The following is a 288358-nucleotide window of genomic DNA, read 5'->3' as shown; positions in this document are numbered from 1 at the left end:
TTATTTATTAAGATACTAAGATATACAAACGCTACAACCTCTAAATATAGCAGTAAATTTTTTAGCCTGGTCCAATGTCTCGTAATAATCGATAAAGCAATGTGTATAGATTCTCTGATAATAATAAATAGTTTGAGTTTGGCCGCCTTTCCTGTATACAGCAATGCTACGAACAAAAGAAAGGTGGCCAAACTCAAACTATTTATTACTATCAGAGAATCTATACACATTGCTTTATTGAGAATTAAATTTATGTGGCATTTATGAAGATGCTCACACCCTTAAAAACTAGCAGCATCACATAGTTCTCATTAACACTTTAACAATAACATTGTATTATCTGATTAGCTAATATTAATTTTACAACTTGCACACCTCGCACATGGCCGCATTATGATATCATTACTTTTTGTCACAGTTAACTCTGCTTTACTTGGACGTGCACTTTTTTTACAGCTATAAGCTGTTTTTGGATGGGATAGATATTTACAGCCCTGGGGGAGGGACCATGACTGCTCTGTAGTAGATTGCACCTACAATGTGCTCCAATGTATAGTCATTGTTACACCCAGATTATGCACTGAAAAATAGTATAATAATATACTTTGCCCTCAGGCCTGCAGCCCTCAGGCTGTTGGACAAACATATCAGGCAAAGCCCTAATGCCCATGTTACAACTATTACATATTGGACATATGCATGTATGCATATAATATGTGTAATGTATGTTAATTACTATCTACATACCCTCAATTGGTTACTTAGAGTGGAATGCACTGTAGTGCACTACAATATGGGTAACAGCAGATTTGTAATTTGTCATGTCAAAATAATTATGCCATAACCTTAATTTATTCCCATTCTGTTGCTGGAAGAAGCTAATTTACCCCCAAGTCCATTTTAGTGGAATATGTCATGTAAAAATAACGTCAAATCCTCAGAAAATGTCACTATAATTTTACACCTATTCTGTGCTTAAAACTGATGTACTAGCCTACTAGTATATACACATCTACAACTAGGACGTCTACTTACTTATTAATCCATTATATGTACCACTGTACATTTACATGTATACAGCTCTGTATACACAGTGACTGTAAAAAAAAGTAGTAGTGAATTTCACTACTAATTTTGTGCACAATACTATTACTATTTTTAAGAAGTGACCTTTACCACATTTAGTACTGCATGTGACCTCCATTAGTTTGTTTTACTGTAGTTAATGTCATAATTATGCATAGAGGTTTCAAGACTGCCATTTAAAAAAACTAACTGAAGTACGTCAGCTTTACATTTAATGTGCACATGAGGCTAGCTGTGGAGTTATGAATCTCAGAGAGGCCTCAATTGAAATATGCAGGCAAGTCCATTTCCAGAACACAGTTTAATTGTACATAAACAGCTGACTGTCACTGGAAAATATTTAATATGGTATATACACACACCCTTAACCTAATATCCCCTTCTTTGCAAAAAAGACATTTCATATACACCTGTAGCTAGCTACATTGCTCTGTCATGGTTACAGCATAAACTGCTTATGAGAATAAGTTGAAATTTGGTGTATATACGTATATTGGTAACAATGCCTTTTGAAAAACAAAGAAGAAAATAGTTGCAAGGTCAAAACTAAACAACTGTAAATCATGGGCTCACGATACTCTCTACTAGAACAGTCAGCACGCAGTGAGTAAAAAGTACATGAAAATGTCACCAGAAGGTACTGTACCTTCATACTGAACACCCAAATCCTTAACCAGTGAGCCATGACTTTTCACCACACTTAGTTCTAATTTATAAATGAAAATTCAGAGTTTATAATTTCATATACCGTAATTTGCTCTTTTTGTTGTAAAATAATTTTCACATACAAAACTTGTATGAAAAGTCCTTGTACGAAAATTTTAAAATAAGATCAAACTACTCAAGCGGTCATTCACATAAATCATACAAAAATATTTTTACATGAAATTTGTTTCATGAAACTTTTTTGCATGAAAATAAAGTACCAATGGAAATTCTAAATACATGTAGAACATTCTATGTGTGTTCAATTAGAATTCCTCAAATACATACAGTTACACACTCTATAAGAGTATCACAATAATGTTCAAATAATACAATACAATTATAACTTCTGTCTTCAAATAATCATCATTTTGTCTGTAGATCAGAGGAAATGTGGGGAAAAATAAACTCCTCATATGGAATATGGTTGGCACTTGGCATATGGCTGGCTTTGGGCCATTAGCCATATAGAATACAAAATCCATACCAAAACAGCCAAGCTGTGATAAAGGTTGCAGCTTTCATTTATTAGCATTAATGTAATTGCAGTCGTTTCTTGGCTGCCACCTTTGATTTCAGAAGAGTCATAAGATAGATAGAGATGACACTTGGCAGTGGTATATATGCTATGAAGCAGTAATTACAAACATCATCCATCATCCTTGACAACCAGTCAAGAAATGTGTAGATTCATTCACATACTACCAGTAATCATATACGACCCAAGGAAGGAAGTTGCATCCACTAAGCTAACAGTTTAGAAAAAATCTCTACATCCAGGAACAGTATAGCTTCACCCGCAAACCATAAGAAACCATAGCAAATGCATGAATAGCAATTATAGTACAGAGAGTAGACCCTAGCTAGATGTAACAATAAATATTTATGAAACTAAGTCTGTCATCTATACTAATTAACAGCAAGTAAAGGAAACATAAAGTGTACAGGATTCATAAATAAACATGCCCCAGTTCCAACATTTGAGTCCTAGTAATTTATGTATACAGTAGAATTGAAAGGGTCAAAACAGCACTGACTGCTGTCTGACATGTAAGAATTATGAAAACTCTAGTCTGCCTACTACTCTTACTATATACTAAAGTACTTATAAACAAATCTGTCTGGCTATGTATTCTTACAAGGCTTTAGTATATTCAACAACCTTTGCATGCCAACATTCTTAATCAGCTTACCAATATAACTGTCTTATTATTGTCCTTTTGTTACTGCAACCACTGACCTTCTTAAGCAGTTTTACAACTAGCTAGTTACTGCAGAGAAGCATAAAATGTTTGACCTAATCAAACTGTAAGGCAAGCTCTACTGTAGTCCTGTACTAGTAAGATATTGTCTTGGTAGGATGTGTACAGTTGAGTGTGAGAAGTATTGTTGAGGTAGTGTTGTAAGATACAATTATTCTTATTGGTTGTGTAGCAATCGTCAGGTATCACATAATAGAAAGTAGAAAATGTTGTGTAGCATGCAGTGGTATATAATAAGTAATAGGACAGTCTATGAAACCAAATTCGAAAAATGTAGAGGCCTAATTAATGAGGTTATTGGTAAGTACAAAACGTTCATGCATATGTGCCATATAATGTCTACAGAAATATACATACATAATAGAACTGAAAGCAACGCCAATACAACTCATGGTAATGATTTTGGCAACAGCGCAAAGGGAACTGATACTTCCTAGAAGTGTCTAAAGCTAATCGACTACAAATTCATACTTACATGAAAATGAAACAGAAATTGATTGAATGGTAATAGTATACATGGTATTGTGGTACAAGCAAACTGTTACTAGTAACTCAGCATATTAATAATGCTATCTATCTAGTACATATATGCATACTTTACATAGCATGTCAGCATAACAGGACAAGTTGCACCTCTACCTATCCGTATGCATACATGCAGGATTAGATTCTAAGGTGAATAAACAGGCAAGTGCAGCAATACAGTACATGTCACATGTTATGGTCACATACTGTAATTCCCAGTATGTGTGTAGTTATCACCCATCAAGGAGAAGGTGACAATTAAGGTATTGTCCAAGTGTGGTGTACTGGGATATATGTAATAGTTATATCATGGGCAAGAGTGCTTTGCCTGATATATATATGCACAGGCCCGAGGGCCGCAGGCTCGAGGGCGAGTGCGTATATACAGCAAAGAACGAGTGCCCATGGTATAACTAATATGTTCTACTTTAGCATGCAGACTTGCCTAATTGGCAAAATCTTTAGTTGCTATGCCCTTCTCTTATATAGGGAACCAAGTAAGCTGTGAGTGTGGGATTGAGTTTTGCCAAACAAACTGTGATTGTGGGATTCAATTTTAATACATCAAACAGTAGTTTGATTTTATTATTGCTAATATAGCAATTTTAAGAGACTAGACTTATGTTACTTTAATTGCTACATTTACAAAAGTAAAAAAACAAACTACTGTTGATGTATTAAAATTGAATCCCACAATCACAGGTTGTTTGGCAGAATTCAATCCCACAATCACAGCTTGCTTGATTCCCTATATAAGAGAAGAGGATAACAGTAAAACATCAAAGAAATCTGATGATTTCTGGATATAGTGTGCACACCTATATAGTGTGCACTCCTATTAGGTGTGCAATGTCTCAAGTTAACGAGATATACGCACTGGTGGCAGTGCATATATCTCGTTAAGGCAGTGTGTAACGAGATATACGCAATGGTAGCAGTGCGTATATCTCGTTAACATTTTGAGTCAATGTGATATATATGCTATAGCTTTCCTTTGATCTGAGGTGTGAAAGTGGTACATATACATATGTATATCCATTCAACTTCTTATTTTGCAAATCATATCTTTACAAGAATTTTAATATTCAATTGCAACACGGTGCAGGCATGTATGTACGTATAGCTATACATGAATACCTAAAAGTTGCTACATGTACATACAGAGCAATGCATAAGGCACACTTAGCCAATTTGCAAGCTGTTGGTTTAATACAGTTATATATATCTAATCCAAAACAGCCAAGCTGTAAAAAAAGTGTGCGGCCCTCAGAAAGGCTATGGTGAAAAAAGATGTGAAATCCAAGGTGGCGGCCAAGAAATGGCTGTGATGGTAGGTTAATGGTAAAAATTTTAATAAAGACAATTCAGGTGAATTTTTGTGCCGCTTCACAAAATTTACCTAAATTGTCATTATTAAAATTTTTACCATTAACCTACCATCACAGCCATTTCTTGGCCGCCACCTTGGATTTCACATCTTTTTTCACCATAGCCTTTCTGAGGGCCGCACACTTTTTTTACAGCTTGGCTGTTTTGGATTAGATTTCATTTCTTTTTGTATTTGTATACCAGCTTTGGGACTTTTTTAACCCACATTTTTTTTTCTTTACTACAGGAAGAAGAAAAGATGAAGTAGATGTACTTTAAATATTTTATCAGTAAATGTACAAATTATATATACTGTATAATGCATATTTGACCGCATTTGCGAAAAGGGGTCTTCCACACACATCCAATTTGCCAACTTTGACAATTGATAACTTCAGATTGGAAAGAGCTATTGCCTTGATATTTGGACAGTGGTGAGCACCACTATAGCTGAATACATGGTGCAATTTGCAGGTTAATATGTTACTTGAACACTGAGTTATGGTCTCCAACGTTTACGGAATTGGATGTGTGTGGAAGACCCCTTTTCGCAAATCCGGTCACATAAATTATATTGATTACAGAAATCTCCATGGTGGTTTCTTTGTAACTGAACACTCTACAAGGTGACTTCTTCTAATTGCTCTCTCTACAGGGTGAATTGTTTGTAGCTGAACGATCTACAAGGTAACTTCTTCTAGCTGATCTCTCTACAGGGTGATGTGTTTGTAGCTGAATTTTGTATAGGTGATTTGTTTGCAGCTGAGTTCTTTACAGAATGGTTTCTTTGTAGCTGAACTCTCTAAAAGGTAACTTCTTCTAACTGATCTTTCTACAGGGCAATTTGTTTCTGGCAGAATTTTCTACAGGGTGATTTCTTTGCAGCTGAACTCTCTACATGGTGGTTTCTTTGTAGCTGAACTCTCTACAAGGTAATTTCTTCTAGCTGATCTCTCTACAGGGAGATTTGTTCGTAGTTGAATTCTGTACAGGTGATTTGTTTGCAGCTGAGCTCTTTACAAAATGATTTCTTTGTAGCTGAACTTTCTCCAAGGTAACTTCTTCTAACTGATCTTTCTACAGGGTGATTTGTTTGTAGCTGAACTATCTACAAGGTAATCTCTTCTAGCTGATCTCTCTACAGGGTGATTTGTTTGTAGCTGAATTCTGTACAAGTGATTTGTTTGCAGCTGAGCTCTTTACAGAATGGTTTCTTTGTAGCTGAACTCTCTACAGGGTGATGTGTTTGTAGCTGAAATCCCTACAAGGTAACTTCTTCTAGCTGATCTCTCTACAGGGTGATTTGTTTGTAGCTGAACTCTCTACAGGTGATTTGTTTGTAGCTGAATTCTCTACAAGGCGATACTTCTAGGTGATCTCTCTACAGGATTCTTTGTTTCTAACTGAACTCTCAACAGGGTAATCTGTTCATAGCTGAACTTTCTACTGGGTGATTTGTTTGCAGCTGAACTCTCTAAATGGTGGTTTCTTTGTAGCTGAATTCTCTACAATGTGACTTCTTCTAGCTGAACTCTCTACAAGGTGACTTGTTTCTAGCTGATCTCTCTACAGGGTGACTTGTTTCTAGCTGAACTCTCTACAGGTGATTTGTTTGTAGCTGAACTCTCTACATGGTGGTTTCGTTGTAGCTGAACTCTCTACAAGGTAACTTCTTCTAGCTGATCTTTTTACACTGCATATTTGTTTGTAGCTGAGTTCTCTACAGGGTGATTTGTTTGCAGCTGAACTCTCTACATGGGAGTTTCATTGTAGCTGAACTCTCTACAATGTGACTTCTTCTAGCTGAACTCTCTACAGGGTGACTTGTTTCTAGCTGAACTCTCTACAGGTGATTTGTTCGCAGCTGAACTCTCTACAGGGTGACTTGTTTTTAGCTGATCTCTCTACAGGGTGACTTGTTTCTAGCTGAACTCTCTACAGGTGATTTGTTTGCAGCTGAACTCTCTACATGGTGGTTTCTTTGTAGCTGAACTCTCTACAAGGTAACTTCTTCTAGCTGATCTTTTTCACTGCATATTTGTTTGTAGCTGAGTTCTCTACAGGGTGATTTGTTTGCAGCTGAACTCTCTACATGGGAGTTTCATTGTAGCTGAACTCTCTACAATGTGACTTCTTCTAGCTGAACTCTCTACAGGGTGACTTGTTTCTAGCTGAACTCTCTACAGGTGATTTGTTTGCAGCTGAACTCTCTACATGGTGGTTTCTTTGTAGCTGAACTCTCTACAAGGTAACTTCTTCTAGCCGATCTTTCTACAAGGTGATTGAGTTTTTTGCAGCTGAACTCTTTACATGGTGGTTGCTTTGTAGCTGAACTCTCTAAAAGGTGACTTCTTCTAGCTGAACTCTCTACAGGATGATTTGTTTGCAGCTGGATTCTCTACGTGGTAGTTTCTTTGTAGCTGAACTCTCTACAATGTGACTTCTTCTAACTGAACTCTCTACAGGGTGACTTGTTTTTAGCTGATCTCTCTACAGGGTGACTTGTTTCTAGCTGAACTCTCTACAGGTGATTTGTTTGCAGCTGAACTCTCTACATGGTGGTTTCTTTGTAGCTGAACTCTCTACAAGGTAACTTCTTCTAGCTGATCTTTCTACAGGGTGATTTGTTTGTAGCTGAATTCTCTACAGGGTGATTTATTTGCAGCTTAACTCTCTACAATGTGACTTCTTCTAGCTGAACTCTCTACAGAGTGATTGATTTTTTTTGCAGCTGAACTCTCCACATGGTGGTTTCTTTGTAACTTAACTCTCTACAGGGTGATTTGTTTGTAGCTGAACTCTCTACAGGGTGATCTGTTCATAGCTGAATTCCCTATAAGGTAACTTCTTCTAGCTAATCTTTCTACAGGGCGATTTGTTTGTAGCTGAGTTCTCTACAGGGTGATTTGTTTGCAGCTGAACTCTACATGGTAGCTTCTTTGTAGCTCTACAATGTTACTTCTTCTAGCTGAACTCTCTACAAGGTGACTTGTTTCTAGCTGATCTCTCTACAGGGTGACTTGTTTCTAGCTGAACTCTCTACAGGTGATTTGTTTGCAGCTGAACTCTCTACATGATTGTTTCTTTGTAGCTGAACTCTCTACAAGGTAATTTCTTCTAGCTGATCTCTCTACAGGCCGATTTGTTTGTAGCTGAACTCTCTACATGATGGTTTCTTTGTAGCTGAACTCTCTACAAGGTGATTTCTTCTATAGCTGATCTTTCTACAGGGTGATTTGTTTGTAGTTAAACTCTCTACACGATAGATCTTTGTAGCTGAACTCTCTACAAGGTGATTTCTTCTATAGCTGATCTTTCTACAGGGTGATTTGTTTGTACCTGAACTATCTACATGATGGTTTCTTTGTAGCTGAACTCTCTACAAGGTAACTTCTTCTAGCTGATCTCTCTACAGGACAATTTGTTTGTACCTGAACTCTCACATGATTGTTTCTTTGAAGCTGAACTCTCTACGAGGTGATTTCTTCTAGCTGATCTTTCTACAGGGTGATTTGTTTGTAGCAGAACTCTCTACAAGGAAACTTCTTCTAGCTGATCTCTCTACAGGGAGATTTGTTTGTAGCTGAACTCTCTATACATGATTTGTTTGCGGCTGAATTCTCTACATGATGGTTTCTTTGTAGCTGAACTCTCTACAAGGTAACTTCTTCTAGCTGATCTCTTTACAGGGTGAATTGTTTGTAGCAGAACGATCTACAAGGTAACTTCTTCTTACTTATCTCTCTACAGGGTGATTTGTTTGTAGCTGAACTTTTTACAAGGAAACCTCTTTTAACTGAGCTCTGTACAGGGTGAATTGTTTGTAGCTGAACTATCTACAAGGTAACTTCTTCTAGCTGATCTCTCTACAGGATGATTGTTTGTAGCTGAACTATCTACAAGGTAACTTCTTCTAGCTGATCTCTCTACAGGGTGATTTGTTTGTAGCTGAATTCTGTATAGGTGATTTGTTTGCAGCTGAGCTCTTTACAGAATGGTTTCTTTGTAGCTGAACTCTCTACAAGGTAACTTCTTCTAGCTGATGTATCTACAGGGTCACTAGTTTGTAGCTGAATTCTCTACATGGTGGTTTCTTTGTAATTGAAGTATCTACAAGGTGACATCTTCTAGCTGATCTTTCAACAGGGTGATTTGTTTGTATCTGAGCTCTCTACAAGAAATCTTCTTCTAACTGATGTTTTAACAGGGTGAATTGTTTGTAGCTGAACTCTCTACAGGGTGATTTGTTTGTAGCTGATCTCTATACGGGTTACTTATTTCTAACTGACCTCTTGAATTCTGTTCAGGGTGACTGCTCTATTAGTATGACTGCTCTATTAGAGTATCTCGATCTAGCACTTGCTACACCAAGTTGGATTTCGTGTTATAACTCCGTGGCTTTAAGTCTGATTCTTCTACACCATTGAAGAGCCTTTCTAAGATGATAACTCCATCTGTACAGCGATTTTGAAAGCATTACCCCAAGCGGTTTACCTGGTAGGCGTGGCAAGCATAATAATAATAATAATAATAAAATAAAAATATTAAAAATTAGCTAATCTCGATTGCGTAATTGTTACACACTGTTGATTTTTTCGCTGTATCTTCCTGGTTTTTAGCTCGATTTCTTTCAAACCACAAAAGGTTTGAGGTTCAATAGTTAACCTATTCACCCACCGATTTTCAGCTTCTTCCCATACGCGGTTTACCCTGTAGGCGTGACAACATATTGGTGTTATTTTTCGTGCATAATCGCTCATAGCTCTTTGTCTGTTTATGGTATTCCAGCCAAAGTTGGTACCGAGATGCGCCTTTATACCCCCCTTCTGTGTGCTAAATTTCAAGGAAATCGGATAACGCGTTCGAGTTTTATAGCAGATTTTGTAAGTGTGCGACAAGAAAAAGAAAAATAAGAAGAAGAAGAAGAAAAAAACGAAGAAACTCAGCCAATTTTTGAAGTCGCATATCTCGGGAACGCGCGAAGCGATTTCGCTCAAATTTGGAATGTAGAGTGCTGCAGTTGGGGGGCATGTCCACAGCAAAAATCGTCTTGTTTCATCAAGGAAGCACAGAGCTACGGAGGTGCGAAAATTGCGTTTTCTTTCTTCCTGTCAATATACTCACGGGTGTTACGCGCCGGCTTCTTGGGCCGCACGACACACTACCGTGTGTCTTGATAGCATGTTTATCATTATCAGTACATGATATTTAACAGCATGCATAATACCTAAAGCCAGCACTGCAGCTGTATATCTTTAACAGCTTTTGCTTAGTATCATAGCTATAGTCACAGCCATACAAAACACAATAGAAGCTGGTAGTACATAATATGTAGAGTAGAAACCAGTGGAGGATTCCAAAGTACTGAGTGTAAAGCCGTATAGTTTTATTGAGTTTGCATTCTGGTAGATATCATTTGTACCAACCACACAAGACCATAATTGTCACTCATCCTGGTTATTTGTATTGATAGATGTAGTAGCAACAGCAATTAATTGATAAAAATAATTGTAACCATATCAGCATTGTCAAATATTACTACTGGTAGCTGCAATACATATTTATTTCCTGTATCTGATCTTGTAGCATACTAAAATACACATATCTTAAACAAATCAGATCCTAAATATAACTGCTATGTTCTATTATCTCCTACCACTTTTAACGGTATCACTGCTCCACACAACATCTTCTAGTGTCTATTATGTGATACCTGATGATCACTACACTACCAATAACAACACTTATACCCTACAACACTACTTCAACAATATCAAAAAATACTTCACCTCTCACACTCAACTACACTTCCTACCAGGACAATATTATCTTAATACTGACTTGATCATACAACACGTTAGTAATTTATCACTTATTGGAAACAGAACCAATGAGGTAATCAATAGTGTTATTAAGTGTACTTCACCTGCTGGTATTGTAGTGGTTGGTAGTAGTAACATTGTTATTGCTAATATTGTGATGAACGAATGTGGTAGTTACTTCAATAATTCTGCAGTTGTAAGAAATCGGTTCCTAACAAACAATTACCAATGCCAGCTAAGTTTACTTATTCTAGATTCCTTTACAATCACATGCAAATTTGTCCAATCCATCTGGCTTCAGAATCCATCTGGCATTAAATTTGTGAATGCTTTAGGAAATACAAAATTATTGCATTTAGTTTCAACGTATTTGACAGTGAGGTACAGTGGAGAAGACACGTTATTGACAAATACAATACATACACTACACATTGAATATTTTCAGGCTTATGGTACAATCAACTACACCTATACAATAGATATTCACCATTTCCACAGCAACTATGATATCACAGTAACACTGTTAAACACAAACTTTAAAAATCAGTTTGCAATCCTAATTGGGCATGTAGATTCTCTGGGTCACACTGCAATGACTATTGCCAACTGCAATTTTACTAGTATGAAAAATGAACCAGTTTATGAACTCCACCCAACCGATGATGATTATGATGACATCACTTTAATATTTGATAATAATGACACTTTTGTTACAGGGAATGGGTGTAATGACTACATTGACAATGATATTATCGAATACGATAGTATGGTATATAGCTATTTTAGAAACTACCACGAATATAAGAAAAATAAATTACAGTTTGTAGAATGCAACTTTGTAAACAACCTATTACCGAGCAACATATTACATTTCTCCCAGAGCTACACCAACACTAATGAGGAGTATTTGTTGATCTCTTTGGTCAATTGCTTATTCCATAGCAACCACTACATGCAAACTATGGTATTTACAAGTTACACCAACCAAATACAAACACACTGTGTATCAGTTCTCATAATGAATGTCACAGTTTCATCCAATATACATGATATCAGTGATGTAATATTAGCTAACCAGGTAGCATTGTATATAGAAAAAGTAATATTTACATCAAATATACTTTATGATGGCTTTGCTAATATCATCAGTGCAACAAACAGTTATGTGCAGTTCAGTGGTTACAATGAATTTACAAATAATAGTGTTTTTTTGGCAATTACAAGTTCAACAATACACCTTCAAGAAAATACATTACTAAACTTTACAATGAACACACTGGATACAATCATTTCTTCTAATCAGTTAGAAATCAATGATGTCAACATGTGCGTTATTCAGTATATCAGCAAAAGAGGAAACTTAGACAATGATTTTCGGCAAGGACATCAATTGAATTATTCTATATTGTTTATCAAAAACAAAGTAAACAGCTCTGAAATACCAAGTTACTATTTGATGCACTGTGCTTGGGATTCATCTTCTGCATTTATTAGCTCAATTCCTCTCCACATAAACCAAAACTTCATAATCAGTGATAATTTTGTAATTGAGGAAAGTGAAAAACAACTATGTTTATGCACAAAAAATTTAACAAAATACTGCTGCAGAGGAATTTTGGGTCAATTGTACCCAGGTCAGACTGTCTCATTTAATTTTGCTTTGGCTGTGCTTACAAATGCTGCATACATTGAAATACTAGGTGGTGTTTCAAATTGTACATGCTATAATGATAAGATAAGATTATTTCAACTAGAACCAAACAAATGCAAACCATTTGAGTATAAAATTCAGCACAACAATGATTGGTGTGAGCTTCGCTTAAGAGCAACACCATTACAAAAATTTCCTGGCTTCAACAAAGTATGGTCAGAATTATACACCATCACATTACAACCTTGTCCTAAAGGATTTTCACTACATCCACAAGGATATTGTCAATGTGATCCCATCCTCTCATCACAAATACCTTCACTAACTACTTGTGATATTGATAATCAAACTATACCACGTCCTGCTAACACTTGGATATCTGCTCATACTATCAACAACTCACACTCCTACCATTTTTCCCTACATTGTCCATTTGACTACTGTCTACCTCACTCATCACAACTCAACCTGACCACTCCTGACTCACAGTGTCAGTTTAACAGGTCTGGTGTGTTGTGTGGACAATGTCAACATGGTCTCAGTACTGTGTTTGGTTCATCTCAGTGTAAGAAGTGCTCTAAGTTCTATTTGTTGATCATTATACCTATTGGAATAGCTGGGTTCATTTTAGTGCTACTGCTGTTTATTCTAAACGTGACTGTAACTAATGGTGATATAAATTCTTTCCTAATGTATATCAACATTGTTAGCATTAACAACACTATCTTCTTTCCAACTGGAGAGTCAGTAATGTATACATTCATCTCACTTGCTAATCTTGATCTGGGAATTAAAACATGCTTCTACAATGGAATGGATAGCTATGCAAAAATGTGGTTACAGTTGATTTTCCCAATTTACCTCATCTTCATTGCTTTATTACTAATCGTAACAAGTCGATACTTCACTACAATACAGAGACTCACTGCACATAGAGCTCTACCAGTACTTGCTACACTATTCCTATTGTCCTATACTAAAGTATTACTAACTGTATCAAATGTCTTGTTTTCCTACACCTCAATCACTCACCTACCCAGTAATCACACTACACTAGTGTGGTCTGTGGATACCAGTGTACCACTGTTTGGAGTGAAGTTTACTATACTGTTTATAGCTTGTCTCATCCTCTTCTTAATACTGGTACCATTCAATGTTGTATTGATCTTTACTAAGAAATTATCATACTTTAAGATAGTCACCTACTTCAAGCCTCTACTGGATGCCTATCAAGGTCCATACAAGATCAACTTCCATTACTGGACTGGATTACAACTTTTGATGAGAACAGTTTTTTTTGGACTTTCAGCACTGAACAGAAATGTCAACTTGATGATCAGCTGTATACTACTGGGAGTAATTATTTGGTTGTATGAAAAGTACTCTCCATATAAACAAAAATTTTGCAATATCATGGAGGCATTGTCTCTTCTGAGCCTCAACATGATTTTTGTGGTTTCCCTCTATACAACTTCAAATAGCATTGCAATCACTATTTCAGTATCATTAGCCATGTTTCATCTGCTCTACGTTACTCTGTTACATGTGAAAGAGCTAGTATGCAGTACTGTGTTTAAGAACACAAATTGTTCCTTAGACATATTCACCAAATTTGTTAATACACTGGGACACAAAGTAGAACCTGATCATAGTCATTCTCTGGAGCTCAATACTCCAATACCAGAAGCTGTCAATTATAAAGAACTTCAAGAATCTCTCATTGGATATGACAATTAGAATGGTCTCCTAATATGCATTCATTATTGCTTGCATAATAATTTGTTTGCACTGTACAAACAGTAGTTTCATAAACAATAAAATGAATAATGATGCAGACTTTTACTTAAAGGGAACCTGGCATAGGTTAACAATTGAGTGTAGGGCACAAGTGACCAATTGTCAGTGAATTTAGGCTGGAACCTGGTGATGTAATACATGTTATACATGCATGTGGTTTAATTAACAAGTAGGACCGTCAGACATGACACTTTATGGGCTAAAGTCATAACAGTAAGATCGTGATTCTCTAATAGAGCAGTCAAACATTTTCTTTGTTATTATAATGAGCAATTTTGCTTGCAACAAGCTTTTAACCATTTATCTACCAAAAGAAACTGAAGGCTGAATAGCTATATAATGACAACAAAAAGACATCTCCCAAAATTCTGTCTGTGGTTTTAGTTACCTGACTAATCCTATAGATTGAACTTTAAGTTTATTTCTTGCAAGTCAAGGCTATCTCTCCTCTATTTCTATTTTCCCTAATCACAGCTTCATTGATAAAATTTAATGTACTTCTGCTGTGCATGCAATAATTAATCCTTAATGTTTACTGTACATATTATGGAGTACTGTATAGCACTGATACCAGTAAGTGTTTCAGTTTGATGTGTACTATATATATATATATATATTATTATAAGAAGTGAGGGAAGTGTACCTGTTAGTGCATTCATTCACTTCATTCTGGCTACATTTTGATGCAAGGAGCAACTTAATCAGTATAAGACGTCAACATTTATAACATTTTGTTTCCTAGTATGTAAAATGTGTGGAAAAGGTACCTTTTCACTAATCCGGTCACAATAATATGTGTTATGCTGTCTGTTTCCACTAGTTTTATCTAGTACTAACTTCATCCCAGAGGCGCTTATATTATGCAATGTACTATTTTTAGCATAAAATATAGCAATTTGCTGAGTTTTGATTCATTAAAATATTGAAAGTCTCTCAGTGGCTGGGGACTACGCCCCCAGACCCCTGCTTCTGGTAACTCAATACCGCTGTTGGAACCTCCCTTCAAAAATCCTGGCTACGCCCCTGTGTATGTGCATATAGTGGATACCTTAGGTAAGTCTTTATTTGTAATGTTTAGGACAAATTGCACCTTTAAAATAGTCAGCATAGCTAGCTAGCAGGTGACCTTATATTATGCCGTGACTGTATAGATTAGACATGCCTGTGTTTTAAAACAAGGACCTTCATTATTCCCATATTGCAACTTCATCTGATTATTACTATTTGCAGATCAAACTGACATTCTGCATGAGAAAATGAAACAGTGTCAAAAATCTCTTAAGCAAACAACAACTGCAACATGGAGCAACTAAACAAGTAAACAGGGGATTTCTTTGAGCAGGATGTCTACATGTGTACTGGTAAAGGCATCAATGCCATATTTTACTGTCAATGAAACAGAAAACATTTGCTTCATTAAAAGAAACATGATTCACAACTGCTGCAGCAATAAACATAATATACAATATACATAATTGTACTGAATTACTGGAAGATCACTCCATCAACACTGAAGTGTAATCCGTATGATATGAAACACTTAAGTACATAATATGCATAGTACGTGCAAATATGAAAGTGTATAAAGTGTATAGATTGTTGTAAAATGCTGTAAGCAGAATAGCCAGGTAGTTAATGTTTGGTGTAATTATATGCAATCAAGTTGTATGCTACTTAATGTGTCATTGTAGCCCAAGATTATGACATATACAGTACCTTTGATTTTAACTGTATATATGCTCAATAATACACCATTAATTTCTACATAGGTGTACTTTTAACCTTGCTCCAGGACAGTAGTCATGTATAGCAAAATGTCATATTTGCTACAAATGCTGTTGGTGTTATCCTTTCCCTACACAACATCTTCTACTGTCTATTATGTGATACCTGATGATCACTACACTAACAATAACAACAGTTATACCCTACAACACTACTTCAACAATACCAACAAATACTTCACCTCTCACACTCAACTACACTTCCTACCAGGACAATATTATCTTAACACTGACTTGATCACACAACATGTTTGTAATTTATCACTTATTGGAAACAGAACCAATGAGGTGATCAATAGTGTTATTAAGTGTACTTCACCTGTTGGCATTGAAGTGGTTGGTAGTAGTAACATTGTTATTGCTAATATTGTGATGAAGGAATGTGGTATAGTTCTCCTGTTGTTAGCCAGTTCTTTACAGACAACCATAAATGCAGATTCAGTTTACTAGTCCTCAATTGTTGGATGGTGACTTGCAAACACTTCTATTCTACATGGCAGTACAATGCATCAGGTATTAAATTTGTGAATGGCTTAGGAAATACAACATTATTAGATGTGGTTTCAGGTTACTTAAAACTACAGTATAATTCAGTTCTTGATTTGATGGCTAACACAACAATAACAACAACCCATAAAGTACATATTGAAAACTTTAAAACTTATGGTAGAATCAGGCGCATGTATGCGATTGACCTTCAGTGGTCTCACAGCAATGTTGATATTGCAGTGACATTGTTAAATTCAAACTTTAAAAATGAATTTGTACTCCTTCTAAGGCATATTGACTCTCTCGGTCAAACCAGAGTAACTGTTGCTAACTGCAGTTTTACTGACAGAGAATTTGATTTTCATGATTATATTAAGCCTCCACACAGAAGCTGTGAACTCATTGATGATTGTTTCATAACATATGATGCCATGATATATGTCTATTTTGAATTCTACAACAATACAAATAACATACAACTGATCAGTTGCTCCTTTGTAAGTAACTCACAACCAAACACATTATTGCAGTTCACTTATATGCAGGATTACTTAAATTCTGATACAGAAGGGTTAATCATATTGATTATCAATTGTCTATTTCATGACAACCACTACATGCACATGGTAGCAATCACAAGTTTCAACAACCAATTTCAAAATCGCTATGTGTCACTTCTCATACAAAACGTTACAATTTCATCCAACCAAAATAGTGGTCAAATAGAAGCCATAATTGCTAACAAGGTAACTCTATATATTGAAAATACAAGATTCATATCAAATAGTTTTACTGATCCCTATTTCTGCAGTATTATCATTATAAAAGAAAGTTATGTGCAATTCAGTGGTTACAATGAATTTTCAAACAATAATGCAGCATTAGCAATTTCAACAACCACAGTTCTATACCTTCAAGAAAACACAGTATTGAATTTCACATTAAACACGTTTTACCACATCATTTTGCCTGATAAACCAGTAACAGACATAGCAACAGACAATGTCAAAATGTGCATTATTCAGTACATCAGTGAAAGAGGAAACTTAGATGATGAATTTCAGCAACATCATTTGTTGAACTATTCAATAATATTTACTGATTATACATGGAAAACGTGGCTTTGAAATACCGACTGGCTATTTGATGCACTGTGCCTGGGATTCATCCTCAGCATTTATTAGTTCAATTCCTCTTCATGTAAATCAATGGTTCATAAATGTTGATAATTTCACGATTGAAGAGAAAAGAAAAGAATTGTGTTTATGTGCTGACAATGAAACACTGAATTGTTACAATGGAATTGTTGGTCCATTCTATCCAGGTCAGACTGTGACATTCAATTTAGCTTTAAGAGATACTTTATCAATAAATGCTGCACACATTGAAATAAGCAGAAGCTATTCAAATTTTGCATGTGACAAAGGTACGGTGGAGCTACTTAAATTACAATCTGCTGAATGCAAATCATTAGACTATACCATCAAACACAATGGAAAATGGTGTGAACTTATTTTGCTAGCAACTCCACCAAATATTCTTCATGAGCTTATGCTTCCCAAATCACAGACAGACTTATCCACCATCACACTACAACTTTGTCCTAAAGAATTCTCACTACACCCACAAGGATATTGTCAATGTGATCCCATCCTCTCATCGTGTATACCTTCACTAACTACTTGTGATATTGATCAACAAACTATACCACGTCCTGCTAACACTTGGATATCTGCTCATACTATCAACAATTCGCACTCCTATCATGTCTCCCTACATTGTCCATTTGACTATTGCCTACCTTACTCATCACAACTCAACCTGTCCACTCCTGACTCACAGTGTCAGTTTAACAGGTCTGGTGTGTTGTGTGGGCAATGTCAACATGGTCTCAGTACTGTGTTTGGTTCATCTCAGTGTAAACATTGCTCCAATATCTATTTGTTAATCATTATATCTATTGGAATAGCTGGGTTGGTCTTAGTCTTACTGCTGTTCACTCTCAACCTAACTGTGGCCAATGGACATATAAATCCTTTCCTACTCTATATCAATATCATAAGCATTAATGCTCCTATATTCTTTCCAACTGGAGAATCAGTAACGTATGCATTCATCTCACTTGCTAACCTTGACTTGGGAATTGAAACATGCTTCTACAATGAAATGAGTGACTATGCTAAAATGTGGCTACAGTTAGTGTTCCCTATTTACCTCATCTTCATTGCTACATTACTCATCATAACAAGTCAATACTCCACTACAATACAGAGACTCACTGCACATAGAGCTCTACCAGTACTTGCTACACTATTCCTATTGTCCTATACTAAAGTATTACTAACTGTATCAAAAGTCTTGTTTTCCTACACCTCAATCACTCGCCTACCCAGTAATCACACTACACTAGTGTGGTCTGTGGATACCAGTGTACCACTGTTTGGAGTGAAGTTTACTATACTGTTTATAGCTTGTCTCATCCTCTTCTTGATATTCATACCATTCAATGTTGTATTGATCTTTACTAAGAAATTATCATACTTTAAGGTAGTCACCTACTTCAAGCCTCTACTGGATGCCTATCAAGGTCCATACAAGATCACGTTCCATTACTGGACTGGACTACAGTTGATAATAAGAGCCATTTTCTTTGGACTAACTGCTTTAGACAGAAATATTAACTTGACATTAGGTACTCTATTGATAGCAGTATTAATATGGTTACAAGAAAGGATGATCCCATTTAAAACTAAAATGAACAATTACATGGAAATTTTGTTCGCTCGTATCTCGGAAATGGCTGGAGCGATTTTCTTCAAGTTTGGCATGTCGACTCCCCTAACTGGTCGGAACTTCTCTAGCAAATTTGGTTCCAATTGGATTTGGGATTACACAGCTAAATAGGTGTGGAAATTGCGTTTTCTTCCTGTTAATGTATTCACGGTGTGGCACGCCGACTTCTTGGGCCGCACGACACACTACCGTGTGTCTTGATTTAACATTTTCATGCATCTTATATAGACCTAATTGTGACCGAAGTTTGGAAAATCACCCATATGGGCACATTTGACACCTAAAATATTTAATGTTCAAATCACAAACTTTATAGTGCAAATCTACTTGTTAGCAGTTGTAACCCATTCTCAATACCTTAAATTACTTGAAATATTTTTAAAACTGTGCCCTGTTTTTATTTGCAACCCACTGAACATGAAAATTCTAATTATTTCATGCACGCCCATAAGGGTGATCTTCCAAAATTCAGTCACAATTACACTCTATGATTCGAAGCTCTGAACCATAACTATAATTTGTGTGGCAGAGGTTGTTTACAAGGTTAGAGCAATAGTACAATAACACACTGAAACAGAAAGTAAAATTTCTTGAACAGTTCGTAATATTTTTTATCCCATTAATACCAAAGCTATGAATGTCTTGAATGGAAACTGTGCATAGTAAATGTAACACAATACCAGTACAATGTATATTACCATTAAACTAAGTTAACTGCCAAAGTACAAGGTTAAAAGTGAATGTGTAGGTATGTGAACTACTGGCATTTATAAAATTGTCATTATATTTTTAGAGTCAAAATTAAATTAAAACAGCATAGATATACTATGCACCCAACCTTATTGAAACCTGAAAAACAGCTAAAAACTAAAAGTGGATTTTTCTCAAGAGAGTTAACATTTCAGCCAACCGGATGATTAGTGGTGACAGCTAAGGTATTAACAACAGACACGTATGGTTTGGCTCTATTAAAAGTTTGGGAAACAGCTGTAATGGACACTGATTTTATGGCTTCCCATAGGAAATGTATGGTGAAAATTTTGATTGGCCGTAAATAGTATGTCAGACATTTAAACAAAAATATTTTGAAATATTTTAGCAAGTCGAACAGTACTACAAATCAGCAAAATTTCAAGATCGTACTGTATGTATAATTGCATCCATGAGTTATTAAGTGTTTTTGAGGATCCAGCTAACGAGTACATACTATACAGCTTATTAAACCAACTTTCGGTTCAGTATCCACTGCCTTTCATTGCTACTCTATGGCAAAATTGTAATATTGTTACAGCATACATAATGTAAAAGCTCATTATATTGAGAGCACAGTGGATGTAAATATTTATGTGTATAGGTCAAACCAGAGTACAATATGGGGAATTTACATGATGTGCTCATGCATTATGTTGTGACTTACAATACTGTATAGCTATATGTGTGCAACTGTTATTTGTCATGTCCAATTGCAAGGAGAGGTTCTTGAAATTCCTTGTAGTTGAACTTAATGTCTGGCACTACATTAACTAATTCAATTCGCTCAACTTCCCTTTCTCTTCTTTGTCGGTAATCTGTGTAAAACTGAACAGCCTTTTGAGCTAAATTTAATCTCATTATTTTATAAAGAGAGATGTTCCAAACTAAACCACAACCGTTGTACAGTGCAATACACAATAGTTGTAGCATTGCTATTGATACAAAGATGTTGACTACTGCAGTTGAAGATGTGTACTGTGAAACAATGAATACTACAAGAAGATTTAAAAGGAAAGTACTCTCTATTGCATTTTTCATTGTGTTGTTGAATGGTGATAGTTTTCCATATAACCACAATGAGATCCCAATTAGTATTGAACTAATCATTAAATTAGTAGCCCTGTCCAGAGCTGATACACCAAAGAAAATAACTCTCATTAAAAGTTCCAATCCAGTCCAGTAATAGAATCTGATCTTGTATGGACCTTGATAAGCATCCAGCAAAGGCTTAAAGTATGTAACTATTTTGAAGTACGATAGTGTTGTGGTAAACAGAAGCGCAATATTAAATAGTATCAAAATTAAGAAGAGGATGAGACAAGCTATAAACAGTATAGTAAACTTCACTCCAAACAGTGGTACACTGGTATCCACAGACCACACTAGTGTAGTGTGATTACTGGGTAGGTGAGTGATTGAGGTGTAGGAAAACAAGACATTCGATACAGTTAGTAATACTTTAGTATAGGACAATAGGAATAGTGTAGCAAGTACTGGTAGAGCTCTACGTGCAGTGAGTCTCTGTATTGTAGTGGAGTATCGACTTGTTATGATGAGTAATGTAGCAATGAAGATGAGGTAAATTGGGAATACTAACTGTAGCCACATTTTAGCATAGTCATCCATTCCATTGTAAAAACATATTTCAATTCCCAAGTCAAGATTAGCTAGTGCAACAAAAGTGTATGGTACCGACCTGTCTGTTAAAAACAAAGCAGATGTATTAATACTAATAATGTTCATGTAGAGAAGAAAGGAATTAATCTTTCCATCTGTTACAGTAAAGTTAAGAGCAAACAATAGGAATACTAACAAAATTCCAGCTATTCCAATAGGTATAATAATCAACAAATAGATATTGGAACAATGTTTACACTGAGATGAACAAACACAGTACTGAGACCATGTTGACATTGTCCACACAACACACCAGTCCTGTTAAACTGACACTGTGAGTCAGGAGTGGACAGGTTGAGTTGTGATGAGTGAGGTAGACAGTAGTCAAATGGACAATGTAGGGAGACATGATAGGAGTGTGAGTTGTTGATAGTATGAGCAGATATCCAAGTGTTAGCAGGACAAAGTATAGTTTGATGATCAATATCACAAGTAGTTAGTGAAGGTATATGTGATGAGAGGATGGGATCACATTGACAATATCCTTGTGGATGTAGTGAGAATGCTTTGGGACAAGGTTTCAATAAGATGGTATACATTTCTACCCACTCTTCACTGTTATGGTAGAGGGGATCTACAAGAAGGCACAATTCACACCATTTCCCATTCTCATGGCTAATAACATATATGACATTTTTGCATATATTTTTATCCAGCTGAAATGAATTTGATATCTCATGTAGTTGCCTTTCATTTTTGCACGCAATTTCTGAGTGATCTTTTCTATCTACAAGTATGGATCCTTCTGAGAGTTCACTTAGCTCAAAGCTGAATTGAACCAGCTGACCAGGAAAAAATGGTCCCAATACTTCATGGTCACATTTATGTACAGTTCTACATAAACAAATACTTCTGTTTCTATATTTTTCTATAAGATTAAAGTTGTCATAATGTATGTACTTTTGATTTACACTTAAGGGTCTTGATAAGAAAAAGGCAGAGTTCATGTCCCACATACAGTGCTTTAAATTCATATTGATTGTATGTAACAAGATATTATTGTTAATAAGTACTATTGAATAATTTAATGTATTCTGGTTTTCAAAGTGTTTGTCCAAATTTCCTCGATTGCTAACATACTGAATAAAACAGTCTTCGATTCTGTTAATCTTGTGATCAGACTTATTAAACACACTGAAAAATGCATTATTAGTTAAATTTAAAATAGTATTTTCAGTTAAATGTATTTTGATAGCCCGTACAGCACAAGATCCACTGTTGTATGATATCTCATTGTACTTACTGAATGTCACATAACTGTTTACAGCAGCATCAATAATTACATTAGGGTAGTAATGAAACGTAAAAGGGGGATTAGAAATAATTAGATCTTCCAGGTACACTTTTATGCCTATCACTCTTATTGTTGATACTGATCCTTCCTCTACTGTAGGGTTTGGTTTGAACATTTGTATTGTAGTGTTTTTAATCAACAAGGAGTCATGGTGTGTTTTAAATTTAGAGTTATAACTACATGCCCATATGACTGCTTCACCAGTGTTGTTGTAAAATACACTGTTGCCTATAAAGATCAACAAAGTGTCACCATTTGTTTTTTCATAAGTATTCACAAATATGTGGAAGTCTATTGTTTGTAATGCGGCATAAGATGTCCTGAAAACACAGTCAGCAAACTGTACTTTATTTGGTGCATCACTGTGTTTACAATTTTCATAGTAATTCAGTATCAATTGGCTATCAGTGTACAAGGTACCACATTGAAAATCAAATGTGTGATCATGGATTCTATCATTAAAATGTCTGTTATTGTATTTCCCAAAAATGTAATATTCATAATCAAAACTATCATACATACTATAATAGTCATCATCTGAAAAGTATTCTGAATACCCATCACTAAAATTACAATTACTTACAGTGATTACACTTTTACCTGAACAGTTGATACAAATATTAATCATGGCCACCCTTGAGATAAATATACAATGTGTTATCATTAGTGCTATATTAGAAGAGGTGTTGATCTGTTGTATTTCCAGAGCAGGGTAAACAATACTAGTCATACCATACACCAGATCATCTCTGTGAAAGTCACAATATTTAACATGTAGGACAGATTTTGGGTTGGTGGTTGAATTATCATATTGTATCACTATAAAATGCATACTGGAATGTGTCAGATTTCCAATCACATTAATAAATATCATTCCATATGCGTACATATCCCCACTTGATGTTGGATTGAAGTATGCTAATGTAAAGTATTTACTATTATAAACAAGCAAAGTGGTAAAGTGATTCTTTCTTTTAATCGGGTAAATGGCATTGTCACTACCACACTCATTCATCATAATATTAGCAATAACAATGTTACTACTACCAACCACTACAATACCAGCAGGTGATTGTGAAGTACACTTAATAACACTATTGATTACCTCATTGGTTCTGTTTCCAATAAGTGATAAGTCACTAACATGTTGTATGATCAAGTCAGTATTAAGAAAATACTTCCCTGGTAGGAAGTGTAGTTGAGTGTGAGAGGTGAAGAATTTGTTGGTATTGTTGAGGTAGTGTTGTAGGGTATAAGTGTTATTATTGGAAGTGTAGTGATCATCAGGTATCACATAATAGACAGCAGAAGATGTTGTTTGGAGCAGTAATGACACCAACAGCATTCGTAGCAAATAAGACATTTCATGATGTTTCATGATCATTAGACAGTGCCCTGAAACAAGATTACAAACTAGCCTATTGCACAAAATAGCAGTATACTGCTGCTAAGTCACTCACTAGCAAGGATAAAACAGCCAAGACCCACTCTATATTTTAAATAACTGAGTACATCTCTAATAATGAGATATGTGACTATTATAATAGTTACTATAACTGCTGTGCAATGTTTCCATGCATAAAAAAGATATTCAATTAGCTATATACAATGCTTGTAAAATATCGCACAATTAGTATAAGTAGGTGCAAAAAGCAAAGCTGCTTCTTTTGTAGACAAAAATGAAATAGATACAAAATTTTGTCTGTAACTACTGTATAATTATATTATATTTGCAGTAATTAAGCACATCAGGTAGCACACAACTTTATAGCACTGACTACATATTAATTCTACACTAATCATTAACTTCCTTACCCTGTACCTTGCTATTCAGCTTCCATACAACTTCTTGTAGCAATCTTAACATTTGTCGACTGTTGCAGTACATGCATGTGTTTCTATCAGTATATTCATACCCTATACATGTTTACTGCACCTTTGAATCATATTGTTATCAATAAAACAATTTTTTTTCTGTTTCACTGACTGGACAGTACACATGTAGGCACTCTTAAACTACCTTTTTGAACTTATTTAACTACTACATTTTCTGTGAATGCTATACCTGCATAGCTGTGAAAAAGCTTAAAGCCTGTGAATACTGAACCCATGTTTCTATGTTTAGAATTACTTTCAATTTCTTTTGCATGATGTGTAAACAACATGTATAATGCTCACTACAGATGAGGCAACATATCAAAAATACTTTTGGGAATGAATTTTCATGGTCCTTGTTTTGAAATTGCACAAGCCTCTCTAATCTATTCACTGTGTAAGAATGTCCAACTCACTTGTTTAAGTCAGATATACATGTATAAACATAATTATTCATAACAACAAAAAGCTTTGAATTTTAAACACCGGCACTGTAAATAAGATTAACAGACAAGGAAGCCTCGGTATTGAATGCCAGTTAATAGAACTGGAACCCATGTACAATTGTTAATACTCAACACAATTGCTCGGTAATCATGCGATCTCTACTTATGGCAGAAGGGGTAATGAATTCAGTCATAAAGATTGATGTGCTAACCAATGATGATTATGATGACATCACTTTAATATTTGATAAGAATGACACTTTTGTTACAGGGAATAGGTGTAATGACTACATCGACAATGATATTATCGAATATGATAGTATGGTATATAGCTGTTTTAGAGACTACCACGAATATAAGAAAATAAAATACAGTTTATAGAATGCAACTTTGTAAACAACCTATTACCGAGCAACATATTACATTTCTCTCAGAGCTACACCAACACTAAATGAGGAGTATTTGTTGATATCTTTGGTCAATTGCTTATTCCATAGCAACCACTACATGCAAACTATGGTATTACAAGTTACACCAGCCAAATACAAACACACTGTGTATCAGTTCTCATAATGAATGTCACAGTTTCATCGCATATACATAATATCAGTGATGTAATATTAGCTAACCAGGTAGCATTGTATATAGAAAAAGTAATATTTACATCAAATATATTACTTTATGATGGCTTTGCTAATATCATCAGTGCAACAAACAGTTATGTGCAGTTCAGTGGTTACAATGAATTTACAAATAATAGTGTATTTTTGGCAATTACAAGTTCAGCAATACACCTTCAGGAAAATAGCTACATTACTAAACTTTACAATAAACACACTTGATACAATCATTTCTTCTGATCAGTTTCAGACAATGATTTTCGGCAAGGATATCAATTGAATTATTCTATATTGTTTATCAAAAACAAAGTAAACAGCTCTGAAATACCAAGTTACTATTTGATGCACTGTGCTTGGGATTTATCTTCTGCATTTATTAGCTCAATTCCTCTCCACATAAACCAAAACTTCATAATCAGTGATAATTTTGTAATTGAGGAAAGTAAAAAACAACTATGCTTATGCACAAAAAGTTTAACAAAATACTGCTGCAAAGGAATTGTGGGTCAATTCTACCCAGGTCAGACCATCTCATTTAATTTTGCTTTCGCAGTGTTTACAAATGCTGCATACATTGAAATACTGGGTGGTATTTTAAATTGTACATGCCATAATGATAAGATAAGATTATTTCAACTAGAACCAAACAAATGCAAACCATTTGAGTATAAAATTCAGCACAACAATGATTGGTGTGAACTTCGCTTAAAAGCAACATCATTACAAAAATTTCCTGGCTTCAACAAAGTATGGTCAGAATTATATACTGTCACATTACAACCTTGTCCTAAAGGATTCTCACTACATCCACAAGGATATTGTAAATGTGATCCCATCCTCTCATCACATATACCTTCACTAACTACTTGTGATATTGATCATCAAACTATACCACGTCCTGCTAACACTTGGATATCTGCTCATACTATCAACAACTCACACTCCTACCATGTCTCCCTACATTGTCCATTTGACTACTGTCTACCTCACTCATCACAGCTCAGCCTGTCCACTCCTGACTCACAGTGTCAGTTTAACAGATCCGGTGTGTTGTGTGGACAATGTCAACATGGTCTCAGTACTGTGTTTGGTTCATCTCAGTGTAAACATTGCTCCAATATCAATTTACTGATGATTATTCCTATATATTATAATGCAAGGATAAACTGAATTACACCATTTAATAAATAATGAAAAGAAGCATTGATTCCTTTCAAAATGTTTCAATACATTACTATTACAATAGTTATGGTGGTGGACAATATGGCCTTTCAGCTAAATACACACAGTGTAAATGGCCTTAATTAGTTCTGTGTAAACATGTTTTGTGCTTATATATACTGTTAATACATTAAATTAGTGTTTTCTGTTTCTGTGGATCAATAAACCTAATAGTATTGTTTTGACAGTATAATAGCAATGCGCTGTACACCTACTGAACACCTGTACACTTATAGTAGTTATCGACATGAATCAGAGACAGTACCGAGGATGAATGTTAATAACAAAGATATTCTATGACTGCATGCTCTGATATAGCTTGCTTCTAACCAAGCGTATAATTTGTGAATACTTTGATGTACATGTAGTAGTTATCTAATCAAAAACAGCCAAGCTGTAAAAAAAGGAGTGCGGCCCTTGAAATGGCTATGGTGAAAAAAGATGTGAAATCCAAGGTGGCGGCCAAGAAATGGCTGTGATGGTAGGTTAATGGTAAAAATTTTAATAACGACAATTCAGGTGAATTTGGTGCCGCTTGGTCAATTGGCACAAAATTCACCTGAATTGTCGTTATTAAAATTTTTACCATTAACCTACCATCACAGCCATTTCTTGGCCGCCACCTTGGATTTCACATCTTTTTTCACCATAGCCTTTTCAAGGGCCGCACTCCTTTTTTTACAGCTTGGCTGTTTTTGATTAGATTTCACTTCTTTTTGTATTTGTATACCCCAAAACCGGCCTATGACCAGCTTTGGGGCTTTTTAACCTATATATTTTTCTTTACCACAGGAAAAAGAAAAAGATGAAGCAGATTTTATAAATACTTTAACTCATTCTGATTTTATCAGTAAATGTACACATTATATATATAATGCATATATCAAGAGTTCATTATATTATGAACTCTTGCATATATTTATTACATGTCAATTAATCCCCACAGGATAATTTGCAGCTGATCTCTCTACTGGGTGACTTGAAATGTAGCTGAACTCTCTACAGGGTGATATGCTTGTACGTAGATGAACTCTTTACTGGATTCTCTCTACAGGGTGACTTGACTCTAGCTGAACTCTCTGCAGGGTTATCTGTTTGTAGTTGAATTCTCTACAGGGTGATTTGTTAGCAGCTGAACTCTCTACAAGGTGATACTTCTAGGTGATCTCTCTACAGGATGACTTGTTTCTAACTGAACTCTCAACAGGGTGATCTGTTCATAGCTGAACTTTATACTGGGTGATTTGTTTGCAGCTGAACTCTCTACATGGTGGTTTCTTTGTAGCTGAACTCTCTACAAGGTAACTTCTTCTAGCTGAATTCTCTACAGGTGACTTGTTTCTAGCTGATCTCTCTACAGGGTGACTTGTTTCTAGCTGAACTCTCTACAGGTGATTTGTTCACAGCTGAACTCTCTACATGGTGGTTTCTTTGTAACTGAACTATCTACAAGGTAACTTCTTCTAGCTGATCTATCTACAGGGCGATTTGTTTGTAGCTGAATTCTCTACAGGGTGATTTATTTGCAGCTGAACTCTCTACAAGGTGACTTCTTCTAGCTGAACTCTCTACAGAGTGATTGATTGTTTTTGCAGCTGAACTCTCTACATGGTGGTTGCTTTGTAACTGAACTCTCTAAAAGGTGACTTCTTCTAGCTGAACTCTCTACAGGGTGATTTGTTTGTAGCTGAACTATCTACAAGGTAACTTCTTCTAGCTGATCTATCTACAGGGCTATTTGTTTGTAGTTGAGTTCTCTACAGGGTGTTTGTTTGCAGCTGAACTCTCTACATGGTAGTTTCTATGTAGCTGAACTCTCTACAATGTGACTTCTTCTAGCTGAACTCTCTACAGGGTGACTTGTTTCTAGCTGATCTCTCTACAGGTGATTTGTTTGCAGCTGAATTCTCTACATGGTGGTTTCTTTGTAGCTGAACTCTCTACAAGGTAACTTCTTCTAGCTGATCTTTCTACAGGGTGATTTGTTTGTAGCTGGATTCTCTACGGGTGATTTATTTGCAGCTGAACTCTCTACAAGGTGACTTCTTGTAGCTGAACTCTCTACAGAGTGATTGATTTTTTTTGCAGCTGAACTCTCTACATGGTAGTTTCTTTGTAGCTGGACTCTCTACAAGGTGATTTCTTCTAGCTGATCTCTCTACAGGGTGGTTTGTTTGTAGCTGAACTCTCTACAGGTGATTTGTTTGTAGCTGAACTCTCTACAAGGTGATACTTCTAGGTGATCTCTCTACAGGATGACTTGTTTCTAACTGAACTCTCAACAGGGTGATCTGTTCATAGCTGAACTTTCTACTGGGTGATTTGTTTACAGCTGAACTCTCTACATGGTGGTTTCTTTGTAGCTGAACTCTCTACAAGGTAATTTCTTCTAGCTGAACTCTCTACAGTGTGACTTGTTTCTAGCTGATCTCTCTGCAGGGTGATTTGTTCATAGCTGAACTTTCTACAGGGTGATTTGTTTGCAGCTGAACTCTCTACATGGTAGTTTCTTTGTAGCTGAATTCTCTACAATGTGACTTCTTCTAGCTGAACTCTCTACAAGGTGATACTTCTAGGTGATCTCTCTACAGGATGACTTGTTTCTAACTGAACTCTCAACAGGGTGATCTGTTCATAGCTGAACTTTCTACTGGGTGATTTGTTTGCAGCTGAACTCTCTACATGGTGGTTTTTTTGTAGCTGAACTCTCTACAAGGTAATTTCTTCTAGCTGAACTCTCTAGAGGGTGACTTGTTTCTAGCTGATCTCTCTGCAGGGTGATCTGTTCATAGCTGAACTTTCTACAGGGTGATTTGTTTGCAGCTGAACTCTCTACATGGTAGTTTCTTTGTAGCTGAATTCTCTACAATGTGACTTCTTCTAGCTGAACTCTCTACAAGGTGACTTGTTTTCTAGCTGATCTCTCAACAGGGTGACTTGTTTCTAGCTGAACTCTCTACAGGTGATTTGTTTGCAGCTGAACTCTCTACATGATGGTTTTGTTGTAGCTGAACTCTCTACAAGGTACCTTCTTCTGGCTGATCTGACTACAATGTGACTTGTTTGTAACTGAATTCCCTACAGAATAACTTGCAATGTAATATAATTGAGTAAATTATAAATGCAGCTGAATGCTTTATTAGGGTGACTGTTCTATTAGAGTATCTCGATCTCGCGTTTGCTACACGTAGTTGCCTTTCGAATCATAACTCAGTGGTTTGTAATCCGATTCTTCTGTACTACTGCAAGGACTTTCTATGATGATTATTCCAGCTACATACTGATTTTCAGCTCATTGCTCTAAGCGGTTTGCCTGGTAGACACGAAAAATAATAGTTTTTTTATTCGTAAAAATCGATTGCGTAATTTTGACACAGGTCGGGTTTTGTGTCATATCTCCGTGGTCTTTATCTCGATTCCTTTCAAACCACAAAAAGGCACTCCTACGATGGTTGCTCCATCTACATATCAATTTTCAACTGATTCCTCAAAGGAGTTTACCCTGTAGGCGTGACAGACCTTCGACCTTATTTTACGCAAATAATCGGTCATAACTCCGTGAATGTTCATCGGATTCCTACCAAAGTTGGTACACAGATCCGCCTTAATGAGCCCTTTAAGTGTGCCAAATTTTAGTCCGATCCGAGCACGCATTCGTGTTTTATGGCGGATTTTGCGAAGTGTGCGAAATGAAGAAGAAAAAAACGAAGAAATTAAAACGAAATTTTGTTCGCTCGTATCTCGGAAATGGCTGGAGCGATTTTCTTCAAATTTGGTGTGTAGACTCCCCTTACTGGCCGGCACCTCTTTAGCAAATTTGGATCTAATCGGATAAGGGATCACAGAGCTACATAGGTGTGAAAATTGCGTTTTCTTTCTTCCTGTTAATATACTCACGGGTGGCACGCCGGCTTCTTGGGCCGCACGACACACTACCGTGTGTCTTGATACCACGGGTACGAGTGCTTTTCCTGATATATACACACAAGCACGAGAGCCACAGGCCCGATGTACGAGTGCGTATATACAGGCAAAGCACAAGTGCCCGTGGTATAACTAATATGTTCTACTTTAGCATGTAGACCCACCTAATTGGCAAAATCTTTAGTTGCTATACCCTTCTCTTATATAGGGAACCAAGTATGCTGTGATGGTGGGATTGAATTTTGCCAAACAAACTGTGATTGTGGGATTCAATTTTAATACATCAAACAGTAGTTTGATTTTGTTATTGCTAATATAGCAATGTTAAGAGACTAGTGTTAATTATGTTACTTTAATCACTACATTTACAAAAGTAAAAAACAAACTACTGTTGATGTATTAAAATTGAATCCCACAATCACAGGTTGTTTGGCAGAATTCAATCCCACAATCACAGCTTGCTTGATTTCCTATATAAGAGAAGAGGATAACAGTATAACATCAAAGAAATCTGATGATTTCTGGATATAGTGTGCACTCCTATTAGGTGTGCAATGTCTCAAGTTAATGAGATATACACACTGGTGGCAGTGTGTATATCTCATTCAGGCAGTGTGTAACAAGATATACTGTACGTACTGCCTTAACGAGATAATAATTATACGCACTGGTAGCAGTGCATATATCACGTTAACATTTTGAGTCAGTGCGATATTTGATATAATATGCACTGGCTTTCCTTTGATCTGAGGTGTGAAAGTGGTACATGGCTATATACTTACGTAGAATCATTTGGTTACCAAAATTGTTTGGTGGACGTTGTTGTAGGTTTCATGTTTAATTGTTTTTGTTGTTTCCAATAACAATAATATTCTTTTCTGACAAAGGTGATAATTACGCACCTTACTGAACAGTATGCAGTTATTGCCTGGGAAATAACTACAATTTCAGTAAACTCTTTGATGTATATAGTTTCACTGGAATATAATTATTGTGTTACAGTGTTTGCATACTCAAAAGATGATACAGCTACTAATTATTTGATATTTTCATGCATCTTAGACCTAATTACACTCTTTGATTTGAAGCGCTGAACCATAACTATAATTTGTGCAGCAGAGGTTGTTTACAAGGTAAGAGCAATAGTACAATAACACACTGAAACAGAAAGTAAAATTTCTTGAACAATTAGTTATTATCTATACCATTAATACCAAAGCTATGAATGCCTTGAATGGAAACTGTGCATGGTAATGTAACAATTGCAAGCACAAGACTAGTACAATGTATATTACCATTAAACTAAGTTAACTGCCAAAGCACGAGGTTAAAAGTGAATGTGTAGGTATGTGAACTACTGGCATTTATACAATTGTCATTATATTTTAGAGTCAAAATTATCACAGTAGTTAACTACCAAATGTAAAAAAGGATTAAACATACTATTACTTTTGTGTCTGATATATTGTATACAAATGTCACATGCATACTGTGTCACTGCTAAGGATCGTACTTGTGTGAGAAATATATTCTACAAGGACAGCGCAGTTAAAATTTTAGCCCTTGCAATAAGTATTTAATTTGTACTCAGTGTATATAAATTTTAAATTATTACTTACTTTTGTCATATAGTGTATTGGTTAATGAGCATAACTAAAAGATCAACTGGTTGATTGTTTATAGGAATTAATCAGTAATGATATCTCCTTCTGTGCTACTGCTGTCACTCCTGATACAATCATCACTACTCTATACAACGTCTTCTACTGTCTATTATGTGATACCTGATGATCACTACACTACCAATAACAACACTTATACTCTACAACACTACCTCAACAATACCAACAAATACTTCACCTCTCACACTCAACTACACTTCCTACCAGGACAATATTATCTTAATACTGACTTGATCATACAACATGTTAATAATTTATCACTTATTGGAAACAGAACCAATGAGGTAATCAATAGTGTTATTAAGTGTACTTCACCTGCTGGTATTGTAGTGGTTGGTAGTAGTAACATTGTTGTTGCTAATATTGTGATGAATGAATGTGGCAGTTACTTCAATAATGTTATTACTGTGAATCGGTTGTTTACAAAGTACTACCAGAGCTTACTTATTTTAGATTGTCAAACAGTCACCTGCAAATATTTTCATTCCAAGTCACAACATTACCCATCTGGTGTCAAATTTGCTAATGTTTTGGGAAATACAACAATTTCATATGTGGTTTCTAGTCATCTAAAAGTGTGGTATACTGAAATGAATAGCAACATGAGTCACATAACACATACTATACACATTGAAAGTTACTGTTCTTATGGTACTATGTACTACACATATACACTGGATATTCAAATGTTTCATAGCAACGTGCATATCACAGTGACAATGTTAAACATAAACTTTCAAAGTAAATTTGCACTCCGCATTAGCCCCATAGACTCTTCAGGGTCAAAGCACTATTACCATTGCTAATTGCAGTTTTAGTAATAAAGAACTATATCCCATTTATGACAATCATCATGATGACGATAGTTTACTATGTCATAATTATGGCCATTACATTGTCAAGGGTGATAAAACTGATTTTTGTGAGTTTTACCCAACTGGTAAGTTTGTTAGCATGATATATTGTCTATGTAATAATGATAATAGATATGCTGAGCCAAATAAAATACAGTTCATAGGCTGCAATTTTGAAAATATTTCACAACCAAGTGATGGAAAAGTATTGTACTTCTTCCAGCTTACTTTCAAAGCTGCAAATATTACCGTGGTATATGCACAAGTTTCCATAAGAAGCTGTTTATTCTATAATACTAACCACGTGCATACAATGTCATTTGAAAGTTTCAGCTTTGATGATAAGGAAAATCGTCATCTGTCAGTACACATAAGCAATGTTACAATTGCACATAGCAGCATCAATAGTCACTACAATGCTATAAATGTTCGCTCTGTAAAACTGCACATAGAAAATCTCATCCTCTCCTCGATTCTTCTCAGAAGTGACTATATTCGTACTTCTATTATTGGAGCAATATACAGTTATGTGGAATTTCATTCCTACAATGAATTTTCAACCAACACAGCATTAGGTGCAATTTCAAGTTCGGTTATACATTTGCAAGAAAATGCAAAACTGAACTTTACATTAAATAAATTTTCTAACATCATAATTTCTCCAGGTGAGGAACAGTTCAATATAATCCCTAATACCAATGGCATTTTAACATGTGCTCTTCAGTATGGAAGTAAACGAGAGAACTTAGACACAGCGTTTAAACTAGAACAAAAGTTGAATTATTCTATAGTGTTGTACAAAAACAATAACGCAAAAGACATCTCAACATTTTCAACATCAACTTTGATGCATTGTTCCTGGGATTCAACTTCAGCATTTATAAACTCCATACCATTTCATGTAAACCAAAAAGTTATTAAAAGTGATAGCTTAGTACTGGAAGAAGACAGAAAAAGTGTATGTTTATGTACATCAAGCAATACATTTGATTGCTACAAAGGAAATGCAGGTCCATTTTACCCAGGTCAAAACATACTGCTTTCTTTTGTTTTGAACAACAGTTTAGTCAATGCGGCACACATCAAAACAGAAGACGGTAACTCTGAATTCACCTGCCAAAATGAAAAGTCAGTGGAAATTCAGCTAGAATCAAATGAATGCAAAGTATTATATTCTAATAGAGTCAAGCAGATTAGAGAATGGTGTGAATTTAGCTTAATAGCCCGACCACTTAGACTATCAGTAAAAACTCCAGCATGTGAGAGAACACTATACAATATTGCTACAACCTTGTCCTAAAGGATTCTCACTACATCCACAAGGATATTGTCAATGTGATCCCATTCTCTCATCACATATACCTTCAGTAACTACTTGTAATATTGATCATCAAACTATACCACGTCCTGCTAACACTTGGATATCTGCTCATACTATCAACAACTCACACTCCTACCATGTCTCCCTACATTGTCCATTTGACTACTGCCTACCTCACTCATCACAACTCAACCTGTCCACTCCTGACTCACAATGTCAGTTTAACAGGTCTGGTGTGTTGTGTGGACGATGTCAACATGGTCTCAGTACTGTGTTTGGTTCATCTCAGTGTAAACATTGCTCTAATATCTATTTGTTGATCATTATACCTATTGGAATAGCTGGGCTTGTTTTAGTGTTGCTGCTGTTTGCTTTTGACTTAACTGTAGCCAATGGAGATATAAACCCAATTTTGTTGTATGTAAATGTTGTTAGTATCAACACTTCTATATTTTTCCAAAGAGGCAAATCAGTAATACATACATTCACTGCACTTGCCAATCTTGATTACATGTTGTTATAGTGGGATGAGTGACTACGTTAAAATGTGGCTACAGTTAGTCTTTCCAGTTTACCTCATCTTCATTGCTACATTACTCATCATAACAAGTCGATACTCCACTACAATACAGAGACTCACTGCACATAGAGCTCTACCAGTACTTGCTACACTATTCCTATTGTCCTATACTAAAGTATTACTAACTGTATCAAATGTCTTGTTTTCCTACACCTCAAGCACTCACCTACCCAGTAATCACACTACACTAGTGTGGTCTGTGGATACCAGTGTACCACTGTTTGGAGTGAAGTTTACTATACTGTTTATAGCTTGTCTCATCTGCTTCTTAATATTGGTACCATTCAATGTTGTTCTTATATTCACCAGGTCATTATCATGTTTCAAAATAGTCATGTACTTCAAGCCATTACTGGATGCTTATCAAGGTCCATACAAAATCAAGTTCTATTATTGGACTGGGTTACAGTTATTGATAAGAGCCATTTTCTTTGGACTATCAGCTCTAGACAGGAAAATTAACTTGACATTAGGCACTCTACTAACAGGAGTATTGATATGGTTACAAGAAAGAATAAATCCATTTAAAAGTAAAATGAACAATTACATGGAAATTTTATGCCTGTTTAACCTTCTTGTGATATGCGTAATTTCACTCTACACAACATCAAATCAGATTGTTGTCAGTGTCTTTGTCTCACTAGCCATGATCCAGTTGCTGTGTATTACACTGTGGCATATAAAGAGTTCAATATGGAACAACTGTCTTATGTGGTTTTTCCCACCACGTAGATTTACAAACTGTTTAAACATTTTCAGACGTCAAGGAGCTCATGAAACAAATCATATAGAACTAGTTAATGAAGTACCAGAAGTTGCTCATAACTACACAGAATTTCAAGAGCCTCTTATTGGATTTGGACCTGACAAATTAGCAAAATAATAATTGCTGCCACACAATGACTACTACATAAATATACTATTGCACTCATACTGCTGTTTGTACACAACATACTGTAGGTAGATAGCTATACAGTACACTCATATTTTAGAATAATTTTACTATTCATTTAAGGGTAACCTGAGTTCTGACTGTCTCTCTAACTCATTATAGCCTTCCTTCTCTTTGTGAAATTATGTTTGTTTGTGACCCAGTCCAACAAAAGTGATCTTATCGCCTTTTCAACTTAACAAATCATATTTGTTGTGAATAAGATAGAGTAGCAATTGCAACATAAAATGTAACCATCTTGATGCTGTTGGATGTGAGTAGATTTCAAGTATATAAACTCAACAAAAGCATGGGATAAAACAAACGTTTATACAGCTAGTATGCTTGATACACAGGTACACAGATGAAGAATATAGCTATGTCTATGCTACAACTATGTTAGCATAACAATGTTTAATGTTTGCTTGTGAAATGAGGTGGAATTTTTTTTAATACATTAGAATGATATTTAGACTTATGCCCCATCTGGGCATGTAATAATCAAAGTAACTCAAACACTGTCTTATAACAATGTTTGAGTTTCTTGGGCCCAAGTGTAATGCAATCAGAATCGACAAACTGCTTACTTGCATGCATGTTTTGAAAGCTGATGAAAAACAGAGGATTTAAGCTATTTATTGGACGTTTACACCCTATGTCATGTAAGATGCAAGTTTGTTGTCTAGTCATTTCTCTGATCTCACCAGAAATAAAGCACTTACTGCCAGCACTATTCTCTACAGAATAAAGATGAGAAAAGATTTCCTTTTTAATAAACTGCCATCTGAGATTTACTTTGTTCCTGGGCATTTTCAAAACAATTATATATGCAACTTCTTTGGAAAGAAAGCTAGTGGCATGTTCACCAGATACGGCCTGAAGTTAACCAACTAAACCCACAACATCCTCAGTCCCTTTGTGAACATCTGTGATACAAGTACTGGGAGTGCTCTGAATCATGATACATTTGATGCATATCGAGTGATACAATGGCTGATATGAAATTTTCTCAAAATTTCCTAACTTTTAACTTTACCATTTCTTGAAACTTTTTCAAAAAATTCCCAAAACGTTTTCAAAAGTTGTGCAATTTCTCAAAAGTTCCTCAAAACTTTCTCGGCTACAATCACTTCCCAGAACTTTCTCCAAACATTTCTGACAAGTTCTCAAAAATTTCTCAAAAGTTTCTCAAGTTTTACTTCTCTTATCTGGTAAAGCGGGAACAACCAAACTGACAAAAAGACCATCTTGGATCTCTGTATTGCTCAGATATATCACCAATAAAATGATCAAAGCACTGTAATAGAGCAATCACTCTGCACTAAGATACTCTAATAGAGCAGTCACTCTGCACTAAGATACTCTAATAGAGCGATCACTCTACACTAAGATACTCTAATAACGCAGTCACACTGCACTAAGATCCTGTTATAGCAGAACTAATGGTGAAACACTATATAGTGTACAAAAACAATGCATAGCTAATCAACAACTAGATAAATAAAGCAAAATTGTCCTCCAAGCCCTCAATGTTCAGTTGCCATGATCCAGACTTATGTCTACACAAAACTAAAAAAAATGTCACAGGCCAGGTAGATAGATATTCAGGGCAGTCAATAATTTGATGGACCAGCCAGTACAGATTATGCATAGACTTAGTCCTTGATAACATGAATATTTATTATGAGCATGTATGTATAAATTTACAAGCAATGTAATTTTCGCAGTAGCTTGATTTCCACAAAGATTTTGCTTTTGAAATTAACAATTATCAGGGATAGCTCTATCTAATCAAAAACAGCCAAGCTGTAAAAAAAGGGTGCAGCCTCCAAAAAAGCCAGGGTAAAAAAAGACGTGAAATCAAAGGTGGCGGCCAAGAAATGGCTGTGATGGTTGGTTAATGGCAAAAAATTTAATAACGACAATTCAGGTGAATTTGTGTTGCCTCTTCCTAGGATTCGGCACCAAATTCGCCCGAATTGTCATTATTAAATTTTTGCCATTAACCTACCATCACAGCCATTTCTTGGCCGCCACCTTTGATTTCACATCTTTTTTACCCTGGCTTTTTTGGAGGCTGCACCCTTTTTTTACAGCTTGGCTGTTTTTGATTAGATTTCACTTCTTTTTGTATACTTATACCTAAAGCCAGCCTATGGCCAGCTTTAGGTATTTATTTTAACTTGTCTTTTCACCATAGAAAGAAGATTTTTATGAACAAGATTTAATGATTTGTTTAGCTACATGTACATTTAGGCAATGGTGTTGATTGATCATAAAGATAAGTCACACAGCTCGTAGCTGAATACTCTACAGGGAAATGTGTATGTAGCTGAAAGTTCTACAGGGAAGTAACTGTACTCTTTGGCTACATGGTGAATGGTTTGTAGTTGAACTCACCACAGGGTGGCTTATTTGAAACAATATATGAAATGTAGCTGAATTCTCTCTTGTTTCTAACTGATCTCTCTATAGGGTGATTTGTTTCTTTTCTAGCTGACATTTCTACAGGGTGACTTGTTTCAAGCTGAGCTCTCTATAGGGTGATAGCCGATCTTTCTACAGGGTGACTTGTTTCTAGCCGATCTCTACAGGATGATTTATTGTGTCTAGCTGATCTTTCTACAGGGTGACTTGTTTCTAGCTGATCTCTCTACAGGGTAACTTGTTTCTAGCTACACTCTCTACAGGGTGACTTGAAATGTAGTTGAACTCCCTTCTGGGTGACTTGATCAAGCTGATCTCTCTACAGGGCAATTTGTTTCTAGCTGATCTCTCTACAGGGCTGCTTGTTTCTGCTGAACTCTCTACAGGATGACTTGAAAAATAGAATTCTTGCAGGTAACAGGGTAACTTGCCTAACTGATCTCTCTACGGGGGATTTGTTTCTAACTGAATACTGTACAAGGTGATGTATTTCTAGCTGATCTTTCTACTGAGAGAGTTTTCTGTAGCTGGACTCTCCATGGGGTGACTTGAAAAGTAGTTGGGCTCTTACAGGGTGACTTGATCATGTTGATCTCTCTACAGGGTGCTTGTTTCCAGCTGATCTCTCTAGAGTGATTTTTTCTAGCTGATCTTTCTACAGCGTGATTTGATCTGACTTATTTCTAGCCGAACTCACAGAAAACAACCGATGAAAATGCAATAGTAAACCATGAAATTTTATGTAGTTTTCATGGACACTGCCTATGAAAATTTGACCATTCATGGACACTGCCAATGAAAAGTTGACAATTCATGGACACTGCCTATGAAAATTTGACAATTAATGGCCACTGCAACCATGAAATAATTTGTCAGTGCTATGAAATTTTCATGAAATCTTCACTTTTCATGAATTCATTCCATGAAATGACTTTCATGGAATTATTTTACTATTCATGGATAATCCATAGGTGTTTCATGGCACTGTTCTCTGGTAGTGCTACATGGTGACTTCATTCTATCTGATCTCTGTACAGGATGACTTGTTTCTAGCTAATCTTTCAACAGAGTCATTTGTTTCAAGCTGATCTTTCTACACGGTGATTTGTTCCTTGCTGATCTCTCTACAGGGTGAATTGTTTCTAACTGATCCTTCTACAGGGTGATTTGTTTCAAGCCGATCTTTCTACAAGGTAATTGAAATGTAGCTAGTCTCGCTACAGGGTGACTTGTTTCTAGCTGATCTTTCTACAGGTGAGCTGACTTCTGTACAGGGTGACTTCTTACTGGCTGAACTCTCTACAGGGTGACTTGTTTCTACCAGATCTCTCTACAGGGTGATTTGTGTTGAGCTGATCTCTACAGGGTGAATCGTTTCTAGCTGATTTCTCTACAACGTTACTTGTTACTTGCTGAACTCTATACAGGGTGATTTGTTTCTGGCTGAACTCTCTACAGAGTGGTTTGTTTCGAGCTGATCTCTCTACAAAGTGATTTGTGCGATTTGTTTCCAGCTGATCTCTCTTCATGGTGACTTACTTATATATAGCTGCATGAACTCTCAGTACATAGTGGACTTGTTTCTAGCTGATCTCTCTACAGGGCGGCTTGTTTCTACTAAACTTTCTATAGGCTGACTTGAAACGTAGCTGAACTCTCTGCAAGATGACTCGTTTCTAGTTGATTTTTCTACAGAGTGATTTGTTTCCAGCTGATCTCTCTAGTGAGAGATTTGCTTCTAGCTGATCTCTCTACTGACAGTCTGTGTGACTTGTTTCTAGCTGATCTTTGTACAGGGTGATTTGTTCTAGCTGATCTTTGTTTGCTTTTAGCAGATCTTTTCACAGGGTGACTTGTTTTTAACTCTACAAGGTGATTTGTTTTCAGCAGATCTCTCTACAAAATTCCTTGTTTCTGGCTGATTTATTTACAAGGTGATTTGTTTCCAGCTGGTCTCTCTACAGGATGATTATGTAGCTGATCTTTCTACAGGGTGATTTGTTTGTAGCTGATCTCTCTACAAGGTAACTTGTAGCCAGCTGAACTCTCAACAGGATGACTTGAAATATAGTTGAACTCTCTTTAGAGTGACTGGTTTCTAGCTGAATACTCTGCTGGGTGATTTGAAATGTGGTTTAACACTTTGCAAGGTGAATTGTTGACTTGTTTATAGCTTATCTCTCTACAGGGTGACCTTTTCTTAGTTAATCTCCATACACAGTGGCTTATAACAGTGTTAAATTCTCTACAATACATAGATGAATGCTTTAAGAAGTAATTATTTAATTCTTAGCTGACTGCTCTATTAGGGTGACTGCTCTATTAAAGTTTTTTAAAATTGGTAATTTATATCAATAACACAAGAAAAGGTTTTCACATTCAAACAGTGGGCAGAGAGGCAAACTCTGCCCAATCCTGTGATGAAGGAATTGTTGCCATCACAGAAGCAGCATTGCCACGCTGAACATCGATAGCAACCTTCTGAATTAAAAATTGGGTTTCCCTATTATCACCAGACTATTCCGTTACCCGGGAACCAATCCGTCTCACTAATGAGCGTGCACATGATCCCCAAACGCACACAGGGTCTCAACACATAGAGGGGAGAAGTGAAATGATGGCGTCAGAGAAGAATACTTTCTGAACTTAGCTGGCTCGGCAGAGTTTGCCAGCCGGCTGGCACCACTAGCAGAAGTAGATAAATTAGATGGGGCCAGGGTGTCCGAACAGGTAAAATCCCAGAGCAAGGGTAAGCCCCGTGACCAAGGAATCAAAGACATACCATCTGGCCTCTTACCATCATTACGACACACACCGACCGGTTCCAAAACAGCAGGTACACCTCCAGACACCAGAGCACGACGAATAGTTTCATTCACTGCAGCATGCCGAGCCGGGAATACGGCCTCCACTACGCCTGCAAGACAAACCGTGAGTTCCAAAAACATCAACTTAGAGTATCTCGATCGTGCACTTGTTACACCTAGTTGACTTGCGTATTGTAACTCAGTAGTTTCTCATCTGATCCCTTGTAAACTACTGAAAGATCATTCTAAAATTATTATTCTACCTCTCTACCTATTTTCAGCTGATTCCATTAACTATTTGCCTGGAAATCGTGATAATTAATACTAAAAACTCGATCATGCGATTTTTACACATGGTTGGCATTTTTGTTATAACTCCATGATTGTTAGTGTGATTTCTTTTAAGCCACAAAAAGTTTGCACTACGATAGTTACTCCATCTACAGACCGATTTTCAAGTTATTCTGTTACGCGGTTTATCCTGGAGGCGTGACAACAAATCACCTTTGGATTTTTGAAAAATCGCACATAACTCTCTTGTTCTTTGTCTAATCTCTACCAAAATTGACTGCACATGTACAGTACTACGCTCTTACTGCCCTCCAAGTTTTAAGTAAATCGACCAAAGCACGCGCGAGTTATTACGATCTAATCCAAAACAGCCAAGCTGTAAAAAAAGGAGTGCGGCCCTTTTCTGGTGAAAAAAGATGTGAAATCCAAGGTGGCGGCCAAGAAATGGCTGTGATGGTAGGTTAATGGTAAAAATTTTAATAACAACAATTCAGGTGAATTTGGTGCCGCTTGGTCAATTGGCACAAAATTCACCTGAATTGTCGTTATTAAAATTTTTACCATTAACCTACCATCACAGCCATTTCTTGGCCGCCACCTTGGATTTCACATCTTTTTTCACCATAGCCTTTTCAAGGGCCGCACTCCTTTTTTTACAGCTTGGCTGTTTTGGATTAGATTTCACTTCTTCTTGTATTTGTATACCCCAAAGCCGGCCTATGGCCAGCTTTGGGGCTTTTTAACCTATATTTTTTCTTTACCACAGGAAAAAGAAAAAGATGAAGCAGATTTTATAACTACTTTAACTCATTCTGATTTTATCAGTAAATGTACAAATTATATATATAATGCATATATCAAGAGTTCATAATATAAAAAGAGAGCATGTATTTATTACATGTCAATTAATCCCCACAGGATAATTTGCAGCTGATCTCTCTACTGGGTGACTTGAAATGTAGCTGAACTCTCTACATGGTGATCTGCTTGTACGTAGACGAACTCTTTACAGGATTCTCTCTACAGGGTGACTTGACTCTAGCTGAACTCTCTGCAGGGCTATCTGTTTGTAGTTGAATTCTCTGCAGGGTGATTTGTTTGCAGCTGAACTCTCTACATGGTGGTTGCTTTGTAGTTGAACTCTCTAAAAGGTGACTTCTTCTAGCTGAACTCTCTACAGGGTGATCTTTTCATAGCTGAACTCTCTACATGATGATTTCTTTGTTGCTGAACTCTCTACAGGGTGATTTGTTTGTAGCTGAAATCCCTACAAGGTAACTTCTTCTAGCTGATCTGTCTATAGGGTGACTTGTTTCTAGCTGGTCTCTCTACAGGGCAATTTGTTTGTAGCTGAATTCTCTACAGGGTGATGTGTTTGCAGCTGAACTCTCTACATGGTGGTTGCTTTGTAGCTGAACTCTCTAAAAGGTGACTTCTTCTAGCTGAACTCTCTACAGGGTGATCTTTTCATAGCTGAACTCTCTACATGATGATTTCTTTGTAGCTGAACTCTCTACAGGGTGATTTGTTTGTAGCTGAAATCCCTACAAGGTAACTTCTTCTAGCTGATCTTTCTACAGGGCGATTTGTTTGTAGCTGAGTTCTCTACAGGGTGTTTGTTTGCAGCTGAATTCTCTACATGGTGGTTTCTTTATAGCTGAACTCTCTACAAGGTGACTTCTTCTAGCTGATCTCTCTACAGGGTGATTTGTTTGTAGCTGAACTCTCTACAGGTGATTTGTTTGTAGCTGAACTCTCTACAAGGTGATACTTCTAGGTGATCTCTCTACAGGATTCCTTGTTTCTAACTGAACTCTCAACAGAGTGATCTGTTCATAGCTGAACTTTCTACTGGGTGATTTGTTTGCAGCTGAACTCTCTAAAAGGTGGTTTCTTTGTAGCTGAACTCTCTACAAGGTAATTTCTTCTAGCTGAACTCTCTAGAGGGTGACTTGTTTCTAGCTGATCTCTCTACAGGGTGATCTGTTCATAGCTGAACTTTCTACAGGGTGATTTGTTTGTAGCTGAACTCTCTACATGGTAGTTTCTTTGTAGCTGAACTTTCTACAATGTGACTTCTTCTAGCTGAACTCTCTACAAGGTGACTTGTTTCTAGCTGATCTCTCTACAGGGTGACTTGTTTCTAGCTGAACTCTCTACAGGTGATTTGTTTGCAGCTGAACTCTACATGGTGGTTTCGTTGTAGCTGAACTCTCTACAAGGTAACTTCTTCTAGCTGATCTTTTTACACTGCATATTTGTTTGTAGCTGAGTTCTCTACAGGGTGATTTATTTGCAGTTGAACTCTCTACATGGGAGTTTCATTGTAGCTGAACTCTCTACAACGTGACTTCTTCTAGCTGAACTCTCTACAGGGTGACTCGTTTCTAGCTGAACTCTCTACAGGTGATTTGTTTGCAGCTGAACTCTCTACAGGGTGATCTTCTTGTAGCTGAACTCTCTAAAAGGTGACATCTTCTAGCTGAACTCTCTACAGGATGATTTGTTTGTAGCTGAACTATCTACAAGGTAACTTCTTCTAGCTGATCTCTCTACAGGGTGATTTGTTTGTAGCTGAATTCTGTATAGGTGATTTGTTTGCAGCTGAGCTCTTTACAGAATGGTTTCTTTGTAGCTGAACTCTCTACAAGGTAACGTCTTCTAGCTGATGTATCTACAGGGTCACTAGTTTTTAGCTGAATTCTCTACATGCATGATGGTTTCTTTGTAACTGAACTATCTACAAGAAAACTTCTTCTAACTGATGTCTGAACAGGGTGAATTGTTTGTAGCTGAACTCTCTACAAGGTGATTTGTTTGTAGCTGATCTCTATACAGGTTACTTATTTCTAATTGATCTCTTGAATTCTGTTCAGGGTGACTGCTCTATTAGGATGACTGCTCTATTAGAGTATCTCGATCTCGCACTTGCTACACCAAGTTGGATTTCGTGTTATAACTCCGTGGCTTTAAGTCTAATTCTTCTACACCATTGAAGAGCCTTTCTAAGATGATTACTCCATCTGTACAGTGAATTTCAAAGCATTACCCCAAGCGGTTTATCTGGTAGGCGTGGCAAGTATTCGTTTTATATTAGCTAATCTCGGTTGCGTAATTGTTACACACTGTTGGTTTTGTTGTTGTATCTTCCTGGTTTTTAGCTCGATTTCTTTCAAACCACAAAAGGTTTGAGGTTCAATAGTTAACCTATTCACCCACCGATTTTCAACTTCTTCCCATACGCGGTTTACCCTGTAGGCGTGACAACATATTGGTGTTATTTTTCGTGCATAATCGCTCATAACTCTTTGCCGGTTTATGGTATTCCAGCCAAAGTTGGTACCGAGATGCGCCGTTATACCCCCCCTTTTGTGTGCCAAATTTCAAGGCAATCGGATAACGCGTTCGCGTTTTATAGCAGTTTTTGTAAGTGTGCGAAAAGAGGAAGAAAAATAAGAAGAAAAAACGAAGAAACTAAGCCAATTTTTGAAGTCGCATATCTCAGGAATGCCTTAAGCGATTTCGCTCAAATTTGGAATGTGGAGTACTGAAGTTGGAGGGGATGTACACAGCAAAATTCGTCTTGTTTCATCAAGGCAGCACAGAGCTACGGAGGTGCGAAAATTGCGTTTTCTTTCTTCCTGTCAATATACTCACGGGGTTTCGCGCCGGCTTCTTGGGCCGCACGACACACTACCGTGTGCCTTGATTTTTCTAAAGTGTGCGAGACGAAGAAAAAGAAGAAGAGAAAGATTAAGAAGAAAAATACGAAGAAAATAAGACGAACTTTGAAGGCGCGTATCTCAGTGATGGATGGGCGGATTCACCTCAAATTTGGAATAGGAAGTGCCCTACCCCTAGGGAGTTTCCACAGCAAACATGGTTAATTTCCCTCCAGCCATTATCGAGCTATGGATGCGTGAAAACGGCGTTTTCTTGGTTCCTGTAAAATACACATTTGTCTGTCGCGCGCCCGCACTGGCTGTATTTGGCCGCACGACACACTATCATGTCTTGATCCTTCATAATAGGTAACCTCAATGAAAAATGAGTGATTCTCGAAAATAAAACCAAAACTTGTTGATCAGCAAAAAATTACATACTTCAAAATTTTGTAGTCAGTGTGGTAATAGTAGGTACATCAGCATGTACAGGAACCAAGACATGATGCTGCTCCCAAATTAAGTCACATGTGCTTATACATGTATTATATATTTTTATGTGTACCTTAACAGATGGCATAGTGTTGTTTTGTTTATTATTTTATTCCATGAAGCTCTGAATTAAAGCTATTTGTGTGACAAAGGTTGTTTGAAAGACTACAGCTGTATAGCATTATTCAATTGTCCACAACACACTGAAACAGAAAATACTTATATATCAGAATAGCTTGAACAAGTTATTCTACAATTGCCCATAGCTACCAAGCAAAATATTGTATCAATGGAGACTGTGATACTATACAATGTTTACAAGTACACAATGATGCAGTCTACACTACAGTTAGTTACATGTGAATGATTTTACAGACTGCTAAAGCTCAAGGTTAAATTGCAAGTAAGTGAAAAGTATAGCGGCATGTATGCAATCATCATTTAATATTACACAGTTTCAAAAGTATTATATACATACTTACTAATTAAATAATGTTAAAGTAAACAAGTAGCTACGTAAATATCCAAAAATTATTTTTGTGTAGATTCAAGTTTTTGTCACCAATACAATGTTTGCTTGTAGCATACAACTAGTACTGGTATTCACTTCTAAAAACAAAAGTGCAATGAAACGTTTACTCCTTTAAATTCCAAGCCTGCATTTGTATGTACATAATAATTACTTTTGTCATACAGTATACATGTCAGGCTGTACTGAAGGACACAGTTAGCAACGTGAATTAAATGCTATTACTATTATACGTGTACAATTGATCAACAATGGTATTTCCTTCATTGTCGCTGCTTCTAATATTATCATCGCTGCTCCACACAACATCTTCTACTGTCTTTTATGTGATACCTGATGATCACTACACTACCAATAACAACACTTATACCCTACAACACTACCTCAACAATACCAACAAATACTTCACCTCTCACACCCAACTACACTTCCTACCAGGACAATATTATCTTAATACTGACTTGATCATACAACACGTTAGTAATTTATCACTTATTGGAAACAGAACCAATGAGGTAATCAACAGTGTTATTAAGTGTACTTCACCTGCTGGTATTGTAGTGGTTGGTAGTAGTAACATTGTTATTGCTAATATTGTGATGAATGAATGTGGTAGTTACTTTAATAATGTTATTACTGTGACTCGGTTGTTTACAAAGTACTACCAGAGCTTACTTATTTTAGATTGTCAAACAGTCACCTGCAAATATTTTCATTCCAAGTCACAACATTACCCATCTGGTGTCAAATTTGCTAATGTTTTGGGAAATACAACAATTTCACATGTGGTTTCTAGTCATCTAAAAGTGTGGTATACTGAAATGAATAGCAACATGAGTCGCATGACACATACTATACACATTGAAAGCTATCATTCTTGTGGTACTATCTACTACTACACATATACACTGGATATTCAAATGTTTCATAGCAGCGTGTATATCACAGTAACAATTTTAAATATTAACTTTCAAAGTAAATTTGCACTCCGCATTAGCTCCATAGACCCTTCAGGCCAAACCACAATAACAATCACTAATTGCAGTTTCAGTAATAAGGAGTTACATCCAATATATGATTACAAGCATCGTCGTAATGATGATGACAGTTTAGTGCATGTATGTGATGATTACAGCCAAAGTAACATTATTGGTTTTTGCAAGATGTATCCAATTGGTAATTTTGTTAGCAAGATATACTATTTTCACAGCTATGACAAGAAATTTGTTATGTCAAATAAAATACAATTAATAGGCTGTAGTTTTGAAAATGATTCACATCCAAGCAACAATAAAGTAATGTACTTTTTGCAACACAGTTTCCAAGCTGCAACTATCACTACTACTACTCAAGTGTCTTTAACAAATTGTTTACTCTATAATAACAGCTATGCACAACCAATGTCATTTGAAAGTTATAGCTTTGATGATCATAAAAATCCACGTTTGTTAGTTCTCATTAAGAATGTTACGGTTTCATATGGCACCACTGACTTAAATATAATAAACATTCATTCTGTAATATTGCACATAGAGAGTTTCATCCTCACATCAAGTCAATACAGACACGAACGTTCTACTATTATTGCAGGAATATACAGTTACGTGGAATTTAATGGCTACAATGAATTTTCAAACAATTGGAAATTAGGTGCAATTTTCAAACAATTACATGCCATTTCAAGTTCGGCAGTACATTTGCAAGAAAATTCAATTTTGAACTTTACGTTAAATAGATTTTCTAGCCTCACTATTTCTCAAGACGAGGAACATTTCAATATGATCAACAATATAAATGGTATTTTAACATGTGCTATTCAGTATACAAGTCAACGAGGAAACTTAGACATGGAGTTTAAACTAGAACAAAAGCTGAACTATTCTATAGTGTTGTACAAAAACATTAACGCAGAAAAGATCTCAACGTTCTCAACATTATCTTTGTTGCATTGTGCTTGGAATTCAGCTTCAGCATTTATAAACTCCATACCATTTCATGTAAATCAAAAATTTATAACAAGTGATAGCTTTGTACTGGAAGAACGTAAAAAAAGTGTATGTTTATGTATTTTAAACAATACATATAATTGCTACAGAGGAAGTGCAGGTCCATTCTATCCAGGACAAACTGTAGTACCTCATTTGGCTTTGAATAACAGCTTTATCAATGCCGCACGTATCGAAATAAAAGAGGGTAAATCTGAATTCATCTGCAGAAATGAAAACTTGACGAGGATTCAGTTAGAATCAGGTGAATGCAAAGCATTAAAGTATAGAATCAAACACAGCAAAGCTTGGTGTGAGCTTAGCTTAATAGCACGACCACTATCAGTAGAAACCCCTACCTCTACCGGAGCATGGACAGAACAGTATACAATATTGCTACAGGCTTGTCCAAAAGGATTCTCACTACATCCACAAGGATATTGTCAATGTGATCCCATCCTCTCATCATATATACCTTCACTAACTACTTGTGATATTAATCATCAAACTATACCACGTCCTGCTAACACTTGGATATCTGCTCATACTATTAACAACTCACACTCCTACCATGTCTCCCTACATTGTCCATTTGACTACTGTCTACCTCACTCATCACAACTCAACCTGTCCACTCCTGACTCACAGTGTCAGTTTAACAGGTCTGGTGTGTTGTGTGGACAATGTCAACATGGTCTCAGTACTGTGTTTGGTTCATCTCAGTGTAAACATTGCTCCAATATCAATTTACTGATGATTATTCCTTTTGGAATGGCAGGGATTGTTTTAGTACTACTGCTGTTTGCTCTCAACCTAACTGTAACTAATGGAGATATATACCCTTTCTTGCTATATACAAACATTGTTAATATCAACACTTCCATATTCTTCCAAAAAAACGAATCAATATTATATACATTCACTTCACTTACTAATCTTGACTTAGGAATTGAAACATGTTTTTACAATGGAATGAATGACTATGATAAAATGTGGCTACAGTTAGCATTCCCAATTTACCTCATCTTCATTGCTACATTACTCATCATAACAAGTCGATACTCCACTACAATACAGAGACTCACTGCACGTAGAGCTCTACCAGTACTTGTTACACTATTCCTATTGTCCTATACTAAAGTATTACTAACTGTATCAAATGTCTTGTTTTCCTACACCTCAATCACTCACCTACCCAGTAATCACACTACACTAGTGTGGTCTGTGGATACCAGTGTACCACTGTTTGGAGTGAAGTTTACTATACTGTTTATAGCTTGTCTCATCCTCTTCTTAATATTGGTACCATTCAATGTTGTATTGATCTTTACTAAGAAATTATCATACTTTAAGGTAGTCACCTACTTCAAGCCTCTACTGGATGCCTATCAAGGTCCATACAAGATCAAGTTCCATTATTGGACTGGATTACAGTTGCTGATAAGAGCCATTTTCTTTGGACTAACTGCACTAGAAAGAAATATTAACTTGACAGTAGGTACTCTGCTGATAGTTATGCTGATATGGATACAAGAAAAGATGATCCCATTTAAGAGTAAACTGAACAATTATATGGAAATTTTGTGTTTATTCAATGTTTTTGTAATCTTCGTCGCTTCACTCTACACAACATCAAATCAGATTGTTGTTAATGTTTTTGTCTCACTAGTCATGATCCAGTTGCTCTGTATTATACTGTGGCATATCAAAAGTTTGATATGGAACAATCGACCTACAAAATTTTGCCCACCAGGTAGATTTACAAATTGTTTGAACATTTTCAACTTTAAAGCAGTTCGAAAAATGAATTGTTTAGAACTAGACAATGAAGTGTCAGAAATTGCTCATAACTAATCAGAATTTTAAAAGCCTCTGATTAGAATATACTCACATAAATTCACTGCTATACCCTTGCACACACATTTGTAAACACAAAAATTAATAAATGTATTGTAGATAGTTACACACATTTTATGATGTTTTGTTGTATCAAATTTAGTATTTATAAAAGAAGAAAAAATACATTGTTATGTTTCTATTGCATTAAACTCCCAGCCTTTTCTTCGTGAAATTATATTCAGGAATTTTCAAATATCCAAATAGATACAATTTAGGAGCCAGGTCAAATCTCAGTGCTTCTCAAATGATGTAACAAAGTGTTTAAAATGTGTAATTGAAATATGCTAATAATACAGACACCCCATTAGAACATTCAGCAACTTAATAAGTCCCTCTATTACTTTCAGCAACTAAAAAAGTACCTCTATTAGAATGTTCAGCTACCATCAAGTCACCATGTAGAGATTTAAATACAACCAAGTCATCCTGTAGAGGATGGACACACCTACTAGTATAATTCATAAAGCATAATAATTGAGATGGCAGAAACCTTCGACAATTGAAACGTGTGAAAGAGGGGTGTATTTTGAGAAAATTCTTCAATATTCATGTTAATATGCAACATTAAAGGTGTATAATTTTCAAGAGGGAATTCTTGATAAACTGTGAATGAATTATAGAGGTAACTACTGACCATGAACAGTATTTTTTTCAAGCTTGCAAAATGTTTTCAACATTGCATGGAATTGGTAACAGACGTTACCCGGTGCATGAAATAATTACAAGTATCTCTGACCACTGGTAACAAGTACAAGGTGGTAATTTCAATTTTTTTAGATAAACTAACAAAATTAATGTTTAAAATTGTAGTACTCTTTAATGGGCAGCAAAGATCCAACACAGGTAATTTTAAATTAATACCGCAGTGGAATCCATCTATTTAAAACACTTATCATGGCAAGGTCCTTTAAATGGTAGCACCTAGTATCTTGAACTATGAAATATTTTCAACAGTTATCAAATAACTTGGGTTTTCGTGCACAATGCAAGGATTGTATTACAACCAGGCAATTAATTTATATTTTTGGCCACATGGATTATAAGTGTGCAGTGCACTGTTTTATGTGATAACATACACAGTATCTGTGAGTAACAATTATCCAGTATTTATTTCCTGATATTCCAGAGCCTTGTACATTTATTTCAGGACAATACCCTATCTTCTTTTCTGGTTCTTCTTTCACCTGTCAAGTATGAATAGATGTACAGACAGCAACTGTAATTTCAAAATTAGCTGTTAATACTGCAGCTTAAACACCAAGACTATTTAAGCATAAACATACTACAACTATTTTACTGCAATGGCAATCTTTAAATTTGCTCATGATCTGTTGCTGGCTTTGAATCACTGTAAACTCCAACATTACTGTGGCTATTGATCTTGAGATTATCGCCAGATCTGACAGAAAAGCTAATAGAGCACTGTAGAATGTGACCACCACTGATAATTGCTGTTCCCAATAACTATATATAGTAGACTTATTGTTACAGTAAAAGATGCTGATGTCATGATCAGCTTATAGCATCATAATTCTAAGAAAACAATTGTGACTGAATTTGACAGAACAAGGCTTCGACGCACAAAGCTTCGTTAGGAGATATGGCGATTTTAAGTAATCATTGTGTAATAACTTCCCAGTACCTACACAAAATTTGCACCAATTATTCATCTATTTACTAGCTATCACTGAGTAGGTGTATACATTTCTGATACCCAAAATTTGCCCTGTTTTGGGCAGCTTTTTTCGAGCGGGTAATAATATCACAGGTGGTAGTAATAGGGTGGTAGTAATAGGGTGGTAGTAATAGGGTGGGAGGGTGGTCTTAATATAGGGGTATAAAAAGACGATTGGAATCCAGAGGCCAAGTTTGGGCTCTCTATGGACCCCCATGGCCCTCAAATCACTCCAAATTGACTGAGAACACTATTAGCGAGCTCTCTGTGAAGTCCCAGCTCACTACACACCATTATCACATGGCCATTTAATGGCGCCAATCTCCCACTCGTGGCTTTGACAGGGTCGGAAGAAAGCTGCTACAGAAACCAGACTTGCCAGTCCTGAAGGAAGTACAGTGTGGAATATGATAGTGTATTAGACCAGCAATCCATTTCTGGTAAAAACGTAAGATTGATTTTGTGTGTGTGGAAGCCTTGCCGTTATATGAAATCCGGTCACAATTTACCATAAACAGTCGGACATGATTTAATAGGGAGTCAACAATAAAATGGGTTTCCCTATAATATAATATGCCAGCAAAATGTGGGTCTCATAACAAGGTGTTTTATAGTGTAATTGCCAGAACACACTACAAATCCAAATAATTAATACTGTGTATGATGATTTGAAACATAATTAAAAGCTGAGCAAAGCTGAAAATTGGCAATAACCACTGTACACTGAAAATGAATACTGCAAAATACTTAAGACAATAAATTCATTTGGTGCTTTCTAGTTGACATTTTATTATTCAATTGAAACCTATATACATACATATGTCAGCAATGTCCTGTATATGCACTAACTAAATGATGCAATAAAAAACTGCATTATGTGTTCAATACGCTATTAGGTCTTTGTGTGATTACTGACCATACAGTTGGTACCAACCATAACATAGCTACGTAGCTATAAGTCACATGTACAGCGCGATGAGAATTATGTGTAATAAATAGTGCCATAATAGAATTTCATGATCGGGAGCATGAGTTAATAACAAATGGCTTTTTAAATTACTACAATAATATATATGGCAGAAAAATCTAAATCTCATAGCAAGATGTAATTGAGACCACACTGTATGAGTGTACATATACAATTGTCATAGCATGTGAACCTAAGTTATTTTGTTCAATGTATTAGCAAAATCTATTGTGCATCATATCGCTTTGAAAAGAAACCCGCTACTATCTGACTATTCACTTTACGGACGCAATTTGGACAGTGTTATACTTAGGAATTCTCTTAGTTTCCAAGCTATTCTTCAACCAACATAATTATAAATGCCACATGTTGAAAAGCAAACTCTGTTGTATCATTCCTTCGCTGCAACCTAAAGCAAAAAGTTAAAATAGATTCTTATAACTTGTTTGTCAAACTAATTTTAAATTATGCAGTTACTGTATGGTCACCATATACCCAACATCACACCCATAAATTGGAAGCCGTTTAAAAATGTACTGCCCATTTTGTGATGTCAGACTACTGCCGAACAAGCAGCGTGTCAGCCATGATCAACTCACTTAACTGACAATGCATCAGCAGACAGCATGAGGAATTACGTTTAATTATGCTTTTCAAGATTGTTAACAAGATTGTTGAATTACCCTTACCAGAATACATCACATTAACACCTAGAGTCACTCGTGGAAACAGTATCAAATTTCTAATGCCTTCAATCACTGTAAACCCCTACAAGTTTATTTTCTTCCCCAGATCAATCAGCAAATGGAACAAATTTACCCCCTTGTGATTGCTCTGTAGATTGATTCAAGATCATGCTATAATCAATGACTGAAATATGTAATATATTAATTGTATTATACTTATTTATGAGGTTTACAATTAATAATAATAATAATAATAATCTCACAGTTCAAATCTTACTAGCTAACTAGTATAAAAGACATGCTACTTACAACCATGTCACATTATGTATTCGTAAACCACTGCAGTATTTAGTATTTTCTAATTTAAGAAAGGTATATGCTTTAAATTGGATGCATTTGAAAGACATTTTTTTATAAATCTGGTCACATGCATAGCCACACATGTACTACAGCATCTAGCTGTGTAAAGTGAATGGTTCCACTAGTAAGCATAACATAATAAACTTTTACAGTGTCACACACATTATATTGTGCCACCTAACTTACCCTTGGAGCTATATGAGCAGGTGATTGGCACACATTTCATTATTAATCTTTTCACCAATGGTGCCAAGAAAAGCATCTGATTCCCATGCCATCTATAGGCTATCAAAATCAAACCAATCTTTTTATTTTGGATAATGCTGACCTTGTCATTGTGAATTTCCTAACAACTAGGTTACTGAGACCAAACGTCACTACCATGCTGAAAGCTTTGATCATTGTGGGTATGCAATAAGCACAGAAAACAAAAAGGTGAGTTCATAACAGAGGTGAATGGCTTTGTGATTTGGTAGTAAAATGTGGCCAGGGGATCTGCAGGCATAGCCCCAGAATTAATTAATTAATATACAGTGAAACCTCTATAATCCGACAGTCATTGGGTCAGATTATTGAGGTGGAATTACATAGAAAAAGTCTTTTTGGTATGTCAAATTATAGAAGTATTCTGGATTACAAAGGTGTCAGATTTGAGAGGTTTCAGTGTAGCATCATCAGCTACTGTCACAGTACATCTTAACTCTGACTGTCACAATACATCTAACTCTGCAATATACAGTTTTGAATTGCTGTTAATTTCAGCTAATGATTGTGCTTGTATGTGGAATCATGAATTTTTTTGTAAAAAGTGTACAGGTGGAATTTGTGTATAACTTTCCTCTAGTTATTATTTTCAAATACAATCAAGGCTGCTGATAACTAGCATTAGTATTAAGTGATGCTAGCTGTAGCTACAATATTTGGTCACTACAAAAATTGTTTCAATCCTTTCATTGGCACAATTGAGAGTTAAGAACACAAGCACTGTGCTTTAGCTAATCTTTTATATTGCACTTTTCCTTTAGTGGACAAAGTTTCTGAAGTTACAGTAAGGATTCAGAAGATTTGACATCATCAGTAATCAACAACCAAATCAGTATGCATGGTGGTTTATTCTGTAAGGTTAACTCCATGTAGTTGTGCGCATTAAATATGTTACTATAGTATTATGTATATATGGAACCTTCATACATCATTTTAAGTTTAGCCCAATATAAACATTCATGAAAAATGTCTGCAGTTTCCCACACTGGCAGATGAATCACCCAATATTAGTTGTAGCACAAAAGATTTGCAAGATGGCTATACGCATGCTCTCGAGCATGAGGGCTGCATTAGCTATCACCCAGGTGTTTACCAGATACAGGTACAGTAACAATGTTAGTGCATGAAGATCCGTATCCAAACACACACACATAAAACTCAACCACACTAGTACCTGTAGTTTACACACACACACACACACACACACACACACACACACACACACACACACACACACACACACACGCACACACACACACACACACATAAATCTCATACTGGTCCACCACTAGTACCTGTAGTTTAACACATGCACACACACACACACACACACACACACACACACACACACACACACACACACACACACACACACACACACACACACACACACACACACACACACACACACACACACACACACACACACACACACACACACACACACATTGCATTGATACATGCATGAAGATCTGCTTTGGCTGACACTACCTATTATACTTGAAGCACACAGATGCAAACCATAAGTGTTCCTTAAAATACAACTATGGTACATAGGAACAAACATCCCCACCATGTTGTTTATCACATATAGTAATATGCACATTATCAGATTCAGCATGCAGTAAACAAGTACACACACAATACAATTTCCACAGAAATCAAAAATATAATATTAATAGAACAATACTAATGAAATTCTTGGTAAGTATATCACCAATAGACACAAACACAATTAAACAATGACGTGATACTTCCAACAAGTATTAAATAAAATAAAAAACAGCCTAACAAATAACAATTTCAAAGAAATTGCTTTATTCAATAATGTTAGCGCTTTTTCAGATTCACCAGTATTCATACAGTCAATCCAATTGCTATAACATTAGTTACTGCCCAAGTAGATGTCATAATTTATTATGTAATTTCCAACATTTCATCAGTAAGATGTTAGTCATTACACAAGGCTAGCACTGAAGTAAATCAAGGAAAAGGGTAAGATACTGTTCAATTGTATTGCGACAGAACATAATCATTACATAGTTTTTGTAGATCACATTTTTAACACATCATAGGTGGATTGACATCTATGGTTGTTTGGTGTTCACTTGAATCCCTAATAAGGTAATATCAAAGAGATGTTCACACCTGGTATACTGGTATAAGTAATAAAATAATATTATATTTGTGGAATTGATTTTACAAAACTGATGTAAATTGCACATCAGACTAACACCACCAGTTAACCACCACCATAGCATACTGTTGGTTTTCACCCTCAACATTACTTAATCTACTCAATAAGAGACACCTTTCATGGGTGGTGTGTAAAGCTCAAATGCCAGTTTCTGGCCATAGTCAATCAATCTTTTATGTTAACAATCAATCATAACTCCTCAATTGTTTAATGGATTGTGCAAAACGTGGTGATGTAATTCACCTTTGGACCCCTTTTATGCATATGTGACAGTGCTTTTCTGGACAACATAACCGCAGTGCAAAATGCCAGCTTCTTAGGCCACATGACACACTACCATCACGATGTGTATTGTATGCACACAGAACTGCTACACAGGCATTTACCTAGGAATTAGTTTAGCATGATTAATCAATGTGGTACATCATAAGTACACACATTTGTTAAGCTTGGTATAGCTACACCCACCTCCCAACCACCTATAATTATCATGTACATAATGTCATATGACGTACCATAAGTACATATGTATACTGTCACTCATCAAAATGACTACATAGCCAATTTATGTAGATTGAAGCTGGCAATTACACTCATTAAAAATATGCCATAATGCACAGCTGAAGAAAAACACGTACCTCCTATCCATTATTGTTTAATGAAAATCAATGCTAGATTGCTTCCTAACTATGGCCTTGAAGATATTGCTTCAAAGTTAGACTAAGTGGGTTGCAGAACACAAATACATGATAGTGTGTTAATACTGGAAGAAAGCAAACAGAATCATATCATATAAATGAAAGAGAAATTATCACTGAACAATAATATAGTAAGTTCCATACAACTGGAATAACAGTGAGTGCTATCACATGTGTATTCAAAGAGATGCATGTATACAGTATGTATTGGATAAAAACGGTTCTTGGCAAATGATGAAGCACTGGAGTGGTAGCATCAAGGTAAATAAATGAGTAAATGAACCATGTATGCATGTACTTTTACAAGTACACACTTATACAATGTATGTTATATATTAGTAATATCGGTACGTATGTATCAAGACACACGGTAGTGTGTCGTGCGGCCCAAGAAGCCGGCGCGCCACACCGTGAGTATATTGACAGGAAGAAAGAAAACGTCATTTTCACACTTTGTATCTCGGTGATGGCTTATCCGATTGAAACCAAATTTGCTGCAGAGTTGCCCGCCAGCTAGGGGAGTCTACATTCCAAATTTAAAGGAAATCACTCAAGCCATTTCCGAGATATGAGCGGCCAAAGTTTCGTTTTTTTTTCTTCGTTTTTTTTTTCTTCTCCTTCTTCGTCTTTTCGCACACTTGCAAAAATTGCTATAAAACGCAAACGCGTGCTCCGATCGCCTTGAAATTTGGCACACAGAAAGGGAGTCCAAAGGCGCATCCTAGCATCAAATTTGGTGCACATCCGATGAATGGTTCAGGAGTTATGACCGATTATTCGCGTAAAACAAGATCGATTTGTTGTCACGCCTACAGGGTAAACCGCTTCATGGAATGAGCTGAAAATTGCTATGTAGATGGAGTAACCATCGTAGGAGTGCCTTTTGGTGGTTTGAAAGGAATCGAGATTAAGACCACGGAGATATGACACAAAACCCAACCTGTGTCATAATTACGCGATCGATTTTTAGTAATAAAAAAGTATTAGTTTTTACGTCTACTAGGCAAACCGCTAAGAGCAATGAGCTGAAAATCGGTGTATAGCTGGAATAATCTTCATATAAAGTCCTTGCAGTAGTATAGAAGAATTGGATTACAAACCACTGAGTTATGATTCGAAAGCCAACTCTGTGTAGCAAATGCGAGATCGAGATACTCTAATAGAACAGTCACCCTAATAGAGCATTCAGCTAATTTATTTACTCCATTATAGAATTCTATTACATTACAAGTTAATCTGTAGGGACTTCAGCTGCAAAAAGTTAATCTTATAGACAGTTCAGCAAGAAGCAAGTCACCCTGTGGAGAGCTAAGCTACAATTATATCACTGTAGAGATTCAGAACATTACAAGTCACACTGAAGAAAGTTCAGCTATAAACAAGTCATGCACCTGTAGAGAGTTCACCTACAATTAAATCACTCTCTAGAGAATTCAGCTACACACAAATCACTGTGCAGAGAGTTCAGCTACAAACAAATTATCCTGTAGAGAGATCAGCTACAAACAAAACACTTTGCAGAGAGTTCAGGTACAAACAAATCAATCTTTAGAGTGATCAGCAACAAACAAATCAACTTGTAGAGAGATCAGCTAGAAACAAATCAACCTGCAGAGAGATCAGCTACAAACAAATCAGCTTGTAGAGAGATCAGTTACACACAAATCAACCTGTAGAGAGATAAGCTAGAAACAAATCACCCTGTAGAGAGTTCAGCTAAAACAAATCAACCTGCAGAGAGATCAGCTACAAACATACCACCTTATAGACAGTTCAGCTACAAACAAGTTACCCTGTAGAGAGATCGACTACAAACAAATCAACTTGCAGAGAGATCAGTTACACACAAATCAACTTGTAGAGAGATCAGCTAGAAACAAATCACCTTGTAGAGAGTTCAGCTACAAACAAATCAGTGTGCAGAGAGATCAACTACAAACAAATCACCCTGTAGAGAGATCATCTAGGAACTAGACACAATGTAAGGAGTTCAGCTACAAGCAAATCACCCTTTAGAGAGTTCAGCTACAAACAAATCAACCTGCAGAGAGATCAAATCACCTTATAGAGAGTTCAGCTACAAACAAATTGCCCTGTAGAGAGATCAGTTACAAACAAATCAACCTGCAGAGAGATCAGCTACACACAAATCAACTTGTAGAGAGATCAGCTACAAACAAATCACACTGTGGAGATCAGCTAGAAACTAGACACAATGTAAGAAGTTCAGCTACAAGCAAATCACCCTGTAGAGATTTCAGCTGCAAACAAATCACCCTGTAGAGAGATCAGGTAGAAACTAGACACCATGTAAAGAGTTCACCTATAGAAGAGGTCACCTTATAGAGAGTTCAGCTACAAAGAAACCATCATGTAGAGAGTTCAGCTGCAAACAAATTACTGTGTAGAGAATTCAACAACAAGCAAATCGCCCTGTAGAGGGATCAGCTAGAAGAAGTTACCTTGTAGAGAGTTCAGCTACAAAGAAACCATCATGTAGACAGTTCAGCTACAAAGAAAGCACCATGTAGAGAGTTTAGCTGCAAACAAATCACCTGTAGAGAGTTCAGCTAGAAACAAATCACGCTGTAGAGAGATCAGCTAGAAGAGGTCACCTTGGAGAGAGTTCAGCTACAAAGAAATCACCACCTAAAGAGTTCAGCTACAAAGAAATCACCCTGTAGAGAGTTCAGCTAGAAGAAGTCACCTTATAGAGAGTTCAGCTACAAAGAAACCATCATGTAGAGAGTTCAGCTACAAAGAAAGCACCATGTAGAGAGTTTAGCTGCAAACAAATCACCTGTAGAGAGTTCAGCTAGAAACAAACCACCCTGTAGAGAGATCAGTTAGAAGAGGTCACCTTGTAGAGAGTTCAGCTACAAAGAAATCACCACCTAAAGAGTTCAGCTGCAAACAAATCACTCTGTAGGGATCAGCTAAAAGAAGTCACCTTGTAGAGAGTTCAGCTACAAAGAAACCATCATGTGGAGAGTTCAGCTACAAAGAAATCACCCTGTAGAGAGTTCAGCTAGAAGAAGTCACCTTGTAGAGAGTTCAGCTACAAAGAAACCATCATGTAGAGAGTTCAGTTACAAAGAAACCACCATGGATGTAGAGAGTTTAGTTGCAAACAAATAACCTGTAGAGAGTTCAGCTAGAAACAAATCACCCTGTAGAGAAATCAGCTAGAAGAGGTCACCTTGTAGAGAGTTCAGCTACAAAGAAACCGTTATGTAGAGAGTTCAGCTACAAAGAAAGCACCATGTAGAGAGTTTAGCTACAAACAAATCACCTGTAGAGAGTTCAGCTAGAAGAAGTCACCTTGTAGAGAGTTCAGCTACAAAGAAACCATCATGTAGAGAGTTCAGTTACAAAGAAACCACCATGGATGTAGAGAGTTTAGTTGCAAACAAATAACCTGTAGAGAGTTCAGCTAGAAACAAATCACCCTGTAGAGAAATCAGCTAGAAGAGGTCACCTTGTAGAGAGTTCAGCTACAAAGAAACCGTTATGTAGAGAGTTCAGCTACAAAGAAAGCACCATGTAGAGAGTTTAGCTACAAACAAATCACCTGTAGAGAGTTCAGCTAGAAGAAGTCACCTTGTAGAGAGTTCAGCTACAAAGAAACCATCATGTAGAGAGTTCAGCTACAGCGAAATCACCATGTAGAGAGTTTAGCTGCAAACAAATAACCTGTAGAGAGTTCAGCTAAAAACAAATCACCCTATAGAGAGATCAGCTAGAAGAGGTCACCTTGTAGAGAGTTCAGCCTCAAACAAATCACTGTGTAGAGAATTCAACTACAAACAAATTGCCCTATAGAGGGATCAGCTAGAAGAAGTTACCTTGTAGAGTGTTCAGCTACAAAGAAACCGCCATGTAGAGAGTTCAGCCTCAAACAAATCACCATGTAAAGAATTCAACTACAAACAAATCGCCCTGTAGAAAGATCAGCTAGAAGAGGTCACCTTGTAGAGAGTTCAGCTACAAAGAAACCATCATGTAGAGAGTTCAGCTACAAAGAAATCACCTTGTAGAGAGTTCAGCTAGAAGAAGTCACCTTGTAAAGAGTTCAGCTACAAAGAAACCACTATGTAGAGAGTTCAGCCTCAAACAAATCACCAGTAGAGAGTTCAGCTAGAAACACATCACCCTGGAGAGAGATCAGCTAGAAGAGGTCATCTTATAGTGAGTTCAGCTAGAAGAGGTCACCTTGTAGAGAGTTCAGCTACAAAGAAACCACCGCATAAAGAGTTCAGCTGCAAATAAATCACTTGTAGAGAGTTCAGCTACAAATAAATCCTCCTGTAGAGGGATCAGCTAGAAGAAGTCACCTTGTAGAGAGTTCAGCTACAAAGAAACCATCATGTAGAGAGTTCAGTTACAAACAAATCACCCTGTAGAGAGATCAGCTAGAAGAAGTTACCTTGTAGATAGTTCAGCTACAAACAATTCACCCTGTAGAAAGATCAGCTAGAAGAAGTCACCCTGTAGAGTGTTCAGTTACAAAGAAACCATCATGTAGAGAGTTCAGCTGCAAACAAATCACTGTGTAGAGAGTTCAGCTACAAAGAAACTGCCATGTAGAGAGTTCAGCCTCAAACAAAACACCTTGTAGAGAATTCAACCACAACAAATCACCCTGTAGAGAAGAAGTTACCTTGTAGAGAGTTCAGCTACAAAGAAACCACCATGTAGGGAGTTCGGCTACAAAGAAACCACCATGTAGAGAGTTTAGCTGCAAACAAATCACCTGTAGAGAGTTCAGCTAGAAACAAATCACCCCGTAGAGAGATCAGCTGGACGAAGTCACCTTGTAGAGAGTTCAGCTACAAAGAAACCATCATGTAGAGAGTTCAGCTACAAAGAAACCACCATGTAGAGAGTTTAGCTGCAAACAAATCACCCTGTAGAGAGAACAGCTACGTAGAAGAGGTCACCTTGTGAAGAGTTCAGCTACAAAGAAACCATCCTGTATATAGTTCAGCTACATTTCAAGTCACCCAGTAGAGAGATCAGCTGCAAAAAATATCCTGTGGGGAATAATGGGCATGTAATAAATATATGTATATAATTTGTATAATTACTAATAAAATCAAAAATAATTGAACTATTACAAATCTTCTTTAAGTTCTTTTCTTCTTCCTGTGGTAAAGAAAAAAACACATGGGTTAAAAAAGCCCCAAAACCAGCCATAGGCTGGCTTTGCAGTATACAAATACAAAAAGAAGTGATATCTAATCAAAAACAGCCAAGCTGTAAAAAAGGTGCGGCCCCCCCAAAAGGCCATGGTGAAAAAAGATGTGAAATCCAAGGAGGTGGCCAAGAAATGGCTGTGATGGTAGGTTAATGGTTACATTTTAATAACGACAATTCAGGTGAATTTGGTGCCAAGACCAAGCGGCACAAAATTCACTTGAATTGTCATTATTAAAATGTAACCACAAACTGAAGAGCCAACTACTATCGATAATGCCCTAAACAGTGAGTATTCTAAAGAATGGAAAGCTGCAGCTGATCTTGAGTATGGTGCCTTGATGGAAAACCAAACTTGGAGTTTAGTTGAGCCACCCAAAGAGTGTAATGTTGTCAGATGTAAATGGGTATTCCGAGTGAAGTATGATGGTAATGGTAATGTGAAGTGTTTCAAAGGCAGACTTGTTGCTCAAGGGTTTTCGCAAAGGCATGGAGTCGATTACAGAGAAGTGTTTTCTCCTGTTGCACATTTATCTTCAACCAATGTACTGTATGTGCTCAGGTTTCTACAATGCTCTACTATCTGCTACTACTGATCACAGCAAGTCTGCTCCACACAACATCTTCTACTGTCTATTATGTGATACCTGATGATCACTACACTACCAATAACAACACTTATACCCTACAACACTACCTCAACAATACCAACAAATACTTCACCTCTCACACTCAACTACACTTCCTACCAGGACAATATTATCTTAATACTGACTTGATCATACAACATGTTAGTAATTTATCACTTATTGGAAACAGAACCAATGAGGTAATCAATAGTGTTATTAAGTGTACTTCACCTGCTGGTATTGTAGTGGTTGGTAGTAGTAACATTGTTATCACTAATTTTGTGATGAATGAGTGTGGTAGCAACTTCAATGATTCTGTTATACAAAGAGATATCTTTATGAACAACTACCAGTGCAGGCTAAGTTTACTTGTACTTTATTCTTTGACAGTGACATGCAATTACTTCCATTCTATATGGCAGTACAATTCATCTGGCATTTTATTTGAGAATGGATTAGGAGATACAACATTGTCAAATTTGATTTCAACTTATTTAACAGTACGGTATGGTACAAGCAACAATTTGATGACCAATACAACAATGGCAACAAGTACCATATACATTGATAACTTCGAAGCTTACAATAAAATAAAACATACATATGCTGTAGATATTCAACAGTATCAGAGTAATGCTAGTGTAGCAGTGACATTGTTAAACACAAAGTTTAAAACTGAATTAGCAATCATCATAAGGTGTGTAGGTTCTCTTGGTCATACCACAGTAACAATTGATAACTGCAGTTTTAGTAGTGGAGAAGTAACTGAATATTACCCAAGCCAGCTAAATGATTTATACAACTACGACAGCAATAATGTTATGGGGTATGGATGTAATGACTACACTGATGATGCTATTATCCATTATGACAGTATGGTATATAGCTATTTTATTAACCACAAAACACCTACAAAGACCAATATAATACAATTCATAAATTGCAGCTTTATAAACATAAATAACTCAGATATAAGAAAATTGATAGATTTCTCACAGAGCTGCATCAATGCTGATGCAAAATATTTGATTATTTCCATAACTAACGTTTTATTTTACAACAACTACTATGTGCAACCTATATCAATTGTACATATTGACAACCAGTTTCAAAATAATTTCGTATCTGTTTTCATAAAGAATGTCACAGTTTTATCCAACGTCAATGGTGACATAGATGCTGTAATAGCTCATGTGGTAACACTGTATATAGAAAATGTAAAATTTATATTAAATACTTGTAATGAGATCAGTAGTGATATTGGCAGTATCATTGTTGCAAAAAGTAGCTACGTACAATTTAGTGGCTACAATGAATTTTCTTACAACAGTGCATATTTGGCAATTGCAAGCTCAGTAGTACACCTCCAAGAAGATTCAGTATTGAATTTCACATCAAACACATTTGACACTATTATTTACACTGACCAGCCTGCAATAGATGATATCAACATGTGTGCTATTCAGTACATCAGCAAAAGAGGAAATTTGGACTATGAATTTCAGCAAGGACATAAACTGAATTACAACATAATATTTACAAACAACAGTATAAATTATGTTGAAATATCCAGTTATGATTTGATGCACTGTGCCTGGGATTCATCATCAGCTTTTGTAAATTCCATTCCTTTTCAAGTAAATCAAAGGTTCATAATGAGTGATAATTTCACCATGAAAGAAAGTAGAAAACTAGCATGTTTATGTGATAGAAATGGAACACAGCACTGTAACAAAGGAAAGATTGGTCCATTTTATCCAGGGCAAACTGTATCATTTCACATTTCTTTATATGATATTATTGTAACAGTTGATGCTGCACGTATTGAAATAAGAAGAGGTTACTCGAGTTATATATGTGACAATGACAAGTTAAAGCTACTTCAACTACAATTACATGAATGTAAACCATTAGAGTATACCATCAAACACAATGGAAAATGGTGCGAACTTAGCTTGTTAGCAACCCCATTGTAGATATTTCCTGGCTTAGAGCCATGGAAAGAGCTATACACAATTGTACTGAAACCTTGTCCAATAGGATTCACACTGCATCCACAAGGATATTGTCAATGTGATCCCATTCTCTCATCACATATACCTTCACTAACTACTTGTGATATTGATCATCAAACTATACCACGTCCTGCTAACACTTGGATATCTGCTCATACTATCAACAACTCACACTCCTACTATGTCTCCCTACATTGTCCATTTGACTACTGTCTACCTCACTCATCACAACTCAACCTGTCCACTCCTGACTCACAGTGTCAGTTTAACAGGTCTGGTGTGTTGTGTGGACAATGTCACCATAGTCTTAGTATTGTGTTTGGTTCATCTCAGTGTAAACATTGCTCCAATATCTATTTGTTGATCATTATACCTATTGGAATAGCTGGGTTGGTCTTAGTCTTATTACTGTTCACTCTCAACCTAACTGTGACCAATGGACATATAAATTCTTTCTTACTCTACATCAACATTGTCAGCATTAATATTCCTACATTCTTTCCAACAGGAGAATCAGTAATGTACACATTTGTTTCACTTGCTAACCTTGATTTGGGAATTGAAACATGCTTCTTTGCTGGAATGGATGATTATGCTAAAATGTGGTTACAGTTAGTGTTCCCAATTTACCTCATCTTCATTGCTACATTACTCATCATAACAAGTCGATACTCCACTACAATACAGAGACTCACTGCACGTAGAGCTCTACCAGTACTTGCTACACTATTCCTATTATCCTATACTAAAGTATTACTAACTGTATCAAATGTCTTGTTTTCCTACACCTCAATCACTCACCTACCCAGTAATCACACTACACTAGTGTGGTCTGTGGATACCAGTGTACCACTGTTTGGAGTGAAGTTTACTATACTGTTTATAGCTTGTCTCATCCTCTTCTTAATATTGGTACCATTCAATGTTGTATTGATCTTTACTAAGAAATTATCATACTTTAAGATAGTCACCTACTTCAAGCCTCTACTGGATGCTTATCAGGGTCCATACAAGATAAGCTTTTATTACTGGAGTGGTTTGCAGCTACTGATAAGGGCCATATTCTTTGGTTTAACAGCTCTGAATAGGAGCACAAATCTGGTAATTGGTATTGCATTGCTGGCAACAGCTGCATGGATTCACAACAGTTTGTCTCCATATAAAAGTAAAATCATCAACATTTCAGAATCATTATTATTGCTGAATCTAATAATGCTATTTGCAGTTTCTCTTTATACACTTACAAATGCTACTGCTGTCACCGTCTTCACATCGCTAGCCATATTTCAGATAACTTTTATTATTCTAATAGATGTAGTGGCATCAATGCAAAAAAGTTATTGCAAAAATTGCACTAGATTTGGTTTCCTCAGGAGGATACTAGAAAATTACAGAAGCAAAGTAGGGGACATCAATGAAAAGCACGATCCTGATGTTGTGGATGTCACACCAAATTACATTCAATTCCAAGAGTCTCTTTTTGGACAACAATAATGATCACCAAGTAACTGAATACACTGTAATATAATTACATATTTGCACGTCTACACAAAACCAATGACATACTTACAATACACATGCATTTTCACATATTAAGTTGTCGGTAGCTTCACACAGCAATGGAAATTTCACACGCACAGTCACACATACATTTAAGTATTAGAACATGGTTATATTATGCATTAAAGTTGTCACATACAAATCCGGTAATAACTGGATCAACAGTACCAACATTGGCATTTTACTATACATGTAATGGACTGGTATTGGAAATAGACATACACGTAAGATCTTTGCAACTTTTCATCTTTTGAATGGACTATACACTTTCTGCAAGTCCATCAACATAAAGTTATTGGCATAATTCTCCACATGAAAAAGTACAAACTCAATTCACATGTTGCAAATTAGGCATGCGTCAATATGCCAACATAATAAAAAGCACAACAGGTGGATATCATAAACTATGGAGCTTAACCACATGAAAAATAGAATTAAATAGAGCAGTCAGCAAACTGCAATAGAGCACTCAAATGATGTAATGTACCTAGTTAAATACTCTAATAGAGTATTCATTGATTAAACTGTTCCAAGATAATTGTAAGAAATGTTGCTAAGTTAGGTAATGACCCTGTGTAGAACCATAGTAGAGCGGCATAGTGTGATAGTTGTGTAATTTTTGATACAATTATGAAACTTTCCATAGAAGTTGTACTCCTTGAGACATAATTTTTTGGATATAGAGCCATCGCATATTTGACCTTTGGTGACCTTTACAGCCATTTTTGTATTAAAAATTCTTTGTTTTTGTCTTTATATCCCTGAGGCATCATTTTGCACAGTTTCAAATTAAATTAAAGGTGCTGCTAAAATGAACTACTCGGTTTTTTTTTGAAGTCAATAGGTGATTGCATTCCAAAGTTATGATCATTTATATTAACCATGAAATTCTATGAATTACTTGCCCAATAGTAATTTATACCCCAAGGGCAAAGAATTTTATGGCTTACAAAAGTGATCATAACTTTGTAGTGGAATGAGATAAAAACTTCAAACAAAAGTCAATATAGTTCTTAGATCAACATCTTTAGTTCGATGCTATGTTTTAATGGTGTAAAATAATGCCTCAGAGAGATAAAGACAAAAATGATTAATTTTCAATGAAAATGGTTCTAAAGGTCACCAAAGGTCAAATCTGTGTTGGCTCTATATCAAAAAATTATGTCACGAGGAGCACACTATTATTTGTGTGGAAAGTTTCATACTTGTATCACAAATTGCACAAAATTCCCATTTTTTAGTGCTATGCCGCTCTACTACCATGGACACATGCAGAAATTTGAAAGATAGCAATGACAAAATTAATATAAGACTATCACAAGTACAACACAAAGATATTATTTTTAATGATTTTATCATTAATCACAATGTAGTTTGCTATCCCTAACTGATATTGCCATAGTGATAAATGCCATATTGCATGATAAAAATGTGGTTGCTTAGCAATGATTACTTAGGTAACCATTATTAATGTAAACTTAGTGTCATAGCAACTGTTGCTAGGAAATGGTTACCGTTGCTATACAATAATTACTATTGCAATGATTTTGCTTTGTTGATTGTTACTTATACAATTGTTTCCCACTGCACTCAAATGAATTTTCCCCCATTGCACTCAAATACATGTGATTACCTATACAAACCACCACTAATAGAGCAGTCACTTAAAAACCACCTTAGAAAGCCAACTTTGTCATACCCAGAAGACTTATTTTCAGTTATTGAACTTAAATTAATGGTATTATAAATAGGGCTGGGTGATATCGGGGGAGGTTCATATTGTTCATTTTCATATTTTTCATGTTATTGTTTCACAGGCCTACAGCAAAATTTAATCACTTTTTTTGTGATAAAATATCATCACTCTTTTAGCACAAAGCCTAAGAAATAGTGTAATAAAATTTAAGGGTTCCAGTGATAAAAGTACCGAAAAAGGATATGTTACTGGATCTGGGATAACCGGTCTTTTTGCCCACAATAGCAGATTCAAGATTTTCCAAAACTACATGAATGAACTATCAAATTTCCCAATCAAAATCAGCTAGACTTGAAAGCAAAGTCTACTTTTGCTGGCTACTTTTCCCAAGCACAGTGGTAAGTCGTATAATAGTGGTCTAGGCCCTAATGGAGCTCTGATCAGCCCGACTGTATGTCGCTGCACAGCTCTGTGGAGTTGAATAAAGTCCTGTGCTGTACATTCTCTCTCATTTTAGCCACTGAATGGCCCATAATTTTGCCTAATTCATCCCTACACTTTCCTCTTTCATTCTGTAAACAACTTAACAACCTCTTGCCTTCCTCACCACCCCTATTGGAGCTTGCCTGATACAGTCAAAATTGAGGTATAAAGTATCTAAAATGGCAGGAAACTTAGTTGATGGGTGCACTTGTACAGTGGATGTTCTGGAAGGTAAGGAATTTGTGTATATAAATGTGTGTTGTGGCTGACTGCTTTATTAGAGTATCTCAATCTTGCTACTTGTCTTGATGTCGCTGCTTATATTAATTTCTGCAGAGCAACACAATTTTAATAATATTATGTAATTCAACAAATTTAACTAAAAACCACAACTACATAAGCTATTAAACTAAACTACAATACACATACAAGCTATGTAACTTAAACCAAATTAGTGATGAAACTATGAAGAAGGAAAAGGGAAATCAGTATCACCACTCTGGATGGCTGTGCTAAAAAATTTGATGATAAACATCAGCAGAGCAAGAGTTACAGGATCATGATTAATAAGAAACATGTACATGTTGTCCCTTCAGGACCCCAGGATGACTCAGGATGGTCACCACAATAGTTAGTAGTAGAAAGGCACATACGCATATACAAAGATAATGAAAATAAGGAAATTCCTAACCATGAATAGGCACCAGCCTATTATGCTGGCACAATTTGGAGCATAAGAGGTGCTTTGAAGTATGAAGTATAATGCTAGCATAATGGTAGATTTTTGCTATACTGTAAATTTTTATCAGTGGAAAGATTGGCATACTTAGCTAGCTACTCTATTTATAGTCTTGTGTACTTTCCTATACATTTTCTTCACACACAAAAGGAATTAAAGTAGTGGTGTGTAACCTTATTTGTAATTCTAATGAACCAATGAGCTACATAATTTAAACATTGACATAATAAGCTGCTAAATGAATTATTTTTAAATGGTTAACTTTGAACAATTTCAGCCAAACGCTATCCTTACCAAAAGTACAAAACTGTTAGTTTAACATGAAAGTTGACACAAAAAGTTTGAGCATAATAGGTAAACCTTTTGAGCACTGCACCATAGTATAATAGGTAAAATGAAAAGCAGAATAGCTAGGCTGGTGCTTAGCCATAAATGAACAGATTCAGGACTAGGAATAGAAAAGCCAAGGGGATAGCCTTGAACCACCCACTTCTGGTTCCAGATGAGTGAGAGAGAGCTGTAAGACAAGCTAAGATAGATGATTATAATGAAAGAAAAAGCTGGTCATGCTGAAGTTGATCTAACACAGCCTGCAAGTCATGCTGAGAAGCAAAATAAATAGAAAGATCAAAGCCATGGGTCCATCAGGGAAGGCTAAATCATGAAAGCGTACTGGAAGAATATAAGTAGCAATTAAACACTGTTGCATGAAAACAAGGAGAACGATAAGAAGAATTTAAACCCAGACAACTTATATTATATGTACCACTTTCACACCTCAGAATTGTGGCCCTTGTGCTCGTGTATGTATATTAGGTAAAGCACTCATGTCTGTGGTATAACTATTACACATATTGTAAATGAAAGGGTAAAATAGCTTGACATTATGAGTCACAAGGAAGGGATTGTAAAATGTGACTCAGACAAGCAGTTTTAAGATGGCATTGAGATCGAATTCTTCAAGAAATGAGTGCAACAGAGTAAATTGTACTGTGTAAAAAAGATGGACAATTTTTCATTTTCTTAAACAACTATATGCAAGAGATGGAATTCAACCTGGGGCCTGGGGGTCCTCCAAGATGGCAATACTATCTTGAGCAGCCATTTTATTGCTGGGAAATTAGACAGGAACCCTTACTGATCAAGAGACTCAAGTCATTCCCCAAATTGGGAATACAAAGAGCTCCAAAAACCATTGCTGAGACGTTTTACGGAAGATGGGAAATTGAGAAAAAGGTCACCAGATGGTCTTCACTTAAACAGATTTAAGTTAAGACCAAAGTGAGGATTGTGAGAAGAGAAAGTATCCAATTCAAAAGCTTCAGCAAGGAAGACCTTGAACCAACAAAAGTACCAAAGAAAGCAAAGCACCCTTGTTGTACCTCTAGGACAGCAGGCTGAGAATAGCACCACCAGAAATCTCTGGGAAATAATCAGGGTGAAGAAAGAAGAATGACTACATTCATTTATTCATTCTTTAATAATGCCAAAGAAGAATCAGAAGCATTTGGTCCAGCTAAATTGTGAAGGTAAATATTGCCCAATTGGTATTGCTCCAACTCAGGTTTGTAAAAGGTCCAGATACAGTGCCTACTAACTGTCAACCGGTAATTCCTCTTAAAGCAGGGTGAGCAATTTAAACAATTTGTGGCATCTAAACATGGAAGGTGTAAATATGGAAAATAAATACTATTTTTGTTTACGAAGAAGACAACTAGAAGATTAAAGGAAAACAAGGCGCATCCCCAAAAGGTACACGTGACTGTTAAGTATTGTGACAAAATATGGCTGTATGATGCATTGTTTAGCCTCTAGTTTTACAACTATGATCAAGGAGGCAGACAGACCAAAATTTGTGTTTGCATTTAAAACATTTCATATATCAGAGGTGGTAAACTCTAATTCTCTTACTACACAACACATTTTAAAAGGGAGTGGCAGAGAAGGGAAAGGAAAGGCAAGTGGGGCTGTATCCCATGTCAAATTAAAGAGATTATGGAGGAGATTATGGAGGGGTCTAGCTCCTCTAACATTATGTTTTCCTGTCACACTGAACAATTGTGCTGATTGTGTTACACCAAATAGCTAACTATACAAATGCTTAGCTACCTACAATTCCATTGAATCAAGCACACCAAGATCAATGTACCCTAACAGAGCAGTCATCCTAATGAAATTATAATATTAATGGTGACTGCTGAAATAATTGTCAGATTCAATCTTGATAGGCTTTAGCTAATTCTCAAAAATTTTCTGCAGGGAGGGGTATATAATACCACTGGATATTAATAAATGCACCAAAAGATACTCTAATAGGCACAGCTGAAAAAACAGCTTTTGCTGATGCTGTCTCCCTGTTTAAATAACATTTAAAAAAAAATAGAGAGCAGTCACCCTAATATAACAGTCAGATTAACAATAATAGCATTCTGATAAACTCCCAAAATCACTCTCAGGTTTAATCTCAGGGGGTCTGGGACCCCCTAGATTGGCATGCCACACCAAGGCATGTCATCCCTTGGATGAGCCTAGCTAGCTACACCCAACCCCGCCACCCCTAAAAAAAGGTGTCTCCTTTACCCCTGCACACTTAGACAATTTGCATGCTTGACTGGTGATCAATAGTTTCAGTCAATGTAAAGCTTTGTAAGGAAAAATTTAGCATTGCAACTTCTACTAAAGCAGTAGATAAGGACAACACTTGATAACAGCAGTATTAAGTAGTATACTGACTTTTCGTGGGAGAGTATACCTTTCATCAGGTAAACACACCACCTGTCACAGTGGAAATATATCAAAACTGTCTACTCTTCAAACATTGTGACTATCAATATGTATATCTTCATTTACATTATTATTCACATTACTTATATAATTCTGAGACAGTCAGTGCACATGGTACAGTACACAAGGATATGATACAATATTAGATATCATGCATGATGAAAAAGGTTCTAATTATTATGAGATTTGCATACAGCACAACAGCTGGCAAATTACATTACAGTTTACCTATATTTAAATCAGTACGTGTTGGTTATACATTAGAAATCAGTTATCAGTTGTTATCAAAAGTATACATACAATACATGTATAGCTAGATCATGTTGTTTATGTCACATACTGTACATGTGTATACAGCATATACATAGAGTAGATATGTCCCAGTTTCAAAATTTAATAGACTCAATAGATACAGAAAGAGTATATGGCAATAATGTTATAAACAGAACTGAAAGTTAGTGATACCTTTCACACAGCCACTAATAAACACTTTACATACAAAATATTAGACATGTGCAAAATATCATTGTAAAGAAAATGTACGTATATCCATATACACACACGTATATTCATGTACATGACTGCTACACAAGCATTAGTGTCACATGAATATAGAAACATTCATTTGTATATAAGTTTGTAGGTTTTGTCAAATATGTGAAAGGTATGAAAGAGAAAATGGGAACAATTAATAGAGCACCACTAGTAATAATATTATACATTTCATAAGCAGGAATTTTATTAAGGGTAAGTAACTTCAGTAAACAATAAGATACAGTTGGTATGTTTAGCTATACTCTTCGTTCTTCACCAAGTGATAGTTGAATACTGCAAGGGTATGTAGAATGGCAACAGTGTGCCTTCTACATGCACGTATTTGTTGAAGATATGCAACTACATACAATTTTATAGGCAGATCGGTGCATGCATTATCAGAACTTCGTTTAAGAGGTGGGAGCACCCTCCAATCCTTTAGTTAATTCCTCGACAAACTCCCAAATTTTAAGCTAGTACATAAAGTTTAAATGAAAGTCTCAGATACACCAACAACAAGTAACTGTATTGAATACATGACTTGTGTGAGTTATACAGTGTGTACACATATATACAGCATGTCCACATGCTGCTGATTGACTAGCATAATATATATCTATGAAGTGATTATTATTTGCTTATGGTGCACTTCAGTATCTGTGAATGCTATCCCACTAGGGACCTGTGAGAAGGCTAAAGCCTGTGAATACAGGGAGTCATAAACATGTAGCTAAAACGTTGAAGAATGCAGAAAAAATCCCAGACCCAGTGGTGACTTGACCCCCAGCAACATGCAGTCTAGGCATGTGCCAAAGGAGCCGGGATCTGAGATTTTCTCTGCATTCAACCTATACTTAAACATTGACTTCTTGCCAGCAATGTTTTATCTGTGCAGTAGGTACAGTAGCTGAGAATTGTACCTCAGAATGCATCAGGAACAGAGATTACATTTGGCTATACCTGAGAATGTACCAGAAGCCATCTTCAAGAGTCTAAAATGCAAAAATTTACTGGAAGGCATGCCTTCAGAGCCATTTAGATGCTGTAATACTTATACACATGGTAACGTTACCATGTGCACACATCCCTAGCCTTCTCCTGCACTCATAAAAGCATTGAGTCAGTTCCTAGTAAAGGTTTGATTGTAGTGTATTAATACTGCAGGACAATATCCCTTAATACTTGTAATGAAAGAGAAATTATCACTACAGTTGTATCTAGAATAATATTATACCATTACAATAGATGTCGCTATCATATATATTTACTTTACCTTTAAGCAAGTAACAATATTATTACTGTGCAACTATATACACAACTCTGAGGTTGGAGTCGCTATATCAAAGTAAGAGTGTTTCTGTGACTATGAAATGTTGTATAATGCGTTCATTGCACTGTACATATTACACCTTTAATGGTGCATATGTACAATACTGCCTCAGGTAATTAGATACTGATTTAGCCCAAGTTCCTTTAACCATACAATTACATTCCTGACCATACAATTTTGCCTTATATATAGCACTTGTATACTTGCAGCTACAGGACTGGTGTATCATCAAAATAATTACTTTTAGCAGAATTTTTCTACATAATTATTCACTATTGGTATCAATGTGATGGTCTAATTAGATTTATGATGTAATTAAAGTTGTCATGGTGTAGATACTGGAAACCACAACAGTATCTAAAGAGTCAGCATAGGGTACTGATCTGACAAACAATGTATGAAGTTGTTTCGATTCATCTAAAACACATCACAGTGATAAATGTATGGCAAAAAATTATTGGTGGGAAACCAAGGGGTAGAGCTCGATTGTTTCTAACTTCATGCTTTTATATCCATGTATACATGCAGGTGTTAAAATGCTCTACTATCTGCTGCTACCATTAGTATCCTTGCTCCACACAACATCTTCTACTATACATGTCTATTATGTGATACCTGATGATCACTACACTACCAATAACAACACTTATACCCTACAACACTACCTCAACAATACCAACAAATACTTCACCTCTCACACTCAACTACACTTCCTACCAGGACAATATTATCTTAATACTGACTTGATCATACAACATGTTAGTAATTTATCACTTATTGGAAACAGAACCAATGAGGTAATCAATAGTGTTATTAAGTGTACTTCACCTGCTGGTATTGTAGTGGTTGGTAGTAGTAACATTGTTATTGCTAATTTTGTGATGAACGAGTGTGGTAATGACTTCAATGATTCTGTTTTACGCAATCGTAACTGCCAATGCAGGTTGAGTTTGCTTGTCCTGAATTGTTGGACAGTGATGTGCAATTACTTCCACTCTACATGGCAGCACAATTCATCTGGCATTAAATTTTTGAATGGCTTAGGAAATACAACATTGTTAAACATGGTCTCAACTTATGTTACAGTACAGTATGGTACAATCGATATGATGAGCAATGTAACAATGACAACGCATACAATACACATAGAAAACTTCAAAGTTCATAATGCCATCAGCCATACATATGCTATAGATATTCAGCAGTCTTATAGCCATGTTGACATCACAGTGACATTGTTAAACACTAAGTTCAAACATAAATTAGCACTCCTCATAAGACACATTGAGTCTCTTGGTCAAAGTATAGTAAAAGTTACTAACTGCAGTTTTAGTACCAGTGGAGAATACGAACCATTACCTGAACACTACCAAAGCCAACAAAATGACGACGGTTTATTATACAACCACAATAAAAATAACACCTCTGATTTTTGGTGTGGATGCAATGACTACACTGAAGAATTGGAGGTCATTCTTCATTATAATAGTGTGATGGTTTATAGTTACTTTTTAAACTATAATAAGCACACTAAGACTAGCAAAATAAAGTTCATAAAATGCAGTTTTTTAAATATAAACAACTCAGAAACAAGAAAATTGTTAGAATTTTCTCAAATTTATACCAATGATGATGTGGAATATTTGGAAATTTCTATAATTAACTGTTTATTTCATAACAACTATTATGTTAAGCCTATATCAATTGTAAGTTACAACAACCAATTTCAAAATCACCATGTATCTGTTCTCATAAAGAATGTTACAGTTTCATCCAACATAAATGGCTACATAGATGCCATAACAGCTAATATGGTAGCTCTGTACATAGAAAATGTAAACTTCACACTAAATATTTTTAATGATCTCAACAGTAACATTGGCACTATCATTACTGCAATAAATAGTTATGTGCAATTTAGTGGCTACAATGAATTTTCATACAATAATGCATTTTTGGCGATTTCAACTTCAGCACTGTATATTCAAGAGAACACCATATTGAACTTCACACTAAATGCATTTTACACCTTCATTTACAATGACCAGCCAGCAATAGATGATATTGACATGTGCATTATCCAATACATCAGTGAAAGAGGAATTTTAGACAATGAGTTTCAGCAAGGGAAAAAACTGAACTACTCCATGGTATTAATTAAAAACAGAGTAAAAAGTACTGAACTACTATGTCATTATTTGATGCACTGTGCCTGGGATTCCTCCTCAGTATTTATAAGGTCGTATCCCCTCCAAGTAAATCAAAGGTTTATAACCAGTGATAATTTTGTCATTGAAGAGAGAAAACTAGTTTGCTTATGTGATAAAAGTGGAACACAGCATTGTCACAAAGGAAATCTTGGTCTGCATTATCCAGGTCAAACTGTATCATTATATTTTTCTTTAGATTATGATACTATAACTGATGCTGCTCATATTGAAATAAGAAGAGGTTACTCGAGTTATATATGTGACAATGACAAGTTAAAGCTACTTCAACTACAATTACATGAATGTAAACCATTAGAGTATACCATCAAACACAATGGAAAATGGTGTGAAGTTATATTGACAGTAACTCCATTACAGATATTTCCTGGCTTCGACAAACCACTGACACAAAGATACACAATTCTACTACAACCTTGTCCTAAAGGATTCTCACTACATCCACAAGGATATTGTCAATGTGATCCCATTCTCTCATCACATATACCTTCACTAACTACTTGTGATATTGATCATCAAATTATACCACGTCCTGCTAACACTTGGATATCTGCTCATACTATCAACAACTCACATTCCTACCATGTCTCCCTACATTGTCCATTTGACTACTGTCTACCTCACTCATCACAACTAAACCTGTCCACTCCTGACTCACAATGTCAGTTTAACAGATCTGGTGTGTTGTGTGGACAATGTCAACATGGTCTCAGTACTGTGTTTGGTTCATCTCAGTGTAAACATTGTTCCAATATCTATTTGTTGATCATTATACCTATTGGAATAGCTGGATTAGTCTTAGTATTACTGCTGTTCACTCTCAACCTAACTGTGACTAATGGAGATATAAATCCTTTCCTACTCTATATCAATATCATAAGCATTAATGCTCCTATATTCTTTCCAACTGGAGAATCAGTAATGTACGCATTTGTCTCACTAGTTAACCTTGACTTGGGAATCGAAACATGCTTCTACATTGGAATGGATGATTATACTAAAACATGGCTACAGTTAGTGTTTCCAATTTACCTCATCTTCATTGCTACATTACTCATCATAACAAGTCGATACTCCACTACAATACAGAGACTCACTGCACGTAGAGCTCTACCAGTACTTGCTACACTATTCCTATTGTCCTATACTAAAGTATTACTAACTGTATCAAATGTCTTGTTTTCCTACACCTCAATCACTCACCTACCCAGTAATCACACTACGTTAATGTGGTCTGTGGATACCAGTGTACCACTGTTTGGAGTGAAGTTTACTATACTGTTTATAGCTTGTGTCATCCTCTTCTTAATATTGATACCATTCAATGTTGTATTGATCTTTACTAAGAAATTATCATACTTTAAGGTAGTCACCTACTTCAAGCCACTACTGGATGCTTATCAAGGACCATACAAGATCAAGTTCCATTACTGGACTGGATTACAGCTTTTGATGAGAACGATTTTCTTTGGACTTTCAGCACTGAACAGAAATATCAACTTGATGATCAGCAGTATACTACTGGGAGTAATTATTTGGTTGCATGGAAAGTGCTCTCCATACAAACAGAAAATTAACAACATCATGGAGGCATTGTCTTTCCTTAACCTCAATATGATATTGATTGTTTCACTATATACAACTTCAAATAAGGATGCAGTCAATATTTCAGTGTCATTAGCTGTGTTTCATCTGCTCTGTATTATTCTGTTACATGTGAAGGAGCTAATATGCAGCAGCACTGTGTTTAAGAGCTCAAACTTCTCCATTACCAAATTGTCTAATGCACTGAGAAACAGAGTAGGACCCGTTCAGAGTCATACTCTGGAGCTTATCAATCCAATACCAGAAGCTGTCAATTATAAAGAACTTCAAGAATCTCTCATTGGATTTGACAATTAGAATGGTCCATATTTTATACACAGTTCAAAAGTGATGACATATTATATTAATTATTACGCACATATTATGTCTGCCTTGAAGAAAACATTATACGTAGTTACCGTAGATGTCACAGTATGTACACTGTATGTACAGTCCTATTTGAGTAACAGAATGCATATTTAAGAATGCCAGCAAATATACACACACTCTATTAATAAAGCCACCTATGGGTCACACTCAATGATCCCAATAATGAGGTGGCTTTACTAATGAAATTGTGTACAGTGGACACTTGAATCCTGGGACAGTGGGACTACTAGATTAAACTCATGATCAACAACCTGTGGAAGTGATTCAAAAACACAAAGCAAAAATAATATATATACTACTGTCTACTCAAATAAAACCAGGGATGGTGGAAAAGACCAAAGAGTGGGGGAGCCAGCTTTAGCAATATAAGTTACACAGCAGAGTTGGAAACAAACAACAGATATGGATGACATTCTGAAGGGTCTCAGCTGGGGGCATGCCCTCAGGACAATTTTCAGATTATATAAGGTCTGAGATAGTATTAGACTATGTTTTTAATTTCATGTTAATATGATTGTTCTATTAGAGTACGTGACTATAATGTAACTTTTTCTTTCAAGTATTAACAAATAACAGTGGAGATCAGCCTCCCTGTGTCCACTGCCTATGAATATATCCATTTGGTACTTGGTTAAATGGACTTCAAATATTATTTATTAATTAAGGCTTTACAGCACAAGTGCTGAAGGTCTGTAGGACACCTGGTCCTACAGCCTGTTTAAAGTTGTTACATAAAGTGTGTTTGAAAAGGTGGATTATCAACCACAATCCCCCAGTGAGGTCCCTGCAAGAAACTTGAACCCATACAGTATAACACTACAAAAATTATGAACTTTCAAGTGCTTTCCAAGTCATTTGAAGGGCCATATTCCCAAAGGATTTTTTGGTCAGGTGTAGAAATATGGCCCTTCCAATGACTTGGAAAGCACCAAAAAGTTGATCATTTTTTGTAGTGTAATTTATGGCTGTACATATCAGGGAAAGTTGGGAAATAGTGCAAGTCAAAATGGTCATAATGATAAGCTAGGTGACTGCCAAGTAATGTTTCTGAATCACCGTATCACACTATGTTTACAATTATCAGAACAGGTGGGTATGTACCAAACTTCTAATTAATTCTTACTTTAATATGATAGTATCGACGGGCTCAAGAAGCCTCCCTAAGTCTGCCCCTGTCAGTGTATACATACATTCCTCTAGTACTGATATACTTTATCATACATATCATGAAGAGATACATAGGGTCATTGATTTAATTACAAAATTCAATTGACCACGCATACATTATTACACTAACATAAGAAGGGAGGGAGGTTGAAGTGCCCCTCAGTCCACCAAGGGGGTGGCTTAGCCTTTTTCAGAATCATTTCTCACTGAAAAAATCCTTGGGACTGAAAACTGAAAAATGGTTACATTTGCATAGCCTAAATGTACTCTAATACTCTAATAAAGCAGTCAAAATGCTTCATAATGTATACCTATAACCCTGTAGTCATGCAGTAGCACTAAAAACATGCACCTGTTTAATACAAGGCTGCACCCGCCAGACCCTCTCACATCAACTACTTCCTCCAACACTGGTACTATACATGTTACTCTCATGAAAAGGAAAGTTATACATACTGTAGGGTGTGCAGTAACTATAGTAATTAGTACATCATTACAAGTATGCCCAGCCTGCTAAAATTTTTATAATAATAAATATTATACTAGTGACATGTTTTTCTCATGTACTTCAGCCACAATAACATACTGTTGTATTATCTTGCATGGCCACAAGGGCACTCCACATAATATAATATATACTTACTTATTCATGCCAGAAATACAGTACTGTGTCCAATGCTGTACATATGCTGGATGCAATCTTAATTAAAAGGAAGTTACAGTAATTCAATAATGCATTAAATTTCTTAAAGTACTAGTTTATAGAGCAGCATAGTGTGACAACTATGTTGCCTGTCAGAAAGCATCTTTCCATATCATGATTATACTCCTGACATTTTATTATTTTGATCAAATGAGTTTTTGATATAGTGCCATTGTAGATTTTGGGAGTTTGTAAAACACGGAATAAGTCAAAATTAAATTCTGAAGCTTACAGTATACCAGTGTTTGTACCCTCTACAGAGTTTATACACTACTCACCTCATAGCAATTCCACTGAGAATCAAATCACCATGACAGAACAATGGCACAGGGCGATCTTTAAATAGAATGCACGCAAAATATTCACTCTGGAACAATCTAACTAAGTTAAACTGCTTTCAAATACACTTCACTACATTCGCTACAAAAATCTTAAGTTTTTTTCTCCTACACTTGCTTATATCAGCTGTCACAAACAATTAACTGCCAAATTTTTTAGAGTAATATTCTACTAACTGATGAAGGCTGAAAAAAGGATTTGGTCATTGAATTTATTTTGGAGATGGATAGCTAACAGTTGTGGAAGGTTAGCTTAAGTAGATTAGTCCAGAGTGAATTTCTAAGAGATAGAATGTTTTGTCACCAATAAATCCGGGCAGTTACTCGTGTGTGAGTTGATATAAGCAAGTGTAGCAGAAAGAACTTGAGATTTTTGTAGCGAATGTGTAGGAAGTGTACATGAAGTAGTTTAGTTAGATTGTTCCAGCTAGAGTGAATATATTATGTGCATCCTATTAAAGGTCGCCCTGAGCCATTGTTCTGTCATGATTTGATTCTCAGTAGAGTTGAGTAGTATAAATGCTGTAGAGGGTATAAACACTGGTATAAGTTTCAGAATTTAATTCTGACTTATTCCTTATTCGCGTTTCACAAACCCCCATAGATTTTACCTTTGCAGCCAGATTTTGCTTTTATTGTATACCCTGTGGCATTATTTTATGTTGTTAAACATGGTATATACCAAATTAAATAATATAAAGATCTTAAATTATAACTTCTATGAAGCCCATTGTTCTAAAGTAAAGATCAATTTTATAAATCATTATCAGAACTGTTGTCCGCTCAAGCATTCAATTAAGTTAAGCTGTGTGGTACTTTAATATTGATCAGTCTAACATTTATGTAGACATACATGATTAGGCTATATGCCAGGTATGTATTCATTGTAATGCATTACTTTGGAAATCTTTAATATTTGTTAGACCAGACCACAATATCTATTGCATCAACAGACAGCCATGTATTTACATTAGTGAAGAGTTGGCACATATTAAAACTGATATTACAGCTTTTTTACAATAATTGTGTACTATATATTGACAACTTGGGATCTGCAAATTCCTAAGAAAGAAATTTCTCCAGCAGTAGAATTCGAACTATATGCAAGTAATAGTGACACCGCTGTCTTTCACACTTGTGGTAGACAGATTTTAAAACCTACCCAACATACATAATTATTTGCATTGTAATTTACAATTCATTAGAACAAAATTTTAAGTACTGTTTAGCTTCTGACTGAAATAGATAAGGATGTTTAGTTCATATCCAAATAAATATCACAAGCAACATTAGCTGAAGGTTTGAAGTTGATAAGTCTTTGCTCCTTTCTTTAGTAAGTATCCATGACAATTAAGTGAACCAATGAAGTCTTCAAAGCATGCCACTCTAATACCCATTCTCTGCAACAAAAGCACAATATTGATCTTCAGCTTACTACAATACTACAAACATTTACGTATAAGTTGCACTTGTTCATTTATTTATGTATGTTAATACCAAGTAAACTACTTCCACACAAAAATAGCCAAACTGTGAAAAAGGGTGCGGCCTTCAACAGCCTGGGTGAAAATGGTTGTGAAATCAAAGGTGGCACCAAGAAATAGCTGTAATGATGTTAATGCCATTATAATTGAACATCATATCCTATTTCACAGCTTGGCTGTTTTGGTGTGGATTTCACTTCTTTTTGTACTTAAGGTCCCAAAACCAGCCTATGGCTAAATTTAGGGTTTGTTTTTACCCACATTTCTACTTATCTACCATCTATACAGACATAATTGTGATAGAATTGTAAATGTACTGCAAATATTAAATTGTGATACTCTAATAGAGCACATTAATCTCAAATGGAACACACATAGAACAATCTAGAATTTCCATTGGTAGATCTATCAAATTATATATGCTTACAAATAAGTTTACACAAGGACTTTTATTTATAAAGTAGTGTAGAAATTAAGTGAGGTAAACAGCCAACAAAGCATTGGCTCAGTCGCTAAGAATGTGGGTATTTGGTATGAAGTTCACTAGCAAGTTTTTTTGACATTTTAAAGTGAACTCTTTTACCTGTGGTGACTGTTCTATTAGAGTATCTCGACCCCTCGATTTTACTTGTGTGAGTTTGCTTTGTAACTCTGTAGCTGTAACTCCATTGTTTTTTGTTAGTCCATCAAAAAGGCACTACTATGATGATCAGCCTATGTACACACTAATTGTCAAGTTATTCCCAAAGACAATTTACCCTGTGGTCACAAAGGGCCTGACACCAACTGGGATCCAACACAAATCACTTGAATCCTAAAGTGGAAGCTGCAATCTTGTGAATCTCCAGTAAAATGGAATCTTAATGAATCTGTTTACATCCAATTATTCTGTTTTTGTAAATTAGTTATCTTGTGTATGGTTTTACTACAATCAGTATAGTTTCATGAGCAGTGCAGTGAGTGTACATGTGTCTCAACACATTTATACAGGAATTATTGCAACTTAAGTTTGCATTCATGACCTCACCAGTGATCAGGTCAGTCTGGTAACTAGTTGGTGCATAATATGTTAATATATTATGTGTAGCTAGCTATGCAAATTTTGAAGTAGAAGCTAATTTGGAATTTTGTTATGGAATCTGGTAAAAAAACTGGTGAAATTCATAAACAAATACACAATTTTTTTGGGTGATGTCAGACTCCTTGTGTAACCATGACAAAAGTCCAATCTTGGTACACAAATAATAAATGTAGATAATACTGTGTATCCACAGCAAACTAAATGAATTGACATTTTTATATGCGCTAAAGTTCAAGGCAATCGAGCTGTGTTTTATAACAATTTTTACAAAAGTGTGCAAAAAGAAATCATAACTCATGTAGGCCCTCTTAAGGCTTAAGAAAAAAAAAAATCTAAATTTTGAACATCCGAATCTTGCAAATAGCTGGTACGATTTTAATCAAATTTGTTGTGGCGCTTACCCCACCTGGTCAATATAATGCAAAAATGGTGTGCTTTGGAGAAGGGGCCATTGAGCTATGCATACATGCATTTTCTTTCGTCCTGTCAATATGCACACAGCATCCATGGGCAGCTCCAGGAATTTGGTGAATGGTTTCTAAACTTTTTGCTGCAAGCACACTCCAGCATAGGATGCTAAATCTATAGGGTCTGCTCCCCCAGGAACAAAAATGTGACTGTTCTATTAGAGTATCTCAATCTGCACTTTTACAAATCAATCCAAAAAGGTTTTGTTTTAATTGCCCGAATATACTTGATGGTTTCTGGGAACCTCAGAACTGCATGGTCACTTACAACAGTACTCACAGTAAAATATTCTAGTGGTGTGCATTACTGTTATCATACACAAAACTCAAAAACATGACATTGTAATGAGGACCAACATGCACACGCACACCCACACACACACTTAGAATGCTAATGCAAGCATTTTATAATTCATAACCTGCTCTGTGTAAAATAAACTTCAACACATTCCTACAACTACCTTGCTAATATCCTTCATTTGTTGAGTAGTGAAGAGACAATTAAATGTTGATTCAGCTATTTTATTTAGCTCAGCCACAAATCGTTTTACCTGCAATGACCACACGCTTGAACATGGTGAATATTGCACATGTGTATGTGTGTATATGACCATCTGTGTATACATAAGGAATGATTGATAAATATGTTTAGTGTTCAGTCACCTGTGATTGTGATGCCATACCAGAACCATTTTGCGATCGGCTAAAATCAACCACACCCATCTCATTGCTGTAGGCATCATATAAACTACAAAGTGATAAACAACCATAAAATGTACACACATGTGTAATATGACACCACCTGTATTTAAATATCTCTACTACATCTTGTGCATCCCTTGATGTGGCAGTCTCTCTTAGTTCAAGTCGGGCCCTTGCCTGTGTTTAACAATAAAATAGCTCAGCTTTGTGAACTGGCTACAGTTTCTTCTATAGCTACCTCTGTTAGTCTTATTAATGATTCCAATTGTCTTGTGGTAATAGGAGTACAGTCGATTCCTTGTCTTTGCTGACGAAGTTTTAAGTAGAATTTCTAAATATGTACATATACAGAGTTTACTGTGGGTTCAGGCAGAAATCATATTACCACACACACAGAAAAGAGAATAAAGAAGTGATACAATTACACTTATAGCTGCATGTATGCAATTTAAACCATGCATCTTGTATATGTGCACACTGCACATGCATGTATAAATACATCTGTAGTCACATACTGTACACAGCATGCTCACATAACATACGTACTTGGATGACTTCAGCTGCTTCAGGACTCAAGCTTGGTTTTACATACTTCCTTGCATAGGCAACATATTTCCTTAATAGCTGATTAGGTACAGGATCAAATCCTTCACTGGGTAAAACCTATACCATTAATAGTACATACATTAGTATGGTGTGTTTGTTTTCTTGACACAAATGATTATGATACATACTGCATAATATTACATGAACTATGCTGATAGAAAGTCAAATTTTCACCACTCACCATACCTTTAGACGCTCTGATAATGGGATGTCATCTGCTGACCACAACACTGATGATTGGGAGGAAGTAATGCTTATCTGTTAACAAAATTAGTGCACCATAATAATGTTAACACCTAGCTTATTACGAGCTAAAATAACAGATTGGTGGATGAAATTAAATTAATCTAACATAATGTTAATGCTCAAATTTCTTCTAATTACACAAACATGAAAAGATATACTACACTGTAAATGAGGGATTGTATTCAAATACATATTTCAATATACTGTAGGTTTATACATACATATACATACATGTGATATCGATATGTACACATGTGCACAAAGAATACGTATATAATTCAGATCAAACACAAACTACATACACTAGAGTTTCTCCTAACAGTTACTGAAGTCACTTGAGAGGAACTATGACTGGTACTAGCTGAAGGAGCAGAATGTAGTGACATCACATGTCTGGACAGTAAACAGTCTAGCTCCTGTAAAATGTGAGATCATAATAAGATAAGATATTGCAGAGTGTACTGTAATTGTGCATAAACTCTAACAACCATAGGAAAAATACTATACAGTATCTATATATATACGTACATAACTGTTGGGTGTTCATACAGGCAAGATTATTACATACCTCATCAGGTCTATCCAATAAAATGAATACCTAGAATAATAAAAATAGCAACAAAAAAATAATACAAGTGCTTCACATACACCTTCATGTACAGTATGTATATTGTTCTAGTAGCATCTTGTACCTACCAGATCAAACCTTGATAGTAAAGCACTTCCCATCCTGAAAGCACAATAATCAAAGGAGCATTTCGCAGTGTGCAGTTCATCAACTCACTTTAGGTTTTCAGAGACAGTCTTAGCTTTATTGTAGTGACCACCAGCAAGATTAGCAGCAGCTAATATTGATGTTCTAGCTGGTAGGCTACAAATGATACCAGCCTTAGCTATACTGATGGTTTGCTGCTCCTGTAAGTAAACGAAAAAATAAAACAGGTACATAAATAAAAATCTCTACTAATCTGATTACAGACACAGAACAGAATGTATTACCATTGCTTCCAACAACGCCTGATGTTGATTTCCCATCTTATCAAATTCATCAATACAGCAACAACCTAGTCAAAATACATTTACGCAGTGTACAAAGCATCATATACACCAAGGTGTTCACATGGCACACACCTTGGTCAGCTAATACAAGTGCACCAGCATCCAACGAGTAGTCATTTGATGAACTGTCCCTTGTCACAGTAACCTGTAGTGATGCAAAATAATAATGTACATGTACTATAGTGTATAGTATGTTCACATTGAGCTGAATCCTGAAAAACAGCTAAAAATTAAAAGTGGATTTTTTCTCAACAGAGTTAACATTTCAGCCAACTAGATGATTATTGGTAACAGTAAAAGTGTCAACAACAGACACGTACGGTTTGGCTCCATTACAAGTTTGGGAAAGGGCTGTAATGGACACTGTACTTATATGACTTCCTCATAGGAAATGTTATTGTGAAAATTTTGATTGGCCGTAAATATTATGTCAAACATTTGAACAAGATTTTAAAATATTTTTAGCGGATCAAGCAGTACTACAAATGAGCCAAATTTCAAGATCATGTGTAATTGCATCCATGAGTTATTAAATGTTTTTGAGGATTCAGCTCAACGTGAACATACTATAGTGTATGGAAGTACACAGTACAGTACTACAAATCCAACAGTGTGAAACGAGCTGCAATCTAGTTTAATAAAGTCATGTACAATATGCTCTTTGGAATAAAAGTGTGTTTTTATGTGTCGTGATATTACAGGTGCACTAGTATGTACAAGAATACTACACAAACTAAGCATGCATGTATGCCTACATAAATACATGACAGAGGGGTGGAGACCGTGTCACCCTAACTTATACCATATAAATTGGTAGTGATACCATTCTGGTGAGAAATCTCTAAAATAACAAATGAATAATAAACTTTGCAAAGATGAATGATGTTCTATTAGAGTACTTAACCGCTCTATTGGAGTACTTCGATAGTATTGGTGGGAGTATACTTACATGTATAATACTGCATATTTGTATGAAATGCATTAACTAACAGTCAGTCCAGCTGCAGTAGATGTGTTACCACACACATATACACCTCTAGGGGCAGTGTTGGCAGCAGCTTGTAACATCTAACAACAAGCAGTAGTATATGAATAAAACTTGAAGTCTCTACCTGACTCTTGCCCATACCAGGATCACCAACTATTAAGATGTGAGGATCACCTCTCACTGGTACAGCATTCTGTAATGTATACACAATCAATGTATACAGATGGATTGTGTTTGTAACGCAAACGTATGCTCACTTCACACACTATGTATGCATAAACATACCTTTGTACAGTTTGAGTCTTGTGATCCTCCAAACAGTCCTAACACAAGACCAGCCTTGACTATCTCGTGACCATAAATTCCAGGACAAAGTGAGCTGTGGAGAACATAAAGTGACACTTTACACACATAATATACTGTGAAATATGGTGACACGTACATACTGTATGTACTAACCACTCACCCAACAATCAACTTGAAGACATCTCTGTCTCCATGTATTTCTTCAATAGCATAGTAGTCCTGTAATGTTGTTAGTGAATTAAGTAAAAACCATGAGGTGGAAAACATATACTCTGTATGTTTCTACTACACACTCTAATTAATTCAATAATTATGTATCATTCAAATACAAAGCAGCTTACGGCCGCCCTACTAAACAAGGCCATCACCAGTGTGGCATGTGCATAAGCACTTTAAGTGACTAGACATACTGTTTATCTAAGACTTTACCTTAGTAGAGAACTCAACATGTATGGAAGCTGGGGACGAGTCACCTCCAGCTAACAGCTTGTCATTACTAACAGAGATGGCATGAAGGTAGAGAAGAAAGGTACAACGATCTTTACTACTGCGTCCACCATGACCTTCATCTGAACCTGTTGCCTTGACTATGGCTGTTATGGTAACCATGTCTCCAGGGCAACAACAATCAACTGTATAATGATGACATTTTTTCACCAAATACACAGAAACTTACATTTACATGTATGGTGTATGTGTATCTAAAAGTAATGTCATTATTAAACATTATGTACATTAAATCTTGAGACAGGAGAAAAGTTTAAAATTTTGGATAAACAATATCCATTTTTTGCATGCTTTACATACATTCTGGTAACACAACAATTTATAATATAATGTGCACACACAAAAGGTGTAGCCAACTTTTAGGAAAATAAGACAATCATGTGATTGTAGCATAATTATACTGACCAAGATCAGCAGTAAGCTCAACTTCCATAGTACGAGGGATCCTACCAGCTTCCCTCAAGTCTTCATTAATCACTTCCTGTATCCTGTACAATGGATGGATCACATCAAGTGCAGTACATAATATACTGCTTTGTGATAGAGGTGAAGTTCTTTTCACTGTACAACACATTTAATGTAAGATTCCTTGCCTGATTGACTGGTGATCAATAGTTTCAGTCAATGGAGAACTCCGTAAGGGAATAAAAAATTTAGCATTACAACTTCTACTAAGGCACTAGACAAGGACAACACCTGATAACAGCAGTATTAAATGGTTTACTGACTTTTGATGGGAGAACATACTTTCCATCAGGTAAACACACCACCTGTAGAAATAACAGCACTAAATCAAAATTTTCTTCAATTTAATAAGTAACAACACAGTACATGATCCATGCATGTGTATACATTGTGAGTACCATTATATATTCAATTGCATTATATGTACGTATGTACCACTTGTACAATGCTAAGAGTCAGTTCATGGTACACAAGGATATGATACAGGTTCACAGTTATCGTAATGAACAAAGCACAAGCTAATTCAGTGTTGGTCACTGTAAAGCTCTAATAATAATTAATAATGAGTTATCCATTATCAGTTGCTATTATATAGATGTACACACACAATAGGTCAAGTTGTTTGTTATGCTACTACATACATGCGTATAATGGATGCTTGTCCCAATTTCAAAATTCATTTACATGGATCAATAATAGACTCAATAGTGACAGAAATTAAAAAAGAACATGACAATTATGTTGTAAACATAACTATGTGAAAGTTATAGTTAACCATTCACACAGTTACTAATAGACACTTCAGGAACATGCACAAAACACCTTGTAAGCAAGCACAACTGCTAATACATGTTAACGATATGCATTTGTGTGTAGGTTTGTAGTTCCATTGATTCATCAAATACATAGGTGAGCATGTGAACAAATATATCACTATAGCTAGTAACTTATGCATAACATAAAGTTCATTGTAGAAAGTGCATGGAGTGTGTATAATGTATAACATCTGTGAGCAATAAGGTATGTATGTTTAGGCACTATATATAATTGAGCAGCCGATAGTTAAACTACGTAAGAATACAATAATACCTTTCACATTGTCTACAACCTTAATGTTTGTAGAATCTAGTTATTGTATGGTTTGTTGAAGATACTGAATAGCTACATGTGAGTTGGCGTATGCATTATAACACTGCCGGAAAGCAACTGCATCAAAACTTTATACGTATTGTACTAATCTAAACTGTAATGAAAGAGAAATGATCACCAAATAATAAAACAGCAATATACTTTTGGTTTCAATTAGATACATGACTATAGCTATTGTATATAAACAGCACTATACATAGCAAGCAACATAACTACAGTACATGTAGGAGTTGGAGTGGCTGCATCAAGGTAAAAATGTCTCTCACTAATGAACCACTGCATATATTAATGCATCCGTTTGTATTACATCTTCAATGGTATGTTCACATATAGATACTGATTAGAGAACAGTGCATGATTGCCTCTCAATGTATTAGGTATGTCATTCTGTATTACACTGTATACTTTTCTCTTTTGTATCCACGTACGCAGGTTTTTAAAATGCTCTACTTTCTGCTGCTACTGTTATCATCACTGCTCCACACAACATCTTCTACTGTCTATTATGTGATACCTGATGATCACTACACTACCAATAACAACACTTATACCCTACAACACTACCTCAACAATACCAACAAATACTTCACCTCTCACACTCAACTACACTTCCTACCAGGACAATATTATCTTAATACTGACTTGATCATACAACATGTTAGTAATTTATCACTTATTGGAAACAGAACCAATGAGGTAATCAATAGTGTTATTAAGTGTACTTCACCTGCTGGTATTGGAGTGGTTGGTAGTAGTAACATTGTTATTGCTAATATTGTGATGAATGAGTGTGGTAATCATTTCAATAATTCTTTTAATACAAAGCACTTCTCAAGAAAATCCTACCAGAACAAATTAAGTTTATTTGTTCACAGTTCCCAAACAGTTACATTCGAATATTTCCATTCCATCTGGCAACACAATCCATCTGGAATTAAACTTATAAATACATTGGGGAATACAACATTGCTACATGTGATATCAACATATCTAAAAGTGTGGCATAGTGGTAGAGGTGGCATAATAACTAACACGACAACACACACAATACACATAGAAAACTATCGAGTTTATGGTTTAATCAACTACATATATGCAATAGATATTCAACAGTTTGACAGCATTTGTGACATCACAGTGACACTTTTAAAAATAAATTTCAAAAATGAATTTGCACTCTGCATTAGACATGTAAACTCTTTTGGACAAATTATAGCAACCATTGCTAACTGCAGTTTTAGTAGCGGAAAAAACAAACCAGTGTATGGATACCACCAGAGTTATGATGATAGTAGGACAATAGACAATAACAGTAATCCTTATGTCACGGAAGGTTGTAATGACTATGATTATGATATCTGTGACAGCATGATACACATTTACTTTAGTAACTACTATAGAAAGACAGAGGAAGTAAACAGCTTGCAGTTTATAAGTTGCAATTTTGAAAATATCACTAAACCACAAAATGGAACACTATTGCATTTTGTTCACCGGAACTACAATGCTGTTACTGCTATTGTGGACTACATGTTAATCTCAATCACTGGTTGTTTATTCCATAATAATTATTACATGCAGACTACATCTATTAGTAGTTACAGTAATCATTATGAGAATAACTATGTGTCAGTTTTATTAAAGAACGTTACAATATCATCTGTAATTGATGATCATGATAATGTCATACAAGCCTATCATATAAATCTGCATATACAAAACGTAATATTCACATCCATCCTTTTTGACAATCAAACTTCCGAAATCATTGAAATAAGACATAGCTATCTGGAATTTAATGGTTATAATGAATTTTCAAACAACATAGCACTTGCAGCAATTTTTAGCTCTGTAATCTACATACAAGAAAACACAATATTGAACTTCACACTGAATGAATTTCTTAGCATCATCAACCCCGATAATCAAGAGATAGATAATATCCGAATGTGTGCTATTCAGTATATAAGTGACCGAGGAAACTTAGACAATGAGTTTCAACTTGGACAGGAGCTAAACTATTCTATAGTGCTCTTCAGAAACATCAAATTAGAGATGATAATAAGCTCAATTTTCCATAATTTTTTGATACACTGTACCTGGGACTCATCTTCTGCATTTGTAAGTTCTATTCCTTTTTATGTAAACCAAAATTTTATAATCGGTGATAGTTTATTAGTGGAAGAAAGTGATAAACATATATGTTTGTGTACTAACAGCAGAAGATACAATTGCTATAAAGGAATTGAAGGACCATTTTATTCAGGTCAAACTGTGTCACTGTATTTTACTTTAATTAATATTTGGATCAATGCAGTACGCATTGAAATTGAAATAGAAATAGGTGACTCAGATTTTAAGTGTGACAATGACAAATTAAGGCAGCTTGAACTGCGATCAAATGAATGCAAAGCTATAGAGTATACAATCAAACACAACAGAAATTGGTGCGAGCTTAGCTTAAAAGCAGTACCAATATCAGTAGGACTTTCTATCAATGTACCACAATGGAAGGAACTATACACAATTCTACTACAACCTTGTCCTAAAGGATTCTCACTACATCCACAAGGATATTGTCAATGTGATCCCATCCTCACATCACATATACCTTCACTAACTACTTGTGATATTGATCATCAAACTATACCACGTCCTGCTAACACTTGGATATCTGCTCATACTATCAACAACTCACACTCCTACCATGTCTCCCTACATTGTCCATTTGACTACTGTCTACCTCACTCATCACAACTCAACCTGTCCACTCCTGACTCACAGTGTAAGTTTAACAGGTCTGGTGTGTTGTGTGGACAATGTCAACATGGTCTCAGTATTGTGTTTGGTTCATCTCAGTGTAAACATTGCTCCAATATCTATTTGTTGATCATTATACCTATTGGAATAGCTGGGTTAGTCTTAGTAATACTGTTGTTCACTCTCAACATAACTGTGACCAACGGAGATATAAATTCTTTCTTATTCTATATCAATATCATTAGCATTAATGCTCCTATATTCTTTCCAACTGGAGAATCAGTAATGTACACATTTGTCTCACTTGCTAACCTTGACTTGGGAATTGAAACATGCTTCTTTGGTGGAATGGATGATTATGCTAAAATGTGGCTACAGTTAGTGTTCCCAATTTATCTCATCTTCATTGCTACATTACTCATCATAACAAGTCGATACTCCACTACCATACAGAGACTCACTGCACGTAGAGCTCTACCAGTACTTGCTACACTATTTCTATTGTCCTATACTAAAGTATTACTAACTGTATCAAATGTCTTGTTTTCCTACACGTCAATCACTCACCTACCCAGTAATCACACTACACTAGTGTGGTCTGTTGATACCAGTGTACCACTGTTTGGAGTGAAGTTTACTATACTGTTTATAGCTTGTCTCATCCTCTTCTTAATATTGGTACCATTCAATGTTGTATTGATCTTTACTAAGAAATTATCATACTTTAAGGTAGTCACCTACTTCAAGCCTCTACTAGATGCTTATCAAGGTCCATACAAGATCAAGTTCCATTACTGGACTGGATTACAGTTATTGATGAGAACAATTTTCTTTGGACTTTCAGCACTGAACAGAAATATCAACTTGATGATCAGCAGTATACTACTGGGAGTAATTATTTGGTTGCATGGAAAGTGCTGCCCATATAAACAGAAAATTAACAACATCATGGAGGCATTGTCTCTGCTAAACCTCAATATGATACTGATTGTTTCACTATATACAACTTCAAATAAGGATGCAGTCAATATTTCAGTGTCATTAGCTGTGTTTCATCTGCTCTGTATTATTCTGTTACATGTGAAGGAGTTAATATGCAGCACTGTGTTTAAGAACACAAACTTCTCCATTACCAAATTGTCTAATGCACTGAGAAACAGAGTAGGACCCGTTCAGAGTCATACTCTGGAGCTCATCAATCCAATACCAGAAGCTGTCAATTATAAAGAACTTCAAGAATCTCTCATTGGATATGACAATTAGAATGGTCCATATTTTATACACGGTTCAAAAGTGATGACATACTATATTAATTATTACACACATATTATATCTCCCTTGAAGAAAACATTATATGTAGTTACTGTAGATGTCACTGTATGTACAGTCTTATTTGAGTAACAGAATGCATATTTAAAGAAGGTCAGCAAATATACACGCACTCTATTAATAAAGCCACCTATGGGTCACACTAAATGACCCAAATAATGAAGTGGCTTTACTAATGAAATTGTGTACAGTGGACACTTGAATCCTGGGACAGTGGGATCACTAGATTAAACTCAACAACCTGTGGAAGTGATTCAAAAACACATAGCTAAAATAATATACATATCCTACTCAAATAAAACCAGGGATGGTAAAAAAGGCCCAAAGAGTGGGGGAGCCAGCTTTAGCAATATAAGTTACACTGCAGAGTTGGAAACAAACAACAGATATGGATGACATTCTGAAAGGTCTCAGCTGGAGGCATTCCCTCAGGACAATTTTCAGATTATATAGGGTCTGAGATAGTATTAGACTATGTTTTTAATTTCATGTTAATATGACTGTTCTATTAGAGTACGTGACTATAATATAACTTTTTCTTTCAAGTATTAACAAATAACAGTGGAGATCAGCCTCCCTGTGTCCACTGCCTATAAATGTATCCATTTGGTACTTGGTTAAAATGGACTTCAAATATTATTTATTTATTAAGGCTTTACAGCACAAGTGCTGAAGTTCTGTAGGACACCTGGTCCTACAGCCTGTTTAAAGTTGTTACATAAAGTGTGTTTGAAAGGTGGATTATCAACCACAATCCCCCAGCAAGGTCCCTGCAAGAAACTTGAACCCATACAGTATAACACTACAAAAAATTATGAACTTTCAAGTGCTTTCCAAGTCATTTGAAGGGCCATATTCCCAAAGGATTTTTTGGTCAGGTGTAGAAATATGGCCCTTCCAATGACTTGGAAAGCACCTAAAAGTTGATCGGCAATTTTTGTAGTGTAATTTATGGCTGTACATATCGGGGAAAGTTGGGAAATAGTGCAAGTCAAAATGGTCATAATGATAAGCTAGGTGACTGCCAAGTAATGTTTCACTGTATCACACTATGTTTACAATTATCAGAACAGGTGGGTATGTACCAAACTTCTAATTAACTCTTACTTTAATATGATAGTATCAAGGGGCTCAAGAAGCCTCCCTAAGTCTGCCCCTGTCAGCGTATACATACATTCCTCTAGTACTGATATACCTTATCATACATATCATGAAGAGATAGGGTCATTGATTTAATTACAAAATTCAATTGACTACCTATACATTATTACACTATAATGTTTTGTACTGTAGCTACTGATATACATAAGAAGGGAGGGAGGTTGAAGTGCCCCTCAGTCCACCAAGGGGGTGGCTTAGCCTTTTTCAGAATCATTTCGCACTGAAAAAATCCTTGGGACTGAAAACTGTGAAAAATGGTTACATTTGTATGGCCTAAATGTACTCTAATAGAACTCAAATACCCTAATAAAGCAGTCAAAATGCTTCATAATGTATACCTTAACTCTGTAGTCATGCAGTAGCACTAAAAACATGCACCTGTTTAATACAAGGCTGCACCCCTCAGACCCTCTCACATCAACTACTTCCTCCAACACTGGTACTATACGTGTTACTCTCAGAAAAGGAATGTGCTCAAGTTATACATACCGTAGGGTGTGCAGTAACTACAGTAATTAGTACATCATTACAAGTATGCCCAGCCTGCTAAAATTTTTATAATATACTAGTGACATGTTTTTCTCATGTACTTCAGCCACAATAACATACTGTTGTATTATCTTGCATGGCCACTCCACATAATATAATTATATACTTACTTATTCATGCCAGAAATACAGTACTGTGTCCAATGCTGTACATATGCTGGATGCAATCTTAATTAAAAGGAAGTTACAGTAATTCAATAATGCATTAAATTTCTTAAAGTACTAGTTTATAGAGCAGCATAGTGTGACAACTATGTTGCCTGTCAGAAAGCATCTTTCCATATCATGATTATACTCCTGACATTTTATTATTTTGATCAAATGATAGTTTTTGATATAGTGCCATTGCAGATTTTGGGAGTTTGTAAAACACGGAATAAGTCAAAATTAAATTCTGAAGCTTATAGTATACCAGTGTTTGTACCCTCTACAGTGTTTATACACTACTCACCTCATAGCAACTCCACTGAGAATCAAATCACCATGACAGAACAATGGCTCAGGGTGGTCTTTAAATAGGATGCACACAATATTCACTCTGGAACAATATGCACTTCACTACACATTTGCTACAAAACTCTAAGTTTTTTCTCCTACACTTGCTTATATCAGCTGTCACAAACGATTAACTGCCACATTTTTTTAGAGTAGTATTCTACTAACTGATGAAGGCTGAAAAAAGGATTTGGTCATTGAATTCAGTTATTTTGGAGATGGATAGCTAACAGTTGAGGAAGGTTAGCTTAAGTAGATTAGTCCAAAGTGGATTTCTAAGAGATAGAATGCTTTGTCACCAATAAATCCGGGCAGTTACTCAATACTCATGTGTGACAGTTGATATAAGTAAGTGTAACAGAAAGAACTTAAGATTTTTGTAGCGAATGTGTAGGAGGTGTACACGAAAGTAGTTTAGTTAGATTGTTCCAGCTAGAGTGAATATTTTGCGTGCATCCTATTAAAGATTGCCCTGAGCCATTGTTCTGTCGTGATTTGATTCTCAGTTGAGTTGCTATGAGGTGAGTAGTGTATAAATGCTGTAGAGGGTATAAACACTGGTGTAAGTTTCAGAATTTAATTTTGACTTCTGTATTCGCGTTTCACAAACTCCCACAGATTTTACCTTTTGCAGCCAGATTTTGCTTTTATTATATACCTTGTGGCATTATTTTATGTTGTTAAACATGGTATATACCAAATTAAATAATATAAAGATCTTAAATTATAACTTCTATGAAGCCCATTGTTCTAAAGTAATGGTAAATCATTATCAGAACTGTTGTCCGCTCAAGCATTCAATTAAGTTAAGCTGTGTGGTACTTTAATATTGATCAGTCTAACATTTATGTAGACATACATGATTAGGCTATATGCCAGGCATGTATTCATTGTAATGCATTACTTTGGAAATCTTTAATGTTTGTTAGACCAGACCACAATATCTATTGCATCAACAAACAGCCATGTATTTACATTAGTGAAGAGTTGGCACATATTAAAACTGATTTTACAGCTTTTTTACAATAATTGTGTACTATATATTGACAACTTGGGATCTCCAAATTCCTAAGAAAGAAATTTCTCCAACAGTAGAATTCGAACTATGCAAGTAATAGTGACATCGCTGTCTTTCACACTTGTGGTAGACAGATTTTACAACCTACCCAACATACATAATTATTTGCATTGTAATTTACAATTCATTAGAACAAAATTTTAAGTACTGTTTAGCATCTAACTGAAATAGAAAAGGATGTTTAGTTCATATCCAAATAAATATCACAAGCGACATTAGCTGAAGGTTTGAAGTTGATAAGTCTTTGCTCCTTTCTTTAGTAAGTATCCATGACAATTAAGTGAACCAATGAAGTCTTCAAAGCATGCCACTCTAATACCCATTCTCTGCAACAAAAGCACAATATTGATCTTCAGCTTACTACAATACTACAAACATTTACGTATAAGTTGCACTTGTTCATTTATTTATGTATGTTAATACCAAGTAAACTACTTCCACACAAAAATAGCCAAACTGTGAAAAAGGGTGTGACCTTCAACAGCCTGGGTGAAAATGGTTGTGAAATCAAAGGTGGCACCAAGAAATAGCTGTAATGATGTTAATGCCATTATAATTGAACATCATAATTATCCTATTTCACAGCTTGGCTGTTTTGGTGTGGATTTCACTTCTTTTTGTACTTAAGGTCCCAAAACCAGCCTATGGCTAAATTTAGGGTTTGTTCTTACCCACATTTCTACTTATTTACCATCTATACAGACATAATGGTGATAGAATTGTAAATGTACTGCAAATATTAAATTGTGATACTCTAATAGAGCACATTAATCTCAAATGGAACACACATAGAACAATCTAGAATTTCCATTGGTAGATCTATCAAATTATATATGCTTACAAGTAAGTTTACACAAGAACTTTTATTTATAAAGTAGTGTAGAAATTAAGTGAGGTAAACAGCCAACAAAGCAGTGGCTCAGTCACTAAGAATGTGGGTATTTGATATGAAGTTCACTAGCAAGTTTTTTTGACATTTTTAAGTGAACTCTTTTACCTGTGGTGACTGTTCTATTAGAGTATCTCGACCCCTCGATTTTACTTGTGTGATTTTGCTTTGTAACTCTGTAGCTGTAACTCCACTGTTTTTTGTTAGTCCATCAAAAAGGCACTGCTGTGATGATCAGCCTATGTACACACTAATTGTCAAGTTATTCCCAAAGACAATTTACCCTGTGGTCACAAAGGGTAAAATGGAATCTTAATGAATCTGTTTACATCCAATTATTCCATTTTTGTAAATTAGTTATCTTGTGTATGGTTTTACAATCAGTATAGTTTCATGAGCAGTGCAGTGAGTGTACATGTGTCTCAACACATTTATACAGGCAATATTGCAACTTAAGTTTGCATTTATGACCTCACCAGTGATCCAGTCAGTCTGGTAACTAGTTGCATAATATGTTAATATATGTGACCCAGACTGGGAAAACCGGGCTAATCGCCTATTTAAAAGTATCGAGAAATGCCGGTTTTAAGTATTTAGTGTGTTGTAGCTCGCCAATGGTTGAAGCTATTGTATGTGTACCAAATTTTCATACGTTTTACACCAATTCCTTACCTTCCACAGCATCCACTGTGCAAGTAGCCAACAACTGAGTTTCCCGCCATTTTAGATAGTTTTTAAACCGAGGTTGACTGTATCAGGCGAGCTGCAAAATGGGTGGTAGGCAGGGGGGCCTGGAAGGTGGGCAAGATGGTGTTCAAAATTGAAAAGGAAGGTGTAGGGATGAATTAGGCCAAGTTTTGGGCCATTGAGGTCTTAAAATTGGCTAAAATGAAAGGAAATTCACAGCAGAGGTACTTATTCAACACCACAGAGCTGTACAGCCACATACAGTCATCCCCAGGCTGACCAGAGCTCCATTAAGGCCCCATACCGCACATCGCCACTGGGCTTGGGAAAAGCAGCCAGCAAAACCAGACCACTCAAGTCTAGCTGGTTTTGAATGTGGAATTACATAGTTTATTCATGCATGTAGCTTTGTGTCCTGGGTGAAAATTTGAATCTGCTGACATGGGCGATAAGACCGGTTCTGTCAGACTGGGTCACATATTATGTTTAGCTAGCTACGTATGCAAATTTTGAAGTAGAAAGCCAATTTGGAATTTTGTTATGGAATCTGGTAAAAAACTGGTGAGATTCGTAATCAAATACACAAATTTTTTGGGTGATTTCAGACCCCTTGTGTAACCATGACAAAAGTCCAATCTTGGTACACAAATAATAAATGTAGATAATACTGTGTAAACTTATTAGATCCACAGCAAACTAAATGAATCGACATTTTTATATGTGCTAAAGTTCAAGGCAATCGAGTAACATTGCTTTGTTTTATAACAATTTTTACAGAAGTGTGCAAAAAGAAATCATAACTCATGTAGTCCCTCTTAAGGCTTAAGAAAAAAACAAACAAATCTAAATTTTGAACATCCAAATCTTGCAAATAGCTGGTACGAATTTAATCAAATTTGTTGTGGGGCTTACCCCACCTGGTCAATAGCTAGCTATAATGCAGAAATGGTGTGCTTTGGAGAAGGGGCCATGGAGTCGACTATGCATACATGCGTTTTCTTTCGTCCTGTCAATATTCACACAGCATCCATGGGTAGCTCCAAGAATTTGGTGAATGGTTTCTAAACTTTTTGCTGCAAGCACACTCCAGCATAGGATGCTAAATCTATAGGGTCTGAGTGCATTCTCCCCCAGGAACAAAAAATGTGACTGTTCTATTAGAATGGTTAACTGCTCTATTAGAGTATCTCAATTTGCACTTTTACAAATCAATGTAAAAGGTTTTGTTATCATACACAAAACTCAAAAACATGACATCGTAATGAGGACCAACATGCACACGCATGCCCACACACACACACACACTTAGAATGCTAATGCAAGCATTTGATAATTCATACCCTGCTCTGTGCAAAATAAACTTCAACACATTCCTACAACTACCTTGCTAATATCCTTCATTTGTTGAGTAGTAAAGAGACAATTAAATGTTGATTCAGCTATTTTGTTTAGCTCAGCCACAAATCGTTTTACCTGCAATGACCACACACTTGTACATGGTGAATATTGCACATGTGTATGTGTGTATATGACCATCTGTGTATACATAAGGAATGATTGATAATTATGTTTAGTGTTCAGTCACCTGTGATTGTGATGCCATACCAGAACCATTTTGTGATCGGCTAAAATCAACCACACCCATCTCATTGCTGTAGGCATCATATAAACTACAAAGTGACAAACTACCATAAAATGTACACACATGTGTAATATGACACCACCTGTATTTAAATATCTCTACTACATCTTGTGCATCCCTTGATGTGGCAGTCTCTCTTAGTTCAAGTCGGGCCCTTGCCTGTGTTTAACAATAAAATAGCTCAGCTTTATGAACTGGCTACAGTTTCTTCTATACCTCTGTTAGTCTTATTAATGATTCCAATTGTCTTGTGGTAATAGGAGTACAGTCGATTCCTTGTCTTTGTTGACGAAGTTTTAAGTAGAATTTCTAAATATGTACATATACAGAGTTTACTGTGGGTTCAGGCAGAAATCATATTACCAGACACACAGAAAAGAGAATAAAGAAGTGATATAAGTATATGTTAAAGCATAGCCGCGAGTGCTATATTCGCCTCGTGCTTTATTAGCATCTCGGCCGCGCGCCTCGTACTTTATTTTTCATATAGCACGAGCAAGGCTATGCTTTAAATGATTTATGGAACTTTCTAGTCGTGTAGCTTCACCATACACTAGGACTCGTAATTAACAAGCGTTACACGAACTATTAGCAGCCTGAACGCACACAAACTAGTTTAACAAAGTAACTCACGCGTATTTCACCATAGTTTGGCATAGTAGACGTTCATCGCGTCTTTTGGCAGGTTTTGCTCGCAACCCACAATCGATTCTATTGCGAGTCACATGGTTCAGTATTTCGTGATATCTCCAGGACTTGTCCGTTTACATTAACAAACGTAACAGCAACGTTACCTTCTCCCACCCATCATCGAAGCATTTAGGTATGTCTATAAAAGCAATCCAGTGGTGGAACTCGTATTGGCTGGGGTGATTGATCACTCAGCGCGGCGAGGCTATCAGCCTTCACCAGCTTGGGTGATTAGTCGTACTGGCGCGAGCCCCGTAGGCTATTAGCCTACACTAAGGCACGTGGGCAACTGTGCTTTATTGCCCACAAAGAGTGCTTTATTGCACCGCAAAGAGTGCTTTATTGAACGAATAAAGCAGTCTTTGCGGCGCAATAAAGCACTCTTTGTGGTCGATGAAGCAGTTGGCCGGCTGAGAGTGTACTTTATGAAATTTAAAGTACACTTTTTCCTTTGATCTCGCCCACGCAAAGTTCTATAATTACACTTATAGCTGCATGTATGCAATTTAAACCATGCATCTTGTATATGTACACACTGCACATGCATGTATACATACGTACATCTGTAGTTACATACTGTACAGAGCATGCAAACATAACATATGTACTTGGATGACTTCAGCTGCTTCAGGACTCAAGCTTGGTTTTACATACTTCCTTGCATAGGCAACATATTTCCTTAATAACTGATTAGGTACAGGATCAAATCCTTCACTGGGTAAAACCTATACCATTAATAGTACATACATTAGTATGGTGTGTTTGTTTTCTTGACACAAATGATTATGATACATACTGCATAATATTACATGAACTATGCTGATAGAAAACCAAATTTTCACCTCTCATCGTACAGTACCTTTAGACGTTCTGATAATGGGATATCATCTGCTGACCACAACACTGATGATTGGGAGGAAGTAATGCTTATCTGTTAACAAAATTAGTGCACCATAATAATGTTAACACCTAGCTGATTACGAGCTAAAATAACAGATTGGTGGATGAAATTAAATTAATCTAACATAATGTTAATGCTCAAATTTCTTCTAATTACACACACATGAAAAGATATACTGCACTGTAAATGAGGGATTGTATTCAAGCACACATTTCAATATTATACTATAGGTTTATACATACATGTACATACATACATGTGATATGTACATGCACATGTGCACAAACATGTGATATGTACACATGTGCACAAAGAATACGTATATAATTCAGATCAAACACAAACTACATACACTAGAGTTTCTCCTAACAGTTACTGAAGTCACTTGAGAGGAACTATGACTGGTACTAGCTGAAGGAGCAGAATGTAGTGACATCACATGTCTGGACAGTAAACAGTCTAGCTCCTGTAAAATGTGAGATCATAATAAGATAAGATATTGCAGAATGTACTGTAATTGTGCATAAACTCTAACAACCACAGGAAAAATACTATACAGTATCTATATATATATATACGTACATAACTGTTGGGTGTTCATACAGGCAAGATTATCACATACCTCATCAGGTCTATCCAATAAAATGAATACCTAGAATAATAAAAATAGCAACAAAAAATAATACAAGTACTTCACATACACCTTCATGTACAGTATGTATATTGTTCTAGTAGCATCTTGTACCTACCAGATCAAACCTTGATAGTAAAGCACTTCCCATCCTGAAAGCACAATAATCAAAGGAACATTTCACAGTGTGCAGTTCATCAACTCACTTGAGGTTTTCAGAGACAGTCTTAGCTTTATTGTAGTGACCACCAGCAGGATTAGCAGCAGCTAATATTGATGTTCTAGCTGGCAGGCTACATATGATACCAGCCTTAGCTATACTGATGGTTTGCTGCTCCTGTAAGTAAATAAAAAAATAAAACAGGTACATAATTAAAATCTCTACTAATCTGATTACAGACACAGAACAGAAGTTCATTTACGTATTACCATTGCTTCCAACAAAGCCTGATGTTGATTTCCCATCTTATCAAATTCATCAATACAGCAACAACCTAGTCAAAATACATTTACGCAGTGTACAAAGCATCATATACACCAAGGTGTTCACATGGCACACACCTTGGTCAGCTAATACAAGTGCACCAGCATCCAACGAGTAGTCATTTGATGAACTGTCCCTCGTCACAGTGACCTGTAGTGATGCAAAATAATAATGTACATGTACTTTAGTGTAGTGTATGGAAGTACACAGTACAGTACTACAAATCCATTAGTGTGAAACGAGCTGCAATCTAGCTAAATATAGTTATGCACAATATGTTCTTTGAAATAAAACTACGTTTTCGTGTGTCGTGATATTACAGGTGCACTAGTATGTACAGGAGTACTACACAAACTAAGCATGCATATACCTACATAAATACACAAGCAGTGGAAGAGAACTACAGAGGAGTGGAGACTGTGCCACTTTAACTACGATACCATATAAATTGGCAGTGATACCATTCCAGTGAGAAAACTCTAAAAATCCGAAGAGCACTTTTAAATAACAAATGAATAATGAATAACAAACTTTGCAAAGATGAATGATGTTCTATTAGAGTACTTGACTGCTCTATTGGAGTATTTCGATTATACTGGGGAGAGGAGTATTTCGATTATACTGGGGAGTACATTTACATGTATAATACATATGAAATAAAATAACTAACAGTCAGTCCAGCTGCAGTAGATGTGTTACCACACACATATACGCCTCTAGGAGCAGTGTTGGCAGCAGCTTGTAACATCTAGCAACAAGCAGTAGTATATGAATAAAACTTGAAGTCTCTACCTGACTCTTGCCCATACCAGGATCACCAACTACTAAGATGTGAGGATCACCTCTCACTGGTACAGCATTCTGTAATGTATACACAATCAATGTATACGGATGGATTGTGTTTGTAACAAAACTGTATGCTCTCTTCACACAACATGTGAGCATAAACATACCTTTGTACATTTTGAGTCTTGTGATCCTCCAAACAGTCCTAACACAAGACCAGCCTTGACTATCTCATGACCATAAATTCCAGGACAAAGTGAGCTGTGGAGAACACAAAGTGACACTTTACACACATATATACTGTGAAATATGGTGACACATACATACTGTATGTACTAACCACTCACCCAACAATCAACTTGAAGACATCTTTGTCTCCATGTATTTCTTCAATAGCATAGTAGTCCTGTAATTTTGTTAGTGAACTAAGTAAAAACCATGTGGTGGAAAACATAATACTGTGTATGTATGTTTCTACTACATACTCTAATTAATTCAATAATTATGTGTCATTCAAATACAAAGCAGCTTATGGCCGCCCTACTAAACAAGGCCATCACCAGTGTGGCATGTGCCTCAGCACTTTTAAGTGACTAGACATATTGTTTATCTAAGACTTTACCTTAGTAGAGAACTCAACATGTAGGGAAGCTGGGGATGAGTCACCCCCAGCTAACAGCTTGTCATTACTGACAGAGATGGCATGAAGGTAGAGAAGAAAGGTACAACGATCTTTACTACTGCGTCCACTATGACCTTCATCTGAACCTGTTGCCTTGACTATGGCTGTTATGGTAACCATGTCTCCAGGACAACAACAATCAACTGTAAAATGATGACATTTCTTCACCAAATACACAAAAACTTACGTACATTCACATGTATGGTATATGTGTATCTAAAAGTAATGTCATTATTAAACATTAAATCTTGAGACAGGAGAAAAGTTAAAAAGTTTTGGATAAACAATATCCATTATTTTGCATGCTTTACATACATTCTGCAATTTATAATATAATGTGCACACACAAAAGGTAAATTAGGTGTAGCCAACTTTTAGGAAGATAAGACAATCATGTGATTGTAGCGCAATTATACTGACCAAGATCAGCAGTAAGCTCAACCTCCATAGTACGAGGGATCCTACCAGCTTCTCTCAAGTCTTCATTGATCACTTCCTGTATCCTGTACAACAGATGGATCACATCAAGTGCAGCACATAATATACTGTCATGTGACAGAGGTGAAATTCTATTCACAGTACAACACATTTTATGCAAGATTCTAATAGCTTGCCTGATTGACTGGTGATCAATAGTTTCAGTCAATGGAGAACTCCGTAATGGAATAAAAAATTTAGCATTACAACTTCTACTAAGGCACTAGACAAGGGTAACACTTGACAACAGCAGTATGAAATGGTATACTGACCTTTGATGGGAGAGCATACTTTCCATCAGGTAAACACACTACCTGTAGAAATAACATCATTACATCAAAACTTTTTCATATGTAACAACTATACAGTACATGATCCATGCATGTGTATACATTGTGAGTATATACCATCATACATACTACTAGTACGTATAAAAGCTGAGAGAGTCAGTACAGTTGTTGTACATGGTGGACAAGAGTATGTTACACATTCACACAGAATACTAGGAATCATGATGGACAAAGTTCAATCCTAGCTAACCACTAGTACAATACAATGCCAAAGTAAGGAATTTCCCACATTGCTACAATGCCAAGTTTATTTTATTTTTTATTTATTAACGCTTTACAACACAAGTGCTAAAGGTCTGTAGGACACCTGGTCCTACAGCCTGTTTAAAGTTGTTACATAAAGTGTGTTTGAAAAGTAGCTAAGGATTTTCCCTCATAGCTACCATCATCTCTTGTTTAACCCTACTTCATTTTTAAATTGATACTTTTATTGAACTAGTTCGTTAACATTTTGTTAGAGCATAGCTATGAAATACATAAGTTGCTGTGACTGCTGTATTAGAGTATCTCGATCTCAATAGCAGTAGATCAAGCTAATGGGCGTGGTACAATGTCTAGTTTTTCTACGGAGACAGATTGTCATCATGGCATCTAAATACACTGGAGGACAGTATCGATATGGAAAATTAACACCTTGGAATGGCAGAGCGCAGAAGGCAGGCATTCGTCAGAACTACAAAAAGCACATCCAACCAGTGAGTTTGTTGCTGTAACGTTAAAAAAAAACCACCATAACTCAAAATTTTGTCTGCCTGCCTGCCTGCCTGCCCACAGTTGCAAGGCTAGAGGCCAAACTAAGCAGCGCATGGTACAATTTAATGTCTGTAAGTGTTTTCTTGTTTTTAATGTTGTAATTGATGCCGAATGGAGTAAGACTAATCCATAAAGATGATTTTTGCCGCATATGATATTTCCATGATGGTTTTTAGACGCTGCTTTATATCAGCGCTCATCACCTTTGGGGTGAACCCTACTAAACAGTATGACCGTACTTTTTGATATGAGATACAGTGAGTTATCCATTAGTAAACATTATCAGTTCTTATTAGATGCATACACACAATAGGTCAAGTTGTTTGTTATGCTTATACATACATGTGCATAATGGATGTTTGTTCCAATTTCAAAATTCATTTGCACTGATCAATGATAGATACAATAGTTACAGAAATTATAAGAACATGACAATTATGTTGTAAACAAAACTGAAAGTTATTGTTACTATTCACATAACCACTAATAAACACTTCAGGAACATGCACAAAACATCTTTGTAAGCAACACAACTGCTAGTACATGCTAAAGATATGCATTCATATGGTATGTAGTTGCATTGATTCATCAAATACATAGGTGAGCATGTGATCAAATAGAATGTCATTAGTAATTTGTGCATAACAAAGTTCTTTGTAGAAAGTACATGGAGTGTACGTATATGGTGGTGTAACATCTTTGAACATTAAGGTATGTAAGTTTAGGCACTATTATTGAGTAATCAATAGTTAAACACTACATATATGTACAATCAATGCCTTTCAGCTACACTCCATTTTATAGGTGAGTTTGTGTATGCTTTATATGGTGCGTTGACAGGAAAACAAATCCAAATACTGCACTATAGTCTTGTAATGAAAGAGAAATGATCCAACAAAATACTCTTGGTTTCAAACAGATCCAGCACATAGCTATAGTTACTGTATATAAATAGCAATATAGCAAGCAACATAACTGCAGTATGTACATGTACAAAATTCTGGAGTTGTAGTGGGAAAAGGTAAAAATGTCTCAAACATAAACATGAACTACTACATATGTATTACTCTTTTAATAGTATGTGTTCAGATTAAGATACTGATTTAGAGAACAGTGCATGGTTATTTCTATGTAATTTTGTATTACACTGCATACTTTTCTATCCATGTACACAGGTTTCTACAATGCTCTACTATCTACTGCTACTGTTAGTATCCTTGCTCCACACAACATCTTCTACTGTCTATTATGTGATACCTGATGATCACTACACTACCAATAACAACACTTATACCCTACAACACTACCTCAACAATACCAACAAATACTTCACCTCTCACACTCAACTACACTTCCTACCAGGACAATATTATCTTAATACTGACTTGATCATACAACATGTTAGTAATTTATCACTTATTGGAAACAGAACCAATGAGGTAATCAATAGTGTTATTAAGTGTACTTCACCTGCTGGTATTGTAGTGGTAGGTAGTAGTAACATTGTTATTGCTAATATTGTGATGAAGGAGTGTGGAAATAAAAATAGCTACTTCACAAAAGGCCATCCATTTGTATGGAGATACCCAACCAGTTTATCTGTCATTGACTGCAAGTTCATAACAGTAGTGTACTTCCATTCAATAAGGTTTCCACGGACAAGTGGTATAAGGCTACTAAATACTTTAGGCAGTTTCACTAATATAATTGCAACCTATATGTTAATATGGTACAATGATTCATTAACAACAGATCGGATAGCAAATACTATACAAGTTAGCAAATGTCAACTACAAAGCAAAATATACAATGAAATTACTAAAAACCATGCGTTGGAAATAAAACGGGACAATTCCTCAGCTAACATTAAAATTACACTGGAACATTTTAATTTCACATCCAAACTAGCAATACTAAATATCTGTAATGGATGCTCCGGTCACAGTATAGTAACCATTAGCCACTGTCATTTTACTAACAAGTATGACCATAAACATAAAAAATTATATGATGAAATGCTAAATTATTATCAATACAGTTACAGCTTTGAGAATCAAAGTTACAGCTATGATTATGAAGATGATGATATCGATGATTATGAAGACTATTATATAGATGATTATGAATTAAATTACAATGGCATAATTGACGATGTATACAAATACCATTATGGATATCATCCCTACAAAGTGATGGTAGTGAGCATTTACAAAAGTTGCAAAAATCATGAAAAGCCAAGTAGATTACAGCTTCTAGGTTGTCACTTTGAGAATATTTCCAGATTAGATGAAATAGTAAGCTTTGATATATACATGGACACCAACGATACAACCAACACAGAACAATCTTTATTAGTTTCTATAGAAGAGTGTTTATTTTATAACATTTCGGCTACAGCCATATCAGCAGGTTACTACAATCCCATGTTGAAAATATACCATGAGACTATATTACTTAAAAATACTAAGATAAGCTCAATTGTAAAGCAGAATAAACATCAAATAATCTGGCATACAATCTTTGTTGACAGCATGACATTACTTTTAGAGGAAGTGATTATTCATAGTATTGTCTTACAATATCCAATTATTGCAGCACAAAATTGCCACCTGAAATTTAGGATGTACAATGAAATTTCACTAAACACTGCATTGGCTGCAATTGAAACAACAAGTTTGTACATAAGCGAAAATTCAATACTAAACTTTACAGCAAATAACGTTAGATATATAATTCAAGATCCAGATTACAATAATGAGAATATTTATCCATGTGTTATTCAGTATACCAGTGAACGAGGAAACTTAGATGATGACTTTCAAATGGGACAAAATCTAAACTATTCCGTAATATTTTCCAACAACAACAGCAAAAAGGTAACCAATAGCAATTTGATGCACTGTAGTTGGGAAAAAGATGCAGCATTTTTGACGTCAAGTTCTCTTGCTGTGAATCAAAAATACATTCACCATGACAGTAGCATAAAAAACAACAAAACAATTTGTTTATGTAAATACCAAACATGCAAATGCTGTCATGAGGTACTTGGGCCATTTTATCCTGGTCAAAAAGTTCACCTCAGCTTAATATTAATGTTAACTACAGCCTCCCACAAGTCAGTATCATTACAAACATATGATGATTCAGAGTTTGCTTGTAAAACCAGAACCCCATTACCAACTGATTCATTTCAACTGAACACACAAGGATGCAAGAATGTAACATATATTATCAATCATAAAAGTGGAAAATGGTGTGAACTAGGCCTCATTGCAGATCAAAAGATGGAAATGTTTACAGTATCATTACAACCTTGTCCTAAAGGGTTTTTACTACACCCACAAGGATATTGTCAATGTGATCCCATCCTCTCATCACATATACCTTCACTAACTACTTGTGATATTGATCATCAAACTATACCACGTCCTGCTAACACTTGGATATCTGCTCATACTATCAACAACTCACACTCCTACCATGTATCCCTACATTGTCCATTTGACTACTGTCTACCTCTCTCATCACAACTCAACCTGTCCACTCCTGACTCACAGTGTCAGTTTAACAGGTCTGGTGTGCTGTGTGGACAATGTCAATATGGTCTCAGTGCTGTGTTTAGTTCATCTCAATGTAAACACTGCTCCAATATCTATTTGTTGATCATTATACCTATTGGAATAGCTGGGATAGTCATAGTCTTACTGCTCTTCACTCTGAACATAACTGTGACTAATGGAGACATAAATCCTTTCTTACTCTATATCAACATTGTTAGTATTAATGCTCCTATCTTCTTTCCAACTGGAGAATCAGTAATGTACACATTTGTCTCACTAGCTAACCTTGACTTGGGAATTGAAACATGCTTCTACATTGGAATGAATGACTATGCTAAAATGTGGCTACAGTTAATGTTCCCAATTTACCTCATCTTCATTGCTACAGTACTCATCATAACAAGTCGATACTCTACTACAATACAGAGACTCACTGCACGTAGAGCTCTACCAGTACTTGCTACACTATTCCTATTGTCCTATACTAAAGTATTACTAACTGTATCAAATGTCTTGTTTTCCTACACCTCAATCACTCACCTACCCAGTAATCACACTACACTAGTGTGGTCTGTGGATACCAGTGTACCACTGTTTGGAGTGAAGTTTACTATACTGTTTATAGCTTGTCTCTTCCTCTTCTTAATATTCATACCATTCAATGTTGTATTGATCTTTACTAAGAAATTATCATACTTTAAGGTAGTCACCTACTTCAAGCCTCTACTGGATGCTTATCAAGGTCCATACAAGATCAAGTTCTATTACTGGACTGGATTACAGCTTTTGATGAGAACAATTTTCTTTGGACTTTCAGCACTGAACAGAAATATCAACTTGATGATTAGCAGTATACTACTGGGAGTAATTATTTGGCTGCATGAAAAGTGCTCCTCATATAAACATAAAATTAACAACATCATGGAGGCATTGTCTCTCCTTAACCTCCATATGTTATTAGTGGTTTCGCTATATACAACTTTAAATAAGATTGCAGTAAATATTTCAGTGTCATTAGCCATGTTTCATCTGCTCTGTATTATTCTGTTACATGTGAAAGAGCTACTTTCCAACACTTTGTTTAAGAACACAACATTCTCCTTGTACTCATTCACCAAATTGTTTAATATATTTGGACACAAAGTAGAACCTGATCAGAGACATACTCTGGAGCTCATTAATCCAATACCAGAAGCTGCCAATTATAAAGAACTTCAAGAATCTCTTATTGGATATGACAATTAGAGTGGTCTCCTAATATACACAGCACATGCATATGGCCATAGTATAGACACATCATTTATTTGTAACATGTAGATTTTCCTACGTATAACATTTGCACCTGTAAAATTTTTATAGGTACATAGTAGTTGTACATAGTAGTTGTGCACAGTATACATTTTGATAGATACCATAAGCAGTAGTGGAGAAAGCTGTCCACAATTGGAGGTGGGGGGGGGGGGGGGGCACTTTTAACAACCAGATATCCCAAGACAAAATGTCCATTACCTTCTAAAGTGGCAATAGAACCTACAAACAGTTTGATTCTGCATACATTTTGGAGCCCATCTTCATATGGGCTCCTAATATAGTAATATAAAAATGTGTTGTGCACACCTAGCTAGCTATTGTGTGCGTGCTTATTACACTAGCTATTGACTATGGCTGCATACTGTACATTAGTGCACCCCTGTTTACTTTATCTACTTCTCTTCACTCTCACTCTGTTGTAGCAACTGTGACACCTTTTATGTCGAGTGATCAGCAAGTCATGTAAATTACATTGGAATCAATCACAATACCTTGGTGATCACTTATTAAAACAAAATGTTGGCAGCCTTCCATCAATGTTCTGTACATTGTTAGTAACAACTGATCTTTTTACAAAGTACACTGTAGCACTGCTACTTTCCAATTAGAACACTTCAATACAAATGTTCTTCCTATTAAGTTTACTCATGAACACATAGATCTTGTTCTGTACACCATTACAACAATCAATTATCTTCAGAAAGAACATACCCTGCTGACTGGTCACATCTTTTTACAGAGTGCAGTTTAAACCAATTCTTCACATGAACTTTAAACGTGCACACAAAAGTATAGGAATTGATTGTGGATTACATTGAATGCATCACATGATTTTCTAAGCTGTATATCTGCATGCGTAACAGTCTAGTACTAACATTAGTACCCTCCCCTTCCTATGTATTTGCGCTTCTATTTTTTTTGTGCATGTATACTGCTGTGAAAGCTGCAAAGTTTCACGCCAATTTCTGGGGGGTACGCCCTTACTCTTTGAATAGAGGGTATACCAACCCCCATTCCGCCATCCTTGACTATGTGTTGTATGTACTATGTATGCATGTTGTTGTATGCAGCTATATCTTGCTATTTGAGTTAGCAAAGCAAGTTTATGTACATGACATCCCAGTTAAAAAGTTTCAATTGTCAAGCACTTTCATTCCAAAACAACAAGTGGCTGTTCAGTTACAGTATTTCATTGCTGGTGTGTTCTTAATACTCTGCTTTGACTTCTGTAGGTATATCAAAGCCCACACATCATTCTACAGAGCATGGAAAGATACTGAATTGACTTCTAATGGTGTTATTGGCTTGGAGTAACAAACATGAAGTGTTATGCTGCACATACAGGCATGGGGTCACTGTTTCGAGTCTTACAAAAGTAGCAACACACCATGCACTCCAACCTATATGTATAATTCCTCTCCTTACTGTTTCTCTTCATTAGTAGTAACATCATCACTTCAAAGAATTGTATACAATGCTTTTATCGACACATTGAAGTAGGCAATTACATCATTTAACTGCACGATAGTGTGCGAGAGACCAGTTATCCCTGTTCCTGTTCACTTAATGGCATGCCCGCTACAGGATAAGCACAGGGGCTACTACAATGCTCAACTGAAGTTACAGAGCACTTAGAATGTGATGCAATGGGTGTTTATATATCAAAACCGCCATATGGCAATTGTGGTGTTGAGAGGGTCAGTTACCCTAATAGTATAGTTGACATAACTGGGATCAGAGGTTCCAGTATAACTCATCAGCTATGTAAGTTTGAGTCCTATACAGTAGCAGAAGTAGAGGTAATCGTAATAACTAGCCAGTGTGTGTTGCATATGAGTGAATGTCATTAGAAGCTTAGGATAGCTACTTGTTCTGACAATAGAGAACACCGTACACTTAGCGTTCACCTAAAAAATACTTTACATTTGGATAAGTATGTGTATTAGATAGTTGAGTACTCACTATACTGAGTATTGCTAATCCTTTATTGTTGAGGTGCCAGTGTATGTAGTTGTTCTTCATGCAATAACCATAAAACAAGAACTTGGAACAGGAAAAAATACTCAACAGCTTTCCATTAACACCACATACTACTTCACATTCTTCTTCATACACTCATTTAAACACATAACATATACATGTAATCATGACTGCACATACATATATAAATGACTGTATACAATATGTAAGCATGTACATACATAATTATACAATAGTAAATTTGCAGTATAATGGTGGATCAGTATAACATTATGTAGTAGGACATGTTTAATGCACATGCACAACTTTTAGTATTTGATAATGACATGACTTATCATAGAGTTGGGATAACTACAACTTGTTACATATATCAAGACACACAGTAGTGTGTCGTGCGGCCCAAGCAACCGGCGCGCCACACTGTGAGTATATTAACAGGAAGAAAGAAAACGCAATTTTCACACCTATGTACGTAGCTCTGTGATCCCTAATCCGATTAAAACCAAATTTGCTAGAGAAATTCCGGTCAGTTAGGAAAGTCTACATACCAAAGTTGAAGAAAATCGCTCCAGCCATTTCCGAGATACGAGCGAACAAAATGTCGTTTTAATTTCTTCGTTTTCTTCTTGTTTATTTCGCATACTTCGCAAAATCTGCCATAAAACACGAATGCGTGCTCGGATTGGGCTGATATAGGGCTGAAATTTGGCACACGTAAAGGACTGATTAAGGCAGATTTCAGTACCAACTTTGGTAGGAATCCGATGAACATTCACGGAGTTATGACCAATTATTTGCGTAAAATTAGGTCGAAGGTCTATCACGTCTACAGGGTAAATCCCTTGGAGGAATCAGTTGAAAATTGATATGTAGATGGAGCAACCATCGTAGGAGTGCCTTTTGTGGTTTGAAAGGAATCAGGATAAAGACCATGGAGATACTGTATGACACAAAACCCAGCCTGTGTCAAAATTACGCGATCGATTTTTATGAATTATATTAGTTTTCGTGTCTACCAGGCAAACCGCTTAGAGCAAAGCTGAAAATCAGTACGTAGCTGGAATAATCATCATAGAAAGTCCTTGCAGTAGTACAGAAGAATCGGATTACAAACCACTGAGTTATGATTCGAAAGGCAACTACGTGTAGCAAATGCGAGATCGAGATACTCTAATAGAACAGTCACCCTAATAGAGCATTCAGCTGCATTTATAATTCACTAAATTATATTACATTGCAAGTTATTCTGTAGGGAATTCAGCTACAAACAAGTCACCCTGTAGTCAGATCAGCTAGAAGAAGATACCTAATTGAGAGTTCAGCTACAAAGAAACCATCATGTAGAGAGTTCAGTTGCAAACAAATCACTCTGTAGAGAATTCAGCTACAAACAGATTGCCCTGTAGAGAGATCAGCTAGAAGAAGTTACCTTGTAGAGAGTTCAGTTACAGAGAAACCATCATGTAGAGAGTTCGGTTGCAAACAAATCACCCAGTAGAAAGTTCCGCTATTAACATATCACCCTGTAGAGAGTTCAGTTAGAAACAAATCATCCTGTAGAGAGATCAGCTAGAAGAAGTCACCTTGTAGAGAGTTCAGCTACAAAGAAACCACCATGTAAGAGAGTTCAGCTGCAAACAAATCACCTGTAGAGAGATCAGCTAGAAACAAGTCACCCTGTAGAGAGTTCAGCTAGAAGAAGTTACATTGTAGAGAGTTCAGCTACAAAGAAACTACCATGTAGAGAGATCAGCTGCAAACAAATCGCCCTGTAGAGAATTCAGCTACAAACAAATCACCCTGTAGAAAGATCAGCTAGAAGAAGTTACCTTGTAGAGAGTTCAGCTACAAACAAATCACCCTGTAGAGAGTTCAGCTACAACAAGTCATCCGGTAGAGAGATCAGCTAGAAGGATCACCCTGTAGAGAGTTCAGCTACAAAAACAAATCACCCTTTAGAGAGATAAGCCAGACAAAGTAACCCTGCAGAGATAGAGTATCAGTAAGAAACAAATCACCTTGTAGAGAGTTCAGCTATAAACAAAATCACCCTGTAGAGAGTTCAGCTACATTTCAAGTCACCCAGTAGAGAGATCAGCTGCAAACATGTTATCTATAGGAAATAATTGACATGTAATAAATATTGTACAATTACTGATAAAATCTGAAATAGTTAAATTATTTAAAAACTGCTTCATCTTGTTCTTCCTGTGATAAAGAAAAAAATGATAAGTTAAAAGGCCCTAAAGCCGGCCTTTGGCTTTGGGGTATACAAATACAAAAAGAAGTGAAATCTAATCCAAAACAGCCAAGCTGTAAAAAAAGAGTGCAGCCCTCAAAAAGGCTATGGTGAAAAAAGATGTGAAATCCAAGGTGGCGGCCAAGAAATGGCTATGATGGTAGGTTAATGGTAAAAATTTTAATAACAAGTCAGGTGAATTTTGTGCCAAGACCAAGCGGCTCCAAATTCACATGAATTGTTGTTATTAAAATTTTTACCATTAGCCTACCATCACAGCCATTTCTTGGCCGCCACCTTGGATTTCACATCTTTTTTCACCATAGCCTTTCTGAGGGCCGCACTCTTTTTTTACAGCTTGGCTGTTTTGGATTAGATATTACTTGCTACTCCTAAGCAATGTAATACACTACAGTTACATACAGGGTAGTACATTAAAAACAATGACTAATTACTGAGGGTAGTAACTAGTAATATTATGTATCACTATTTATCATAAGCTATAAGTAGCCCAACCTGCTAAATACAAGCTCTGGACGTACAACTATATACAAGTGACACGCATCTCTCTTGTACTGCAGTTCAGTTACAAATTTGTTGCAGTATCTTAGTCTCAAGGCATTCCTCATACAGTATTGTTCTTTGTTCACATTTGGTGTAAAATGTAGCTAATCACATTGCTGGATACAATGTGCATTGATGTGTCAGAAGTTACTGTGAAATGCATTGTATTACTAAAGTGATATCATTACATAACCTTGTACACACACACACACACACACACACACACACACACACACACACACACACACACACACACACACACACACACACACACACACATACACACACGCACGCACACGCACACACACACATACACACACGCACGCACACGCACAATACTTTGACAATTATGCATACATATATTACATGAATGTTTATTTATGCATAACAACAAGAGACTTGATATGGGTGGAAAATGGGTTGCAACTGTCAATAAATTCAAATTGGCACCTGGTGCTGTGATGTGTGTTACTGCTGAACATGCACATTATGTAGATGTATTAATCGAGAATGGCTCCAATTACACCATTCCTCAATTTCAGGAGAATCAGAGTAGGACAGGCAGTAATGCAACAGTCAAACACTCTAATATAACAACCAGTTTTTTAGCAATGGAATGGATATACTTGTCCAATGTAATGCTTTATGGACGTTTCATTACATTTGTCCTTGTGCCAGTTATAACCTTTCATTTTCAACTCTTCTCTTCTTTTTTTGCAGTTTTTTTATTTTTACTCTTTTATTTCCAGGGCTTCAGGTTCTTTCTTTTGCTGTTTCAGTACTCGCTGCTTTCTCAAGTAGAAAATGGCACTTAACTGCATATCAGTGCTCCAAGTTGTAAGAGTGCGTATGCTTAGATTCATAGGTACAGTGTACGTACATATTGTAGTGAGACATCATTAATCATTTTTGAGTGTTTATATTGTTATCCTGAGAGATGAAGTATAGTTTTAGAACTGTTGTAGGTGTTACAGTAGCTTAGCTATACTTTACCAATGGGTCACTAATACTACCCCACAACAAATGGCATGATGAAGTAATTATACAAATAAGGAAAACTATCTACTTTAGTACACATACAGTACATATACCACTTTAGCGTGGGCATTCAAAGGCACTGCTTGGGGTTTAACTTGTATATATTGTCCAGGCAATATCATGGGAATGTAATTTGTTCATGGCTTTGATACCTAACCAGTTCAAAGATACGATACACTTTGACTCGTTATACTGAGCAACACAGAGTGTTTACTTATGGGTTTGGGTTTACATGTTACGTAGGCTAGACTCAGTGTAGTTGCTAAGTTTCGACTAGTAGAGAGTTGCTAAGCATGACTGATTACTAAAATAATTGCTTCAGCAGTGCATGGATGCATATTTCTACCCACCATATGTCAGCCATTGAGCAAGACCACAGAACAACACAAAGAGGAAACTAGATTTAAATAGGTGAGTAACTTAATAGTTCTTAGTGATGCCATGATACAGAATTTTTTATACCACAATATACAGTGTAATGTAATAAATATCACCAAGAGTTAATTATAAGAGAGGAGAGTGTCTAACGCCAGAGAGTGTCTAACGCCGTACAGTCCTGTAATACTGTTTCAACATGTAAAATCATTGCGAAAAGATTACAGCAGCCTAGGAACACTGCATAAGGATGGAAATAATTATATTGATAACCAGACAAAATCTGAGGTATTAAATGAACAGTTTTCTACAGTGTTTACAAGGATGACAGCTCTGAACTGCCATACATGGAAGATAGCCCATATCAAGATATCCCGTCTATAAACTTTGATATATCTGGAATTGCTAAGGTACTCAGCGATCTTGATCCCACCAAGTCCTCAGGTCCTGACCGAATCCCCACCAAGTTACTGAAAACTCCAGCAATTGAGGTATCTCCTTGTCTTAAGCTACTTTTTTCTGCTTCGCTAAGCCAAAGCTCAGTGCCATCAGATTGGAAGAAAGCATTAATATGTCCATTATTTTAAAAAGGCGACAGAAAAGACCCATCAAACTATCGGCCAGTGTCGATTACAAGTGTGTGTAGTAAGGTTATGGAACACATAATTTAAAGTAACATCATGTCACACATGGAGTCAAGTAATATCTTATCAGACATGCAATTTGGATTTCGACAACGCAGTTCTGCTGAGCTACAGTTACTACAAACAATTCATGATCTCTCATACAATTTAAATAGAAGGAGCCAAACAGATTTAATCTTGCCAGATTTTAGTAAGGCTTTTGATACAGTCCCCCATCATCATTTATTGTTAAAGTTGAATCATTATGGCATAAGAGGTGACGTACTAAACTGGATCTCATCTTTTCTGAATGGACGAACACAGAGTGTTGTGTGTGAGGGTGTACCTCCACCCCTTGTAATGTCTTAAGTGGCGTCCCACAAGGTTCCGTATCGGGGCCTTTATTATTTGTGATATATATATATAAATGACATTGTACAAGATTTAACATTTACTTGTCGTTTATACGCTGATGACTGTGTACTATATATGAAGATTTATCCTTTGGCAGATGCCAGAGCCTTACAAGATTACCTACAACTACTTGAACTATGGGAAGAAAAGTGGAAGATGTCTTTTAATGTCGATAAATGTATGGTTGTTTCAGTAACTCTTAAAAGAACCCCCCTGTTCATGCTAACTATACTTTACATGGAAAGAACTTACTTTGTTGAGTGCACTAAATATCTAGGGGTGTCAATTGATTCTAAACTGTGCCTTAACCAACACGTTGATAATGTATGCAAAAAAGCAAACTCAGTGTTAGGATTTGTATGAAGGAACTTTAAAAACTGTTCACGCAAAATTAAAGAAGATTTGTATTTTACTTATGTTAAGCCTGTATTAGAATATGCTGCTGCAGCTTGGGCTCCTCACAGCAGGCGCCCTATAAATAAACTGGAGTCTATACAAATACATGCAGCTCGTTTCGTGATGAACAACTATTTCCAAACTAGTAGTGTATCCAATAAGTTGTTACATCTTAAGGTTACGGAATAGTTTAAAATGCGTGGGCGGAACAAATTACAAAACCTGCTTTAAACCAAGCAGGGATAAATAATTTCAACAACTGTGTTGTGTTAGCAATACAACTAATTGTGCTTGTTAAAAACCAGACTAACAGATTACTGAATTCTTATAATTTCAACACAAGTGGCTAAACAACTAAAATATCTAGGTCCTGTGGAAGCGATTTTTTAAGTTACTGGTAGTATAGACGTTTTATTGAACTTTTAGTAGTTTTTCAGGTGAAACAAGCTCTTTGAAGGCTTGTATCCGAGTCACTTGGGAGAAACACACCAAAAACGCTTCCACAGGACCTAACAAATTTAATATACAGTATCACTATGCCCCAGAAAAGCCAATAGAGCCTACAGCTTTTGCTGTATTTGGCGGCGAAAAACATGGTAGTGACAGCTGGAACTGAGCGATGTACGGGCTGGCTTACTTGTGTTACTACAACAATTGTAGTGCTCCACCTTCCTCAAACTACACTGTAGCTACATAAAAACATTAAATATGAAGGGCTTCATCTTCATTTAAAACTTTTCACGCTAGACTGGTTTTATGGGCTTCTCAAAAAGTATCGATAGGCATTCAAAATTTTGAATGATTGCCCGTGACTATACCGTAACCTTAATAGAAGCTTACTTTAAATTCCTAAGATTACAGATGTTACATAAAATTATTTACAATCATGTTGACATCACACTACCTACGTAGTTACGTAACATATAAGATCAAGATATACCCAGAGCAGAGATTTTAAATTCATTGAGATAAGTTCAACTGTGGACGCTTATAAGTACAGTTTCTTCCCCAGTATGATTCGATTGTGGAACACTCTACCTGAAGATATTATAATTTGTAAAAATGTAGACAGTATGTAGTTTTTTTAAATTGCCTTTCTATTGTAACATTGTAACATTTTTTAATTGCCGTTCTATTGTTCTTGAGTCATAACATATAATATAATAATATGCGCAGAATTGCGCAGAAGTTAAAATAATATAATATAATATATTATTTTAACTTCTGCGCAATTCTAATATAATATAATATAATATAATATAATAATATGCGATGATTGCGCAGAAGTTAAAAGGCTCCTTTTCTGTGTAATGTATAGGCTTCTAGTATTCGTTCATTTCCTTACCGCAATTAGTTTAGTGCACCGTGATGAATCCTCGAGAATATTTGAAGACTGAACCAGACTAAGCTCAGGGAATCAATGTTCCTTCAATAAAGAATGCTCAAAGGTACGTCAACATGGCGACAAAGTGAAAATTCCAAGCAATGCTCTACCTTCTGTTCAGTGTTATTGGTTTCTCAGATGCGCTCCCCCTAGAGTTATCTTCAAGGTTAACAGCCACACTTCTTTACATAACAGAACACTGCTCTTTGTGGCGAACTTGAACATCAAGTTGAAAGCACGCCCTCATGTCTGGGATGGCCTTTGTGGTAAAAAGTGAAAATATACTAGCTAGTCTGTACGTTATGTAGAAAGGAAGCTGTTTAATTTCTGCGCAATCATTTATTACAGGACTATGCGGCGTTAGACACTCTCCTCTCCTATTATTAACTCTTGATATCACAATAATCATACTATATATTTATACCCATCATTGCATTACCAATGCATTACATGGTTTTAAACAGGTACAAATAAAAGCTAGAGACAATAATTGATATTTTATAGTGAATCAGTAATAACAACCAACAACAAACTTGAGGTAAAGTTTTTTACAGCATGTGATACAACTTTTGGAGTAATTTTTTTCATTTACACCTCATAAATTCCATAGTATCACGATATGTGACCATCTCAGCGAAAACCCATCTAGTTTGCACAACTTCCGAATTTCTTTTCATTTTCTCAGGATTGTCTGCATAGCCTAAGGAATGGTTCACTAAAATTTCAGTCGACTATGGTGAGCAGTTTTGGAATTACAGCGCTACAAAGCAGGAAAAACAAGGAAATTGATTTGTACGGTGACTATACTAAAAATAAACTACAGGCACTTACATAAGCAGCCATAACTTCCGATGGATTAGTCTACAAAGTTGGGATTTGGCTTACAGTATTCACCATGGATTGGCAGATCAACCAAGGTATAGTTTTAGCCCTGCAGTCACTTGCACACAGGCATATGAAGGCGGTTTTATTGAAGAAATGGCGACAATTTTGTTGACATCTACAGCATCGTAAAAAAACGCATGTGACATGCAAACCATTGGGGCTACAGAAACAAAACAAAGATTTTTGAACTCCCCATGAGTAGGCAAATAAGATGGGATATATGGGTTTAATCGATTTAACACTTCCTTCCTGAGTAATGGATCGATTAAAACTTGCATAAATTTTTCTTTGTACCACGTGTAGTTTCACCATTTTTTTTAAAATTTCGTTTTTCTCAATACGCATACTTGTGCGAACTAGACGGGTTTTTGCTGAGACGGTCACATATAAGCATTGCACTATTGTAATGTATCACAACAATTTATATCACGATGTATCATGTATCATGATTAATGTGGCATCACTAATAGTCCTACTGTAACTAATTAGCTTAATTATTATGTTACCTACTATCCCAATAGCAGCCTCAATTTAGTACAAAATGTTAGCACTAAAAAGTAGGGGTGTATCGATATAAGAAAACTAAACCGATCCAATATTGATCCAATATGAGATAAATGATTTTAACTAGTTGTGGTTTCTATGACCAACAACCAACCAATACTATTATATGAATACATATGAGGCTCATGTGGAGGAATGGGTGTGCCAGGGTGGAATGGCTGAATTGTCTTGTATTGTTATTGTGTAGCTAACCATATTCCTGGTGTAGGGCACACGTGAGATGCTCACGTAGTGATCCGGGAGACAATTCAGCCACTACAAATCTTCATTACAAACTCATGTGGTAAACAACCCACCTAAGCTGCCATTAATGATGCCAGCATTTAATTACCCACATGAGTAGACACAATGTGGAACCTGGCAACACCCATACAAGCAAACCATTGCATTTAAAAAGTCACATACCCATAGATGTGATAGTATATACACAGCCAACAAACAAGTCTGTCACATTGGAATAAAAAGCTATGGTGGATGCTCAATCTACCAATTAAGTGAGTGCCTTCACATACTGCCATAACTTATAGTACACTTCTATTTGATGGTACTGCTTGGGCTGCTTAAACCTTACTATGGCAGCTTATATTCACATGACTAGCATTACAATGAATTTTCTACCCAATATGATATATTCATAAGGAAGCCATGTTATGGAGCCAGAGACATACATGTATGCTACTGTCATTGCCATTTTAATCTGAAGTGGAAACTGATATAATTATTGCTGTAATATTCCTGCATGGACGTCTGCTTGAGGCACACTGCACTGCATCAGTTGAGCACGGGATAAGGTTGAGTCTTCCTTTGACATTGCATACGCGTGGTAACTCAAAACCACTGAAAGCCATTTGCCATGCATTTCCGACATTGTCCAGGGGCATTGAACTGAGCCATTTATCCAATGAGTGCCTTACCAGACTTGGCTTTGGCTCAAGGGAGTGGGAAACCATTTGGCGTGTTTCATCTCAGGTTGAACCTGGGGACTGTGGATAGAGCCAGGGATCCAAGGAGGTGAAAATATGATGATATAAACTAGAGAACAATGTATGACGATGTTGTAATAAGTGTCACATTTGTCACAGTAATGTAGAAAAATGCTTCATACTAGTGGATATTTACAGAGACGATAACTACTAAGGCTATGATTATTACACTGACTAACAATGACTAAATGAACAACTAACTTGAGGTACAAGACCACTTACAACACACTATCCTTTACTATAAAAGCAGGGGGGAAAATCAGCAAAGGTTTAAAATAATGTTATACTTGTGTCCACAATTAAAAATCCAAATAATAGCATTGTACTATTACGTATGTCCGATATCCAAAATTTATCACATCACCTTATTATTATTACAGGTATTATAGCATTAATAGTGTATACAAGAAATATGAGCTGTCAGTATTCCACTCCAGTACCATTATGTGCCAGGAGCTAGGGCAATAATTGTGAAGGTATTTATTGAGAAAATTTTTCATTTCTCTTCAGCGAACACTGGCTTGGAAGAGTAAAAATCACTTGTAGTATAATTGATCCAGACATGTTACAGTATCTTTCAGTGGAGCTTAAGTTCAAGAATAGTTTAATAAAATTATGATATAGTGACAAGCTGTAATTGCTTTCATTATAACAATGAACATAGGGTCTTTAAGTGCATGACAATGTTGGGATCACATGTGCAACTTCTATAATCCATACTAAAACTTCCAAAGCTTTATCACGTAAATAGAATCATAGTGAAATTGCCTCGTAAAATATCCATTTACTGAAGCTCTTGATGTATTTCATGAGTCTGTTGGGATGACATTATTGTTGAATCCTGTTGCCATCAATCAGTATGTGATCAAAATCCAATAGCATTGTCTCTGTAAATCATACTAAGAAGGTGTGAGATAAGTGAATTGATTGCTGGGAAGCACCTACATACGTATAAACCCAAAACAACTATACATTAGAGAGAGTGGACAACCAAATGATGATCACATTCCTAAAAGGGTGGAACATAAGGCCCCTTTCTCCTTCTAAGGACTGCATGATAGTGATTAGATTATGAAGATAGAACACAGCTACAGGATAACAACCCAGTATCACCACACATAAGGTGTATAATGTAAATAAAATATATTGCTAACATGATGAAGAGTATCTTTATACTTAATGGCTTGTCGGTGATTGAAGACACATACATGAGTACCACTATGAGATAAGTACAGGATGGAGCCAACAAAATTTCTGTGTAGAGAACAACATTTGCAGAAAAAAAATGATATGATGGATTGTTGCAACTGAGTGACAGTCATCAACTGGACTAGAAACTTTGCTTTCCTTTCCCGTAAACATGCCAGTAGATCTGTTATTAAGATGAAAGATACTCCTATCACTGTTACTACCACACAGCATCTTATATAGTTGGCAAGCATACATATGCCAGCCTGTTGAGCAACACATTGCAAGCATGCCAAAAATGTATAATAGCAAGCACACATGATCCACTTAAACAACACCTAATAGCAAGCATGCCAGTTGAGTAATTCATAATGGTAAACAAGCTGAGTAACACATACTGGCAAACATGCCAGTCACCCTCTTGAGTAAAACATGCTGGCCAGGGTGCCAGCAGTCCCTCATGCAGACTCCCTCTTGTGTAACACATAAAGGCAAGTGTACCAGTCTCTTATAAGTATATACGTAACACATAATGGCAAGCGTGCCAGTCCTTGTGGAACACATAATGGCAAATGTACCAGTCTCACACATAATGGTAAGCATTCCAGCCCCTCTTGTGAAACACATAATGGCAAGTGTGCCAGTCCTTCTTGTGTAACATATAATGGCAAGCGCGCCAGTCCCTCTTGTATAACACATAATGGCAAGTGTACTAGTCCTTGTGGAACACATAATGGCAAATGTACCAGCCTCTTATAAGTACGTAGCATATAACGGCAAGCATGCCAGTCCTTGTGTAACACATAATGGCAAATGTGCCAGTCTATTAAATAAGTAACACATAATGGCAAGCGTGCCAGCCCCACATAATGGCAAGCGTGCCAGTCCTTCTTGTGTAACACATAATGGCAAGCATGCCAGTCCCTCAGTAACACATAATTGCAAGTATACCGGCCTCTTATAAGTAACACATAATGGCAAGCGTGCCAGCCCCTCTTGTGTAACACGTTACGGCAAGTGTACCAGCCATTCTTGTGTAACACATAATGGTAAGTTACCAGTCTCTTATAAGTAACATATAATGGCAAGCATGCCAGCCCCTCTTGTGTAACACGTTACGGCAAGTGTACCAGCCATTCTTGTGTAACATATAATGGCAAGCATGCCAGCCCCTCTTGAGCAACATATATGTTCCAGTCCCACTTGAGTCATAACAGCAAATGTCATAATGGCAGGTGTGCCAGTCTCTCTTGAATAACAAAATGGCCAGTCCCACTTGAGTAATACATAACGGAAAGTTTGCCAGTTAATGAGCTATCGTAGTTGAAGATGATGAGCTATCATATATACCAAAACCACAATGTGTAAGAGCACAACATGATATAACATGGGTTGTGTTATAGATACAGTGGACCTTCAATTATCCAGCCAGCAATTATCCGAATTTTTTCTGTCCAGACTGTGGAGGTGACTGTTCTATTGGAATAATTTGTCTAGTCAGTGGAGACATCTCTGTTACTTTTAGTACTATGATTTGAGTAGAGGTTTGAGCTTCAAAGGCTGGGCCCTAACACTGCTGAACACACAGTACAGGAACACCATAAGAAGTTGTGTAGGAGATGGCAAAACTGTGCCACACTCTTGGACAATACACAATGGCAAGCATGTCAGTCCATTTTATGTAACATCCAGTAACCAATGCATAATGGCATGTGTGCCTGAGGCAGCCTGATCCTTTGAGTAACATATATTAATGGCAAGCATGCCAGTCCCGCAAGCGTGCCAAGTCCCATTTGAGTAACACCTAACACTTGAATAATAGATAGTACACAATATACCAGTAATTCTGAGAACAGCTAGTGCGCTGACCCTCTTAAAAAATGCAATACCTTGTTAGAAAGAAGAGAACAGCCATACAATAGTCGCACCTCCAATGGACAGTGGTACACAAAGTTCTTTTCTCATTCCTTCTTCCTCAAGCTCTTCAATCAAGTGGAGCTTCAGAAACAGTAATATGAGTAAGCTGCAGTTGGTAGCATGATAAATTTATCCTTTCCTGATTGGTCTTGCATAGCAACTGAAGTCTAGATTGCTGGAAAAGCAGAGTATTAAGCTGTAGCTATGAACATCCCATTCTAGTTGTAATTGAACGTTGGCTTTCCACCACAGAGTGCTCTTGTTTGAATCTTCTCCCAAATTAAATGGCAAATATCCGTTGGTTTTCCACTGTAATATCAGGAAAGTATAGTTTCCATGTTTCTGAGTTATTCCAAAGGTTGTCACAGTCAATGTGAAGTAGCTAGCCCCATGGCTAGCCCCTCGAGGTGCCATCCAAATTTCTGCATTGGACCCACCCGGCCAGTAGGCAAGCGTGCACCCACGCCAAACTCTAACAAATATACACCATATTAACTACCTGCCTAGGCGTCCGTGGGCTTGTGAGTTAGTTACGTGAGTAACAAACGCAAGGTAGTTACGTGAGTACTGTAGCGTACTGAAACAAACGCAAGTTTGGTCCGCGTTTGAGCTCTCCCGGCACTGTTTCTAGTGTAAACGTCTCCACCCAAGTCCAGGAGTCATTCTGCTGGCAAATAAAAGTAGGAAGGTCCTAAAACATTCATAATTCCTGACTGAAAAGCAGCTTCCCAGCTCACTACGGCTTGTTTGTTGAACGTCGCTAAGTAACCAGTTGGCGGGCGCCTCAATCTTATTCAAAATTCCCGCCCACACTATGTTGGTGCACGTGACTGCACTGTGTACTGTTGTTCATATTTCCAGATCAACAGTGTTAGCTATATGAATGTAAAAATAACCTTCTAGTTAACACTGTTTAACCTGCGGTTAAACTTGTATTAAAACCGATATGATACCGATCCGATATACCAATATAACAAAGTGTAACACATTAAGACTGGAGTTACCAATAGGGCTAAAACGAATATTCTAAATGAAAGAGAACGAATGTTTTTAGTAAAGAACAAATAATCGAATATTCTATATTTGGTGTAATACTGAAATACAGTGTATATGTGTTATTTCTTATTGAATTGTAAAAATTTGATATCTTAAAACCTCAGTAGGTGGCTTTTGAAATGAAGTAGAAGTGTCTGATGATGTAGCTACTAGTTAGAGGTGTACTGATAAGGATTTTCAGTTGTATCGATATCCAATTAATCCGTACCTAAAAGAGTTGATACTGATTATATTCTGTAAAGTGTGATCAAATAGAATTACAGGTGTAGCTACTGCATGATGTATATTATAATGATTTGTAGCATTGAGAAAGCAGAAGTAATGTAACTTAAAATTTGCTATATTGCACAACTGCCTGTTGTGGTTTGGCCTCTATTACACAACCCAGACAATTAGGTACCACTCATAATTATTTTAATACATGCTCCCTTGTCTAGATTATTCCGTGTTTTGGTTAGTTACCAAGATGGATGTTATACACAGATAATCGGTTTAGTTTTCCTATGGTACAGTTTTTTGTTCTTAAAGTGTAACAGCTATACCACAGGGGTAAGAATATTTTAACACTAATAGTAGTAGTCTACTTACATGTGCAGTCGTATGGCTTCTCGTAACGTAGCATTTTATGGAATAGTAGCTGTAGATAGGCTTTCTATTTGTTTGTAGTGAACAAAAAGATTTCATAGCTGTTACCAAGAGTTCAAAGATTCCTCATCACTATTGTCCGCCATCTTTACTGTAATTTCGATGTTTCGAATTACAATAATTGTTTCGAACGAATTCGAACCGAATACAAATTCGAATATTCGGTATATTCGTTTTAGCCCTAGTTACCAACAAATGGGATGTTCAACTTTATTTTACCTACTGAAGACTGACTTATAATCTCAGGGTGGTGTGGCCTCTACTAACAACTGAGACAATAAGGTACCCACAATTGGCCACAAATATTTTAATACATGCTCCTACCAAGTATAGTCCAGATTATTCGGTTGTTAGCAGTGATATTACTTCTACTGATATTATAAAATTTTCTATATCGGCCACCGATACAATATGTATTGGTATATTGGTATAACTCTACTAAAAACTGGATCTCACAATCACAATTTATCTGGCACTTTGTGTAAAGCATATTGACGAATGAACAACATTCTAATGACTAATAGCCAACACTATTAAAATCATCAGATACTGATGTATAAGAAACAGGGTAAGTGCTCTGTAGTTCTTTCACCTATCAGGTGAGTGTGCCTGTGATATATGTCACTTATACCACAACTGCGTCGAGTTTTGCTGACCATAGCCCTCGGGCTGGCAGCCCTCAGACTATGGATGCATATACTGTATCAGCAAAATCCCTCGCAGTCATGGTATAACTATTACACATAAATATTCACACAAAGAGAATTATCTATTCGTGTATACATTATTTCATCATGCTGTTTGTTCTGGTACACTGTGATATTGTGCATACAATACATGCAGTACATATACAGTATGTACAGTATCCCTATTCTAATTTGATGCAGACATGAATAAAACGCAGAACAAACTGGGAATGGGAAAACGGACTGACAAACGGATTGCCTGAAAATGTTCATTTGCCATAAAAACTCAGTGTATAGTTGCTAGAAAGAATATTAAACACAAAAATGGCCTGAAACAAATTTCTTCTGAACATGATCTCGAAGTATGCTCAAGCTGCATTAAGTCTGTGAAAGTGAAGTTGTCTCTGTTAGTGCTGTAAACAAGTTAAAATAAACAGAATAACATGGACTGTATTAATTTTGTAGTAGCCAGTGCCTTGCCAGCTGGTTAAACACAACGTGGTCTCGCCACAAAGCCTAACTACCTTCACCTGTCACCTACAAAAACAGAAGAGCAGGGACCGAATTGTTTAAATAGATTTCAGCAATCAACTAGAACACAAAATCCATAACAACAGTGTCTTTATACACAGCCTTGAAGCTTGTGTCTTGTTACTTGTCTTGCTTACATGCAAAATGGAGAGTGCGCCTTTAATTTAATCACAAAATTACTAGTATTTAATACTATGTTTAAGCACAGGGCTTACGACATTTTGTTCAGAAGTTTGTTTCAGGCAGTTATTGCATTTTATATTCTTTCCAGCAACTATACAGTGAGTCTTTATGGCAAATAAAAGTCTTCAGGCAGGTTCTTCCTAGTCCCTTTGCAAGTCCGTTTTCCACTCCATTCCATGTTTGTCCAATTTGATGCAGGGATAAAACTACACACATTCATACATACGTACCTGAGTGTTAGAGCAGGTGGCACATTTAAATGCCATTCTGGTGACAAGTGGCTTAACATTACTGGTCCTCACTACTGTACCACACACTGCTATACACTTGCCTGTATATGATAGAAACAGTTAAGCATTTATTCAATTCATTATTATCATTATCTACTGTAGTACATGTGTTTGAAGATTACAAGACAGATGGAGGAAAGGAAGAATAGCATTATAAATGAACTTAGGTAGTCTAATGAACTATTTACTGAAGCATACTTATTCAAATAAAAAGTTCTGCTCAACTACTCTAATAGAACATACACTTATAGAAAGTACACCAATCAACAAAATATTCTAATAAAACAGTCACTTTTAGCATTTAGGCAAACAAGGGTCCAATCTATTGAGGTCCTACTATCTAAATTAATTATGTACATGGCTTGTAAGTAATGCAGTTTTGAAGTGAAGATAGCAATGAAAATAGTTAAATAAGGTTAATATGCTATTCACTCCAATAGAACATACAATACACTTATGCATTATAATAAAACCACAAGAGCAAATAAAACAGTTACTGTATACTGTGTTCAAGGTTTGTATAACAATCAAACTATCATTCATGTACATGGTTGGGTTACACATACTTCCCCTTCTACAAATATCCCTAGTAACACACATGTACATACGTACAACATAAGATGATGTTACTAACCAAATTGTGAAGCCTTCAACACTTTCAGTGGAAGAACTGGTTGATAATTAGTTAACCTATGTACGTACACAGTAGCATCAACACATGATTCTTTAAGTACTGGATTACTGGTACACATACAATGTACATACTATGCATACAATACTTGATTCATTATTCTTAACACAAATCCAGTAGTGTTAACTCATAGATAATATAGTACAAGTAGAGATTTGCAACAGTGACATCATTTCTGTAGTAACTAATAGTTCTTTGAACGGGTAATCCTTGTTACGGGTTTGACTTGGTCTTGGTTACTGGTTTAGAATCAGCCTCGCTTCACAAAATAGAACATTCATACAAATCTTCAGTCATTGGGGACATTGTTGATGCATAAAAATTCTCATACCTTGTCACAATCCTTAGTAACAGTGCCGCAAAAATTATTGGTGCCACGCCTAAGCATCCATAGCAAAGAATTTCCAAGACAAACTGGCTGCAAACTGCAGTGATTTGATAACACTCACTTAATATAATAGTGAATAGAAAACTGTCAGGGTAAATTCAAGAAGAAACAAAATATAGTTGGTGAGATAGCCACTCAAAGTCCCTACCTGTAACGAGGATTGTCCAGAGTGACGTCACTGTTGTGAATCCCTACTTGTACTATATTATCTATGGTTAGCTCCTTAATTGTCACAACATTAATTAGTACAATATACATGTACCAGTTTAACTATAGATTGCTTGTGGACGTTGAAAAAATGCATATACAAAATGATATGAACAATTACTCTAATAGAATGTACGGTAGATGACAAAACACTCTAATTGAATAGTCACTGAATGGCCCTACACATGTGCATGTGTAGAATACACAGTATATCAGAAATCTTATGAGCATGTTCTGCAAACACACTGCATGGTGTTAACGCAACATGTAGGTAAAGATGCTGTATCTCCTGCAAGTGTACACATATGAGATAGCGTGTAAGGAAACTGAGTGGCAACACAACAAGCCATTGCCACATGTGATCTATACGTGTACAGTAACTCTGCTAAAAGCATAAATACAAATACGTACATACCATAATACATACATTTGATTTTGATATTTAACCCAGTCATACAGGTTACTTTCAGGGGAATGTTGCATACAGACAAGCCTGCGAGCACATACTGGCACTTTAGGATACAGGCTAAAAGAATCATTGTAGATCATGTGAAACTATATTTGTTCACTACCACTGTACAATATATAATATGCTCAGTGTACATTTGTACCATACATACGTTATGTTACGTTAAAAAATAGCAGCCTGCAGTTGGTTCCTTCCTTACCTTATATAAAGTCTTGAGACATCAAATGGTAATGGAGCAGATTGAGATGATAATGTCGATACAACATCTTCATTCTCAGCCAATACCTTCAAGAGAAAGACATTGCATATCTAAGCAAGAAACAAATGTTCAAGGTATAATATAGCTATACAACCTGTTATGGAGGCTATACAAATGTACGTGTGAGCTAGATAGTACACGATACATTACAAAAACTAAATAACTTACAGTATGTAAAGATAGTGCAGCACAATTTAGTATCAGTTCTGGTTGCTCCTGTATTCTTGTGGCAACATCAGGTAAATTCTCCAGGAGTACTACACAAGCACGTGTTAACTGAATTATAATACTGACTAAATGTGGTTCCATGCAACACAGCTATAACTGTTTCAAGAACACAGTAGTAAAGCTCGTTGCAGGTAAATCTTTACAACATACATATATATAAATGGTGTTGGATTGGCATACTGACATACACAGTAGCTCAAATTTTATTCAAATTTGTACTGTTAACAGAAAGAAGCATGCATGCTTATGTGGGTGCTACTGTATGTGCGTGTGCGTGTGCGTGTGCGTGTGCGTGTGTGTGTGTGTGTGTGTGTGTGTGTGTGTGTATGTGTGTGTGTGTGTGTGTGCATGTGTGTGTGTGTGTGTGTGCATGTGTGTGTGTGTGTCACAGTGTGTATGTGTCACAGTGTGTGTGTGTCACAGTGTGTGTGTGTGTCACAGTGTGTGTGTGTCATGCAATGAGTAGCAGGGGGACATAAGGGTATTCACATGTCTAGTGTGCAGGTCACACAACACAATTACCTTCATCAGTTACTAACAACTTGTAGTTCAAATGACAAGCTCCCTTCACTCTCACCTCATCCTACACATGTAGATACACTATGAATTAAATAACCAATCAACAAATATTGTATGTGTACAATCAAGAGTTAATAACAGTGGAGAGGAGAGTATCTAAACACAATGCAGAGCCTTTACTAATGATTTAGAGGGATTCTCTCAGATGTGTTAACAAGTGCACACTAAAAGAAATGTGATGATTAAAAATATATAGAATATACGTTTACAGAGGAATCCCTTTGAATCCCTCCAAATCATTGGTAGAGGCTCTGTATTGTGTTAGACACTCTCCTCTCCACTATTATTCACTCTTGGTACAATGCACTGTTGTAAGTAAACTGAAACAGTGATTATACTGTATGTACATACATATTAACAGTGATTATAAATAATACAATATATGTGCAGTGTATGTAACAAATCTGTCTGTTCACTATCCCACTAGGGACCCACAAGAAACTACTGAAAGCCTGTACAGCAAGGAATGAGACACTTAATACTGAAATTCATATCCAGACCAGGTAGAGACTTGATCCCCAGACCACCTGGAATCCCTTCTATACAAATGTAAGTACCTAACAAGCCACACACAGTCTAGAATTCCCAACCTCTGCCATTAAACACTTTGAATTACTGTAAAGTTCAGTTGGTAGGGGATGGTGCCGATAATGACAAGGGTACAGGGTTTAATTAAGCTTTTGAGACCAATTAACTTGCATTTTGCTGCTATAATGGTAAGTCACTCTTTTGAAAGCAAAGCATAAATCATACTCGTATCCTGGAAGAATTATAATTGCAAACACACTGACACACACACAAACACACACATTGGCTTTACACGTTTCTAAAATTGTTGTACAAGAACTATTTCAGAGCATTGTATGTGGTGATAATAATTACATCCACACGGTTTATCAAAGATTAAGCCAATTCATCCTACCAATGTGGTCTGTTAGCTCAGTCGGTAGAGCGTGGTGCTGATAACGCCAAGGTCGTGAGTTCAAGCCTCACACAGACCAAATTACTTTTATTCTTTTTTCAGACTCAAAATTTTATCTTTGATTGTAGAAAACTAGAACACTTCATAACCACGAATACCAATACCAATTCAAGTATCACACAGGCCAAATTACTTTCTTTTTTTAGACTCAAAAATTTATCTTTGATTGTAGAGACTACTGGAACACTTCATAACTACTACTACTACCAATGTTACTATTTTGAAGGAAGTTGGCATAGTTGGAAACTCCCAACACTAATAGGTATCCCAGCAACCAAGTGACAGTTATGATTACTAGTGCAAACAAAACACCACACATGTAAACTATTGCCCTTAGGCTTCTTCCTTGTTCTATAGATAGGACAATGTGTCTGGTGAGATTTCTTCATGACTACCCATGCATGCTATGAGTTTACAATAATTGTCTGAAAAGTATCCTATACAGACTAGTGTTGTTTTAGAGACACCTGTACACTGTACTTGTCTCTGGATTTATATACATGCGCATGTACAGGGGCTGTATGTACTCATACACAAATAGTAGACAAATACAGAATCAGTATCAGTTATAGATTGATTTGGTCGTGGCTATTTTGCAAACCAAAAAAAATTTTTACCAGTGTCAAAATTTACATGTATGCACTGCATGTTCTGATCATTAGCTAGACAGTCCTAGGTATCAAACGTACCTATAGGACACCACTATGCATAGTGAAATCACATGGTATGGAAAGGACAGACCACCAGAAAAACTATCAATCCGTTCAGTGAAAAAAAAATTAAAACCTTCCTGACCTTATCAAGAGAGTGACAGGTCATTTTGTACACAAATAGTAATTCAGGGACCTTACACAGTAAACCAACTATTATAATCAAGATTATAACATCAAGATACCACAAAAAGATTCAAATACAAGCAAAACCTCTTTCTAATAAAGCTCTGTGAAAATGTAAGACCCTATCTCATATGCTATATTATGTGAAAACAGTGTACACCTCCCAGGCACAAACAGAAATACAGCTGGATCACATCATAAGCCAACTAATCACGGAAATACACGGACGCAACAACGGAGAAATCCATTTCTTGGTTTTACTACAGCATGAATACCACTTTACAACAACATGGTCTGTTAGCTCAGTCGGTAGAGCGTGGTGCTGATAACGCCAAGGTCGTGAGTTCGAGCCTCACACAGACCAACTTCTTTTTTTTTTTTGCTTTTGCTACCTTTTTTGTGCACGTTTTTTTTTCAAGTTTTTTCTTTGTTCAACAGTTACAAAAGAGGCTTGCCCACACTTTTAACATGATCTGTGGCATAATTGATGACAGTGATATTACCTACAGTATTTTTCTTACTTACAGAGGTTGTATTATGCCAAATTATAAGGTTCAATCCATATAGCTTGTTGTAGGGGAAACACTATAATTTGTGTAAACACTAAAACATGAACGGTCATATGTACAGTACCTACAAACAGATTCAGACAGGACAACATTACATAGCCACCCTTCCTACAACCTACATTGTCATATGAAGACTTGTGATTGTCAAAGTAGTGCTTGAAGGCTTGAACAGTCTTTCCTGCTGATGATGTGGCTGAATACACTACATATAAAGGACAAAGGCACAATCAGTACATTACAAACAGACAGTGAAATGGAGCATTTTTGTAATGGGTAATGCATACTTGCAATATTATTGGCTGCATTACAGAACTCTTAAAATACGTGCTGGAAAACTAACAAAAAGCTGCAATGTAAAATCATACTAGAGCACTTACGATTTATTGTAAGTATTGTGTGTGTGTGTGTGTTGTGTGTGTGTGTGTGCGCGCACGCGTGCATGTACCCGTGTGTGTATGTGGGTACATGTGTATAAAATATTGCTTAGCAAACTGTATACATTACAAGTACTTCATAGTTGCACTAAGTAGTATGTACATACATCAAAATGTTCCACATACACCTGCTAACGTGAACAGGAAAGAAAACCAGGACACCTTTGGACACATTTTTTTTGTTGCCTTTAGAGTGTCCATAGGTTCCACTCATACATAACTCACCTTCATCTGGAAGATACAGGTTCCATGATGGGTATGGACAAGTATCCAAAGTTGGTTGGATAGGAGCGATCCGTTGTGCTAGATATATTACAGACAGTAATGACAGTCATATGTACTTATTACGATCAGTACATGAGCACAAAGGGGGAGCCAAATGTACACAGGTATTGTATTTGCATATCAAATTATATTTACATTTCAGAAAGCTCCGTTTCATATCAACATGTATTAGGCACAAATAATGGATATTGCAGTATACAAACAGCCTGTATAATACAAGCAAGGGCAAAGGCAATACACCCTAAAATTAAGCCACTCACAGTTGCACAAAAGGCTAAACACTTAGGTCACTCCAAATAAATAAAGGCTCGATAAAAGCCATCTTGTAACAGTGTCAGCAGTGTTATCAAGTAGGTATAAAAATTAATTCACGCCAGGTTTGCATTCTTGAAAAGGAAGTTATAGCATGTCTTTCTATGGCTGTGCCAGGCAAATAATGGCTTGAAAAGCTGCCAGTCTCATAATGGAAACGGATTGCCTGCCCTCATACGAATATGTCCGAGTCCAGAACAGGAAACAGAAGATGCATTTGGAGTAGCCTTATGTGAGGTCGTGCAGTGCCTCAGCTTGCTTCCATGTGCAAAGCAGTCAATTATAATTTTTATTTATTTATTTATTAAAGCTTTACAGCACAAGTGCTGAAGGTCTGTACAGAAAGTGTGTTTGAAAAGGTGAAGACCTCAAGGAGTTATAACCAACACAATTCATGTATGCATTAATACTTACAGCTATAGGAAGAGCTTACACTACCACCACCTCCGTAGTAACCACGTCTACTTCTCCAGCGATCGCGCCCCCAGCCTCTCCTCCCTCTAGCGCTGGCGCCTCTTTCCTGACTCATTTACCGAGAATTTGTTTACAAGCTAGAAGTACTTTTATTGGAGCCAATTACAGCCTAGATACGAATGTAACATCTAAACGTGAGTGAATATGACTTACCGGGGACTTTGAATGAATAACTGAGCGGTAGCAGTTTAAATTATGGGCGCCAAACTAATTCACGTGCGAGTTTACTCCAAATGGCGCCAAGTTCAGTGCACGCGTGAAGTGAAGATATCTCCTGACCAAAAGTGAACGACAGAAAACCGATCTCAGACACAAAGCATCGTCTTCAAAGTAAGTAATGTGGCTAGCTTTATGTCTGTTTGACTATTATAAGTGGCCAAATGGCTCCATAGCGGTACAAGATTACGCGGCAATTTGAATTTTATCGTCATTAGCTGGTTGTATTTCTACTCTACAGCTTAGTTATGGCAGAATTAGAAGATTCTGAGTCACCTTCCAGGAAATATGTGTTAGTCAGTGGCGGAGTGATAAGTGGCGTGGGTAAAGGAGTGATTACTAGTAGCGTTGGGACTTTGTTGAAGTCGTATGGTCTTCGCGTTACCGCTATCAAGATAGATCCTTACTTGAACATCGATGCTGGTACATTCTCACCATATGAGCATGGTACGGTGTGTGTGTGCATTGTAGTTTGTATGTAGTGTGTTCTCTAGGTAATTACATATCATAACCCATTTCATGCTAGGTAATCCGTGTGTGTGTGTGTGTAGGTGTTATGAAACTGAGAGAACTAGTAGTTGTTTTGGTTTGGAGCTAAATATTGTTTAATTAAGCTAACCCTTAATCCTAGTGTTTTATATGCAAGATGACAGTGTGGGTGCTGTGCAAAATGGTGTGGCCCATGCATGTGCATTTGAAAAGAAAAAAAAAAAAAAAAACGATTATAAATCTGATTGCATGCTATGTAAGACTACATTTCTAAGTATCTAACCACATTGTAATTGAATATAGTGCCATTAAAATATTCATGGCTGTCTTTGATATATATCATATTACAATGAAACCTGATTATAGATACATTGAGTATGGTTCTTGGCATTTGGCTGCATGGCTGGCAAGTTGTCAAGTATGCATACGATTGTTGTCTTAATTTTAGTATCTACACAGTGTGTAAAGAACATTGTTTTCTGGAGGTTATCCCACAATGATTTTGAATTGTAATTTGCCAACCAATGACATAATGTGTGCTAATATCCTGATCACCTATCTTGGTCGTCTTTTTCAGCCGATTTTCCTGATGTCTGTATCAGACAGGCAACTTTTGTACACATGTGGAGAACTTTTTGATGTGTAGTTTAGACAGCTAGCCTTAACATTAGTACACAGTGGCTTGGTTGACGATGTATATTCTTTGTCTTATAGGAGAGGTGTTTGTTCTTGATGATGGAGGAGAGGTTGATCTTGATCTCGGTAACTATGAGAGGTTCCTTGACATCACACTCCATCGGGACAATAACATCACAACTGGCAAGATTTACCAGCATGTTATTGAGAAGGAGAGGAGAGGAGATTACTTGGGGAAGACAGTACAAGGTGGGTGACTTGTGCACTTGTTTCTATGGCTCCCTGTGATGTATCCAACCATGTCTGCATGCATATTATTTTTTATTGGAATGCACGATCACACATTGAGATATGTAACACTTTCACACCTCAGATCAAAGAAATTCTAGAGGATACATTTGCCATGTATACCTCAACACGGAGACATCTAAATGTACACTGGTGTACATTGAAATGTATCCCAGGAAAGTGGTTGCTTCTAAAAGTGCAAGCCACTTTCATCAAAACAAGTATGGCCTTGACGTGAATGAGGTAGTGGTACCACCCTCTGTTTTATATAACCTCAGACCGAAATCGATTGTGGGAATAAATTGATGTTCACGTGATGATTACCACAAATTGAAGTGTTGCCAGAAGCAGCAGTCAAATGAAGGCGTTTTGGTATCCTTGTGGTTCTACAAGTTGGAAAATGTTACTTAAACGGGGTAACTAGTCTTACAGTACATTCCCGAGTGTTTTGGCACATATTTGAATGTGGACTCGCCCACGTTACGGATGACACGAGTTAACCACTGTATAACAAAGCTTGCCCCTTTAGGTCTATAGTGTACATTGTGATTAAACTTTAAACAATGCGAAAGCATTAAAACAGTTGTAACTTTCCCGAAATTTTCCCTACTCAACTTTTGCAATGTCCGTAGGACTCATCCGTTTATTATAACAATTGTAGCTACAACATTACTTGCTGCCTAACCATAATCGAATCTTTCAGGTATGCATATATAACGAATCCAGTGATTACACTCGTATTGGCATTAAAGCTATCAGCTGTAACATGGGCACTCATGATTTGCCAGAAATGTATGCCCGCACTCCTCGGGCTGTGCCCTTGGACTTTGGGTATACATTTCTGGCAAATCACTTGTGCCCATGTTACAACTATAAAATATTTTTGCATATTATTATTTTTGTTACGTGTTTCTATTAAGAATGTTTACTTAAGTTTACACATTTTTGTGAGATCATTTTCATTCATGGATACCATACATGTAATTTAGTGTAAAGGTGTCTCTAGAGTTATTTATACAAGGATAGCTGCTTTTATTAACTATAGCATTGAACCAATAGAATATTATGGTGAATGCAATATTTATTATTACCAGATACTGCTTTAGAAATATTCGAAAGTATATGCATACGTATATGTAAGTGATCAATTGCTTCCTACATGAATCTATACATTTTATTTGTGTGATACAATACACTACACATTCTTCATGTTCCTACTATCTGGTTCACTAGTGATACCTCATGTGACTGATGCCATACAAGAGTGGGTACAGAAGGTTGCCACAGTACCAGTGGATGGTAGTGGTCTGATGCCGCAGGTGTGCATCATTGAGGTATGTGTCATTAGTGTATTTTATGCTGTCTCTGTGAGAAAATTGGTTGACTGTTCCCTGGAAATAGTTTCACTACTTCAGTCCTCTTGTTTAGTTATTGTCAGGTCTCTTGAGTTTTAAGGTCAGCTATCATTCCAACTGAAGACCAGTATTATTTTCTTAATATGCTTTTTTTTTGTGATTGAGGGAACTGTTGTTGTGATTAAGAATGACCATTGTTGTGGTATGATCAATAATATTTACCATTCTGTTAACCATCATGGCATGTGTGTACGCTGGTTAATCATATTCTACATTGAAAAAAAATTGTCTCCTTTCTTCCCTCCAGCTTGGTGGCACAATTGGAGACATTGAAGGGATGCCATTTGTTGAAGCATTTAGACAGTTCCAATTCACTGTTGGACAAGAGAATTTCTGTAACATCCATGTCAGTCTTGTACCACAGGTAGGGGACCAGTAGTCATACACACATAAAGGTGGTACTGAAAAGGTGCATCTGTAAGAAGAAAAAACACACATAGTGTTCACTGTGCAATTTGAACTACAGTCAACTAACTACAACACTTGTACTTAATGGATGTACTCAGTGTGTAGTTTGTGAAAAACAATCTTGTGTGTGATTTTGTGTTATTTTGTTCAGAAGAATCACTACACCTGCTACACATGTACAAATTTATATCAGAATCAATAGTTGGTTTTGTCATCATAAAATAAGACTTTTCTGGGGCTATCATCAGATTCTTTACTGTGATTCTGTCTAACCAAGTTGGGATTTGTAACTTGTGTTCATTGTCTGAATTAACTAAATTAATTAATGACAGGAAATTTAATACTTCTTCAATTTTGTCTGTGGATGCATGTCTGTTTTATATTCAGTTTTATCTGGTACTACAACAGTGGCGGCTACCCATTTCAGACCAAGATGCTGTCATGTGACCAATTTCATTGCCAGAGGTTATTTCTCCAACTTTTCATTTCAAAAATTGTCCAAACACATGCAAAGTTGCTAGGCATTTCACATGAAATTGTGAAAAGTGTTAAATCTCCTGTACATGTACCACTAACTAAAAATATTATTTTATCCTCCTATAGCCAGGCAACACTGGGGAGCAGAAGACAAAGCCAACACAGAACAGCGTTCGTCAGTTGAGAGGACTTGGCCTCAGCCCTGACCTGGTATATTACTGCATATTTGTTACTATAGAATATTATGAGTGTATTTACTGCATAGAATCTAGGCATATTCGTATTTGTTCTGTTCTAATCAGCTCACCGGCTATATTAAGCTAGCTGTTGAAAGAATTGATCCCCTCATTTGTCATTTTTGTACAAACTGACTAGCTTGTTGCTTTATAATTTTTTAAGCTACTGAAATGACCAGACAGTCAATCATTAGCTTTAAATGTATGCACTTATATTGAATAGATACATTGTATAGGTCAAGCATTTACGGTTGTTGTACATCTATCCACAGATTGTATGTCGCAGTATCTCACCTCTGGAGGAGTCCGTCAAGCAGAAGATATCTAATTTCTGCCATGTCTCTCCTAAACAGGTGCAACACAATTTGGTTAGGTGATATAATTTCAGACTCACACCTTTGGGCGTTTAACAGCTAATCCAACTCCAGTGACATAAGGGGAACAATGAACTAAATCATAGTGGTGTACTGATATACCATATTGTGGCCGATATGGAGATTTTGCAAATGTCGGTTGGTCCCGATATAGTTGCCAAAAAGCCGATACAATATAGCAGTATAAAACTGAATTGCCTTTGCCAAGGTTGAACTACATTGTACTCTCTGTCATAAAGCTAACAATCTGGAGAAACAGTGGTTTTCTACTTGAAACCAGGAGCTTATAAACGCGGAAGGCGCGGCACATATAAGCTCCTGTTGAAACAAAGCTAGACACTTTGAGAAGCCGTAGAAATGCATGTAAAGTATGGTATTTTAGTGGGAGCATGCATTAAAATATTTGTGGGTGCCTTACTGTCTGGGTGGTTAATTGAGGCCACACCACCAAGCATTGCTAGCACTTTGAACCACTTCAGAAATGGTAAAATGTTGAAAGTTCCCTGCTCTTTAGTTTCCCCCCCAAGCGCTAAACAACTGCACTTTTATTATATCCTATCAGTATTGGTGTTTATAGACTCAGTATATCAGATTGGTTTAAAATTTCTCTGGGTACACCTCTACTAATGACAGTAGTTGTATAGGCTCTAAAACTGAACTAATACAACTGCTTCAATATATGCTATTGGAGCTGGAATTACTGTGGCTGCTGGAGAGCAGACAATTAAGCCAAGCATATATGCTTGAGTACACTTGTCCATGGATGTTACCTCATTTATTCATGCGTCAACTTCTATCCGATCTACAAATTGATTTGTTTTAATACAGTGTTTGTTTCAATATTTTGTGGTCCTGCCTGCCTGATCCCTTCAGACAAGCATAACCGAATTATGGCTATGTCGTATTATTGTTTATAGGTGTGATTTTTTCATTGTTAGACATTGCTTCAGCCTGATAGGTGCCTTCTGGCAAACCACAGTACTACGTATACTGTACTAATCATTGTCCATATTTTCCATAGTGACTGGATTGATTCCAGAGACAATTCTCATTATGTTCTTCATTTGTAGTGTTGTGTATGGGCTGAACATAGCTGACAACGTAATGGCCACTTCAAAGTTTTAGTTGTTGATAATTGGGTCACGTTCAGATGAAAACCTAAAGTCTGGCACCATTCTTTCTTTTGATGTAGTATACGCTTGTTCACCAGTCAAATTTATGTTACAAAAGTGGCTAACAAAAGGACAATTAGGAATTTTAAATTCGATTAAGGATCATAGACATAAATAAGTAGTGAAACAAGGAAGGTCATCTACACCTGCAGATATAAAAGTGGACTGCAGACGATCTCCCTTGTTTTATGTCCATGTCGAGCCAGTCTGAAATATATTTAAGATGTACTTCACGACCTCGCCATTTCATATCTTTATTTTAATAAGTTTCTCCTCAATTAATAAGGTTTCATTTACAAGAATTACTTGTTTATTCTTGTGTATGTCTAGGTTGTTGCTATTCACGATTGTACCTCCATCTACCGAGTACCCCTACTTCTCAAACAACAAGGAGTACTGGACTTCTTGTTCAAGAGACTTCACTTACCAGTCAAGCCTGGATCCTGCTCACCACAAACAATCTGCAAGTGGAAGAACTTAGCAGACAGGTGTGTGAAACTGTGTACTTACCCCTTAGTGAGACATAGTTATGTATTAACAGCATTCAATATCTTAGTTATCGACATTGAGTCCTTGGCTTCCCCCTTAGACTTAGAAATGTTGTTTAAGCAAAAGGAGACATTTATGATAGCTGGGTAGTGTTTTTATCAATGTGGTCTGTTAGCTCAGTCGGTAGAGGATGGTGCTGATAATGCCAAGGTCATGAGTTCATACATCATATAGACCAATTGTTTTTGTTTTATGCAACAACTAAAAGCACTTGAAATTTTTTTATTACTATTATTAGGTTCGAAAGTTTTAAACAATTACCATTATTGACAATGTGGGTGCCTCATAAATTCAATTTTTGTGGCAGTTTTTTTTTTAAATTGTACTGAATATGACCAACTACTTGTTATATTTTTTAATCATGTGTTTGTATGAACAGTCTCTTGCAAATGCTAACAGTTACTGTTCTATTAGAGTATTCTGTCAACAAGTGTTTACATTCTAATTATCAACACTATTGAATAAGCTGGCACACAGACCTCACTATACATACGTAGTTGTCTCTGTTGTAACAGTATACATATCTTCTCTATTTGTCATAGATATGACAAGCCCTACCAGCCAGTAGTGATAGCCATTGTGGGCAAGTATACTAAACTAGAAGACTCCTACATTTCTGTCATCAAGGCACTTAGACATGCTGCACTACTCTATCAACTAAAGCTACACATTAAGGTCTGTTGTGTTATCTGTGTAATACAGTATATATAACATATTAACTGTTACACTGTACAATACACTGTGTTGAGCCCTAAGTGTTTAAGGAATAGAACTGTCAAGGAGAAGCCAGACTTGTCTTGGTCGTAGCTCATAGTGATATTTTTTGTAGATTCGCAAACAAGTCTATATATCATACAGTGATAGTACTGTTTAGTAGGTTTCCCCCCTACAATGTATGGTGCCCTCCACCTCAAAAAAAAAAAAACCAAAAAAATATATATATGCTGCCTCAAAAAACCCTCATAGAAATATCATACTTGATGAAACAAGTTGATGTTGTGCTACTTCTAAAAAGCAGATGCCATGCAGCTAGCTAACTTATGAATTAACTAGACTACTATGAATTAACCAACTATGTATTACTATTTTACAATAGGGTAGTTTTGGGTTATGCAATAATGTTATTAGCTAATTCTCGTATTTTGTAATTCATGATTTTTTTGTAATTTGTTCGATTACGTTGCTATGCACTGCTAAGGAAGCGCTTGTTAAACAAACTGCTTTTACCAACATATTATGCACAGAAGTATCTTCTAAACTGTTTCATACTTTGACTATCGTGTTTTTCCCCACAAATTCTCTTGACAAAGCCTCAAAGCTGCTCTAGATTTTTGTTCGCGTACGTAAGTACGCCCCCTATCAACTCGAAGCGATAGGCTATTCCTGGTAGTGTACGAGGCCTGCACCATTGTTTTTCAGTTGTTAAACACCTGAAAACCTCAAAGGGAAGGTAGTTTAATTACATAGTCTGAGGAAAGTCGCCACACCCGTATTTCAGTCTGCCGAAAAGAAACCACTTCAGAACAAAGTTCACCTGTGCAGAAGTTTAATACAGACTTCATTTCACTTTTACTTCTTACATAAAAGTTGCTTTTACCATTGTTTAACGATTTGCTCACGTGTGTGCATACGGACAAACATAGATAGGTAGATAGGTACACACAGACTTATACGAAAACAGTTTCAGTAAACCAGGCACGTGCCCACAGCCAGCCGCCTGGTTTAATTATAATGTATAGTAGTGGTTTGGTATATGAGTGCTTGTATTTCTCACTCGGGGTGCTTCAGTGGATAGAAGCTACTCACTTGGAGAATGAGGTTAAAGAAGAAGATCCTGTCAAGTTTCATGAAGCATGGAAGACACTTTGTGACTCACAGTAAGTCATGAACTGTGTGTGATGCGCGTGTATGTTTATAATTCAACACATTACTGCTACAGAGGAGTATTGGTGCCAGGAGGATTTGGATGCAGAGGAACTGATGGGAAAATAGCAGCAGCAGAGTGGGCCAGAACAAAGAGAATTCCTTACCTCGGTAAGCTGTAGAAATACATTGTGTGAGACATGCGTGTGTAGCATGTGCACATGTGTATCTGCGCATGCTAAAGCTGAAACCTAACCTTTTCATAAATTAGCTTCAGAGGGTATATCTACATATATGTCCCAGCTATGCATGTGTAGAGTACAGTAAATTGACAGTCAAGTCAACTGTCATTGGTTCTTCTCTCTTCAGGAGTTTGTCTTGGAATGCAAGTAGCTGTCATTGAATTTGCTAGAAATGTCTTCGGATGGAAAGGTGTGTGTGTGTAGATGTTGTATCATCATCACTTCATGTGTACACATTTCACAGATGCCAATTCTGTTGAATTTAACCCATCCACTACACATCCAGTGGTAAGCAACAGTAGTAGTAATGTGGAAATATTGGATATTTGCTCAGTTGTGCTAGTAGTCTAATATACAGCAACTAGTGCTGAGCAATATACTGAGTATTTATTTAAACCGCAATATCTGTTTTTGATACCCTTTAGCTTCTTAACACCGCAATACTGTAGATTTCAAAAGACAGTTTTTTAAAAGTCCACTATTTGTATGAAAGAGTGTACATACGATACAGTGCAAAAAAAATTGCAACAAGAATGTGAGCAGTCGTGACACTTCGTGAAATGGCTATCATGAACTATTCACGATTATTGAATTGTGATGAACTATTCACGATTATTGAATTGTGAACCACATCATGACATTCACGAGACATTTATCTAGCTTCGTGAGCATTTATCCAGCTTCATTATTTTCTTTAAGGGTGCTCTGTACAGTCCGCTTATATGGCTTCCCATGAAATTTAATTTGTTCTATAACTTACGAATGGTTTTAGCAAGTGTTCTGTACTTTTTTACTGGATATAAGCTAACACTAGTACACGGTTTAGTCCAAACCCAACTGCTAAATTTGCTTTAGAACATGAGTTACAGTTTTTCCCTTTATACTAGAACTAGTCCTACAGTTTACGCACAAGAGCCTTGATACTTTTATGATACACTATGCTAAACAGCACAAACCATTGTGCGATTTTATTTTTGTCTTTTAGTTTCTCATTCATCACATATTTATCTTTTGGGTTGACACTCCCAGAAATCCTTTTCTTTACTTCCATGTTGTTCATCATCTGAACTTGCTATTTAAAAATGGCAAACGCTCTTCTTTGGCAAAATTACTAAAGTAGCTTGTGTGAAAATTTCATGTCCATTGGATTAAAAATGATGGAGTAGTTCTAATTTAAGTGAGAGGGTGTAGAATAGCAAGATGCGTACGCTTGTTGCTATGGGATACCTAATTTATGGGTACTAAAATGTGTCAACATGTCACAGACTAATTAAGTGACCAAAATATTTATTTTAGTGCAAAACAGGCTATGTCTTGAGAAGCTTTGTACGAACTGTATTACTTCGCGACAGTAAAGTGTAATTATAAGCTTAAGTCGGGCTTATTTTCAGCTGTCTCTCATGAAGGTGTGTCTTAAGTTTGGCTTCACTGTTTGATCTGTCATGGTGCTAAGTGACTATGCAAAGCTTCAGATCCTTTCTTTGTACTGGAAAGGATACAATATTTCAGCAATTGTAGAATACTTAGTATTAGAAGACAGAATAATTGTTTCAAAGCAGTCAGTTCGAATGTTTCTTAAACATTATAAGGAGAGAGGTACAATTACAAGAAAAGAAGATTCGGGATTACCACCTAAACTGTCAACTGCTGCTTTAGAAGTCATTGCCACAGCCATGAGAGAAGATGATGAATTAACTGCTACTCAGCTACAATCTAGACTTGCTGCAAATTGAATTTGTGTCATTAACAACAACTCTTCAAAATTGAAAGCAACTAGGATGGATCTATAGAGGCTCAGCATATAGTCAGCTAATAAGAAAAGTGACAAGCAAAACGACTGGAACGGGCACGTGCTAATCTTCACAACACTTTTGACGATGTTATCTGGAGTGATGAGTCAAGAATTCAGTTAGACACCCACCGCAGGTTTTGCTGTAGAAAAGAAGGAGAAAGGCTTCATCCCAAGCCTCATCCAAAGCATCCCATAAAAGTACATGTTTGGGTCATACGAGGCAGGCATTAGTAAAAAGGGGAGCCACTGGAATTTGTATTTTTGAAGGAACAATCGATGCACCGCTGTATTGTGAGATTCTCCAGCGAAGTCTGTTACCGTTTCTGCAACACCGGTTTCCTGAGCCAAAATCCCAGAGAGAATGCAATGTGAAACAAGCATTCACCTAACTATAGTCAACCAGTGTAGAATTAAATTGCCTAAGTTTTCTCCAATTAAAATTTGTATCATGTTAGTAGAAGATTCATGTGCATTTATTATTAGTACAGTAGTATGCACAACCAACAGTTGTCACATTTGTAATCTCATCTAAAAGAAAAATAGCTACCACATTTACGTACTCATAGTTTTGTGCTAGATTAGATACTTTGTAACTAATATAGCTGTAAGAAGCCCTACATTGTTAACATACAGACTATTACTATCAGGCCACTGATTAAAGATGAAGCAAATGTTTGATGGTAAATGCTTTAGTGTACTGGATCATCTATCCGGGTCATCAAAAAGCTTACTATGCATATAGCTATGTAATAATACAGTGAGTGGAGGATCAAACAGTATTATTATTATTATTATTCAATGATTGAAATACAGTTAAAAGATTTGGCTAACAATTGACATAAAGTCGGTGTCACTGTTCATTATTTCTGTTCGGTGTGGGTTCTAAAACTCTGACAGGACTTTGATATAGATGACCTACACGCCTTCCACATGGGCTCAAAGTCTACATCCGACTTTTCTAGAACTCTGGACCTGACAATACTTTTAATGTATTCCAATTTCCTCCTTGCTGATTTCTCTGGACTGATGGTGTTTTTTCAGCCACCCAAGCTACTACATCTGCTTAACTCATCTCTTCCAAAGATGCACTCTGGCTAAAGCACATGCCAAGTCCCTCAACACGTTGACGTCACTTCCAGGGTGCTCTCTCATCACTTCATCTACAGGTCGCAGTTTCCTTCCCACTGTTATCAACTATTGTAGCCTTCCAATACTCAGTCCCCTTTGTCTTAGATTTCCAAGGATAACTACTTCCTTACCAGCCACTAACTCCTCCCAGGTATACGACATCAACAAAGTTCAGCATTAATAAATATTGATTTCCATTCCATCGCTTTGATCCATTTCCCTTGTACCATAGACAGTTGGGGGGGGGGGGTGCTAGGTCTTCCTCTTGAAGTCTTATAGCCATAACATGCTAGGGACAGAGCTTTGCACGCTCTCCTTATATTAGCAGTATAGAAATGCTAGCACTAGCGACACTCTCCTCTTGTTAGCAATAGAAACGATGAGGAGACTGTAGCTCGCGATGCTACTTCACGAAGCAGCCCCTCTCGTAGTGACAGACTTATTAGCTGCTTGTGGCCATGAGAAGTGTATAAACATTAAGCAATAGAACTTGCAATGCACATAGCTAACATATCTTTGCGAGGCGCTAGCGATCTGCATTGCGAAACTATATTCACCTTATAGTGAAGAGTTGCCTCTGTTCTGTGGCAAATGCAATCGCAAATGTCTTGTTGGCTTCGCGAATTTATGTTTTTACAAATATTCACAATTCATTCGTGAAAGTCCACACTTTTTTTTGCAATGTACCATATGAAAGGATATATGGGCTGGTGTAGAATAATATACTGCAATGAGCTTGCCAACATAGTTCTTTCTTGAGTAAAATGTTTAGAAACTGTACTTTTGTATCTGGATCTAGTAGTAGAAATGACATTTAGCAAAGGCATACTGGTAATATAGTTATACCTCAATATCAAGTCACTATATTGTACTGTCTATGAAATTTCAAAACTGCTCAGCACTAGCAGCAACTAAGTGTAGGTTATAGACCTAGCATGAAGATCTTCGTGGATTTTAAAAACCTTGCTTGGCCCGGTTTTTAAAATCCACGAAGATCCGAGGGTAGTCTCTAACCAGCTTTAAAAATGTATGTATTTTACATGGAAATATAGGTGGAGTCATTGTGCGATACTCGTTAATGTGGGATTGAGTTATATGTCGTACTGAAATCGTCACACAATGTTAAAATAATCATGGAAGACTGAACGTGCTTTCGTCGATATGTAAAAAATCAAATCTCGCACTGCTTACTTTTACAAGTTAGACTTGGATCTGGCACAGCTTGGAAATAGCAGTGATCAATAATGTTGAGCCGGGTTAGTGGTAGCCAGTGCCTATGGCGTCACAGCAGACATTTGACGAAGAAGTAGCTTTTGTGGATTTATACGATGGGAATGAGTTGTCACAAGTTGTGCCTTCAGTGGCGTCACAGTAGTGTAAGAAGAACAGGCACGGTTTTGAATACGGACCCCACCTACATTACACATAGTGCAAAATAACATTTCTACAAGGAAGCTTATCCATTTAGGTCTTTAGTAAAGTCCATTCATAGTTTAGTAGAAGACTAAAACAGGCTTAAAACACTGTAGAAACAGATAGGCACTAAACAGAATTTCCATGGTATTTCTGGACTTCTCCTTTATCGTACAAACAATGTTAGATTGTATCTCCCATAATCAAATTGTGTTAGGCATGCCTATACAATAAATAGAGTGGTTAACCACATGTTGGCCTGGGTGACTGGTCACCCACTGCAGGCTATCAGGAGGGAGAGCATTACAAATCAATGATCAGAAGTGAGATTTGTGATGCTTGAGGTCTTTTCTGCTATCAGGTTTTAAAGACCTCATTATCCTCCAAAGATCAAAGCATATTATGCATACCATTTTCTAAGTGTTCTTTACCACGAGATTAAAATGGTTTGTAATTCTTCACTATATTGTACTAGATAAAGGGTGGTGAGTATAATACAGAAAACATAGCAAGAAGGTGTGGTCGAGAGACATGAGGCAAAGCCAAGTGCTATATTTTGACTCAAGGCAACACCCAAGTGCTACATTTTCTGTAGTGCATTAGCGTAGTGCGATGCTTTAACGTATGAATCCAGAGTTGCAATCAAGAAGTGATTAATATAGTTGATCACAACTTGGAGTTCCACTATGGTAGCGAGAAAACTGCATACTCGCAATTAGCAGAAGGTTAATTTGTGGCAATTACAATGGTCCCTCGATTATCCGGCCATTGATTAATCGAACTTTCGGTTATCCAAACTGTAGCAATGACTGCTCTATTAGAGGTTTTTTTGTATAAGATGTGTGTTCTATTAGAGAAATTGAGCAAGGCTCTGTATATAAATGAATGGGCTTTGATTATCCAAACTTATTGAACACACCCAGGGCCCAATGAGTTCGAATAATCGAAGGACCACTGTAGCACCAAATTATCACTCGATTTGTGATGCATCATATCCAGATGGGAGAGTGACTGAGGAAGTCTAGCTATGGTGTACATGAATAATGGACAATTTATACAGCTGTGTCTAAAGGCATGTCCACACGAAAAAAATGCAAATTGAATACTCATTGATTCGAATTACTCGCTTCCACACGGAATGCGCATTAAGGCGATTCGAATTGAAAGTGGAATTACACGAATCCACCTCCACAGGTGGTTTGAATGCGAATTGGTCGGGATTTGCTACATCATAATAATGTAAGGTTAGTTAGCACATGAGGGCTTGACATTTTTGTGTGTGACCTTTGTAAACAACACAGGGTGGACATACAGAAGTGCTCGGTGTGATGAAAGTGCAAGGACGTGTTGAAGCCTGCAGTGTTTCATCATCGTGGTAATGCATGTGGACACGTTCACTACGGATTCAATATGTATTGCCTGTATTCCTTTTGCATCCAGTTCCTAATTCAAATTCGTGTGGACATGCCTTAAGGTTATACTAAAGTACTCATGTTTCATTCATGGACTGTTTGCCCTCTAGTATTACTGACTGTTTTATTAGAATTTATACGACTGCTTTATTAGAGTATCTCGATATTTGCCCCTGCAGGTGCTAAAGTCCTTCTGAAATAAAGTAAAGGAGCTCCCATTTGCTACTGCACACTTGTACAATATTAAACAGTGTCTACAGCCCTTTTAAGAGATCACGTGATTTATATTTTTTTAAGTTTTTCAAAACATTGTCCTGTAAAGCATAAGATTAATTTGATTGTTGTTCGCTAGTGTGGTCATCAATACGGCAAAGTTGAAGGCGTCAATATCAAGTGTCCACTGAGTCTAACCAAAATGTTTCTGGACTTACAATGATGGACAGTTTAGTGAACAATTTAAGACCAGATCATATGATTGTTGTTGTGGAATTACACATATTTATGGGTTGTGTTTATGGTTGTGTCACAAAGTGTACTTTATTACCAGAAAATACAGCACTTTTTGTCTTATTACAGAAATATAGTTCCATTTTAACTTTGATAGTGTTATTTTCTCTTAAGTAATTATATTGACCAGAAACCAGCCTCACAACACCTTTATGGCACATTAGCAGTATTGGTTGGTATAACAACTAAGCCTTTACATGTCTTACAGTATGACTCAAAACACTTCTAATAGGTTGCAACCATTATGAAAATATTTAATGGAAAATGGTAAATATAAAGCACTGCAAAAGAAACTTGAAAATATTTAATCAAACTTAAATTTGGAGATTGCTCTAATAGAACGATCATATTGTATATAGACCTGTACTATAGTCAATTGTCATTTCAATAAATTTTTATTTTATTTCCTACCTACCTGTTGAGTCATAATTAGAGAGTCCATGAATTTATTTTGGTAAGGCCTTCAATTGAACAGCTAACCGGTTTCACTCTAATGTATGTGATCATCGCTGAATGCATATACAGTATGTATGTATGTAATGTGTTACTTACTCCATCATACACTCTGTTAATATCAGGTTATTGAGATGCCAGAACACAATCCTGGTAACTTGGGTGGAACAATGAGACTTGGGAAGAGGAAAACATTATTCAAGACAAAGGACTCCACATTACGTTAGTTGTCTAATGTCCTCATACAGTAATATAATATGCTCTTGTTGTTCAGAATTGTACAATAATCATGACATCCTATGATGTAAAGCCGTGACTAGTTGATATCCTCTATTAATAATATACCAAATATTTTCTTATTCCCAATGAACAGGATAATCTGGTGGTGTATAGGTTTTATTTATTTGAGCTTTGTTTCAGTACATATGTACTAAAGTGATTAAAACATGCGTGTAGTTTTAATGTACTTCAGTTTGATTTTATTATTGACACACATAGAAAATATTCAGCTTGCAAAGCTGAAAAATGTGAAATGTACCACTCTGCGTGGGCAGTTCAAAGGCACCGCCAGTGCCATAATTTGTATATTGCACTGCTGCAGACCGCAGCGAGTGCATTATAACTTATAACGCACTGGTTGCGGTTTTGTAGACCACAACGAGTGCATTATAAGTTATAATGCACCGACCGCAGTGCAATATACAGATATTGCACTGGCTGCGGTTTTGTGCAGCATAGCACAAGTGCCAGTGGCGAAGACCACTACGACACCTCACCTAATAGGTGGAAAGACACTTCACAGATCACTCGAATTCTTTTATAGCCTGACATGTAAAGGTCGATTGTGGGCCATAACGTCACCAATACGTATAATGTTTACAAGCAGCCAATGGCGATCGAAAAAGCCAACGCAGATGGCCACAACTGTAGTCTACATATATATAAACGTACTTATACACCTTGCTAGTCTGGTGCCATCTTAGCCCAGATTAAACTGAAGTCCACTTCGACAATGACTCAATAAAACAAATATATTCTAAATAATACTAACCTTTACGTTCGATTGTGGTAACCAGTTTTGTCATGCCACCAGATTCGAGTTTAGCCAGTGTGAATAGTAAGAATTAGACTAGTATCGTTTAGTAGTTAGGTTTTGTTTACTTAAACTGTCTATTTAGCTGATTTTTTTTCGCTCGAGAGAATCACTATGGCGATTAGTCTGGTGCTTAGTCTATATGGCACGCTGGCATGCTGAACACTACATGATGAGAGTGGAACAGCGAATGCAGGTTAGTGATATAATTATCCCATAGCGTACTAGCTTTCAATATCTCAGATGGCTGCAGTAATGCAGGGGGAATGTCATCGCAACGTCAGGCTTGGTTACCCACAATCGATGTTAGAAACCTGGCCTTTATAAGCGTTACAGCTGTCTTGTGAGACTCTCCTCACCTATTAGGTGAATGGTACATAACAGTTATACAACGTGCACTCGTGCTCTGCCTGTATAAACGCACTTGCCTTCGGGCTTGACGGCCCTCAGGCTCGTGCGTTTATATCAGGCAGAGCACTCGTGGCCGTTGTATATAACTATATAATACATTCTGGTTTTCTGTAAACCAGCAGACTCGCTCATTTGCAAGCTTTTCTTGGAATGACTTTAAGACCAGATTTACTGCTTGCATCTCTCTATGTAGAACTCAGGGCTGCTTTCTCAATAGATCACTGCCTATTGGCAACTAGATTACCATGTTCCACTGTATACACTCCAAACCCTGTAAACTGGAATCTGACTGGAGTGCTGATAGGTAGGGCTTTAATTCTTTCAACCCAAAAGTCTATCTCTACTGGGGCCTCTGTTCAGGCTAAGCATTTAGTGCCATGAGGTCCTACTATTGAGTACAGCATATGAGCTGTGGGTCATAAGTCTGGAAACCAAACCTAGGGCTAGTGACAATAAAAATTATTGTGCCCTCAAGTTTAATGTCAGACAAAACTTTCCTGCAGCATTGGATACAACAGAGAGAGGGCTACAAGCATGCTGCTACACATCAACCCTGACTATACAATGGGTTTTTAAGTTGCCTATTGCTTCATCCACAAAGTTCTCGTGGGACTCCACTAAGTGAAGATAACGCTGGGTGTGAGGAGGGGGAATAAACTTTAAGGGTAAATGATAGATATATTCAACATCATTTACCTGGATTCTTAAAACTATAACTGATCCCTTTAGTCAAATCACTGGTCTTCTCTGGCAGAAGAGTGTCATCTCACAGGAATTCCCAAAATTGTCCCATTTCTACATTGTCAGGCATGCTATTACCAGCCTTTGCATGCTCGTGAGGTTGACCATTAACGCATTCCTTTGACACAGTTTGTACTACTTGCTTCTACCTCATTAACACATGCACTAGATGGAATTATCTTATCAGATGCACAATAAGCATTTTCACTTCTAGTAGCTATAACCATGTAGAACTCTGGGGCTACTTCTTCAGTAGACCACTGTCCATTGGCAACTAGATTACCATGTTCTGCTGTATACCCTTCAGATCCCATAGAATTGGCATCTAACCAGAGTGCTGACAGGTTGGGCCTTACATTTAGCTGAGAAATTCTTTCAACCCAAAAATTCTCTCTGCCAGGGCCTCTATTCAGGCTAAGCATTTAGTACCATGAGGTTCTACTATTGAGTATAGCATATAAGTTGTGGGTCATAAGTCTGGAAACCAAGCCTAGGGCTAGTGACAATAAAAATTATTGGGCCCGACAATTCCTCAATTTTAATGCTAGACACGATTTTCCTGCAGCATTAGATACACCTTAGAGAGGGCTACAAGCATGCTGCTACACATCAACCCTGACTATACAACAAGTTTTTAAGCTGCCTATTGCTTCATCCACAAAGTTCTCGTGGGATTCCACAGAGTGGAGATAATGCTGGATGTGAGGAGGGGGAATAAACTTTAAGGGCAAATGATAGCCACTTTCAATATATTCAACATCATTTACCTGGATTTCCTGTGCTCTCGAAACTAGAGCTGATCCCTTCAGTCAAATCACAGGTCTTCTCTGTGTCATCTCACAGGAGTTCCCAAAATTGTGCTGTTTCTACAAGTACATTGTCAGGGGTACTGGATGTGCTTGTTGCAATTCCCTCCTCCACACTCTCTGGAGCACTTTCTCTGTATCCTTCTTAGCATCCTTTAAGGGTGAACGAACTCAAAAATATATAATTGCCATTATGCATTAAGAACCTTCTTCATGATATTGCACTCTTCAGTAACTTTCTTCAGCTCATCTGCAATATTCTAAGCAGTGTGGTCTTTCTGCATCTCTTTGGTGGACAATACTAAAGAGCACAGATTCCAAAGTTAGTGGTATTACCACAAGTTACAATACTGAAACCTTGCACTTTGCTTCATTTCCACTAACTTTCCTGAAAAATTGCCACAAAATACTTCAACCACGTATACCAACCGCCATTTTACAACACTTGATCAGTAGAGGAATTAACTTGTTAGGTCTAAACTATTGATATCCTCTAGAAATAGTATTGTATCAATACTTGTGGTATTGTATTGTATTGCCCATCCTTAGCATCCTCTTTGGCACAGGAGTTGATCTCTTTCTCATCTTCAGGGCTGAACAACACTAACAGGTCCTCCTGATAATGGGCAACAGTGCCCCAGCCAAAATTAGATCAATCAGTGATCTTATATGCTTTGCCTAGTGGTCAACTACTTCATACCTTCTCCAGACAGCAGATTAGTTAATGATCCTTCCGTAGGTTCACCTATGGAAACCTTGTTACGGCTTTTACTTTAAATTTTCCAAAATAAGAATAGTTTTCCCATCGCCTAGCCTTGCCTTCTTTAAGGAGTTTCCCTGCCCATTACAGCATGTGCCTTGCAGTGATCCAGGTCCTGCTGGCCGTCCCACCCAGCAGCAATCCTAACTTTCTTCTTTGTCAGTCTTTCTTGGCTCCCCGCTTCTCTTATGGGCCTGCGGGGTTCCTCCTCAGACCTGTAACTCTCCCAGGTCTCCCATTCTGGTCACCCACATTATGGCACCGCTGCTTGATCCCTGGCCAGTACGCAATGGAATGGTACTCTGGTACATCTTTTGTGATGGTTGCCATTGTTGCTGGCACTCAGTCCATCCTTGTGGGTCCGAGTATAGGGGCCCAACCTACGGGTGTTGCTCAGCTTCATCCAATATTATGAGCCAGCTTCAAGTTTGGTTTCCCTCTGCTCTTGTGCCATCTTCACTTGGCACCACGGCTTTTGCCATAGCAACTGACTCCTGGCAAGAGCCAGCACCATTTGGTACATGGCTTGATCATGTCTCTCCTTGATGAGAGACCACATGTGGGCCTTGAAACTGGTCAAGATATGTCCAATCATCTCAACACCATCCCAGCACACACGACACTGTGGGTCAGTGCCATTCTTCAATATCACCGCTTGGTACCGGTTGACCCCATCCTGCGCCGCCACGACCAGTGCTTCTGTCTCTGCTCTTACCCTTCTGCTGGTAAGCCAGTCTTGGCACCCTTCATAGTCTATTACCAGTGCCAGACAGTTCTTGTAGTGTATATACCCCATGGATAGTTTTAGCTCTCAAGGTATCATCAGCTTCCTTGCCTGTGCTGCCTTAATTTGTTCCATCACTGACGAAGTCTGAAGGAGACCCATCACCCTCTCGATACTTTCCATCAGGTCACTTTCTATCACCTCTACACCGTGTGGACAGCTATCTTCACTATGGAGGGACCCCCTCGTTCCCTAAGTATGAGTGGTGCCCCACAACAACCCTCATTAGCTCGTCTCTACAGGCAGCACATGTTAAGTAGAGAACACCAGACACGATTTCCCTCTTCCATTCATGACACAAATTGACAAGGCCCCGGCCCCAACTGTATCAGTTTAGATACAACCTCTCCAGTGATGCACCAGAGTGATGCGCCCTGTATCTATGCATCACCCTTCGAGTTAGTTGGTCTAGCTTCTCCAACTCTCCTTCTGGTCATTTGACCTGACAGAAAAAGTATCGAAAGACAGCTACCACCCAGGTGTTAGTGGCATGCACCTTGTGCTTGGAACTGAGAGCAGATGACCATATCTGATTCAGCCTCCTCATATAGCCTCGTCAACCTGTCTCGGATGGCCTTGTGATTGGGTTGGAAAACCTGTGCGATACCGAGATACTTATATGTACCTCCAGCAGGCACATGCTTGATCCGCCTTTCAAATAGTCCTCACCCTTGACTCCACCTTCTTCAGCACTTCTCTCTCCTCAGGAGCTGATGGCTTCACATTTGCCAACTCTGTACAGGCAGAACTGATTGCTTCTTCCACACCACAGTTAAATTTGTACTAGTGTTCATGCCCTTTTTTGTGGAACTGGTAGCTGGTGTTCCCAGGGTACATCTTGTGTCATCTTCTCCTGGGCGGCATTCACCTCTTGCCCTAACAAGGATTCAAGCTTTTCCTCTACTTCCTGCTTGGTCTGGCAGACTTCTTGCATAAGAAACTCAAGTTTTTCTTCCACTGACATTGCGTTGGAACACACTCAACACAAACTGTAAGCCAACCTGTATCATACATGTGGCATACAGGGGGTAGATTACTTCTAAAATGCTTGTAAGCCTTCATTTCTCAAATGTAGACTTGCATTTTGAAAATAGTACGTCAGAAATTGTTGTACACATTGCTACAAAACGTGTTAAAAGTTTATCACAATAGATCATTATGTCAGACCATTTTTTTGTTTGGTCAGTTGTTGTAGCTATTGGATCAGAAAATGACAGGCTGTTATTTTGAGCTCTACGGCCACCCCATAATTGAGTTTGAAATCTGCAAGAATGTCATTTTTAAAATTCAAAGTTTTATCACAATTCTTGTCAACAACTTTGTTCACACATTTCCTTGTGTAGCAGATATTGAAATGATGTGTAGTTATAACTAGTATAGTTTATTTCATTCTTTATAACAGGTAAATTGTACAAGAATGTTGACAGTGTAGAAGAAAGACATAGACACAGATATGAGGTAATTGTGTATATGGTTTCTTCTAGATTTTGTCATTTATCTTCTTGTTGTCATACAGGTTAATCCTGATTATGTTAAGGAGTTTGAGTCACAAAATTTACAATTTGTTGGTCAAGATGAAGTGGGCCAAAGAATGGAAATGTTAGAATTAAAAGGTAATTGGTTTAGCAGACATGCACACAAACTCTACATACATGGGGTAGTTGGAAAAGGCGGACATGGACATTTTCAAAATACACTTTTACATGTATACGATAGGCCTTTTCATTTAAGGCAGTGGAATGTTGTGGTTAGACTGTGACGACATAATTGGTCTATGACGTTGCTTCCAGAGTGCAATGTTGCCTTCAATGACTAATATATGAACATTGATTGATATTGGCAGTGTTTGTAGCAGTGCAGCTGCTGTATATATCACTAACAATTTGTATGAATGGGTGAACGTTGGCAGGTGGTGGATTATTACTTTCAGTGTTAATTTGCAAGTAATTAGTGAGATTATCAAGATGAAGCCATCTTAGCTTTGTTGCCATGTTAGATGAGAGTAAGTCCTGTATCATTCACTGAAACAGCATGAAAGGAGAGTACTGTATACAGATAGCCCAGCAATGTAGTCTAGATCAACAGTATGGCACTCACAAACTATCCAAGAGCTACAATAGCGTCAGATAAATTCCCAGCAGTGCGTAGATTCCTAGCGTCACTGCCAGTTATTTTTACTTTCTTTAACCTCTCTAGTATGCTGGTTTCTCTATACAATAACTACCATCAAAGTTTGGGAACAGTACACCAGTCAAATGGCACCTTCACCATTGCTCCAGGTATGTCTCTCACTATAAGACCACTATTTTCTGTTGTTGATATCTTTAGTTTGGCTTGAATGGCTGCTATTGGCGAGAATGGCTGCTATTGGCGAGAATGGTGGTGAACTATCATTAGCACTAGCAGTGGCTTCGTTAACTACAGCACTAAATGAAGCAATTAAGTACATGAACAGCCATTTATACAACTTCTGTAACTCAAGACGGGTTGTTGTAATGCAAAGTTTTCCTGAGAGAGGAAGACCACATCTAATATCTAAAGAAACTTGGGATGCATATACGGTAGTATGAAAAAGTATCAGCTTTTTTAAAAATGTATTCTTGTACAAGGGTCAATGGGAACCACAAGTATTAGATGTGGTCTTCCTCTCATCGCACTACGGAAAAGTGAAGGAAGTAATGACATATTTTGTTTAGTTAAACAAAAAAGCCTATAAATAATTTTCATACCTAACGTTGTTCTGTATGGTAGTCTTTGCTTCAGTTGTAGGCCCAGACATGATCTTCATGTAGCGCTTATCCATTTATAAGCGCATGTGTAGAGGATTGGCTAGCATGCTACAAGTATTATAGATGATGTAATGTTGTACAAGTGCTCTAGAAATCTAATGCAGTTACGTAATTGTAGGGATTCATCCTAGTTTACTGTCATATGCCAGATCCAGGAGCTCTCAGCTTTCAGTATAAGGTGCAGGCACTTATACCTACTAAGATATTGGCTTGCGAGGCTAAGTTGGGACGTGCCAGCAGATTCTCTGTGAGTGTGCAATAGCATTTGTACAACAGTATATGGTGTATGCTAGTCTGTAGCGTGCTAGTTACTAGTGATGTGCGATATGTGATATATATCTAAATATCGTGATAATTTTTTTAATATCGTGATATGATATAGAATCTTAATATCGTGATATAAGCCGAAGTATAGATTTTAGCTATAATTAGAGAAAAATGTATCCAAGATGTCATTGTACACTGTACTTTTTTTTTTTATAAAAGAGCTTGCAATGTTGCATGTTAGTCATGTACCATGTTGTATTGTACTTCTAGTACATCAGTACTATAAGTGTCATCAGTGTAAATGTACTCTGAGTGATGAGTTGTATATCGTGATATATATCGTATCGTGATATGTTGTGTGCAATAATCGTGATAGGAAAATATCCTATATCGCACACCACTACTAGTTACATAGGTATGAGAATTAACTGTTGTATAAGTGTAAAAGTGTGTTTTAATAATGTCCGTGTCTGTGTCCGACCATATCCTCCTTTTCCAACTACCCACGTGCACACATGTACACTTTCTCCACCTTTACAATGATCTTCATCCCACCTAACCTTGCATGGAAGATATGTACTCCACTTAACCAGAATAAACTATTTTCCAGCTTTTAAGTTTAGTTTATACCAGAAGGACAAAACTGGTACTTAAGCACCCACCACATTAGCATTCCAGACTGGTTAATGTTATTGATGGTACAATATTGTCTAAGAATACGAATGAGAATTTTCACTGTATAGAATACAATCTATTTACTTGGTTAACTGCCACACCTTCAATAGTATAGCTACACTCGAGTGGTGCAACCATCAATTTTGAAAATAACTTCAACATCTTTTTCAAGCAGTCCAATTCAAATAGTCACTGCATCGATTATTTAGAACTAAGGTAGCGGCATTTAACCAATTAGATACAGTATATTATATGTTTATTAGAAGTCACTCATCCCTACAGATCATCCTTACTATGTTGCAGTACAATACCATCCTGAATATCTCAGTAGACCACTAAATCCTTCACCTCCTTATTTGGGCCTCATTCTTGCTGCCGCTAACAAGCTAAACAGCTTCATCTCACGAGGTTGTAACATCTCACCAAGACTGAGCTATGACTATACATCTGGAGATGATGATGAAGATGATGAAGTGACTCAAGCACTGTATGCTAACAGTCAATGAACAACTTGTATATTATAATAAATATTATTATTTATCACTTGAAACTGTTCTGTTCAGTTATTTGCAGTAATATTGTATTTTAATGAAAACTGTATTTTCATTTTACATGAAATATGTTTATAGCAAGTGTACAAAATAGTTAGTATTCATACTCACACTGTTTGTTGAGTACAGGAAGGTTGAATTTAAAATTTTACCTAGACTCACTTGTTACAACATGTGACAGGACATGGATCACAAACTTATACACCTCATCACATATAACAAGTTATGCCCCAGAACAAAATATCTGTGTTATGTATAGTCAATTGAATATTACCACTCAAAATAATTGAGTCAATATGCAAATCGTATTTATAACAGCATTAAGTATAGTAATCCAATTGAGAAGTCTCAATCAAGTCCAGCAAAGTTAACAATTTATTGTTCTTTGTGTAGTTCCAAGTATCAATACCCACCACCACGATGATCCACTTCTTCAAAGCAGCTTTCAACATTGTCACCTACTACTCAGATTCATTCCCCAATCAAAATGTCTGCACTTTGTGTGATAAGAATATTGTCTCCTGGTTTCCATAGTAACTGATAGCACCAGCTGGCTAGTTGTACTTGGGGTGGTTCACACCATGTAATAATGTTATCGGGGTACATTGTATTGACATTAGAGCTGAGCGATAGTTGCAATCTATCGATTATCGTAATAGTGAGTAACAATCGTGATAATGATAGTATGCAATCATACTATCGCGATATATCAAAACATCTCTCACAAACATGAATAACAGCAGCAAACATAATAGTGCTGAAGTTGAGGAAACTGTGAAAGTCCAGTTGAGCATGCACAACAAAGATTACAACTGTAATACATAGCAATTTACCAATATAGCGTTAGGAAACCAGATGGTGTGTAATTGGATTATTTGTGTGTCATTTATGTGAAGTTGAGTGTCTTTCATAACTAGTTGTACTATCGTGATACTATCGTTATCGTGATATAAAAGTTACTATCAAATCGTGATAATGATAGTTGCACTATTGCTCAGCTCTAATTGACATACATTTCCCAAAGCGACAGTCATCATCCTCATTCCATGTTGCAACAAAGTCAGCAGAGAAATCTTTTCATTGGAAATAGGATCTTCATAATTTTGATATAGCAGCAGTGGTTTAACGTGGACAAGTAACTTGGCATTGCTAAACATGATGTTGTTTGTGCCTTTCAACATTGAATATAATAATGGAGCTAGCTTTAGTATTTCCTTTACATCATCTTAACACACAATCAAACTGCTTTGTTGGAATCTACTCTAACAAAACATTGCCCAGCACAAACTGGTAGATGATTAGAGGTGGTAGAAGACCAGTCATATTTTATCTCCTTATTCTGGTGACACACAACTAATTCTCCATGAGTTGGTAAGCAAAGCAAAAGACTTCTAAACATCTGCATGATTGCACCTGTATGCACTATCTATAAGAGTTGTCAGTATTTACTATAATAACTGATCTATCATCAGTGTTGGGAGTAACGCGCTACTTATGTAACGCGTTACGTAATATTATTACTTTTGTGGTAACAAAGTAATATAACGAAATACGCTATAAAAACAGGTAATATAACTCAAGTTACTTTACTTGCAAATGTAACGCGTTACCTAAGTAATATAGTTACTGTAACGAATCTAATATTACGTAATATTATTACTAAAAGTAACGAAGTTACTAATATCTCGTTAGTAACCCACTGAGTAACGCCTAGCCACAACGAAGTAATGAAGCCTACTAAATGAGGCTTATTCACCAGCTACTTACTTATATCAAGACTTGCACATTGTCCAACAACGCAATCGTGTCACGTGATAAGGTGGTAGTTTCACACGTGACAGCTTAAGGCTATGGACACAAAGTAATATAATATGTAATATTATTACAATTACTTTATTTTATGGGTAATATGTAACTGTAACTAAATAGTTCAGCTGCAAGTAATATGTAATATGTAACTAGTTACTTTTAAAAAGTAACTTGCCCAACACTGTCTATCATTATATTTATGTGTATACCGCTTAACAGTAAGTGCACATGGCATTAAAATTCTTCTTTGTTATGTAACTAGTATCAATGTGGTGTTTATAGTACATAGTATAGTGAAATTTTGAATCAATTTTATTTGCTCCATTTTAATGATCAGGCCTTGTTTATGTGGTTGTGCAGTGTACCTTAGCTATATTTGACAGTGACATCTGGTCACTATGATACGTGACTTCCTAATTTTGTTCATACTAGGTATTCTTAGGGGTAACAAAAATAAGACAGATATTGTGTATTAAAATACAATGACTCTGAAATAGATCTCCACTGATTTGACAAACAACCATGTTGAAAAATAATGCATATCTTCCTGTAGTCCAAATGGTGTGAATACACCTTTGTTTCACTAACTGCCTGCATCAATGAGTGGTAGCTAGACCTGTGCTTTTAATTATGCCACCACAATTTTACAGGGGCATATGAGTGGGTTTCAGGAAATCATTGTCAGCTATATAGCAAGCAAAGCCTAGGCCATAGTGCTGCTGTTAATTTGTTGCAAACAAAAAGTAGCACAAGTATAGCTACATCAATGTACACTATTTCAGTGGCAGATCCATGCAGGGGTAGGGGGGCTGTCCCCAAAAAATGGTTATGCAAAAATGATATAACAGTCAGGGAAATACTCTAATAGAACAGTCACCACTAGTAACACTAGAAATTCTCTACAGTGCATGGCTTATGAAAACTTGTATCTGCAGCAATATTCCATTAGCCTACCAGCTATATAGGATTATTATGCAAATGAAATGGACATGGTCCTTTGTGTATGAGAATTTACTTTAGGTTCTTTATTGAACTACATGAGTGCCCATAGCTCTTGATGTACTAGGTAAACACCCTGTAGCTAATCTGTTAGCTAGCTATCTAGTTAGAACTAGGTGTATTATACATGTATTCTACCACATGGCATTGAAGGAGGAAACATAATTATAACAGCTACAGTATAATTATTGTCTACAATAACTATATGTCAGTGATACAAGGTAAGTGTGAGTGTGTGATTGTGAGATCAGTATAGGTCATTTCAGTAGACCCAGGCCTATTATGCCCAAAATTTTACCTATTATACTTTTGAGCATTGCTCAAAAATTAGGCCTATTATGCTCAAAATCATGCTTTCAAAATCAAGATTATACTCTAGAACTGACTGTTCTATTAGAGTATATCAGCCTTTCCTGACTGTTGTATTAGAGTAAGTGACTGCTCTATTAGAGTATCTTGACCTCGTTTCTGCAAAGTGTGAATAACCATTTAATAAGTTATATTACATGATGAAATGCACCAATAATACTATTGGCAGTGATTATTTGCTTTCTTTCGGGCACGCATAATGTGCATTTTAATTAAATTTTCAAATATCGTCCCTATTATGCTGGGGTTATGCTTGATGCTTTTGGTCACCTATTATGCTTTATATTATGCTGGCATAATCAGCCGGTGCCTACATTTCAGTGGATAAAATATATACGTTTTATGTATAATTAATTTATTATGTAGCAGTCAGATTCAACTGGCTTTTGACAACTTATCATCAGTATTGTCATCAGTGTCTAGGGGCGACCCCTGCATCCCGCATCTACTTTCCAGTGGAAACCCCTTTTGAAAAATCCTTGGCACGCCCCTGATTTTAGATAGGTAGACAAAGCATTGAGCACAATGTCATGCAGCGTACAGTAGTAGACACAATTACAATTTTTATGTGTCAGGAAAAGTTGAAATTCTGCACATCTTTCATGGATAGTTTAATGAAACTGACAAACATTTTCAGCTCATTGTGTGAAAGGATGTACTCAAATAGAATAGTGAAATGTTGCTGGGGATCAAGTCACCACTGGGTCTGGGATTTTGTTTCTGCATTCTTCAACATTTAGTTACATGTTTATGACTCCCTGTATTCACAGGCTTTAGCCTTCTCACAGGTCCCTAGTGGGATAGCATTCAGACAGATAAAAATATCCTAATAGAACGATCACCGATGTATTAATAGAGTAATCATGCAAGATGCAATTTTCTAAGGGAATATTTTGTGAATAATTGCACAACTGGGAATAATTGAGCACAATACAGGAAATTTTGGAACATCTTACTTGATAATTGGTAATTTCAAAGTAGTGGTGCGTGGCAACCAACTATTTCATTAACATAGTGAATCATCTTTTCAGTTGCTGCATGTATAGCAATTATAATAAGATTCAAAATCCAGCAACATTGAATGATAGTAGTTTGGTGAACAAGATCTTGAGACTAAATTTCCTACAGTATTATATTACAGATAAAGATTATGGGTTGTCACAGACATCAGATATGTTATTATCTGCTTTACCAGTTGGGCGCTGGTGGGTGAACACAAAATTAATATTGCTTTAAGGGTCCTAGAGGAAATCACTTTACAAGTGCCTGAAGCATGCGTGGGGTTTGACAGTGTCTCCATGTGATTTTGACTGAAATTCATTGAATAAGCATTGTGAATCACTGCAAGTTTAAAGAAATGACCATGATTTTAAGGTTTACATGCAGAGGGCATACTCTAACATGCATGGCTTTATGAAAAAGAAAATGATTGTGGTATTAATGACTGATTATTATATTGTTTCTTGCTTAAATTTACTGATTTGTACAAACTTAAACCCTTTGTTAGAAGCATCAAGGAGATATCTTTGACTTTCCAGCAGACTTTTACTCCTCAATTTTTGGGTGCGCACTTTATAGATTTGTATAAGGAAAATGCCTAAATACAGAAACAAGGGTCAGAAAAAGCCATAATAATGCTTCCCAATTGAGGATACATAATGCTAAGGAGAAGGTGACGACTTAAAATACTAATAAAGGGTCCATAACTCAAGTAACTGAAGTCCTGAAATGCAGCCAATGTAATGACAGTGGAGTTCTACAATGCGGTATTGCAGCAAATTCTGTGGGATTCCAGATGAGGCTTTGGCTATTATCAAGGATTTTGATAGCCTATATTGGTATTATCAGCCATTTGATGTAGAAGTGTCAAAGGCTATCAATGCTAGACAGTCGACATCTTCGAGTACAACACAAAATCCTCAGATTGCTATTGGTCAACAAATTGAAGCACTTCAAAGCCAACTAACTGGCCTGATGACCAAAGTTAATGACCACATTAATGCTTGTTTTCAGCAACTTGAAGAAAAGTTGACAACGAGTTCTGTACCTGCTGAGAGTACTATTTCTATCATGACTAAGCAAGACTTCCCCAATTACTGAAACAATGGCTACCCAAGTAATTGATGAATACAGGGACAGGTAATCCCATAAACCAAATGTAATAATACATAATGCTCCTGAGTCCATTGCCACTGAACTATCTGCACGTATTGCTCATGATACTAAGTCTGTTGCTGATAATGCTAAAAGTATTGATGCTGGTCCTGTTGAAAATGTCAAAATTACGTGACTGGGAAAGAAACTTGATGGCCAACCCAGACTTATGCAAGTTCAACCTAGCAATCTTAATTAACCAAAAGCGTAAAGTTTTATCAAATTCCAAGATGTGAAGGGAAAGTTCAAGTATTTTTCAGATGTAACCCCCGACTTATTTTTATACAAAAGACGTGAAAACAAGCATTTACGTGATGACATACTTCAGCGCAAACAGATGGTGAAAAAGATTTGGTAATACGAAAAGGAAAAATTGTCAAGAAAGCCAGCTCTGTTGAACCTAATCCTCCCAATGCTGCTATGGACACCACTCAAAGTGTGCAGATTTTGGATTACAAATAAACAACAGTACAAGAAGCACCTCTGCAATCAATCCATACAGTCACTATAGAAATTGTTGGAATTAAACGCATGCCCCAACTATTAATTACTGGAAAGTGAATAGCTATTTCAAGCGTTTTCCTGGTAATTCAGTCTATTGAGAGGTGTTCTAGTGCATCTTTTTACTGTCTAGTAAATGTTGAAGAGGTTAAATCTTTCGTATTACTAAAATCACCAGGAGGTGGCCAGTTTTACAGCGGGAAATGTTTACGATTACTAACAGAAGACCATATATTGAAGCACAACAAGGAGTGGCCGGCATGTTGATAAGTGTTAACGAAGTCGGTATGCAATCCCGGGTACGTATATATATATAATCTAAACAAACTGGTATAATTATATGAAGTAGGGATCCAAGTGATAAAAAGTAGAGATGAATGATGGTAGTTATTACAGCATAGCTCGGTGGGAAATCCCTACTTTGACATGGTACAGTATAACAATTATTTTGTGCTCAATGCCAAAGTAGGGATTTCCACAAAGCTATGCTGTAATAGCTACCATCATTCATCTCTAGTTTCACTACTTTTTATTGCTTGGATCCCTACTTCATTTTAAAATTTATAATCTTTAATATACTAGTGGCACTTGAGCACAGTAGGGATTATCGTGCACTACTCCAACTTGTTTCAGAACTTTTTATCAATGTGCTATGGTCCCTACTCTAGTTGAAAATTCCCATTTTTTGTGTACTTGTAATGCTGCAAACCTAATTATATTGACATTGTACATTTATTATAATGCTTGGAGTTTGAATTTCTTAATATGAATATTATGTATACTTACATATAAAAAGACACAGCTACATATAAGTGTCCACAAAGTATACAAAAATAATAAAATTAAAACTCTTTTGTTTATTTAAGATGTGATCTTATCCTCTGAAAGCTGTGTAATGCTTTGTAATTAGTTCCAATAAATCACCAAAACCTTCACATACAGCTACTATAACAAGTCTATATAGCAAACAGTGTATTAAAGCAGTATGTCGGTCATCAAAGTTCATATGACCACTGACTATTATCAGTATTACATCTGCCACTTGTAGTAATTCAGTAACAACTAACGATAGTATTAATTTTGTTGGGAATGGAATCAGTGTAATAATTAATATAGCAGCATCATGTGAGGTCTTATGTGAACGATACCTGTATCCATGGATCTTGTGTACACAATATCTAAGCAAACTACTGAACAGATATAGTAAGACCAAAGACAACAAATTAGCCATTATCCAAAATATCCTTTCATGCAATATAATTTGAATCATTTCATCGACAACTTTCTCACGGTGATCACTGTAGGAAACATAGAAATAGGTATCAACAGATAACCAATACCGAAAGGGAGATTGCAACCAATCATGAGACATGAATTTTGAATACCCCCATTCACCTAGTGCTTCACTTCCCTGCATCACTCTAAACGTACACCATTCACAGAGGTAATAATGTGGTGTTATACGTAAACTGTTACTGATCCCACCTATGAGAAATTCAACAGTAAATGTTCCCCTCATTGGCCAGTACCCAGACTGCTGTAGTTCATCATCATATGGACCCTTCATGAGATGTAGGTACACAGACACATGACTACCTTCACCATCACCAAAACCAGCAGGGTAAACTGATAGATACATTAGATATCCTCTATCAAAGACAAAGAAAGGTTTGCTCTTCCAATGTTCTTTATTGTTCAGTTTGTGAGTGAAATCGTCCATGACCATCATCAATGGTGCAACTCTATACTCATGTGATGATATCTTAGTGAACTGGTATTGTGTTGGACCAAATAATGCAGGAATTGTGTCCTTAATACTCAGGGTTTTTGGCACTGTCAAGTTTGTAGCATTACACCCAGAGTCAATATGGTTCTGGAGTGCCGTCACTTGAGTTTGTAACAATGTTATCCATATTAACAATATTATGACACAAAGATATGCTAAAATAGAAAAACATAATGCTATCTCTGCAGTATATGATCTTGTTTTTTTATTAGATAGCATGTTTTCTTGATTCTGATTTTCACTAAACTTTGAAGTATCAGAAGAAAGTGATCTTTTATCTGCTTTAATAAGAAAATATTAATCAATGTAAATGTATTATGAATTATATAATATATCGAGATAAATACAATATAGAAAAAGGGTAATAACCACTCCATGGTGTGCCCAGGTTATTGTAAACAATACTTTCTGTGTTACAGCTTTTTAGCAATTCTTAATTCGTATCAAACAGTATGGCCCAGTACTGTTTAGTAATAAGTAGGGATTGCCCCAAAAGTGATGAGCGCTGCCTAAAATTCCACCTTTAAATCATCCCAGAGACACATTATGTGACAAAAATCACCTTTAAGGAATAGTATTAGTCCATCTAACATCAAGTACAGCATTAAAAGCAAGAAAACACTTACAGGTGGCTGGATATCAAAAAATTACTTAAAGTCAGAATATTTTTGTCTGCCAGCCTGCCAGCCTAAACTATAAGCAGCACAGATCCGCTATTTTATGCTACCATAACAAACTCACGATGCCTTTTGAGGGTCCGACAAGTGTGTGCTCTCTGCACCTTGTCTTTCCTTTTATCTTCAATCAGGCTGGTCATCTGTGCTTTGCCATTCCTGTTATCTTCAATGAAATGGTCGTCTTTTTTTATGCCAGGAAACCATATCAAAGTATTAATTTTTCATCATGACACTTTCTTTGGAGGAATATATTTAGATGCTACAAAACTATTTAAGGCTCTTAATGGACTGTAGTATCAAGTAGCAGCTAAGCTGCACTTTTAAAACACTTGGCATGCCCCCTTAAATGATCCTAATGGGCCATGACAATGATTTAGCTCTGCAGGAAAACAAGGCATTGTGCCATGCCCACTGGTTTGATCTACTGTGTAGCTGAGTGGCGAGATTGATATACTCTTAATACAGCATCACAGCTGCACGTGTATAGCTATGCTCTAACAACAAAAGTTAACAAACTAGTGCAATAAAAATATCAATTTAAAAATGAAATAGGGCTCCAGCGATAGAAAGTAGTGAAACAAGAGATGATGGTAGCCATAAGGGAAAATCCCTAGCTACTTGACATTGTAATTAGCAATGTGGGAAAATCTCTATTTAATTGGCATTCCTTATTGCACTAGTTTCTATTAATGAAGAGCTCATAATCTTAGGGTCAAGTTTGTCCTTTTGCTGTTATCCGCTGTCTCATCCATTAATGCTATGCCTTATCTTTCAAAAAGAGCATTGACTAGAGCGACAGCCAGGGAAGTCCTCTTCTTGCCCTTCATTAGAATTGGTACCAGCTTATGAGAGGTAGAAAACAGTCCAATTATAGTTCAGCTGAGGATAGAAATTGATATACAGTACCAGCATAAAAAGTTTCAGCATACATGGCTGGGAAATTTGGAGGAAAAGTTACATAGCTAGACATTTTTTTCATACTGAGCTGTTCATTTGTATAATGGCCACATTGACTTCTGTAGCTGAGGAGTAGTAATATACATTAATTTTCCACCTTGAAAATTTCAAGTATGCAGTGGTGCTGAGGGGTTGCCACTGCAAAACTCCAAGATTGTGTATGAAAGTCCTAATATCGAAGAATATTTAATTAGGATTTCAGTAGTTATAAGACCTTTATGTGCATTTTGAATAAAAGCATGAAACTCGCTACATAGTTTGTATGTATCATAAAGGTTATTTTGATACTGTAGATAGCCACAGACCTTTGGTGACATTTATACCCAATTTGATGCTCTACCGTATAAGCGGGTTATTTTTGAAACAGAAATTTTCGTACAAGAAGCAAAATCTGAATTTTGAAAGATTTTAATTTCGAAGAGTGCATATTTCGAAGTCCATGGATTTCAAATAAACGGAAATTCGTGTCACAAATTATGAAGATACGTGAATGTTTGCCGAAAACTGACTTACTGATGGAATAATCCCCATTTCTGTGTACTGGGGAGAACACTGAAGGAGTCTCGGGTGGAGTGAACTCACTCACGATCACACTCGATCATAGCTAGCTAGCTCATAGTATCCTAATCACCATAGATTCTAGAGCAGACAGCATCAATTCCCATTCTGGATCATCTGTTTTCTGGTTATTGGTACAGTAATAATACAGTTTACCCATTATCATCAGCAATACTGAGCTAAAACTCGAGGAATACACAAACGAATCGGCGAAAGTTGGACGGTTGCTTTCACTTGTAGGAATTTATTTTCGAAAAACAACCGGATGTGGGAATTTATTTTCGAAGAGAAGGGCCTCTTCGAAATATCCGAAAATAAAAACCTTTCGAAAATTACCAGCTATACGGTATTTTCCATCTGTCTCACCTATACATGGTTCAGAAGCTAGAGAACATTAGCAAGTTGCCTTTACTTGCTAAAAAAAAATTTGAATCCAGAAAGCTTAGTCAAAACATGTGAATTAATTCATAACCAAAAACAGTAAAAGTTAATGAATCAAGTTACTGGCACAAATTAAATTTCGTACATACAGTGTAAACCCACCATTCAGAATAATGACCTGGGTATGTAACCCATGGTAGTCCACTGATCTATAAGTACAGTAACATGCTTTTAACATGGTGAATTGTCATACAGAATAGGTACTGACAAAGTAAACTTCTTTTCTGTACATATTTCATACTTGTGTGTGGGTAGGAGAAAATAATGACATGTCTTACCTCAAATATTACTGTAACTTTAGAACAAAGTAAACTATAGAGTTTTTACAAGTACCAACTATAGGGGAAAAACTTCAATTTGACACCTAGTCTGTGTATTTTGAATTATACAAATATGAAATAGAGACAAAACTGATAGTTTTTGAACATTAAATTGCCTGTAAAGGTCACCAAAAGGTCTAATCTGAAGTGGCTCCCTATCACAAAAAAACCTTTATCATACACATAAACATTTTAGCAAGTTTCATGCTTTTATCCAAAAGTGCACAAAATAAACCTTTTAAAGGTTTACAACCCTGACTAAACATTTATTAAACTTTTACCTCATATTTTACTGGAATGTTTTCACTTCTGCTTGTACAGTACGTAGCTGACAAGGGATCACAGAAACCTTGACAGAGACACAGGTTTACTATATACAGATTAATTAATGAGACATCTAGTAGTCAATTAGCTACTCCAAATTTTTGAGCCTTGAAAAATTACTACAATTTGTGTAAATTTTACAAATTCTTGATCCACTAAATTTTAACTGCATGTTTTTGTATGAATCCACATATTTTGACTAAGCTTTCTGGATTCTAATTTTATTGACTGAATTGTCATAGTGAAGACAATTGCCTGTGTTTTGTAGACTAAAGTTTGCAAATGCAGAAATTTCTGCTATGAACTTGCGAATAAATATAGTATCACTAACTATCACTGAAGAATATTTGATACAATAGCAACTCAGTATATTAGTGCATATCATACTACATAAGCATTGTTCTTATTATATTTTTCAAAGCTATCACTGTGAAACCTCTCTAATTCAACACCCATATCTTACATAATCTTGAACAATTTAGTATCTGTGGACAAAGACTATTTTTTTACTGTTAATACCAACCCCACCCGATCTAATGGACTCAAACTTTACAAAAATCGCTTCAACACTGCTATTAGAGGTCATAGTTTTTCACAGAGAATCGTCAATGATTGGAACACCTTACCCCATGAAATTGTATCTGCACCTAATGTACTGATCTTTAAGACTAAATTAGATGTATTTTTATATGACCACCGGTTTGATTTTATTTAGATGTACTTGAGATTGGTTTTTATAAGACTTTGTCTTCCTTATACCAATTAACAAATAATAATAATAATAATAATATCTAATCCATTGATAATCCAACATCACCACACAGGTTTTTGAGCAAAATAATGGGTGATACAGTAACTGACATATAATAGGAAAATTCTACATTGGCAACTAAACTAAGTAAAATTGATTTATTGCTCATACATACCATATATAGGTACTGGTCATGGTGCAGGTTTTAAAATCAAATCATTTGTCCAAAATTAAAGTAGTGTGACTATTTATGTTGTATATTTTTAAATTAAATAGTTTTCTTAATTCTTATTTGTACAGTTTACTGTGTAATGTCAATAGGGGTGATTAATATGTGCAGATCATAATGCTGTTTGGCTAGTGGTGTTTATACTGCTATTGTAAATAAACTACCAATTCCTTTACTATCTTATTACACCAGGTTAGTAAGCACTGCTTAATGTTAGTTGCTTGTGCTACCAATTACAATACACCAACATAATGCTTGATATACTGTATAAACAGCTTAAGGATACACATAGAATGGGACATTGTTACAGGGTGACAACTGAACATATACTGCATGCTTAAGTGTAGCTACTGGCTATTTTTAGGCATTTGCACTGTTTTAGCCAAGTGTTCTATCTTATGTTGACAAGTATGCAGTGCGTTTTACTGTACAATGTACGTTCAGTGTCTTGAAGTTAACTTTTATAGAAATGTGGTCTCTTAACACAGGTGGTCACTCTATGACAGGTTCCACCTTACAATTGTAAATGATATCACATATCTAACTCAACATCTAATAATTATGTTGTAAATACAAATCTACACTATGTATAAGTACCATTCTGCATGATGTGCGTGGGCAGGAAAAAATAGGCTAGGGCTACTTTTTGCTCTTATAAATGGCTATAACTTTGCAATAGTAAAGGCTATAGACTTTCTTTAAATGTTAGTGTACTCTTCAGAGCAAGAGCATTAATTTGACACCAAGTTTGTGAATTTTGAACCATTTATAGGTAAGACAGATGAAAAACTGACCATTTTAAAGCATTAATTGGGTGTGAGGTCACCAAAGGTCAAATCTGAGGTGGCTCCCTATCAAAAAATAACCTTTATGATACATACAAACTATGTGGCAAGTTTCATGCTTTTATCCAAAAGTGCACAAAAAGGTCATAGCACCCTAACTAACTGAGTAATACCTAGTCACAACGGAGTAACGAAGCCCATGCCACCTTGAATTACCGAATGAAGTTTATTCTCTTGAATACAATTATAGCCAAGATTTATACATTGTCCAACAACACTATCATGTCACTTGATAAGGTGGTAGTTGCACACGTTTATGGACACAAAGTAATACATGTATACAGGAGCTTATGAGCTGCCGAAGGCGGCGAAGGAGCATGAAACTTACGCTGCCTGCTGGGTGCCATCAAAATCCAAATTCAATAGCGATTAGTTTCCATATAAGGAAAGTAAAATCTCATTAGTTGACACCATATACTAATTGTGCACGACACTTGTAGCAATTTATTCAAAAAATGTGACGTAATTTGGATTGTGATGGAACTGAGTTTCATGCTCCTCATAAGCTCCTGTTGTATAATATTTATGTATATTATTAGTTAATTTATATGGAGTTTCACTGGTCAAAATAATAGAGTTAATCTGCAGGTATCACACTCAAGTCTCAGGCACATATGTATAAACACCTGCTGTCATCACATGCATTAAATTTGGTACAGCTTTATTGACGTGGTCAGGATCATTCTTCTGAAACTGCTTTCCTACCCATTGCCCTGCCCTCAGCAAATATTTGATTGGCGGTCAATTGCCCACGGAAGTTGCTAATCTCTTTCCCTCAGCCACATCATGCTTGGTTGGCTGGAGTGACAGAGGAATTTTCACTTGGGCGGTTTCAGATATAGTCAGCCCAGATTTGGGGAGAATTGACTTGAGATCTGAGTACATAGCTAGATATAGAACCCGTCAAGCAATTTATCGGAATGTGAATCAGCTCATGCGATATGTGCCTAAGCTTGATGGGCACCGCAATATCATTCTTCCTTCTGCCCAACTTTCTTCGTCAGGTCTAGTGATAATTTATGGGTTACATATATGTAACTGTAACTAAATAGATTTAGTTGTAATTTGTAACGAGTTACTTTTAAAAATTTATTGCCCCAACACTGGACATACGTATACGTACCTGTAGCATCATTGGTCTTGTGATAAGCTATTCGTTCCAACATTTTCTTTACCAAAAAAGTGCATTTGTCTGACTCCTTCACGGTGGACATGAAATCATAGAATTTATCAGTGTCCCCAACCAGTAGGTGAGGATGAAGGTGATCTTCTAAGAAAACTTCTGATGTTTCCTGCTCAATCCTGTTAAGGCACAACTTTTTCTTGTCAAAGACATTGACCACTCGACGACTGATCAAACCACGAAACAGATCATTTATTGGTAACGCGTTACACAAGTCATTATGCATATCCAACAACGCGTTGTATTCTGGACAATGTTGTACTTGGCTTGAAGAACGCGCCGCTAGCCTCACAGTGTGTACAGCCCTGGATGAAGTTTCTGAAGTATCCATAACTAGCAACAGTAGACTATTAAGTTCAAACAGTCGTGCGATTTATGTATTGACTATCTTCACCTTCCCCTCCCCTTGCTTTAGACCGGTTGCAGCGGAAGCAATTAAGTAGGCGTGTCCATGGAAATTGTTGCTATCCGCCATCTTCTGGGGCAGCTTTGCGTAGCGACGCGCTATTGGTACAAAATACGCATGTGGTATAGAACAAAGCCACGTCCTTTACAAGCCAGAAACCACCATTTGAGTTTGTCATGCCCAGAAAAGACGCTTAAAACCAGCCTCGAGTAGTTAATCGAGCAATGCTGTGAGTCCAAGCCAATAGTATGGTAGTGTAGCTATCTAGTCTATTCGGATTGGTTTTGTAAAATATTTATGCACCTATCAATGTTTTGTCTCACTACTATGAACACAGGCAAAGGTGGGGATTTGAACATCTAAAAGTTCTAATCCCCACTACCTGGAGTCATTTTCTTTGCAAAATCCCCACTTAGCTATCCCCCACCATTCCCCCAGTGAAGGACCACGGGAATAGCTAGTAGGGGGTTTGCACATGTCACCAACAGGGGCGGATCTAGGATTTCAGAAGGGGGGGGTGCTAACATCATGGTTGGTTGGCTAAGAAGAGTGACAACTGGTTAATACAACTAGCTAGCTATAGTGTGCGAAACACACTCAGCATGCAGAGCATGCTCTATCTAGGGGGTCTGGGGCATGCCCCCACAGAAAATTTTTGCAAATTTAGCCTATTCAGTATTAAAATTTGTTTGACTGAAAAATGATGCCACTTTGTTTAACTGAGTGATTCACAATGCTTGTAAAGCATTGTTAGTCACCTAAGTGTAATAATGATGAAATGGCACCATTATTCCAGAACAGTTGTAATAGCTGTCATATAAGGGCACAGCCCGGCAGTAACTAAAATATATTCTTTACATAAAGAACAGGAAGGAGATGGATGCAGCTACACATGATCAATAGCCATTAATTTTGTGTTTGAAATACCTTAATTTAGTGGTACATTAAATTTAGCAATTTTAGAGTTTGCTAATTGATTAGCTACATCAATTCACAAATTAAATGGTAAATCCATCAATATACAAGATTACTAAATTTAGTGTATTGCTTGGCTTAAGGTATAACTAGTGTGCTTTACAGTCTAATGGCTCAAACTATAACGTCCAAACGGTGACAATGAAGAGAGGGCAAGTATACACTCACCATGCAGTGTGTATAGAGTATGCATACGTAGAATTTTCCAGCTAGGGGGGTCTGGGGTGAATGCTCCGTCTGGAAATTTTTGGAATATAGCTATCACAAGATTGAATCTGGAAGCTATTTTTAACCAAATACACTATTGTACTGAAAGATTGTGGGGGTACAAGATGGATGAGTTCAGTTGTAAGCAATTTTAGAAAAACAGAACTACACTTTTAAATGCTATTGGATTATAAGGCAATACATAATAGTGGATTGTCGAAGACATACACAGGATTGGATCTTAAGGTCACTGTAGAGATTTAAAATGCACGCAAAAATAACTTCAACTTTGTTGTAGGTATGTATAGCCACAGACTGTTCTGTTACTATTTCAATCTGACTTTTTACAACCATATGGCCTGTCATGCTACAACCGGTCCCCCCAAAATCGGCCCCCCCGGACCAGTTGCAGCAACCATACTTGGTCCCCCCGGACTTCTTGCAGCACTGCAACTTATTATTTATTGTTAATCAGCAGGACCCTCCAGGGGTATAATGCTGATGTGCAATTACATGTGTACAATTTCCATTAGTTACTTAACTATATAAGTATGTACAATTACGACAAGTTACTTAATTATATACATATGTACAATTACAATAATAAACTATAAAAATATATACAATTACGATAAGTTACTTAACTATATACATAGAAGGGGCTAATTTTTGCTTAAATTCTTCAACACAGTCAGTCTCAATAATCTCATTATCTAATCTATTCCATTCTGGTACAGTTCTTGGGAGGAAGGAATATTTATATACATCAATTCTTGGTTGGTAAGGCACTAGTTTAAAGTTGTGTGAGTGTCGGGTCCGTAATAGGTACAGTAGATTTAAATGGGAGATAACAGTTTAAGATTTAAGATTTAAGATTAGGTACTGGGCAGTCAGCTCAGCTGGTTTGCCCAGGGGGTGAAAACCCCAAATGGTACAATCAAATACATACATACATACATGCAATTTGATAATTAATTACAGTAGTGAAGGTTAAGTACGTAAATAAATTCATCCAAATTTCTTGATTCTATTATATTAATTGGCAACTCATTCCAGTCTTTAACAGTTCTAGGATAATAACTATATTTATAGGTGTTGAGGGTTGCTTGTGGCAGAATGAAATGATTGGGGTGATGTTGCCTGGTACAAAATTGAGTTCTTTGATAATGTGAGGGCATGGAGATCGGTAGTGTATTATTAATTATTTTATAGAATAGTGTTAATCTTGATGACTGACAGCGTTGTTGTAATGTAGGTATACTAAGAGAGGACAATAATGACGTAACACTATTTCTGGAGTAATCTGATAAAATCCATCGAGCAGCTCTTCTTTGCACCTTTTCTAACTTATAAATGTCAGTGTTATAATACGGATCCCAAACTGGGGCGGCATATTCCATAATTGGTCGAACCAATGTTAAATACGCTGTTCTTTTAGTATCAGATGGGCAGTTGTTTAGGTTTCGTTTAATAAAATTTAGCACTTTGGTTGCTCTGTTACTTACTGTTTGTATATGTGATGACCATGACATAGTGTTATCAATCGCTACACCTAAGTATGTATGGCACTTCTTTATATCGACATTATGACCTGATAAGGTATACGTATATTGTATGGGGTTCAGGGAACGAGTACACCTCAGCACAGCACATTTCTCAACATTTATTTTCATTTGCCATTTGTGAGTCCATTCACATATTTTATGTAAGTCTTCCTGTAACTGCTTTGAATCTTGCGGTGTTGTAACAGTCTTGTAAATAACACAGTCATCAGCAAACAATCGAACTGAGGATGTAATGTTTTCATTTATGTCATTAATATATACAAGAAACATAAGGGGGCCTAGTACAGTACCCTGTGGTACCCTAGACTTAACAGTTGTTGCGCTAGATGATTCTCCATCAACAATTACCCTTTGATATCGTTTGGTTAGCCAGGAAGAGATCCATTGAAGAAGAGGCCCTCGTATACCATAGAATTTTAATTTGTTTAATAGTCTTTTGTGAGGAACTGTGTCAAAAGCCTTAGAAAAGTCTATAAACAATAAATCAGTCTGTTGCTGGCTATTCATAGATCATTGGATCTCATCTATAAAATCAACTAGTTGTGTTTGGCAGGAGTGGTTGGGCCTGAATCCATGTTGTAGAGGATTTAAAGTGTTTAGTGATGTAAAAAAGGACATTATATGGTGAAAAATAACATGTTCCATTACTTTACAAAGGACTGATGTTAGTGAGATTGGTCTATAATTTGCAGGAGAACTTCGATTTCCCTTCTTGAAGACAGGGGTGATGTTAGCTGACAACCAATCCTGAGGGTTCGGTATAATTAATAAATCATGTAGTACTTTATATAGTAAAACTAGTCTAGCTGATTTGCGACGTTCTTGTAGTGTAGGCCATTGCAAGTTTTGCAACTTGTCCCCCCCGGACAACTTACGCCGCCACAGTTGGTCCCCCTCTGCCATAAGTGGTCCCCCACTGGCTTTATCATAGACTCGATCCGGCATAGATCTTTGAGAAGGCGTCACAAAGTGCCCCACTGTGCCGACCTAGCTTCTTGTTCCACATTGGCCTTCAAGGTGCATGGCCTTATAATTACTAGTATACGTACGTGTCATTCAAGATCGAGATACTCTAATAGAGCAGTCAGTCAATACTCTATTAGAAAAGTCACCTAACATCTACAGTTGCATTGCTACATTTAGCCTGCTAAGGATATCTTACAAATGAAATGTATGCGATCTTGTGTATGCCATTCTTTAGGTCTATAATACTAATCTGCTGGCATGATTGTCACTTTAATGCCCCTATACAATTCTTGATCAATGTAGTCCACATAAAAAGCAGTATGATCTAAATCATTCAAGATATTTTGTTCTGCAAAAAGCTTTAGCTTCTGGGGCACAGATCCCTACTCCATATACTGGTGCACCCCCTTTGAAAAACCCTGGATCAGCTGCTGTAAACATTAGGGTTAAAAGCTAGGTAGTACATATGGTGGAACCTCTCTTAATAAACTCCCCAAATTAAGGACACAATAGAAATAATCTCCATAATAATGACAAAATTTTTGGTCCCAAACGGTCTGGTCAATACATTCTTACCTCTGAAAAGGAAAACCTCTGCATTACAGCAAAAAGTGGCCAAAAATTCTGGATCCCACAATGTCCATAATAGAGAGGTTCCACTGTACAATTAAACTTGCAGCTTAATGCCGACAAGATAAATTACATATAAATGACATAATAACAAAACTTTATTAACTATATATTGGTGTTCACAGTATTGAAGTTGACTGGCACAATCCACAAGAGGCTACCGGAGGTTTATTGGCTGTGATGCCTGGGCATATAATGTACCCACATCCACACATTATAGCTACATTGCTATCTAAATGATGATAAGTATAATGGCTTAATACACATCACATATGCATAAACGCAATTATAAGAGGTTCTTGGAAAGGTAATCTTATGACATTGACATGAAGCATGATTGAATTAAGAGCCAGATTTCCATACAAGTACAGTAACATCTTCACTGATCCCATGCACAACACTATAATGCAGTCCACGAAGAGCTGATATTGTAGTCATTAAGTTACAAGGAAGATCAGTGCCATCTGAATCAACAGCTATGTAGCAGTTGTAAACTGGAACTGCAATATCACCATCTATAATTAAAGTACTTGAGCTCTTTACAGCTATTGACCATATCCTGCACAGTCGAAAAGAATGTCATAATATCAAGCAATAGAGATACCAGATATCATTTTCAAAGATAATTGTTTGTAATGATCATGTGATCAATAACTAACTTATTCACACTTATATAATAATTAATAATATTATTTTATATTGCATGCATACTCTTTAGAGTCCTGCAACTTTGAGTGGCCAGTACAGTATAGTCTTCACGATGAATTGTGTGTCAGTGCTTTTGTGAAGTGTTGTTGTGAACATGGTGAAACCTTTCCTATATAACCATGTGACACCCACGACCCTGTGTAAAATGGTGAAATATACAGTAACTTAAGTAGTTTTATTTATTTATTTATTTATTATTATAGTGCTTTACAGTGACCAGCACTGAAGGTCTGACAGTTGCATGGACATCAAGTGGAGCTTTCAGATTTGGCAATTATTTAACTTGATTGGTAACCATCCTAACCTACCATAGGACTGGCCAACATTGAGGGTAGTCAGGTCAGAACACTGATGCTTTCACACATTTATGGGTGAAAGAGTGGATATTATTATTAATAGAGAATCCAATAAATGCAAATTTTGCTAATGCTGGTATGAATCTCAACTACATGCAGGATTCAAGAAATGGAAAGCGTGAAAGTGCATAGCACTGACTCATTATCACAATAGTTGAAGTAGAAATAAAGTAAAAATATAATTCCTCCTTTTCGTCCCAAAAATTTCTTGTACAACTCATTCAACTTGTCTTTATCAGTAACCTCTACTGACTCCACACACACACACACACACACACAAGTCTGCTGACAATTGCTAAGTAACATCGATCACTGAGTATACAGTATCTGCTGTAATTGTACCTGATTTTCTACATAAGTAAGTCCTAAAATGTTAATCCTTGCTGGTTGTCATAATCAGTTGCCCCAAGCTAGTGACTGAAAAGCACATCAAGTTAAATTAAAGTGAATAACAGATTTTAAAATGGAGAATCTACATAACTGAACACTTATTTTCAACTAGCCAAGTTGTGTTTATACATGCATACTGCTTAGACTCATTGCCAGAAATACAACTTTTTGCATTAGCTTTGGTTATTCTCTGCTATAGGCTTGAACTAATCATGCTTTGAAAATAGCCTATTACGCTTTTGAGCAGTGCTCAAAAATCTAGCTTATTATACTCAAAATTCAAAATTTAAACATTGTTTTTTGAACATTGAGAGGTGGTCAAGATTGAATAGCCACCACATCGATTTTTGAAACTGAGGTAATAAATGCTGCAGTGTTGAACCAAGTAAATAAGGTATAAGATATGGCTGGTGTAGAACAATAAAACCATTGTGTGTGGTGATTCAATTAAACTATTACGGTTCACACTTTAACTTTACTAACTTATTGACTTGTAAGAACCACTTAAGGTCACCATACTAGCTGGATTAGTTCTAGTATCATTAATGGAGAGTTTATAGTTTACACACTAAGACTAGAATAGAACCCTTCAACTATAGCCTGCCTGTATATAGCATTTTCAACGAAACTGACATTTTAGTGCATGCCGGCATGTTCAAAAAAATTGTTGTCTATAGCTATTAAAGCCTGCGTATGAGGCATGAAACATCATGTGCAGCTAGTGGTTCCCGATCACTGCCCAAGTCTATATCCAAGTGAATTAATGGTTTTCACCATTGGTAGAACAGCTGTCTAACCCATACTCAAGCCTAAATCAGAGTATAGAGATTAAATCAGTCATGATTTATTATAGAACTGAGAAAACTATATAGCCAACTGTTCAGTTGGTGTGTCATGCATGGCCTCTGGAAAGTTGAGATGATAAATTGAGCACTACAAGTTACACCAAAGTGATGGAGGTTCCCAGAAGTTACCTCTTCCAAAGATGCATCTTAGTGTTATCCTGTCACATACTGCTGGCAACTACATGTGGATGACTACTGACATGACACTAAGCCATGCCATAATGGTGACCGTTCTATTTGACTGACTGCTCTATTAGAGTATGTTTTGTGAAGGGGGGTCGAAAGGGACACCGGTGCCCAAACGCGTTACACGAATTAAGAACCACGTGCAAATGCAATACAATGCAATGTTCAGATTTATATGTTTAAGAATAGGTCATGCATTACTCAAATTTCGCTTCACTACTTCAGGACTCGTATTTCGTGGAGACTGAGCAGTGCGTTTTGATCAAGACGTTGAGCTAGTACTGACTGGGAAGCTGATAGTGGAGATTTCATTGGGGGGGACCATCTGCAGCAGGGCGGACCATCTGCAGCAACTTTACATAGTCCGGCCGGACTACTTGAGGCGCGATAGTTGGTCCGGCCTGACCACTTGCGGCGGGGGACCACCTGCAGCGTGACAGGCCCCTTCACCATATAACCAGAGTCCAAAGTCACTTACATATACAACTAGTTTTTGGCCACAACTAACCTCCTTATAATGTGACAGCATAAATGCTGTGGTATCATTTGAGCTTATAAAGTTGAGTTTCAAGGGGTTTTGGAGTGCAAACCCTGTATGACATTAAGTTTTATTATATATAGCTTCAATTGATGCTATAGATTCAGATAAATGTAGCATGGAATTTTGGTACTGATAAAGCAAGAACAAATAGTTCTCAGATAGCTACTACAGCCTTGTTAACTGTATACATGCTAAGAAATTAACTGTTGTACTTTAGCATGTCAACCCAAGCATCCATATAGCAACAACTGAAAATACCCACTATAATATTAAACTATATATTTGACAGACGCTGTTCTCAGAAAGTGATTAGTATATGGCAGGATGTTTGGAGCAATGGTAAGATAGCAGTGCACAGGTCAAGAAAGCACACTGGAAACTTCTTGAAAAAACACTATGATGGATGTTCTATTAGAGTAGCTGACTGTTCTATTAGAGTATTTCGATTTTTAGCAGCTTTTAGGTTAAGTCTCACACCAAAGGTATAATTTGAACCCCTCTTAGTAATTCTAAGTAAAGATTAGCCATTCTCCCTCCTCTTTCCATCTTTTCATTGTCCATGCACACGTATAACATGCAAGTGCACAATTTCTAGAAGCTTCCTAGCTTGCACATGGTAAAATTTTGGAGGGGGGTGCTTCAGCACCCAAAGCACCCCCCAAATACGCCCTTGACCAAAACCTTTTCTACATAATATTAATTTGCACATTATGTTTATTATCAATATTCAACACTATAATTAGCTACAAAACAAAATTGTTTACACTCATCACAGATATAATTATCAGGCACTTCAACAATTCCAACACAAGTAAAATGATACCACCTATCACACAAATCACATCCTATCCACTCTTCGATGACATATTCAGTAAAGTATTGATATTCCTGATGACACGCTCCACAGTAAGTTTTGTCTCCATCATTGTGTTCAGAGTTCACTAGTACATCAGACGAATTGCTTTTTTTTCTTACGCCTCCTTGTCTCTGCTGCTTTAGCTGCACCCCGCTTCCTGTTTTCCTTGATAGTGTGCAAATGATCTAACCACATTCGAACATCGTCAACAGAGAGTAGTACTTCTTTAGCAATTTCTAAGCAAACTGATTCAGATGGTGGGTAACATTCTAAAGATTCAAACTTTTCTTTGATGACAGTAGATGGTGGTTTCCTCATGGGTGGAATAGGTGACAATAACGGTGTTGGTGTGGTTAAAAAATGGCCAGTGCAAGTTTCATTGCACTGGTCACAGTTAGCATTGCCCCAATTAAGGTCTTGCTGGGTCTGGTATAGGCAAAAATAACAGTGAAATCAGTGGTCCTCCACTATACCACTGAGGTAATTGTTGATGTCCACTTCTACACAGTGGATGACAGCATGATGCATCCATACGACAAACAAGAAAAAAGCATACTGAGAAAGTAAATTCTTAATACTGTGGCATTCTTTCAGTTTCCAGACTGTATCAAAATAGCTGTACAAATTCAGCTTCTCTAATTTTAAAGATTCTTTTTGCTTTTTAGTGTCTTTGACATATTGCAAGAAATACTTGTGTGTGTCTTGATGTAAGTAAGAATCAGCTCCACGATAAAGAGAGTCTCCAGTCATGGAGAGTTATTGACTCTATTTATGTATACATCTGTAGCTAAAGTCATGTTTTCTACATACCTTTCTTTATTGATTTTTCCAGTTGTGTTATCCATGCATGATCCCCCTAATGTTGATGGTATAAAAGGTTTGCATGTCCTAAAGCTAGGCAGCCATTTTGTAGTTCAACTCTTAAAAGCTGGAACCACTGTTTCTGTTGGTCACAAGACAAGCTATTGTTGACTTCTTCAAGTGTCTTTCAGTCCAAATAAATTGGACTTCATTATGTATTGGCCCCTCATTGGCAGCACCATCTACACTGATACACTCTATAAGTATTCTTTCATTATTTGCTGGATTTATGAACATGGATTTGATGGTCGGTTCTTCTTCCAACATATCTAAGTCAGCACTATGCTGTGAGGGATTTTTTTGGATAAACACCTGCAGCTTTAACCACTCCAGCACACATCTCTCCTGTAGTTTCTGTGGCTGAAAAATGATAAGATGTTGTCTGTAAAATTGATGTATACGGATTGACATAATCTGTGTATGTAGTTAAGGACTTAAGGTTTCATGGCCTTCCACAATGGGGCTTTTGTGAAGGTGATGTGTTGCCATTGTATCAAGTCTACATGTAAATCTTGCAGCATCATCACGATTAAGATTTACTATGTTGCATCCATCTTTGTATTGCAAAAAATTAAGACTGTTATAAAGCAGCACGCCAGTGTGCATCAGGATTAAATTTCAGCATAAATCCTTTTCAGGCATGTCTAGATGTTACCTTTATACCTTGTAGGTGATCTTGTCCATCTGTTTCTAGCTATACAAAGTTCACGACAGTTTCATAAGCAAAATTTCTTTTAAATACTTTGATCAAATGTTGACGCACTCTGCCGTAAGTGGCCTTATGCTTTACTCAGAGATTACCATCAAATATCAAAACTCCCGTGTGTCTCCATGCATCAGCTCCCACATTACAGCTTTTTACATAGTCTTTAATCTCCTTTCCTATAGTAGGGAATTGCTTAATGATTGTTATGCTATGAGTGCTTCTCTTTCTTTGCAGAAAGTTACGGTTAGCAATTGTATTGCTAATGAGATACTGTGCTCGGCAACGTATGGCTTTCCTCTTTTTTTTTCGATAAAAGCTTGTGCCTGCATGGGCAATTGACATATCAAGTGCAATATATTGATCAGGATCGTCACTCTCCGAATCTGTGACTATTATGCCATTCAAAATGCTGGCAGTTCTGTTTGAATCACATTGATGAGTGTTGTTGTAATTTACAAAAGCTTGATATGATTGTTTCAATAGTGCTGCATCAGAAACATCAAACATCTCCAGCACATTAAAAATTTTTTGACACTACTCATCAATTACTGCTTCTTCTTCATAATTGCATACATTGCATTTACTTACTACCATGTCCACTACTTCAATTGAATTGTAATGCTCTAATTAGAGAAATAAGCTCTTCTTCATTAATGTAGCAAAAATTGGCAGCTAATCTATCACCACAGTCATTTGATGAGTATGAATCTGTAGTTTCAGACCCAATTCCAAGCAGCCATATTACTGATCATTCTTGATCTTCACATAGACTGTTCACGAATGCATAACGATTCTTGAATGCAAGCTTCTACTTCTTCTGCTTGTCTAGTTATTTTTCAAAACCATAATGAAGTCTGGCCTCTGAAGCCGTGAAACCAGAATTCCTTGAAAGCAGTATATCTGACTCACCAGTTCCCTCTCTCTTCACTTTTGGCAAGTGATAACAAGTTTCTGAGTTCTATTTTAGACAATGTTTTTGAGCTAGTAGTAGCATTATATTCAAAAATATCTGCTAGTTTTTCATAATCGACACCATGAATGAATTCCATCACATATATATTTACGTTGCCTTTCTTCATTTTTAAAAGTAATGTGACTAGTGGCATTTGTAATATTCTACGTTTAGCATTTGCAGCTTTGTATGATACTCCTGGGAAGTCGTTCTGGAACAGAGATTTAAGAGAGCACATTCCTTCACTAATAACAGCTTGTGCAATATTAACCATTCTTGCACATTCAACACAATTGTGGCGATTAGTGCTATACAGTAATCATTGAGGCTAAAGTGATCATTTTTACTTACACATACACGGGTTGAAAGTGTCTCACAATCAGAAAAGTTTACATTAACACAACATGACTTGTACTTATCAACTAATTGTTTTTCAAGCACCCCTGTACTATTAACACTATATAGCACAGGGAGGCTTTACTAAAAATGTGGTTCAGAATCTTGTGATTGATCAGAATTACCCAACAAAACAGTCTCAAAACTCTCATTAGAATATAGGGATGACTCTGAGTCATCAGCTTGGCTACTTGTAGATTTCTTTTTGTTCATCTGAGCTGTGGCTAGAGCTGAGTGATGGTGGTTTGCGTAACTGATCATGCTTGTGCATTTAATTTTCTACTGGCTTAAATCTATCATCAGAGGAACTGTAGTGTTTCTCGGACATGTACACCTTAGATTTTTTCGTTTTCTTTTCTAAATACAGCAAGCTCATTCTCAATTTCTCTCCTCTTTTTGCACAATTTTGTTATCTCTTCTGTAGGTTCACCACAATTTTTATATTTTTTATGTTTTCAGCCAACTGACGTCTTTTTCTTTGTATGAAATCTTTTATATTCTAATGCTTTCATTCGGTCTACTCAAGCATCAAAAGAAAGCTTTGGACGTTTGGATACAGGCTGGCTTATACAGTACATTTTACTATGACTCTTTCCCTTTTTTAAGGAATATGTTTGGTCCACCATGTTTCTTGCAGCATCCAATAATTTTTGACGACTTCTCAGATACATTGGGTTTTTTAAGCAGATTTCTTGGGCTGCATTGTTAACACACTTTTGATAGTTGGTGAGGGGTCGAATAGACTCCTTTTTATATATCAAAGCCGATTCTTTACTCTTTCCTCTGTCATACCAGCATCATTTGCAAGTGCCAGTGCTGGGACATCTAATGTGTCCTGTAAGCACACACAATGTAACAGCAGTGAAGAATAATTAACATAACGTGCAATTAAAAGCCTGATAGAGCAGATTATTAAAACAATCACCTATGCAATATTTTCCTATTATGCAATAGTCTCCAAGCATCTTTCCAACTAAAAATAAGGTTCATTGTCTAAAGGACAGAATTTTAGGCGACTCAAAATTTTGCTGAATATCATACACTTATATATTGTGTATCAATAGCAGAGCAAGTGAATAATAACCTATCCCGCACCAACAAAAAACCTTAAAGCCTGTAAATTCTGTAAGTCATTATAATTCTTAAAAGTCTGGATCCACCTGTTATAGTTGTTTTGTAATACTTGGATGCTAACATTTCAGAGGTGCATGCAAAATATCTAAAGTGTTCTTTGGTATGTATTTAGTGCACAATATTGTACTTTGCATGGGAGGATCAAAGCGATGCCACATATTGTATTTTCTATACAGTACTAAGTAGCTGCATAACTGTACTGTATGAGTATACAGAACAGTTATGCAGCAAATTGGGCAAATACAGCACACTTGGTCAAATACAGTACAGTTACTGTATGCGAAGAATTTATTTAAGAAATTTTTTGATCACATCCATGACTTTTTAATTGCTAAAACTAACCAAAGTACAGTTCATTTTATGGCTAGAAATAGATCGCATAAACACTTACTGATATCATCTGATCACTGGAAATAGGAATTTAAATCCACTCAGACAGCATGATTGATCATGTGCACACCATTGTAATTTGCTTGAACTAGACAAAATAACATTACTAGTTTGTTCTTTGACTAGAAATAGATCTTGTAAACACTTACTGATATCCTGATCAACGAAAATTGAAGCAGTTTGGGTACTCGAGAAAATCGCTCCAAGCAAGACAACCAGGTAACACTTAAAGCACCGCCTATGCTTGTCTGTATGAAAAATACAGCACTTTGAGGGGTGCCTCATGACAAATACAGCACTCGACTTCTCGTGCTGTATTAGCCTCTCAACAAGCCCCCTTGCGTATATTTCCCGTATACATGCATGGCGATGCTTTAACTATGTTAAAATTAAATGTAATATATATATACCTTGTCTTTGCTTTTGTAGAGAGACATAGCACCAGATATTGATACAGACAGACATGTTTGATGTGATGGTCTCATACTGGATTGAGATGAAGTAGAATGTTCACCAATGGATGAAGTAGAAAGCTGACTATCAGATGAAATAGAAGGTTGATCATGGAGTTCTGCACTCTGTAGACAAGTCATCACCTATATAGGTTAAAATTGGTTGAATAATGTGTTTAACAACAAGATAAACACAATTTTTTCAACAGTGTAATTGCATAGTTGTTTAACACTGAGGGGGTAAGGTTTCACTAGAAGAAGGCAACAACATTCTATGACCCTAGCAGGCAGCTGTTTTCTACATCAACAAGGGGACATTGGAAATTGCTGAGATTGAAACTGAAACTGAAAAGCTGAAACTGAAAAACTAAAATTGGTCAAAACTTCATATTAACAGGTGCCTCTTATCAAAGACCACCTCTGTAATAAGACCACCTGTATAATAGGACCGCCTCGTTATAGTAGTTATGTCCAACAAATATGGCTAATAATGAAATTAGCCAGTACTTAAAGTTAAAATGACAGCTGCAGGGTTGTACAAAAGGATATATTAATACTATCTTACCATACCAAGACCTAAAGTCCATGGTCATGTCACAAATGAAAATGGAGCAATTTCATGCATAATTTACTCTGCTGGAACTGGATATGATAATGGATTTCTAATGAATTGTGTATGACTTAGAAGTTGCATAGTTAAATTAATGATCTTGGACTTTGTGTCTTGGTAATTGTTAGACACTTCGCTGCTTTAAGGTTCTTAGTTTACTAATTTGTTAAGCTGCTTTACTGTAGTTGTACCCAGTTATACTGATAGTGAAATGTCAGTAACTTTAAGTATATGGAACACATTGTTTTACTAAGTTTTAAACTCTCAGTAAAACACCAGTGAATGCAGGTTTACTGAAAAACTACTAAGATAACAAACAATTAACTGTTCCATATATTGGGGATATACCACTCTAGTAAACTAAGAAACTTCAAGCAGTGCTCGTAATAGGCGTCTTTGAAGATTTAAAAACCTCAGGTGATGTCAATAATTACCTGCGCCTCAGTAATTATTAATGTCACCTCAGGTTTTTAAATCTTTGAAGATGCCTATTATGAGTGCCTAACTATTATCAAGATGTAAGTCCAAGATCATTAATGTTTATTTTGTAACTATGCAACTCCTAAATCATGCACAATTCATGAGAAATCCATTGTTAAATCCAGTTCCAGCAGAGTAAATATGTGTGCAATTGCTCCATTTTCATTTGTGACATGACCATGGACTTTAGGTCTTGGCATGATAAGATGTATATCCTTTTGTACAACTCTGCAGCTATCATTTTAAGTACTGACTGATTGATTGATTGATTGATTGATTGATAATTTATTACATTATGAGTATACCCCTTAGCCATATTTGTTGGCCAATTTGACATTGCTACTATAATGAGCTCGAGATGGTCTCATTATAGAGGTGGTCTTATTACAGAGGTGGTTTAACACAGGAGTAGTCTTTATTAAGAGGTACCTGTTAAAATGAAGTTTTGACCAATTTTAGTTTTTCAGTTTCAGTTTTCAATTTCAGCTGTTTCCAATCTCCCATCAACAAGTGACTTAACAGCCAATTAACTTGACCACTTTAAAAAGAGAGACCTTATATATACCAATATATGGGTGTGATTACCTGTATGTTTGACTAGGCTACTCAAATAGGTTTGTATTATACTAGTCTGGGGACTCTAGCATACTAGACTTGTGCAGCTGCCAATCAGACTGCAGCATTTATTCATATTTACTAAGCCATAATGGGCATACGTCAGGTTCTCACGATCTGTAATGAGCATGCATCAGGATTCTTGGCAACCCTTGTTCATGGTCTGACTAGCATTATATATACATTCAGCAATTACAGTGAAACTGTCCTAAAAGCCACAATAGAAAAACCTCCACAAAACATTTGCTGGATTGTCACTGCTTTAACAGTGCATGCTACGGAAATTTGTAGCCCAAGGAAGCTCACAACAAAATGACAAGCAACCACTTTCTAGGCATTGGCAAACATGTAGTTTTATATTACCTCTGTATCAGCAATCATTGGAACTCTTATCACAGCCCTATCTGGTATTTCTTGGTTGTCTAATATGTCTATGAAGACTGCGTCTTTTCCCCTACTCGTATCTTCAATCTGTAGGTACACAGTCTGCCCGAATAAAAGGTCTTTAAACCTTTCCAAAACTGCGGTAAGGAGGCCGTCTCTATTGCCAATTTCAGCAGGTTGTTAAGGTGAGAGTTATATAGCTACGTATGTAACTAGATTTGTATAAATTTAAAGGCTGGCCAGTTCTTCCTGACCATCCTTACTACTTCACATGTACAATACTACGATCATCAGTGACTTGATATGATGTGGGTAGTAGAGAACAAGGCATAGGTGTCATTGACCAGCAGCTACGATGATCTCCGTATTCACACACTTCTCAGGTATGGACTATATCAGGTCTTGCAACAATCTGTTTCTAAAGGGAAAATTTCTTTACTTCACTAACTGCAACTAACCTTGTATACAGTTATTGTGCACTAGTCGTCAGAGTGCCTATGAGGGGACCAAACTAAATTAGAAACTTAAGGCTATTATACTCCTTATCAGGATGCTACAGTGAATTGTTGTTATGACAATTCATATAGGAGGCAAAAGACAACCTCATCACTCTAGTCGTGTTTGTAAGGGTTTAAGAAGACACAAGCCTTAACTTGATGACTTGATGAAGAATGCAAAGTAGTCACTCAATGAGTCACTGTCCAACTTTTGTCAGCGTTACTATTTTTACCATCCTTAGCTCAAGTGGAGAGCCATCAGACATGTTGACTAGAGCAATGGAGATGACAGAAGACAACTAGAAATCTGATGTAAGATGTGTAAAGATCAAAGAAAATAATTGTTAATCACATTTTTATAGTGTTGTAAAATCATTGTATCAAATAAAGTGGCAATAATTGAAGAATCAAGAAGTCGAGAAAGAAAGTAACACTACTGGCCAATTGGATTTTAATGACTAACAGTCTATCTGGTATAGTGGAACTGGTTACACTGACACCTATGTAATTTGGACACTTGGTAATGGTTTTGAGTTCCTTTAGTACATAAACAGACCTGGGAAACAGGACAGCTTGATAATCAGATTGTGGTCCCAAGATGTACAGGTTTCACTGCACTAAAGTCTGAAATCTCAAATAGAGTCATTTTGTGTTTGGACTCAAATTTGATGTATATCCTGTACAGTAGTTTTATGTCAGAATACTGTTTAGAAGACAAGTTACATACACCAGTGTCTTTCTCTGTGGGCCTGTTAGAGGTGTATTGTTTACATCTATCAGAACTAACGGAGCAAGTGATACCCGAGCACTTTCAAATTTATTCAAATATTTAAACATTCCTGATGCTTAATTATGGGATTTCTGGTGCTTCACTCTGACCTGTGTATAATATTGAGCAACATTATATTGGTGTGCATGCATTACATTTTACCTCCGTTTGTTGGTAAAGCTGAGGAAATAATTTCTCAACTAACTACTGGGTCTCTTGACATAAGCTTGTAACAATGCCATCTGTTACATACGTTGTCATTTGTGTACTAAGTGATCTGCTAATACCCTCTCTACTAATGCAAGTTGGTACTCTCATCAGCATGCTTTGTGAATATTCATGCTGTGGAGCGTATTAATATGCAATACACATAGTACCAGTCAATCTGTGGGAATGATAATCAAAGTGATTTCATTAATAAACCATACTGGCATACTACCCCAGGTATTTAGTTGGTCTGAGGGTTGATTTTGTAATAATGGAGTATTTGGGGACATGATGACATTGGTGTGATTTTATTTACACAAAGCTTCACTAATTTGCAAACTAAATTCTGAAACCATGCAGTTAGGCTGAACAATCCTATTACATTCAAATCTTTGGATAGTTTCTGCAGAAGTTGGAATGGTGCAATTTCAACAATATGGGACACTCTATCTGCCAATTTACTACTACAGAGCCATCTCACAGGATGGTGCTGTGTGCTGAAATATCTCCAACATTGCTGTCATTAATGACACTTATGAACTGTACACACACATTGCTGCACTTATGTGGTTTTGTTTTAAATGATGAGGTTATATCGTAAAAAAAAAACAAAAACAAAACAAAAACATGTATCCAGTAACTCTTCACATTTTACAATGGAGCTCAATCACACACAATTGCAATGTTGGTAATGTTAGACCTTAGGCTATTCCTATAAATTCTGACTCAATATCACATATCCAGACAGCCTTTTCTCCTTGGATTTCAGACACCTTGGATTCAAATAGCCTTTTCTTCTTGAAGTACAACTGTAAGCCCTGTTATGTGGTATACAATTACAACAAATAGATAGCAGTTTTACCTCCTGAGCATCTACCTAGTACTTTGTATTCTTCATCGCATTCCACAAGTAAAAAGTTTATGTGTACTTTAGGAGCTCCGGATGACCTGGCTGATGATGAAGTTATCAGATAATTCCTACATGAATACTTTAGCTTAACTGCACTACAGCCAACTGTATGCAGTTAAACCTCAGTTGTTGAACACTAGTGCTCATGTACACAACTCATCAATATAGGGGACCAAACTATTAACAGGGTTACTCTTAGACGTGCAACAAAGAATTAGTTAAGTTGATATAGTCCTTTCCTGAGAAGTGTGTGAATACACAACATCAAAATGTCATCTATATAGCTGCAGGTTGACGACACCTATGCCTTGTTCCCTACTACCTAAAAATATCCACTCACTGACTATTGTAGTATCATACATATGAAGTACTATGGATGGTCAGGAAGAACTGGCCAGCCTTTAAATTTATACAAATCTAGTTACATATGTAGCTATATAACTCTCACCTTAACAACCTGCTAGGATTATACTGACATATATCCTATACGGAAATTTACCATAGCAGCTGATTATGGATCAATGTGTAAGTAAAGTGGAAGTTCCCACTCAGCTGATAAAGTGCTGCCTGTACAACAAACATATATGCATGATCCAAATTGTTAGAGTTAGAGCCATTTTTTATTTTACCTGTTCTAGTTATCATGAAAGTATCTGAAGAGTAGGAAGGAGTGGCTACAATGAAATTACAAAAATAACACACCAGTAGATAATACATGTAGTAATGTAATAGTAATTACCACCTTCACCCCGACCACCAATTCCTTGCAATCATGCACATAATCAGGGTGCACTTACAAAGTGATAGCAGAAATATCTTCATTCTTACTTTGGCACTCTGCTCCTAGAGTGCTAATAGGAAGCACAGTATGACTACTTGATGGGGAGGGAAACAAAGGAAGGTGCACCAAGTATTTAGCTTAACGTGGGTACAAGTTGTATCAAAGTTCCTATGCAGCTACATAGCTGTTATCAGATATAATGCAACATGCATTACAGCATACCTGAACTAGAAATTTGCTTTCAGTTAATACTGGGTCCCCAGTATTATTGCTCAAGCCACTGGACATAACATACCAAGCACCAAACCTGTAACTATGCAGGGCCACTAACCATTTGGCTGTGTTACAAATGCACACATGTACCTTTTCTCTTTTATGACTTGTAAGTTCGAAACACAAATAGTTAGCAAGTGAGATGATTTGTACTACAAAAAATGTTTAGTCCATTGGCCATATAATTATTTGCATAGAAAGAACAGTTGAGGTGGACCAAATACACAGATCTTGGTATAAAGTAGTCCTATATAGAAGATGTAGGCTAGTTATGATAACGTCCAGCACGGCACCAAACAAAATCCAGTCAAATTGCATAGATGCCTGACCATAATGCAATTTGTCCAGACACAGTGTCCTATCAAAGCACAAGGAAGGAGCCTAAGGGCTGAGCTGGCATGTTATCAACAATAACAGTCACTTGGTTGCCAGGAGATAGTATACATTCTTACAACCCAATTAGGGAGTGACTGCAAATGTACCATTTCCAACCCTATGGTATACTGTAACCACATATCAGCTACAGTAAGGCATGTGACCTCTTACCACTATAATGTTCATTTGCTATGCTATAGTGGACATATTGGGCATTCATCTTCCACATGTCCAGTCAATTTTGGCAATTGTCTGGCCAATTTTGGTTTGCCAGGACATTGTGGCAGGACAGCAAAGAATTCTTATCATAAGCTCTACGCACACCACATGTTTCTACTCATGCTATGAATACCACCAATTAATACTAACACTGCTGTATTAATCTTTCCTGTATTAAGGCCAGGTAAAGTATAGATACTTGTTCCTCATTAAATTGGCTACTTCAGTTTTAATGCACAGTGTGGTAACTGTACATAATTCAGGAATTAAGCATTAAACCAAAATCACAACACGCTACTGTATTTGTCACTGCAATGATTATGAAAGACTCTCTAAACACCTATACTTGCACATTCCACTTTTCTGGAGCAACAAGGTAGATGTAAATGATAGTTGGTATATCACAACATTGAGCTTGTACATGTGTCATAATGAATTTTGAGGCAGCATGGTGGAAAGTAATGTGGGCTGGTGAAAAGTAACAAGGTGTCAACGTTAACATTGCCTGGCCATGGCTTGCTGTATGTGTTGGTCATTGTGTGAACAGTGGCAGCGTGCAACAACCAGGCATTATGAAAGAGCAACACCAAACAGAGTAAGTACGTAATAGTCAATAGTAGCCATGCATGCATGAGCAGGTGGGTGACACTCCAATATATCCTGTACTCCAATCATCAAATTGAAAGTCAATATAGTCCAGAAATCTGCACCAGTCAAAAAAGGACAAGCATTAAATTGTTTTTAAATTATCAATGCTTTCAGAGTAATGATACAAAATTTGGACAATAAATTTTTAGCTCATATACCACTACTGCTGACCAAAGACCAGTTTTAGGCTGGTTAATATAAAAGATTATGTGTGTGGATGTGCATGTCTGTGTCTTCCCAACAGTTTCTATGTGGTTAGACACGAATAGTTATAATTTGTACAAAATATATATAACTAGTGGCTATAAAACAGTTGAAAAGATACATACTTATATGCATTGTTTATGGTTTACATTGGTTTTATTTTTTTTGAGTTTTGCTTTCTTAGCGATGTAATTTACAGAAGGTAGTTAATGAATTTACTGTTGTACACATTTACCATTGACTTGTGTAATGTTGCATGGTTCTTTTTTTTTGGCTCCTGGTTTTTAGAGGTAGCATTTTTCAAGTTTGATCACTTCAAGTGAGGACAAAGCCACCAGAGTAGCAATACTAAAATGGAAACTAAATTATTTTTGTAATGTTCGTTATTGTTTCCGTTTAAGCAACTTCAGGTGAGAGCCGACTAGAGCCTGGCAGAGATGAAATATAGAAAGACTTCAACACTGTTGAAGTAGAAGGACTTCATGCCAATTTATAAGCAGCTGAGGGGCAGAACTGGCAGAGTCATCCCAAGCGAGTCAACTGAACGCAAGCAGACCTCAGTGCTGATTACAGCATGAACAAACATCACAGTGCCCCCAAGATTAGAATGATTTAGTTGAAAGAGCTTAGAGATACAATGGAAACACTTCAGTCTGGTGCTGTTACAGCATCGCAAAGAATGACACACCGCCCAAAACAATAGAAAGCCTGAAAGGCAGCCGCGTCCAGTGAAACTGTAGGGTACACTGTAACTATGAACAGTCAATTGTAGTAACTCTACAAAGAATTGTATCACAGCCTCTCAGAGGATATGATGGTGTGAATGGCTATCTCCAGACCCAAACTGAAGTAAACTGTACAATTTTATAACCAAATTAGCATACAGTATTACATTTTTACTCCTTGCCATCCCCACATGGGTGTTCTTTAACACACTGCTTTGTGGTTGCATGTGACTTGAGGATTACATTCTAGCAATGTATGTATGTATGTATTGTTTCAAGGATGGTATCAATTGTCAAAAAAAATAACCGGACTTCGCGGCATTATTCATGTCACTCCTAACAATTCTCTGTTTATTGACCTAACATGCTGGTACATTTTCATTCAGGTTGGCACCTACGTAACCCAACAAGGTATACTTGTACATAATTACATTACAGGGATGCTGAAGGCAGTGATACGTAAGCTAATGATGTACAAGATCGTTGTAAAGTATACACACAAAAATGTTATATTGCAAACAAAATTTTATAAAGATGTACTGACGGCCTCAGCCTCTCAATCCCAATCTCCGTATGAGGTTCTTCTGAATTTATACAGTGTTAGATACAGTGGTGTCTTCATCCAAAATGCTATCCATTTCAGTCTATGTGAGAAACAAATATAATAAGTATGATGTGTGTGCGTGTGTACATGTGTGTGCGTGCATGTGTGTAGAGTTGTTTGACCTTGAAACCCAGCAACTGGGCCCCATACACAAACATGAATTGATATGGAACAGACCTACTGTACATGACCTATCCTCCTGCCATGTAGTCCACCTCAGCATCCCTTGGCTAGCTGGGTGGGATGTGTCTCATGGGGGATGGGGGTTGGGATCTAGTGTGTGTGTGTGTGTGTGTGTGTGTGTGTGTGTGTGTGTGTGTGTGTGTGTGTGTGTGTGTGTGTGTGTGTGTGTGCGTGTGTGTGTGTGAGTGCTGAGAGAAGAAAGAATTTGCTAGTGTATAGCTGATGTAGCTAAAACTAGCCATAGATACACTGCAAGAAACGTTCAATTTAATCAGTCATACGACCCACTAAGCTCTGTAAGCTGTAGTACAGCGACTATATAGTAGCCATATACTGCTCTAACCATTCCAGGCAGTACTAGCGCACAAAGTTAAGCAATGTTCCCTACTTACTAACATCAATCGAGTATCCTGACTCAGTTTCGCGCCTCCATTCTTGATAAAAACAGACCTTAATCGTCAGACATCTTGTATACTGGTGATACTATGATAACCTTTATACGCCACAGACAATGTATTTCACCGTTATTTATATGTATTTGGCCTAGAGCATCAAATATACAGCACCAAGGAAACATCACTGAAACCCATAACACAAATCTTTATGGCCACGAAGGTTCACCTCAAGAAAGTTGGAGCAAAAAAACCCACATTAGGAGCAAAGGTTTGGATGCAAAAGTTATATAGTTTTGTTGGTTTATACTGATAAATATTTTACTGTTTTTTTTTTATTTTATAATAGCTGTTTTCATTATTTTGCGATAAGCTGATAGAGTGAAAATAAGGTTAATCTCCCAATAGCTTAAATACATTACATTTTTATAAATAAATTTTAGGGGCGTGGCAAATTTCCGAAATGTACAGGAAATCCACAAATTGTTTTGATATGTAATAGTGCCACCCCCTTGACTGTGATATATATTTTGCAAGTGTGACAAAAAAGAAGTGACAATTGGCTGTTTCTTTTGCTTGGTTTTTGTAATAGAAATGAAGTGCAGCAGCTTATAAATAGTCCAAGTAACAAGTAGGCATAGTAGCAAAACTAGTCTTTTATACTTCTCAACTGTCATGCCTCTGGCGTGATTCTCACAATTTGAGGTGCAATCTCACGCTCACACACCCAAGGTATTGAATTTCATGCCTACAAGCAATTGTAGCTTAACTTCCACAAAAACATTCAGCATTTGAACCAAAAAAGTCTGTGATAGTTGTGTTGTAAACAGTTTGTGCCACATGATTATTCTCATGTGATTCCTGGTATTTAAATGAGGAAATGGTGCTGAATCAGACATGCATGTGGGATTAATAATCTATGGATCAGAGTACTAGATTAAGACATGGCTGGGGACAACAGAATGAGATGTAAAAGAATGTTTCGACTGCTTGACACCTAAAAGTGTTATTTGAGTTGTGCTGGGCCATGTGTCATAAATTGATCATGCGATGCCATGGATACACTGCAAGACGAAAACAGAGAACATGCAGCTAAGTGTGGCTGAACACTAAAAAAGATATTCCAGTGCCTTCAAAGGGGATAAAAGTGTACTACCAAAATACCAGAATTCAATGGATACATCAGTGTGTTCAACTATTTCTAGTGTGTGGCATAGCAGATAGTGGCAGAAGGTATCATGTACAGATACAATTAACAGCTACATAAACAGGTGGATATAGGTGCACAACTACACATTATCAGCCTAAGCAGTGGCGGATCCAGGATCGGGCATTTGGGGCAAATGCCCCCCCCCCCCCCCCCCCCCCCCTTCAAGAAATTGCATACAAGATCGAGATACTCTAATAGAGCAGTCAATTACTCTAATAAAGCAGTCACAATGTTCATGAGGCAGTGTAGCTTACCTATGAAGCTATAAATAGGATTCTATTTTACATAACAGACGTGATCAGATATAATTGGTAAGGATAACTAGCTATTATTGTTGTGACCTTTTTTTTTTTTTTTTTTTTTTTTTTTTTTTTTTTTTTTGGTCTTCAACTGGTTTTCAGCAAGTTTTTTTGGTCTTCAACTGTTTTTCAGAAAGGTGCCCCCCCTCTTTCCAAACTCTGGATCCGCCCCTGCTAAGGGTACATTTTATGTATGTTGTGCTTGTTCTCTCCATCAGGTTTCATGGGATGGATGGCAGTTTGTTGATCTCACTCCTGACAAAGGCTACAGGTTGAGAGCTCTGGTCTTACTAGCTACCTGTACATCACTTACCCGGCAGTCTACTCGACTTTAATAGGACTCGGTTTCCTCGTCAGCAGTATTCAGTAACCCTAAAAGTTGGTAAAATCAATGGTTGACGTTCCATCACATCAAAGAAACAGCTGTCAAACGTCCTTCAGTCATAATAACACTGGTTCACCAAAAAGCGCTTTAATAAGAGCTGTATGTGTTTACGTCACGTCGTGAGTCATCCGCAAATGATGTGGTTACATAATACTAGTCAGTAGAGTTGTACCGATTCCCACTTTTTAGGGAAAACCGATATCCGATATATTTTTACCCTGTTTTACCGATAGTTAACCGATACCCGATTGTAGGTCTCTACAATTATACTTGTGCTCATTCCATTAAAAGCGGGGGGTCCGCCACTTTCTCGAAGGGCGTACGAGATTTCGAAATCACAGTGATTTCTCTGAAATCAATGATTTCATTAGTGATTTCATGATTTCAATTGTGATTTCGTGATTTCAATTTTGATTTCGTGATTTCCGTGATTTCACCATTGTTGACTCTCATGGAGCTAGAACAGGTCCAGAAGCTTCGTCATCAGTAAACTGGATGGTAAAAGTTATATCTTCACTAGAGTCTAGTTCGTAAGCAAAGATGCTGGGGCCAAAGCCGTCTGGCTGAGATGATTCCAGGCACCAGTAGCGGTGATGGTTTTCGGTTGTGGTCGTACGGTAGTGCTGATGATTAACAGGCAAGTTAACAGTGTAAAGAGGCTGTCTAAAAATGAATAGAAGCCGTCCCAGAACTTCGTGCATAAGTTATATTCTAACAAGGGTAAAAAAATAATAGGCGTGGATCAAGGAATGCCGCACTGGCCTAGTTATAGCTAGCCGCCGGCATTTTTACGAGGCAATCCACGACTTATCTGCAGCCTATCAATACCATTATCCTCTTAGCCACACAATGTTCAACTAGACACCACTACCCTTACCACTTCATCCAGGTACTTAGCTACATGAACCGGCATTCCTTCTTTCCAAGAGCTGTCATCGACTGGAATAATTTGCCAACTTCAGTGATTGAGTCAGAAAGCATGCATTATCAAAAAGCTACTAAAAATGGTATAGGCAATGTTAGGCATTGTCGAGTATCGTCTTTACCGGTAGATATAATAAAGCAGTACTGTTGTTATCTTGTGTATTTTTTCCTTGGAGCATTACTCACGTCCCCTTGGCACATCAGCATGCCCAGCAATAATAATAATAAAAGTAGCTGATGGTGGTACATGTGATTAATTAAGTATATTGGAATTGGTTACTATTACATGGTTGCGTGTCATCAGTGGGTCCACATGATTTCAGTTACACTTTTATCACTGAGTTATGATGAATTTAAAACAGTATCTTTGGTAGGAGATAGACTTGGACTCAATCAGTAATGATTAGGTAATGAAAAAGGTGTAAAATTATTTACAAAAATAGATAACAAACAAGTACACACAAAAGTTAAGCACAAAAGAATACAAAGACTAGCAAAGTACAAACTACCACACTAATTACAATAAACTAAACTACTTACAAGCTACACCTACTTAACTACATTATAAAACCTAAACAAAATCTATAATGTCCTCCGAGCAAAGAGCATAGTGTCTGAGGACCATTTTGGCATTGTATTTCCATAAAGTCACTGATTAGATAATTGTTCTCCGTAAAATTTGTGTGCTATACACTGTTAGCTCCAATGCATCCTGCATTATCAGTTCTTCAGATAATATAATGCAAACCAGTATGATGCATTACCAGTAATGAACATACCTGCAAAATTTAGCAGAACTTATAAACCTTATCTGATCAATATGTGATGTATTTAATCTGCATGAAGCTGACTTAGCTATATGCAGAAAGATAGCTATTTGTATGTATTACCTACCAGTTTTATAATACACAATAGATTAAATCACACCTGAAAGTTGACATAAACAATATCTCTGCTAACATCAGTAACATGCACATCCCTTCCTTCACAATGGTATTGAAAACTGGAATGGCTCTCTGTTAACAACCCTGATCTCATTTCATATTGACTAACAACCACAGTGACAGGAAACACCTAAGTACACAGTCAACTGATCTGGATACATCCATGGTCTTCATTGTGTATGCCAGGATTGTTTTATATGAAATGTTTGCTTGCGAGTTATGTAAAGATGTTTAGTGGGTCAGCTGAACAAGCAGAATCATATTATGTGAGCTAATCTTTGAAAAGTTACACCTAGTAGCTAGTTACTAACCAGTACTGACATACATATTTTCTAGACAAGCTGCATAATTATTTGTCCTGAAGCTAATGCTGGGAACTACTTTCTTTGCAAAAGTGTGCTTATAGTTTGCAGCCCTTCTACATGGTTTACCCGTTTCATGATTAACCCATGCAGTCACTATGATGTACCATCACTTGTGGCTGCGAGTAGAGCCTAAATTGCTAGTTAAAACTGAATAAGATTCCGAGATGGATTCTCAGATCACTCGTGTGGCTCCAGCATAGATTTTAGAGGCGCTTACGCGCCTCTAAAATCTATGGCTCCAGTGATGGAAGCTTTTGACCATTAGTGGACTCAGCTTGGGCTGTAAAATTCTAGAGATTGGCAGCCGAACCAGTGCCAGGTCAAGTAATTCGGGCCTTAAATCACTTCTGTTATGTTCCAATAATAATATCGCGTAATTCAATGCGTCCGTAATTTACGGAAATATACGGAGTTTTACGATTTTCGTTTTCAAAAAGTGTGATTTTTGATTTCTTTTGAGTGTGTGATTTCATGATTTCAAATGTGATTTCTGACGAAGCGTACGAGATTTCAAGAGTGTCGGACCCCTCGATTAAAAGTATAGCTAGTAAAGCTAATTCTGTGAAATTATACACTCAAAGTTGCTAGTCAGACAAGTGGGCTAGGGCCTGAACCATCACTGTTTATCTTTGTGGTTACCACAAAACATAAACAAATTACCCAAGTACATACCAGAGCCTTTGACACTAGCCCTCCAGTGGTACTGCAGCTGCTGAAGCTGAATAGACTAATAATCTGCTGGCCACAGCCCATTACAACCGATTTCCGATTATGGTAAAAACAGCTAATTATCGGCTTCTACCGATTACCGATCCGATTATCGGTACAACTCTACTAGTCAGTGAGTGACGTGAACTTAGTCGGTGTGGCCACGCGAGACTACAGCACCCTGATGGAAGGGCAACTGCTAGAAATTACTTTTATGAAATTTTACGGAGTGATCAATGACATTGCTCACGATTATGAACATTTCCTCAATAGACTTCGTGAGAGTGACCTGATAAGCGAAGAGCGTTGCAGGCACATCATAAATCAGAAGGAAACCTTTGAGAAAAATAGGTATGGTTAAATAGAGATATAACCACATAGGGTATGTTCATCTTCAGTCGAACTACAGTGTACCGTTATAACCACCCTACTAAAGATTTTTCTCATTTCCATAGTAACGGAAAGCACATAATTATAAGCACGGCCACCATATTGTATAGAATCGCACGTTGCCATAGTGTAGTGGTTAAGTGTTGTTTATACCATAGATATTAGAGAGAAGGGATAGGCAACCGAGCGCGTGCCGTGTATATCTACCATTGATTGTGGTTGAAGCACTCCTCGGTATTGATTAAATCCATGCGGACAGGATGGCAGTTTGTGGTTTAGTCGTCTTACAGTTGATTTCAACCACCTTGTGGTATTTTAGTTGATATACAACACTTTTAATGCTTCTGGCTTCTGTTGTTTAATCGTCTTGGGTGGTTTTCATCGCCATTTACGATTTTGATCATCAATGGGTACCTCCGTTTTTTGTCTACCTGTTATGAAGAACAGAAGTCTAGTTCCACTGGGGAAATAGTGCTGAAGTCTTCGCAATACTTTGAAGTTTTGCACAGTACCACTGAAAGATGTTTCTCGCTTAACAGCGCTTGTGTTGAAGTTGATAAATCATGGAGTAGTATTTTAAAGAACCGAGATGAGACTGCCAAAGGGCATTAATCAAGCGGAATAATAAAATGAAGTACACCATGCAAAACTATGTTACTTTAGGGTTACTGTGGCATTGTTTGCCAGTCGAAAGTGAACTTACCATGAACACAACAGGTACACAAAAAAATCGTGTCGACTGAGATTAAAATGATTGATGGCGGCAAAAACTCACAACAAGACTTACAATAGGAGTTTGCCTAGTACTTGTAAAACATAAAGAGATTGTCATGAAATACTCCACGCCCGTAGAAAGTAGTCCAGAGCAGAAGACACCATTTTGGCCTCATGAATTCACCAACGGCGGAGTGTTTCAGGGCGCGCGTTATTTTCTAATCCCTGTACTCTAATATCTATGTTTATACCGCGTTTAATGTTGGTGTGATTATGATTATGATTACTGAAAACACAGTTACAAACTGATATGTTCAGGTAAGGAAAAACATTACAAATCACATAGATAAGAGTCAGTTATAATTTATCTATAAATACTTGTAGAGATTGGGATTCTATTTTGTCAGTTGGTAAATTGTTCCAATCGCGGATAGATTTGGGGTAATAGCTAAATTTATAATGATCTGTTCTAGCAAACGGAATCTCAAAATGGAAGGGGTGGTGGTGGCGGGTGGGATATGTGGTGTTAGTGAAATAATTTGGGACTGTTAAGACTGATGAGGAGTAAACAGTGTTGTAGAAGACTTTTAATCTAGTCACATATCGTCGGTGTTGAAGTGATGGCCATTGTAGATCTGCTAACATATACTGCGTTTACACTGCCATTGCTACACGGGTTGAGCAGGGCTACCACGAAACTACTTACTTTAAAGTGTAAGTGTAAACAAGAGACGAGTCGACCTATCTATTGTTGACTCGACTCGCTTCACAATGTAGGGTCATACCCGAGTAAATCGTGTCAGCTCTGGTTCACGTGAGGCACAACGTGGCGCTTGAAGTGATAGTGATATCGAAATGGCGGTATGGCAAGACGATGAAACGACAAAATTGTTGGAGTTGTGGGGGGAAGAGAGTGTGCAAGCTTCGCTGGAAGGTTGTATCAGAAACATCACCATTTATGACAAGATTGCAGCAGAGCTCACTTCATGTGGTTACCAAAGAACGGGAATGCAGTGCCGAGAACGAGTCAAAAAGCTCAAGAAAGATTACAAAAAGACAAAAGATAACTTAAATGAAACGGGAAACAAACGAAAGCTTTGTAAGTTTTATGAGCAAATAAACTGTATCCTCGAAGACAGACCATCAACTAAACCTGCGATAGTCCTTGATTCATCCGATTATGATGTGGACAAGGCGGCGGAACTGCCCGATTCAGGTGAGTTGCAATCTTGTATTGCAGGTAGCAGCAATGACCTGAAAACCAATGAAGACAAGTTGAAGAAGCCTGAGGAGATATCTGAAAATGATGAGCCAGTAGAGAAGGATAAGCTGGGAGAGAAATCTGATAAGTCTGGAATGAAAGGAAAAGGGCTCAAGAAGGATGATAAATCTGAAGTGAAGAAAGAGTTGGTCAAAAGAAAGAAGAAACCAACACGTGAAGAAAGAATGGAAAAGTCGATGAATGTAGTTCTTGAAAAGGTAATGAAAAGACAGCAAGAAAGTGATGATAAGTATGTAGAGCTAGAACTTAAGCGTATGAAAATGGAAGAACGAATCATGGAAATGGAGAATGAGCGAAGAAAGGAAGATCGTGATTTTCAATTTCGAATGTTATCAATGATGTCTCAAGGCCACCCTGTACCTTTCCCAAACCCATATTACACAGTTCCACCAGATTATTCAGCAGGTAGCAGAAGTGGTAGTAGCTACTACTCTGGCAGTAGCACCAATAGTGGAGGATATCCCATGTATCAGTCTTCGCCAAGGTCATCACCAGACATTGCGTAGTGGACTGTGTTTAACATGTTATGATTTGGTTATTGTATAATTTACCCATGTTTAATGTTATAAGACCACAGTTTGCACAAATTTTTATTACAATCAGTATATCATCAAAATTAATGATTTATACACTTCCCATTATATATATATATATATATATATATATATGCTACGAGTAGTACTGGACAAGAGCATTCCGTATGGTTGATGCAGCATCACTTGTTACAGCTGTTGTCCCAGCTGAAGGTGGCTGCTCCAGTAAATCACAATGTTCTTCTATCCAACTTTCATTAAATCGATCACCATGCACTTCACAGACATTATGAAGAATGCAACAAGCTGTTATAACAGTGGGAACATGCTCAACAATCATGTCATTACTTTTACAAAGTCTTCTCCACCTAGCTTTCAATCTACCATACGCATTTTCAACAACAATTCTTGCACGAGACAAGTTGTAATTAAAGTTCTTCTGTCCTTGCGTTAGGGCTGAACCATGAGGAAACGGCTTCATTAACCATGTACTTAAAGGATACGCGGAGTCAGCAACTACAAATATAGGTATATCCACTTCTCCAATCCTCACCTTATTTCCTTGCAAAACATTGTTTTCACTACCCAATTTAAATATCTTTGAGTTAGCAAATACACGTGCATCATGCACGCTACCAGGCCAGCCCACATAAACATCACGAAATAAATATTCATGGTCTACAACACCCTGTAAAATTACTGAGTACCAGCCTTTCCTGTTGTAATAGTCTGTGTGGTTTAATGCTGGAGGTTTAACAGGTATGTGGCATCCATCCACTGCACCACCACACTGAACCATTCCCCATTTCAGTCTGAATCCATTTACCACATGTACAAGTTGTTCATCCATGGGAAACTGTATGTACTTCTTCAAGAGTATCCTAACAATTGCCTCACAAGTGTCATGAACTATCACGCACACAGTACATCTTGCTACTCCAAATAAGTGACCTACAGTTCTATATTCCCCACAAGTAGCCAAACACCATAGAGTAATTGCCACTCTGTGTGGTACAGCAATTGCTTTGCGTAGCACAGTATCCTGTCGTTTAATCAAAGGACTCAGTTGTGTGCAGAGGTAATCAAAGGTATGTTTGCTCACTCGAAAATTCTCCATCCAATCGTCCTCTGAAAATGTCTTCAACACAATATCATCCCACCAGTGTGTGGATCTAGTAAAAAAAACCAAAGACATGCATACATAAGTATAAGAACCCATGCAATTACCAGATATAAAATACAGCACAGCCTGTAGCTTCTTTTCTGAAGGCCACTAGATTAATACTTGCAATTGGCCGTCCAAATTAAATAAGCTAGCTAGCACAAGCAAATATGGCTACTTGTGTATTTTTTACCTATCAAATTTCCACACTATTTTGGGACGAGGAATGGAATACAAGAACGAAGTAGCAACAAACAATACCATTAACCAACTAGTGCAGTACTCCCCACGCTTGGATACTCTTCGTGACAAAACTCTACGTCTGCTTAGGTTTTTTCGTCGCTGTCTTAGGAGTCTCTCGTACTTTGCTCTACAGGCGTTATCAGTAGCGAAGGAGTGAACAAGAATAGCCATTGGCTTATTACCGACAGTCGCCATTGTATAACCGAACGCCACAATCAGTTGATAGATTGATAGTTAAAATTACGCATGCGCAATAACACATTAACTTGTAATCAGCCTTCAAATTCATAGCAAGTGTAAACAGGAGTCACAAAACAGAGTTGACCCCAGGTCAAAGTCTTACCCGGGTAGCTTGGTTGCAGTGTAAACGCAGTAATAGATGTAACACTACTGTTATAACGGTAGTCTGACTTGACCCAACGAGCAGCATGTTGTTGTACCATTTCTATACTTTGTATCTCCTTCTGCAAGTAGGGGTCCCATACTGCCGATCCATACTCCAACAGTGGTCTCACTATACTGGTGTAGGCTAAACATTTAGTTTCTGCAGAACATCTATAAAGGTTACGTTTAACAAAGTTTAGCATCCTTGTTGCTTTAGAGATAACTTGATTGATATGAGGTGTAAATAACTCGCTGCAAGAAGTAATTTCTGATAGTATAGTTGAAAGTAGAGGAGGATGTTAGTCTACTACAGGTAAGTACCACACACTTGGAAGTGTTTAATTTCATTAACCAAGTTTCAGTCCACTTTAATATAATGTTGAGGTCATGTTGTAATAATAATTGATCTTGCTGACTATTGATAGTTCGATATAATATGCAATCATCTGCAAAAAGTTTCAAATGGGATGAGATGCCACACTTGATGTCATTAATGTAGAGCAAAAACATCAATGGGCCAAGAACAGTTCCTTGGGGAACGCCTGACTGAACTTGCACAAAATTTGAATCATGTCCATTCACAACAACACGCTGTGTTCGCTGAGTCAGCCAAATCTTTATCCAGTCATAAGTTGTACCTTGAATCCCATAGTGAGAAAGCTTGTTTAAGAGTCTACAATGCGGAACTGTATCAAATGCTTTCCTAAAGTCAATGAAAATCATATCTACTTGGGAAGTATTATCCATGGCCAATTGTACGTCTTCAACAACAGATATGAGCTGAGCCTCACATGAATGACCTGCTCTAAAACCAAATTGCTCGTCAATTAATATGTTGTTGGTGTTGAGGTGCTCTGCAATGTGGTGATACATAATATGTTCTAATATCTTGCAACAAACTGAAATTAGTGAAATTGGCCGGTAATTGTTGGTGTTGCTTCTATCCCCCTTTTTTAAATCAGGCGCATGCCCACAGCCGGCCTTCGGCCGGCTGTGGGCATACGCCTGGTTTACTGAAATTGTTTTCGTAAAAGTGTGTGTGTGTACCTATCTATCTACCTATCTACCTGAAGGCCGGCTGTGGGCGTACGCCTGGTTTACTGAAATTATTTTCGTAAAAGTGTGTGTGTGTACCTATCTATCTACCTATCTACCTATGTTTGTCCGTACGCACCCACGTGAGCAAAATCGCTTAATAACGATAAAAGCAGCTTTTACGTAAGAAGTAAAAGTGAAATGAAGTCTGTATTAAACTTCTGCACAGGTGAACTTTGCTCTGAGGTGGTTTCTTTTCGGCGGACTGAAATACTGGTGTGGTGACTTTCCTCAGACTACCTTCTCCTTGAGGTTTTCAGGCATTTAGCTACTGAAAAACAACGGTGCAGGCCTCATACACTGCCAGGAATAGCCTATCGCTTCGAGTTGAAAGGGGGCGTATCCTTTACGTACGCGAACGAAAATGAAGAGCAGCTTTGAGGCTTTGTCGAGACAATTTGTGGGAAAAAACACGTAAGTCACACTATAAAACAGTTTAGAAGATAGTTTTGTGCGTAATATGTTGGTAAAAGCGGTTTATTTAACAAACGCTTCCTTAGCAGTGCATAGCAACGTAATTGAACGAATTACAAATATTTCATGAATTACGAAATGCGAGAAATAGCTAATTATATTATTGCACAACCCAAACTACCCTATTGTAAAGTAGTAATACATAGTTGGTTAATTCATAGTAGTATATACTGTCTATGGTTATTCCAGATGAGTTAGCTAGCTGCATGGCGCCTGGTTTTTAGAAGTAGCACAACATCAACTCGTTAAACACAGGTGTTATGTTGGCTTTTAGCCAATCATTTAATATATGTCTAGATGTTAGGGACTGGATAAAGATAACAGTTAGAATTGGAGCAATCTCTTTTGCACAAAATTTTAGAATCCTGGTAGGGATGTTGTCAGGACCAGATGCCTTACTTGGATCTAGAGTTTCGAGGAGGTTTTGTATACCATCACATGAAACTGCAATATCTGGAATTATAGGATGTGGAGTGCTGTCGCAGTTTGGTACGTATGTCAGTGGTATTCTCTTGAGTAAATACAGACTGAAATTTGTTGTTTAGAACAGTAGCTTTTTCTTTAGAGCTGTTGATAGTATTACCATTTTCATTTAAAGGAGGTATACCATGTTGGTCTTTACGAATATTCTTTATGTATTTCCAGAAATTCTTGTGATTTGTCTTTTCATTTTCGTTGAATAGGTTAGTTTGATATTTGGTGTGAGCATTTCTAATACAGTTTGTGATTTTATTTCTTAGAATACGGTAGTCATTCCAAGCCTTTTCAGTTTGAAGAGATTTAGCTTTGCGATATAAACGAGTTCGACGGTTCATTAATCTTTTTATAGAAGGGGTAATCCATGGGAGGTTGTTTCTAGATTGTGGTGGTTTTTGTGTGATGCAATGGTAGGCTGTGCTATTACTACTCAAGCTGGTAGGTCAGAGAATTTTGTAATTTCAACTTTGCTGGGCTGTAACTTTCAATGGTTTGATCAAATCAGCACATTTAGGCCACTCCAACTTGATTTCCTGTTTCCCTTCCACTGCCTGCATGGCTTTTTGCCAAGCCAAAAAATTCCATTATTCAGTAAACTGACGTATTCTAACTATCACGTGATTGTTTTAGTCCGGATGCTTAAATAGACATCAGTCATGAGGGAATGCATGGCGCAAGCAAGTGTGCTGACTATTTATGCTAAACGCTACAGGAAAAACTTTCTAGTTGGACAATATTGCTAATTTAACCGTATGTTAAAAAGGTTTAATTGAGGGATTGTAACTATTCATGCACTCTGTGTGTTTGAAGGCACAGTGCTGGAAAAGGTATCAGCTTCTACCAACTTTCTACTATGGTGACCTCTGTCTGCAGAGGAATCCCTCCTTGCTCAAGTTCAGTGATTTCATAGGGTAATGAAATTCACATGTTTATGGATTTTACTTATCTACTCATGATTGAATACTTTGGATAAACTTAACCTCCCATAGGTTATCTACCTGTTTCAGGTATTGTTCAAGGGAAGCTACACAAGTCTGGTTTGACCTTCTTAGGAAGGTCTATGAATAGAGCTGTAGTAGTAGAGTGCTGTAGTATCAGAGTTCCGAAGTATTGCAGTGTTAACTTGTAGCAGCATAGATAATATACGAACATGGATTGGAAACGCCCGTTAAATTATTTACCTATCCTAGTTACACCTATCCTAGTTACGGTACGCCAATACATTGGGAAATTTGTTGAAATGTACTAAGTGGCTATTTGGCTTTCTCTCGCTTGTTTGAAGGCTAGTTTCAAGGCGTGGACATTCCTTTTACATTGTTTATTGTGTAGCGTTTTGTACTGAACAAGAACACAGCTTGTCTGTGGACATTGGAGGGAATATCATTGGCGGCAGGTGGATACTGGCAGGTACGCATTAGCAAATATTTCAGAAGCATCGTTACCAGCTATCTTAACATAGCCTCTACGCCACAATGTTTGATAAACTGAAAGGAATTTTTAGCCAAAGACTTGTTCGGCTTGGGTAAAACAATTGCCCAAAGTAGCGCCTGTTTTCTGTCGTTTTATCCAAACAGTCCGAGTATACAGTGAAACATTGGATACCTGGTTAGCTAAAGCCACTCTGCCTGCTATAAGTGAAGATAAGAACAGAAAACAAATGATGCTGCACTTTTTATTTCTTCAGGAAATTTGCCCAACCGTTATGAAATACTATACTTCACCTTTCAACTTGCATCTTGTTACGCTGTTGTTTGCTACTCGCCAGTATCCATAACCAGTCCAGCCTCCAATTAGTGTAGGTGCTTTGTAACCCAGCTGTAACCAACAAACACGCACGCACACCGTAACGAGGATGGTCTATGATGTCACTACGTAAATAATACGGGCGTTTCCAATCCATGTTCGTATATTATCTATGGTAGCAGCTTACCAATTTTCCTTGTTGTGATCATTATGAGCAGCCAGTGAAAGAAGACTTGTGCTCCTGTAACACCAGATTGGTTCAGATTCCATGGCTAATGTCTCAGAAGCTACGCTGATACCCCAACCCTTCAATTTGGTGGGACGTTAGAGTCCCTTTAATGTTCTACAGGCTAGGATAATAAGTGATAGTCATAGGGCATGCAAGTGGTGTTGCTTTATACCCTAGCCAATCTTGGCATAGCTGGAAGGAATATGGTTTCCTCTAAAAAGAAACTCATTTGCAGAATTGTTGGTATGGTGCATAGATGTGAACAACAATCAGGGAGGGATCAGTGTGGGAAAGTTAAGCTTCTTTCCAGTAGTGCACACAGACTATGATCGGTAGTGTCTAATCACTGGACTGGACTACTGGACTGGACTACTGGACTGGACTACTGGACTGGAATACTGGAATGGACTACTGGACTGGCATTTTTTTTGGTTTTACACATTTTTAAAGCTTGGGTTATTGTACATTTGGGTGACTTGTGACAACATTTCAGTACTGAGTGGTGAATATGATACTTAATCCTAAAAGTAGCCGTGATAAGCCTATTAAATGCATTTCTATTCACTGCTACTCTACTGTATGGCAGATATGTATACCCAAAAATGTTTCTCTCACTGTTAGACACATGTGATTATTGTGATACAACTTTCTATAACACTGGAGTCCATGATATGTACGTAACTGTCTGTAATGGGGATTGTTGCACATTACTTTTAAAACTTGTACGCACTGTATGCTGTTGTGCTATGGCCATGCAATTTTCTGCTCCTATTAACTAAATGGCATTGTAGTACAATTTACAGAATGCAGGCATTTCATTCCAGTAATAATCAGTTATGCAATGGGATCTAGTTTGTGTGTTCACCCACACCCCACACACACACACACACGCATGCACGCACACACACACACACACACACACACACACACACACACACACACACACACACACACACACACACACACACACAATGTATGTTACAGAAAGTTGTATCACAATAATCACATGTGTCTAACAGTGAGAGAAACATTTTTGGGTATACATATCTGCCATACAGTAGAGTAGCAGTGTAAAGAGATGCATTTAATTGGTTTATCACAGCTACTTTTTAGGATTAAAGTATTATATTCACCACTCAGTACTGAAATGTTGTCACAAGTCATCCAAATGTACAGTAACCCAACCTTTAAAAATGTGTAAAACCAAAAAAAATGCCAGTCCAGTAGTCCATTCCAGTATTCCAGTCCAGTAGTCCACTCCAGTGATTAGACACTACCGACTATGATCTAGCTCTTTAGCTACATGATTGATGTTGTTACACATCATGAGATATAACCACTGACCTGTAAGTCAAACTCTAGTTCATTGGGATATTGTGCATCCATCACGATAAAGGAATAATGCATGTGCACATGGGTTCTGATTCCCAGCAGTTTGGCCATGTGGTGCCAGTCCCTGGATCCCTAGATGGAGTAAGGCCATCTTTCAGGTCCTCTCCCAAGGAAAAGCCTGCTTGCTGAGAGTATGCAGCAGCCTATGGTCTGTTGAATCCATCACTTGGAGATTACATTGAGTCTCCTTGACTATATGTGTAATTATGGATGGTAGCAACCAGCTGCAGTGGTTGCAGTATGATGAGAATAAGAGTATTAGGACAAGACTTGGAGAGTATTCATCAATGACATACAAGTGGTATTACTTTTATCAAACCTTTCTGCTGTCATGGCCAATAGAACATGGTCCAAAATCCTCTTTCTAGTGTGGCTGGTGCCGTACATTTTATAACTGTAATGGCTATCATATTCTCTAATGCTGCTCAATGTCATGGAACACTGAATAAGGAGGACAGAAAGTAGCCCTGGATCATAACCACTAATCCCACAATCATTTCTACTTATGTTGGTGTTAAACCATTAGTAATTAATACTATCCATATCCACCACCCCTTCCATTTTGAGATTCCGTTTGCTAGAACAGATCATTATAAATTTAGCTATTACCCCAAATCTATCCGCGATTGGAACAATTTACCAACTGACACAATAGAATCCCAATCTCTACAAGTATTTTTAGATAAATTATAACTGACTCTTATCTATGTGATTTGTAATGTTTTTCCTTATCTGAACATATCAGTTTGTAACTGTGTTTTCAGTAATCATAATCATAATCATAATCATATGATACCAAGTCTGAAAATTACATCAGCATAACTGCACTTTACCATGGCAATAAATATTTCTTAATATACTAAATTGAAATGTTGAGCTACGTAAACACTATACTATAAAACATCTAATACAGTGCAGTAGTACTGTATATTAGGGATCATGGAGTTTTTGGCCAAAAAAAAAATCACCCAAAACCAGCTTCACGATACCATCCTGGCACCTTGGCAGTATTGGTTATGCATAACCAAAGCCCAAAAGTGTCTTCAGTATGATCCTAAAAGCTTCCAATAAATTGCTACAAATTAAAAAAAAAAAATTCAATGGAATTTTCTACTAACTAACTAATTGCCTGCCTGCCTGCCTGCCTGCCTGCCTGCCTGCCTGCCTGCCTGCCTGCCTGCCTGCCTGCCTGCCTGCCTGCCTGCCTGCCTGCCTGCCTGCCTGCCTGCCTGCCTGCCTGCCTGCCTGCCTGCCTGCCTGCCTGCCTGCCTGCCTGCCTGCCTGCCTGCCTGCCTGCCTGCCTGCCTGCCTGCCTGCCTGCCTGCCTGCCTGCCTGCCTGCCTGCCTGCCTGCCTGCCTGCCTGCCTGCCTGCCTGCCTGCCTGCCTGCCTGCCTGCCTGCCTGCCTGCCTGCCTGCCTGCCTGCCTGCCTGCCTGCCTGCCTGCCTGCCTGCCTGCCTGCCTGCCTGCCTGCCTGCCTGCCTGCCTGCCTGCCTGCCTGCCTGCCTGCCTGCCTGCCTGCCTGCCTGCCTGCCTGCCTGCCTGCCTGCCTGCCTGCCTGCCTGCCTGCCTGCCTGCCTGCCTGCCTGCCTGCCTGCCTGCCTGCCTGCCTGCCTGCCTGCCTGCCTGCCTGCCTGCCTGCCTGCCTGCCTGCCTGCCTGCCTGCCTGCCTGCCTGCCTGCCTGCCTGCCTGCCTGCCTGCCTGCCTGCCTGCCTGCCTGCCTGCCTGCCTGCCTGCCTGCCTGCCTGCCTGCCTGCCTGCCTTCAGAAAAGCATAACTTGATAATGGCTAAGACTGTGGGCTTGATTTTTTCACTGTTCAACGTCGCTTTGTCCCAAGATGTGCCTTTTGGCATACCACTGTACATACAATGTATGCATCATGGACTTACCTTTGTCCTCCTTTGTGTCCCATTTCTTTTTGCTGACAGCCCAAGGTGTCGATTCGTGGTAACGCGATGCATGGCTTCCCTGCAGTACATTTATAAATGGGAATCATCTGTATTTTCCATGCGTGGTGACTGGATTAATTATGCAGATGTGATTCTAACACTGTTCTTAATTTGTAATGCTGTGTAACAGGCTGAACATAGCTGAAAGCGAAGCGTATTGACCACTGCACTTTCAAAGCAATATTTGATAGCTGGGGCGGGTAAGTAGAATTCTAGGAAAACGGGAACGGAACGGAAACGGAAAGCGGGAACGGAAACGACCAACGGAAAATGCCTGATGAAGGTTATCATGTCAATATACGAGTTAGATTTTACAGCATGATGCTTCTTTGTAACATTGTTGGACCCTTTCGTACTGTTCCGCTAAAGCGATCGAAACTCTCTAATAGAGCAGTCACCGTGCATTAAAATACTCTACTAGAACAGTCAAGAATGTTTTTGTAAACTATGCGGACCTGCTTTAAACCTGTGAATGATATGGCTGGCAAAGATTAGGTATGTAGACTAGCTAAGTCATCAACACTGACTGTTAACTGTTCCTTTAAAACTATAAACATTTAAAAAGATTCAACACTGAAACATGCTTGAAGAAGTTTGTGAAGTATTCTAATTATATAGACTGAAGACAGTGTCTATATAGGCTATGCACTTACATGCAACTTCCTGATAAGAGTTATGTATGATAAGGTATGCTGTTAGCTTGCTTGTCAGTTCCAAGACGTGCATGGCTGGTCTCATATGACACACACTAGCTATATCATCAACACTCTATTTAATTTTTTTTCATTAAAGCTTTACAGCACAAGTGCTGAAGGTCTGTAAGACACCTGGTCCTACAGCCTGCTCAAAAACATTAGATACTAAGACATTAGCTACTTAAGGTGTGTTTGAAAAGTTGCAGAAAGGAAAAAAAAAACTGAAATAACTATACTCCTTGAAACCATAGAAAAGATTCAACAATTAAGAATGAAGCGATTTACAAGTATTCTAATCAATTGACAGTGTTTACATAAAGATGTTCCTTGTGAAGATAAAAGTTAGGTAGGTGGTAGAAGTATGTGTCAGGCTGAGGTGACTCCAATGAAGAGGCTGAGGGTTGCCAGCTATAGTACAATGATTCACAAGCTTTCAATACTAAAAGGCCCCTGGTGAGATACATGGTTTGCAAAACATTCTGTGACTGCTCTATTAGAGTATTTTAATGGACGGTGACTGCTCTATTAGAGAGTTTCGATCATTTTAGCGGAACAGTACGGAGGGTCCAACAATGTTACAAAGAAGCATCATGCTGTAAAATCTAACCCGTATATTGAGATGATAACCTTCATCAGGCATTTTCCGTTGGTCGTTTCCGTTCCCGCTTTCCGTTTCCGTTCCGTTCCCGTTTTCCTAGAATTCTACTTACCCAGCTGGGGCGTGTGTTCAGATAAAAACATTAATTCTGGCGCCATCCTTTCTTTTGATGCGGTATGTGTGGGTTCACCAGTCATAATAATGTTACAAAAAAAGTAAACAAACAAGTTTAAGAAAACATTAAGAATTTTAAGTTTGATTAGGGATCATAGAAAAAAAAGTAGGAAAACAAGGGAGGTCGCCTACACCTGCAGATATACCAGTGACCATTTAATCCATAATTCAGTCTGAACGGTCACTGGTATATCTGCAGGTGTAGGCGACCTCCCTACATTTTTCCTATGATCCCTATTCAAACTTAAAATTCCTAATTTTTCTTAATGTTGTAATAAAAAGGAGTGAAACACAATGAAGGGGAAAAGTATGTCCATGATGCATATAACGCTTCTAGGATAATGATATTTGGTGGACTGCTTTTGATTGTCCTCAGTACTGGTGGCATCAAACCTTGCATGGCTGCTTTTGGTTGAGACTAGAGCTGAGCGATAGTACAACTATCACTATCACGATTGTTAGTAACTTTATATCACGATAACTATAGTATCATGATAGTACTAGCAGATACCAAAGGCACTTAACCTCATGTAACTGACATATAACTAATTCAATTACGTACCACATATCTGCTTTTTTAACACTTTGTTGGTAAACATTGTTATGTATTACAATTGTGATCTTTGTTGTGCATGATCAACTAGACTTGTACAGTTTCCTCAACTTCAATACTATCATGTGTGCTTCTGTTATCCATGCCTTTTTACTAAGCACAGACATGTTTAATATATCGCTATGGTACGATTGTAGACTATCATATCATGATTGTTACTCACTATCATGATAATCGATAGATCACAACTATTGTTCAGCTCTAGTTGGGACTAGTTTTAAGAACATCAGTCTGAATAGGTATTACACATAAAATAATGTCAGTAGTACATTTAAATTCTTTGCATGTACTGTGGTATGCCAAAATGCACCTATCAGACTGAAGCATAGTAAAATCTAACTGTTACAGTGAAAATATCAAACTTGTACCTTTATGCATTTAAAATAAAGGTTTTATAGTAAATGAGCATTTTGGGTCATCCTAACTTGATTATATCTAACCACAAGTGTGGTGTGATCCAATACTGAACAACATGCACACACATACTTTGTATGTAACCTTCTAAGTGTAATGTATTAGCTAACTATAATTGACTTATACTGTAATGATGTATGACATCATGTGTAGTTGTATGGTTGTCTCTATATATATTGTGTGTTGTACTTACTATTTATTATTCTGCTATTTATTGTGGAAGCCATATGGAAAAGAAGCCATAATGTTACCACAAGAATTCATTTATTGCATCATGCGATTAGATTTACGCAATAACAATATGGCCACGATGCGTGTTACAGCGCGTGGCTTTGTAGTAAGAAGAAATTCGTTATTGTTTAGAGAGTAATAGTGAAGAAGACATTCACAGAAGTAAGTAGAGTGGCAAAGAATGTTTCTTTAAGACGATTCGCATCCTTCGCGCAAAGTTTTGGCGGCAAGGATAATTTGTGGTTTTAGTATGGTATCCTAAACGGTGAGTAGAGCACTTCTGCGTCAGTTTTCTTTAGTATACTAACGAGTTAGACCTCTGTATTTGTGCTGGCTTATGTAATATACGTAGGAGTAGTGACCTATTGTGTAAAGAAATGGCTTCTGTGGCTGTAGCGAATAGTACGGGCGATGTTTCACAACTCTGCGGGTTACAAGAAATTTGTAATTGTTAATAGCTCTGTTGCGTTAATAGCTACCTAGTTAAACCAGACGCACGCCCACAGCCTGCCGAAGGCCAGCTGTGGGCGTGCGCCTGGTTTACTGAAATTGTTTTCGTAAAAGTGTGTGTGTACCTATCTACCTATCTACCTATGTTTGACCGTACGCACCCACGTGAGCAAAATCGTTTAATAACGGTAAAAGCAGCTTTTACGTAAGAAGTAAAAGTGAAATGAAGTCTGTATTAAACTTTTGCACAGGTGAACTTTGCTCTGAGGTGGTTTCTTTTCGGCGGACTGAAATACGGGTGTGGTGACTTTCCTCAGACTACCTTCCCCTTGAGGTTTTCAGGCATTTAGCAACTGAAAAACAACGGTGCAGGCCTCGTACACTTCCAGGAATAGCCTATCGCTTCGAGTTGAAAGGGGGCGTATCCCTTACGTACGCGAACGAAAATGAAGAGTAGCTTTGAGGCTTTGTCGAGAGAATTTGTGGGAAAAAACACGTTAGTCACACTATAAAACAGTTTAGAAGATAGTTTTGTGCGTAATATGTGGTAAAAGCGGTTTATTTAACAAACGCTTCCTTAGCAGTGCATAGCAACGTAATTGAACGAATTACGAATATTTCATGAATTACGAAATATGAGAAATAGCTAATTATATTAGGCCCCTATTTGGTGATTATTAGTTTCTCATCCACCGCCCGCATCCTTCTTAAGCTACCGCATGGTAAGCCATTATTTACTCTGCGCATGCTCAGAAGAACACGTGATACCAAACTGTTACAATTTTTGTTGATGAACACTACAATGCGCTATATATCACCAGGAGAACTGTTGTTTTCCTTAGCAAATTGCTGCAGTGCCAGTTGTAATTGTGCTCTATCGACTTCATCAAAGCAGGCTTTCAGTTGACTGTCGAAAAACAGTTGGTGATCACGGAAAGTAGAATCAGCTGGTAAAGGAAATGTTTGTAGTAAGAAAGAAAGACAATTTGGACAAAGTCTGTACATCAGTGTGTTAATATTATAAAATAATGGCATAATGGTAATACCCTCCCGCCCGCATCATAATAATTAGAAAGGCTGGATGAGAAACTAATAATCACCGAATAGGGGCCTATTATTGCACAACCCAAACTACCCTATTGTAAAGTAGTAATACATAGTTGGTTAATTCATAGTAGTATATACTGTCTATAGTTAATTCCAGATGAGTTAGCTAGCTGCATGGCGCCTGGTTTTTAGAAGTAGCACAACATCAACTTGTATTCTGTGCTATTGGTCACTAACTAGTAGTCTGTGCTAACGTCCAGTGTTGCAATAGTGGCCTAATACTTGTTTTGTTTATTGCAAGTTGACGCCAAATAGTTACTTCGAAGGTGCTGGTAACTTGCGATGTAACTCAGCAAATAAAGAGTTTACTTATCTGAATTTATCGCTGATAGTAGGAGATACCTTGCTCTTTCAATTGCAATCAAACATCAGTGTGTAACATGTAAGGTCTGTGTGCTAGAACTGTAGTTTGTAGAGGATGCGTTTAATTGGATTTTAAATGACTTCCGGTATACCGTAACCTTAACTAACTGGCTATTGGTAATAACTGCGAGTAACACAGCAACTAGCTTCACACTACATGGTGTCAGAAGTGGGATGGCAAGCAACATATCGCTAAAGCCCCCAGCAGCATTCAACTTCCGAAAACCAGATGAATGGCCACAGTGGTTGAGAAGATTTGAACAGTTCCGACTTGCATCTGGTTTGTCAGAAGAAAAGAGTGAAGCTAAGCAAATCAGCACTCTACTCTACTGTTTAGGTGAAGAAGCAGAGAGCGTATTAGCCTCTACCCACATCACATCAGAAGAGAGACAAAAGTATGAAACTGTTGTAGCTAAACTTAATGGTTACTTCAAGATTCGCAAAAATGTCATATTTGAGAGAGTTAGATTTAACCGCAGGAACCAATTACCAGAAGAATCCGCAGAAGAGTACATCACCATACTCTACAGCTTGGTAGAAAACTGTGAATATGGAGATTTGACTTCCCAAATGATCAGAGATCGCCTAGTTGTGGGGATCCGTAACACTGCACTCTCTGAGCGTCTGCAGATGGATTCTACCTTGACCCTAGACAAAGCTATGCAGATGGTACGCCAAAGAGAAGCTGTACAACAGCAGCAAGTATTCCTAAATCAAACCACCAAACCACAATCATCAGTTGACCATGTGAAAGGCAGGAAATTTAAATCCCTTCCTACTAAAGGTGCTACATTGAACAGAGACAAACTCAAAAACACAAATGTATCTGCTGTGGAAACAAACCTCATCCTCGCAGTACTTGCCCAGCTAGAGACTCAGTTTGCCACAAGTGCAAGAAGAAGGGCCACTACAGTAGCCAATGTCTGTCAAAACATGTTCATGAAATGACTTCAGACAGATGAAGACCTAGAGCCAGATGAAGACCTAGATGTGATCTATCTTGATGCCATAGAGTCTAGGAAAGGCTCCACCTGGAATGTTACAATTGATATCAATGGTCAACCTGTGATGTTTAAATTAGACACTGGAGCAGAAGTCACAGCTGTTACCCAAGAGACAATGACCAGACTTGGAAATGTTGTGCTTAAACCAGCCACCAAGTCTCTGTGTGGGCCAGATAGGAAGCCACTAAAAGTCCTGGATAAGTTGACTGTAACTTTGTCCTCCACACACCACAAATGTAATCAGGAAGTTTATGTCTTACAGCAGCTAAAACACAACTTGTTGGGTTCACCTGCTATTCAACAACTGCATTTACTAGCTCAGGTTAATCAAATTAACCAAACTCAAACTGACATTGTCAAAAAATTTCCAAACCTTTTCACAGGGCTAGGATCTTTTACAAAACAGTTTGAAATCACACTCAAGCCTGATGCTAAGCCATTTGCCCTTCACACTCCCAGAAAAGTTCCACTCCCACTTCATCAAAAAGTGAAAGATGAACTAGACCGTATGCAGTCAATTGGGGTGATATCAAAAGTTGACACACCCACACAATGGTGTGCGGGCATGGTAGTTGTGCCGAAAAAAGACAAAACTGTGAGAATTTGTGTAGACTTAAAACCTCTAAACTCAAGTGTTCTAAGAGAGATTCACCCTCTTCCAAAAGTGGATGACACACTTGCCCAACTTTCTGGAGCTAAATTTTTCACTAAATTGGATGCCAACAGTGGGTTCTGGCAAATTCCCCTAGCAGAGAAATCTCGCCACCTCACTACATTTGTTTCCCAATTTGGCCGTTTTTGCTTTAACAAAATGCCCTTTGGCATATCAAGTGCCCCTGAACACTTTCAGAAACGCATGAATGAGGTAATTGATGGCCTTCCTGGAGTGTTATGCTTGATGGACGATGTTCTTGTGTATGGCAGTAACCGACATGAGCATGACACCCATCTTGATGCCGTTCTCACCAGAATCCAAAATGCTGGCATAACCCTCAACAAAGACAAATGTGAATTTGCTAAGAATTCTATAACATTCCTTGGTCATGTCATCAATTCAGATGGAGTATCCCCTGATCCAAAGAAAACCTCAGCTATCAGCAGTATGAAACAGCCAGCAAATGTGTCTGAGCTACGACGTTTTCTTGGCATGGTGAATCAACTTGGTAAATTTTCACCAAACATTGCAGAGCTTTCACAACCTCTAAGAGAACTGCTTAGTACCAAAACTGTTTGGGCTTGGGGTCCTAGTCAGACAGACACCTTTAACAAGTTAAAACATGAGCTTACCTCCACCGGCCTGGTATGATCCTACTGCTGAAACAAAACTCACAGCAGATGCATCAGCCTATGGCCTAGGTGCCATTCTCATGCAGAAAACTAACCAACAGTGGAAACCTGTGGCTTATGCTTCAAGATCTATGACTGAAACAGAAACTAGATATGCCCAAATAGAGAAAGAAGCTTTGGCTACAACATGGGCTTGTGAAAGATTTTCTGATTACATCTTAGGAATGAAAATTCATATTGAAACTGACCACAAACCACTTGTTCCTCTCCTTGGTTCAAAGTTTCTAGACAGTTTGCCACCAAGAATTCTCCGTCTCCGCTTAATGCAATTTGATTATACAATTTCACATGTGCCAGGCAAGTTACTTTACACTGCCGACACTCTCTCTCGCTCACCACAACAATTTTCAGAATCTGATCAACAACTTGCAGAGCTTACTGAAAGTCAAATGACCAGTACCACTTTTCAATTCCCAACTACGAAAGACAGTTTAGACAAGTATCGAAGAGCTCAAAGAGAAGACCCAATTTGCTCAAAACTCATCACATTCTGCCAAAAAACTTGGCCAGAAAAACATGTTATTACTGGAGAGCTTAGCAAGTACTGGAATGTTAGAAATGAACTGACTGTTTGTGATTCTTTACTCCTTTACAGAGCTCGTATTGTTGTACCTGCAAAGCTTCAACATGACACCCTATGTAAAATCCATTGTGGTCACCAAGGTATCGAGAGATGCCGTCTTCGAGTAACAACCTCGGTGTGGTGGCCGGGAGTATCTTCACAAATGGAACAATTCATCAAACAATGCCCCATTTGTGTGAAAGTTACACCTCCTGCCAGAGAACCAATGCTCAGCTCAGAACTGCCTAAATATCCTTGGCAGAAAGTGGCTACAGACCTATTTGAACTGAATAAACAATCATATTTGTTAGTAGTAGATTACTACTCACGTTATCCAGAAGTCATCAAACTAAATTCCACCACTTCTGCTAGCATTGTAAGTGCCATGAAGACAATTTTCTCCCGACATGGAATACCTCAGACAGTTATAAGTGATAATGGACCTCAATATGACTCTTCAGAGATGAAACAATTCTCCTCAACTTATGGATTCAAACATATTACATCCAGTCCTTATTACCCGCAAGGGAATGGTCTTGCTGAATGCATGGTTAAGACTGTGAAAAGTCTTCTAAGGCAGACTTCCGATATGGCTTTGACCCTCCTTAGTTACCGAGCTACACCACTTCCATGGTGCCTCTTGAGTCCTGCTGAACTCCTGATGGGACGACGGTTGAGAACAGATGTACCACAAGTTGCAAACCAACTAGTTCCTAACTGGCCACATCTACAAGGCTTTGCAGAGAAGGACAGGCAGTATAAGGAACGGCAGAAAGAGCAATATGATCGCCGCCATAGAGTAAGATCTGCAGCACAGCTTCCAGCAGACACAGATGTATGGGTAAACTCCCAAGGTAAACAAGTGCCAGGTACAATCACTTCAAACTCTACCACACCAAGATCATACATTGTCGACACACCATCCGGCAAAGTTAGAAGGAACCGATCTCATATTACAGAACGACTTACTGACGAAACAACTACAATTAATACACACCAAACAAGTGATCCTGACAGATGAATCACTAGATCTCAAACTGGCACACAGATTAGACCACCTGAAAGACTTAACTATTCTTAAGACTTAAGAAAGGGAGATGTGGTGTGATCCAATACTGAACAACATGCACACACATACTTTGTATGTAACCTTCTAAGTGTAATGTATTAGCTAGCTATATTTGACTTATACTGTAATGATGTATGACATCATGTGTAGTTGTATGGTTGTCTCTATATACAGTATATTGTGTGTTGTACTTACTATTTATTATTCTGCTATTTATTGTGTTAACTAACTGGCTATTGGTAATAACTGCGAGTAACACAGCAACTAGCTTCACACTACAAGTACACAAAAAAATTTGGAATTTCAATTTGAGTAGGAACCATAGCACATCGATAAAAGTACCGAAACAAGCTGGAGTAGCCGAGTGCATGATATTAAATCACAGTAAAACAATAAGAAGTGTTATATATATCACTACTGTGCTCAAGATACCATAACGGAAATGCACAGTAGAGACACTTCTTATTGTTTTACTGTGATTTAATATCATGGACTACTCCAGCCTGTTTCAGTACTTTTTATCGATGTGCTATGGTCCCTACTCCAGTTAAAAATTCCAAATTTTTGTGTACTCGTTTGTTAACTTTTTTTTGTAAATAGTTGATCTGATTGGTAACCGCACACCTACTGCATCAAAAGAAAGAAATGGTGCTGCACACCCCAACTATATCAGTTATTGTCTAAAAAGTGAAATATTCATTTTGCTTTGTTGTCAGCTGTGTTCAACCCATTACACAACATTACAAACCACGAACTGTTCGAAAAGCACTTCTGCAATCCACGCATACTGCATCAAAAGAAAGAAATGGTGCCGCGTGTCCCAGCTATATCTGAAAAGTGAAGTACAGTATCGCTCAAATATATAACGTCGTACTTGCTCGCACTACTCGATTGCGAGTGATTAAAAAACTTGCTAATTAAAGGGCGTGGCACCCATTTCCTTTGCGAGTATTCATCCTGTTTCATATGTGATGAATACTCGTGAAGAAAACAGGTGCCACACCTTTTAATTAGCGAGTTTCTTAATCATTTGCAATCAAGCGGCTCAAGCGAGTGCAACATTACGTTTGAGCAGTACAGTATCCGTTACACTTCGTTGTCAGCTATGTTCAACCCGTTACACAGCAGTACAAATCAAGAACTGTTTGCTTTATGGTCCCTACTATACCGTACTATCGCACTGTATGATTATTGCCAAGACTCTGTAAAGTTTTTGTGAGGCTGGTTTCTAAATATATAAAAGTGTAAGCCTCTGTGATCCCTATTTTACAATATTACCATACTGTGTCTGTATGATATGTAACTATTGTAATACTGCAGATTTATGGTAGATGCTCTGTGGAAGAGAGTGCGTAATGAAAATCAGTTTATTCAGCTACTGGTAATTTTTTCTTCAGAGAAAGGTATCTGTGAGGTAGCTGATACCATGAAACAGGTCTATTGTGTACTAAAAAATGAGGAAGATATTATTGCAGCTCTTGATTATACTAATCTTCTTACATGTTTGCGAAAAAGAAAGTTTTTTACAAAGTATGAAGAAATTACACTGTCAAAAAGGAATAAAGAAATTAAAGAAGTTATGTCAATATTGAAAGACAAGGAAATGCATTACTTTAAAATCTTTTTATTGGGCCTTAATGACCTAGATCAGGATGATTTAGTCAACAAAATAGTTTTTATAGGTGATAAATTACCAAGTTATTCACTAGACAATTTCAAAAACTTTTTACAAAAGCGATATACCAGTGACACGTTCACACGAATTTCTGAAGTTAATTTTAATCTTCCAATATCAGATGATATTAACATTGCACTGGTTAAAGTTAGTAAAGAGGATCACAAAAAAGAATCTACTTTTTTTGACTACCACAGTTTACTACTTAAACAGGAAACTGGCTTTACTAGTAGAAGGTTTCTTAAGTCATATTCTGACATAGTTGTTGAGAACTGCAGAGTAATTCTGATATATGGATATCCTGGAAGTGGAAAGACGTTTTTGGCTAAAAGAATGTGTACAAAATGGGCTCGAGATGAATTACTGAAAACATTTACTCATGTTATCTTTTTGCAACTGAGAGAAGCAGAAGTCGCTAATGCAAAATCATTGGATGAATTAATTAAGTTATATATGGGAAGTTTAACTGATAAGTTTATTGATGAACTTTATGAAAGCAATGGCAAAGGCAGATTAATTATTTTAGAGGGGTGGGATGAACTACCAGAAAGCAGACAAGATAGTAGTTTATTCACACGTCTTATATCTGGTGACCTTCTTCCTGAAGCTGTGATTTTGATCACGAGTCATCCTTCCGCCATTAGAAGTCTGAAATATGAACATATTGAGCGTAGGATTGAAATTCTTGGATTTACAAAGAAGCAAGTAGAAAGGAACATAAAATCCTTTTTTCAAAATTATGCAGATACTTCAGAACTAAAACAGAAATTTAATTCTGAATTAAAACGCCTTCCACTTTTGGAATGTTTTGTATTTGTTCCTATCAACCTAAGCATTGCTCTATACATTTTCAACAGAAGTAGAAATCGGTTGCCAGAAACATTTACAGATATGTACAAGAATTTGGTGTTGATTCAGTTAAGGCGGCATCAAGCTAGAAAGTCACATGGTAGTGCATCTGTAAATATTCTTGAAGATTTGCCTAAGGAAGGTAAAAATATGTTACTTAAACTTAGTAAAATGGCATTTGACCACTTACAAAATGATTCAGTTCTGATCTTTGATGAGACAAAGATTAGACAATACTGCTTTGATTCACAAGATAAGAGCCTTGATGGCTTTGATGGGATGGGACTGTTGCAAGTAACCAACCACAGACATTTTGAGTCTATTAGTAGAACATATGAATTTATTCATCGCACTCTTCAGGAGTTTCTTGCAGCTTGGTATTTATCTCAGCAATCTGAACAATGTCAGCAAAAGCAGCTACAAAATCTTTTTAACAAGACTGAATTTGAAATGATATGGATATTTTATGCAGGTCTCACAAAATTTAAAGTTATTTCTTTCAAAGAATTTCTTCTAGTGAATTACAAACTGAAGATTGAAATGACCAGTTACAGAGCTTTTAGCTGGTTCTTGAGGAATGTAATTGCAAACACTTTTGTTAAGTTCCCTAGTGTGAGTGAATTGATAGACAAATTTTCTATTGGTAAACAGTATTATTATGATTTATCTCACTGCATTACAAGAGAGTTTCAGACTACACTAATAGCAGCAGTTATGGAGGCACAAAATCCTCAATTGTGTAGGGACATGTGTGATAGCTATCTACTCTATGGTGAACCATGCTGGTTTGCTGTCCCAGAATTTGATGCAACACCTCAATTTTTGTCTGCATTGTCCTACTGCATAGCACACAGTGGAAAGAAGTGGATGATTCAGTGCAAAAGTTTAGATAAAAATGGGGCGGACAACTTATTAAAGTACTTGACTTGTTGTACAAATAACAAATGCAGCAGCACTGCTAACAATGGCATTTGTGTCTTTGATGTGGATTGTAGTCAGAGCCCTATCAGTGGTATTCCAAAACTTGTTCGTATTCATCAGCACCTTCAATGGTTAATACTGTCAAACAGTAAATACATAGATGATAAATTGATAGGTGAAGTTGCAGAAGCCCTAGAAGACAACACCTGTTTAATAATGCTTCATATAGTTGGTTGTAGTGTAACTAGTAATGGTCTGAGATCTATTGCTTACATGCTTCATAGAAACAAAACTTTAGAATGGATAGGCTTGGATAAAAATAGGGCAACACTAACAGAAGGAGATATAATGATGTTATTGCGAACAATACATTATCGCAACAATTACACAGTTTTTATGATATTCCTTGACAATGCTTTTCACACATCAGATGAAATTCAGGAGCAGTTACAAATTCTTAATGATACAAGAGAACAAAGAGGAGTGCGAAAATTAAACCTCACTATTATGGATTGTTTCAAAAGGCGTGAAACTTTTGAACATATTGTTTCAACCTTACCTTTCATGCAAAATCAGGTAATAAGTTTATAACTCTCAGTGTAATCTTATCCAGTGTGCATATACATTTTAAGTGCTATAATGCTGTACATGATCGTTAGACCTCAGTTCTGTACCACAGAGTTCAGTAATGTGTATTATATCAGTATAATCTGCCAAACCAAGTCACTAGTATCAATGATTTACAGGTTTTTGCAATTGAATTCGGCGACTTTGCAATTGAATTCGTCCCGTTTGCAATTGAGTTCGTCGCTTTTGCAATTGAATTCGTCCCGTTTGCAATTGAATTCGTCCCGTTTGCAATTGAATTCGTCGGTTTTGCAATTGAATTCGTCCCGTTTGCAATTGAATTCGTCGCATTTGCAATTGAATTCGTCGCTTTTGCAGTTAAATTCGTCCATAACAAGAATGGCAGCTGGAGCAAACATGAAAACATGATGTAGCAGCTGCTACAAGAACTTGTTCAAGTACAACAGTAGTAAACAACTCTTTATAAGGCAATAATTCTTCCTCTACAGCCTCTCCAGCAACATTCCAAACTCTACTACGCCATTCGCGATGGGTGTGGTCACTCGCGAACAAGCTAATTAGCTTGTCAGACAGCTATCAACTTCGCGTACTACCAGCTTCAATTACCTTCTAGTGTCTCAAGTGTAACTCTCCAAGGCATAAATAGTTAATCTCTTAATGAACGGGTTGGTTTCTTGGAGCCGTTTTGTTAATGACGAATTGTAATGCAAACGCGACGAATTCTATTGCAAAACCGACTAATTCAACTGCAAAAGCGACGAATTCAATTGCAAAAGCGACGAATTCAATTGCAAACGGGACGAATTCAATTGCAATACCGACGAATTCAATTGCAATACCGACGAATTCAATTGCAATACCGACGAATTCAATTGCAAACGGGACGAATTCAATTGCAAAGGCGACGAATTCAGTTGCAAAAACCTGTAAAAGCTGAGATGCACTTTAGTAATTACCGTAATTAGCTTTTTTTCCATTACAAAAATAATTGTTCGTATGCAAAACTTGTATGAAAAATTCTTACATGAAAATTTTTACATAAGATCAAACTATTCCTCTAGAGCAGTCATTCATGTACATCATACGAAAATATTTGTACGCAAAAAATTTTATCACAAATTTTTTTTTTGCACGATAATCACATAGTGATTTAATTTGCCATACATTAGTCTCAATAGTAGGAGTGCAATTAATCCCAAATCACATGGCCTTGTTTCTGTAATTGCACTGTAAAGCAGCCAATAAAATAGCGGAATAACAGATAATGAATAGCCAATCAAAGAAGCTGACAATAGAAGCCTTTTAAGTGCAACATATGTAGACATTTTGAGTAGCCAATCAGAATTGCTGATACATGAAGCCTTTTAAGTGCAACAACAAATGATGTAATACAAAGAAGGATGATGCAATCACCTGGTAGAAGTTAATGGCCACATAGAACTGGATAGATGTGTACTACAAACCATTAAGGGTGGTCACTATGTGATTAGTAGGCAATCACACGCATTTTCGTGCAATTATGGAATAATTGTACGAGTAACAGCCAAAATTGCACTCGGCTTCGCCTCGTGCAATTTTGACTGTTACTCGTACAATTATTCCCTAATTGCACTCAAATGTGTGTGATTACCTATATAAATAATACGAACTATGGTACTGATGCCACCAATGTTCTTTTAAATGCTCAAAGATGCCATTTTTCAAGCAATCAAGTGTTCAAGTCAATGGAATACATGCAGTGAGTTAGTATAGAGATTTACTATCATAATTAAACACCAAGGCTATTTCAGCGAGCACCTACCCCAAAACTTTTAGCAGCCATGAAAGGCTGTGGAGTGTGCTAGCAATTTGTGAACTTGATGAATATGTTCTGAGGCTTGACAAATGTACATGAGAAAATAATTAATGCAGACACAATGCCAGCATAGAGCTGTGAAATTCTACAGTATAGAGTGATGCAAATTCTATACCAAAAGTATTAAGTAATAGCCAGCTATGATAACCCCTTTGAATGTTATGAAATTGGTGCAAAGTCTTCTTCACTTTGCTTGGCATATATTGATGTGTTATTTTACTACGTAATTGTCCATGAAAGACTGATTGCATTACTGTTAGTCTCATTGTGGTTGTAAACAAGTGTTTTATTGAGTCAGATGTCTTACGTACCAATAAGACTCCCATCATCGGGTTTCCCACACATCAAAGTAACACTGTATGCCATTGTCTAACAATTGTAACCTTATATCCATGCGAAAACGGCCAAACTGAATATAAAGATGAGTTTAAAAGTAAAGATGGCAGTCAGAGAATGGCTACTATGAAATGATGTCCAGTATTGGAGCTATATTTTACTGTTTTGTTTACTATTTTTATTCACTTGTGTAACAACCTGGCATACATACTTCTAATGTAGCAACACATTTAGAATACGTAGTCTACTGTGATCATTATAAATGATTAGTGTTATTGCAGCCATTTCTTGGCCACTACTTTTGATTTCACAACTTTTCCATCCAGGAGGGCTGCACCTTTTTTCACAGCTTGGTATCGGCATCACTTCTTTTTGTAATTGCAAGCTGCAATGCTGGCCTATGCTTTGAGGCTTCCTTTTAACTTGTCTATAGAAATTGTCAAACAAGAAAAAGACTGCTATATTTTTAAATCTATATGTCAATTGTAAATTTGACACCAAATAAAATGATAATCATGTAGCTATTAGAGGGACTTTTTACACAGCTGCAGTCTGTACAGGGTGTTATGTGTATAGCTGAACTCTCTACGGAGTGACTTGTTGTTAGCTGAACTCTCTACTGGGTGACTTGTAACATTGCTTAACTTTCTACAGGGTGGCTTGCTTGTAGCTGAAAGGGTGACTTGTTTGTTGCTGTTTTGACATGTACCAAATGTAGTCTTTTTTATCTTTACTATGTGATTTCATTTCTATGGCATCAGTTAATTTCTATGGTAATACTCTTGGAGCATGCAATGCCTATACCATAGCTATACTGTGTGTGTGTCTTAATAACAAATTAATGCTCTGTTGCATGGTCCCTGTAGAAATGTTTTACATGAATTGTTACCCATAAATGCATAAAAATGTGACCAGAATTGACAAAACCAGGTTTCCACACACATCTAGATTTGCGACTTGGAAGGACTATAACTTAATACAAGAGCAAGCTATCTCTTTCAAACTTTGACCAGTTATTACATAAAGCAAAGAAAGAATTGTGTAAAAATAGCATACTGAGCGGTCAAGTTATAAGCAGTTAAAGTCGAAGAATTGGATGTGTGTGGAAGCCTGGTTTTGTCAAATTCAGTCACAAACATAAGTTAGATTTGTACATATAATTCATGGTAAGCATATGTGCATCAAATTTGAATGGGACCTTGTTAACCATTCCTGTTCTTTAGTGATATAGTAGGGATCTATTATACAATAAAAAAAAGTGAAACAAGAGGTGAATTATCACAACTCGGTGGGAATTCCCTACATTGGCATTGAGCAAAACAATTGTTGTAGATAATGTGCCAAAGTAGGGACTTTTCCACTGAGCTATGCTGTAATACCATCATTCATCTCTTGTTTCACTACTTTTATTGCATAGATTCCTATTTCATTTTTTAAATTAATTTTTTTTAAAATACTAGTTTGTTTAGCTACAGTGTCACTTGTGACTGTTCTATTAGAATATCATACATGACTGTTGTATTAGAGTGACTGTTGTATTAGAGTATCTCGAGTCAGCCAAGGGTGTGCAACTACAGTGTAGGTAGACCAATAGGCCATCCTGTTTACCTAGGACGCCTGTGACAAATGTGCCGCCCCAGCCAGTTTACTGTTAAGTAAATAGCTAGATTGTTAATAGGTGTGGTCTCCGTACTCTATCACTATTATTCAATCTAGATCTTTATTTGATGGGTGTGGTTGCGAACCTATCACGAACGATCATGAATGGGATCCCAACTGTGAAGTTGCAGATACTGTATCTAGCTAGTATACCTCTTGTAGCGCTAGGACTGAAACGCTAAGACTGAAGCGCTTCTGAAATCCAGCTCTGAAACAATTCTGTGGTATCTAAAAATGCTGCTGAAAGAAAGTGTTGATACAGAAAATTAATGCATCGATATGGTTTCATTGGATGAAGAAGAAGACAAGCAGCTTAAATGAAGATAAAAGAAAAGACAAGGTGCAGAGGGCCTACACTCGTCGGAGCCCCAAAAGGCACATTCCACTGGTGAGTTTGTAATATGGTGGCCATGCGCTGCTTTGTTTGGCCTCTAGCCTTGCAACTGTGGTCAAGCAGTGAGGTAGTGAGACTAAAGTTCGAGTTTTGGTGATTTTTTTAAAATTCTATATCCAGCCACATGTAGGTGTTGTTATATTTAATACTGTATTACATATATAATAGGTAGACATCGAAACACAGGGTTCTACGGAATTTAGAAACCCGAACGGTCCTGTGTTGTGGCGTACAAGTGAAGCGAGGGTGCTACTACAGGGCTTGAGGTTTTCTACACTCCGTAGAAACGTGTGTTTCGATGTCTAACTAATTTAGACCACAGCTTGTTCATGTACCTTCCCAGCTGCTTGTTGTACCCGAGAAATGTAGCGCTCATGAGTAGAACAAGCCCCCCGTAACTTGTAACAGCACTTACTATCCAGTTAAACGCCATTGCGTTGCCAATGTTACAGGTGCGTAATTGCCGTGTTTTGTATTACCCCAGAGACAGGGATCTATTGAGACATAAACAAGGGATCTACAGGATTTAGATACCTATAAGTAGCCAATGAAATTTGAGTATTTCAACTTGCTGTTGTCTAATATATGGACTATTACTATTCCATAAAGGTGATTTTTGTCACGTAAGATGTCTATAGGATGATTTTCAAAGCCGGAATTTTGGGTGCACGTGAAGTTTTAAGACGATTCCTACCTACCGTATCGTTTGATACAGGGCCCTAAAGATAACAAAAACCATAATTATGTGGAAAGAATTAAGCTATTTAATTTTTACACCATCATTTATTACATGACTATAACATTGGCATTCCTCTCTCATCTCAGTAGACTATTGGTGTTGAACAAATGTAGACCTTCTATCATTTCAATTGATTGTCACAAAATAGAACGTTTACTGGAATTATATTCTTTTTTGTGTGTATACACATCTGACTACAGTGGAACCTCATTTATCCGGATCCAACTTTTCCGGATTTTTGTTTAACCAAACTACAGAAATGACTGCTCTATTAGAGCAGTGACTGTTCTATTAGGGTAGTTGAAAATATTGACATTTCTAAAAAGTTTCTTTATGTTATTTTAAGGTTATTTATACACAGTTTCAGAGGTATGGACTTTTCATACTTATGGACCACCCCTGGTCCCAAGGGGTTTGAGGTTCCACTATACTGAACTCGCACTGTATTTACATATCAGAGGAGTCCATCAACTAAATGACTGTTTGAAATTGATGGGCATCACAATCCCCTTATACTGCACTGAGAACACACTTGTTTGCCCTACATATTCACTTAGCACCCCACCATTTCCAACACAGTATATTATTCACATTCATAATTTAAATTTTCAGTCACCATCAAGTATCACTACTAGAGTTTTACTGTCTGAAAAACAAGAAGCTGTACAGTCACCATCAAGTGCCAGTGCCACCACTGGAGATCTACGGTCTGAACAACAAGAAACTGTGCAGTCATCATCAAGTGTCTCCACTAGAGACGAACAGACTAAACAGGAAAAAACCATTTTCTTTGGTGAGTATCCCATTAAAATAGTATGCCCTAAATGTAACAAGGAGATGGTTACAAAGATCACTTTCAAAATTGGTTCATTGACATGGATTTTGGTAATGGCACTGTTCTGTACATTTTGGTTAACGCTGTAAGTGATTTGATTTGTTCTGTGTACTGTTATAAGAATATTTCTTACAGGTTTATGCTGTGGCCTCTTTGTTTGGACTTGTGTAAAGATGTGTGCCATTCTTGCTCTAAGTGTAATGCTCCTCTTGGAGTTTATAAGAGATTGTGAACACAAGCAATTTCATTTTATTATGATGCAGTAGCTAATATGATAGTCACATGGCTATTTGGTTTGCTTGTATTAAATTGCTTTATTTGTAACTGTCTCTGAAAAACTACTCTTATAGCCTTTACAATAGTCAAGATGTACAATGGTGCATTTTAGGTTTTTTTAGCAATTATAATGATTATGAGTAAGCCAACCTGGCAAAAAAGCTGGAGTTCTGTGCCATAACAATGTTATATCTTGGGAAAAACCAGAATAGTAAGTAGAAAATACAAAGCTAGTAAAGTCCAGTGTTTACTAGATTGATCCTGTATAATAAATCAAGTTAGTTGGTAGTAAGATACCCTTATGAAAACATTCATTAAATTTAATGTATCAAAAATGTTGTTTTGGCATAATGCAAGCATAATGGAGCCATTGAAAGCATACTGGGTGAAAACAGGAAAAATTTAAAAGTATTTATCTGATGCAGGATGAGGTTCAGTTAGAAATTTGGAAAAGCTATTACAGCAGTTTTTACACAGACAGTCACTGTGACACTTCCTGCACATTATGAATTATGGTGCTACATACACAGTATAAAGAATGAAGTGTGCTTTGCACACAAAAGCGTGCCCTGTGACACCAAAATAGCACACTTTGATGTCACAGGGCACACTTCATTTTTTACAGTGCAGAATGTGCATAATTATGTGTTCGTATTTATATTGTGTGTAAATTTACAGTATGTAAGGCCATAATTATTGCAAAATATCTAAGTTGCCTAATATATAGTCCTACTGTAGAATAAGTTAATTATTTGTAAGTCATATGGTCCTAGTGAGATGGCTATTCGATTCTCCCTTCAACCATCACAGGCATGCTCCCCCAGGAAATCATGTATTCTGAGATTGAATCTGGCAACAATTTCACCAAAGAAATTTTTAAAGCTGACAGTTTATGAATTGAACTTGCTTGTTTCTGCTAGCACTGTATCAGGAGCAGGCTTATAAAGAGTTAAGAAAAGCATACGCACAACAAACATGGATGCCATTCTGGGGGCATACACCCCAGAAAAATTCAGGTCTTAAGCACTGTGATCAAGATACTATTTTACTTTGTTGATAGAGGTAAACTAAATGTGACTGTTCTATTAAGGTGGTTGACTGCTCTATTAGAGTATTTGAACAGTTGATGTGTTTGCAAATAAATTCAAAATCACTTTAATGCCTGAATACACTTGACCAGTTTATGGAAGCCTCAGAAACCCCTGTAGATCTACCCCTGTACATGCATGCTTGGTTTTTCAGGCCCAGTCACAATTCTTCATAGTACCTGTAAGAATAGCTGAACATATTTACCTTGAAAATACTACCTGACAGCACAGAAATCTTGGGATAATACACTGTATATTATGTGACTGGATTTGCAAAAAGGTACCTTTTCCACATATTTTACATGTCAGCAAACAAAATGTTGTAACACTTGACTCCTTACACTGATCAAACTTGCTCTTATAGTTTCAAAATACAGCCAGAGTAGTATTGGAAAATTTCAGGCAATGATCAAAAAGCTATGAAGCTTTAATGTTCAAAAAATGGGTCAAATTTTGTGTGTGAAAAAGGTACCTTTTTACAAATCCAGTCACATTATAATTTCTCTAATAAACATTGCATCCTAACCTGGTATAGCTGCAGTAAAATAAAGTCTTGCATCTCAATTCCTATATGACTTAATGTGTTTGTCATCACATTCTTATTACATAAAGTATAGCTACTACTCCAGATCCAAGAACTAAAGTCTGTTTATGCAGAGACTGAGAGTGAAATTCATTCACATCAAACCTTTCGAAAAGGTTTTTATGTAAACAGATGCTCTTTCTTCAACACTTCTCAGAACAGAAAAGCATCTATTGAATTTAATTCACAGAAATTTCATTGAAAGGAATGTACAGTTACTAATCCACGAGGTAGATTAAAAAACATGATAGAGTGATAAAACATTGTTTGCATAACTATAACAGTTCATACTACATAGCTTTTGCAGTGGGAAATGTGGTATTGTGGACTTTGAACTGTATAGAGACAACAATCTTTACTAATGTTCATGAATAAAATTAGTTATTTGTACTTGACACTTTTCGTAACTTCTTTGTAGGTCTAGAACATTCTCTTAGTATGATATTGATGTGAATGACTTTAGTAAATAAGGTACCACTAATTATATAAGATTACAGGAAATAGTCTCTCATGAACGTTTTGACATGCATGTTGTTGTTACAAGTTGTCATACTGAGTGCATACCACTAGAAATGGCATGATACAGTACCTAAAGCATGCCTGCATAAAATATACTATAATTATATCATTTCAACTATCAAGCACGTAGACCTTTGTATATAGTGCGGGACATCATAAATGTCCACATGATGATGCACAACATAATTCTGTTAGTTTTTGTCATTGATCATAGACACCAATCTATCATGTTATGCTATGCTGCTGTGTCAAAACAGTCTACTTATTATGCACAAACTTTTGCCATAGCCTCCATGTTTTACTACAGTAATAAATTTGCACTTTCTCTATGAATAATAACTTGGTAGCCTAATAGCTATTATTATCCATACAAACAGCTGCAAGCTCACTACTTGAAGGTTCTTAGTTTACTAATTTGTTAAGCTGCTTTACTGTAGTCGTACCCATAGTAAAGTGTCAGTAACTTTAATTATATGGAATGTAATTGTTTTGCTAAGTTATAAACTCTCAGTAAAACATCAGTGAATGCAGGTTTACTGAAAAACTACTAAAACACCAAACAATTAACTGTTCCATATACTGGAGATATACCACTCTAGTAAACAAAGAAATTTTAAGCAGTGGCTGTGAAAAATAGTGCGGCCTTAAAAGCCTGTGTGAAAAAGTTGTGAAATCAAAGGTGGCAGCCAAGAAATGGCTGCATTGCAGCAATAATGTAATAAGTTAATGCTAATAAAATTAATTTTAATAATGCACACTATTATTAAAATTTATTAGCATTAACATCATGAATTGACTGCCACCTTTGATTCCACAACTTTTTCACCCAGGCTTTCAAAGGCCACACTATTTTTTCACAGCTTGACTGTTTTGTGTGGATTTCACTTCTTTTTATACTTTATAAGCCCCCAGACCAGCTTATATGGCTGAGTTTGGGGTTTGTTTTTACTTACATTTATTCTTTGTATACAGACATAATGATGATTATTGAAGACAGTCTTATAATACAACGTATTGCATACTTTACCTCAATATTTGGTAATATTATTGCAATACTCTAATAGAGTGTACATTTTTGAGGACTTCTAATAGAACATACATAGAATGTTTTAGAATATCCTATGGTTACTTTACTTCAGTATTTGGTAATATCATTGTTCTATGACATTCACGGACAACAAGTTACTGCATGTATGTCATACCTATTGTATTATGTTAGCATTAATGTACTGTTTTAATCTTCAAGCAATATGTATAAATTAAATTTATACATATTGCTTGAAGCTTCAAGGCACCTATTATGCTCCAAAATTATGCTGGTGCCTAGTTTATTATGACATTAAGGTGTTCGTAAAGTATTTTATGATGCAGTAGATTAAACCGTATAACCAAATTATGTGACCGGATTTGTGAAAAGGTACCTATTCCACACATTTTACATACCAGCAAACAAAATGATGTAACATTTGACTCCTTATACACTGATTAACTTGCACTTGGTATCAAAATGCAGCCAGATACCATAGCTACACTCATGGAAATGTCAGGCAATGGTATGCTATAATTTAAAAAAATTATGAAGTTTCAAAGTTCAAACAATGGGCCAGATTTTGTGTGTGAAAAAGGTACCTTTTAGTAAATCTGGTCACATATGTGACCGGATTTGCGAAAAGTGGTCTTCCACACACATCCAATTCTATGACCTCGGAAGACCGTAACTCTGTATTCACAAAATATATTAACCTGAAACTTTTTCCATCCACTAAGCTATGTTGGTGCTCAATACTGACCAAAGTTCAAATCAATAGCTATTTCTAATCTGAAGTTATGAGTTATCAAAGTTGGTAAATTGGATGTGTGTGGAAGACCCCTTTTAACAAATCTGGTCACATATACAACCAATCATCACGTTCCCATGCAGAGACACTATCAATTTATTAGAGTGCCACAAAGTTCATCGTAACTTTTGAAGTAAATGGAATTTAAAATTATGTTTTTAGAGCATTTAATTAACTATTTTTCATACCAATTGGAGATACCATTTAGCTAATCAGTTTAATAACATAGTGTAAGTATGTACGGTAAACATTATAATTAGTAGTGAATAACCTTTAGCATCAAAAATCTCCTGACCATTCTTATGAACATAAAGTAAAAGTGGCAGAATAATAGAAGTAAGACAAATTGAAAAAGGTGTGTACTCAAATCTCGATGTTACTCCATACTAATATTATATCAATAAATCACTCGTACAATGAATGCACATTTGTGACTGGATCTGTGAAAAGGGGTCTTATAGCCTTTCACGCTTGACTATAATCATAACTGTTAATCTATCGATCTCATTACACCCAGCAATAGTGATATTTTAGAGGTATTAATGTGACCAAATTTCAAAGTGGTACCATATATGCAAAAGCTAAGTTATGGGTTGCCAGGTACAGGTATCTACATGTGATTGGAAAGGGTATAAGACCCCTTTTCACTGATCTGGTCACATTGACTGTTATACAGTACTATAGACCCAGAAAGCAAATTTTTTTGTGAAGCTAAGTGCAAATAATGAAAACCACAATAGCGGTTACGGGAATTTATGAACAGGTGTATAATATTTATAATGGGTATCACCATTGCCTTTAGCCCTGTAGTGGCTGACAGATAAAACCATTTTAGTACTACTGTACAGTAGCCAGGTAACATTACGTGTAATTTCAAATACTGTAGCAATCAGCTACAGCTAGTGGCTCCCTTTATTCTGCCCATAAAGAAAAACAATTATACCTGTTATCATACAGTACAGTAGAGATTTATTAACTTAATGAGGTTTCTAATATCACTAAGAAACCTACTGATGATAGAAATGCCCCCACTTGAGAGAGTCAACAAACAGCATGACCTCACTAATGATCACTGATCTGCAATGCTTACCTAAGGAGGCATAACTGTTTCCTTATATATGTATACAGTATGGAAAGTGATTGTGGGTTTACATTTTGTACAACGTCAAGATATGAAGACATCATGAATGATGCTATACCCACAATGTATGCACTAGTACTGTGTAAATGTACCTTCACCTTTTTCTAAGTTGGTTAGAACCATGTTTCTTTATTATAAACTTTGCTATGTTCAGTTTCTGAAATTATGAAGAATCTCTGTCTAGTTTTCTATAACCTATACACAACACCCATCCATATCACTTATAAATTTGAATATTAGACAAAAATAATTATCACAGAATTATGAAGCAACACTGACTAGTGTTTTACAATTTAAAAGCATGATTTTTCTGATTGATTAACAAATTGTCTTTCCTCAGAATAAAAATATTATGAAATTGATATAAGTCACAGTGTGATATGAATGCACTATTGTCCTTGTCCAAGTTTGGGTGAGAGATTTCAACTAGGTACGTATACAGCCATAAAAGCTTTAACTGATGAAGTACATGTATGATGAAGTGTGTTGTACTGATTGTTTAAGAAAATCACAAGTTCTGTGGGACAAAAGTTAATCAGGATTTACAGAGACATATACATTATATTTTGTGTATTGATAGGAGTACATAACGACAGTGTAATCACAAAAAATTTAGATGGCTTCCTTGATTTAAAACAAATAAAAAAATTATATGAAGTTAAGGTTATCAACTGTTTTAATCTCTCTATAGCTAGTGTTGTTCCCGCTGCTTCTGGGGTAGGCTGTTCCATAACTTTATTGCTAATGGAAAGAAGGAGTGTAAGTGACAGTCTATTATTGATAAGGGTCTTATGTAAAGTGGTGATGGCCTCTAGTTGTGGTATCTGAATCTGATACAGTTGGTTGTACTACTTTATAGAAAGTTAGGAATTTCATAGTATTTCTTCTTTATGATAAGGTGGGAGGTTTAATTTCGCTAGCATTTTAGTGATTTGGTAATAGTAGTAAAATGGGTGGCTCAGTATTAGAAGTCAATTATTTTAAAGGAATATATAAATCTAAAATGTTGCTCTTTAGTTGGAAGACACAATTCATGTGTATTGGTAAATTAGTTCTGCAAAGGTGTTAGGATAGATATGTCCATAAAATAATTGAGCCATCATTCTAATGTTAAAGTTGCCTTAATTTGACTGAATTTCAGAGTATTTCCATTGAATCATTCTAGCAGTGAATAACTTGATATTGTAGAATTAAACCACTTAGGTTGATATTTGACAGCTGGAAGAAGTGACTTCGTATTGACCAATTATCGAACAAAGTTTATACTTTACTTCATAAATATCTCCAGGAAAGTATTATATCAACCTCGACTTTTCACCAGGAGGTAGCGCCTTTCTTGTAGAATACCTCACACGTAAGTTTGAGTAATAGTATCCGATTAGTGTCCGTGTTATGAGTGGATTTCTGCATTCCGTAAAATATGAATTATCGAACATCGAACACCCATTAATTTGCGTTAATCAATTATCGAATATTTTGCACCTTTTCTACTGTGGTGACTTCAGTGCACCCTACACACTCTTAATTATTATATCAACGTGTTATCTACAGTACCATGATACTGTAACTGAAGTATAGTTTTGATACAAGCATGCACCTGTGAGTTACAACAGCGAATCGTTGTAACTTCAGTTACAGTATCATGGTACTTTAGATAACACGTTGATATAATAATTAAGGGTGTGTAGGGTGCACTGAAGTCACCACAGTAGAAAAGGTGCAAAACGTTCGACAATTGATAATTGAACCATAGCCAGTGCATACATGCCCATTGCAATGGGGTCACCTTGCGTTGTGCCCTCAGTAGATGAAATTTCACCTTCACGAACAACAAAAAGACGGACTGGGGCATGATAAGTATTCTGCAGGATGGTAGAAAATGATGGACAAATCTTGGAAATATTGTGAAGTGCAGCTTGACGATTGACACAGTTAAATGCATTAGTAGCATCAACAAGAAGAGCAGCTTCACTTGTGGCAGCCCCCAAACAATTCCTTCATTGCATGAACTGCTGCTTCAGAACCTGCCTCATGACCAGCACAAGTCTGCAGGGGGCCAGCAGCCAATACAATATCATCACCAATGGCATATGTAGTGATATTTTAATGAACATGTGACTATCACGAGTAACACCTGCATCCTGTGTAAACATTACATGTCTATCATATGACTGTACTTGTATGGTTGTACTCTGTCTGTATAAATATGCGTGCTTTACAAGTCATGATCAGTTATATAGGCTAGTCACGTGGAGTCCTATAAGGGCCCAATGCTACAGCATAGAGGACTGCCTTTGACACAATCCGATGGGGCACACCCCCAATGCCAATTGGACGGACACCTGGACACTTATCCAATGGAATTAGTCTACAGGACAGGAAGGGCATTAGAACCGAAGGCACAAGGTGAGCAGTGCATAGGCGACGAGCAACAGAAGCCAGGGCTTCACATAGTCCAACAGAGGCCTCGCCAAAAGATGTACACATACGTCGCCATGCATAGGCATCAACACCAGATGGACCAGCTGCTCCATGAGTATTAAGAGAAGCTTTCTTGATTAGATCACCAGTTATACAATCAAAAATGATGGGGTCATAATGCTGAGTTTCACTAGACAAATCAAGTAATATTGATGGGCTGGCTGGAATAGCAGCTGGATGTTTCTCCATCAAAATTTCTCTAACAGTACGAAAAAGTTGTTTGCCTGAGGAATCAAAACCAGAGGGAATTGATGAATCCAGTGATAACACACCACCCTTAGATTTCTCAGAGAGAAGGCATAGTGCCATACTCACTTTTCCCTCAGACATCAAATGATCAAACAAGCGTGAAGGATCTTTAGGTTCATTCCTACATGACAGTCCACGCTTTAGATGATCCTGTACACAGCGACCCTCTTTAATCAGAGCATCAAAGGAACCTTGGTTCCACAATTCCAATCTGCGAAGAAGGTGGGCAGAATGATCCTTAGCTGTACTTTGTTTGTATGGCTTTTGTAACAGCAAGGGCTGCAACACTGAACAGGCCATCAAGGCAACAGAGCTTAGAGCTGTGTCCTCAGCAAAAGCTTGATATAGTCTAGCAAGTTCCTTAATAAAGTGCTTGCCTGCTTTTCCATATGGTATGAGAAAAACATTTGGTCTCCAATGAACGACCTTATCATATGCAGATATCAAAAAGTCACAGACTTGTTCACCAGTAACAATATTATTCTACAGGAAGTCAGTACACGGCTTAAATTGATCAGTTGAATCCTGAACAAAAAAAGAGTCCTGACCAATAGTATCCAGATTGGAACTAGGAGGGGTAGAGTTTTCAATACAAAAAGGACAAATAAAGTTCTCATGAGAAGCACCCAGTCGCTGACCATCAGACGGCGACAACCCTAAACAATCATAGTGATACCATATACTACATCCCTCACTTTGCTGATCACAAAGTAACATGAGTCGACCATCATTTCGACCACCACAGCAACACCAAATGTCACCAGACTCAGAATCGCTTGTATCAATCGAGGGAAATTCATCCGCAGATACAGCAGCCTCACGTGCACGGATACGGGCACTCCGACGTGGCATGTTTGAGTTCTTGATATAACGCCCACTGCAAACCTATTGAACACAGGAGACAAAGCAGCCACTACACATACACCGTGACATATACCTGTGTTATAACCGTCCACAGTCCAAAGAAGTATCTGTCAACAGAAAGGAAGGAGAAAGACCACAAGAACTCCTCAAGGGTACTCGCAGTTCTCGCGCAGGCGCTCTCCACTGCTGACTTGGTGGCGGCAACTTTCATCTTATGGCCCAGCCTATGGCTATTTTACAAATGCTGTTAAAACTATTCTAATTGTCAAGCCAGAACACCTCACTCGAGCACAAAAGCTTTTTGCTGATACCAACATTCAGATAATTGCTCGTGGCCAAAGACATCTAGCTTGGTGCTGTGCTGGGATCAAGAGAGTTCGCAGAAGAATATGTGGCTGACAAAGTGCAGTCCTGGGTCTCTGAGGTTTCTGCCTTGGCTGGATTGCAAACAGTCGTCCACATGCTGCTTATAGTGCCTTCACTCATGGATTGATTGGACGATGGGTTTATTTGATGAGAACAGTCCCGGATATAAGCTCTTTTTTAAAACCACTAGAGGATGCCATACGATTGCAACTTCTTCCTTCTATTTCTGGACACCCTGGTTGCTCTGCTGATGAATGGGACCTGCTCTCCCTTCCTTGCCATTTTGGTGGTTTAGGGCTTATAAATCCCACGAAGGTTTCTGATTCTCAGTTTGATGCATCACTACTGATTACTGCCTCCCTGAAAGATCTGATTATCAAGCAGTCAGTTTGTGCTCGGCCCCCTGATGTTCGTTGTGTAAAGGCCCAGGTTCATCTTAATCGGCGAAGAACTTCCAAAGAACTCGCAATACATGTAAGAGATCATCTTTCTTCCCAACTTCAAAGGGCGGTTGATTTGAACAGTGAACCCGGTGCATCTTCCTGGTTACTGGCCCTGCCATTACAGGAGCAGGGCTTCCATCTTAACAAACAATAGTTCTGGGATGCTGTCCATCTGCGCTACGGATGGAAGTTACTGAATGTTCCCAGTCACTGTGTCTGTGGGGTTTCTTTTACTATCGACCATGCCATGGTCTGTCAACATGGGGACTTAACCTTTGTGCGACACAATGACTTGCGTGACATCACGGCAGGTTTATTGTCAAGGGTGTGTTCAGATGTTGCTACTGAGCCTCCCTTACAGCCCCTCAGTGGTGAAGTAATCACTCCCAAGTCTGCGAATCGACAGGATGATGCCAGGGCAGATATTCATGCACGTGGTTTCTGGGGACGGCGACAAAGTGCCTTTCTTGACGTAAGGGTGTTTCACCCAAATGCACCAAGTTACCGTAACTCCAGCATACCATCTGTATATCGCCATCATGAATTACAGAAGAAGCGAGAGTATGGCGAACGTGTCCGGGAGGTGGAACAGGCTTCCTTTACCCCTTTAGTATTTTCCACAACCGGTGGAATGGGAGGAGAAGCACTAACATTCTATCGTCGTCTGGCCGACATGCTTTCTCGCCACAGCTCAACATCTTATAGTGGCACTCTGGCGTGGATTCGCTGCACACTGTCATTTTCATTGCTTCGTTCTGCTACAATGTGCATCCGGGGAACACGATCCATCCTTCATCGTTCCAACAATGCTTCCCCGGAAATGGGCCATATTGCTGGCCCTAGGGACTTTTAGTTGTCCCCCTTTCAGTTGTCCAGCACACTTGCTCCTTGGTGCTGGGGGTGGTAGGCAAAGGCAGTACATCCAGCCCGGGAGAAAAAAGAATAATAAAAAAAAAACAAACAGCGAATCGTTTAGTGTGAAATGCGTAAAGTGAAAAATCAGCACATTACGACCAATAACACAGTGTTATTATCCTTGTTTACAACAACCCCCTCTGTACAGTCTTCGTGGATACATCATTTACTCAGGTAAATGACTAACAGTCAGCCCAATTCCGCCGCCAAAGTCACGCTCGAGTTGTACTTCTTTCACGGCGATTCCTGTGTTCTTTTTCTTCATTTCTTCGTCAGTGGTGATGAGTATCAAGACTGCTGTGATGTCCACACATAAACTCTAAAGGATGGAAAGCTCATTAAGAATAGGCTACACTATTGGAATTCTCCATATAAACGCTTTACAAGTATGCGGAATAAAATTGTAAACTTCCGAATACATTACGTGATTTTTATGTTCGATATATAGGTACCGTTCGATAATAGGTCACTTACTTGACACTACAGTACCATGCACTAATAGCTTTACCTCATGCACATGCAAGTGAACGCTGCAGAAAAAAAAAAACTACTATAATCACCAGCTAGCTGCACACAAGGCTAAATGGTCAAAAATTACTCTGATCACATCATGGTCACGTGCACAACAGCCCAGTTACGTGACGTCATTGAGCTCTCCCATATTTTTAACAACCACAATTTGCCACATGAGAAATTTGCAATAATTATGGAAGAACAACAGCTGCAGCAACTGTTAGAGATAATTTTGATGAAATTTTACGGAGTGATCAATGACGTTACTTACGATTATCAACATTTTCTCAGAAGACTTCGTGATAGTGACTTGATTAGCGAAGAACGTTGCCAACACATTGGAAGTAAAACGGAAACTTTTGAGAAAAACAGGTTTGGTTAAATAGTGATAGACCTATTATAGCTAGCCGCTACAATAACTCATGTAGCTTATCTGTCTAGTTGGCACTGTATGTGTTAATCTTCACACTGCTGCGTATTCTTTAACTCAGTAAATCAGTACACGGCGGCTAGGTAGCTCCTGTAGCCACATTTTATTTAGCTAACTATTACAACTATAGTATATTATTTTTCCGAGTTTTGCTTGGGCTCTAGGCTGAGTGGTAAACATCTCGGTTTTCTGGGTTCGCCCCAATCATCGCAACTAAGTTCCTAATTGGTAAACACCAGGGCGCTGGTAGCTAGTAAACCGCAACATTAGATAATTAAAAAGGGGTTCTTGGTTATTGTATTAAACCACTTTATCAATTGTTTTCTGTCCACAATGGTGGATAAACAACTTCAAGGAATGATGTAACCTGCTGATTTAAGTGATTATGTCATTCATGAAGGTTTTCTTTTATATAATGTGGATCAGTCTTAGCTGTTGTTAAACCATTGGCCATAACGTACAAGAAATGTTAAGGGATCGTAGCCATAAAAGCAGTGAAACAAGGGAGGTCATCTATACCTGCAGATATACTATTGGACACTTAATTCCTGCTTCAGTCTATAGCCACCCAAGGAATTAGTACTAGTATATCTGCATGCTGGTGTACACCTCAGTGGCGTAGCCAGGAAATTTTGGAAGGGGATTCGAATTTGGAAGTGGAATATCTGGGAAATTCCCAGGGTATTCCGTTTCTAGATGAAATTTATGCATACACCCTTAGGCACTAACATTATAATTAGTTATCTGTGTATGAGACATACACTGCTGTTTATGCAGCTTATGAACACTATAATCCTACTGTGTTTACATCTTTAGCCAAACAGTGCTACAAGATCAAGCATTATTAATGAAACTAGCTATTTTCACTTCCAGATAGCATACTGATTCCCAACTTAATAATTCTAGCACACTGCCCTTCTCTGTCCATTCCTGAGCTTCTTTTGTTGGCAAAGGGCTATTCCTTTTACAAACTCTAACATCATTCTTGGCACTTCTCTCAACTCCGGTCATCACTAGACTGGCTTATACTCCAATACATTCGTGACATCAAATGCTCTCCTCATAGCACTAAACATCGAACTAAACAGACATTCACAGTGTTAATATATCATTTCAATACTTTATGCTAACACACGTGTATATCACAATAACTGCAGTTGCTGCCCCCTTGAACTAATCTCCACTTTTTTCAAAATTCAGATCACCACCAGGTATCATGTGCACAATCGCTGACATGATACATCCTATTAGAATACCTTTGGCACAAACTATACCTTTGTAGATTTACAAATTCATGGCGAATACAATGAGTTAAGATTCAACTCCATATGCCATAGTATAAGTTATGCTAGTTTATGTAAGCGCCTGTAAATTATTTTCTCAATGTCTTCTGTACATGTTGATTGATTTATTCGCTCATCCGCGTGTCTACTGCTGTATTTCTCACACTCCTTAACGCTTAAAGCTGAAACTTAGCCAGTCTATTCCTCTGTGCCTGTAGACAACAAAGAACCAATAAAACGAATTTGATAAATGTGTGCATATTGACAGTTTTCTAAAATTAAGTCACATTTTCCATTTCAGTGAACCTTTAAATATAACCAAGTACCTTCAGTACACGACCCAAAAAACTTTCAAATGGTTGCTACAAACTAATAAATTTCTACTGACTTAATGACTGACTTACTAATGCCTTCAGACAAGCATAACTCGATAGCAATGGACTTGATATCACTGTTCAATGTCGCTTCAGCCTGACAGGTGCCTTTTAACATACTGCACCACTGACTTATCTTAAAGTTTGTCCTTTGTGTCCCATACAGTGCAAGGTGTTGATTTGTGGTACACATAGCTAACGCATGATGGCTTACCTACATTAAGTTTGTAATGGAAATTGTCTGTATTTTCCATAGTAACAGGATTAATTGCTGGGTGGTTCTCGTAATGTTTTTGTAATGCTGTGTTATGGGCTAAACATAGCTGAAAATGAAGCATAATGGCCACTTCACTTTTCAGTAGTTTGTAGTTTTGGGTACACATTCACATGAAAACATTTAAGCATGGCATCATTCTTTCTTTTGATGCAGTATGTGCTGTTCACCAGTCATAATGATGTTTTTAAAAATAAACAAACAAGTACAAGGAAAAATTAGGATAGGATTTAAGTTCACTAGCCATAAAAGGGAAGTCATGATCACCTACATATTCACTAGTGGACATTTTATCCATATTTCAGTCTACGTATATGATTGAATTATGGACTCTACTATAATATTTATAGTATATATGCAGGGGCATAGGCAGGGGAGTTCAGATGGTTTGGGCAACCCCCACCCCCTTTCAGTGGCGATTTAAAAAAATAAAAATTGCATTAAACTCTCAGCCTTGGAACTCTCTAGTAGGTATATGCATGTTGTCATGGCCCCCTGAGAATCAAATCATACTAAAGGTGAATCATTAACGATGAAACAAAGTGATTTAATACAGAAGGAAGGCGAATTCATTGAAGAAAGATCGTCATAAATTATTTTGTCACCGCAATGTAAACAAATGTCTGTAAATCAGAAACCCACCCATGTATGAAGATGAAACAAGGATTTTTGAACTTCCTATGAATAGGGGAACAGAATGATGCCCAGGATTTATCCATTGGAGTGTCAATTCACCAACCAGCAAGGCGAAAAAACTTGTGTAATTTTTTTTCTGGAGCTTGCTTGTTTCTACTCATTGTTGTTAAATGCATTTTATTACAGAAGTACTATTGTGTGTAGATCAATAGTTTTCTAAAATGAGGTCACAAATTCACTTGCCATTTTATTGAATAAATAGGTTGTTTGTATCATGCGATGCACAAAAACGTATGTTGTTATACCGAGATTTTTAGCCACAAAGTCACATTGTGACAAAAGACAAAGTACAGGAAGTACTGCTATTACACACTTTACAATGGTAAAGGTAGTGAAAGTCTGAAGTGTGGGTGGGAATACCAAGCTCTCTTCTTCACCTTTGTAGTGTTCCAAGGTTACTTGAACGATCTGCTGGAAAACAATAGTGGAGTTGTTCTGTTGTTACCTGTAGCTCGGCCTATTATAGTGCTTCATGCTATCAAAAGCTCATGCTTCTCTGTAAGTTTATTTACAAAGCTGGGTTAGCAGTACCATAAAACAAACAATGGTACCCACTGTTAGGGACCCGCCGATTATGCTGGCATAATTATGAGCATAATAGGTGCCTGAAAGCATTGAGCATAATGTTAGCATAATAGGTAGAATATTTGTGTAATAGTATGAATTCTTGCTTATCAAAATAGCTATCACAAAAAATCGATATACTCTAATAGAACAGTCAGTAACTCTAATAGAACAATCATATAACTGACTGTTCTATTAGAGTATATTGATCTTTTCTGTGATATGCATTTTGACAAGTAAGTTTGTGCTTCAGCCACTTATTATTTATCCATAAATTGGAAATTATTAACAGAGCATGAGAACTGAGGCATGAATAATTGGGCATAATTTGAGCATAATGGGTAAGTATTGAGCATATATTTAAGCATAATAGGTAAATTTTTGAGCAGTGCAGCATAGTATAATAGGTAAAATTATGAGCATAATCGGCGGGTCCCTACCCACTGTTATACACTTTCCCCAGTTGTTTCTCTAGGAATAACATCTCATACATATCTTGCCAGTTGTGTCATCGCAATTGTTTTTCCTCACTTTTCTCTACCTCCATCCACTGTATTGGACCCTTAAACATATTCAAAAACATCCAAGAAATAATACACTTGCTTCGACCACTGTACTGTTGAATTACAGTCCCTTTAACAAGGTTCTCGAGCATTCTTCACCGTAAGACCAACGTAGATTCACTAGCTATCTCCCATAGGCTTGTAACTTTCTGCACAAGTTGTTACTGTGTTTCAAGCTAGAAAAATATGATGTGAAACTAAATCGAATCTAGCTGTACATAGATACTTTTGTCGCTTTATGGCACTTCACGCATTCTAAAGTTTCTTTGTCTGATGCATTATGATGTAATATCCTGTATTGACAGGCTTTAAGCCTTCTCATAGATCCCTAGTGGGATATCATTCACAGAATTTAATTGACAAACCACAATACACTAAAATTTATCATATCTACTAAACAAAACAAATCTGACCAAATCACATAAACCAACCTATCCCACTAGTAGGCTAAGCAATTAAGGATTGATAATATATAGCCAAAAATTATTTTACCATTTCAGTGGACCTTAAACCACAGCATCATGAAGGTATTGTGAAGCTAGTTTCTGGCCAATATTTTTTGTAGAAAATTGCAAACCTCCATGATCCCTAATATGTACAGTTATTACCGTACAGAATAATTGATTTGAGGATACTTTCGTGATTTAACAGAGTTTTCATAAGCATTACCCACTAAATGTTGTGTTGTTTTGCTTTTTGCTAATGCCACATGTACTAGCTATACTTTTGCACCTTACTTCAAAGGAAAGAGAAGGCGTACAATGCTATATATATGTAGCACTACTTTATATAACTACTTTGTAAGGTATGTCTCTCTGTTTCTCTGTCTCTGCTTCTGTCTCTGTCTCTGTCTGTCTCTGTCTCTCTTTGTCTCTCTCTCTCTCTCACACACACACACACACACATACACAGACACACACACAGACACACAGACACAGACACACACACACAGACACAGACACACACACACACAGACACACAGACACACAGACACACACACACACACACACACACACAGACACAGACACACACACACACACACACACACACACACAGACACAGACACACACACACACACACACACACACACACACACACTAGTGCTGTGAACCTGCAGAGTTTACTAAAACCGGTTATTGGAAATTAGCAGACATTAAGGCACTAAACATGCCTTTTGGAAGCCTTAGGGTGGTACCAAAGTGACCATCAACATCCTGCCTTACAATAACAGCTATTACAAGCACATATTTACACATGCTTTGAGGTTATGTTGTGATGTTAACACTTGTCAGCAGGGGTAATTTATGGTTTACCAAGTGGGTGGGCAAAACCAGCTAAAAGGCTTCTTAGCCAATAATTGGCTTGACCTAGTTAATAACCGGTTTTTCCATACTGGTTCACAACACACACACACACACACACACACACACACAGTGTTGGGCAAGTTACTTTGTAAAAGTAACTAGTTACATATTACATATTACTTGCAACTGAACTATTTAGTTACAGTTACATATTACCCATAAAATAAAGTAACTGTAATAATATTACATATTATATTACTTTGTGTTCACAGCCTTAAGCTGTCACGTATGAAATTACCACCTTATCACGTGACATGATTGTGTTGTTGGACAATGTGCAAATCTTGGTTATAAGTAAGAAGCGGGTGAATAATCTTCATTCAGTAGGCCTCGTTACTTCGTTGTGGCTAGGCGTTACTCAGAGGATAACTAACAAGATTGGTAACTTCGTTACTTGTAGTAATAATATTACGTAATATTAGTCTCGTTACAGTAACTATATTACTTAGGTAACGTGTTACATTCGTAAGTAAAGTAATTTGCGTTATATTACCTGTTTTTATAGCGTATTTCGTTATATTACTTTGTTACCACAAAAGTAATAATATTACGTAACGCGTTACATAAGTAACGCGTTACTCCCAACACTGCACACACACACACACACACACACACACACACACACACACACACACACACACACACACACACACACACACACACACATACACAACTTCTTGGGCTGCATGACGCATTACACTACCATGTGTTTTGATATAGACAATCAGGTTGTCTTTCGGTACCATTTAGGCAACTGATGCAGCTATATTATACGTATACCTTCATATAAAATGAAGGTTTAATAATAAAGAGAATTAAGTAACTACAGTTGTTTACTCAGTTAAGTGCTATTTCAATTTTTGGTTTTCTGTTTACACCATGATGTGTATACATAAAACTTGCAGTGCTGGCATTCTTGATTGAGATAAACAACTTTGAAAGGAATGATGTAATAATGATTATTACCACCCTGAAGTGATTAAATTTTTTTATGAGGGCTTTTTAACGCTGTAGAAGCATAACAACCAACAATTACAATGTAATGAGAAGAATCTGCTGTGGTTTTGCAGAGTTTTCTTAAACAGTGAGTATTTTCCCACTAAATGTTATGGTGTTGCTAAGGCCATACATATGCTACTTTCATATCTAACTTCAAAGGAAGAGATGTTTCACCGCATACTAAAGCTTATGCAGTTGCATTCCAGAACAAGTTATTAATTCAGTCAGTATACTGTACCAAACATTGAATGTGAGGACTTAAACAATGTGACTGGATTTTTGAAAACCTGATGTAATTGCACAATATATATATATATATATTAAAAATATCCCATACAATTTCTCACTGTACATATCAATTTTCCCTTGATATCTCCAAAAGTTCTTGGACTTGAAGTTGAAACTTCACACTGCATATAGATTATAAAAAAATGTGTTAGTACGGTACCACCCAAATGCAACGTTGTGAACAAAATGGCTGCCATGCTGTATGTATATAGTTACATTATATGTGTTTGTGTAAATGTGTTGTGTGTGTCACACGTGCATGTACGTATGTGTAAGAGAGAGAAAAAAGATAGATAAACCTTTACTGCATTCCTGAACACTAATAGCAGTGATCTAACATTAATTGATTACCCCTAAGGGTAAAGTATTAGTGCAAATAATGTGTGTATTTGTGTGTGTGTCAAAAAAACTGATAAATATGTGTGTGTATTGTACAGTACGTGTACTAAGCAAAACCCAACTAGCTAATTCTGTTTTTGAAACAAATCACATTGAAATGCAGAAAATTGAATGCTGCAATAATAATTTTATGCATGTTTCAGTAAACAGTGAAAGGAGACTTGAATTGATACGCCTTATATATACTAGTGGATTTGCTTCTTCATGGAAAGTAAGAACGTCTTTGTGAACGTGGGTTATGTATGTTGTGGTAAAACCACTGTTCCCATGGAAATGCAAGCTTGAACAGCCTTCTTGCTTGATGTGAATACAGACCAAATACTGTTACCTTGAGACATTACCCAGTTCATGGTGAGTACAATGAGACAAGTCTATCTGTAGTGATCCAGAATCACGTCAAAGACCTGAGGAATCACAGGAAGAAACATGAAATCATTGGAATCTGAGCTGGAAGCAACTCAGGAATTAGAAATATTATATACTGTAAATTGTTGCATTGTAATTTACTGTATAATTACATTCATACTGAGAGCTTTAGTATGCTAGAGAATTCAAACCTATATAGTGTAGGAGAGAAAGCAGTGTTCCTAGCCTTGTGATTGAGCTGTAGTGTGAGAGACATGGCAATCACTTCTGATTGCCGCGTCAAATCAGCAAATAAGTATTCCAGTTTGTGCAATCCTTTACTGGTAGCTCTATGGGGACAGACTGTACTGTAGTTTTATGTTACAAAGTGCTCTGTTCAATTGATTATGAGTTTGAATGTATTACTGAGTGAACCTACGTATGTATGTTCAGAATCAGCTATGAGGCACCGTTGTACTCTCATGCTAAAACCCATGCACCGAATCCATATCCCCCAGCCGAGAGTCATCAGTTAAATAGCTGCATACGTAGTGCTGTGACTGCTGAAGGCTGCCAAGTCAAATTCCCTATAATTATATTTATAGCCATCTACAGACTAGAATCTAGCTCTGTATATAATTTTAAGTATGTCTTCCATTGTTAAAATGAAGTTGAACACCCTTAGGCTGTTTGGTTTTCCTCCAATCTAACTTTTGATATATTGTATCAGTTTCAAAATAATTTATCTCATATTGGATAGATTTCTTTTCTTATATCGGTCGCAAGGATCAAAAGTATTGAAACAATGGAGGGCATCTATACCTGAAGATATTTACTTGTAGACATGTAATCCCTATCATGGCTACAGAATGATAGACATCTGCAAGTGTCCATTGTTTTGCTACTTTTAAAAATCTATTTAACGATCCCTATCCAAGGATGTCAGTAACCAATGAGGCCAGTGCCTCATGACATTTTAGCTGAATTGAAGTAAAAGAAAATCTAATGAGAACAGAACTATGCAGTACCTATTATAGCATTTGTTCAATAGCAACAATTAATAGAAACAACACTTATCTAACATGTCTTTCACCAAGAATGCTGTAGCTTCATGTACACTTTGTTTGCATTAAATACCTCTAGATATTATTATTTATTTGGCTTGTTCTGTTTAGAATCATTCATTACAGTTTATCTAATAAGCTCAAATGGTAGGGTTTAAGAGTTAAACAGTAGTACTTTTTGGTAAGCGTACAGTTTTATCCCTAACATTGAATACTTGTCAGATAGCTAGCTCAGCACCCTTGCACACAGCATTACAGCCAGAAATTGCCTCCAGATAGCATTTCAAAATGTGAAATTCTGGGGGAGCATGCCCCCAGACCCATTAGACTATAGTTGCCTTTGGCATTATTAGAGGTGAGCCTTACCACTTTCTCTTTTACTCTGACACCCCTGCCTTAAAATTACTACCATGTAACTATTACTACAGGTATATGGTGGATGCTTTACTGAATTCAGTACGTAATGTTCATCAGTTCGCAAAGTTGCTGGAAATCTTTTATTCAGAGAGAGACTTTTATGAAGTAGCTGAAAGTATGAAAGTGGTCTACTGCATTCTTGAAAGTGAAGAAAACATTGCTGAAGCTCTCAACTATGACAACCTTATAATGTGCTTAAGAAAAAGAAATTTTTTTGCAAAGCATGAAGAAATTTCTTTGTCAAAAAGAAAAAATGAAGTTAAAGAAATTATAGAGATATTAAAAGACAAGGATATGCATTCCTTTAAAACCTTTTTTTCATGCATCAAAGAGTTGAAACAGGATGATATAGTCACCACAATGGTCAATTTAAGTGATAAATGTCCAAGTTGTTCGCTAAATAATTTCATGCACTTTCTTCAAAAGCGATATACCAATGGCTCTTTCACACAAATTTCAGAAGTGGATTTTAATCTTCCAATATCAGATGATATTAACATTGCACTGGTTGAAATCAGTGAAGAGGATCACAAAAATGAATCTACTTTTTTTGACTATCACAGTTTACTGCTTAAACAAGAAACTAGCTATACTAGAAGGTTCCTTCATTCATATTCTGACATAGTTGTTGAACCCTGTAGAGTCATTCTAATACAAGGATATCCTGGAAGTGGCAAGACATTTTTGGCTAAGCGAATGTGTACAAAATGGGCTCAAGGTGGATTACTACAAATGTTTACATATGTTATCTTTTTGCAATTGAGAGATATTGAAGTTGCTAATGCAAAAACATTGGATGAGTTGGTTGAATTGTACATGGGAAGTTTGACAAAAAAATTCATTAATGAAATTTATCAAAGAAATGGTCAGAAAATGTTGATTATATTGGAGGGATGGGATGAACTACCAGAATGTAAACAACAAAGCAGCCTATTCACTCGTCTTATATCCAGTAACCTTCTTCCTGAAGCAGTAATTACAAGTCGTCCTTCTGCCATTAGAAGTCTGCAATATAATTGCATTAAACGTAGAATTGAAATTCTTGGGTTTACAGAGCAGCAAGTAGAACAAAACATAATATGTTATTTTCAAAAATATACTAATGGTTCAGAACTAGTAGAGCAATTTTATTCTGAACTAAAATGCCTTCCTCTTCTAAAATGTTTTGTATTTGTACCGATAAACCTTTGCATTGCTCTGTACATTTTTAACACAAATGGCTATAAATTACCAAATACTTTTACAGATATGTACAAGAATTTAGTTTTAATTCAGTTGAGACGTTATCAAGCTAGAAAGTTACATGGTAGTGCATCTATTAACATTCTTGAAGACTTGCCTAAGGACGAAGTTAAGGACATGTTACTTAGAATAAGTAAAATTACTTATGATCATTTGCAGAAGGATTTAACTCTGATATTCAATGAAACAATTATCAAACTATACTGCTGTAATTCTAGTGATATGAACTTAGATAATTTTGATGGGATGGGACTACTGCAAGTAACCAACCACAGACATTTTGAGTCTATTAGCAAATCATATGAATTTATTCATCGCACTCTTCAGGAGTTTCTGGCAGCTTGGTATTTATCTCAGCAAGACAAATCATTTCAGCAAAAGCATTTACAAAATATTTTCAACAAGAAAGAATTTGAAATGGTTTGGATATTCTATGCAGGTTTGACAAAATTTACAAATGTTTCTTTCAATGAAATTCTTCCAGAAAATTACACGCGAAGGGCCAAAATGTTATGCTACAAGCTATTCAACTGGTTCTTGTGGAAATTTATGAATAAAGCACTTGCTAGCTTTCACATGCATGGCATAAATAAAGTATTAGATGGACATTTCCGTGGAAGAGAGTATTCATATAGTGTGTCTCGTTACATTTCAAGAGCGTTTCAGACCACACTAATAGCAGCAGTTATGGAAGCACAAAATCCTCAGTTGTGTAAGGACATATGTAACAGCTATCTTTTCTATGGGGAGACATGCTGGTTTTCTGTTCCTGAATCTGCTGCAACACCTCAGATTTTATCAGCATTATCCTACTGTATAGCACACAGTGAGAAGAAGTGGATAGTTCAATGTAAGGAGTTGGATTTTTGTGAAGCTGACAATTTACTGAAATACTTAACTTGCAATAAATCTCCCAGCTGCCAGTGTAACAAATGTGGTGATTACAGTAACAGCACCAACAGCAGCTTGCATGCTCTTGATATTCACAGTGGCCAAAATCAAATAGACGGCTCATTAAAGTTGCTTCAATCTCAAAGAAATCTTCGGTGGTTAATATTATCTTATTGTAATTACAAATTTATGAATGATACTTTTGTTGTTGAACTTGCAGAAGTATTAGCAGAAAACACTTGTTTAATAATGCTTCATTTAGTTGGTTGTAGCATATCTAGTAATGGAATGAAAGCTATCACTCAAATGTTAAAAAAGAACAAGACATTAGAATGGATAGGATTGACAAACAATATAGCAACCTTAACAGAAGAAGATATAGTATTGTTGCTTAGAGAGATCTGTGATCACAACAACACGATTTATATGATATTCATTGACAAAGTTTTTTACACATCTGATAATGTACAAGAACAACTGCAAATCTTTAATGATAAACGGCAACAAAGAGGAGTGGAAAATCTTCATCTTGCTATTAAATTTCATCCTTCAAAGCCATGTCTTGTTTTCAAGTACCAAGAAATGTGTGTACAGTTGATTGCAAAGTTGCCTTTTATAAGACATAATACAGTAAGTTGAGTTATTGCATGTCTTTCTAAATAATTATGGAGTTGTAGCTATCAACATTTTGGGATAATAAAATTAATATCTTCATTGTGTAATGATTCATACACAGTACTGTGCTTAAAAGTATCTATGCAGTCAGTGCCATGCATCTTTCAGTGCAAACATGGCTTTTTCCCCTCAGTGATCCAGCTGCATACAGGATGGCCAGAGCTTTAACAGGCCGGCCTCAAACTGTCTGCATATGGCTAGCACATGCTCACCATGGCCACATGGCTTAGACAAAACAATTGGTAACTTAACTTTGACTTAATATGTACTTATATAGCTTTATGTCTGTGGAAATCTGCTGTCATGGGTGATAATTATGGTTTTCTCAGAAATGGTCAATTTTTCATTAAGGGCCAAATGAATGTATTTAATATTTAAAAAAATCAATTCTTACTTACAGTGCTAAACCTATATTACACAAATCATCACCTATAGTTATTGACATCATTCTTAGGTAATGCTAAGCTTCATGTACTAAAAATCTTCATCTTATGGTGCTTGTCTTCCCTTTTTGCAGAACTTTCATCATCATTGGGTTTGTGATGCATATAAAGTATTGACATCTAAAAATAGATATACAAATTCCTAATTTTTTTCAAATGCATTAGTTTTAACTACCAGATTATTTATGAAATTTTAAATATACTTATTGTTCGAGTCTGTGTATTTTGTTGTGATTAATTAAATGGTATAATACATTTTTCAGTCACCATCAAGTGTCATCAGCAGAGACATGAAGCCATCAGAGCAAAAGGTTATTTACTTTGGTAAAAACCCCATTAAAATGGTGTGTCCTGAATGTCATGAAGAGATGAGCACTAAAACCTCTCTCAAGATTGGTTCATTGACATGGGTCTTGGTTTTGCTACTTTTCTTCACATTATTGTGGCTGTAAGTGGTTTGACTAACAGTATACACTATTATTAATGTAACTCCACTAATAGGCTATTGTTCTATCCTCTTTGTTTGGACCAGTGTAAAGATGTATCCCACTCTTGCTCAAAGTGCAATTCACAACTTGGAGTGTTTCGGAGAATATGAAGACTTTTATTCACTGCTGTAAATAGGTGGAACACTATATGCATGCATGTAAACAATTATAAGTCATTATCAAGTTTCAATTGGCATTGTATATGTACAGTATGTACATAACCATTCATATTGAATCCTGTGTACTAGAAAGTGATGTACAGTAGTATATGATATATGCTAACATGAGTACAATGCAATCGCTGTTGCCAAATTGAGCATTTGTGCTCTTTTTGGTCCTACATAAAAGACATATTAATTAACTACTGGATTGCTCTATCACTACAGGGAGTATGTATGGGTTTACTGGGGAGACATATAGTAAGGATTTTAATAAAGAATAGGGGTCCCATGAAGCAAGAATAGATTGCTGGACAGGTGTAAATCAACAAGGTTTGATTTTACATTGAGTAAACCCCTATAAATTATTAATTATTTCAACTCTGTTATACTTTGCATGACACTAGGAAATAAGTCAATTTAAAAATTTTTAATAGGGATTTGTGGGTGTAATTGATGTAGTCTTGCACCTTGATTTATACCAACAGTCCCTTCTTGTTCCGGGGGTTGTTCAGTCTTAAAATTTTATTTCCTAGTTTATACACTGTTTTAAAGATCCGTTTATCTGTAGCTATAGATTTTGGAACTATAATAATGACTGGAAGCATCTATATAGGATCTGACACATTCATTACTCACACTACACACATACTTCACATTGTAACATAGAGAAAAGCAGCTACTATTAAATAATAATTATATTGTTTGTCTGTGCCTTGACTTAATCTGATTAGATACATCAAATTGTACAGTAAAAGTAAGCTAGAGACAGGTGGTGACTGATAATGATGTGCTACTGACACAGACATGAATTTGCTTCCACATGGACTGGATCAGTGGCTACAAATGACCCATGATCAAACTATATAGCACTATAGAAAAATGATGATTAGAGATGAATATTAGTCATTTAGTATTTGATTGTTTATGATGATTTGAATAAGGTAGATTTATGTAGCTGAATACTGCATATTAATACAAATAACTAAAAGGAAATAGTGCATGAAAGTTGTGGTTACAGTTGTACATGTAACCACAACTTTCAGCATGTACAGTGAGTGGCTACATGTAAAAGTATTCGTGATGACCTGGAAGACTGTTGTGGTATATAGTACATTTGTGCCCGAATACATGTTTACACTGTAGTTCTGGTTGGAGGTGAATGATGCTTTGAATTCACAGACTCTATTCATTGTCTTGCTAGAATGAATCAGACTGTGTGACTGAAGAATAAGCTGCAATCTTTCTTCACATACATGTTCACTCATAGCTGTATGCATGTCTTATAGTAGAGTAGCTAGGTAATCTATGTACAATGACTACACAAATCATTGACCATACAAATACCAGCTAAGAGGCAAAACAATGTTGTCTGAAAGTCTTATCTTCTTCCACATCGCCATCTTCCTTACCACATCTGTGACTTTTGCAGCTGAATTCAGCCATTGAGCACATTTTAGCAACTACAGTGAAATGTCAGTTATCCAAACTTTTGATGAATTGAATACCAAAAATGACAATTAGGTGACAATTATATCCATCACTATTTTTGGTGGTAATAACTTGCTTGGCCTAATGGGAGGCTTTTCAGTGAAAACGCATGCATATTACCATTGTATGGTGATTCAGAAGCTTTTGATTTCCAGGTAAGGTGTTCATCATATAAGTGTACAGTTTACTGTGTAATGTCAATAGGGTGATTAATATGTGCAGATATTATAATGCTGTTTGGCTAGCGGTGTTTATACTGCTGTTGTAATTAAACTACCAATTCCTTTACTATCTTATTACACCAGGTTGGTAAGCACTGCTTAATGTTAGTTGCTTGTGCTACCAATCACAACACACCAACACAATGCTTGGTATACTGTATATACAGCTTAAGGATACACATAGAATGGGGTATTGTTACAGGGTGACAACTAAACATATACTCCATGCTTAAGTGTAGCTACTGGCACCATTTTAGTCAAGTGTTCTATCTTATGTTGACAAGTATATGCAGTGTATTTTACTGTACAATGTACGTTCAGTGTCTTGAAGTTAACTTTAGTAGAAATGTGGTCTCTTAACACAGGTGGTCACTATATGACAGGTTCCACCTTACAACTGTAAATGATATCACATATCTAACTCAGCATCTAATAATTATGTTGTAAATATCTGCACTATGTATAAGTACCATTCTGCATGATGTGCGTGGGCGGGAGAAAATAGGGCTACATTTTGCTCTTATAAATGGCTATAACTTTGCAATAGTAAAGGCTATGGACTTTCTTTAAATGTTAGTGTACTCTTCAGAGCAAGAGCATTAATTTGACACCAAGTCTGTGAATTTTGAACCATTTATAGGTGAGACAGATGAAAAACTGACCATTTTAAAGCATTAATTGGGTGTAAAGGTCACCAAAGGGCAAATCTGAGGTGGCTTCCTATCAAAAAATAACCTTTATGATACATAAAAACTATGTGGCAAGTTTCATGCTTTTATCCAAAAGTGCACAAAAAAGGTCATAGCACCCTAACTAACTGAGTAATACCTAGTCACAACGGAGTAACGAAGCCCATGCCACCTTGAATTACCAAATGAAGTTTATTCTCTTGAATACAATTATAGCCAAGATTTCTACATTGTCCAACAACACTATCATGTCACTTGATAAGGTGGTAGTTGCACACGTTTATGGACACAAAAGTAATACATTTATACAGGAGCTTATGAGCTGCTGAAGGCGGCGAAGGAGCATGAAACTTACGCTGCCTGCTGGGTGCCATCGAAATCCAAATTCAATGGCGATTAGTTTCCATATAAGGAAAGTAAAATCTCATTAGTTGACACCATTATACTAATTGTGCACGACACTTGTAGCAATTTATTCAAAAAATGTGACGTAATTTGGATTGTGATGGAACCGAGTTTCATGCTCCTCATAAGCTCCTGTTGTATAATATTTATGTCATATTATTAGTTAATTTATATGGAGTTTCACTGGTCGGTATCTCACTCAAGTCTCAGACACATACTAATATTTATGTATATATAAACACCTGTTGTCATCGCATGCATTAAATTTGGTGCAGCTTTATTGACAGCGTGGTCAGGATCAGTCTTCTGAAACTGCTTTCCCACCTGTTGCCCTGCCCTCAGCAAAATATTTGATTGGCGGTCAATTGGCCTACGGAAGTTGCTAATCTCCTTCCCTCAGCCACATCATGCTGGGTTGGCTGGAGTGACAGAGGAATTTTCACTTGGGCGGTTTCAGATAGTCAGCCCTGATTTGGAGAGAATTAACTTGAGATCTGAGTACATAGATCTGTCAAGAAATTTATCGGAATGTGAATCAGCTCATGTGATATGTGCCTATAAGCTTGATGGGCACCGCAATATCATTCTTCCTTCTGCCAAGCTTTCTTCGTCAGGTTTAGTGATACAAAAGATTAATTTATGGGTTACATATAATATGTAATTGTAACTAAATAGATTTAGTTGTAATATGTATTGAATTACTTTTAAAAAGTAATTGCCCCAACACTGGACATATGTACGTAACTGTAGCATCACTGGTCTTGTGATAAGCTATTCGTTCCAACATTTTTTTTACCAAAAAAGTGCATTTGTCTGACTCCTTCATGGTGGACATGAAATCATAGAATTTATCAGTGTCCCCAACCAGTAGGTGAGGATGAAGGTGATCTTCTAAGAAAACTTCTGATATTTCCTGCTCAATCCTGTTAAGGCACAACTTTTTCTTGTCAAAGACATTGACCACTCGACGACTGATCAAACCACGAAACAGATCATTTATTGGTAACGCGTTACACAAGTCATTATGCATATCCAACAACGCGTTGCATTCTGGACAATGATGTACTTGGGTTGAAGAACGCGCCGCTAGCCTCGCAGTGTGTACAGCCTTGGACGAAGTTTCTGAAGTATCCATAACTAGCAACAGTAGACTATTAAGTTCAAACAGTCGTGCGATTTATGCATAGACTATTCCCATTCCCTTTGTTTCACTATTACTTTGAAGTCGCGTGACTACACTGACGAATCCACATATCAGAACAATTCAATATATTTTAATGTCATTTAGCTATAGTATGAAAATGTACTGTTTGTTCAATTAGAATTATTTTTAAAAAACTGATTCTACAGAAACCTGTTAATTTTAGCAACTTTTATATGCTCACCTGTATAGCACGTATATCATATAGGGGTTGGGTGGGTGGGAGGGTGCGGAGGGGAGGGGTGGTGGGTCGCCCACGCACAAGAAGTGGCTGACAGTGAAAAAACAGTCTATAAGCATCATGCAACTGTTTAAATATATACGTTCTTTGATATTGTATATACATTAGTTTACCAGTGATAGTTGTAAACAGCGAACAGAATGTAATGAATTGCCCGCCCACGCACAATTTGCACCTTCGTTAAAATGGCCTTGCTCAAAGACGATTAAATGTCTAGGACGTAGTTTTCTGTATAAATACTTTGGTTTGTTTATCATGCTGTAATATTGAGCTGCTGTGTTATGCTATAATAATATTAATGCTTATATTATTATTTTAATGATGTTTCTATTACTTTAGTGCACGGTGGGAGGTGGAAGCGTCCATGATGACGATTGGGCACTGTGCAAATAAGGTGAGTGTATGCTTTGTACTAAGAAACCCACGTAGCTGTGCAGGGCTCATCTTCTGTATAGTCTTTTTGTTTCTGTTTTTTCGAGGGGTAGTCAATGCCCATGCAAAACACCGAAATGGTGTACCGGAGGGGTTGCCAACGCCCACGCAAAGCACCCAAATGTTGTGTACGAGAGTCCCAATCTTTATGTATTTTAAAAGCATTTAGTGAGATTGCTAACTAGTAACTACCTGTACAGTTGTTGATCTACATCTTGTTTTAGGTATTCGTGATCGATCATTGTCTACTTTGTTAAACTCACTTTCTCCATTATTTTTACGTGATTTTGGATTTAGGATTTGGTTTCTAAAATATTTGTGTATTTCTGATTGGATTTCTCACATAGTGTACAAGAGTCCCAAGGCATTGGCTACCCCTCGCTTTTTACCAAAAGTCACTAGTTGACAAAGGTAGTCTGATCATCTAATAATGATATTAGAATCTAAATTAAATTCTTGATCACAGATACACATTTCCCTTGTTGCTATATGTGGTGGACCACAAAATTAACTAATGTAAACAACCCTTACAATACCTTGTAGTGTTTTATTTTTATGTGAATATGTAGTGTAGTGTACTGTGTGTGTGTGTGTGTGTGTGCGTGTGCGTGTGCGTGTGCGTGTGCGTGTGCGTGCGCGTGCGTGCGTAATAAAGATTTTTTTAAATTCACCAATTAAAATGTGACCGTTTTTTCCACAGGTTTACATTCTGGAGATCTGCAAACAGCTAAGGTTTACATTCTGGAGATCTGCAAACAGCTAACTTGAAAGTTTTATATTGACAATTATTTTTTAAATTAATATTTATTTGATTACATGTACAATGGCTATTGTCCATTGAAAAGTTGATGAATTAAACATTCACGAAAGGAATGCTTCTCCATTGCAACTCGCCCACGCAATATAGCGCGCGCTTCACTAATAATTAGTGCTCAGCCGGGGTATGCGACTATTGGATTGAGATGGTGATTTTTATAAAATTATTTGTATCATGTATAACGTTCGTCACGAACGGTATAACTAGCTGAAGTATTCAAGCAAGGAGTGATCTAGCCTTGTATGACGGGGATTAGTTTAAAAGTTCGCGCCTGGATTGTTGGGGTGAGCCAATATTTTCATTGCCAATGGTTTTATGTGTAATGTTAAACCCCCTACTTTGTACCATGAAAAAGGACGTATTAAGCTGTTGCGTTTTACGTGAAAGTAGATGTCATCTTGGCCATTCCTGCTAGAACGGGGGAAACGTTTAAAAGTTATCTGACGCTCCATGACAGAGTCTTGAAAACCTGCTTCCAGTGTAGACGCGTGTATCTTGTAAACGAAAAAAAATTTTTTTAAAGTCGCTTAATTATTTGATATGATATAAACAATACGGAGAATCTCCTGGACGACCTGGTTATGATTATCAGGATAACCTTATTGGATGTGAGTAACCTGTGGTGTACCATAGTGACCATGTACAGCGCGACATTACAAGTATAAATTGTGCGTGCCCGTTTATGTTTGATTTATGAGTGAAGGCAAAGCCTGTATAGCCGATCAATGCATTAACATTGTACAAAAGTAAATCTAAAATCTAGTAGATAATTATTTAAAAGTGTTAATTGAAATTCTTCTACCTAGGTAAGGCATAGATAATGGGTAAGGCATAATGGGTATATATTATCTATGGGTAAGGCCACTCCAAGAAAATTCCTTATTTCCCATTTCATTGACCTCAAAAATACATGCGGGCGGGGGTTCATTATTCATTATAGATATTTCCACTTATTTTCGAAATTCATAACTAACAGGTAAGGATACAGTAGAAATATTTAAACTAAGAACCTGAACAGTGAAAAGCTAGCTAAGTAGGCTTTCTGAATGCTAAACTAGTTACTGCTATACAATCACAGGATAAATAATGAATAAAATGTTCAGTTGACAGCAATAATGAATGACCATGTGGGAAGAGAATCTGCATGTGGGTGGGAAATGGGAAACAATGAATTTTCTAGGAGTGGCCTAAACTGTTCCAATGATTACTCATTGATTCTAATCATAAAGTAATTTGATCTGCACATGGATTAATCTTGAGTATGTTGTCTGGTCCACCCTGGTAAGTAGTGGAGTAGGTGTAATGTCAGAGCTGAAGTAAATGAATTTTGTATAGAAAAATTAAAAATCACCCCATCTGGTGTCTATTACAACAGTGATGGTAAGGATAGTAGTGACAGCCTCTCAGTATAAGATTTGTCATGTAATGATGAGAGAGATGGTTAGCTCTATGTCAACCTTTCTCTGATCAAGGGTAAATAGTGGTCCCCAAATGTGACATTACAAGATGGGTCGAACTATAGTGTGATAAACAACTTTAATAATAGATCATGTGTCTGGATTGAGCAGAGTCAATGTGCTCACTAGCTTCTATTGTTTATGCATCTATGGTTCATATCACTTTACCCTCTAAATATTGCTTTACCTATATCACTTTACACTTGTCACTTTACCTATATCACTTTACCCTCTAAATATTACTTTACCTATATCACTTTACACTTGTCACTTTACCCTCCTTGCATGGCTTAGCATCACCATTAATTTTATAGTTTTTGTTTTTATAAATGTAGCAACTATGATTTTTTTTTCATCACGATATGCCTATCTAGTTTCATAGTGTTACTGTGTCCAGGATCTAGAGGATGATCAGGGATTATAACAAGCTATCAAGACCAGCTATGAATAACATCCTTCATTACAGGTAATGTATTGTGATGTGGAGTTGTAGGAGTATAGTAGAACTTTAATTAGGCCATCATTATTTTATTCCTTGTTTCCTGTCACTGGTCTCAGCAGTTTTTAGGTTAATTATTTGATTATTGATCACCAGTGTTGGGGGTAATGCGTTACATAATAATTATTACTTTTGTGGTAACGAAGTAATATAACAAAATATGCTGTAAAAACAGGTAATATAACTTAAGTTACTTTACTTTGCAAATGTAATGTGTTACTGGCCGTGCACCAAGCAAAAGTTTAATGACTGTTTGAAAATAATTATTTACAAAACACCACCATAGCTAACTATGAAACACCATAGATACTGGAAACACTATCCAACACATTAATAAATGCCATGTGATCAGTGATTTGCAGACCTGTGTGATGCTACAGCAGGGTCTACAACAATAAAGTATTGGTTTTGCCTAAATTTTGGAGACAGTCAACCCCAAATCTGCCCCCAAGGGAAAAAACCTCCACTGAACAAAAACCACATGGGTAAAAAAAAGAACAGCTGGAGGAAAAAACCATACATGATGCATGCAGCTGTAGCACCACATGTGCATCACTCTCGAACACAAACTGCAATAACAATAACCACAAGCAAGATTAAGCACATGGATGAATACATATATAATAGTCCAGAGTCTAGTCCAACTGAGTAGGCTCATCATCTAGCTAATATCTGTAAAGGAAAAGATAAATAAAAATTTAACTGAAGTCAACACCACACATCACATCCATTACACACTAACATCCCCTCAATAAAAATGAAGCAACAGTAGCTTGGTAAACGGCCTAGAATTGCCCTAGCAACCAATCATTAATTTAAATACCCCCAATTATCCCGCCACGCATGCGCAATAACGTACCGCGGAGAGCATATTTTCTGTCTAATATTGCATAACCGACAGAAAATATCACTCCCCACTAAACTCTATTGCATGCCACAACACACACAGACACTTGGGTTGGCCTGGCCGTGCACCAAGCACCAGCACTTACTATGTACATAGACACACTCTAGAAGTACAAAGAGTGGGACTCAGTATATAAAAGGCTCAGATGCCTAATCTTTGTGTAACTCCCAAGAGAGAAGCAATTGAGTCCTTAACATAGCCATCCTTGGCGCTATCTGAGGACCAACGACCATGCCTCTTGAATAATCTGTCTGGTATTCCAGCTTGAGCTGCAGCAGTAGCACCTCCTGACCTAAGGCTGAAAAATCTGACTTAGAGAACCCAAGACATTCCAACCTGTCCAACAACAGCTCTCGTATACGAGCGTGTGACAATTGGCCAGATGGACGCAGTTGCTCACCCCCTTTTTCCAGCGGACGGAACAATATTCAAGAGGAGTTTGACAAACCACCCATGTCCATATATCGCTTAAGCATTGCAATTGGGCAAGTAACTTTAGCACTGCAAGCCACATACACCCAGACATAGACACACTCTATATACCAACGGATTACTGAAAGGTGACGGCAACCCTGCCATTTGATGAATCCAGGCAATAGCATATGTAGCTTCCTTCACAGCTGCTCGGGACTGCTTAGAATCTCCCAAGTGTTGAAGATACAATGCCAGGTGAACTGGCTTTACTGCAAATATGTTGATATTGCTAAGGGACTGGGCCCATTTCCTCCAGCGGTTGAAGTTACTGTAACGAGTCTAATATCATGTAATATTATTACATTAAGTAACGAAGTTACTAATCTCGTTAGTAATCCACAGAGTAACGTCTAGCCACTACGAAGTAATGAAGCCTACTGAATGAAGCTTATTCACCAGCTTCTTGCTTATAACCAAGATTTGCACATTGTCCAACAACGCAATCATGTCACGTGATAAAGTGGTAGTTTCACACGTGACAGCTAAAGGCTGTGGACAGAAAGTAATATAATATGTAATATTATTATAGTTACTTTATTATATGGGTAATATGTAACTGTAACTAAATAGTTCAGTTGTAAATAATATGTAACGAGTTACATTTAAAAAGTAACTGTCCCAACACTGTTGATCACATGAATGTACTATTAGTATGGAGGGAGGCACAAAATGACTACTCAGCTGTTAAGGTAAACACATATAAACACATAGCAGTATGGTAACTGTATAAGTGGTTGGAGTCCCTCCACTATTGTTGAACAGGCTACATAATCTTGCACCTTTAAAGATCAGTATACTCTAATAGAGCAGTCATGTACCCAGACAGAGTAGTCAATTGTATAATTAATATTCAATAATCACCTCCCACCCACATCAGTTTTTGCTGCACTAGGTGATGGGAAACAAGCAATATAATAATGATGGCCTTGTAGTACTGTGTGTTTATTTGTGTAAATATTTTAAATGTATTTTCTTACTCTTAGATGGCAGCATATGCTGTTCCACCTGGTACTGGTGTATGTGCATGTGTTGTGTTGTGTGAAGGTACTGTATTGTGCATGTGTGGTATGTAGTTAATATGCAGTGCATGTGTTTGTGCATGGGCAAAGCAGAAACTGGTATTACCCATGGAAGCAACTGAAAACCCAAGTGTCATTGTTACATAGTGGGTGTGGTGTAGTGGGGCTTTGGAATTTTAGTTTCCTATTAATTTGGGCTGGGACGTATATTGAAATTTACCATTGAACATTCACTAATAAAATGTTTGAACTTTCAAAGCTTTGGTGTTAGCTTTCAAGTTACAGGTTTTCTTGTATTTATGCACATCCTTTTATCTTTCTAATCTTATTTTTAAAACTTTATAAGCATTTGGAAAGTGCTTAGCAGCAGTACTAAGTGATGCAACTGGTCGACTGCAAATGGGCGTGTTTGATATACTGCAATCACGCATAGGTAAACACCAACTAATGGCTGAAAGGACCTTTTCCATGCTTATAAGATCTTTTAAGGCTACAACTACGGTAGCAAACTAAACTACGATGGTTAAAAAGTGGGCATGGCACAGGAAGATTAAGCACGAAGTGACGAACATCGATCGCGCAAGATGTATAAGCAGCTGCAATAAAGGTAACGATGTATATTTGTAACGATGTATATTTATAATTCTTTCGTAGACTATGAGTGCATTACGAGCTTCAAAGGATACTTTTATAATTCAAAGTTTACTTAACCTTCGAACCCACAAAACATTCGAAGCTTCACCCCAGCCCTACTATTACTCTCAATTACTGTATCTGTGAGACATAGGACAGCCATCTGTTGTCTGGTAGTTCTAGAACATGCCTGTGTGTACTGGAGCTTTAGAACCACAGTAGTGTGCTTTTTCCCCATCGCTCCACAAATACTAGAGACACCACTATGGAGCTACAACTGCTGGTACTGCTCTTCCTCACGAATCATGAAGATAGCACATTTACAAAAACTAGTTGAGCCAAAGCTTTGTAGGCTAGTACATTATTCCTATAGCCATGATTTATAGTGAATACACTCCTACAGATGGATATAAACTTACTACAGTATCCAATATTGAGTGGATGGGTGGCATGAGAATGCAACTAAGAGCATTTACTGGCTGCCTAAACACTAATGCTATAGTACTGCTCAAATGTAACGTCGTCTCTCGAGAGTAAAAACTCACTAATTAAAGGGCATGGCACCAGTTTCGCTTACGAGTATTCATCCCATTTCAAATATTTGTAAGTGAAACAGGTGCCACGCCCTATATTTAGCAAGTTTTTTTAATCACTTGCACTATCACGAGATGAGATGATGTTACATTTGAGCATGTCATTTGGTGTACCATTCACAGTTTTGTATGGCTACTGGATGACTAATGACAGGATTTGTTACTGTGAGTAGTTCATGTTCCATAAAATGCATGTAAACTGTGTGTTTATTGTGTATTTATTATTCTGTTCCTTATATAGATTGGTATTAGGTAACATTTACACATCCACAATTCCAGGACAATACTAAATGTTTTAAATTCCCCTGCTAAATGTGATACAACTATAATATTGTCATATTGAATTGATGCCTATAAGCTGGTCAACAGGGTCCTGGTGGTTGTCAATAAAGTTGTCAAGTTTTTATGAAATCAAATATCAAATTCCAGAGTGTGATAGTGTTAGGTGTTACTATTCAGTGGACTGGAACAGGTTCCAGATAAAATGTCACTAAATGGCCTTTGTTGCCTACACTATGTAGTGGAGATTTAGTGCAACAAGGCAATAAGTCTTTCCTACATACATACGTGTTGAACTGGGAATTAGGGTAAAATATTGTTGCTCCCCCAAGGTACTGTATATGTAGGAAAGATGTAATGCCAGGAACTAATCTTTCCTACAGCAGATTAAATGCTGGCCACACTAAATGTTCTTTGCAATAGTATTGGCAGAATGTCGTTCAAAGGAACACTAAACATCCATTATGCAGACTATCTGTTATTCTGCATTTTTACTCTCAATGATTAGTGGGACTGAACTATTCATCACCTACATTAGTATTGGAGATAAGATTTAGTGCCACCTGATAAGATTTAGTGCCAGGTGGCACTAAATCTTCCCTATATAGTGTTAGCAGAAAAGTCCATTTAATGACACATTGTACGGAACCGCCGTGTGTGTAGTGTGTGTGTATGTGCGTGTGTTTCAACACATCAAGACTCACGGTAGTGAGTCGCGCGGCCAGTAAAGCAGAAACGCGCGCCGCAGACAATAAATGACGCGACCACTACGTGAGGATTTTACAGGAACGAATGTTGTCAAATTCGGCCGTCCTGTAACTCACCCGCCACTTACGCTATCTCTCTGAAACTCTAGAGTTGAACTCATCGTGTCACTAGTAACTGCCACACAAGCAGTGAAGCAAATCCATGCCGATTGTTTCGTGATCGAGATTGCCGACATCAAAGGGGAAGTTTCATTTTTTCCCTTTTTTTATCGCATGCGGTTAGACGCAACCGCAGGTATATACCTTGCGTTCCTTTGTGCATTCCAAACATCGATTGCCCTGCTATCGCTTCAGTATTCACTCATTCGCCTCAAGATTCACATCATCGATTTCACCATACATGATTATCCTAGTCGTAATTTCAGCACCAAACGAAGTTTCAGTCGTCCTCAGTCGACCTAGAGGCCAAATACAAAACCCAGGTTGTTGTTTTCCGCAATACTCGCTTGGCATGTAGGGCAATGTGTCTTTAAACTGTTCTAAAAGTTTCGTTTAGATTGAAACATGTGTTTTCGAGAATGGCTAGTTTGAAATGTGAATTTAGTCGCCCCCACGTAATTTGCTCTCTAAGAATTTTACTCGGAATTTAAAGAATGACGCAGAGCACAACTGCGGTCACTGGGTATTGATGAACTGGCGCTCCATGTAGTTAATCAGTGCATAAAGCCACAAAGAAGTGTGCTGCCATAGATTATAGTCCACAGATATAATCTATGGTGCTGTATACCATCGTTCGTTTTTAACAAATTTAGTCGCCCCCACCGTGACGTAATTTGTCCCTCTAAGGGCGCAGCTTAAAGAATGACGCAATACAACTGCGGTTATCAGATTTTGACACAAGCTGCGAGTAATTAGCACATGTAGCTAGCCAATTGTCACCATGCATTATTACATTTTATAGCACCCCCACACAAAAATTATGCATGTAATTACAACATACAGAGGACACATGAATGCCAAACACTTTTCACAACATTAATGTAAGAATTGTATGATAATGACTGTAATATAACAGCTATGAAATGTTTTCCAGTGGCCCGCCATGGTAGCAAGTCTCACATGACGGCATGTATATTCATCCAATCCAAGCACAATGGGAGTAACACGTAAGTATGATGACAAGTTGGTATGACTCCATTTGTAGAATCCAGATGAGTGGGTGTGGCTCCAGTATGTCTAAACAGTTAACAAACATTCCTGTTATAAATACGTGCTAGAGTCGCAATATAATAGCATAGTATTTAAATGCAACAATACATAGTCTCCATTGCATCACTAACACTAAGTGGAGGATATTGCTGCATCTCTAGTATGTACACTCTATCAGTACAACCTGTCTTAATGGCCACCAGTTTAGAAAGACAACCTCTCTTGAAAAGCCAATTCCAATTGAGAATTTATACACTGTTACCTGCTTATTGAGTGAAGGTGGCAATAAACAAGTTCCACCGTAATTTATACACATGATCTGATCTGTATATTCTGTCAGTGGATGAGATCCACTTGGCCAGGACAAAATGTGACCCAAATGTCCTGGATGATCCATACTCAACCCACTTATGACCCAGTGGCACAATGGAACTGAGTATAGAGAATACATTTATATTTATTTCTAAGATGTGTGGATGTGTGGACACATTACAACACATTACATGTACATACAAGACATGCTACGTACTGTTTTAGCATTTCAAGTCACCACATTATATACAGACCAGTCAACAATGCTTCATAGTGCCCATCAGTAAACCTGAAGAAAAGTTACGAAAAATAAAAATTCACATAAGTACAATGAAACCTCATTAATATGGCCAGCTGTGGAACCAAAAATTTGGCCTGAATAACAAGGTGGCCTTATGAATGAGGTCATAAAGTACTGCTTAGCTATATTTGGGATCTACTAGAGGTGGCCAATATAATGAGGTGGTCTTATTAAAGAGGTGGCCGCTAAGTGAGGTTTCACTGTACATACAGTTCACAATGGTGAACAATATTAATGGTTAACAATATACACTGAAACCTGCAGGTCACTTGTGGAAGATTGCTCTCTACACAAAATGACACATTCAGAGATGGATGATACAGTAACACATTGTGACTTCAATACTCGTGATGTGTCACTGCTAGGCAGCAACCATATACACAGCACTGCCAATGCACAACATCGCACTTGCTTGTACACACAATTTTGCTCAAGATTTTACAAATTGATAATTAAGGGGTGTGGAAACTAGCTGCTCGCTCGAAAGACTGTGTGGCAGCTGTTTCCCTTCTGTACAAGTGGCCACCAAAACAGGTCCACTGTGGATGAAAGCCAGGCATTAGATATTTGGTATTTCATGTGTTGAAGGCATTCCAGGGCTTCCGGTAGTCTCAAATCTCACCACAGTTTAACTCAGGCAGTGTTGTGGTCACCACTAAACCACTGGAATGCTGTGTTATGTGAAAAATATATCCTATGGATAATGACTTCATCACTTTCTTCATCAGGAGCTTATAAGGACCAATAGTGAAACTTTTTACACTTTGGGCTGACAGCCAACTGCCTAAGTCTGAAGCAGTGCCTTTGGTGCTCTAACAGATTGGCTGCCCCCTTGCTGCCAGCACTCACTGTCTCATACGTTGTCACACACTAAATCCATCTCTATAGCCAGTTAGAACAGTATGCTTCTTACCTTTTTTAAGGCGCAAAATGCAGCCACCTCTTTAAAAAGCTATATAGGTCAGAAAATTTTTGTCCCTACGGCCTGAATAATGACCAGCTTTCACTGTACTATTAGTGATTAGTGATCGTGGAGGATTATTTATTAAGATACTAAGATATACAAACGCTACAACCTCTAAATATAGCAGTAAATTTTTTACCCTGGTCCAATGTCTAATAATCGTGAGAGACTCTATTGTGACAAATACCGTACATGTTTATCATGATATGTGTTAATCGCCTTTTTACAATTAAGTTTTACAACACAAATACATGTATAATTAAACTCACCAATTGTGACTAAATCCCTTCAACACGAAAAGACAAGTAATGAGACAACCTTGGAGACAACAGCCTCACAAGCCTATTCTGGTGCACTTATTTAGTAGTAATATAAATTTTAAAGGCGTTTATTTACAACAGGACATAATTACGCGCCCCTCTATTGTCTCTGTACATACTTGCCTTTTCTTTACTATTCTCATTTCATTTCACAAGATCTCTTGGCAGGGGCGTAGCTTCTTCACTTGAATTAGTCAATGCTTGAAGTAGATCAAGATACTCTAATAGAACAGTCACATTTCTACAAGTGCCATATTTTTATATTGTAAAGTGTGTAAGTAGCTAGTAATTTAAACTGTACAATCCAATGCTAAGCAGAAGTTGTAACTATGCTAAATATTGATTGCAGTGTTACAGCTATTTTGTGACTGCTCTAATAGTCGTTTTAATGCAGTACAAGATGAAAGGCAAAGTGTTATTAAGGGTTTAGTAGTTAAAATGGGTGTTAGTTGACTGCAGTTGCATACCACTAACAGGGCAGCCCAGAGAAATTAGGGGGCCCAGGGAAAAGAGTTAAAGAGGGGCCCAGGGGCAAGGAAGGGTCTAGATCCTGACTGCTCTATTAGAGTATATCGATCTTTCTTTAAACAGGGCCCCTTTTGGGGTGGGGCAGGGGGAAAATACCCCCCCATGTGGGCGGCCCTGGCCACTAAAATTACAGTTATATTTTAATATTCTGTCACTGTAATCTGGGGTTTCTGTCAAAACCATGGAAACTCACGTACTGTTATCAACAGTGCATTGCTTATTCTAACAAAAAGTATTGAAATCCTATCCAAAAACAGCTTATAGCTGTAAAAAAGTGCGCGTCCAAGTAAAGCTGAGTTAACTGCGACAAAAAGTAATGATATCATAATGCGGCCATGTACGAGGTGTGCAAGTTGTAAAATTCATATTAGCTAATCAGATAATACAATGTTATTGTTAAAGTGTTAATGAGAACTATGTGCTGCTAGTTTATAAGTGTGTGGGCATCTTCATAAATGCCACACAAATTTAATTCTCAATAAAGCAATGTGTATAGATTCTCTGATAGCAATAAATAGTTTGAGTTTGGCCGCCTTTCCTGTATACGGCAATGCTACGAACAAAGGAAAGGTGGCCAAACTCAAACTATTTATTGCTATCAGAGAATCTATACACATTGTTTTATTGAGAATTAAATTTGTGTGGCATTTATGAAGATGCTCACACACTTATAAACTAGCAGCACATAGTTCTCATTAACACTTTAACAATAACATTGTATTATCTGATTAGCTAATATGAATTTTACAACTTGCACACCTCGTACATGGCCGCATTATGATATCATTACTTTTTGTCGCAGTTAACTCTGCTTTACTTGGACGCACACTTTTTTACAGCTATAAGCTGTTTTTGGATGGGATTACTATTACAGAGGAGTATTGGTGCCAGGAGGATTTGGATCCAGAGGAACTGATGGGAAAATAGCAGCAGCAGAGTGGGCCAGAACAAAGAGAATTACTTACCTCGGTAAGCTGTAGAAATATATTATGTGAGACGTGCATCGTTGTACGTACCATATCAACACTAACAGCAACTACATAACTGTTCTTTGTCACTAGATTATTTTGGCTATACTATATCATACTAGTTTACTAGTTAAAGAACAGTGGCAAGGAAAATGCAGAAAATAAGGGTGTGTGTTTGCAAGACAAATGCAGCATGAGACAAACCCATGTTCTATATTTTGACTCAAGACCACACCCAAGTGTTATATTTTCTGTAGTGCACTAGCATATGTGATGCTTTAACGTATGAATCCAGAGTTGCAATCAAGAAGTGATTAATACAGTTTATGAATGCCACCATGGTAGTGAGAAAACTGCGTACTCGTGATTAGCAGAAGGTTATTTTGTAGCAATTAATGCCGAGTTATCACTCGATTTGTGATCCGTCAGATCCAGATGGGAGGAGACTGACTGGGAAAGTCCAGCTACGGTTACATGAATAATGGACAGTTTGTACAGCTATCTAAGGTTATACCAAATTAATCATATGTTTCATCGAATGTTTGCCCTCTAGTAATAAATAAAGCTGTAATCGTTTCAGCTACAACTGACTGTTTTATTAGAGTTTATACAACTGATTTTTAAGAGTATCTCGATATTTGCTGCTTTAGGTGCTAAAGTCCTTCTGAAATATAGTTAAGAAGCTCCATTTCCTCCCCTTGCATGGCTACTGCACAATATTTAAGAGTCTACCACCATATTAGCACTCTTAATTTTAAGAAATCACATGATTTACGTTTATTTAAATTTGCCAAAACACTGACCCGCCACATCCGTGAAGCATACAATCGATTTGATTGTTGTTCGCTAGTGTGGTCTTCAATACGACAAAGTTGAAGGTGTCAATATCAATGTCCACTGAATCTAGCCAAAAAGTTGCTGGACTTACAATGATGGACAGTTTATAGTGAATAATTTAAAACTGAATCTTATGTGATTATTGTCGTGGAATTACAGTGTACAAACATTTGTGGGTCGTGTTTATGATTGTGTCACATTCACACAAAGTGTGTTTATTACCATACAAGGGAAAATGCAACACACTTTGGCACATTACAGTAATAAAGCATACTTTTCCATTTTAACTTCAAAAATAATTATATTGACCAGAACCAGCCTCACAACACCTTTATGGCACATTAGCAGTATTGGTTGGTTAGGTATAACAACTAAGCCTTTACATGTCTTACAGTATGACTCAAAACACTTCTAATAGGTTGCAACCATTATGAAAATATTTAATGGAAAATGGTAAATATAAAGCACTGCAAAAGAAACTTGAAAATATCTAATCAAACTTAAATTTGGAGATTGCTCTAATAGAACGATCATATTGTATATAGACCTGTACTCTAGTCAATTGTCATTTCAATAAATTCTTATTTTATTTCCTACCTTCCTACCTAGTCATAATTAGAGAGTCCATGAAATTATTGTGGTAAGGCCTTCAATTGAACAGCTAACAGGTTTCACTCTAATGTATGTGATCATCGGTGAATACATATACAGTATGTATGTATGTAATGTGTTACTCCATCATACACTCTGTTACTATCAGGTTATTGAGATGCCAGAACACAATCCTGGTAACTTGGGTGGAACAATGAGACTTAGGAAGAGGAAAACGTTATTCAAGACATAGGACTCCACATTACGTTAGTTGTCTAATGTCCTCATAAAGTGCTCTTGTTGTTCAGAATTGTACAATAATCATGAATTGCTATGATGTAAAGCCGTGACAAGTTCATATCCTCTATTTAGAGGTGTACCGATAATCGGATCGGCTATAATATCGGCCACCAATATGGCAATTTTTACCAATATCGGTATCGGTACAGAACAGCAGGAGGACCGATATCGCTACCCATATTTATACAGTAGCAATAGTTTGTACATAAACGGATTGTGCATTGGTTTTCTACATTATTCATGTGGCTCTTTAGTGCCAGTGGCTTATTGTTCACTCTGAAACAAGCGCTACACTACAAGAAGCCATATAAATACACGCGATTCTACTGTCTGTTGCTGGAAAGCTTATCACAGACACAGTCTTTATAAATGAAGCAGTTATAGAGTAGCTACCTTGTAATAAAAAGAAGGGTCACAGGATAACCAAGGAAACTTGCTGTCACAGTACCAGCTTTCTCACAAACCATTAGAATGCAGAAATATCCGTATAAGGCTTCATGGGAGTATACATAAAAATGTTTGTGGGTGCCCAATTGTCTGGATTGTGTACCACCACAGGCAGAGTATAGCAGTGAATACATGCACATGTTGTTGTAGGGTAGGTAAATGTACACTTTTAACTATAATGCAAATATCGGATCGACTATCGGTTATCGGCCTCTTTTGGTGGCACCAATATCGGATATCGGTACATGCCAAAAACCCATATCGGTACACCTCTACCTCTATTAGTAATATACCAAATATTTTCTTATTCCCAATGAACAGGATAATCTGGTGGTGTATAGGTTTTATTGATTTGAGCTTTGTTTCAGTAAATATGTACCAAATTGATTAAAACATGTGTGTAGTTTTAATGTACTTCAGTTTGATTTTATTATTGACAAACATAGAAAATATTTCTAAAGCTTCAGCTCGCAAAGCTGAAAAATGTGAAATACATTTTGGTTGTCTGTAAACCAGCAGACTCACTCATTTGCAAGCTTTTCTTGGAACGACTTTAAGACTAGATTGACTGCTCACATCTCTTGCCATGTAGAATTCAGTGCTGCTTTCTCAGTAGACCACTGCCTATTGGCAACTAGATTACCATGTTCCACTGTATACACTCCAAACCCTGTAAACTGGTATCTGACTGGAATGCTGATGGGTTGGGCCTTAATTCTTTCAACCCAAAAATCTGTCTCTGCCAGGGCCTCTATTCAGGCTAAGCATTTATTACCATGAGGTTCTACCATTGAGTACAGCATATTATTAGCTGTGGGTCATACGTAAGTCTGGAAACCAAACCTAGTGCTAGTGGCAATAGAAATTATTGTGCCCTCAAGGTTAATGCCAGACACAACTTTCCTGCAGCATTGGATACAACAGAGAGAGGGCTACAAGCATGTGGCTACACATCAACCCTGATCATACAACGGGTTATTTTTTTAAGCTGCCTAACACCTCCAGGCCTCTGAGGTACCATAGCAGGTGGGGAAGACCCATAGGTCTCTCCTGTCACCACACTAGCCACTACTGGGCCCTGAGAAATCATACCAACTAGATGCGCTTGTTGCTATTCCCACCTCCATCCTCTGGAGTACTTGTTGGCCCCTTCTCTGAATCCTTCTTAGTATCCTTTAAGGGTGAGCAAACTCAAAAGTATATAAATGCCATTATGCATTAAGAATCTTCTTTTCCACTCATCGGTGACTTTCTTAAGTTCGTCTGCAATATTCTAAGCAGTGTGGTCTTTCTGCATCTTTTTGGTGGACAATACTAAAGAACACAGATTCCAAAGTTAGTGGTGTTACCACAAGTTACAACACTGAACCCTTACACTTCGCTTTATTTCCACTAACTTTTCTATAAAAAAATTAATGTACGAACTGCCATTTTACAACACTTGATCAGTATTGGGAATTAACCTAGTAGGTCTAAACTATTGATATCTTTTAGAAATAGTATTGTATCAATACTTGTGGTATTGTATTGTATTGCCCATCCTTAGAATCCTTTTTGGCACAGGAGTTGATCTCTTTCTCATCTTCAGGACTGAACACCAATGGGTCTGATAATGGGCAACAGTGCCCCTGTCAAATAAGTTCAATCAGTGATGCTTTTGCCTAGTTCATACCTTCTCCAGACTTGACTCCACCTTCTTCTGCGCTTTTTTCTCCTTGGAAGCTGACAGCTTCACTTTTGCCAAGCCAGAATTGATTGCTTCTTCAACACCACAGTTCAAGTTGTACTGGTATTTGTGCCCTTTTTTTGCAGAACTGGTAACTGGTGTTTCCAATCTTCCTGGCTGCGTCTTGTGACATCTTCTCCTGGACAGCATTCACCTCTTGTTTCACTCCCACCAATGAGGATTCAAGCTTTTCCTCTACTTCTTGTCTGAACTGGCGTACTTCTTGCATAAGAAGCTTGAGTTTATCTTCCACTGACATTGTATTGAAACACACCCAATGCAAACTGTATGTCAACCTGTATCATACACATGGCATAGATTACTTCTAAAATGTTTATGTAGCCTTTGTTTCTCAGACATAGACTTGCATTTCAAATTTGCACTTACAATATTGAAAATCGGTACGATAACAATATCTAATTGCATATTATTTTATGACTATCTATTTATTTGAATACACATGCTTCCAGCCCATCACCACAGGATAATTCAAAGCACTCTAGGATAAAGTCTGTTGGCTCGGTACTGCTGAGAAACAATAAGGGCCAGAGAAGGTGCCTTTAGCTCCTGATGCTTGCACATGTCTAATCACTCTAGGGATCAAACTGACAGCCAGTTGTTTACTGTGCTCCAGTTACAAGTGAATGAATTCACAGCTGTATAACCCAGGGCCCAAAATCTTTTGTTAATTCTTTCCAGTTGAGTGTTTACTCGGTTATAAAATCTATCGATACTGTATGGACCCCAAATCTCATCTAGCCAGGCAAATATGGATGGTGGGTTAAACATGTACAGCCTAGAATAATCATCATAGTCTACAATACAGCTGTAATAATCGGCTAATTCATTCTGCTCTCTAGGAATCCATTCAGGCTCCAGTCTGATTTTATTATTGGCACATACAGAAAATATGTCTAAAACTTCAGCTGAACAATTCGAACTACATTCTGGTTGTCTGTAAACCTGCAGACTTGTTCATTTGCAAGCTTTTCTTTAAGGCCAGATTTACTGCTCACATCTCTCACCATGTAGAACTCTTAAGTAGACCACTGCCCATTGGCAACTAGATTACCATGTTCCACTGTATACACTCCAAACCCTGTAGAACTGGCATCTGACTGGAATGCCGGCCTTAATTCTTTCAACACAAAAGTCTGTCTCTGCCAGGGCCTCTATTCAGGCTAAGTATTTAGTACCATGAGGTTCTACCATTGAGTACAGTATATTAGTTGTGGTTCGTAAGTCTGGAAACTAAACCTAAGGCTAGTGGCAATAGAAATTATTGTGTCCTCAAGTTTAATGCCAGACACAACTTTCCTGTAGCATTGGATACAACAGAGAGGGCTACTGTACAAGCATGTGGCTACACATCAACCCTGATTTTTTTTTAAGGCTGCCTATTGCTTTATCCACGAGGTTTTCATGAGACTCCACTGAGTGATGATTATGGCGGGTATGAGGAAGGGATAGTAAACTTTAAGGGCAAATGATAGCCACTTTCAATATATTCAACATCGTTTACCTGGATTTCCTGTACTCTCAAAACTAGAGCTGATCCCTTTAGTCAAATCACGGGTCTTCTCTGTGTCATCTCACAGGAGTTCCCAAAATTGTGCTGTTTCTACAAGTACCCTGTACATTGTCAGGGGTATTGGATGTGCTTGTTGTTATTCCTACCTCCACACCCTCTAGAGTACTTGTTGGCTCCTTCTCTGCATCCTTTAAGGGTGAGCAAGCTCAAGTATATAAATGCCATTATGCATTAATAACAATCTTTTCCACTCACCGGTGACTTTCTTAAGCTCACCTGCAATATTCTCAGCAGTGTGGTCTTTCTGCATCTCTTTGGTGGACAATACTAAAGAGCACCAATTCCAGAGTTAGTGGTGTTACCACAAGTTACAACACGGAACCCTCGCACTTCATTTAATTTCCACTAACTTACCTGATTTGACCACATGTACGAACCACCATTTTAAAACACTTGGGGAATTAACCTATTAGGTCTTAACTATTGATATCCTGTAGAAATAGTATTGTATCGATACTTGTGGTATCATATTTCCCATCCTTAGCATCCTTTTTCTGCACAGGAGTTGATCTCTTTCTTATCTTCTGGGTTGAACACTAATGGGTCTGATAATGGGCAACAGTGCCCCAGCCAAATCAAATCAATCAGTGATCTTGATATGCTTTTACCTAGTGGCCAATTACTTCATATCTTCTCCAGACAGCAGATTAGTTAATGATCCTACCGTGAGTTTGCCTACAGAAACCTTGTTATGACTTTTACTTTAAATTTTGCAAATGGGAATGGTTTCCCATCGCCTGGCCTAGCCTTCTTTAGGGAGTTTCCCTACCCTTCATGGTGCCAATACAGCATGTTCCTTGCAGTGATCGAGGTCCTGCTGGCCATCCCACCCAGCAGCAATCTTAACTTCCTTCTCTGTCAGTCTTTCTTGGCTCCCCACTTTCTATTATGGGCCTGCGGGGTTCATCCTCAGACCTGTAACTTTCCCAGGTCTCCCATTCCGGCCACCCACATTATGGCACCACTACTTGATCCCTGGCCAGTTCACAATGGAATGGTACCCTGGTACAGCTTTTCTGATGGTTGCATTGTTGCTGGCACTACGAGCACATGCCTGGCTCCCCTCAGTCCATCCTTGTGGGTCCGAGTATAGGGGCCTGACCTGTGGGTGTTGCTCAGCTTCATCCAATATTGTTAATTGCCTTGAGCCAGCTTCAAGTTTGGTTTCCCACTGTTCTTGTGCCATCTTCACTCAGCACCACGGCTTTTGCCATAGCGACTGACTCCTGGCAAGAGCCAGCACCGACCCAATCGTGTCTCTCCTTGATGAGAAACCACGTGTGGGCTTCAAAACTGGTCAAGATATGTCTGATTGTCTCAACACCATCCTGGCACACACGACACTGTGGGTCAGTGCCATTCTTCAATATCACCGCTTGGTACTGGCAAGAGTCCATAATATATTATGGACTCTTGGTACCGGTTGGTGTAGAGAACCCCATCCTGTGCCTCCACAACCAGTGCTTCTGTCTCTGCTCTTACCCTTCCGTTGGTAAGCCAGGCTTGGCACCCTTCATAGTCTATTCTCAGTGCCAGACAGTTCTTGTAGTGTATACACCCCATGGATAGTTTTAACTCTCAAGGTATCAATCAGCTTCATCAAGTTGTGGTTAGCAATATCGTACTCTGGGAAAGTGAAGGAAGTAATTAATACTAGTGACATATTTTGGTTAGTTTAACGAAAAAGTCTATAGGTAATTTTCATACCTAACATTGTTCTGTATGGTAGTCTTTGCTTCAGTACTAGGCCCAGACATGATCTTCACGGCACGCTTATACATTTATAAGCACATGTGTGGAGGATTAGCTAGCATGCTACAAGTATTATAGATGATGTACTGTTGTACAAGTGCTCTAGAAATCTAATGCAGTTATGTAATTGTAGAGATACAGTTTACTGTCATAAGCCAGATCCAGGAGCTATCAGCTTTCAGTATAAGGTGCAGGTACTTATACCTACTAAGATACTGGCTTGCGAGGCTAAGTTGGGATGTGCCAGCAGAGTCTCTGTGAGTGTGCAATAGCATTTGTACAACAGTATATGTGACCGGATTTGCGAAAAGGTACCTTTTCCACACATTTGACATACCAGCAAACAAAATCATGTAACACTTGACCCCTTATACTGATTAACTTGCTCTTAGTATCAAAACGTATTCAGATACTGTAGCTACATTCACTGAACTTTTCAAGCAATTATATGCCATGATCAAAAACTTATGAAGCCTTAAAGTTCAAAAAATGGGTCAAATTTTGCATGTGAAAAGGGTACTTTTTCGCAGATCCGGTCACATATAGTGTATGATAGTCTGTAGTGTACTAGTTAGGCATGAAAACTAACTGTTGTATAAGTGTTAAAGTGTGTTTTAAAAATGTCTGTGTCCGTGTCTGCAATATCCGCCTTTTCCAACCACCCACATACATGTGGGCTAACACATGCACACTTTCTCCACCTTTACAATGATTGCATGGAAGATACTTACCCCAGAGTAAACTATTTTCCAGCTTTTAAGTTTAGTTTATACCAGAAGGACAAAACTGGTACTTAAGCACCCACCAACATTAGCATTCCAGACTGGTTAATGTTATTGATGGTACAGTATAGTCTAAGAATACGAATGAGAATTTTCACTGTATAGAATACAATCTATTTACTTGGTTAACTGCCACACCTTCAGTAGTATAGCCACACTTGAGTGGTACAACCGTCGATTTTGAAAATAACTTCAACATCTTTTTCAAGCAGTCTGATTCAAACAGTCACTGCATCGATTTTTAGAACTAATGTTGCAGTGTTTGCCAAGTAAATACAGTATGTTATATGCGTATTAGAAGTCACTCATCCCTACAGATCACCCTTACTATGTTGCAGTACAATACCATCCTGAATATCTCAGTAGACCACTAAATCCTTCACCTCCTTATTTGGTCCTCATTCTTGCTGCCGCTAACAAGCTAAACAGCTTCTTCATCTCACAAGGTTGTACCATCTCACCAAGACTGAGCTATGACTATACATCTGGAGATGATGATGAAGATGATGAAGTGACTTAAGCACTGTCTGCTAACAGTCAATGAACAACTTGTATATTATAATATTATTTATCATCACTTAAAACTGTTATGCTTTAGTTATGTGCAATAATATTGTATTTTAATGAAGGCTGTATTTTCGTTTTACATGGAATAGCGAACATACAACAGTTAGTATTCCCACTCTTTGTTGAGTACAAGAAGGTTTGTGTTATGTATCAGCAAGAGTTTGTGAACTCTTGATGTCAGTTATTAAATCACTGATAGTTAGATCCCATCTATCTTATTTTATTGTTGCCCCTTGAACATAGTGAGGACAGAAATAATGGGTATTAACATAGAGAATTGTCTGGGGTCTAAAATTCTGTGAGACTTGCATTGTACAAGAGTAATTTAAGAATGTAAATTTATAAACACTAATTCATATATAGCTGCTAAAGATTAAAATGACTGGTCTTGGCTGATTTTATTAGCGCAAATTAAAATGCACTATTTTAAAATTATACCCACTCTCACTGTATGATCGTTACAACGTGGGGGGAGGGGTACAAACTATATAATGCACCCCATCACATCTCAGTACCAGAATAGATCTAGAATAATTATCTGTATACCTTAAGGTGACTAAAAGTAGCGATTTTGTATATTGGTAAAATTGGTGCATTAAAATTTAGCAACTTATGAATTTGTGATTAATTATCCATACCTTTTTCAGGTTTATCAAGTACTAAATTTAGCAAAAAAAAACATAGTTGGTAAATTAAGTCACCTTAAGGTATATTAATTTTACTATACAACAATATTATTGAATATTAATAATGCCAAAATCAATAAAAATTATGCGAATCATAATCTACTATAACAGCAATAATTTATTTACAGCTAAGATTAACAAGTCCAGCAGGCCAGGTTAATAACTGACATGGATTTAGTACCCATTTAGTCGTCCAAATCCAAAAATCCAACTCCCACCACGCTGATGATCCACTTCTTCAAAGCAGCTTTCAACATTGTCATCTGCTACAGAACCCCCTTGTTCTGATATCTGTATACGAGATTCACTCCACTTTGGGATTCCAATCAAAATGGATCCAGCTTTGTATGATAAGAACATCGTCTCCTGGTTTCCATAGTAACTGATAGCACCAGCTGGCTGAAAGGATTATCCTTGACGTGAATTGCTGATGATGTTGGGTTGTTGCAGTAGCGTAGATTGTAGGTCAGAGTCACCCTGTATCCTTCAATTACCGGTAGGACCTCATGTTCAATATCACTGAAAAACATTGCCCAGCACAAACTGGTAGATGGAGTAGAGGCGGTAGAAGACCAGTCATATTTTATCTCCTCGTTTTGATGACGCACAACTAATTCTCCACCACTAAACTGAGTTGGTAAGCAAACCACAAGACTTCCAAACATCTGTCCTGACTGAGGTGTGTCAACATGAGGTTTGAAAAAGCCTCCAGGAGGATAGACGTTTAATTTGTATAATTCAGCCTGTAAGCCACTACAGTTGGGAACAATTGACTCAATCTGTTTCATAATCGGAGTGCCACAAAGTTGAAATGTTGTCAAGAAACTAAGTGGATCAAGGCATAACGCATCGCGGTAGCTTTTGTCAGTGACATTCTTGTCCTTGAATCCAAAACTAGCAACTGAACAAGCATCAAGTAGCTTCCTTATAGCAGCTTCACTCGCAGCAGGAAATTCTACAGAGTCCCACAACACTCTAGTCTCCTTAGCTGCCACTAAGCCAGTTAATGCACAAGAATCATCTTTAGTACCAGGGTTTGTCTTGTAGTTCATCAATACAGTTCCATTTGGTGGTAACTCGAACTTTCCCCCACAACTAAATCTGGTGCTGATGTTCCTAACTGATTGTCCAAGTTTCGACACAACAGGGCTTTTAGCTTCCTTGTGGTACATGGTTTAGTTTATTCTTCTGACAACTGGTTGAAATGATGGCTAGTACACAGTGCCTTTCTTTTATAGGATCTAAACAGTTGAGCATGTTTGAACAAGTTTGATGGAATTCTAATCCTGTTTATCTGGTTGAAGGTATTGATTGTTGGGCCTGTTTAAACACACTTCATGTTAAAACAAGCCTAGTATTTTCGTGCTTAAACAGGCCTAACAATACTCTCAAAGTAGCCACTGAAGAATTCCACAGAAGTAATTATACTAACTTCATCAAGCTAGCCACAAATCTTTGACACGCTAATTCCTAGTTTGCAGATTCCCCAACATACAACACTTCCAGTCACACAGCCATAGTCTAGATAATTATTTTTACCTCCCTCCCACTTGGTGATGATTATAATTATTATTTCTAAGGGTGTTTCTGAATAGCATATCTTACCAACACTCACTTAATGCATTAAGAAATGCAGGTTAGTGGTCATGTATTGTATAGCAAGAAAAATCAATTAAGGAAGCTTCTGAAGATGCCCCCTCTTGAATACTTCCCATGCCTACGTACCACACAAAACGCAAAAAAGGTCTACTATTCAAACAAAGAACCTACGCAGATAAACTCCTTTACCAATTTGAGTGCCCAATAGGTTATATACAGGCGGCCAGTACCCAAGTTGATAGAAGGGTGGAGATGAATCACACACAAGTACACACACGCACACACACACAAAGAAGTGAATGGCATCATGACTGGCATCAAGAGTTCATGAACTCTTGCTGGCATCCATAACAAAAAGATATCTGAATAATAATCACAATAAACTTGTTAATTGGCCACAGGCATATATAGAGTAATCCTGAATGATCATGCCCAAGCATCAGTAGACATGCCCAAGCCCATGTCAGCAATATGTAATGGTGTTAATATTTTTATACAAAAATGATCAAAGTGTAGCTATATAGGTATGTATGTAAGCCTGTAAGATCTCAACCCATAAAGTTTGTGTAAGTATGTTCTAGGGAAACATGCAACAATTAACCAACAGAAAAGTATGGGTCATTATGTCAATGGTTGTATGGAACTCAGCATGCTCTGCACTATGAGAGTTAGTTTCCAATACTTTGTTTGCAACAGTGAGAATATGATTCAAATAAAGGAGATGAAGAATTTAGTAGTCTATAGGGTGATAATGCAACTAAAGTTAAGCCACTTCAACTCAATCTTTTGTTTCTCAGGCCAAACACAGGGTAGGTAGGGTAGGTAATATTTACAAGCTTAAGGGTGATTTGACGAGTAAATTAAAGTGGCAGCTAAGCCACATTATGATTTTCTGTGCCACTTGCAACTGTCAGTAGTCAGCTAATATTGAACTTGATAAGGTAATTTGCAATCCCTTCTTGATGTTATCTCTTCTTGTATGGTGAACGTAAACAATTTTGTGCTGAAACTGCAGGGTCAGTTAAGTTCACTTAGTTGAAGTGGTCTTACTGCAACTTACAGATTTTATTTTGATATTGTGTGTTCAAATGAGTTCAAGCTCTGATGACAAAAACCTATTACTACTACACAGTTTTCTACAAAGGTTCATTATAGTATTTGAATGAGGTAAGCTTAATAATGCCTTGACTCTTAGACTGAACTCTCAAAGCAATTAAGATTAATTAGCACATTCAATAATTAATTATGAATCATGTAAAATTCAAATTATTCAAAACCAGTACAAGCCTTGTAGCAGGATATCAGAAACATGTTACTAAAACTGTTGAATACAGAAAAAAATCCCACAGACAACTTGGAGTCTAGGCAAGAGCCTGAGCCACACAGCCTGGGATCAAGGACTTCCTCTGCATTTCAACCTGTTATCTATTAAAATACAATGATTCTGAATGAGATTTCCACTGATTGACAAAGAACCATGTTGACATAATTATAATACAAAGTTTCCTGTAGTTAACAGTCACAGCAAATGGTACATGAATACACCTGTACTGTATGTGGGTGGTAGCTTGACCTGTGCTGATTAGATAGGTAAAGGCATTGAGCATAATGCCATGCAGCATAGTAGGCACAATTACAATTTTCATGCATAATATTATTAAAAGTTGAAATTCTTCACATCTTTCATGGATAGTTTAATGAAACTGACAAACATTTTCAGCTCATTGTGTGAAGGGAAGAGTAACTAAAGATCAAGATGTACTCAAATACTACCTACTCTAATTCAAAGGACCCACCGAATTCACAGATATAGTAGATACTCTAATAGAGCAGCCAAGATACAATTTTATAAGAGCATAATATAATTTGGGAATAATGGGGCACAACTGGGTATAATTGGAGCATAAAAGTGGAAGTTTTTGAAGCATTTCATTTTGGGAAATTTCAAAGTAGCTAGTAGTGACAACTGATTATTTCAGTAACATGATAAGCTGTAAGTCTTGCTCGAGCTGAAGATGAATATTAATTGTAAGACAATGTGTCCAATAGTCAAACTTTATCCTTTGAACATTGTAATAAGTGATGTTGTGAAGGATGTTGAATCCCTCAACCTATAGCTACTCTAACTGGCCTTTTGCATAGATCAGACCAACTTTTTTCTATTGTGTGTGGGTGGAAAAAAAACAATTTTGTCTACTATTTTTGAAGAGTCTCCAAATGGCAGTCTTGCATAGATCAGACCAACTTTTTTCTTTTGTAGGTGGAAACTCATAATCAGGGGTGGATCCATGGAATTTCTGAGGTCTTCAAGTACTCAGGCAGTAATTGCATTAGGAGTTCAGACTGAAATGCTTTAATAGAGCAGTCAACTACCCTAATAGAACAATCACATTTCATATACCCTTAGTTTACTTGTTCCAACACAGTAAAAATAGTCTAAAATTGTATCCCAGACTGTTTTAAGACATGAATTTATCCTGGAGGCATGCCCCCATAGACCCCCCAGCATAACATCCATGTCTAGCTTTTAAAAGGTGGGGCTGTGTTAAATTTGAAGCATCCAACAGTATGCTTCAAACTTCAAATAGCTCCACCTTGTTTTAGCCAACACCTGATACTGTGAAGCATAAGTGGCCTGTGGTGTATACCAATCAATTCCTAACATATGTTTAAAATGTAAGCTTTAAAGATTTTTTTGTGAAAATTGTATAAGACTCAATTTCAGAATACATGATTTCAATTTTATGGGGGTGCAACCGGAGCATGTTCCTAGACTCCTCTAGATTTAAGTGTCCATGCAGCAGAATATTTGGAGACCTGTCAGCTGTCACCAAAATTCCTTGAGCCGCCTTTGATGATAGACCAATAAGGAGGAGATCCATAGCTGTTACCGAATTCAAGACATTGTAGCAGATGTCTGAGTGGACAAGTATACTTCACCATGCTGTGGAGGATGTAGAGAATTAACGAACATTAGTTAATAGTATAATATATTAAATAATTATGCGATTGCATGTGGAGGGCTTGTATCCATACATGATCAGTAGGGACGACCCGCCAATTATGCTGGCATAATTATGAGCACAATAATGACCGGGTCTGCAAATGGGTCTTATAGCCTTTCCAAGTTTGATGAGTCATAACTATCATGTGTTTAACCTATTGTGTCTTAATATTACATCCAGGAATGGTGCTATGGTAGGAGTATAATGTTACCAAATTTCAGGATGGTACCATGCTCACAAGTCAAGTTATGGATTGCCAAGTTTATGCAATTGGAAAAGCTATAAGACCCCTTGCAGATCTGGTCACATTATTATAGGTGTCTGAAAGCATTGAGCATAATGTTAGGTCCCTAGTGGTCAGTGAATAAGCACCAGCCTATTATGGTGGCATTTTCAGCCTATTATGGTGGCATTTTCAGCATATATAATAGGTACTTTGAAGCATCAAGCATAATGCTAGCATGATAGGCAGAATAATGATGTTAAACAATGCGTGAAATAGGCTTGTAATACAAAAAGAAGCCAAATATAATAAAAATGGTATTTTCTACTTTAAACAGTCTCATGTAAGCCAAAAGTATTGCTGTCCATTTAGAAAGGGCAAGACATCAGAAATAAGGGCTTAAGGCATAAATTTTTAGCATAGTGGGTAAAAATTTTGAGCACTGTTTAGTGTAACATAATTAAATAGGTATGTAAAATTAAAGAGCGCAATAGGCTTGTGCTTATCAGTGAATAGTGGACATAAAGTCATGCTAAACAACAATCACCATAAATACTATATAATTATAAAGCTTATAGTACAGGCTGAAAAAAAACAAGAACACGATACTGACCTTAAAGCTGGCAGTGTTTTTTTTCCAGCAAACTTTTAACAAAATTACCATAGGAATTATTACATTTCCTGTAGAAAACTTTGCATATGCATGTTCACATGCAGCTGCCTATTCAAATCAACATTGTTTGAATAGTTATATATGTATGTTTCAGAATCTTATTGAAGTTACTCAAGAGTGCTATTAAATTACCTTTTTCATGGCTGCAATATTCACAGTTAATTGTGCTGACTTTGGTTTACTGTACATGTATACATATATAACTATTCAAACAATGTTGATTTGAATAGGCAGCTGCATGTGAACATGCATATGCAAAGTTTTCTACAGGAAATGTAATAATTCCTATGGTAATTTTGTTGAAAGTTTGCTGGAAAAAAAACACTGCCAGCTTTAAGGTCAGTATCGTGTTCTTCTTTTTTTGCAGCCTGTACTATAAGCTTTATAATTATATAATATTTATGGTGATTGTTGTTTAGCATGACTTTATGTCCACTATTCACTGATAAGCACCAGCCTATTGTGCTCTTTAATTTTACATACCTATTTAATTATGTTACACTAAATAGTGCTCAAAACTTTTACTCACTATGCTAAAAATTTATGTAAGTTTTTCTACATAGTCCCTTGCAGCCTTCACACGTCTCCATTGGTCTAGACATTTCCAATTGTATAATGGCTGTGAAATCCTTCACTACATTATAGTGGCACTATTAAGGTAAACTACTGATATAGTTAACTCAACACTTTTCAAATTATCAGATGACCACAACTCAATGAAATTTACTTTATAAGTTTACAGAACACACACCAGTTGGACATGAATATTTAGTATTCAAGTACTCTCTCTCTTTCTATAGCTAGTGTTAACAATTCAGTATGGACCGTAACTCACAAACAGTAGTCAGACCCAACATGCTTTATATCAGATCTCAAGTAATTGTAACGGTGATGATATGTACACTGTATTACAACAAAGTACTGATGTTAGTGTTCTTATAACAAGCAATGTGCATCAATTACACTCTTTGATTCACGGTGTCACTTCATCATGATAACTGAATCACATGATCTTGATACATATACTTTAGCTGGTACATATTGACTATCTGAGTACCAAAATCCTTAACAAGTATTCAAGTACTCGTAGTAACCATAGTAACACAGTATATTTTACAGTGTAAAAAGCCTACGCGACTTGATATTAACTCTTGCATAGTAAAAATAATACAACATACATACACACAGTTATTCAATGGTGACTGGTCTGACAAAATGCCGAGGACAATCAACCTGTAATGCAGTAGCAAATAATAACAGACACTCTAAACTACTATACTGATGCTCACATCATGGCCTTTGAGGACTGCAATGTGGAATGACAAAAGTTGTAATGGCAATACAGA

At 37.0% G+C, this 288358-nt stretch overlaps 11 protein-coding genes, 2 long non-coding RNA genes and 2 other non-coding genes across 23 annotated transcripts in view; 9 read left to right on the top strand and 6 right to left on the bottom strand.

Annotated features, from left to right (window-relative positions):
• Window positions 1-20544: 20544 nt before the first annotated feature.
• LOC136258122 (uncharacterized) lies at window positions 20545-35566 on the bottom strand. Of its 3 annotated transcripts, XM_066051426.1 has the most exons (4): window positions 32712-35566; window positions 24822-27088; window positions 23607-24401; window positions 20545-23234 (listed from the first exon to the last, which is right to left on the bottom strand). In XM_066051426.1, exons 2-4 carry the CDS (start codon window positions 24892-24894, stop codon window positions 21880-21882), a joined length of 2223 nt encoding a protein of 740 aa, XP_065907498.1. In that variant the 5' UTR covers window positions 24895-27088; window positions 32712-35566; the 3' UTR covers window positions 20545-21879. The 3 variants fall into 3 exon arrangements, with proteins under 3 accessions (XP_065907498.1, XP_065907496.1, XP_065907497.1); XM_066051424.1 differs by having other exon boundaries at window positions 20545-24401; XM_066051425.1 differs by having other exon boundaries at window positions 20545-24401; window positions 26896-27088.
• A 46333-nt stretch (window positions 35567-81899) lies between these two features.
• LOC136259380 (DNA helicase MCM8-like) lies at window positions 81900-88795 on the bottom strand. The gene is made up of 19 exons (XM_066052873.1): window positions 88627-88795; window positions 88144-88346; window positions 87875-87933; window positions 87694-87787; window positions 87533-87601; window positions 87411-87488; window positions 86493-86565; window positions 86361-86425; window positions 86146-86276; window positions 86058-86091; window positions 85930-85959; window positions 85664-85777; window positions 85302-85373; window positions 85056-85172; window positions 84748-84840; window positions 84610-84686; window positions 84471-84555; window positions 84269-84358; window positions 81900-82175 (listed from the first exon to the last, which is right to left on the bottom strand). Exons 1-19 carry the CDS (start codon window positions 88793-88795, stop codon window positions 82065-82067), a joined length of 1764 nt encoding a protein of 587 aa, XP_065908945.1. The 3' UTR covers window positions 81900-82064.
• Window positions 88796-97281: 8486 nt separating this feature from the next.
• LOC136257275 (DNA helicase MCM8-like) lies at window positions 97282-135933 on the bottom strand. Its single transcript, XM_066050372.1, has 30 exons — window positions 135857-135933; window positions 135644-135812; window positions 134858-134935; window positions 134318-134400; window positions 131755-131815; window positions 131173-131261; window positions 130945-131030; window positions 129625-129680; window positions 128931-129031; window positions 105348-105389; window positions 105213-105298; window positions 105019-105101; window positions 104539-104741; window positions 104264-104322; window positions 104084-104177; window positions 103923-103991; window positions 103801-103878; window positions 103208-103280; window positions 103076-103140; window positions 102853-102983; window positions 102765-102798; window positions 102638-102667; window positions 102368-102481; window positions 101974-102045; window positions 101723-101839; window positions 100641-100733; window positions 100507-100583; window positions 100368-100452; window positions 100166-100255; window positions 97282-97532 (listed from the first exon to the last, which is right to left on the bottom strand). The coding sequence occupies exons 2-30, from the start codon at window positions 135756-135758 to the stop codon at window positions 97422-97424; spliced, it is 2475 nt and encodes an 824-aa protein (XP_065906444.1). The 5' UTR covers window positions 135759-135812; window positions 135857-135933; the 3' UTR covers window positions 97282-97421.
• On the top strand, window positions 106824-107472 carry LOC136257279 (uncharacterized). The gene is made up of 2 exons (XR_010701887.1): window positions 106824-106889; window positions 107354-107472. It is a non-coding gene; the product is annotated as an uncharacterized lncRNA (long non-coding RNA).
• Trnai-gau (transfer RNA isoleucine (anticodon GAU)) lies at window positions 132740-132812 on the top strand. The gene has a single exon. It is a non-coding gene; the product is annotated as a tRNA-Ile (tRNA).
• Window positions 133921-133993, top strand: Trnai-gau (transfer RNA isoleucine (anticodon GAU)). Its single transcript has one exon. It is a non-coding gene; the product is annotated as a tRNA-Ile (tRNA).
• On the top strand, window positions 135739-280865 carry LOC136257270 (CTP synthase 1-like). 3 transcript variants are annotated; one of them, XM_066050363.1, is made up of 17 exons: window positions 135739-136033; window positions 136161-136366; window positions 137123-137293; window positions 138566-138666; window positions 138995-139111; window positions 139759-139842; window positions 140141-140221; window positions 141745-141902; window positions 142506-142638; window positions 143752-143840; window positions 143903-143997; window positions 144196-144258; window positions 144313-144356; window positions 150899-150995; window positions 156771-156826; window positions 156885-156981; window positions 280577-280865. In XM_066050363.1, exons 2-17 carry the CDS (start codon window positions 136168-136170, stop codon window positions 280777-280779), a joined length of 1788 nt encoding a protein of 595 aa, XP_065906435.1. In that variant the 5' UTR covers window positions 135739-136033; window positions 136161-136167; the 3' UTR covers window positions 280780-280865. The 3 variants fall into 3 exon arrangements, with proteins under 3 accessions (XP_065906435.1, XP_065906436.1, XP_065906434.1); XM_066050362.1 differs by lacking the exon at window positions 280577-280865 and adding an exon at window positions 159382-159731 and having other exon boundaries at window positions 135745-136033; XM_066050364.1 differs by lacking the exons at window positions 156885-156981; window positions 280577-280865 and adding an exon at window positions 159382-159582 and having other exon boundaries at window positions 135740-136033.
• LOC136257272 (uncharacterized) lies at window positions 166260-173951 on the bottom strand. 2 transcript variants are annotated; one of them, XM_066050366.1, is made up of 2 exons: window positions 173494-173951; window positions 166260-167546 (listed from the first exon to the last, which is right to left on the bottom strand). In XM_066050366.1, the coding sequence occupies exons 1-2, from the start codon at window positions 173882-173884 to the stop codon at window positions 166357-166359; spliced, it is 1581 nt and encodes a 526-aa protein (XP_065906438.1). In that variant the 5' UTR covers window positions 173885-173951; the 3' UTR covers window positions 166260-166356. The 2 variants fall into 2 exon arrangements, with proteins under 2 accessions (XP_065906438.1, XP_065906437.1); XM_066050365.1 differs by having other exon boundaries at window positions 166261-167549.
• Window positions 200930-232300, top strand: LOC136257269 (protein NLRC3-like). Its single transcript, XM_066050361.1, has 4 exons — window positions 200930-201137; window positions 222803-225503; window positions 231111-231418; window positions 231469-232300. The coding sequence occupies exons 1-4, from the start codon at window positions 200971-200973 to the stop codon at window positions 231563-231565; spliced, it is 3273 nt and encodes a 1090-aa protein (XP_065906433.1). The 5' UTR covers window positions 200930-200970; the 3' UTR covers window positions 231566-232300.
• LOC136258457 (uncharacterized) lies at window positions 202578-203856 on the top strand. The gene has a single exon (XM_066051767.1). The coding sequence runs from the start codon at window positions 202746-202748 to the stop codon at window positions 203676-203678; it is 933 nt and encodes a 310-aa protein (XP_065907839.1). The 5' UTR covers window positions 202578-202745; the 3' UTR covers window positions 203679-203856.
• Window positions 240886-242467, top strand: LOC136258353 (uncharacterized). Its single transcript, XM_066051669.1, has 2 exons — window positions 240886-241167; window positions 241336-242467. The coding sequence occupies exons 1-2, from the start codon at window positions 240886-240888 to the stop codon at window positions 242032-242034; spliced, it is 981 nt and encodes a 326-aa protein (XP_065907741.1). The 3' UTR covers window positions 242035-242467.
• Window positions 242658-254505, top strand: LOC136257684 (protein NLRC3-like). 3 transcript variants are annotated; one of them, XR_010702105.1, is made up of 3 exons: window positions 242741-242981; window positions 249987-250917; window positions 251031-251674. XR_010702105.1 is itself a non-coding variant. In XM_066050974.1 (2 exons), the coding sequence occupies exons 1-2, from the start codon at window positions 242803-242805 to the stop codon at window positions 254439-254441; spliced, it is 2940 nt and encodes a 979-aa protein (XP_065907046.1). In that variant the 5' UTR covers window positions 242765-242802; the 3' UTR covers window positions 254442-254505. The 3 variants fall into 3 exon arrangements, 1 of the variants encoding a protein (XP_065907046.1); XR_010702104.1 differs by having other exon boundaries at window positions 242658-242981; window positions 249987-251674; XM_066050974.1 differs by lacking the exons at window positions 249987-250917; window positions 251031-251674 and adding an exon at window positions 251681-254505 and having other exon boundaries at window positions 242765-242981.
• Window positions 254772-255777, top strand: LOC136257683 (uncharacterized). Its single transcript, XR_010702103.1, has 2 exons — window positions 254772-255368; window positions 255422-255777. It is a non-coding gene; the product is annotated as an uncharacterized lncRNA (long non-coding RNA).
• A 973-nt stretch (window positions 280866-281838) lies between the features above and the next one.
• Window positions 281839-282684, bottom strand: LOC136259379 (uncharacterized). Its single transcript, XM_066052872.1, has one exon. It carries the CDS (start codon window positions 282682-282684, stop codon window positions 281839-281841), a length of 846 nt encoding a protein of 281 aa, XP_065908944.1.
• A 5466-nt stretch (window positions 282685-288150) lies between these two features.
• Window positions 288151-288358, bottom strand: part of LOC136258190 (glutamine--fructose-6-phosphate aminotransferase [isomerizing] 2-like) — a 16066-nt gene continuing 15858 nt past the window's right edge. For both annotated transcript variants that reach the window (XM_066051511.1, XM_066051512.1), the window contains 2 exons: window positions 288302-288358; window positions 288151-288245 (listed from right to left, as the gene is read on the bottom strand). The exon at window positions 288302-288358 is cut by the window's right edge and continues 36 nt beyond it. In XM_066051511.1, the coding sequence (XP_065907583.1) occupies window positions 288201-288245; window positions 288302-288358 (102 nt within the window). In that variant the 3' untranslated portion in view covers window positions 288151-288200. The remainder of the gene's footprint in view (window positions 288246-288301) is intronic.

The sequence above is a fragment of the Dysidea avara genome, chromosome 6 (assembly GCF_963678975.1).
Source record: "Dysidea avara chromosome 6, odDysAvar1.4, whole genome shotgun sequence".
NCBI classification, from domain to species: Eukaryota; Metazoa; Porifera; class Demospongiae; order Dictyoceratida; family Dysideidae; genus Dysidea; species Dysidea avara.
Note: the sequence above shows the minus strand (reverse complement) of the source record. Positions and strands in the feature narration are given on the sequence as shown.

What these genes read in the sequence shown, in the direction of transcription:
- LOC136258457 (XM_066051767.1), top strand. Translation starts at nt 202,746, where the DNA reads ATGGCGGTATGGCAAGACGATGAAACGACAAAATTGTTGGAGTTGTGG.
- LOC136257269 (XM_066050361.1), top strand. Translation starts at nt 200,971, where the DNA reads ATGGAAGGGCAACTGCTAGAAATTACTTTTATGAAATTTTACGGAGTG. An exon ending in GAAACCTTTGAGAAAAATAG is followed by an intron (nt 201,138 to 222,802) that starts GTATGGTTAAAT and finishes GTAATACTGCAG; the next exon opens with ATTTATGGTAGATGCTCTGT. An exon ending in TGTACATTTTGGTTAACGCT is followed by an intron (nt 231,419 to 231,468) that starts GTAAGTGATTTG and finishes TATTTCTTACAG; the next exon opens with GTTTATGCTGTGGCCTCTTT.
- LOC136259379 (XM_066052872.1), bottom strand. Translation starts at nt 282,684, where the DNA reads ATGTACCACAAGGAAGCTAAAAGCCCTGTTGTGTCGAAACTTGGACAA.
- LOC136258353 (XM_066051669.1), top strand. Translation starts at nt 240,886, where the DNA reads ATGAGAACAGTCCCGGATATAAGCTCTTTTTTAAAACCACTAGAGGAT. An exon ending in TTCGTTGTGTAAAGGCCCAG is followed by an intron (nt 241,168 to 241,335) that starts GTTCATCTTAAT and finishes AACAAACAATAG; the next exon opens with TTCTGGGATGCTGTCCATCT.
- LOC136257275 (XM_066050372.1), bottom strand. Translation starts at nt 135,758, where the DNA reads ATGAGTCAGGAAAGAGGCGCCAGCGCTAGAGGGAGGAGAGGCTGGGGG. An exon ending in CTACTGCAGCTGGACTGACT is followed by an intron (nt 103,281 to 103,800) that starts GTTAGTTATTTT and finishes GCATCACTACAG; the next exon opens with GTCACTGTGACGAGGGACAG. An exon ending in CTGTTAGGAGAAACTCTAGT is followed by an intron (nt 102,046 to 102,367) that starts GTATGTAGTTTG and finishes TTTTGTTAACAG; the next exon opens with ATAAGCATTACTTCCTCCCA.
- LOC136257684 (XM_066050974.1), top strand. Translation starts at nt 242,803, where the DNA reads ATGGAAGAACAACAGCTGCAGCAACTGTTAGAGATAATTTTGATGAAA. An exon ending in GAAACTTTTGAGAAAAACAG is followed by an intron (nt 242,982 to 251,680) that starts GTTTGGTTAAAT and finishes CTATTACTACAG; the next exon opens with GTATATGGTGGATGCTTTAC.
- LOC136259380 (XM_066052873.1), bottom strand. Translation starts at nt 88,795, where the DNA reads ATGTGTTGTACAGTGAAAAGAACTTCACCTCTATCACAAAGCAGTATA. An exon ending in ACTTGTATTAGCTGACCAAG is followed by an intron (nt 86,426 to 86,492) that starts GTGTGTGCCATG and finishes TATTTTGACTAG; the next exon opens with GTTGTTGCTGTATTGATGAA. An exon ending in CATTAATAAGACTAACAGAG is followed by an intron (nt 84,687 to 84,747) that starts GTAGCTATAGAA and finishes TGTTAAACACAG; the next exon opens with GCAAGGGCCCGACTTGAACT.
- LOC136257272 (XM_066050365.1), bottom strand. Translation starts at nt 173,884, where the DNA reads ATGGATACTTCAGAAACTTCATCCAGGGCTGTACACACTGTGAGGCTA. An exon ending in CAAGACCAATGATGCTACAG is followed by an intron (nt 167,550 to 173,493) that starts GTACGTATACGT and finishes TTCTTATTAAAG; the next exon opens with CAGATAAAAGATCACTTTCT.
- LOC136258122 (XM_066051424.1), bottom strand. Translation starts at nt 24,894, where the DNA reads ATGTACTGCAACAGTCGACAAATGTTAAGATTGCTACAAGAAGTTGTA. An exon ending in GCTGAATAGCAAGGTACAGG is followed by an intron (nt 24,402 to 24,821) that starts GTAAGGAAGTTA and finishes ATCTTGTTTCAG; the next exon opens with GGCACTGTCTAATGATCATG.
- LOC136257270 (XM_066050362.1), top strand. Translation starts at nt 136,168, where the DNA reads ATGGCAGAATTAGAAGATTCTGAGTCACCTTCCAGGAAATATGTGTTA. An exon ending in CGCAGGTGTGCATCATTGAG is followed by an intron (nt 138,667 to 138,994) that starts GTATGTGTCATT and finishes TCTTCCCTCCAG; the next exon opens with CTTGGTGGCACAATTGGAGA. An exon ending in AAGACACTTTGTGACTCACA is followed by an intron (nt 143,841 to 143,902) that starts GTAAGTCATGAA and finishes TTACTGCTACAG; the next exon opens with AGGAGTATTGGTGCCAGGAG.